The 288358-nt window shown below is 39.3% G+C and overlaps 1 protein-coding gene across 3 annotated transcripts; it reads right to left on the bottom strand.

Moving 5' to 3' along the window:
* Nucleotides 1–57764: 57764 nt before the first annotated feature.
* LOC103538041 (ubiquitin-conjugating enzyme E2 E2) lies at nucleotides 57765–275528 on the bottom strand. 3 transcript variants are annotated; one of them, XM_030445064.1, is made up of 6 exons: nucleotides 275341–275528; nucleotides 269431–269619; nucleotides 260389–260439; nucleotides 99881–100013; nucleotides 83991–84138; nucleotides 57765–58558 (listed from the first exon to the last, which is right to left on the bottom strand). In XM_030445064.1, exons 2-6 carry the CDS (start codon nucleotides 269604–269606, stop codon nucleotides 58461–58463), a joined length of 606 nt encoding a protein of 201 aa, XP_030300924.1. In that variant the 5' UTR covers nucleotides 269607–269619; nucleotides 275341–275528; the 3' UTR covers nucleotides 57765–58460. The 3 variants fall into 3 exon arrangements, with proteins under 3 accessions (XP_030300924.1, XP_030300923.1, XP_030300925.1); XM_030445063.1 differs by lacking the exon at nucleotides 275341–275528 and adding an exon at nucleotides 274144–274440; XM_030445065.1 differs by lacking the exon at nucleotides 275341–275528 and adding an exon at nucleotides 274144–274360 and having other exon boundaries at nucleotides 269431–269614.
* Nucleotides 275529–288358: the final 12830 nt, after the last annotated feature.

Genomic DNA, 288358 nt, shown 5'->3' with positions numbered 1-288358 from the left:
TATGTAGCTAAATCATCTTTAGAAAGGTATCAAGGCCAGGTCTTCTCATTAGTTTCTTTCTTCATTAGCACTGGAAGAACAAAGCCCAGCATTTACTTTATATTCCAAAGATTAATTGAAGCAGGGGATGAAACACTGAAATTGAATTAGTTAATTATTAACCAATTTCTAAGTAATAAGAAATAATCTATTACAGAGTCTATCCCTCCATCTAGAGATTTGTCTTAAGCATTTGTCTTTAGGAGAGAAGGTGGAAGGAATAAAGAGACACAGCCTAGAGACAATCCATCAAGTCAGCTACTAGAACATTAATAATGAAGACCTTTGAACTTGGGAATTCTTCCAGATGTCTCTCTCTTGACTGTGACTTACACATTGTCCCAGGGTTGCTGCTTAATCTAATGGCCTCTTCTTTAATTTTTGCTCCCCCACCCCACGTTATTAAAAATGCTCCCGTTACAACCCCAGCAGCTGACTGCAAAAGCACAGCTAACAAAGGCCGAGCCTGGCAGTGCCTCAGCTCAGCTGAGGAACTCCCTGGGGCCGGCAAACACCGCTCCACCCTCTCGCATTTGCAGGAGAGGAGTCTGGTGCCAAGGCAGTGCTGGCGAAGGTGGTGACTGGGGAAGTGGAGATCCTGGCTTCTTTGATTTCTGAGGCTGCCTCTGAACAACCAGGTTCTTTCTTCTCTTTGGAGTCAAACCTCACTTGGACAGCTGGAAGGTTTCCCCATCACTCTTTTCGAAGATCAAAACTCTGATTGGGTTTTAGGAGCCGTAATAACACAAGCTTCCGACTTAAACCTACAAACTTACCTCACGTGGAGTTCTGACTAGGAGGGTCTGGCTCTCACTATGAATACTCAATGGCCTTGTGGCATAAAGGTATTTCAAAGCAGAGCACAGAGGTAAGACTTTCATCTGTCACCCTGTCTTGGCCCCTGGTGTAGGGGATGCACTTAGAGCATGCATGGAAGCTTGGGAAGGAGGAGAGAAGGTGTATGGGGTACCCACAAGTACCTGCCCAAAGGAGGTTATGGCTGTTCTGAGCTGTGCCACCTGGTCCCCTGATCTTGCAAGGGTTAAAGCCTTTACACCAGCACTGTTCCTTTGTGCCTCTGTGGTTATCTCCTGCTCTGCTTCATATACACATTTCCCAGCTCACAGCTCCAGCTCACAAGGCTTTGCAACCAAACACACATACACAGTCTCTACTCAAAAGAACAACTGTGGTTTGTCCTACAGCCTAACTGTGCTCCACAGTCTACAGGGCCTGATGAATGGCCTTGATGGATTTTAGAGATGGGAGAGGGGAGAAGGGAAGTAGCATTTTTTGGAAAGCTTCTACCCTGTGGTACCTGAGCTGTGCCAGATTTCTCTGGTTGGGCTGCAAACTATGCAAACACACATTGCTCTCTCTCAGATTTTTGCTTAGGATTTGGTGAAAGTACATGAGTACTGCACCAAATTCTTTACTCCCACCTCCAGTCTTAAATTAGTATCTTCTTGGCTCATTGTACCCTATGCACAGCTTTAATGAGTTACTTCAGCTCTAGGGTGAGCCTCTCTTCCCAGGCTACTTCCTTGTGTGTCAATACCCCTGTCTTCTCCCCACCCTAGCTCTATGGCTTAGACCATGCTCCAGGCACTTCCAGGGCCTGCCAGGAGTAGGAAGTGGTAGAAGAAAACAGGTAAAATTATCCTGTGCCTGGGTTCAATTTCACCCCAAACAATGTTCCTCTTGTTCCATTTCAGAAACAATTCTCAGCCCACATTCACAAGAAGCTTGAATCAAATTTTTTGCATTTTCCCTCTCCCTCCAAACATGCTTTGGTTCTGGTTTGTAAACAAGGGAACAGCTACACACCTTGAGACACCAGTTCAGGGCTGCTCCTGACTACACCCTACTTCTGAGAAAGAGCAAGAGGAAACTCCTGGACTGGTTTTGCTCAGTTTCACTGTGTGATTGGGCTCTGAACCATGTCAGCCTCAAAGATAGACCTACAGTGACTGCATGTTGTCTGGCAACACTGTCTGGTGATGATTTCTCAGCAGAACTTTCTCTTGGAAAACATTGTTCCCTCTTATAATGCTCTCAAGATGCTGTTTGTGAAGATGAGCTTCAGTAGCACCCACAGTAAATGCCCTTCTGGATCTGAATCTCCCATCCCTCATGCCCGGAGTTTGCTATGCAAGGTTATGCCCATCCTCCTGGTTTATAAATACATGCTGCATCTATAAAACATAAATGGGGAGACCCTGAATAAAACTGTTCTGACTACAATGCATGTGGTGCCCTCTCTCAACACTACTCTGTATTCACTTTTCCTCTCTGCCTCAGGGGCAGGCTTACAGACTCTTAAAAATTCTGTTTTCTCCTTCCTAGATCCTAAGCCCTTTGAGTTAAACCATGACAGGGGGATATATAGAAACAACAAATAATCAAGGGTTTTCTCTTGTAATTTTATCACTTATTCCCTTCTTAAAGATGCAATTGTTTAAAATAAGTGCAGTCCTGGTAAAGGCTAGTGTTACACCCTGCCAGGATATTTTTATCATCCAAGCCTACAAAGGCTCTATCCTACAGCATAAAGCCGCTTTTCTTTCCAACATGACAATTTTTTAGTGCCATACCTCCACATGGTAGTGCCCTGGTCCTCTCCCGAGTTTTCTTTTACATTCTTTTGCCTTCCTGGAGGTACCACTGGTGCCGAGCCGGAGCCGAGCTTGTCTCGATGCGACTCGGCTCTGACTCGGCGACAGGAGGGGGAGCTCGAAGCTTTAAATCAAGGACTTAATTTACAACGCTGCAAAATCACCACTGCAGCTGAGGTGCCCACAGGGCCCTTTTCAAGCCCCTCCTACAAAGGGAAAAGAAAAGGTTTTATTTGGGGGGTTGAGGTTAGGATGGAGAACTAAAGTCAATTAAAGGGGAATTGAGAGGTGGGGAGGATGCTGGGGAGTGGAGTGGGTGGATCCTAATATGTATTTAGGGTGCTAGCAGTGATGAATTAAAATTCTTTCAGTAGCAAAAAGCACCTTTGCTCTAAAAGACCTTGAATACTGTATTTGGTTTGGACTCCTCACAATGTGAGACATTGAGGTGCTGGAGTGTGTCCAAAGAAAGGCAATGAAGCTGGTGAAGGGTTTGGAGAACAAGTCTTATAAGTGGCTGAAAGAACTGGGGTTGATTAGGGGGAGGGAAAGGAGGTGGAGGGGAGACCTTACAGCACTCTACAACTACCTGAAAGGTGTTTGTAGGGAGGTGGGAGTTGGTCTCTTCTTCCAGGTAACAAGCAATAGAACAAGAGGAAATGGCCTCAGGTTGTGCCAGGAGAAGTCTAGATTGGATTTTAGGAAAAAGATCTTTACTGAAAGGGTTGTCAGGCACTGGAACAGGCTATCCAGGGAAGTGGTGGAGTCACCATCTCTGGAAGTATTTAAAAGATGTGTAGATGTTGTGCTTAGGGACATGGTTTAGTGGTGGATTTGGTAGTGTGCTGGGTTAATGGTCAGACTTGATGACCTCAAAGGTCTTTTCCAACCAAAATGGTTCTATGATTCTTCTTCAGTTTGGTGGGGTTTTTTGTTTGGTTTTTTTTTATTTATTTGAGGTTTTTTTGTTTTGTTTTTGGTTTGTTTTTGGTTTTTTTTTTGTTTTTTTTTTAGTTCAAGAGAAGGATGTTCAAGTATTGTTACATGGAGCAAAAGGGGAAGAATCTGGCCTCATGCACAAACTTCCTGCCACACTTTTAGGCTTGATGCCTGACTCATTCCAAGTGAATGTCAAGTTTCATGAAGTTAGGATAATTCCCTGAAAAATTCCTCTTGAACTTGGAGGCACTATGTTTTTTTTTTTTTCTTTCACTTTACTCTTTGAGAAGGCAGCCAAGGGCAGAATCTGGCAAAAATTCCCTACCTGTCAAAGCACCTTTCTGAAGTCATCTCTCCCTAAGGATGCAGAGGAAATCACAGCTTTCAGATTGCATTTGTCAAGACAAAATTAACATCAGCTTTTATGGAGCTAACCCACAAAGAAAACTGGTATTGGTTTCAGAGCAGTAGTGGGAAAAGGATTCACGGCAGAATGGTAAGGCCAAGTTGTATCCACACAACTTTCACAGAGCCTACTGGTGCCTTTAAAATGGACATTATTTTTCCTAGTGAAGACAGCCCTGTGGAAAGCTAATCTCCTAATAGTGTAGTGATCAATTGGAGAGAGATTTATTTTACAGTCCCCTAGGAGCTTGCATAATTCTCTTGTATAAATTCCATGAAGATTCCCAAATTTAAAATCCAGCAATCTCACATCAGGTAAAATATCCTCTGCCTTTTGTGTAAGCCAGTGAGCCTCAATATTAGTGCATACTGGGCCTAAGATTAGGAAAAAAGAGCCTAGCACTTGAGCTGGAGGAGAAAGAGTGTAGATTTGATTCAAAATATTTAGCACCATATTAAAGAATTTCTTGAAGAGCACTTCCAGGTGGAGGATTGTATCTTCCTTTTCCGCAGAATAGGAGCAGGATTCTCTGCAGGCACAGAAAGCTTTCTACAGATAGAGCCCTGTGATACATTTAAATAGAATGAACCTCATTCTTAAACCTATCTAAAAATATTAGTGGAATCATGAATGCTGACCTTAAAATGAAAAATGATTTGCAACCTTTACAGAGGTGTCTTTATCATAGTGCCATAATTTAAAGTATTTTATCCACTCAGCTACACAATCTTACCATTCATTTGCAGTTGTCATTTTACCTACAAAAGACTTCACCTAATATCCCCCAAAGCAAGAGAAACCTACTGACTGTTACAAGGGGGAAATTATTACTAGCATATTATATAGAAAGGCTGTAAAGTTCAAACAGAGGGAGTTACGTGTGCATACCACGTTTCATGCAAATTGCACTTAATAGTTTAACACTGCATTATGTTTTGCCTCCTGAATAAAAATGCTTCTTTAGTTATTTTCCCAATAATCTATGTAACTTCTGGGAGCTAATTAAGGCAAACCATTTCCAATGTGCCCGTTTAGCTGCCTGAATCAAGTGGCCTGATTTTCAAAATTGCTGAGTATTGAAGCTATAGTAGATACTTAACATGTCTTTCTACCTCATCATTATTATGTGGCCAGTATAAATTTAGGAGCCCTTTGTGACCTGCCTACATGATATTTTTTTGTGAATTATTTCAAATATAAGTCCACAGCTCACAGTAAGAAAATTAAATCTAAGAAAAAATTCTAATGATTTTATTTCTCCTCTTCATTCCCCTCATGTATCCAACTTGGTTGTTGGGAAATATGCTGACCTACAAGGCTGTTTTGATATGAAGGTGTTTCTGTGGCTGTGGGAAATGCTGATATTACTTAATTGTGAAAAGAGCATATGAAGCATAATTAATCCACATATGGATAAGGATGTATTCCAAGACTGGAATGGAAAACTAATCAGGAGTACATATGACACACTGGATCCAATACAGATGCTTTGCTAGGATTTCTTGGCTGCCTCACATCTGGCTGGTTTGGGGTGCAGGCAGAGCTACACGTGACTGTCTGCCCTCTTCCTGGAGACAAACACTGAGCTGAAGCCTGGTTGTGCCTGCAAGGCTTTGGTTTCATCAGCTTAGTGAGTGCTGAAGTATGGTTACTCTTGCCTGGACTGGAGTTTTGTATATATTATTTTTTTCCCAGCAAACTAACACTGTCCAATAGGAACAATTTGAATCCTAAACATTTGGCTTGGTTTCTACACAGATTTTGTGCTGATGTAAATAACAAAATTGCTAGGATGACTTTTTTTTTTTTTTTTTCTATTTTATCCTCGGACATTTCCCACAGAAACAAATCCCTGCTGGCAACTGATGTAAAATCCACACACCAATACCTTATTTTGAAGGGCCAAACTGGCTACTGATACAGATGCTGAATTGTCATTGACTTTAGCAGGGGATCTGCTTCTGAAAGGATGGAGGTGTCATGTTTTATATCACTGCTGTGGCTTCTGGAAGCAGCTGTGCTTTCCAGTCATATGGAGAACTACTGAGGGCTCAAATAGTGTGATGAGGTTCCCATGTCTGGGCATCACCAGAAAGGTTTAGACTTGGTTCCCCAAGAATCTCTTGCTTTCCTCAGACTATAGATGAATATGACAACAATTTTTCAGTGCTGGATGCCATATCTTACAGAAAGATTTACAGAGCTGTTTGTAGTAGGAGCTTTGTCTGTGCTGTTTACTGCTTCAGCGAGAGACAAAGTAAGATTTTTTAATTCCACTCTCATAATATTTAATGAGCATAATTCATGCTCATGTTGGAGATATGCTTTGAGCTGTGATTATTGGTTGTAATTCTGTAGTCTAATGCAATATTCAACTTTAATACTCACTGTTAAGAGGTACCTTTATGAGGCAGTGATCCTTGTCATCTCATCTTACAGAACACTGGGAGCAGTTATGGTTTGGAAGGCTGGAAAATAGGAATTTTCCACTCTCAACATCTGGGAATGTTGATAGTGAATTATGAAACTGTTGATTTTTTGGTGTCCTGAATCTGAAGAGCAACCAACCAAAGCAATTTGCCTACTATTTATATTTTTATATACATATATATATACACACGCACATGCTCTTACATAAATGCACACGGTCACCTGCACATAAACAATACAGGTATGGAGACAAAATTAAACTCTGTAAGTGTTCCCTGAATCAAATACTCCAAAATAAATCTCAGCTTCTATAGCACCCCATAAATAGAAAAACACTCTGACACATTTGACCTCAGCAGCAAGGTACTGTGCACAAGCTGCTCTGTAATACTTCACTTGAAGTGTCTGAGTCATCAGGCATGCAATGGGCACAATATCCCATCTCATGGGTGGCTATTTATTTGGCCTCATGTTGTAGGCAGGAGTTTGAGCCCTATTTCTGAGGGAAAGATCAAAGGAAACATAAATGATGAAAACCTCGTTGGGCCATATCAATTAGAGTATACCTAAGCTAGTGCAAATACACAGATTTGCATTAGTTCAAGATGGGGACCAATGTACTCCAAGAAGAAAAGTCCTCAGTAAAATAAAAGGTCTTCTCTTTAAATGTATATTACCTACTACAGGTCAGATTCAATGAGCACATCAAACTGGCACTGAAATTCAAAGACTGGAAATGTACTTCAAGCAAAGACTTTCACTTAATATTATTTAGGAAGAAATTGTTTCCTGTGAGGGTGGTGAGACACTGGAACATATTGACCAGGGAGGTTATGGATGCTCCCACATTTCCACCCCTGGAAATGTTCAAGGCCAGGCTGGATAGAGCTTTGAGCAGCCTGGTATAGTGGAAGATGTCCCTATCCATGCAGGGGATTGGAACTAGGTGATTATTAAGGTTGCTTCCAACCCAGGCCATTCTATGTTTCATGATCTGAGTGTGACTTTGAGATAGAAAACTTTCAGAGAGGTCTTTGCATAGAGGAGTTTAGTCCTTCCCATGGAAAGCAGATGAAAGGAAAATAGTGTGAGCAATACTCAAGCCTGGTTTGTGAGAGGGAGAGGTCTCACACCAAGGAAATTGTAAAATATGGAAAAAACTGTCAAAAAGGGCTTTCACAGTAGCTTGCTTTGGGATTTCTTTAAGCAAGGTGTTTTGTGTCTGTATCACACAATTCATTAGAGAGAATTGCTGGGTAAAGCGGTGGCAATGATCGTGGAAAAAAAGTCCTGTTTCTCCTTCCCATTTTGTCATGAGCTGTCAGGAAGTGTTACAGTGTGCTATTACACAGCTTTTGCCTTTCTCCTTAAAGATTAATGAAGTAATGCTTGTAGAAAGCCTTGCTCTCAGTAGATCTGTGAACTGTGATGGAAATCTCCCTAACTCCCCACCCCACACAATTTGTGAAATCTTAGTTGTCCTTGATGATTGTTTGCTTGGTTTGGTTTGGTTTTTTCCCCCCTGAATTCATTACATTCCAGCTTTGTTCCCTGGGATATTCCTGACTGTGATTTTAATATTTTTCTCACAGATACATGTGCTGTCACCAATAACTCTCACTTTGAATGGTTCCAGGTCTGGGTGAAGAGGCGGCATAGAAACAAGGAAGAGGATGGTGGGAGAGGAGATAGCCCTTGGATTAGTGTAAGCAGTTTCTAATAGCTGGTCCTAGCAACAACTAACAGCAAGGTTTTGTTTGGCTGCTGACAGACAACTGTTCTGCAGTGGCATCCACACTCTTGTTAGGAGTCTTGGAAAGGAATTAGAGCTGTACATTAAACTAGATCTCCCTGGCTCTTGTTGACATCTTCCTGATTGACGCCAACATAGATGAGAAGAGGATCTGACCTTAGGGCTTATAAAAAGCCCCCACATTTATAAATGATTTTTTTTCTTTTAATTAAAACTGGCAGAGTGCTGGTGCTACCTCAGAGAGAAGTGAATCAGCAGCATAGTCACTTGGCTCCACATTTCTGCTTTTCCTGGGGCAGCCAAGTGACGGCAAGAAGAGAAAGGAGGAGCTGTGACAAATGTGTTGCAAAAACACCAGAGTGCAAGAAGATGGGGGACAAGGCAAGTAATTCCCTGCTTCAAAGCTCTACTGAGGGAAGACATCTAGCTTGCACAAAATGGTGCAGCTGAGGCTGCCAGCCCACATCTGAAGGGCATGGTTTGGATAGATACACTGGGTTGTTCAGTGCTCACCCCACCACACACACCAAGCTAATAATGTGAGGCTTGTGTAAAGTGTTAGTGCTGTCATCCCCCTGATGAACAGTCACAGCCAGCAAAATGGTACTCACAACTTAGGCTGACCTCCCTGCAGTAGCTGAAGGATGTTTCTTTGCTGTAAGGCATCACTAGGCACACGTGGAGCAAGTGTCTCTCACTGAATATGGCTCTTGAGACAGCAAAAGGCATTTGACAGCAAATGCCTTTAGCAAACTGGGTTTGTGTACTGTGAGGACATTTTAACACCTGAATGCAAATGTTATGTATTACTTTCCCAGAGTTTAAAAGTCTCACGGTCATTCGTCTGTATGGATTACCACTTCTGCATTTCAGATGCTTCCTTCATCACGTGGCTGAATGGGAGCAATTGCTGGGATGTCTCTACTGCTGATCCACAACAAAGATGGTCCAGCAGAGCAATAGACTGGAAGCTGAGACTCTTCAGAGGAAAGAGCCAGTCTTACTCATGCTGCCAACTGAGGACAAGCTCTATTTGCAGAGTATGGAACCAAATGCCAGTGGGAAGATTGAAGTATTTTCATTACAAAAGAATATTGTAAACAGAGCAGAGTAAAAGGAAAGGTGTATAAAATGTCTTGACAGTGGCTTTTAAGTGAGTAGCCATGTTTTATTTTAGCCAAGTCTTTATTCATTTCTACTTAATGCTGTGTGCTAAAGGTCTCACAGCTGCTGGCAATACTCAGTAGAATAATTTTAGAGCAACCTTAATAGAATGAGCAGAATAAAGGATTGTTCAAATACATTCTAGCAAGATAGCTTTTTAATAGAACAAGTTATCCAAAACACTGATGTCTGGGGCTTGTGAATGGAAAAAAAAATCTCCCCTGTATTTAATTACCCCAGCCTGTCTTTTTTTCTTTCTTGTAATTCCAAACACTGTTCACTTGTGCTGGACATAGTCCAGTTGGAAAGCTGGTATTTGATCAATGATGTGTCCTGTTCTCAGGCTGGAGGTCCAAACAGGATGACTACAGCCAACCATCCCATCTGACCTCCTGCATAATGTAGGTTATGGCATTCCACCCTGCAAGGCCTGCAGTGGAAGGAATTACTCTTCACTGCTGTTCTGGATTCAGGATAGCATATTTATTTAGAGCAGCACTTAAGCATGCATTTAAATTTAATAATATGCTTAATTCCCATTGAAACATGTGGTTAAGTGCAACTTTGAATTTGAACCCTTGTAAGCAAATACTGCGGGGTCCAGTTACTTGGTCATACTGAAAAGTGTGCTTTATGATTCCCAGTGCAAAGTGAAATCTCAAGAGTTTGTTCAAAAAAGTTAAATGGCTTGCTAATGTGTCTCCAGTCAGCAGGTGACCTCCAGAGAGATCTGCTTTGCTTGGGGATTTCCAGGGCTATGGAGGTTCCATGGTGTCACCAGTTACAGTATGAAACGGCTGCAGGAAATGTAAGTTATAACCCCTTCCATTTCACTTATCAATAGTGTTTCATTAAGTCAGTAACAGCCTCTGCTAAACCTCTCAAAAGACAAGAAAGAAAAGAAGCTGATTTTGTCTTCATTTCCAAGGTTTTTTTCACTTGCTTGGGGAATGGAGGAAATCTCTGCTGCACCGTAATACCTTACCTAATTGAGCTCTTAGATTAATGTTTAAACTTCATTTGCAAGTCCATTACCAAATCTAATCAGTTACAAAAGTACCATTAAGAAAGGTGGTTTTTTTTTTTCCAAACCTACTTTTAGTTCACATTTCCCTCCACAACTGTCCAAGGCCCTGGCAGTGACTGCAAGTACTGCATTATAGATACTGTATTTATACCAGGAGGGAAAAAGAAACCACAAAATATTTTCAGTGGAGATAATAATATACAAAATTACGAGGAGTTCATATGCTGGTATGAGCCAAAACGGGGTCGGTTAAGTATTGAGTCTACTGAAACTTTCAGTTATCAAAGGAAAACAACACTGACATTCAGCTTCTTTTAAAGTAATGATATCACCTTTGAGGAGGTGCTGGATTGATTGCAATGAAGGCTTTTCTCTTGATCCATTACTTGCAAGAGATATGCAGCATGCTCAGCATTATCCACAGTATCTTCCAGTGGACCGAAATCCTGGCACAGCCCAGGAGTTTCAGGTCTGCATCATTTTCCATGCTCATGTCCTCCTCAGCCTCGTTGCTGATAAATCCTCTTTACATTGCAAGTAAAATGTTCCTTTTGAACTACACATCAGAATAAGACCACCAGCTTCTCAGTTCAGTACACAGGATAGGAGACAATATAAATGCTAACACACGGCTGCCCTGACCAGAGCTGAATGGGTGATTTCAAGCCAAAGACTTTCTCTCCCATTACCTAATCCCTGAGACATCCAGACTCCCATCCTCATCAGCACTTATAAAAAAAAAGAAAATCTGGATTTTATTTTTATAACTGTTCTCAACAGATAAACAAAGCTGAAATTGAGATATAAAACTCAGCCATGGGATATTATGCAGACACCACTGCTTTCAGGGAAATCAAAATTTTGCTGCTTTGTCTGTGTTATTGGGCGAAGTTCTGCTTACCCAATGGTGGTCTTTGAGGGAGGGTTTTTTAGAGGTAGTTGCTAATAATCACAGGTTTAGTCACCTCTTCTAAGTCTCCTGATGCATACATTAATTTCCTGATCCCTATGCACCCTTTGCAGCCTGCCTGTCCAGCCAGCCTAGCAATCCCTTTGGGAAGCAGCAGTTGAGATGGCATTTTGCAGAGTCCTGAGATGGAAGCAACTATTAGTACAGCGCAGATAATATTACATTGCACAGGCTTGTCCACTAAAACATGCAGTGCTGCAGCTTTGAGAACTGCTGTTCAAAAGGATGCCTTCTGCTGACCAAAATGTCTCTGACTAAGGACAATAGAGGCCTTTCCACCAGGCTACTTGACTTAAGAAGCACATGGAAGAAAACCTAACACACCATGTGAAAGCTGTGAGGTCTCTTTCCATTCTGTGTCACTGGCTTGCTGTGTGCCCTTGGATTTCTCTCCTAGCCTCGCTTCTGTGATTTGCCAACCAGGATGATAATTGTTATATTAGCAGTTGCCTTTGTAGGGCACTTGGAGATCTGTGGATAAAAAAAGTGCTGCACAAGTACTTCTGCTGCTGCTTGCTACTGCATTTTATGTCTCCCTCAAATGAAAATAATGGGAGTGCAGAACAAAAAGAGAAGCGGGTAAGAATGATTAATAAACATGCAGCTTATGATGGCCTCTTTCCCAAGACAGTGACAATGAATGCAGAGGAGCAGAGGGGCTGATGCAGAGTGGAAAAGAAAGTGTAGACAATGCCAGCATTATATCAACAGATCCATGTCTCCTTGGACTTCAGTCACCACTGTCTCCTTGAAGCTGGTCGGAAGAATCCCCAGCAGAGGTATCTGACTACATTCACTTAACACAGGATCACTCTGCTTGCTTTAAACATGAAGAAAGGGGAGGCAGGAAGAGCCCCAGGGTTCAGCGTCAACAAGACCTAAACTGCTTGACATTCTTGTTCTGAAATGCCAGCTCTTAAATTATCAAGGCCTCTTTTTTACCTTTTTTTAAAATTTATTTTTTATATTTTTTTAAATCCCCCCCTCCTGAGTGCTCTGTGTTTCCCCAAGTAACAGTGTGCAAACATTTTATCTGCAAACACCATGGGAGAAGGGGGGGGGGGAGGGGGAAACCAGCTATCTAAAACTGATAAAGCAATTTGGCAGGGAGGCAGCCGCTATCGCTGCTAAATGGGCACGAGGTTCCTGAGGTTTTACAAGTCGCAAGGATAGAATTCTGGGGATTGATGGCTCCGAAGGTGAAGGGGAAGCTGTTCTGCCTCACTCCGTGACATTTCTACCTGCTCCACTGCCTGTGTTACTGGGACTGTGCCCTAATGAAGGGAGTTACGCTGCTCGGCTGTATAGCAACAGCCCATGACACCTCGCTAACAGTATGTTTGGGGCCATTACTTAAGTGATAATCTCACTGCTCCTTTATTTTATGAGGCAATAATCTGATTCCCGTGTGCATAAAATGAGGCCAAAGGGTAAATAGTTTGTTATAATGAAGGAACAACATTAAGACTGATGAAAACTAGAGGTCAGTGTTATTATTTCTCTTATGACACCCATTCATTTAATAATCCTTGTGTTCGTATTCTAATGGCAGGGATCCACGTCCTGGCTTTTCAAGGCAGTATCTGTGTCCTACTAAAGGCAGATATTATTCTGCCTCTCAAATCTAACTCAGCTCACTCTCTGTATGGTTCCTTATTACAATCAGAGAGGCTCACAACATGGCTGTGTGATGAAGAAGTACTGGAGGACAACCAGGGCCACTAAAGAGACATTTTGTGTGGCCTCAAGGCACAGACGTATCAGGACAGAGAGCTCATCACAGATTTTATCATTCATTATGAGCTTCCCACTTCATGGACTCTTTTTCATTTCTACTGCAAAGCTTCTACCAAAGTATCCACGCTCTACTGACAGTTTGTCATTCCCAGCTGAGAAAATATTCCCAGGAGGAAAGAGTTCATCAGTGAGTTTTTTTGTTTGTTTTTTGGTTTTTTTTGTTTTGGTTTGGTTTTTTGGTGGGCTTTTTTGTTTTTTTTCTGGTTTGGAGATTGAAGAAAAACATAGCTAGTTTACTTAAAAAGGACTTGAACATGGCAATGGCACAGGATTTTCTTAATTGCAGAAAAAATAAGTAGTGTCATGCATTTTGAACGGGCAAAATTGACATGTGTATTATATATATATATAAATAGGTATTCATAAACCAGTTAAATAAAGTATCTTTATCTAGAGACCTTGTTATAATAACAGTCTCCAAGTGCCCTGGATCCGCCTGTTTCCATTTTACTCTCTTGTCACCCAGATAACCTCTTTCGACGTAAATATCTCTTCACCTAAATACTGTTATATGTCCTTTTGCCAGTGGTGCATATCAGTTCTTATTATTAATGTGATTATCTTCCAAAAATATTATTCTTAATTGTAGCAAGACAAACCTCTCTTAGGGAACGGTGCTTCAAGGTCCAACCAGGTGTTCCAGCAGAGACTCACGAGTAGTGCTCTAAGCCTGTTGCTCTCAGGGTTGACTAGCCTGGATTGGTGCTGTTGCTCCAAGAGCAACTGACCTCTCTGCTGGCTTGCTCAGGACTGAGCTGAGCCTGTGCTTCAGGACTCACCTTTTATTGGCCCCCTAATCCTGCTCATGTGCAGTGGGGGCCCACCCTAATTGGGCACAGGTGGGCTTAACACAAGCTCATGCCCACTACCTGGTAATTAGTGGCATCTGGTTGCCTCATTTCACTACACTTAATCATGGTGCTATGCTGGTTAGAATGTTCTGGTAAGCATGGACCAGACCTCTGCTGGAATAATGTAGAGACATCTTTTTAACCATCAGGTATAGGCAAGAACATTGTAATAAGACCAGGTAAATAGTAAACAGTGGGTGAGGAATTATTATACAGAATTTTAAGGTATTCAGTACTGCTATTACATTTAAAAAACCCCAAAACACAAACACTTTTTGTAAACATGGAGAAAATTTGACTTACAGTTTCCTGTGAAATCAGCTGAAGTAAAGCTGGATCTGACAGTCCACATCCAATCCTTTGCTTAAACACACTTTTTAAAGTACACCCAAAGGCCAAGTTTTCAGGGAGGTTTGATGAAGCAGAGAGGCAGCTATGAAAGATAAAAATGAACATTTCATAAAAAGGAATTGTTTATTGTAGGAGCTAAGTCATAGCTATTGGGATGAATTCCCTTCAGGGTTTCTAGAATATTGTTCTTTGTTTTGGGGGAAACAGAGAAGTTCAAAAACCAAATTAATTGGTGCTGATATTGTGAAAATGAACCTCATGATGGAACCATACTCTCCTAGTTGTGGAAAATATACTATAAGAGATATGGATAACCTTAGTCTTTTGGAAAAAAAAAACATGCTCCAAGAAAGGGCAGCAGAATCATATATGTAATTTAAGAAGCTTTTGGCTGGTTTACAAAACAAAAAACAAGCTACAGAGTTTAAAGTTTATATCAATGCAGATGGACCCCCCAGGTGTCCATCCAGAGCTATGCCAATGTATGTGAAGTCTATTCTACTGAGTGGATATGGATACCAGAAAACTGCATAATGACTATCTGAATGTCAATGAACCAGACAAAACTTCCACTGGGAAAACTGTGGAGACTGCCTTTCATTTCAATGGTCTTTGGACTGGGTTTAGTATTAACAAGCTATCAAAGATACTAATAGGAACCTCCAGATGATTTGCTTCATTTGCTTAGCAAATAAAGACATTCATTTGCTTAAATTAATGCATTGAAAGCATAAAGTCACAGGAAAGGAAGTAAACTTTTTCTTCTAAGCCTGCTGCTAGGAAAGAATCTAGCAATGGGAATCCTCAAAAAATAAATTAGTTTCTTTCCCTGAAATATTATTAAGAGACTAGAATTGTAACTAAAGCAACAAGCTTCTAGTTGTTAGAGGCACCCTCCACTCCTCGCTGGATGCCAAAAGCATCAGTTCATCCATTCCTAGCTGCTGATTTCTTTCTGTAGTACCAGAATTCATTCCTTTTACTCATTGATGCACAGAGGTTAAGGTGAAAAGGGATCATTATATCATCCAGTATAGTCTCCTGTGCATTCCAGGCCATTAAATTCCTTGCAGCTATGTCTGTAATGAAGCCAATAATTTGCATTTGACTAAGGCACAGACTGATCTGAAGATGCCATGAGATGAAGAATGACTTAATCCTTTGGTCATGTGTTCCAGCGGTTGATCAACTTTACTACAAAAATAAAAAAAACCCCCCCGAAATAAAAAAAACAAATTAAAAAAAAAGGTAAATCCTCTATTTTCTAATTAGATTTTGCCTGGACTTAATTTCCAGCCTAGTCCTTATTACAGTTTTCTCCACCAGACTGGGGAATCCTTCTATTTTTTGCCTACAACAAATGTACTTCTGTGCTATAATTCAGTCCCTTCAACAAGCTTTTTTGATAAGCTGAAGGACTAAGCTCTTGCATCTCTTGCTGCAAAGATTTCTCTCCTTTTGGAGGCTCTTTCCTGTTTCAAATATCCTTTAAACATGTGGACACCAAAACCAGATGTTGTATTCCAATATAACGTGCCCAAGTGTTCTACCCAGTAAAATCACTTCCTTAGTCCACTAATCATCAATTTAGAAGTCTCCAAGTAAAACTGCTCATGTTTTATCACAAAATCACCTTTGGAGATCATGTTGAAATGCTTTTCTGCTATAATCTTTTTCAGATCCATTCTTCAACAGGATGAAGTCTGTAACTTTGGCTTGATTCCATGCTGCTAAATGAATTACTTTACATTTCACTGCATAAAACTGCATTTTGTTAGAATGATCCAGGACTGCTAAGATCCTGGTCAGTTCATATGAGCTTTATGTCCTCATGATTGTCCTTATGTCATCTGCAAATTTTATTAGCAGTGATTTTATATACACTTCCAGGGCATTCAACATCTCAATATTTTATATTCATTTCCAGGGCACTCATTTGAGATGTTGAACACCCTCAATCCTAATCTTGATGCTTACAAAAACCTGATTGGAGGTCCCCAGTCGTGTGTCATACAGTTACTACTATTTTTTGAAAGCTTAGTAGTAGTGTGTTTCCCAGGTCACTGCAGACTTACTTTATGGAAATTGTATGGTATTAAATTTAAACGGAAAGGCATGAAGTACTATGCCAAACATATGAGATGGTAAAAGTGACTACATGCAATAACTACACATGCTCAGTTTGTTCGACCTGTTTTCCACAATTGTCTGGCAATAATTCTATTTTGGGCCTCCAATTCATTATTAATTGAGCCTTGTGTCATCATTTTCTTTTTCTCTTTTTCCCCTGGGACTGGAATCAATCCAACCAGTCTGCACATCATGTGGTGACCCTGGAACCCTGGGGAGACATCTGCTAATGACCAGCACAGCAGCTGTACAATTTATTGTCTGATACATGTGCAAACATAATACAGGGCAAATCTCATTTCAAAAATGTATTCATAAAACTCCCGTAAAATTCAGCTCTGTAGCAATTGAAGTTACAGGTACCCCTAAAGATCAGGCACAGCTTAACATAAAATACCTAAGGACACAAGATACTGGTACAAACTTCTGGCAAGTCAGCCAGAACTGTGGCTCATATGGTCTTTTGGGATGCTTAAAGTATCCACCACAGGCCCTTGCTGCAACTGAGACAGACTCCTCTATGCTACACTAAGACCCTCTCCATCATCTGGAGAAGGCAAGACCAGGGCAGCATTCAGGTAGGTCTCTCTTCCCACAGGTAAGAATTTTTGTGCAGCTCATCTCAGTAGACCTTGGGCAGGTATTTCTGTCCCTGCTTTTCACAGGGATTTATTAAGTAAATATTTTCACGTCTGCCCATTTGGCACTTCTCACAAGGACTAGTATGATGCTTGTTCTTTCTCCTTCATCCTAAAAAGAGGTGACACAAAAAATTAGCATTAAAATGACAAGGTGCCCAAAGACATTAATGCCTTTATATAACTTTGCACACAACATAAGACATATGAGCACTCCTCATAGGCAGCTATCACAAGCTTTTGCCCCGTCCTATCTGTAAGTGATTGCAGCTTTATTTCTCAGTCCCAGCTTCTCCACTTTCTACATTCCTTATAACCAGACATTAGCATCTAGGGTATTTTTATGCTGTCCTTGAGAACAAAAATGTAGCCATAAAAATAGAAAATCCACACTAGAAAGTAAACATTGATGTTATTTAGCATATTGAACAAAACCTGAACTCTCTGGAGCCCTATACAATATGGATATCTGATGTACCAAGAGTATGTTGTGAGCCTCCTTAGACCCAGTCAGGTTTTTCCTGGTCTAGTCTGAAAGAGCAAATCTTCCTCTTATTCCATACATTTTCTCCATGACTATCCAGCTAACATTACTTGGATTGGGACCATGGTTTTTGAGTTTGGTTTTCAGTGCATCAGTGCAACTGCTGTAGAAGGTCTAACTGGCAATTAGGCCTAGACCATGGTGGTAGGGAACCACCAAGAAGGTGGGCATCATACAATTCCCAAGAGCTTTTGTGGTAGCAGGAGTGTTGCAAAGTACTGTATGTAGCTCCACAAATGAAGCAAAAAAAAGACCAGTGGTTCAAGCTGGAGGATTAAAATATTGTCTGGGTTGTTATAAAAGACCCTGTTTTACAGTCAAATGGCATAGACAGTATGTGCTCTGGAAAATAATGGACACAACAGAAAGACAAGAGGAGAGCTATGGCTGAAAGCTGATAGTCATCAGCCACACTACAGTTCTGTGAATTAGTTTCTCCACCACCATTCTCATTTGCCTTAGGCAAGACAGCTTTTTGTACTTTTAAAGAAAATGCAAGTAGCAATATGGTATCACAAGGTCAACTGCAAACATGTATGTTATCAGCGGTTATCTGGAAACCACATGAAACAACAGTCTCTTTCCTCACACTGGCTCTGCACTGCCTTTTTGTGTTGCAACAACTTGCAGATGAGGAGACAAGAGTTGTTTTATTTTTCTTCCCCTCCATACAGCTTTTTCATGGCTTGCACAGCCTTACCTCTTGAAAAGTAGCTGCAAAGTTGGTCCATTTCCATGAACACTTCTAAAGAAAATGGGAGTTGAGGTATCTCTGCTGGAAGCCCAGACATCCCTGGGTCTTCTGCAGGCTTTAAATGAGATGTTGCACCAATGGTTAGGTAAGGGAAAGAGACGGGAGCAGTGGTGGTCTTGCCCATTTCTTCCATGACTTCTCCAATTCCCACAGCAAAGATTACAGTGGGAGCACCCACCAGGCAAGATGTTGGCCAGATCTACATAACAGTGGCCCGAGGTTGACTCGAAACAGCAGAAATACCCTCCTGCCTTGGTTTCCCTTTTTCAGTGTGGGATGTAATGTTTGCCAGTTGCCTTCCTTCATTGGGTGGTATGTGGTGGGCTGCAGGTGTAGCCCCTCCAGCTTCTGCTGACAGGTGGCTGTCCCAAGAGGTGGGGTGGGTGGTGGGTGCCGGTGCTGCCGCTGTGGGCATCCCGTGGTTCCCAGAGGTGTGTGCTCTGTGCAGGGACTGGGGCAGAGAATTTTTTTCATGGGAGGGGCAGGAAACAGCAATTCTGCTTTCCACCACAGTGATGTGGTGGAAAGCAAACCATTCACTGCTGTCAGGGCTTCTCATAAGTAAGATCTTTGCTTATATGTGTGGCTTTGTAGTTCTGTGAGAACCAGTAGAGTTCCACTTTCCGGAAAGTATTAATGATTAACCATGAATAAGTAAAGGAGGATGAGACCTTTGTGGTGTCTTCTGAGAGACAGCAGTATTTTACCATAGCTGACAAAAAACCCCACAAATCCCACGGCCTGTGGATGCTTACTAAGAAATGAGGCATACATCACATAGTTCCTCTCCAAACTTAGAAATTTCTCTCCTCTTGGTACATAATGCGGCAACTTTTATCCTGAACCTGTCCTGTCCTCTTGGCACACCAAGGCATGAGGACTCAGAAATTTGTCCAGTGTCAGTGAAACTCAGCTGGACTTTATGGAACTTTCCAAGGTAGGAAATACTATCAGTTCTTCCTCTTTCCTCCTCCTCCATCAGCACCAGCTGCTTCAATGCATATTGCCCCATAAAATACTTCCTGTGTGATTCTGGAGCCCTCAGGTGCCCCTCTCCTCCCCCCCTCCTCCCAGATGAACACCTGTGAGAGGCAGATGGTACAGATAATCCAGAATATATTTCTTGAGTCCATGTAGAGAAGCTGCCAAGCTGCTGATTTTTTGGCACCGTGCCTCGTGGCATCCATGGCTGGCAAGAGACACAGATGCTGCCTGAAAATAGCTGAAGAGGAAATTCTCCCTGAGTCTCCGGAGGTTCGGGGAAGGCGGCTGCTGCCGTGGGGTTCACAGGCAGACATTCTGCCAGCAACCCTGCCAGGAATGCTCTGGGAGCAGAGCTTCCTTGCTCATGTCTTAATCAGCCCTTCCTCCACCAGGCCCTTTTCAGTGGGCTCAGTGTGCACCACCTCGTCTTTGTGTCAAAGGAGGGGGAAAGGCTTCTTTTGGTTGGACATGGCCTGGCAAAGGGAGGAAAGGTGTCTGCAGGGAGGTGGGAACTGTTGTTTCTGTCTACAGACTTCACCTCCACGAAGCAACAGTTATCTCTGTTCATTTGTTTTCATAGAAGATAAGCACCAGCACATATCTATGCCTGCCAGAAGTATCATGTGTGCCCTGTCAACCACTGAGCTTCGTCAGAGGGGCTGCAGGGGGAGGCTGTGCAGGCACCCAGATGTGCAGGTGGAAGAAGGCACCCAGCACAGTCCCACACTGCCCTGTGTCCTTCTACAGCCATCACCAGCAACCCTCTGAACCAAGGGGTCCCCAGCACAAACCCCCCACTAGTGGCTCAGCTGCTTCCTGACAAGAGAAGTGGTTTTCTAACATGTGATGGTGCCTGGGAAGTAGCCTGGCTCACACAAGAATAAATGAGCTGTGGATTAGGAGTCATGCCCAGGCACAGCCACAACAGTTGCCCCCAGATTCAGATATTCATCAGGGCCAATGACAACCGAAGCTGGACTATTCCACATCGGTTGTCAGGAAAAGGGGCTGAGACCAACTTAGCAGAGCTGATGATAACAAATACCAAAGAGTCAACACACTGTGCTCTTCCTATTGTGTGGGGTTTCAGGACAGTGTAAATCCTTGCACCACATGGTTTGTTTTGAAAAGCACAGTCTTATTGCCCAGGGTCTGCTAAACACTTTTTAGACATGAAGGAGGGGACAGTCCTTGCCTGAAGGAGCTAATGGTAAGGAAAGCAGGAAGGAAAAGGAATAAATAAGACAGAAGAATGACGTGTCTGAGTGATGAAAAATGTATGGTTTGCCCCAGCATATTTTGAGAAGCTGGAAGAAATGTGGGAAATACAAGTTTTCTTTCCATGGAGTCTATCTAATGCGAGAGCTGATTTCCACAATAATCAAGAAAGACAATAGACACAGAGGGCCCAGATGATAGTAATAGCTGTGGTGAACCAAGTTTATGGATGAACTTTCCCAAAGCAATGTCCAAGAAACTGAAGTTACAATGGAGGCAAAGAGTCAGGTCCACAGGTGGCAGAGAGGTCTGGTGTTTCTCCATGTTCCTTAGACTGGTTTGGACTGTAGGAACTGTTTGGATAAGGACTGCAGTATTACATAATACAAGAGAGAGTCCTCCTAATCACAGTAAGACCCTTCAGCATTGTCTGCTGCACCTTCCCTTTAACTGACTATGGGGCATGGTTGGGCTGTGTTGGTGTTTGTCTCCTAGCAATGGCCTTGATATTAGAGCAGTGTCTGCAGTACAGGTTAGAAAGGAGCAGAGGGAGTAGAGGGTAATGACTGCCCTACTCACGGTGGTTCTTGGAGGAGCTGTCATTTCTGTTTTATTCAACTAGTTGTTCCCAGCCCTGGGGCTTTACTGGGTTTTATCAGCAGGCCTCCTTCAAGATAGTTGTTTCAGAAATCATTGCAGGTTTCTTAGACTACTCTCTGTTCAAGTCAGTGCACCAGTACCCATTCCAGCTCTTCTGTTGCTCTAAGTGATGTAAAGATGCTGAGACCTACAGAAATGGAAGAGTAAATGGAAGTAAGCACCTTTTGCTGTGCACCACTACACCTGATGGTACTCCAGGCTACTACTCTCTGTCAAGGACCTGCTTATTTCCATTCTTCTATCTCAGTCCTCAACCCTCCTGATGCAGCAGCTTTGATTAAAACCACCTGCTCCTTAGGATGCAGCCAAATCCTACAGGAAGGCCCAATCCCCTAGGCCCAATCCTGGTAGGCAGGATCTGTCAAGTTAGGAAGGTTCAGATGAAGGCCAGTTAAGGCACTTCAACAAATTCTGCAATGGCTTGGTGCAAAAGCAATGGTGAACTCTTGATAAAATCAAGGAAACCTGAGGGCATATTTTTAGAATGGAGATATCGAAAATATGTCCTGTCTGCATTTTCAGGAAACTAACCACCTTTCCAGCTATGCTCTATGGTTTCTTTATTGTTCTAGCAGTGCTCAGGGTGGTTAGGTAAATGTCACAACATTTCCAGTGAAAAGAGGCATTAGTGCAAACCATAATGAAGCCTGAGGATTCAAATCCTCCTTCCAGGTACTTTGGTGTGATCCTGGCTCCAGGGGGCCACTGCTCCAAGCATAAAGGGGGAGTTCTCTGACCTTCTAGGGTCAGGATGAATTAGAAATTTAACTCGAGCCCTGCACAGCTACCCTGTAGCTGCCAGAAGAATCCTTGCAAATGTGTTCAGCTTTAGGTTACTTTACACTGTTATTAATTTCCTTTCATAACCTCCATTTCAAGTGTAGCGACACAGCATCAGATTCTCCGCTGATGTAAATCAACAGTGATCCATTGCTGTTAATTACTTTACAGCATTATTTTACAGCAGTGGAGGGGATGGCCCCTAGCTATTAATTTTGCTCCGCTCCTCTCTCTTCGACGGGAACAATCTTATTTAGGATTTGAGAATAAATAAATAAATAAAAAATAATCACCTTTTGGATAACTGAATCCTGCAATTCCCTCCTGGCCTCCGCTGTCCTTGCCGTCAATGGAAATGAAGAAGCACTGAGCACCTGGCAGGATCAGGCCCCTGGGTGGCTCAATGGCTGTGCCAGCCCTCTAATTCTGAGGTAATGATAATAATCAGGCTTGCACTGAGTGTTGACACCTATTTATTAATTGCAAGGTGCGGCTGGCTCTGCACTTTGCTAAGACAAACACTTGCAGAACAATGTGTGCAGAGGAGGCTGGAAACCACCCAGCCATTTCTCAGCAGCAGCTGAAAGGGGAGGAAATTGTTAACTGTCCTGCTCAAGGAGGCAGGGTGCTGGAAATCCAGCTGGAGGAGGAAGGATTTCTTTTCCTTGAGTCCAGTTTTCCTTTTGGGGAGACCTTTCCTGTTTCATCAGAAAGTCCCCAACCTCGGTGTGGCCCCAGCAGCTCGTGACACAAGACCAAGATGACACAATCAGAGCCAGGCTTCATGCCAGGGCTAGCAGTGATTTAGTGATGTTCCTAGAGAGAAGGGGGAGGCAGGTCCTGGCCCACAAGCTGAAGGTTATTTGTGCAGAGTCATATATTTAAGGCAGTGATCATGCAAGTACCACAGTGGTAGGAAGGGAAGAGGAGCCTGCTTACCTGGCTGTGAGGTAGCTGGTCCTGCAGGGGGGAGCTGCTGGATGCTTGAGGCAGAAACCAGTAAGGACACTGGCAACTCTTGCTTTTTATAGTAAAAAAAAAAAAGCAAAACAAACAAACAAACAAACAAAAAAACCCCAAACAAGTGACTACACAGAGTTTATTTACTGCTCTGTAAATGGTGCACGGTGACTCACTCCTTTCAGTGTTTTCCTTTATCAGTGATGAAATTACCCCGTCTTATGAGCAGCTTCTTTCTTTCCTTTTCCTTCAGCGTGAGGATTTACATATGGTGATACCAGATAAGAGAAGAGAGTGCAAGACAGCTCACTGAGTTCATATTTCAGTTTTGGCTGAGTTATGCCTGGCAAAACTGCAGCTAGCTTGAGTGCATCTGTAGGCTCATCTTCACTGAGCCTCTTCTTGCTTTCCCACACAGCTAAGTGCACTTCGAAGCTGTGCTAACTCATGTCACTTAGAGCAATTTTCAAAGCCCACTTAACTTATCTGCCCTGTCACAGCTGTGACCAGCCTGGCACTAATCAGGATGTTCAAGAAATATCAGCTGGTTTCACATAGCCCTCTGATTCAGTGAAGAAGAGAAACTTCCTTTCTCATTTTAAGTACTTTCTATGTGTCTAGAAATGTCTTACAGAAATGGAAACTACACCTGATAAAGTGTCAGCATTAATCCATTTGATGTATTTAAGTGTGGCTGTTTAACAGCAACATATCAAGTCAATGCAATACTGATGGAATAAGAGATGGCATCAGAGGGTTTCAGAAGATTTCTTATCACAATGAAAAAAAAGGATTTTGACTTCCCATTTCATTTCTCTGTGAATGAGAACCTTTGCTATTTACATTATTTACTGTTTACTGTAGTAGAGTCACTACTAAAAATCAAAGTGATTTGCAGAGCCTTGCCAGTTCTTTGTATATCTCCTTTGGTGACTCAATAAACATCTGACACCCTGGTATTGTAACTAAGTACTGTACTGATTCTGCCCTCACCGAAAACATTTTTCTAAGAGAAAGAAATTGTTCTGCTTCTGCTAAACATGTGATTTGTATGGAGAAGCATTTTTAAAAGCTTTTTTCTCCCCATTGTTACTGTGGCAATCGGAAGCAGTTAGGCAGTAACTTGAGAAGCTATGTGAAATCTTCTGATATGCAAATATACTGCTGTATACATGGCAAAGAAGAGCTTTGGGCAGGCTTATGTCTTGCATTAACAAACAATTTCCTTAGATGCTATTTGAAATAAAAGTTCGTTGTGAAAAACACTGTGAAGTAAATATTCCAAAAAGCTTGTGCTGTCAGGGGACTGGTTCTGAATTCAGACCAGTTCTGTCCCAGGCTAGTTCTCTTTCTCCCAGTACAGTCACCTTTAAATAAAATAGAGTAGGACTGAAGCCAAGGAGCCTGAACAGGGTCCAGCAAGAAAAGACATTCTGCAAGGACAAGGTATTTTATTTCTCAGCCATCACCAGGCAGAATTGAACTGGATGGATGTGCCTACAGGAACAGGTGGTCTTACAGTTTGAAGAGGGCACATTGCATCTGTTTTGCATCTGATCTTGGACCCAAATCCCGGCAGGGAAGAGACAATGGGGAAACAGAAAGAAGAGTCTAATGCAACTCCACTATGGTGTTCCTGGATGCCAGCCACAGGCGAGTCTTCCAGGTAAGCAAAGAATACAAAGGAATTTATGAGCACATAAATCAGAGGAGATGAAGAGGGGAAAGGCCACTGGAGGACTAGTCAATGCAGGCCTGTTTTCTACAGGGAATTTCCCAGTTGACAGTTTTAAGAATTTCAAACAATAGGACTTTAACTTTCCTCTGGAAGGAATTCAAGGTGGTTAGGCACCTATCAGCATCTTGGTGCACTTCATGGGGTTGGCCTTATGAAGATTCCTAGCAGCTCTTGCTGCAGGCCATTGTATTCTGATTTTTGCTGTTTATTCAAGGCTTATTGTAGAATGAAGCAAATCCAGAAGTGGCAGAAGTCACTTCAGGCTTGCCCACTCTTTGGGTTTCCCCAGACTTCCTCCTGGGAAAGCAAAGTCAGCTGGAAGAGTAGTTGTGAAAAGCTCTGTGGGTGGACAATCTGAGTTTGGATTACAGTGAACTGATAAAATGCATTTAAATCATGGCACAAGGAAGCCTGCATGCACTATTGTACTAGGATAGCTGCAGTGAGTTGCAGTTTAGCTCCACCATACAGCAGAATGTCCCTCATGCAGTCAAGTCCCTAAGAGTTGAACCACTTCCACGAATTGCTGCTAGAAACTAGGCTGAGTTTCAACAACACAGATCACGTCTTCTTCAAATGTCCTTGTTGGTTTGCAATAGGGCAAGCTGTGCCCTCAACATACAAATGTGTTGTGTACTCCACAACAGATTCCCAAGGAAGATGCAAGGAAGAAAGGGTACACAGAAAATTGAGGAAACCACCTCTGTCCCTAACATCTGAGACTAAGGCTGCTAGAGCAGGAACAGAGACCTGCTTGTGCTTCAGTTCCCTTCTGTAGGGATGAAGAGAGTCTGTCAGCATTTTGCAATGACTGTGAGGAGCTTTAGTGGTTAATTATATCCTCTGTTTCTTGCCTTGCTATCTCTGTGTGCATTCACATAAGTCCTAAAAGGCATTTACTGTTCAAATGCCTAGGCTCTGGGCCAGGAGTAGTGCCTAGATGGAATACATCTCCTCATGCACCAGGATAAACTGCTCGGGGACATACTATACAGAGCTATGAGTACACCCAAAAAGTCATGAAACTTTGTGCCACCAGTGCTACAAGTGCAAGGTTGTACCCTCAGAGCAGTCTATCAGCCAAGGTAGGAGCATAACAAATTTAAATGGTATCCAGCATTCAGTGACCGTGTCACCATTAGATGATGGTACCTTTCAACCTGTTTTGCTGAGGGTGGTAAAGTCGATGTTTGGCCAAAATGTGTAGGTTAGTGCAGTGGGAGAAGTGGGGGTGTAACCTAATGAGCACAAAGTAAGGAAAGGGTAAAAAGCAGGTGAGAGCAGTGGTGGCAGGGTGGTGGGAGTTCAACAGAAAGCTTCCAAGGCAGTGATGTGCTTAACTGTTTCCTCTTGCCCTGGGCTGTTCACTTGCTTTCAGCCTGTGAAAGAGGAAGATGGTGGTGTGCCAGGTGAGAGTAAGGGAGGGAAGAGGAGGGAGGGCTGAGATGAGTTTAGCCACAGCTGGAGGAAGAGGGTTTGTGTTAGCCCATGGATCGCTGGAACTGATCAATAGCTTTCCCTGTCCCTTTTACACGGGTCTTGGCATAATTTAAATTAAAATCCTAATAAAATGTAAAGAAGGACAGATAATTTCTATTGGGTTCCCTTGCCCTTGACTGGCTTTCTGTGCATGCACAACCCTCCCTCTCCATGTGCCTTTCCCTTCTGTGTTACAGAGGGATCCTTGCTTACAAGCAGAGATACTCTTGGCACCCAGCCACCGTGGCAGCTCCTGGGGAATCTGGCCAGGTGGGGGGAGAAGTGAAATATACTTGGCTAGGATAGAAAGCAGTAAACACATCCAGTGCTGAACTGGAAGAAGAAAGGGGCTTACCTTCTGGCTTTCCCCTGGCTAGACTAGAATTCTATAGGTGGTTCTTTCTTATGGGATATCCCACCAGTCCGTAAGTATTCAGCAGTCTTGAAGAACCTGAGTTAATCATAATAAAACATACTTTAGCAGGAATGACCCGTGACAAAATCCCCCCTAGGCCATCAGAATTTGTCAGGCAGCACAAACCCTGCCAAAGTCCTTTCTTTATAAAGCAGTTCAGCTCCAAGCTCTTGCAGAGAACTACAAGATGCCCTGACATGTTCCTGCTCCAACAATCCGTAGCTGTGGCTTTTTGGAATAATTGCCGTATTGCAGTATTTCTTCAGGGCTTCCTGGCTCTCTGCAGGAGACAAGGAGAAGCAGGATCAGTGGCAAGGCAGTGCAGTCATATCCACAGTGGAGCTTTGCTGCTGATTCCAGCAGTTTGCAATCATGAGTGAGCTGCACTTGAGTGCAAGCCTGCACCAAAGCACAGGCTTGGCCATCTGGCAAACATATTGCAAATGGGTGGAGGCCATGCAGGTACTGATCATGATACAAAAGAGGGTGGGAAGGCAACTGGAGGCCAGTAAAACCAGCAGAGAGGAATCACTCCTTGCTCAGTCTGCTCTATGAGTGAGGAGAGCACAGATTGTTTCCAGTGCTAATACCCACTGGAGACTGCTGTGTGGGTGCAGGGCATCTTGGTGAGAATACAGCTGGGCTTGCTGGGAATCTTGTGCCAACAGGCTCTGAGATAAATAGCTGGCATGGGAGTATGGAAGCATGTGTTTAATTTCTGTGGGGTTCCTGGGGCAAGCTCTTTGCTCTTGGCCTTTTGCCCTCCGGCCTGGCACTGGGAAGTGGGGAGTCCTTTGGAGCAGGGGCTGTGCCTTCAAATGAGTGCAGACACAGGGAAGTTCAATTAATCATAGGGAGGTCCCCCCTTGCTTAATTGTCTACCTTTACTAAACCCTCCTGTGTATCTGTGTGCCAGTGGCAGAGAAAGGCGTGACAGGAAAGAGTTAATTTGGAGGGGGGGAGTGGGCAGCGGGGGGAGAGGGGGTGTGAGGTTTGCAGGCAGAAGGGAGGAGCAGCAGAGTATTTCTGTATTAACATGCAGCTGGTTAATGCAGTTGAATAGCCCTGGCTCAGCTGTTACCTTTCTCAAAGCCAATGGCAAATGATGAAAAACCGTGGTAATATCTATTAAAAGTTTGTGGAAGGGGCCTGCTCAGTGGGAGCTTTTCCATCTCACATACAAGTGATGATTTAGAACAGAGAAAGATGCCCTCGAGGGGATTTTGTGAACCATGCAATGCTAATTAACTCCATTGTTGTATTTTGTTTTGAACATAAGAGTCCCTCTGGGATTGCAGCACTCTTTCCTCCTGCAATAGATTTCCATTTTGCACCACTGTATAAAATCTCCTCCATATACCATTAGCAAAAAGGATTAACAATAGAGAGAAGCATATGTGCATAGTTTTATGGGGTTGTAGGGAGGAATGTCTCTCCCTTCACCTCCCAGATGCATTCTCAGTAGGGGCCATTCTGAACATCCTTGTTTTCACTGTTTCTTTAACCTTGAATTAAAACCAAGTGTACATTAAACTCTGGGCAGCATCTCCCTTTGATCTTCAGCATATTCAAACCACTTCCAAACATGCTGTGCTGGAGTTTGTTTTAGTGGTTGGGTTCTTTGGACACAAATACAAAAAAAAAAGAAAAAAAGAAAAGAAAACAAAAATCCAACAGCCCCCCAAAATCAACAAAATCTGTCAACACCAGGAGTGGAAGTACTGGTGAAAGCGTGGAAGTACTGGTGGAAGATGGATTTGCTCATCTACAGTTCATCTCAAAAGGAAAGTCAGAGAATGAAAGCTCTCATTTGTTTCAAGCCTGCACTGCATTGAGCCACCAATGTTAGGACGAAACTTGACTCCCTCTATGCTGGATTTGCTCTTCTGGACTTTAAATGTCTTACCTGGGCTTGGCCAGACACCCTCTTCTCTACTCACTTAAATGAGTAGTAGATCCTGGTTCACCCTCCCTGCTCCGGCTATTACAATGTAGCATCAACTTCAGTGAAGTCAGAACAAAGACAAGGCAAGCAGCATCAGGTCTTTCAGGTGAATTAAATGGATTCTTCTTACTTCTTCAGCTTCAGTCTCTACCTTCCATTAACTCTGAGAAAGCCCAGATCTCTGTCTGATGTCTCAGATAGGCCCTTTTCTCTGCTGCCTTAAGTTTCAGCTCTGCACAGACCAATATTTATAGAGTGTTGAAGTCCATCTCCCTGCTTTAGGCAATTTCATTGTTTCATGGTGAGAAATATCTAGCAAGCTGTCCCAGTGGAGTGGCAAGTGTAAGGGGGTTGGTTTGATGACTTCAGGATGGAATTGGAACTACACTGGGAGCTTCCTGTCACCAGCTGTAATGGGGATTCTGCATTAACTTGACTAACAGGAGCAGGGGTTTGTAAATAAGAAACTTTCTCATGTACCTTCTTCAGTCCTGATTCTTAGTTTATGCCAGAATATATGTAACTATAATCTGGGCAATTCCTGAGATGACTGAATGAACAACAGGAAATGCATTTAAAAACATCTTCAGGAGTGTAAATAACAGAAGTCATATCAAAGCCAAAGCAATGCTGCCTTTGCACTCAGGTCCATGGAGGGGCTGTGCCACATCCAAACCCAGGCAGAGCAGCTGCCCATCAGAGATCTTACCCTCCCTGTCTTTAATATACTGCCTATGTCAAACAGGATTGCCACTGCTCATTGAGGCAACAGCTCCTGTAGCATTGCTACAAGACTGATAGAATAAAATTTGTTGTGTAAAACTTCCTTTTTCCCCCACAACATTCCTCACTTACAGCAAACTCCTCTTTTCCTTTCCAAAAGGAAAGGAATCAATTGCAAAATATCTATACTGCCTCTACCCCAAACCTTCGTGCACTGCCACAGCCTGGTGGGTTTTCCCCTGGAGTAGTTCATGTCGTGATCCCAGCAGAAGGTGCTTCAGAGACCCTTCTGTTTAAACACTGCATCATTATCATATGTTCCTTAGGGTTCCTTAGGGCTATTATTACAACACTTGAAGTTGTAGTTGTCTGTTGCAACAGCGGCCTACAGAACAAGCTGGTGTATAGAGCAACATAATGTAAGGACAGTCATTCTTTCTGCAAATGCTGCTGAATCTTTTCTGCTTGATCATTAGAGGACCAGTTAAATACATAGCTTTCTTCTTTTCTTTGTAGTTCCTTTTTCTTCTTTTCTTTGCAGTTATTTCATAGCAAGCATTGGAATTAAAAAGGTAAAACTCAAGGGGAAGGACCTCCCATTCATCACCTCGCTTCAAACATACATGGTGGTGTAGTGACCTCAACATTTTCCCACTCACATCTGTATAAAACAACCAGAACAACTCTGTAGATTTTTTTCCCACTTGGCATCTAAAGGGGGAAGAGTAAGAGTCAGTCCATTTTTTTGGGAAACATTTCCATTTCAGTGTTCTCAGCAGGAGCACAACTGCCAAATCCTGCTGGTTTATTTATTTATATATATTTTTTTCTTTTTTCCACCCTTTAATATATATATGGCTGTAAGGGAAGATTCTGTAAACAGAACAAGCCCACAAGTCATTTGTTCCAGTCCTCTCTGTAAGGTCATCTTCCTCTGGTGGCTGCTGCCCACTGGCTTGTTAATCCGCAGGCACAGCAAGTCAGTGAAGGTGTTAACAGATGTGGTCCTTGTCACACCAGCCATGACCACCTTCTCTGCTCACATACTTTAACATGTTACTCCTTTATTGAGCTGATGCAGATAGCCACTGGCCTGGGCAACTCAGGTTCATGTCCTCTCCTATGAAGATAGGCTGAGAGAATTGGGATTGTTCAGTTTGCAGAAGGTGCCAAGTAGACCTTACAGAGGCCTCCCACTATCTGAAGGGGGCCTGCAGGAAATCTGGGAAGGAACTTTTTACAAATGTATGGAGTGACTGGGCAAAGGGGAATGGCTTTAAACTTGAAGAGGATAGATTCAGATTAGACATTAGGAAGAAATTCTTCACTTTGAGGGTTGTGAGACACTGGACCAGGTTGCCCAGAGTAGCTGGGGATGCCCCACCCCTGGAAGTGTTCAAGGACAAACTAGATGGGGGCTTTGAGCAATCTGGTCTAGTGGGAAGTATCCCTTCCCATGCAGGGGGGTTGAAACTAGATGATCTTCAAGGTCCCTTCCAACTCAAACCATCCTTTGATTCTATGAAAAGCTGATGAATAGTTTCCTAATGAGTGTGTGATGAGGATGCCAAATGCCACAGGAGAAAGAAAGCCCTTTTATAACTGCTGAGATCACAGCAAGCCAAAGTGCAGTGAAGGTTTTCTGCAGATTCTGAGATCAGATGTTGCTTGAAGCCACTTCCACTCCTGAAACCATGGAGCCACCACTCCCCTTGCCCCCTCTCTCCTGGGCTGAGTGCAGAAGACTCTTGAACTCCCAGAAGTTTCATTGCAACTCTGAGGTTGGCAGTGCAGCTCTCAGAGAGTGATCTCATCTCTGTGCCCTGCCCGGAGAGGTCTCCACCAGCTCCTCTGGGGCTCTGCAAGGGACCACAAGTCCCAGTACACAATCCACCTACAGGTCTGCTCATCTCTGGTTTCCTCACTCCAGCAGTGACGCAGAGATATTTTTGTAGTTTCCATGATATAGATGCTTATTGCCAACATCTGTGTATCCTCTGTGATCTATGTTTTTCCACACCCTTCTAGAATGAGTGAGAAGCAACTCTCCTGCCATTTGAACAGCTTTCTCCTACTGTTAGGAAGAGGCTGGTGAGGGGGAAGGGAGGGCACAAGGAAGGGTGGGGGCTGCTCTAAGAGCCCTTGAGCTTTCTTCCAGCTGGTTTCTGAGCTTCTCATCACCGTGTCAACATTTTCCCCCCTGTCAGACAGAAATGAGTAGAAGGGCAGCTAGTCCTGCTCATCACAGAGAGCACATGCTACTTGCAAATATTATTTTAGCATGTCTCTGCTCTTGGCATAATATTTGCAGTGAATGATTTCTAAAGCCTAAATAACACAAGCTTGTGATTGAGCATGATTTTTCTGAGCTAAACTCCACCCTGTTCCAAAGTAACTGCTTCATCTCAGTGTTCCTTGTTAAATGTCCAGGAGAACAGGACAGAGGTTCAGCCTCTGGGTCTTGCAGCCAAACCACAAATCCCAGTGGTCACCCCTACTTCTCTGGGAGGCTCCAGGGGCTCCTGTATCGCACCCCAATCCATCCTTCCTCCTTCTGTCTCTCTCTGCTCTACTGTCAGGAGTCAAACCTGGCTATTTTCCTGGAGAATAGGGGTCCCCTGCCTGGGGCTGGCAGCCACACAGAGCTCCTCTGAGTCAGGTCTCTGAACTGCCCGAAGTTTCCCACTAAGCTGCCAGGAGGCAGAGGCAGGTGTCACCCCGGGATGCATATCAAAGCCAAAAAGAACTCTTGTTTTAAGTCTGTTGCAAGCTTTGTGCAATAACCTTTCTCCCAGAAGATTGGCAATAAAGCTTTTTAAATTAATTTGCATAATTGGATCTTTAATTCTTTTTAAATGGAAACCAAAATGGCACTGTTCTCAAGAAAAAAGACTTTTACAAAGGCCAAAGGACTGGCTGCAAGGTGGGGATGTATCACTGAGCTAAAACTAGGTCCAGATAAAAGATAATTAGGCAGACTGAACCAAATTCTGGTTGTGGATATAGTGGGGAAAGTTTGAAGTAACAGCACAGACTTAAGTAAAATTACTTCATGCTTATGTCAGCATAATTGAGACTCGATGTGCAGTAACTACTTTAACTTTTCAGCTCTGTGGTTAATTATCAACTCTTTTAGTTTATGGCTCCTTCTTTATTTAAAAATGTATTGGATTAATAAATACTGCAGATATTTTTATAACAGAGGGGAAAACGTTCCATTTGTATAAAAAACCGAGACCCCATTTGAGTCAATCTCACTGCAATCATTTAATTCAGTGGAATTTTTGGCCCACTGAGACACTGCTAGGAGAACTGTGCGTAGAAAAACAGAGTTCAGCTAGTGAAAAAAATCACTCTCATGTGCTTCTAAATTGAAAGCAACATTTCTAATGAAGTGCAGTGTGTTTTAGTTCCCAACTCCCGACCTCCCCCCTTCCCAGATTACATTTGTTGCTTTATATGGTGTTTTCACCTTGAAATTAAAAAAAAAACAACACAACAAACATTTTCAGTAGGTACAATCTACCACACATATTTCTAAAGAGCTGTTTTTATTGTTAAAAATACCCATATGGAAAGTTATGAACCTGTTCTACAGGAGAGCTTGGTTTTCTCCCCCTGCTTGCAACAATTTGTTCTTTAATCAAATACAGAGAAACTCCATCAGCATCCTCTACTCAGCAGTGCTGTTAGGCACCCAAGCAGCTAGAGGTTTACAGCCATAACCTCGTTATCCTTTACTTTAAAAGAGTAGTGAAATAGAAACACCAGAGCTGGGGCAAGCTGGCAGCATACAAATAGAAGATTTCTGTTACTTGTCAGTCCTCTTGGGTGCTCCATTGCTGCTCGTGCCATGGAAACGCAGCCCAGGCAGCAGGAGCATGCAGGAAGCCTGTGGTTAGATTCTGCTCAGGACTACCCTGGTGTAAATCTAGAACAGTACCACCAGAACCACTGGATTTAATTGGGATTTTCACCTGGGCAACCAAAATGCTGGAAGAAGTAGGATGTAGCTGGGCTGCTGAGGGCACCACCAGGAATAAAGCTGAGTGGTCAGGGTTAGCTGCAAGTACTGCTGCTCAGATCAGTTTTGGGGAATTTACAGCTCTCACAGATATCACCATTGCCCATTTTCATTTATTTATTTATTTATTTATGTATTTCTACCTTCTTCAAGAATCCTAGTAAGAATAAAACCTGTGTTGTTATAAATTTTAAAACCCTCATGAAATACAGTGAGAGCAAAACATACCACACTGTGGCACCAGGGATGTGATCTCTTTTAAGAAACACATGGCTTTATGTTTAATGAAGGGAGCCTGTTGAAGGATTGCAGAGCAGGAGGGCACACTAGATTTGTTGTTTTATTAGGTTCTGTGTTATGTAATTCTCCTTTTGCTGGGTATCTGACAACATTTGCCATTCTACTCGCAACTGAGTGAGCTGGGGGGAGGAGGGCAGAAACAAAGCATTTATGAAGGACTGGAGTGTTTTATTTTGTACCTTTGAGAAAAGTGTTAAGGAAAAAAATATTGTATCATTTTGTTTTAACTGGAAACAGAAACAGACAGAAAGAAAAATGGAATTCAGGTAGACTGAAGAGTCTGTCCACAAGCACAAGGAGGAATTATTAGAAATTCGTAAAATACACTCACCAACATCCAGTTCACCGAAATCATGAATTCAAGATGCAGCAAAACCTCTCCAATATATAAGGGCCAGATCTTGAAACCACCTCACTGCCTACAAGATGAACTGAAAGCAGTATCCATAACACACAGGATAGTTTGCACTTTTTGGGGTCAGGATCTATATAACTATGATCAAACTGTGCTTGCAGGTATGGCCTTCCATGCTCCATCTTTGGAATTGTTTGAAACTAGCGGGTAAAGGGCACTGCCAAGCCTGGCATTTCCTGCCTTTCCTCATCCAGCATCACTGCCAGAAGGAGCAGCCCAGAACTCTTCTCTTTTCTGTCTCTCTGTCTCGGGTGAGGTCTCCCTGCAACTTTATTTTGGGTTTTGTGACCCTGTAAAAAGCAATGCTTTGTTTCAAGACCTCTCAGGTTAATTTATCAGAAAAGTGCCCTTTCTACACACACCTCAGAAACCTCTTGCCATCAGGTTAGCAAGGTGTGCCAGTTTGCCTGTGGCTGTACAAAAGCAAGATTTGAGGCAAAAAGAGATGAACTGGAATCCATGGACAAAGTAGAGGAAAAAGCTGGATCACTTCTTCCTGGAGCAGCCTACATAGGGTTAACATGAGGCCACATGTAAAATTTGATGCAAAACACCTCTCAAGAAATCCAGGCCTCCTGCCAGTGCACCACAGATCTGCCAGAATGATCCCACAGAAGATATGAACAACTCCAAAATCCTTCCCCACTCCCAAATTTTAGCATTGGACGGGGGCTGCAGGAAGATTCATTTCTGCTTGTTTAAGTTTCACAGCCCCAAAACCACTCCTGAAAGAGATAGAAACCCTCTTTCAACCTTTAGTGTGGTAGCCTTCCATTTGAGACATTGATTCAAGACACGTGGAGAATTGGCCTCAGCTGTCTCTGTCTGAGGAAGGAGTCAGACCCACGTCTCCCAGAAATTTAAGGGATAGGTGGGTGTGAGGACAGGAATCTTCCTCTTGATACTCTAGTGGAGTGTGGCAGCAGATGCAATACTTACAGGGCTGGAACCAAAAAGAAGGGAGCATTAATGTTCCTTTCTTCTTCCAGGTTACTGGTTGGGGCAGTGAATTGGGTTACTGGTTGGAGCTGAGAACTCTGCTCTCAGCACTTTTCCACAACCATGATCAACACCTGGATCTGCTCATCTTGTCAGAGCATCACAGATTTCATTTTATGCATTTGACACTTTGGTGCTGGCAAAACACTTACTATTGGCATGATTTTATCTCATAATGGCTTCATTAGAGCACTTAAAGCTTACTGCACAATGAAATCATCATTATAGTACTCTGGTTCCACAACACCATCCCCTCAGGTGGCAACTCTCCACTTACTCCTCAAGCCCCCTGGACACCACTTTTGGAATGTTATAAGCATTTTGCACAGGCTCCATTGTATTAGCAGCTGGAATTTCTCACTTTGACACAATGAAAATAGCTTTTTATTAGATACTATAGCTACTGGATACACTGGTGACAGTGTCTAACAAAGCCCTGGTGCTAGTTCAGTCAACAACCCCCTTACTTGCAGTCTCCAGTCTTGGATATATAAATCAGCTAAGGCTCTGGGAATAGATTTCCCCATCCCTGTTGCTGCCAAGGAGAAATTGCTGGAGAAGCTGGCCAGGCAGAAATGTTGGGTGGGACAGTCCCTTCTGCAGCTCTCCAGGCTCTGCTCCTTGCTTGGGAGCTCCCTACGGCAGTCCTACAGAAACAGGCACAGGTCCCAGGGGATCACCCCTGGGAGAGCACCTTGTGCTTTTAATGTTAGAGGGAGATTTTTGTTTTAATTGCCTGGCCACTTTTTCCTAGAGAGTTCAGAATAATGAGCTGTGACTCTTCAGTGAGAAAAACCAACATATTTTAACAGTTCTCTGAAAACATTCATAAAAAGTCCCAAACCCACGGGGTTTTGCTTATAATTGCTGCCAGGCTGATAAACCCTGGAGACAGAAGAGTCTACATAAACAAAAAGATTTCCAGTAGCAGAGGAAAACTGTGCAATACCAAGCTATCATCACCTTCTTATAGACAAAACATTTATAGTTTATTGTCAGGAAGACTCTGTCTGAAAAGCACTTTCCTGAGCCAGAATCGCCTGACCTTTTGCAGTAGGCACAATAAGGCAGTGAACACCGTGGAGCTGTCAGAATTTCTTCAATAAACCTAAATCCCTTTTGATAAGGGGAATCAAAAGCACACAGCTCCCTGCCACCTCTCAATAATTCCCATGACCTCAACAGTGCCTCACAAATCTTATACATAGTTTGAGACCAAGATGCAACACCTGCTTCCTGGCAGCAGCCTTTTGTTTTCCTCTGGATAGGTGCTTAGCACTTTCAAATCAAGATCCCCAAGCCTTGGCTTCAGAGTTGCAAGAGAGTTTTCATTTCCTATCATGCTATCCTAGTGTGACCTGTCCAAGAAGCCTCATCAATATTACACCAGCAAGCAGCTCGACAGCTTCCTCAGAAGTAACATCCTCCTGTTCTGCTTTGTGCTCTGCATTTAATATCATTCTGGTTATTTTAGAAATACTGGGAACTGAGTTGAAATCATGTAGAAAAAGTCAAGTATTTTGCCCATCTGGGTTCCAAGTGCAGGTTGCTTACTCCTGGCGCCTTGGGAGTCACTGCTTAATGAAGAAACAACCCAGAGAAGGCTCCAAACAAAACTGAAATGGGTAAAATTGCTCTTCCCTTTGTATTGTGTATATACATATATATATATATATATAAAAATACATATAAGACCAAACCAAAATAAATTACTATATCACATTATGGGGTTTAGTAACTCCATATACTCCATATCCAGCTGCAGATCTTTTGTCTACTGCAGCATCAAAAGCAGCAATCCATTCAAATCTCTTGCTTGATTTTTGTTAAAAATAAGCAATTATTTTTTGTTAATAAAGGTTCATTAAAAGGGGGAGGATAAGGGAAAAAAAAAAGGAAAAAAAAAAAAAAGAGTGAGAGAGAGATAGAGAATGTAAGGCAAAACCAAACCCAAGCCAAATTAATTGCTGCCCAAGTGAGAAGTCACCAGCCTTGGTGGTGGACTTCAAATGCACGTCTGAATTTGGAACCAGGGTCTTGACACCTAAGCAACAGCACATGTGTTCAGGTGTCAGCTCCGGGCAAATTTAAAATCAAAAGGAGCTTTAAGCTGCTTGGATTTAACTACAATTTCAAATTATTTAAGAAGTTATTTAAACATTGGAGTTCCACAAGCTTGTAAAAGCCCCTCAGTGCTCACTATGCCCTGCTGCTGGGTGTCTTCCTTATACCCAAACCCCTTCCTGTGTTTCAGTCATTCCTCCACCAACATCAAGCTCCTTCACAAGGTCACCCTGAGCCCAAACAGATTTGTTGAATACCTGGCTATGACTGCTTTCCTTATAAAATAAATACAAATTCTGGATCCAAAGAGGGTGGAGGTTCTTCCATGTGCCTCTTATTTGGGAACTGAAATTCTAAATAGAAGGCAGGCTTCTCTGTTTGGTTTTTTTTTTTTTGGCAAGGTAGAAAATTCCCCACTCAGCACACAGATTTGCAGCAGTTTGCTTGGCCACCAAGCCCCATCTGTTCTGATGGGGTCATAAACCTCTTGACTTGGGTCTGGGTTTTGCTAGTCCTTTGCTTCCCTTGCCTTCTTTCCTTATCTGAGGATAAGAAATTAAGTGAGGATAATAGCATTTTATTGCTGCACAGCAGGGCTGCAGAGGTAATTAAAAATTCCAAAGTCAGACTAAAGGGAGATGTACATGTTCCCTAGATAGAGGCATTTATTTTCATTTAAAAATGTGAAGCCCAAAGATCACTGTAACAGTACACCTTTCCCCCCTCCATCCCAGACAGCTGCACTTATTTACCTGGAATTTGCTGAAGTTACAGCAGAGCAAATCCTATTTAAAAACAGGGCCTTCCTCTTCCCCTTTTTTACACCCATCTTACTGCTTTATAAAGCAAAACTCCAGGCACTTTGTGAGTCACATATCACTACCAAATAAGTAGCAGTCATTGAATGGTGCCTCATAAAGGAGGCAGGAAACAGGAAAAGCTCAAAATAAAGCTGTTTGTAAATTAAAGAACTAAGGGGAAGAATGGATAGGAAATGAGCCCCTTATTTTTTCTTCAGAATTATTCTGATTAATGAGGAGAAAGATCAATAGCCTATCTGCAGCTGCCATGGGGAAGACAGGGTGAAGAGTGAAGCCAGACCTAAGTATCCCTGTGGTGCCAACACATCACATTCTCCACAAGTTCCATATAATGAGCTGCAGGGTGAGATTTCATGTGACTGCACTACTTACCTGGCTGTCCATCCAGTCTCTCATTATAGCTTGATGTGATCAGTTACAGGGTGCCAAAAGGAGAAAGGTATGGCAGATGTTTGAGAGTAGTCAGAAAAAGGATTGATTTAATTCCTGCAATGCTGTTTTCCTCCTGTTGTAACAAGAGCCCCAAATACTCCAAACTTCCCCAGGTGCTGCTGCTGCATGAAGCCCTGAAATCAGTGGTATCATTTCCACAAGTCATTGCAACACCTGGGCCCGTGGCCTGATCCAAAGCATACCGAAAGCAGCAAGCCATTCCCACCAACTTTGGGATTTTGGTTTTTTAATCAGCCTCTAAATGAAGTGCCTCAGATACTGCTGCTTCCTTTATTAATGTTTGGTTTGGGGACTTCATAATTATGTTTAGCAGGCTTTGTGGGCCAGCAGATTCCTAGGCAAAATGACCTGGCAGGCTGCTGAGGCCATTTCCACTCATTTTGGAGAGCTGTGTAAGAAAAGAATGACTGTTATTTGGATGGACACCCTGGATGAAACAAGACAAAGCATCACGCTCCCTGTCTCTTTGCCATGCCTCAGTGACAGGGAGAAAGTACCCAGCACTCTTTCATTAAGGTCTTGGCAAGTTCCTTAATGGCACTTGTGGTAGTTACAGGCACAAAGGCAGCAAGTGTCCCAGGTGGCTTTTCCCATCTGCAGCCATTCATTTGCAGATCTGCTCAGAGATCAATCCACACTGGCAGGAGAGATAAGAGAGGATAGAGAGGACCCTGATGCTGGGCTTCAGAGATTACAGCAGCCAGGCATGTTCTTAGGGCCAGTGCAGAGCCACAGAAGGGTGCTGTATTTTTGAGTAACCCCTGGTACACGCAGCCCAGAAATGATATCACAGTCAACCTGCTCCAAGCTCTGCAGGGAGCTGATGGACACCAGGACTGAGATGCTGTTAGGTAGCATCTTCCTTTCTACAGCAACTGGGAACACACAAAGCAATGTACAGAGCAAGGCAACTGCCAAAAAAATATTACCAGTATGCACTTGAAAACGAAAACTCTGCTTCCATTGCCAGGACTCCAGAAGACAAGCTCTCCTTTCTGGCAGGATCTTGCTCCAAATGGGAAGGCAATCAAAGGGCTTTTTAGCAGAAACCTCTTAGCAAGAGGCAGGGCTCCTGCAGCCACAGGAGTCACTAGCAGATAATGGGATACAGTTCTTAAAGAGCTGCCTCCTTGGTTATAAATACATACAATTTAAAAAAATCCTTCACGTGAGTATTTGCAAAACCAAGAAAACCAGCTACACAATGCTTATATTTAAACTTACTGAAGAAAATGCTTTCATTCTGCAGAGTAGTGAGCTTTATCCTCACACTTGGGCTTAAGCTGCTCCTAAAATTGGCTCAGGTTGCCACAGAACAACAGCTTAAACCAATTTAATTGCTGTCTGCTGCAATTCCACCCGCCTTCCCACCCATGGTTGCACATTCCCTGTCTCCTTCCTTATTCCAGCTTTCCAGCTCGTTTTACCCTGCTCTGTGAATGCAAGCCAGTCACACACCCTCAGCACCCAAAACCCCATCCGTTTTCTACCAGTTTATCATTTTGGAGAGACTCATCACCAGGTCACAACAGAGCCAGTGTAAAGAAAGGGATGGGATTGCTCAGCTGTGGCAGGGAGGGACTGTGAGGTTCAGACCTGAGTTAGGAATCTGGTCCTGCTCCCTCCACCTCCACCCCTGCCATTTAATCCCATCCCATGCTGAGTTATCCTCAACCTAGCCTGATCCTCCTACACACACACACTCTCACACACACTTGGTTTTCTGCAAGGTCAGTAAATTGAATCAGCTCAGCAAGATTCCTCACCAGCATGGCAATGCATGTCTGGAGGTGAGAACGGCTGCTCTCTTTCAACATGTTCAACAAGGTTCAGCAAGGCCAAGTGCCGGGTCCTGCACTTTGGCCACAACAACCCCATGCAGTGCTACAGGCTGGGGACAGAGTGGTTGGAGAGCAGCCAGACAGAGAGGGACCTGGGAGTCTGGATTGACAGGAAGCTGAACATGAGCCAGCAGTGTGCCCAGGTGGCCAAGAAAGCCAATGGCATCCTGGCCTGTATCCAGAACAGCGTTGCCAGCAGGTCCAGGGAAGTGATTCTGCCCCTATACTCAGCCCTGGTGAGGCCACACCTCGAGTACTGTGTCCAGTTCTGGGCCCCTCAGTTTAGGAAGGAGATTGAGGTCCTGAAGCGGGTCCAAAGGAGGGCAACCAGGCTGGTGAAAGGACTCGAGCACAGATCCTATGAGGAGAGGCTGAGGGAGCTGGGGGTGTTCAGCCTGGAGAAGAGGAGGCTCAGGGGAGACCTCATCACTCTCTATAACTTCCTGAAAGGAGGGTGTAGCCAGGTGGGGGTTGGTCTCTTTTCCCAGGCAGCTCTCAGCAAGACAAGAGGACACAGTCTCAAGTTGTGCCAGGGGAGGTTTAGATTGGATATTAAAAAGAATTTCTTTACGGAGAGGGTGATCAGACATTGGAATGGGCTGCCCAGGGAAGTAGTGGATTCTCCGTCCCTGGAGATATTTAAAAAGAGACTGGATGTGGCACTCAGTGCCATGGTCTAGTAACTGCAGTGGTAGTGGTTCAAGGGTTGGACTTGATAATCTCTGAGGTTCCTTCCAACCCAGCCAATTCTATGATTCTATGAACACCAGGGAGCCATTAGATCAGCTAAGTGGTGCTGTCAAGCCTTACCCTAAGGCTTTTGCATGAATCTGAGTCCCTGCTACCCTCAGGCCCGGGCTACAGAAGTGGAGACAAAGCTTTACACTGAGGAGAACAAGGCAACACTGCAGAGAGGAGCTGAGCAATAACTGCGCTTCCCTGCGCAGGCTCCGGCAACCTTGGCTGCTACTCCTTCTAGCAGCTGTCCTACCTGGGTCATTCTAATAGCCCTGTTTTAAAACTAAGCTAGATCTTTCTGGAAGAGATGGAGGGCAATTTAAAGGAAATTCAGAGACACTAAAGTAGCCAGAACCTAATGAAAATAAATGGAAAAGGGGAGGTGGGAAGGAATAAAAGAAGCAGCTTAGTTGATTTCTGGCAGGATACTCTTCCCTTGGTGTCTTTTTACTGGTATTTCATGACATAGGCAAGATTTTAAAATATGAGAATAAATGTTCATCTGTGATGAAGATTTTTCATACATTATGTAGCACTGTCTCTTCCACACTTCGTATATAGCTGTGCCTATAAATAGAAATGATGCTTCATGTGCATTATTATATATTAGAACCTCTGACACTGTGGTAAAGGAGAGGAAATGAGCAAAGGAAGTGGTTTGCTTCACCAGAGCACATAAACTTTGCAGGGCCCTGGTAAGTCATCTGCTGTTAAGTCAGGACAAACCACTGCTGTGAAATAGTCCAAAAGCATGTGGAAAAGTAAAAATCATGATGGAAGAGGCAGTAAACTGATAGGTTTGTTGCATGACACTTAACAAAAGACCAAGTTCTCTTGTGGAGAGGCTAAAAGACCAGAAAGAATCCTTGCATGCTTAAAATCAGAGTATTGCACAAAGTGGCATGGAAAAACCAGAATAAACAGGCCAGAGCAGGGAGCAGCACTGGGAGGAAGATGACAGACAGGGAATTCTTGCAATGCTGAGGCCAAAGCCAGAGCTGAGCCCTGAGTCTCTGCAAGAGATGAAAGGTTAGGGCTAGAATTGCCGATCTGTTTCCTTTTTCAGGATGTATCCTATTTGCATTGCTGGTTTGTTTGTTCCCCCTCACTCCCCTCCTTTTCTTCTTTTTTTTTTTTTCAAAAAAGAATAAGGTCTTTTTAATTCTCATCCATTTTATGAACCAAGGAACTATCTTCCTGACTTGTTCTCATCAGTTTTCTTGTTTAGTTTTTCAGACTGACCACTGTGCCTACAGGGCTAATGAGCTGTGACTGGCAATAAAATTAAAGATAGATTTGATGGCATCCTAACAGGCAAAATGCAGTGTAATTAAACTGAAAGAAAATTGTTGTTTATCATAGAGTAAGCCAGGAGCCCATGCTGAATAGACAAAAGTAAATCTTTTGATAGGAAAAATCAGTATCTAAGGGATGGGGAAATGGAGGTTTAATTCATGGCTTTAGCAGATTTCCTGCAGAGCCCATTACTTTGGGCCAAGAGCATGTTTTGACTTGCTTTTTGGAAGATGTAAGCAGTTCAGTCTTGGCCTCCTGGGAACTTGTTTGCTATTTTCACTGGGAAGGGCCAAAGAGTACAAAGCCCGAAGCAGCTCCACACTGCTCAGCATCAGAGCCACTTCTAGTGCTCTCCACAATTTGATTTAATAGTAAAAATCAGAGGTCAGCCACGAGAAGGGCAAAAAAGATCTAAGCTATCCAGGGTCACAGGGAAACCCACAATTTATAAAAATCAGTTCCTTCTCTCACACCATTAGGGCTCAAACAAATAGCAAAACTTTCTTTGCCAGGAATAAAGCTAAAGCCTACAAGTTTGCTGTTTTTTTCAATTTCAATTAATTCTCATCAGCTTTGGAAGTAGGATAGTAGGATTCATTGTGGAAGCAACATAAGGGAAAAGAATGCTAATGAATCAGTTCCTCCAAGACAGAAACATCACATATAGGCATATTTCAAGGCCAGGTAGACAGCATCCCCTATGAATCTGGGCAAAAGTTTTCCTTTTAACACTATAGCACCACTTTCTTCACTTTGTCAGCTTTTACCACTTGGTCTGAATGCTCTCACTGGATGCCACAAGTTCACTGAGAAGATGCTTTTCCTGCTTTTATCCAAAGTGTTCCCTTTTTTTTTTTTTTTTGCCTGTAAGAACATTAACAATTCATTAACAATGTATGTACCTCCACAGCTGTGATAATGTACTTTATTTTTGGAGTCCAGTGAAACAGTCAAGTATGACATAGCAAAGAGATTAAAAAACCCTAATGTTTTTACAGGACTGGCAGTGTAGTACTTCTGTAATTAGTGCACTGTAATGGAGAAAAAAGTGCCCAGGCAGAGGATCATTTACACAAGAACTGAAATTGATGCAAAGCCACCATTATCTCCCAATGGCCATCTCTCTTTTTATTCAGATTTTAAAACTACAGTGCTTCACAGGTCTCTCACACTTTGTGTGTGAGTGTGTGTGTGTGTGTGTGCATTTCTTTAAGCTCCACTTCAGTCCCTCACGTTTTCCATCAGCTTACATCTGTAACAGAAAGTACATCCTGTGGTTTTATCGACTGTCATTGATAAGAGCTGAAGCACCTCCCCAGGCTTTGGTTATTGGAACAAACCAGCTTTTAATCTTGCAAAAAGGCTCACACACAGAGGGTCACAATCCTTTCTGGTTTTTCCTCTCCACCACACAGGAGGTCAGAAGTGTTGGTACCCACAGTCAGTCACCTCCTAGACAAGCGTAGGAGGAAGTCAAGAGTGGGGCAGAGCTGGCTGCCCCTCCTTTGACCACCTCTTGCTAGGAGGACATCCCCCAGCAGCTGGGCAACTGCAACATCTCCCAAGTGGCAAAAAGCATCCCTCCTTCAGCTCGATGCCCTCTAAGGTGACCCGAGTCCTGCCAGCCTGAAACCACAGGTGATACTGTCACCTAAATTCATGTTGAAAAAATGCAGTCATAACTGGAGCCAACCTGGGTAGAACAAGCACACATTTAAGCTCAGAGAGCTAGTCTAAAGAAAGAAAAGATTGAAAAGTGCTTCTACAATCAATTTTCAATAAATAGAAAGGGAACCATGTCATTGAGCAGCTTTTCTTAACCCCAAGTAAAAGACAATTTATTCTGACTATAACTACTTATTCTGGTTATAATATCCCCCCAGCACCCAACTTCTTTTCACATAGTATCCTATGTCTGACCTGACCAGCACACAATTCCTTGCCTCCTTACCTACTCTCCCTCCAGTTCTCACCTCTGGAGCTTCACATGGTGGCCACGAGCCCCCAGGGACAGGCCACTGACATCTCTGCAGCTCACTCTGCCACTTCTAGGCTCCTTCCTCCTAGCAGAGCTGCTCAGAGCTCTGGGGCCAGGTTGAACACAAATAAAACCTCTCTCTATTTGCTTACGCTACTAATGACACCTCAGATCACTAGCACTTAATTGAATTTACTTTTCAGTATGCTTTTTTACATTTTGCTTTTCTATCAGCTGAGACAATTAAAAATAATTCCTGTAGGGCTGTTTCATTTAGGTTTATATGATGTTTTATATTCAGATTTTCAATGCTGTAATATTTGAATGGCAAATTCATGGAGGACTATTTTTTAAGTACTTCTATGAAATTAAAGAAGACTCATACTGAGAGTAGGCACTTTAACAAGAAAAATACTTTAAAAGCAAATAAATATGAAGGGAAAACAATATCCTGAAGAAAAGTTATTTGGCCAACTAAAGCAGAGTCATTAGAGAGATCTCATATATGTGCAATAAATAGTTACATGTATAAATATTTGGAGTACTGGTGACACAGCTAAATAGCTATTGATTTTTTTTTCCTGCTGAGTTTTACATGAGATTTTTTTACAAAATGCTGCTGATATAACATGGGAGAGATCTGCTGAGACTCTGCATGGGTCTTGTGGACTGTCCCTCCTGCTCAGGCAGGGTGGAACAGTATGAGAGTCTCTGTAGGGACTAAAAGGAAGACATTTCAACCATGAGCTATTACCTCACCACTTCCTGGGAGAATTACTGACTTTAGTATATTTTACTTTTTCAAAAAGACTTAATAAAGATGTGGAGATCTCCCTTGCTCCCTTGCAGAAAGCTTTGCTGCTTTCTGGGAGTAGGAATGTGTATTTGGAGGAACACATCCTTGAAAAAAAAGTAAAGTAAAAAAACTTAAAAGATAAGTATTTGGTGTTAGAAGAGTTCATAATCGGGAGTGATTTTACTTTACCATCTTTAAATGTTTCTAATAATTTTAATAATTCTAATTAAACTGTATAGTAGCATGTATGAACTAGTAATCCATAAGTAACTAGCATTTTTATAGGTCTCCAACCCCCACCCATATGCCCTGCTGAAACAAGGCAAATCCATATATTTTCAGGGCTACATACTCTGTGCCCAGTGGAAGTGGCTCATTCCTGTTATGCCAAGATGTAGTTCAGCACTAGACAGGGAACAGTGGCTCTATACTTTGAGATATTGATTTATGACCTTAAGGTGACATTTTGATCCTTAATTCACTCACTTGGATCATTTACTTCTACTAGATCCACAGAAGGTCTCCTCTGACATTCACACCCCCCCCTTTTTTTTTTTTTTTAATTACTAAGTGCCTTACCATCACTTCCCCTTAATGTTATTTTCTTTATTTTACCTTCTGCAGTGTTGTAACCACCCTTCCAGGTGGCATAATGGGCAGTTGTTCTTGCACCCACCAAAACAGTTGTACAAAGCAGTCACACGTGTATGTATAAAACATGCATTGATACACATATTATATAAATAACAATAACAACAATAATAATAATAACTATATACATGCACACACACACTCCTAGGTGATTTTTAAGCAGGGTCTGGTGACTGAGTTTTTCCTTCCTAGCATCTCTGCCTTTGCTCTCTCTATTACCACACCTCCAGTCCCACATTGCTCTGCATACAAGTCCAGGAGGCAGCAGTGGGATGAAGAAGGGGCTGGGCTGAGGGTCATATAGCTGCAGCCAGCAGTTGTCCTCTCTCCTGCCATGCTGATTCTGGCTTAAAATAACACAGAAAAAGGATTTATAAATAAGAACACATGCAGCTTTACTTTTCAAAATACATTAATCCATTGACTTGATATAACCTAAGAAAAGTCAGAATATCCTCTGCAAATAAGGTCCAGGTCTTTGGGGTAAGCACTATTGCCTGAGCTCACACCACTGTAGTCCTTGCACACATTGGGCACACACTGGAGAGAAGAAACTTTCTGCTTTTCAATATTTTTCTTGCTGCTGATAACATCTTCACTATTCTTTAAAAAAAAAAAAAAAAAAAATCACTTTTACATCTACACATAGGCTGCCAGGCTCAGGGCTCCCATTGATATGACAGGATGAGGGGGGGATGTACACAGGATGAGGACAGGGGATGAGGAAAGGATGTACACATAGATACAATGATGTAGTAACCCTTTGTACCAGAAACATTAGGAAGGGTTTCCTAACATTTCTTCTCCAAGGCCTGTGATTGCAAAAGCTGTGCTGTGAATATTAAAGGGTACTCCTGGGGCAGTAGGGTGATAATCCAGCCCTTGAGTGAAGATTTCTAGCATGGGAGAGTGTTAACTACTGGCAGTTAATCTCTACGTGTGGCTTCTGAATTCTGGAAAACTCCTTTTTGATTCTGTGTTAGTTTGAATTTGAACATGCCAGAGTCATCCCAGGGGGGGCTGGGAAGGGGCAGGGGGGAACTGGATAACAGTGGGGGAGGAATGGAAAAAGGGCTGTCCCCCTCAGCCCCTGAGAGCAGGGGTTTGGGCAGGGAGACAAGCTGGGGGCCTTGGCTGCAGAAGAACAGCATCAGTCACCCAGCCCAACCTCATGTCCTCTCCCCCCCAGTTTTGCATCACTGAAGTGTTAGCAAAAATGCTGCCAAATTTTGCCAGGCAGGCACAAGCCCAACAGCATCTGATGACTGAGATTAAGAGGAAGAAGGAGAAGCCCCTCTGTTAGGGGTTGGCCCTCGTGGGATTAGGAGCAAGGAAGATGGCCCAACTCCCTTGGCTCCTCAGTTTAACACACCAAGCCCCTGGAGTTACCTGTTCCCATTTGCAACCAGAAGCCTGTCATAGAGAGGGACTGGTGTGAAGCTCTTGGATCTGGACAGGTTTGCTGAGATGGTTCAGCATCCTGCAGATAGCAGAGATTGTTTTGACCTAGAAGGGGATGCTGCAGCATGTATAGATTGCTGGAGGAAATTTGGAGTGCATGAGTGCAGTTTATTTCTGTAATTATTCTTCTTTCCAATTCCTCAAGAGGTTTGATGGCAACTCTTGTCCTTCTGCCTCCAGACTTTCAGCCCTGTGCTTTAAAAATTATACAGAGTTATTACACCTAACAGACCCAGCCAGCACATTAGCTGGGCTCAAGTGACTACTATCAGGTTTTGTTTGTGGGCTTTTCTTGTTTTTTCACAAAAAATGAAAAGAAGAAAAGCAAGACGAACCTCTTTTAGGGAATGGTGCTTCAAGGTCCAACCAGGTGTTCCAGCAGAGACTCATGAGTAGTGCTCGAAGCCTATAGCCCTCAGGGTTGACTAGCCTGGATCAGTGCTACTGCTCCAGATTCAACTGACCTCTCTGCTGGCTTGCTCAGGACTGAGCTGAGCCTATGACTCAGGCCTCACCTTTTATTGGCCCCCTGGTCCTGCTCATGCGCAGTGGGGGCCCACCCTAATCAGGCACAGGTGGGCTTAACACAAGCTCATGCCTACTGCCTGGTAATTAGTGGCACCTGGTTGCCTCATTTCACTACAAGAAAAAGTTACAAACAGGATTATGTATTTTGAGACAAGTAAGTCCACAGGCACTACATTACACAAATTAATATAATCCTCTTTTTCTGATAGAAAACTATTGATTAAAGTTATTCAAAACTGCATTTATTTTAAATAGATAAAATGGCAAGTTTACACAGTCATGAAATATAGTATTTCATGATGTATATTGTCAAATAGAAGAAAATGAGATTATTCCTTTAAACCTATCAATTATTAAATTATCATAACAATGTAAGTGTATAAATAATTCCATAAGCCTTTCTGATTAGATTACCTTGATATGACAGAGCACATTTTGATTATTTTTTTGCTGCCTTGCAATTAGGATTTAAATTCTAAGTAGATTTCAGGAAGATTTTATTTTAAAAATGCAGCAGGAGGTAGTAGGTGGACAATACATCATGAAGCAGAACAGGAAACAGGACAGGCTAATTCACAGAATCATTTTCAAGAGAAAAAAACGAAGTTCTCACCGCATGCAGATTTTTTGAAAAGCTTCATGTAATTTATTAGATAAGCAACATTCAGCATGTTTAATACAAACCATTTTGCTACTACTTGCAATACTCCTCCTAGAAGAGGATGACAATGTGAACTTGGAGACCAGAAGATCTACTGAGAGTATTTGTACCTTGGAGTAAGTGCTGTGCACTGGGAACATTTTAAAGTAGGGTTTTCATCCCTCTTCTTATGCAGATGGCAGGAATTTCCTGGTGCTGGGGTGGGCTTTCCCTTCTTCGGCGAGATGATGGCGCAGGGTGGTGAGACAGTGGTGGGGCTGTGGGGAGCCTGAAGCAGAGCTGAGGTTGGTGTTTAATGCACTGGTAGGCTTAGCAAGGGGGTTGTGGCACTGAAGCCTGAGTGAAGAAGCAGATTTAGGAACTGGTGAGCAGCAGAGAAGGAGCAGGGATGAAAGTTGCATGTGGTTCAAAGGAAGAAGGAAGCAGGATTTCTGCAGGTCTTTGACACTGAGGAGTGATTGCAAAAGGAAGGCTCTTTTATAAATGAGAGGTATCTGGGAAACATAAATAGGAAGAGTTTGAAGATGGGCAAGAGCTTTGCTACAAGCAAGGTGTTTCCAAAGCATGGATGGGCACTTGCTTTGCCCTGTCTATGACAAATGGAGAAAGGAGTGGTGCTGCATTGAAATCTGTGTGGTAGGAGCTCCATTCATGTGAAGAGACTCCATTCAGGGCCCTACAAAGGCTATGAGCCAACTGCAAAGAAAGGAGGCATTTCACACAAACTGAAGTGTGACTCTTTGTTTTTCTTGACCCCAAGGTCCCCAGCAACACAACAGGGGACCCCCTGTGCTGATTCTGCAGTAACAAATGCCTGTTGTGAGTGAGTGTATTTGAGGAACAGTGACAATAAGGAATGACCCAAGGGGCTTGTTTCCAGCCCTTGTTTCCCAAGACGCTGCCATGGGGGGAGCCCTGACTGCAGCCTGACAGAGGTGGAGGAGATGAGGGTGCTGGGAAGCTCTTCCCAGTGGAAGCATTTCCCTAGAAAGCCTTCCCTGAAACCTATGAGCTGACTATCCATGCTTACTATAGGAACACATGGACAGTGTTTTTTTTGTTTGGTTGTGGGTCTGTTGTTGGGGTTTTTTTTTTTCATTATTCATTTCTGCAAAACCTATAGAACTAAACACAGCTTTTACTCACCCATTATGTGAAGTGGGATTTTTCTAATTTAAGACTGGCAAGGGATTAAGATGGCTTAGTAGCCTTGTCTTTATTTCAGCCTTCCATTAGCCCGTGACTACTTTCTTTCACATTCTAAGTAGGCATGAAAGGGAACTTTTGCTTTGCACTTCTTATCATCCCATAGCATTGCAGCTCCCTACTAAAGTTCATGATGGAGTTAGGGTGCACAATGATGGATGTAAATATATCATAAAACTCTTCCTGGTAAACAGTAGTCCTCAAATTTACTCCAGTTGTGACATGAGAGAGGCTGCTGGAGGCATCCCAAGCAGCCATGCCTTGGCTCTGCAGGTCATTTGAGCTGAGGAAATGCATTTGCATATGGATGTCATGCTAAGGAGGCAGGCCAGCCAGGGGTTCATTACTGCTAATGACATGTGTGAGGAAAGTGATTTAGTTTATAGCCAGTGCCAGGCATGGCATAATGAGGAGGAAGTACTTAATTCATACAAAGCTCTCTCTTGCTTCCGAGACCTAAAAATCAGGGCATTTCAAGCAACTCTGGGATGCCCAGTGCTGGATGATGTGGTCTCTGTAGCACCATGGAAAGAACAGAACTGTGACTGAAGTGAGGGAAAGCTTCAAGATTTAGTAGCATTGATTTTATGGAAGAAAGGATGGAAGGAGAAATGAAAGGTAATGTAAATGAGAAGAAAGAGCAACAGAGGATGGAAAAGCAGCAAGCAGAGATGGCCCTGAAGGAACTGTGGCTGCCAAGACACGACGAGTCAGACTTTGGAGGTGCCAGAATATTTATGCCAAGTCCTTGTCTTCGTCTGCCCAACTCAAAATGCACTTAAGAGCATTTAGGAGAAGATGTCCAACTTGTGCTGTGTCTGAAGACAAGGAAATTTCTGAGAAGTAGAAGGAAAGAAAGGGACCTGAGAATAATGCTCTGGATGGAGCATCTGGGATCTGCTGCACTGCCTGAATCATCTCCTGGAATCTACCTACTCCAGCAGGGCTGCCTCTGATTTTCCTGGCAGTAGGCACTGCCTAGGGCAAGGGGGAGCAGATGGGAGCCTGGGGATGCATTCTGGGCATGTACTTGGTGGACAAAGAAATTACTATGCTCAGGCAACTTCAGGAAGAAGTGTTTGAACCGGGATCAGTCTCTTGGGTGGCCTCTCAGCTGCAAGTAATGAATCAGTCAAGCAGAAGAACGCAGCCAGGGAGAAGGGAAGGGTGAATGAGAAGGAGGAGTAAGTCAGAAGGATTAATGACAGAGATAAGACAGCAACTGAGAGGGAGCATGCTGTAACAGCATGCTGGAAGAGCAGCTCAGAGCATGCATCAGGATTTAAAAGGTTGAGAGGACCTCGAAGGGGGGCCCAGTTGTGGGGTTTATGGGGCCTGAGATCTCTGTGGTTTTTTATATTTACATGGGATCACTGCATAGGGTAGCAGGGCTGTGAGCTGCTGCCTGTAGTTTGGGTGTGGAATACGATGGTGTATCCATCTGCAGCTCACAATATGAAAACCTGAAGAAAGGTCTTTGAAAATGAGTTACTCCTGCCTTATTCATGGCACAGCAGCTGGTTTTAATGGATTTTAACTGTTTGGCTGCAATTGCTCACAACATGTGTAATCAAAAGGGTTATGAGCTGCTAAAACTCACTCCTGGAGCAGTCTGGAAATGCTGTCTGTGGAAACAGAGGGTTTTTTTGGGTACCTTAATTTAAGCTATACTATTCTGTAATATTCTGGAGAGAGTAATCAGCTGGTGAGCTGAACAGGGGGATGTGAAGGCCACTTCAATAATTAGTGTGTGAGTCAACACAGTTTGGAGAGTTCCCTGACTAAAAGGGTATGGGACTCTGACGTTCAGCTGGGGTTACTAGAAATTAAATATTGTTTACTTGATATTGCAGATGAATTCAGAAAAGTTGTTGGTTGTCTTTAAATAACAAAACTCAGTTTTAGCATCTGGGTGTCACTGAAAAAATACTGAGAGGTGTGCTAAAGTGATGGCCTTTATATGCTTTTTTAGGGCAACCGTATGCTATTGAATATGTCTTACATCATTTGCCTGATGGTAATCTTCATATGGATTTCACCATCTAGAAGAAGTTAGAATGATGATTTTGCATAAGAGGGAGCAGGAAACAGTCAGATTTGCAGAGGCTATGAAGAGCAGAGGTGGGATAGAGCAATATGCATTATTTTCTAGATACAGGGAAAAGGAGAAAAGGAGACTATGCCAATATATTACTCTTCAGTGGTGCTCTGCTGGCAGAATGAATTCTGTTGGGGATGGCTCATTTCTTCTCAGTGACAACAGCAGGTTCCAAATAACACTTCATATTTCCCAGGTTTAGCAGATGAAGAAAAAGAATGACTTGGGAAGCAAATAGAGCAGATTTACAAATAGAGGAGAATGTTTTATGGCCAGACTTGCAAACATTTGGCTCCTGCAGATGCCAGAAGACTCTGTATCTGCTTTAATCAATGTGGGTTTGTCCTTACTGATTATTTCCTTGAGATCCCTGTGGTTCACTTATAGTATCTAGGACAAAGCTGCTATTCAGCTTCACACAGAAAGCAACTTACCTGCAATTTCAAACTGTGCAGCTTTTGATTGGTAAGGAAGGCAAAGGAGAGCTGATGAACTGAAAATACACATTTACTACGAATTCTGTGACTCTCCCTCCAAGGTATCTGAGCTGTCTTTCAGTTACGTCTTGATTAGAGACACAATAGGATCTTCTGTTTATACTGTCACCTTTTTAAATTTTTAAAAAACAACACAAAACAATACGATAGTAGGAATTAAAGATTACTTTTTTTCAAGCAGGTTTAAAATTTACCTGAAAAATTACTGCATTATGCTCAGCTGAGCATAAATAAAGGCTGCAGAGTGGCAGATGCTTGAAGTAATTCATAAAAAAAAAGTCTGAAATTGCCCATTAATTGCTGTCTCAGGGGATACAGGTCTTTTATGGCAGGAATCTCTTCAGCAGATGGGATAAAAGGAGAAGTCATGCAGCTACTGTACTGGGCAAGATGAAGTTGTTCTTTTTAATCCTTTTACCCTTTTGTTGTATTTTTACAGCAGGAAGGTTCCCTTTAGATGTGGAGGTACTTCACAACAAGTTGTATGGTGGAAGCAGCTTCCAAGAGAAGCACACACAACAGTTGTCCCAAGGAGGTGTTCTGGCTCCAAGAAGTGTGGGGTTTAGGTTTGGTGTGGTTTTATTTTCAAACTGTTACTGTTCTTTCATGTCTGTATTTAGGATCTGTCGGCCTAAGAAGGTTGTATGGTTGGGCTTGTAAACAGTGGGCTTCTACAGATGCCAGAAAACTGTTTTCTGTGATCAAAAGAGGCCTAGTATTTCTTTGAGAACCTCATGGTTCTGTAGTTATCTACAACAAAGTCATCATTAGTTATATACTACTTACAACAAAGTCAGTGTTTGGCTTCTCTCCACAGAGGTCAACTCACTGGTAGACTCAAGGTGTTACGTCTCTTCAGCTATTAGTAAAATGGCAGAGAGAAAACCAAATCAGCCTGGAAATGCTGAGCAACTCGGTGGCTGGAACAGTGGCCCTGTGGTGCCATCTTGACCGCTTTGGTTTTCAGGACAGCTGGACTGGGTTGGAGCTTATCCTTTTTGGATTGGGTCTCCCTGTATCTTTATATTGCCCCTTTTCTAACGTATGCTCTTTAAGATAGGATCTTCTCTAAACATAAGAGGCAAGGAGAGAGGGGAGAGGGCAGGCAAACCCTGTGCAGAGCATCTGCAACATTTAATTATATGAGACAGGGATTTTCCAATATGCCTTGCAATAGAAGAAACACTTAAGAGATCAGCATCCCAGTGTATATTTTCTAAATCACAACGCCCACACATTTCCTTAGCAAAGTAGAAGTTTTCCTTCTATGGCTGCATATCTAAAATTAGCCTGAAGGTCAAATCTGAACAGAAATACCCTTTGCCATTGAACGTGCTGGGAATGATTGGTGCAATGGGCTCAATTTTCCCATCTAAAACCTTCATTTATTTTTTAAAGTAACAGCTGCTTTTACAATTAGAGAGCTTGGAGAAAGGCAAAATGAGGCCTGCTGTATAAAATCATAGAATCATAGAATCATAGAATCATAGAATCCTAGGGGTTGGAAGGGACCTCGAAAGATCATCTAGTCCAACCCCCCCTGCCAGAGCAGGGCCACCTAGAGTACATCGCGCAGGAACGTGTCCAAGCGGGTTTTGAATGTCTCCAGTGAAGGAGACTCCACAACCTCCCTGGGCAGCCTGTTCCAGGGCTCTGTCACCCTTACAGTAAAAAAATTTTTTCGAATATTCAACTTGAACCTCCTATGCTCCAATTTACACCCATTACCCCTTGTCCTATCACTGGTAATCACTGAGAAAAGCCTAACTCCATCTCCCTGACACTCGCTCCTTACATATTTGAAAACATTGATGAGGTCACCCCTCAGTCTCCTTTTCTCCAAACTAAAGAGACCCAGCTCCCTCAGCCTTTCCTCATAAGGGAGATGTTCCACTCCCTTAATCATCTTCGTAGCTCTGCGCTGGACTCTTTCAAGCACTTCCCTGTCCTTCTTGAACTGAGGGGCCCAGAACTGGACACAATACTCCAGGTGTGGCCTCACCAATGCAGAATAGAGGGGGAGGAGAACCTCTCTTGACCTACTAACCACACCCTTCCTAATGCACCCCAGGATGCCATTGGCCTTCTTGGCCACAAGGGCACATTGCTGGCTCATGGTCATCCTCTTGTCCACCAGGACCCCCAGGTCTCTTTCACCTACACTGCTCTCCAGCAGGTCAGCCCCCAACCTATACTGGGACATCGTGTTGTTCTTCCCCAAATGCAAAACTCTACACTTCCCCTTGTTGAACTTCATCATGTTTCTCTCTGCCCAACTCTCTAGCCTGTCTAAGTCTCTCTGAATGGCCGCACGGCCTTCCGGTGTGTCAGCCACTCCTCCCAGCTTAGTGTCATCAGCAAACTTGCTGAGGGTACACTCTATACCCTCATCCAAGTCGTTGATGAAGATATTGAACAACACTGGTCCCAGTACCGACCCCTGAGGGACTCCACTAGTCACACACCTCCAACCAGATTCTGCCCCATTGACTACAACTCTCTGACTCCTTCCTTTCAACCAGTTCCTGATCCACCTCACTACCTGATCACCAAACCCACACTTGGTCAACTTATCTACAAGGATGCTGTGAGAGACGGTGTCAAATGCTTTACTGAAATCAAGATAAACCACATCTACCGCTCTTCCATCATCTATCCACCTAGTAATTTCCTCATAGAAGGCTATGAGGTTAGTCAAACATGATTTACCCTTGATAAAACCATGCTGACTGCTCTTGATGACCCCCATGTCCTTGATATGCCTGGAGATAGCGACAAGAACAAGTTGTTCCATCACCTTTCCAGGGATGGAGGTGAGGCTGACCGGTCTATAGTTACCCGGGTCCTCCTTTTTGCCCTTTTTGTAGACTGGAGTGACATTTGCTATTCTCCAGTCCTCAGGCACCTCTCCTGTTACCCATGACTTACTGAAGATGATGGAGAGTGGCCTAGCAATGACCTCCACCAGTTCCCTCAGCACCCTTGGATGCATTCCATCTGGACCCATCGACTTATGGATGTCCAGATTACTCAGCTGATCCCTAACCCAATCCTCATCTACTATGTCAAGCTCCTCATCTATCTCGACTACTTCTGGGGCTAAATGAATCTGGGGCTCATGCGGAAACCCTGCAGGAGTAAAGACAGAGGCAAAGAAGGTGTTCAGCACCTCTGCCTTCTTTATATCCTCTGTCACCAGGGCTCCCATCTCATCCCTTAGTGGGCCAATATTGCCTCTAGTGTTAGTTTTACTAGCTATGTATTTGAAAAAGCCCTTTCTATTATCCTTAACCTGACTTGCAAGGTTAAGTTCCAAGGAGGCCTTAGCTTTCCGAATTGCCTCCCTACATCCTCTGACGACAGTCCTGTATTCCTCCCAAGTGACCAGCCCCCCCTTCCATGATCTGTAGATTTTCCTTTTCCACTTAAGTTTTCCCAGCAGTTCCTTTTTTAACCATGCAGGCCTCCTAGCTCCCTTACTGGATTTCCTAACCATAGGGATGCTCTGATCCTGTGCTTGCAGATAGTGGTCTTTGAATATTGACCAGCTATCTTGAGCCCCTTTATCTTCTAACACCCTGTCCCATGGGATTTCTCTTAACAGTTGATTGAGGAGGCCAAAGTTTGCCCTGCGGAAGTCCAGGGTTCTGGTCCTACTGGGCATTCTGGTCCTTCCACACAGGATCCTGAACTCAACCATCTCATGATCACTGCAGCCAAGGCTGCCATTGACCACCACTGCTTCAACAAGGCCCTCCTTGTTGGTTAGTACAAGATCCAGCAGCGCTCCTCTTCTAGTCGGCTTGTCCACCATTTGCATTAAGAAGTTATCGTCAATGCACTGGAGGAACCTCTTAGACTGTGAAAGGCTGGCTGTGTGAGTCAACCAGCAGATATCAGGGTAGTTAAAATCACCCATGAGGACTAGGGATTGAAGTTGTGAGGCTACTTTCAGCTGCCTGTAGAAGGCCTCATCAACTTTCTCGCCTTGATCAGGAGGTCTGTAGTAGACCCCCACAACTGTATCACCCACACCAGCCTGCCCCTTAATTCTTACCCACAAACTTTCAACTTGCCCCTCATCAGCCCCTGCACAAAACTCAGCACATTCTAGTTGCTCCCTCACATAAAGAGCAACTCCACCACCTCGCTTCCCTACCCTATCTTTCCGAAAAAGCACATAACCATCCATGGCCACATTCCAGTCGTGTGACCTATCCCACCATGTCTCTGTTATCGCTACCAGATCATAACCCTTAGCCCGTACACAGACCTCTAACTCTTCTTGCTTATTCCCCATGCTGCGTGCATTAGCATACAGACATTTCAGGAAACAAGCAGAGCACACTGGTGGGACTAAATCCTCCCTAGACCACCTGCCTTCGGACACTGGTTCATTCTTATGTTTGTCCCTAACAGACCCAGTTTTCTCCCCTTCCCCCTTCACATCTAGTTTAAAGCCCTCTCAATGAGCCCTGCTAAGTCCTGCCCCAAAAGCCTCTTCCCCCTCTGGGACAGGTGCATCCCACCTGCCACCACCAGGCCAGGTGTCTCATACAGCATTCCATGATCAAAAAAACCAAAACCCTGTCTTTGGCACCAGTCTCTTAGCCACTCATTGACCTGTAAACTCTTCCTATATACCTCCCCACCCATTCTTACAGGAGGGATGGAGGCAAACACTACTTGCGCTCCAGATCCCCTAACTAGCCGTCCCAGGGCCCTGAAGTCCCTTTTCATTGTCCTTACATTTCCTGAGATAATTTCATCACTGCCAACCTGAAAAATCAGCAGTGGATAGTAATCAGAGGAACCCACAAGATTAGGGAGTTTCCTTTTAACATCTCTAATCCGAGACCCAGGGAGGCAACAGACCTCCCTGTGGGATGGGTTCGGTCGACAGATGGGGCCTTCTGTCCCCCTCAGAAGGGAGTCACCCACCACAACTACTCTCCTGTCCTTCTTGATTGAAGAAGTCTTAAGGACACGGGGTGACTGACGAGTCCTAGGTGGTTCAGTAGGTAAGTCTACCTCTGTCACTACATTATCCTGTCCCTGAACTTCCAAGGCCTCATACCTATTCTTCAAGGACAATGGGGAGGGTGGAGGGGGTTGGGAGGATTTTTTTATGCCCTTCCGAGGCCGGACCTCCTTCCATTCATTCGTAACTCTTAAGTCCTCTCTTTCTGTCTGGTGACTGGAGGGGAGGGGATCCATCGCTTCCTCAACCTCTCCCATCTGCCCCTGCCTCAGGGTGAGATTCCACCAGTCTCAGGGTGAGATTCCACCTGTCATCATCAATATTCTGCTTTTGCTGCAAGGCTATTTTTACAGTCAACTATTTTAAATGTAACAAGATGGGTATAGTGAAGCCATAGTTTTAAAGAATTAGCAAGAAGCTTCAGAACAGCTGAGCTGAGCACTGGCACGCGAAAGAAAGGCCTTAAAAATCTGGAAGATGTTTGTAAGTGAAAGATGCACACAATGAAGAATTCTAAGTTAAGAAATGCATTGTTGAGGAGAAATTAATAGTTTGGGTCTAAAATAGTTGCTTAACCTGCAGCTGTATTATGTGAGGACTATGCAGCCTATACAGCACAAACCCAAAAGCATCGTCTTGCAAGAAGTGCATTTATCAGCCACAGTGTTTTATTGAGTGCTTTAATAATACAAGTGTACATCAACTGATCCACAGTCAAAAGTGGCAGGTCCCTAAGAAATTTACAAGCACTTTTTTTTTTTTTTTTTTAAGTAAATCAAAATACATATTAATTTGTTCAACGCAATAGCCTTTTGTGTGGGAAACAGAAGGCTAGTGATAAACACAGTCTTAGTAATGCACAGTGATTCTTGATTTTAAGCTTTTATACAAAACTTGTTCCCAGTAGCATGCACCCACCATTAAAGACTTCAGTACAAAAAAATAACCCTAAACACTACATTTAAGTAGAAACGAGATATAATTCTGAATTTGTTTGTTTTCCCCAAAACCACATGAAAGAAAAAAACCCCACACATTAATACAAAGCTTTGTGACAAAGCTCTATACTATTACAGCTCCAACATTCTTTGCACTGATAACCAAAATTCCCTGTCTACATTTTAGGGAAACAACGTTCAAGTTAACAGAACAAAACCAAAACAAAACAAAAAACAAAAAACCCAAAACAAATAAGAATAAAAATAAAACCAAAAAGAAAGTAAGGACAACCTTTTGTCACAAAATGGTTCAAAATGTAATAAAAAATAAGAATGAAGGGAAGGGCTATTGATGCACTTAGTGAATGTGCTTGCACAGGTCCAGCAAATCCTAGAGTAGGTTCCTATGTGGCGTATCGCTTGGTCCACTGTCTGGCCATTCTGTCATGCTCTGCTCTGTTAGTCATATACTGAGTGGCAATGCTTCCAACCAGAGGGTCAGCTGAAAAGGAAACACAAACCATGAAACAGTCATCATCCTTGGAAGGACAAAAAAAGCTCTTCTTCAATCCAGATTCATCCTGTTTTCTTTTTAACCGTAAGAACAAGGTGCATGCACACACAAGTCACATTCTGAAGGTACGTGTACATATAGGAAGAAAGTGAGAAGAAGATGGGGAGGAGGTGACTGGCAATGACCTAGACATTTCTGGTAAGCATGTAACTTAAAACCATTTCTAAAATTCTGCCTCGTGTCCTAAAAATTTTGAGCTAAAGGTCACTTTCAGGTGGTAAGAATAAACATACTATGCCATTTATTGATGGTATCAGACTCCCATAAATATCTATACTGTAGCTTAAGAATAGGGTTAACCAGGGCTCTGGTTAAATTATCTAATCATATGTTTGTTTGAATATTTTTGATTTTGAGCATAAACAAAGACCAGGAATAAGGGCCATAAGTACCGTTTTCAAAGCAGCAAAAGTTCATTCCAAACTTTGGGAATTGGCATTTAATTTATGGGATCTTTCAGGGCATTTAACTAGTCAGAATGCTGCATGATTTGGCTTTCTCACGCCACTTTGGTAGTTCCAAAATGAAGTAACAACCTGGAAAAGTATTCTTACATTAATCTGGATCTAAAAATTGCTTCAGAAATAATTAAACAAAGTGAAGCAGCCCTCTAAATAAAAATAAACCAAGACATGACTCTCCCATTGGAGTGTGTATGCCATCACCATTCCTTTCCTCTCAGTTTAAAGCAGACAAAATGGGTAGAGATTTTCCCTTTTCTAGGGTAACCCATACTATGGATTTTTCTCCTGCAACAGTGAACTGCCTGAGATTTTCCCACCACACTGTGCAGTTTCAGAAGCACTGATGCCATCTTTTTTCCTGAATTAGGACAGATAAACATTTCTTACTAAAGCCACTTAATAATCAGCTTTGTAGTTCATTGAATATTAGCAATACGAATTTCAACTTCCTTAGTGCAGTTATCTGTGTGTTGTTTGCATTATTAACCATCGAAATTTCTGGGACTAGGTGACATCCTTCCATAAAGCCAAGCAAATCTTGGGTGGTTTTTCTGTGTCAGGTTTTTTGTTTTTTGTTTTTGTTTTTTGTTGTTGTTTTTTGTGTTTGTTTTTTTTTTGTTTTTTGTTTTTTTGGTTTTTTTTTTGGATGAAAAGAAAGTTTATGAGTCAGAGAAATATGCTGCTTTAGACAAAAATTGATTGATTGGCTGCTACATTACAGAATATTACTGAATAATATCTAATGAAAAAATTTTTTGCTACTTTCAGGGAGATCCCATGATCTGAATATTGAGTTTGCACCTACTAAATGAGTAAGGCAAGTTATCACTGTGATGGTGGTGTACTAAGTCCCTTGGAAGTCATCAATACCATTTTGCTATTTTTACATGCATGAGTGTTGAAGAAACAGATCTGATTTAAGATCCATTTAAAAAGTTTCAGACTAGAAAGCATGTCATCTTTATCTCCTCAGCCAAGGGGAAGAAGTGTATAGGGGATTATAGGAAGGATTTTGTTCTCTGCAAATAAGAGGCTAACTGCCTACGGCTATTTAAGGAGAGTGAAGTTGTTCATGGCTGGACTGAGGCTTCAGCAACACTGCAGGGTAACTGGGGAATCTGGGCAATGGGAAAGGACAAAAGTTCTCTCAGCAAAATAAGCAGGGAGTAGGCACAGGGAAACCTGATCCTAGTGTAACATAGCTTGGGGATGAGCTTGACAGGACTGCTGTGAATCCCACACTCTCCTCGGATGCCACACAACTGGGCAAAGAAACACTTTCACAGATCCATGGAGAAAGAAGAGACTAAGGGATGAAGTGGAAAGGAATTCTTGGAGCAAAATTTGATGAATGTGACAGTTTTCATGCTGCTGGGAAAGGTGGGGTTTGGCCTCTGAGCCATCTGGCTGTGACGGGTTGCAAGAATATCCTGGCATTATCATCTGGAACGCAGTAAGTGCTTCATGAGGTTTAGTGAACATTTAAAGTGCTGACACTAAGACCTTCTAAAAAACCTTATGTGAGTCAGTGAAAAGTGATGTGTTGTAGTAGAAGTTTACTCAGTTCAAATCTTAGTCTTTAATGTGCAGGATGAATGTTTCCGTGAAAGCGAGTCTTTCACATCGAGAGCTGTAAATCAATTTTCTTGATTCACTGAAAGGGTACTGAGGATACCATCATTCCCAACCCCCAGTGATAAATTACAATGTTTGGCTTCCTAGTGTGGGTTGCCATCTATATCTCCTTTTGAGAGCAAGGAAGTATTTTAACAACATACACCTTTGGAAGTATTTGGAAAGTTTGGACTCCTGGCATGGGAGGGTGTCTACTTTCTACTACAGGAGTTGGTGGAATCAGTGGAGATGAAAGTGTGGAAATCTGCTGAAATCCAGTAATGCAGGGAACTCAGCTGTTAATTACCCATATGTTAAAGCCTTTGCCTTTGCAGTGTTTTGTTTGGCAGTTGGGGAAAAAGTGGAGGTGATGGCCTGCAAGATATCTGAGGTCTGCATAGCTTTTGTTGTAGGTGTGTGAATTCCCACTGAGAGGGTGACCTGAGAATCAACTACTCCCTGAAGCCTGCGTGAAGCAGGACTGCTGAAGCAGAGAGGTCCTTGCCTGCCACAGCTTGAGCAGGACCAGCTGCACCCACAGCCAGCTGCCAGGCCGACACTGCTAAAAGGTGCTCTTGGTAGTAACAGGAATAACATTGTTCTTCACAATTTGGCAGTTTGCCTGGGCATTTTATTGTTTATAAAAAATATTGAATAAAAGAACAGACTCAGCCGTTTGGCAAAGTCACTTGCTTGTTTGAGATCCCAAGCTGAGGAAACAGAAACCCAGTTATTGCCAGGGAGAACCAGCCATTTCAGATCCCTGGCAGAGGGTCTGGAGATGTGTTGTCATTATAGGTACCTATTTATGAGGATTTGAACAAAGGCTCTTCAACAGGTGTTTGAAGAGCCAGCTTATTTTAGCAGTTGCTGTGAAGCTGTAAAACCACCAGGAGGTACAACTGCTTTGTTTGGGAAGCTGGGACATCTGATGAGGAGGGAAGTTTTAACTTCAGATCAGAGCCACCCAACCAGCAGCAGACTGGGCAGCTACGTGCATTTGCACTGGCAGAGGTACAGATAGTGTGTGAATTCCAGAAATTCAAGCTGTCTCCTTCTGCACCTGTATGAAGCCAGGCAGCTTCAGGCCCAAGCCATATTGTCCCTGGTGGAGGAGGAAGCCAGCAAGCAGACCAAGGAGATAGATCTCTCACCACTTCATGAGTCACACTGTTACACCATTCACAGGGATGGGCAATGAAATGAAGATTACAAGATAAAATGAAGCACCTTAATTAAAACAATTAATTCTCAACATGCAGAAGCCTTGGTTATGGTGTCCAAGTCCTACAAAATACCAGAGGAAGAAACAATAGTTTCTTTCATTTGCCCCTTAAACTAAGTCACACAGCACCACCTGGTTTTCAGCCGAGCTGCACTATTTAAGGAATATTGTGAAATCCCCATTCGGAGGGCCAAATATGTATTTATAAAACAAACACTGTGTAAACTGTCCAATTAAGAGATAAAAAGGAACACTGGATCTCAAAATTCATAATGGTACATCTCCCATATTTCCATTTCTCATTACTATAAAACTGGTCTGAATTTTCCATTTGTAGATACCTGTGGGTTTATTCCTGATGTTAGAAATTTGTTCCCATATCTAGTAGACTGTTCTAGCTTTTTCTTTTATTTTTTGCTTTAGAAATAGTGTGACTGTTCAATGAACCAGGGTTCATTTCAGAAATTCACTCCAAATGGGACTGTGGCCAAACAACAACAAAAACCAGGGGATCAGGATATAAAGCTACACAAGCAATGTGTTATCAGAACAACCTAGTGAAAGAAATTAAAATAAACCCACAACAAACTAATAACAATAGCACCAAAACATTGCAACTCCTGTCCTGGCAGGAGGCAGGCATCTACTTGGGACCTCTCGGTTCAGCAGACCCAGACTGAGAGCTGGGGTGTCGCCACCTGTACCCAGATCCATCCTTGTTGTGTGGGCTGGCAGGGACACCCCAGCCCTCAGGGTGCTGGTGGCTGAAAAAGTTTGGATGAGGAGGTAGAGCCATCGTGTGCTGTACTCCACAGCTCCAAAACCTGGAAGCAGCGCTGCGGGAGGTGCTGGATGCGACTGCCAGACACGTGGTGTGCCATGGTACCCACTGTCAGCTCTCTGTAGAAGTTGCTGGAACTCTGTTATCCTTGAAATCTTCAATGTCTCATAATTCATTGCTCCTTCCAGTCCCTCATTCTCACTTCTAGAAATCCACCCTGAGATGTCTTGATAACCTTTAAGTTGTTTAAAGAAAATTTTAATCCCGGACTTCGGTTAGTTCCATCTAAAACTGGGAAACACCAGGAGTTACAACATCGAATTTAATGTTAGAGGAAGGCACAGGAGTAATGAACATATGTTTTAAAAGCACCAAATTACACGAGAATGGACAGAAGCTAAGGTTCAGAGATGAAGCTTACATGGAAAATGTCAAGCAAAAGAACTAAATTATGCAGAAAAGCTTCTGGATGATTTATAGAAAGACTGTAGCTGCTAAATCTCCCCTCACCTCATCGTATGTAATCCTTATGTTGTATCAGAATTTATGAAATTACCCTGTATTTAAACGTAGTTTTGAAAGCTGAGTGAGCTGGGCCTTGTCCCTAGCTTAAAAAGGTTGGATGTGCTACTCTACAATGCCTTGTCATCTTCTTTTGCAGTCACTTAATATGACTGTAAGGAAGAACATTTGTGCCTCGTGTCTGTTGTAAGGCTAATCAAATTTACAGCCCAATTCTAGGGAGATAATGCTATTGGGGATTTGGATGAGCTGAGGTTTGGTCATTACAAAATTTCAGCTGTGCTTAATGCCAGTTATATGGCTTTATCATTCAGAAGACAGACCATAATTCTTCTTTAAAACTGCTTTTCCCCCAAATAAATGAAAATATATTTCTATACTGTATTTTTCTCCACTTCTGTTTTTGCAGCTATTTCTATGTCAGCAAACAGCAATTTCAGAGCAGAATTAATCTCCTGGGCTTTTCAATGCTACTTTAAAAATACAGCAAACATACTCTAGCAAAATAAAACATGGAGATGGTGTGTTTAACAGCTTGATTTCAATGTGCCTTCTCTGTCAGCCACGTGACATGCAATGAAATTCCATTTGGTCATGCCAACATGGTTATAGAGACACACATTTAGATTTAAAATGTACATTATGGGCGTTTCTACGCATTAGATATATTTTTATGAGCATTTAAAAAGTAGAATTATATTTATATTGTAGTATTTTACAGTTTTAATAGAGAACAGGTGACGTTATTACACCATCACAGTTATTAAACCATCACAAGTGGATTCTTAGAAAGTTTTCTGGAGCACCTTAAAAACTAAAATAAAACCCACAACAACCCACAGCGCTGTAAAAACCTCATGGTTTCTTCAGCCAAATATTTTAAATGTACCTTTTTCTTTTCATTTTTTTTTTTTTTTTTTTTTTTTTTTTTTGGGTCTAGGTTTAGATTCAGCTCTGTACCAGGGGGAATTCACAAGAGCTGGCCTCCAGCTGAAGAAGCACAATTAAACTGGAAGAATTTCCAAAGGTCAGAGGTACCTTGAAAGGTCTTATTCTGTCTCCTGAGCTATAAACGACTACATTCTCATAGCTGTGAGAAGCATCCCACTGAGAAGCTCTACAGAACACCCTCTTCTGATACATCAGGCACCACAAATTAGATCTGCTTTCCTTCTTTTAGACAAGCTATGTGAAATGCAGAAGAAAATAAACAACTTGTTCTTTAGTTATTTGGACTCCAGTTAGACATTTAGAAGAGTTCCTGGAATACTAGTTTGTTCTTTTAGGCTTGCCTTTCTTTCAAAATATTTTGTTATATTGCTTTTTAGATTAGAAACCTGGGAGTGCTTGGGTTTTTTGAGTTGTGTTTTGTTTTTTTTTTTTTGTTTTTTTTGTTTTTTGTTTTTTGTTTTTTTTTTTTTTTTTTTTGTTTTTGTTTTTGTTTTGTTTTGTTTTGTTTTGTTGTTTTTTTAACATTCCAGGTGCCATGTATATGACAACTGCCTTGGAGTCATCTTTATACAGAAGCACAGGCAGGATTGGTTAAAAAATTAAACTTCCCCAAAATAAAAGTTCATGTTTTCAGTAACTACATTTTGTTTGGTGATTTCAGTGCAAATAGCAGTGCAGGACAGTATACATTTTCCCATATTGGCTTGCAGTGAAAGCCAAGTTTTCAGAATCAAATTTTTGTGGTTTTAATATTGTACCAACCTTTAAGGATCAGGTCCCAAAAGGTACACTAAAACAAAGCACACCAGAAAAAAAAGGAATTAAGACTGGGGAAAAAAGCAGAAACCACGAATTCAATGAAACATTGGTTGTTTTAAGAGCAAATGCTGACACCTTGATGCACACCAAAACCATCCTTAAATTTAATTTAAAATAATAAAAAAAATGTTGGTAATGATATTTTAATATGCTGTTTTCAGTGGCATCCAGGCTAGTGCTGCAAGACTGGTGAGTGAAAACTGCAGTCAAAAGCAGTGTCAGACAGACTACACCAAATACATCATAGAACAATTAAATACTCCAAGAGGAAGGGATTAGAGAAGATGAATTTTACTTGTGAGTAGTTTTATTTATAGTGCCACCTTGCCTCAGGAAGTTTCCATAGTTTGCCACATGTCACCTGTTTTAAACCTAATGAACTCCTACAAGACCATGTCAAGGGTACTGTGAGTCCTGATGTGGAAAATGAGGTATGGGAAATGCACCATAGTATCCTGCAGTGAGCGTCCAGCAGCAGCGCTGCTCTCTTTTGCTATCATTAGCAAAAAGGCACAGACCAGGTAATTCTTTGGAGGCAGAGGCAGGTGAAGTGGCACACTGAACTACTCCTCTAGCCTTTCACCTTTGAAAAGAGTGCTCGAAATCGGGGCAGAAGTGAGAATGAGCGCGGGGCAGCGCTAATCCCTGTTTGTGCGGCAATAAAACTCGCCTCGCGGTTGGGAGTCTGATCAACACACGCGTACCAACTGGAACAAGAGAGTGATTCAAGTCAGAACAAAGGGTGGTAGCAGGGCTCTGAATTACTTTACACACCCTACAAGCTGAACTACAATTTGTTTCTGACTTTCATAACGTCACAGTTCCAGCTATCCATCTAGAATGTGTTTAGCTTTCTACAAGGCTCCTTGAAAGCCGTACGATAAAGGGATCAATAAACATTGTATAAAAACAGAGAGCAAATAAAATGAATTGGTTCAGTAAAGAAAAAAGGTAATCCTTAGAGCACAAAGGAATGAATTTTTGAAAGGTCTAATGTCTATTAGGATAGAAGTCAGTGGAGTTAATATCTGCTTTAGCATTTACAGTTTGCAGCAGGAACCATGAGATACAGAGTATCACTGACTCTCTCCCAAACTCATTTCAGCAACTAGCATTGCAGATTTGATTGGTCACAGCTTAATACTCAAAAGAAAATTTTTAATATACACAGGCTACACCAGTGTGCTAAAACATCAAAGTATACCTGATGAAATGTACCTCATTAGGCTGAGTACTGTGGTTGACACGGGCTGGACAAAATGGACAATCACACTACCTTAAAAGAATTGTTCCCTCTACAGTATAGTAACAAGGGATGCAGTAAGATATCCTTTGAGATAGCATGCTTGGGTACAAGGTGATTGAAAGTATTGTAGTCTGAAGAAACAAGGGCTGACTTTGTTATGTCACCTCTCCGATAAAACCCAGAACTGTCCTTCCAGGTACAGCATGAGAAGCAAGGAGATATATGCTAGATACATAGGAGAGAAAAAAATATTTGGAAATGGATCTGAATGTTTACATTAACCACCTCTGCATCTAGAGAACAAAGTAAAAACTGTGACAGATTCTGTAGTTTGGAGATTGCGTAATTTAAAAGCCAAAAGCTTATGTAATAGATTTTGGTTTTATTTAAGTTGACCGAGTGGTCACTGTGCTAACACAGGGCTAAAGGAGACTTAGGAGTTTTGAAACGGGCTGCCTATGAAGCTGTGTTCACCAGCACACCCCATAGTCCTGGTCACTCCATCATCCAGCCCTTGTCTACCTCTGTAGCTATACATCTGAAGTCTTTCTCCTGGGAGAAATCAGAGCAGAGGCAGGAGAAGAAACAGAGGGAAACAGAGCATGGAAGATGTAAAGGTCTCATTCTGCTATATAGCCAAGGTGTAGCTGGGGTGAACGCCTGGGCAGGTAAGCAGGGAAGTGGTCAAGAGGTGAAACTCCAGAGTGCTTTTGGTCTTCTTAGCTTGCTCTTACAGTGGTGCCTTGGTTTCCCATGTGTAAAACTGGACCAATAGGTTTCCATTATTTATATTATGAAAATAAATATGCTCAAAATTGTGAGGTATTTTAATACTGTGGTAAATGTGTATCATAAAGAGACTGATATCCATGACTTGACTAAATTTTGAGCTTGGTGGAACTGTCAGAAACACATCTGACTCCCACCAGTTCATACAATGATTGACGCTACATAAATATTAAGGCATCTGGGACTTGATTCTAATGTTGTTGGAGAAAAGTGTTACCTATCTTCAAAAATGAAAGAATTCTGCAAATCCAATATAGAAAACATCCATTTACTAAAATACCCATTTTGGATGCATAGAAGGAGAAATTCATTCCTCTCTCTAGACTTGCATTTGATTGCTGTCAGGCTACCTACCACAGATCTGTGTGAAATATGAGGCTGCCTAAGAAAAAAGATGTTTCAGAAATAAGGAGTATTATCTAGCCCAATTTTATTAACATGGCTCTTAAAGGAAAGAGTTGGCAGTGATTCATCTCTGTATCTTGCCAAGGGAAATCATTCTTGTTTAAAGAGCAAGGTTTTTCTCAGTCGTCAGTTTTTTAGCAAGATTTCTATAAACTTCTCTGGCTGACTGGGACTTAGCTGAGGCAATCATGGATCAACGAGGCACAATGCAGTGATCTTGAAAAGTTGTCTTTAATTAAGGAGATCACGCACCTATTAGAAGTGCCAGCATGCTGGAACAATTAAAGTTCTGAAACAACACATTTCACTTTGATGCTTGGATGCGTCTCAAAATTAAAAGCACAGATACATTAGCAATGCTATCTGTTCATAATAATGAACTCAATTGAGAAACAGTCATTGTTATTAGGAAAAAATCAATAAAAAGGTGTTAGTAACCAAGAATTTTATATGAAAGACATTACTTGGAATGTGGCTTGATAAAATTGTAAGAAAAAGTTATAGCTATATGCATTTAGCTCGTGGAAGGTGACTGTGAGTGGATAATAAGAAAATCACAGCATTTGGATCTAAGAACACTTGAGTCAAGCAACCAAAATGCTAAAATGTAACCGACTGGCACATATATATCGGGTCATAACTTGTTTTTTTCAGAAAAACACCGTGGATGTTTTTTTGTTGTCTGAGGATTTACAAAGCATTTATAGCTGTTCTATAGGAATTAGCAGTTCTTTTATTTAAAGGAGAAAGAACCAGTTTTCTTTGGGATTTGTCTCTTCTCCCTTCCCACTACTCACCATCTCCAGGCAAATGAGTTACTTATGGGTCTTATACATCTCAAATGAACAGTTTAATCCCAAATCAACTGGATGAAAGGCAATGCCTATAATCATGCTTTGTACAGTGTAACACATCCTGTAACCACTTGTAGCAACAGCAGATCACTCTGCAAGAAATCCAGGAGGTCCAATCTGATCCACTTCCTATGTGGATTCCTAGAGGACAGTGAGGGATGAAGTCTACATGGTCTGGTCTTTGGTGGCATTTAGACACTGAGGAGAAAAAGTCTTAAAGGCATCTTGACCTTGCAGAGAAGGGTTTGAAAGTGAGCAGCATCAAAATGCTCAACTTAAACACATCAGGATCCTTTTTGGTCAGATGCAGGAGTCATCTGAACCCCTTCATTCCTTTATTGCACTTAATCTTTGGAATAACTAGCAAAGCCTACATGTGTTATGAATGATGCTTATTTTTGTTTAATCTGATTTTGTCATTCCAGTCCTATTAAATCTCATTTATCATGAATCTGACATTAAAATCCCAAACTGTTACTAGAAATCTTATAAAGTATGACAAAAGAATGCATAAGGCTTTTGTGTACGAAAGGGGGACAAGTGAAGAAATTTATCCCTACTGAAGGCCATTAGGGTTCTTTTTCATAGACCAGGGTCTGAAATCCCTTGGCAAGCTGAACATCCTTTGGAACAGGAATGGGAAGTTAGGTATGCCTTGCATTAACACACCTCTTACTGTTACCCAACAATAACTTAAAATATAGCCAGGCTTCTCCATTCCCTTTCTATACTTTCCTCTCTGCCAGGGAACACGTGGAAGGAAGTCACAGGCTGCATCTGGCTCAGATGTGTCTAAGTTTATATCTGCATCAAGAGGCACTGGAAGGAAAATGCCTGGAAACTAATTTGTCTGGGATATTTTTTGGCAGGGTCCAGATGCTCTCTTTGATGGGGCTGGCTTCTCAAGGCTTTTCAGGACTACAGGCATGGGTGGTTTGTCCCCAGATGTGTGATCACACGTCAGGGCTGTGCTTCATGTTGCCATCTGTGTCTGTGGTCCGTTCTATTCTGAAGGAGGTGTCCCAGAATGGTACTGGACTATAAATGCAGGAAATAGGTGCCATCTCAGCAGACTATGGGACAGGGATACTTGGAGCCAGTCTCACCACTAATGTGTGAGTTTTTGACAGCCCAGAGTGGTGAAGAACCTCTAGTGCTGCAGAATTTGCAGCAATACTGCCCTACCAAAAGCCATCTTCAAGGAAGATGCTTGTATCAACCCAGTATGGCTCAAGAAAACATGAAAAACAGTGTCTTCCTGTCCTGAAGACTGATATGGGCCAGTTATGGCAATATTTCTGGAGACTGATCAGTGAGGTGACATGGGATGTCACATGAAGGGAGCAGGGTGGTGCTAGATCTTGCAGAGACTGAGGAATCAGCAAGGGAGTGGGAAAATAACCTCGTTTTAGTAACTGAATGGACCATGCACTTTTAAATTAACTTCAGAACAGGAACATAATTAGGCTTAATTACAAATGGGTTCTAATAGGACTAGAAGGAAAAACAGGTGAAACAAAATAATTAGCATTCACCATGTAGGCAGGTTTAGCTCCCGGATTAGTTGCGACGAAGTTAAATGTAAATACTGAATAAAGATTGGATTTGTGATATTTGCAGCAATGATTCATATTTATTAACAAGTAAAATAACTTCATTTTGAAATCCTATTGTTCCTGTGCAAAAGGCCATATTTACTCCATTGTCATGACAATCACTTTGCCAAATAATTTCAGGCATTGTCATAACAAGTCCTGTAGCAGGATGGTCTGCCTTCATGGGCCTACCTCAGTTTCCCTTTGTGATTTCAACTGCTGTTTGGCTCTCAGATTCACAGTCTCTTGTCTCAATTTCACCGCCCTTAGCCTGGAGTTGGAGAATTTCCACAGAAAGCAAAGGGCAAAGCAGACTCTGAACTGATAAAAATCTTGGAAGTACTAATAGAAGGCCAAGTTGGTATCTGTGGCACCAGCTGCCCTCCTGTGTTGAAAAATACAGAGGTCAGATTGGCTCCAGCTAGGAAAAGACCAAACAAGCACGGACTGATAAACATAAGGATTTGTATAATTAGGGAAAAGGCTTCCTTAGCTGTTCCTTTGTTTCTCTTATGTTCTCCAATAGAAGGTGCTGGAGGCATGATTCAGTAGGTAAATGACAGCAGCCAATCACTTTATTCTACAAAAAGTTAGTCCCATATTTTGCTTAGTGAGAATCCTGTACACTTGCTACAGAAGGTGCTGGACCTTCTTCCTCCAGCAGGTACCTGGACTCCAGTCCCTGCTCCTGATGAGGAGGAAGAGAGGTACCCACCCATAGCCATTGAGAGGTAAGAAATATCAAATCCCTACATAGGAATTCTTAACTTTAAGTCTTTAGCATCCTTACAAAACTGCAGTTGTTGTATTATTGTACTGCCTATAGGTATTACTTTAAGCATTGTTTAGAACTGGTATAAGAGCTACTGATAAGTAATTTGCTTGCACTCAAACAATTAGCCTTGTGTAACAGTTATCCAGATGATGGATTATTTGCCTATTTTACTGTTAGGATACCTTGTTGTTTGCTATCCTAACACCTTGTTCTGCTAACCTAGTATCCTAACACTCAAATAATCCAATTTATACCCTTTTAGTTTAGCTTTTAAAATCCTCAGTTATTTACAAAAAAATCTGTTTTAATATATAAATTAAACAGCCATATATAAGACATACACATATATTTTTATAAAATATTTTTATAAGTATATACTACATAAGATATAAATTTATACAAATATTTAAAATATATTTATAAATATTTTTTAAAAATCTGTGATACATGGAAAAGACATGAAAGATCATAAAGGCATTCCTTCTGCTAGTATAATACTGAGTCTTAAAGTGACTTCAAGTTACATGTCACTTTATCTGATTGGCATTATAAAGACACAAGTGATGAGGATTCCAGCCCTAGAGAGTTTTCTGAAGTATGATTAATTTTAAAGTTGCAAATGCTCCATTCCATAGAAGAGCCTTTTTTCTAAGCCTTGTACAGATGGAAAATACTACAAACAGTTTACTAATCAGAGCTCTATTTCTGTATCCTATATATGAATGTGAAATCTTACAGCACAGCCCATCCTTACATTTGAGACAATTACACCACACATTTTACTATTTAAGTAACTGTCTGCTATGCCAGTTCATGCACCTGAATTTAATTTGCTGTGAAAATAGGAATTCTGAAACACACACTGCATATAATTTGCTTTATTTGTTGTCTTTGATAGATCTGCAAAACTGTAAAAAACAAACAACCGTTTCCTCCTCCCCTGCTGAATAATGAAGAAAATCAGCCATGCAAAATAGAAGACGTGTCTTGCAGCAGTGCAAATCATCTCTGAAGGTGCAATCTGAATGGCTCTAGAATAATAATTTCTGAAATCTTACTCAAGAAAGGGAGAGACTAAATGATTTAATAGCTAACATACCTAAATCTAGGATTATAAATTTTACTTTTTTGGACTGACTCTACATTCTTGTTGAGAATCTGTTACAGAGCCAAATGAACCAGTCTTCCTTTCAGGAGATTAAAGGATATGGAACAGTGTGAGTTCTGTGCCGAAACAAGAATAATTGTATTTTAAGAGCAGGAAGATACAGCCTTAAAAATAGTTGTGCTAATAAGGGTTCTGAAGGTGGTTCATAGGCAGTTTGAAACATACAGCAAGAAATTTCAGAATCTGTCCTGCCCTTCATGTTATAAAAAGGCACAGAGAAAAAAAAAAAAACAACAAAGTGACAAAATCTCCTTAGTAAAATAGAACCAAGTCTAAAAGAAAAATCTGGGGTACAAAAATTCACTGGGACTGAGGCAGTTTATTCCAGTTGAGATTTGAGCTATTTGTGCTAACTGGGACTAAAGAAGACTATAGATTCAATTATTATGAGACTGAACTATAGGAATGTAAAATGTGATGTCTGAATTTCTTAATTTTCTAATTTTAATTATTTTTCACTTAAATATATACAGTTCTAGTAGTGAGAAAATATACCCAGTAGAGTTGGTTAAGCCCCAAAGTGTTGTATCTATCTAATTCAAAAGCTTCCAATGTATTTAAAGACACCTCTGCACTGGCTAGACAAAACCTTCAAGAAACAAAAAAAATACATGTAATGACTGTAAATGACTGGAGTGTATTTTGAAAGTAAAAGGGTAGTTTAATTTCTAGCTAGGGATTAATTCAAATTAAGCTAGGATTCTGTATTTTATGCATGAGAAATGACTAATAGCTTTATTTAAATACTTCAGATTGTTAAACATTTAACATTGATGACTTACTTTGGTCTTAGTTCACACAAAGATTCATTATGTGCATGCATTAAGGTGTGTTTCTTCTCTCTGAGGTAATGGGCATAGGAAATCTCCACTGGTAGTATTTTAAATTACACATTGATTGGAAGGAAAATGAATTTTAAACCTTTTGTATTTGTAGAATCCATCACACATGCATTTTCTCAGGTACTTTTAATTTAAAGGTGGTTAAGGTAAATCTCATAGCAACACTGTGTTTCTTGAGCAAAAGTGCACAAAATTTTAAATAGTCTGTATGTATATCTAGCATATGCCTTCACATTAAAAAAAAATCAAAATGCCAGGCATATTTTTTCCGTGTTTACTCCCACTATTGTGATAAGGCTGACTTTTGTATGTTCTAGAAGCCCCTTTTGAGGAATAAGTAAAATTAGGACCAGTTAAGAGTAGTGACAAGACTCGTTTCTCCCATGAGATCCAATTATATCCTTTTGCATTTACTTATTGACACAGATGTACAAAGCCTCTTTACTGATTTGGATTTTAGACCATCTCTGATTTAATCAGATGCCATTTAATAAACTGATGGTTGGGTAGATCTGAAGTTCAATTTTTAATCACCTTATCCTAAATAAAAACGAAGTGGAAGTAGAAATTTTTCTGAAAAGAACAAGAAATAATTTACAGCATGGTCAAATCTTTATCATTTAAAGAATGGTTAAAATCTAAACTTATGTCTTCTGGGAAAAAAAAAACAAAACAAAACTAAGATATGAGAGGTAATTTCATAAAGAAAATACAAAAGTGATCTTGCTTATCTTTTCCAGAGTAAACAAATAACACAAACAAAATTCCAACCCATTTATAACAAAACAACTTTTTGGTGATTCATACACCAAATAGTTAAATGCACCCAGGAATGCAGTTGTGGGAATATTAGAAAGTAATTTAGGAAAATGAAAAACGAATTAGAAAACACTAGTCATGGCACCACCTAAGGCACCATTGCAAAGGCTCTTACAGCTCATGCTTCAACACACAGTCTGATTGTTGGCTGTGGTTAGGAGGGAATTTCCTCCCCATCATATTACCCTATGCATGAAGGGCTTTCAGGGAATTTTACACCGAGCCACTGAGCAATGAGCAGTTACAGGCAAGGTACCTGACTGAACCAAGAAGTACTTGTTTTCTGAGAGAGAACATCACCATTCCTAGTGACTATTCTTTGTAGGGATTTATAGATAGATACCTCAGGTTAAAAAAAAGAATATGGTAAACGTGTGTGTGACTGGTATCTGGAGCTATAGCTAGGGACTGCTTTATAGTCTCTAGAATTTTATAGTTTTTGCAAGTCTTAAAGTTTTTTTAAACCACAAAATCCAGATGGCACATCTTTTTTTAAAAAAGCAACCTGTACCATACCCTTTGTAAAGTACATAAACAATACTTTATGCAAATAACTCCAGACACTTTTCTGAGAAAAAAACATTCAAATAGGCTGTATACTTCTGAAATTATAATGGGTGGTTTAGAACTAAATATTTCTTAACAACTTCACTCCCATAGTTGTGTTAATCTTTTTAACGATGTCCTGGGATCTTTGAATAGCCTAAATCTAAACACACAAGATGTCTCTCTGCTCATGAACAATGTTCTTCTACACATGAGGTGTTGTCAATGTGCAACTGAAAAAAGCAAAGATTTAGGCCAATATAAATAGTAATCCCCATCCAAGCCTCCTCCCCCTGCACACATAATTCGGAGATATTCCAAGACATATTTTCCTGAGAACTACTAAAGGGATGACAGTTCACAAATGTTTTTCCTGCTGTTACAGTAATCCCCACAGTCATGGGTTCATGTTGAGGGAACTTAAGTTTATCGGTAAGAACAAAATCTTGTAACATTTTCATCAGCTCTTTATGGCAAAGCAAATTAATTTTCTTTCAGTGCTTATCTACGTGTAATTTTCATAATGTGCTGCTGCATTGCTTGCATTTATATACGCTTAATTTCGTATTTGTAAGTCACATCCACAGAGCTTAACACATATACATGTACATGGTGCCTGCAAATATTTAAAGATCAGATGTATACAGTCTCTTCCTGGCAGTACAGACTCTTAGTGGCACTTCTGAATGCCTAAATTCCACAGGAAGTACTGAAAACTCTGCCAGTGTCTTTAAGTGCCTAAATTCCTTTAACATATTGGTACTGTGTGTCCAGCTCAAAATAGGAGAAACTGGGATTCAACCTATGGAATAGCAGTTTGTATTGCATAGGTACTGTAGTACAGATAGTTAAGTACAGTATCTTTTAAAAGGAATGGAGAGACCACTGGCAAGACTGTCAAGAATTTGTAAATAACAGCTCTAGAATATTTGATACCATGAGTCCAAGTATGTACCTATTACTTTGATAAATATAAATATATAGCAGGTTCTGCAGAATGGGCAGGTGAACATACAGTATTTAAAAATAATACTTTCTGGCAAAAAGAACTTTGCTGCAATCAATGGGACTGTTCTGAGTGAGGCTGATGATGATGGGTTTTTGCCAAGGCAAATCCCACCTTTGGAATTGTTATTTTGCATTTACAAAAAGTTTTATGCTGCATTTTCCTTTTGTGGTCCTTTAGGACAACCTATTATGATGGCCTACATGAAAACCACCCATCCACTCTGCTCCCAGTCCATCAGAACCAAGACAGCAGAGCAGCCATGCTTTACATTTTGTATTTGGTAAGCAAGAGTGAGCTCATTTCATCTGGAGATGACACAAGGCAGAGATTTTAAAATGGACAGAAAGGTTATGTTGCAACAAACCCAAAAAACTTCACTAGATGAATTGATTCCTCACCACTTGAACTTTTGTTTAACATCTCTTACTTGTTGCCACGCTTGAGTGACAAGGCACAGAGTTATTTTCCTGCTCCAGGTACAAAGTGATTTCCCATTATGCTGTAACAGCCCAGATACCTGCCCTTTCCTGACAGAACACAGTACACAAACTCTGAAGAAAAGGGAAAAATAGCTCCAAGCTGAAGAATATAAATAATCTCAGTCAACAGAACAATTTCATTGTTTACATGACCCTCTACTGCTTACAAAAAGGATATATGGCAAAATGAGATTATTTTGTTGTGTATTTGATAGCACTGTGCTGTGGCAGTGCACCTGGTAGCCTGTGGGTGCCAGGGAAGGATCAAAGTAGCAGGGTCTAACCAGCTTCATAAAACTGGACAAATTAAACACTTTTTTGCCAGCCTCTAAATACTTCAAAAAATTTTCAGAATATTCCATCACATTTGACAACTTACTCAAAGTTATTCTGGATTAATACAGAAGGAGTTTTCTATATATCTTGAGAAAAATGCATTAAAAGAAAAAAAATCATTACACACGAGCACAGAATATGCTTGGGCACAGGCAAGACAAGGATTACTTTCTGATAAACTGAACGAATCTGTTAAGCTGCTAAATGGGAAAGAAAAAAAATCAGATTGTATTCTGAAGCAACATTTTTTCTTAGCAGCAATATGTAAAGATTATGGCTTTAAGGAAAAAAAATTAGAAGAATGAGGAAATTGAGAAGCATCTCATCCCTTGAACTTGCTGTCATCCTGAGTTTCTGAATTGACTTCCCAACCGAGGGTGAGAGGAAAAGAAGGAGTGAAAATTGGGAAGTCTAAAAAAATTGCAGAAGGAACATCTGACAAGACAAACACAGACAGAAAGCAGCCTCTGCTATGGAGAAGCACCAGATGAGCAGAAACATCATACATTCTTCATGCTGGATCAACATATTTAGGAGAACAGAGGAAAAAAAGATACATCCAGTCTGCTGAGTGGAGAGGGGCAAGGAGCTGTTGTTCATTACATGGGGCTGGGAAGCTATTTCAGAGTTTGAACATGGAAGCCAAACAGCAGAGCTGTAGTCACAAGTCAGCCAAATCCTCACTTGGAGCCAAATGCTCCAGTGTGGAACAGATTTTATTTTTACAGCTATATTACATTTTCCTTTATTAAGCTGCCTTAGACTTATTTTTAAACTTTTTTTTTTTTTTTGGACAGGCTAGTGCTTTCAAATCTCTCATTAATTCTGAAAATAGATTTTCTGGATACAATGGGCATCTATTAGTGTATTAAAAGCTGGTAATGGCTGAAAAAAACCAGAAGTATTCCTGTCGAACCTACTGTGGTGACAGAGACTCGCTTTGCAAGTGGCTGTGCTGATTTTGGAAATGAATGCCCCTGCACCCAAGATGATCATTCCAGTGCAGAGTCAGGAGAAGGAAGGGTGTCAGTGGGTGTCATGTCGAAGGCTGGCAGCCTCACAGCAGCTCCCAGAAGGAGATGGCTTTTCCTGAGAGGATTTAAATGAACCTACTTCTCCATGCCTGAGATCTGCAGCAGAGAATTTCAAGAGCAGTGCAGGGGGCCCGAGCTCCTCACAGCATGGCAAGGGACCTGCTTACTGGCTTGTATTTACCTGTCAATACCTTATGCAAATTGGAAGGGATGAAGGAATTGCTACAAACATTAGGATTAAGTTTAAGTTTCCCAACTACTAACAACACAAATGTGGAGGCACTCAAAACTTTCCAAATACTGGAAGTATCCATGCTGCACTTGTGCCTGTACTATGGGGCCTCCTGCTAGGCATGCAGATACAGAACCACAGTATAGTTCTGAATGAAGAAGTCCAGTCTGGATCATCAAGCCAGCTGTTAACCCAGTTCTGCCAAGCCCACTACTAAACCATGCCCCTAAGCATCACATCTACACATCTTTTAAATATATCCAGAGCTGGGGACTCATCAGCTTCCCTAAGCAGCCTGTTCTGGTGTGTACCCTGGCCACAGTGATCCCAACAGTGAGATTTGGGAAAGTCTGCTGAAGTCAAACCTGCTGAGGGATGTGGCAGTGGCATTGCAGCAGGATACTGACTTCCCTCTGGAAGTGTACACTGCTGGCTGAAAGGGAAATGGCTGAGAAAGAGAAAGTACTCTAATTCAATTCTTCTCCTTGCATGTTGCCAGACTTAAATCTCCCCACCTACTCCTGTTTTGCAACGGTCCTGGAAAGAGACAGCAGCAATTCCAGCAGCTTTGTAGAAGGGCAAATAGCTTTCAGGCTTTTAGGGCTTTTATGCGTAAGCTGAAAAGTCACTCCCCAAAGTGCTGTTTCAGATCCCATTGAGGATCAAAGATATGCATTAAATTACACTATTGAATCCTTTTCTGCAAAGGATGACAGAACTGGGATTTTATACTCTCAGCAGTAAGAGTACAGACTCTTAAAAATCTTTAGAAAAATAACAGGAAAAAACAAACAAAGAAAAAAACAATATTGTAATAACCGCATCCCATCTCTAAAGTTTCCTAAGTATCAACACCATCATGCAGGTGCAAGGTGTTAGTATTTTTTTGGCAGAAAACTTAGGCAAACCTAAATCGTGCCAAACCACACGGATAACTTGTAATTGCAAGAGAAAAACAACAATAGGATGTTATCCAAAATTGCTGGTTGCACCTACTCTTGAAGAAAACAACAAAATTTCTGGGAAAGATAAAGGCAAAACATAAGCATGACTCATCTACAGAAAACTTGAAAGCATGTCTCATGTCCCTTGTGAGACTGGTAAAGATCTCCATAACCTTAGAATCTTGTTTGAATTTGTTTATCTATGCTTAGCTAAATTTAAGTTGCTAAAATGCACAGCCATGCTGCTTAATGTAAGTTAACAAAGTATGAAACCACCTAGTAAATTCATGATTCATGGCAGCACCTGTAAAACACTTGCAAACATACTTCTAACTGAGGCATGTAATATTTGAGAACCACAATATGTGTTGCAAATTTTTTTTTATTATAAGCAGTCTACTTTTCAGATGCGCTGAGCAATTGCAACTTATGTAAAAATTGATGGGACTCACATCAAAATAATGTAGTGGTATCTGTCCAATTTAGCCACTCTTAAAAGTGCATTTACTGTGAGGACATGTACACTTCAATATCAAACTACACTTATAGCAAATTTTACATGTAACATTGCACAAAACTGTCTCACACTTTCTAGTGGTTTTAAAGGATAATGAGAGACAACCAGCTTTACACTGTTAATATAATGTGAATCTGAGAGCAGAGTCAGTGCACCTAACCTGGCCAGTGCTGACCCAGGGGAAGAGGTAAATTGATCTCAGTTGTTTGTGCATTTCCTTTGCCAGAGGTTAATGTCCCTTTCCAGCAAAAGCTTTTTTGTGTTTCTGCTCCCTTCCCATTTCCTTTTCCCTTTTTTTCTTCCCTTTCCTTTTTCTTTTTCCTCTTCCCTTTCCTTTTTTCCTCTTCCCTCTTTCCCTTTTTCTTTTTTTTTTGTTTCTTCCCTTTTCCCTTCCCCCTCCCCTTCCCCTTTTCTTCTTCCCTTTACCTTCTCTTTTTCCTCTTCCCTTTCCTTTTTTCCTCTTCCCTTTTTCTTTTCTCTTTCCCTTTTTCTTTTTTTTTGTTTCTTCCCCTTTCCATTTCCCTTTCCCTTTTCCCCTTTTCTTTTTCCTCTTCCCTTTCCTTTTTTCCTCTTCCCTTTCTCTTTCCCTTTTTTTTTTTGTTTGCTCATTTGTTTGTTTGTTTCTTCCGCTTTTCCTTTCTCACTTATTTCACTAAATTGGGTTAGAAAGCAGACTAACAGTGAAAATGACACGGCTAAGAAAGAAATAACCTTTGACAGTGCTGCCAGTAAGACAGGGACATCCAACAGGGAGCAGTAAAAATTTCAACCAGGGTGAAGGTGATGATGAGTGGGTTGGTCTGTCTAGCTGTGCCTCGTGCCCTGCTGAACTCCACATGGGTCAGGCACATTGAGGACAGATGACTGCAGCCCAATGGAGGGGCAGGAGAAGGCTGGGAAGACAAGTAAGGGAATGATGGACACAGGCCTGGTGAGTGTGCAGCAAATAAAAACCAGAAGGAAGGAGGATGGTTCTCTATGGGAATGAAAAAGAGGAAAACTGTCACTTAAGCGATAGGATGAGAGTTGTTTAAAAACAAGTAGGTATAAAATTACCATGAGTAGGTTAAGGCTAGAAATCAGGCAGAGGTTTCTAGAAAGCAAAGCAAGGAAGGCTCTGCAGAGCCTGTCAGCAGATTTTTTTTTGGTTCAAGGTGGCAGCCAAGCGTTCAGCCATGTGTTCATGTTCTTGTTTGAAACATGAAACCTGTTGTGTTTTTCTTAAATACATCTGGTCACAGAAACTCCATTCCAAGAGGTCACAAGCCCTTTTGTTAATTTCCTTACCCTACACCAATTAGTATTTTCCTTATTTTGCCACTCATTTTCTTACGTAAAATGAATGCTTTTTATTATTAATTTGGCATGTTCGTGGGAAAACAACACGGTGGATGCTCTCAATCTCATGCTGCCCCCTCTTATCCTTTGCCCTGCACATCCCCACGGCAGGAGCCTGTGGCTGGACAGAGATGGCAGTATGGGGAAGAGGGAACAAAAGCAGCACTGAGCGTTTGGTTTGGGAATGTCAATTGAGGGATAAAATCCCCACTTACTGTGGAACTTATATGTGGGTAAAAAGTGTGGGTAAGGAGACAGAGGAGGAGGATGACACCAAAAGGGAAGAGGCTGTTGTGAAGGAGATGTAGCAGGCTTTGATCCAATGTCCTGATCAAGGCTTTGCTGTGTGTTTTAAAGCAGATGTGATTTGATGTTAGGCGGTCCAGGGATAATCAGGCCAGCCAAGTTCAAACCTTGAATATGTGAAGAAGGAGGTCACGTGAGGAAAAAAGTTGCAGTGCAGTCGTGTTGGTGTTTAAATTTATTGTCTCTGAGGCATTTGCAATGAGGAATGTTTTGGGGGCTTGAGAACCTCTGGCAGGGCTGAGGAGCCAATGAACCAACTGAGAAAAGTGAAGATTTGAACCCAGAGCAGCATCACCAGCACTCTAAATATAAAAATAACTGATTTGTTTTCATACTTCAAGCTCAATAAAAATGCAAAACCTCAGGGGCCATCCACACTTGAGAGCTCCTTTGGATTAAGGCAGTGTGGGAATTTACACTGTCCAGGCTCTGCTTGAATACTTAAAATAAGTTGACTTTTACTCCAAGACAGATGTTTTTCTGTGACTTAACTTAATAAATTTTCAAAGAGGGGAGCATCCACACATGGAGTAACTCTGGAACTACCCTCGAAGGCAAGCCCTAGCAGCTAGCACTCAAAGGGAATTTTTTCAACACACAAGCACAGAGCCTTTGAGCACTTACTCACATACTTGGTTTCCTACAGACAAACCTATCATTCGTCATACAGATGATCTATCATTCAGGTTTCACAGAGCCCTGCAAAAATGCTCACGGAGATGCCAAAATATTTACAGGATTTGGGTCCTGCTTGGTGGGAAGAGATGGGTGCTGTGCCCCAGAGTACCACCTTTAAGGAAAGTACAAATCCTCAGATTGATTGCTAGTGCTCCCATCTCTCTGATACCATTCCAGTTGGCTCACTTACAGTCCCAGCTAATTCACACATGTTAACTCATACACAAACCCTACGGCACCCCTTCCCCCCCAGGAAAAAAAGTCAGCCAGCTGTTACAAAATTCAGACATTTCATTAACACAGTTTACTGGTTGATACTGCCAAGCAAAATAGAGACAATTAATAATAATCAAGACTGAAGGGTCTGAGGCAGCTTATGAGTAAAGGATTATATTAGTTGTTTAAAAAGGACAAACTCGCTCCTGCCTGGAGTGATAGGGAACAAAGGGCGGTGATGTATAACTGGGGAGGAAACAGACTCTCTCCATGGCTTTTGTAGATTACTGTGTGAATGACAGGAGTGGCAGGAGCAAATACCTCTTTTCATTTGCTCAGCCTGCTGGAGAAGAATAGCAGCGCTTGCCAATGGAGCTGCAGCTGTGCTCCAGCTCCGTTTAATCACTGTGTATGACTGAGGGTTAATTAGCTGCCATTCTTACTCCTATTTGTTGTTCTAATGAAGATTTGCATAAATGTAAGACTAGGGGGTAACTGATACTTGATTCTTCTCTTCAGAGAGGCTGGGAGTGGAAAACTTGACCATCCCAAGTGTTTATGTTTGTGGCAGATTCAGTGTTGCCTTTCCATTTGACCTGATTGCTTCTGGCTGATGAATAGTGAACAAAGAGTTCAAAGTTGCTTATCAAATCGAGACCCCTGTTGGGTGTCTGCCTTTAGAAAGAGGCAGACTAGTTAGATGAAGAGAGGACTGAGGGATTAGAAAATTACTCCCAGATGATACAGAGGAAAATACATACATATACCTTTCGGCTTCTAAATATGTACATATATATGTGATGTATCTCAGTGATGGGTATCTCAGTATCAGATAAATCTCTACCCACCTCTCTACCCATCTCCCTCTCCCTCTCTTTGTCTCTTCCCCTCCTACCTACCAAGTTCAATCTGGATGCCATAGAACCCATAATATGTTAATGATAATATTTCATAAAAATTAATCACACAAGCAGTACAACCAGAACAAGCTGCAGCACATTAGGCAATACACTGAAAAAACAGAGAGCAAGCCTTCTGTTGTACATCATTAACATTCAAAGTTCACTTCTTATAAAAAGGGGCAATTCCAAAGGAAGGCAAAAATAACTCGGCAGCTCACAGCTACCAGCTCCTCGCAACAGTGAAGTTCACAATAAAAATGAAGAAATTACACTATTTCCTCAAAAAATTACAGGAAGATTTTAAGATGAAGCAGTCAGAGAATCCAAAATCACTTCGAAATTAAAGAAAACTATTGAAAATCAAGTGTCATAAATTTTATATTTTTTTCCTATGGCTGTGACAATGCTTACGGCTGCCAACCCACAGAAACTGAAGGGAACAATAACTTCCCATTTTTAGTGTGTTAACTGGTTGCATACAGCAATGTGACATGGGTAACTGTGTTCCTCTTAAACACCTGGTCAGCTAAAACTGTTGTTCAGACAGCATCTGTAAAATAGCCTAAGTGAAAGAAAAAGATTGAGATGGCAGTAAATTTCTAAATTTCAACTCACTGCTGGAAAGCGGCCAGCTTTAGAGCTGACTGCATCCCTCCAAAGAGATGTGACCACAAATGAGTAAGAACTTAGCACCAGTTTCTCAATCCCAATACAGCTTTGCAGTGTCTACAGTTCTTTACCTGGTTTCTAAAATACATGAGCAATTATTCAGTCGCTTTTCTTCACACTTCTGTCATCCATCTACCTGACTGCCTACGGTCACCTCTGCTTATTTTGGGGTAGACAATGCCAGAAGTCAATCTTTCAAGGACAGAAACAGGTATCATCCAACACAACCTGAAATAAATGTGCCTGAAACGGTAACACAGGGCTCCTTTACCACTCCAGCTCTTAGCTGGAAGGAATCCCACAGGTTGTAATGCTATATACAGTAACAAACCCTCATGAAAATGAAAACGTTCTATTGTATTTTGCCCACTTTCACCTTATTTTGAGCTTGGAAAGAATTCTGTCTTCTGTTACAGCCTTTGACTCAGCCCTTGATTACACAAAAATCTCACATTCTGCCCTCTGCAAGGCAATTTTTAGCTATTTGGCTGAGGAGAAAAGTTTAAAAACAGGAAACCTAAAGGTTTAAAAACTAGATGGCAAAGTAAAAAAAGAAGTGTTCAGTAAAATATAAACCAGCAACAAGCCTCACAGCATGCAAACAGATGAGTTAACTTTAGTTTAATGATACTTAAATAATTTCTATATACTGATTTTCCAAGGCTACAGTCAGAATCATTCATTGGTAAATAGGGTAAAGGAAAGAGGAAATTACAGATCTAGTGGTCAATGGCAGAAAACAAATCTAAAAGAGCTGAGGGAAGAGGTTAAGTGCTATGCTAGTTAATAAGAATGACAGCTTGCCTTGAATAGTCATACTGGCTGCCCAGGATATTGAATAAACCCCATTTAAATTAATTTTCATTATTTGTAGAATCTGTGTTAGACATCTATCATTGTCAGTACTATTAATATTCTTTCGGAGACCAAATTATCAGCATATTTAAAAGAAAGCTTTCCCTTTCAATATTTATTAACTCATGAATATTTCTTGGAACTAATATCCTAGTAGTAATATACAAACTAGGGCCTACTACAAAATATTTCCTACTGATTATTCTTCTTAAATTGAAATATTTTTACCCTCAAGTACTAAAAAATGCACTTGAGCTCCTGAAACTGTGCTTTCTTTCTATACTACATCCTAATCTAAATGGATGGTGTTTAGAATTTACATTTTAGTCCTTTTATAGCAGGTAGCATTAAAACAGCACAGCAATCACATCCCAGCAGCTGACTGAATATTAACCAAATGAATGAGAATGTTAAAGTTAATTCATCTTACCCGGGTTGCAGTCTGTGAGGAGGGAGCAGATGGAGAGGAGAACTTTAGAAATGGTTAATGCTGGGCTCCAGTTGTCTTTTAAAATGTCCAGGCAGATGACGCCTTGGCTGTTAATGTTACAGTGGTAGATTCTTGTCCGAAACGTTACCTAGAAAAGACAGCATGTCTAAGTATGAGTCTGCAAGCCAATAATTACACAATAATTAAGTAACTAAAAAATTATACAAACTGACATTCTGCTTTCCTGGTTGAAATGACATTGCTCTTCCACTCTCAGTTGAGGATTGGGCAAGATAGGGATGCTTATAAGAAAATAAAGTCTGCCTCTTCCACACCTTCCCTTCACCCATCTTTCTCTTGCCTTGCTTTCACTGATCTCATTATTTTTGAATGGGGCCAAAAAAAGCTATTCCAGCTCCTGATCTGGACAACATTTGTAACTCAGCACCACAGCTATTTCACACTTTGGAGAGAGGAAGAAGACAGATTTTTCCACTGTCTTAATATGTTCACCATCTGACATGACAAGCTGGAAAAAAAACCAGCGGAGGCATCATATCAGTAACTCCTAGAAAAAGAAAAGTGAACTATTGTGAGAAATGCTGCTCAAATCAGATGCTTTTCTTTCCAAATTTAAAGTTATAGTTGAATCAGGATTGCTTAAAAACACCTGGGTTTTTGGGTTGATTTTGAGGATTTCTGTATTCATTTTGTATTTTCTCCTAGGTGATCTCAATTGTAACAAATAATTTCCTTTAGCCTAGAGTGATGTGATCAGGCATTGGAATGGGCTGCCCAGGGAAGTAGTGGATTCTCCGTCCCTGGGGATATTTAAAAAGAGACTGGATGTGGCACTCAGTGCCATGGTCTAGCAACCGCAACGGTGGTTCAAGGGTTGGACTCGATGATCTCTGAGGTCCCTTCCAACCCAGCCAATTCTTTGATTCTATCATTCTATGTGCTTCTGATACAGGTCTCCTGTGAAAAGCTCAGCTATGAAAGTCCTCTTCACAGTTCAGAATGAATTCTGTGGCTACCAGATAAGAAGGGACAATGCAAAAAACTATCTCTTGGGCCTCTCTGTCAAGGACTAATTTCTCCATCATTTCTACCCAAATGGCAAGTCAAGCCAGATGATTTCAATGACATCTAAGATGAAGGTGTACATTTTCATGGTCATCAGCAGTAACCCTGCCAACAGAAGGGATGGTGAGGCAGGAGACAACAGCAGGCAAAGCTCACCCCAGTTTAAGAAAGCTGAGCCTTTCACCAGAATTGGACAGGGCTAATGACTGGGACCTTGTGGACCTGTCCCTGCTCTACCACACAGATAAACCTGCTTCTTCAGAGCGATAAAAAGTGATGATGGGCATGCTCCTTTTCTGATTTTATTCAGTATCAGAAATCCCAGTGATTTCAGTGGGATTCAGATCAGGCCACTGATCAGTAAGCGGAAGGGAGGATACAAGTGATGTAAAATGGTACCTGGTTTACTTCTATTAAAAAGAAATCCTAAACAATTCCACCCTTGTTGATTAAATCAAGCAGATTTGACAAAATAATGAAAAAAAAAAGGTAGTAGATTTCTGGAATTAAAACACTGCATTCAACAAGAAATACTTTTCCTCATAAGTATTTTCCCACATAAATTCGGGAAAGTACTTTTGAAGCCCAGTCAGTTCTGTAACAACTATCTCAAGAAAGCAAGTTCATCAGTCTTTAAATGCATCTATGTCTAAAGGTATTGCCGATTAATAGGGTAAGTTAATAGCTTGTTACTCCATACCCTATGTATTTGTAGGTTCTTTCCTTTTTTTCTCCCTAAATTTGTGTTTTTGCTTATTGTTTTCCAGCATAAGTGCTTCACTTCCAGGACTTTAATGAGAATTTAAAATATTTTTGGCACAATATTAAATCCAATAACTGAACACTATATCCAGATGATCTAGCTTTTCTTTTTTTTTTTTTTTTTTCCCTTTATTAGAACTCCAAGCACGTTCAGCATCATCTACTGACGAAGATGAGGAAAATTGAATTTAGTGAGAAAATGTTTGCCCACAAATGGAAGCTATTTTGAACAAGGAAGGTTACAAATACACAAAAGTGATAAACTACAAGCCAAAAGTGTCCATAAATTGAGACAGACTGGAGAAGCATCCTGTGAACTGCTGGTCAGTGCTCATAAAGTCTCTGGATAGATGAACTTCAGGCTCTCGTATACTTGAGATGTGAATCAGGGAATGCTTCCTAAAAGGATGCCTTATGACTCAGGAAAACACTTCAGCTCCTGCTTAATTTTAATTATTGCATGCTTACTTCTCAGTACATGGTTGGAATAAGATTTCTGCTTAATACATCTTCCTGAATAAAGATGCTTTCCTGTGCTTCCATGATGAAAAATTTGAGGACTTGATTCAGTGGTATCTGAATACATCGAGTAGTAAGTTATATGTGGTCTCACCAAATGTTGAGGAAACACACTGAATCCACTGCTCAGATTAAATTACATCCTCTAAATCATTTATAGATGTGTCAGTCTGAGCTTGTAACCTGCTCAAAAGACGGCCACCGATTTGAGCCTGTATTTTAACATGTGACTGGTTTAGAATCAGCTGAGGAAACAGAGACATTGCCACATGTTCTCATGACTTGGCTGCTTTTGAGGCACTGAAGCAGAACTGGGAATTTGGGAGGATTCAGAGAGACACTGGGATGAAGGCAGCAGTTCATGTCTTCTATGAACTGTTCAACACTCCAGTGCCACGCTAGGCTATCTGGTGGATAAGTGGAAGTAAACCTGCTTGTAGCTAGAAGGCTATTTTTATCAAATACCAAGACCTGAAATGTTGCATTTTTTCACTATGAGCACATCTTAAACTTAAGGAACACAGGAAAGCGCTGACTCCCAAGATAAGGCTTGCTGCTTATCACTGACAAATATGTCACCAACTCACCAAGCATGCCAAGTGCACTTCAAAATGCATGGAGTCATTTTCATGGCAAGAAAAATTTCATTTTTTCAAGCTGTATTAATGACAGTGTTAATTCACTGGGAACTGTAGAGTGGTGATGGCAGGCAGTGGTGCTCTGATTCCAAAGCAGCACCCAGTACAACTGGGATGACAGACTGCTTTCCTCATCCAAGCCTTGCCTCAAACTGCAGCTAATGTGGGAAATACTGACAAGTAACTTTCTGGATGTTCTGTTTACCATACCCACATTTTAAAGTTATGCAAGGTCGTTTCTATTATATGTGTAGAGAGAAACCAAGTAATAATACCATTCCAGGGGAACTAAGTTTTCTTTATTATGGTCATATTTTTACCTTTGATGTCACTTAAATGGTTGCTGTAAACGATGTACTCTAATTCTCTTTATCCCCTAATGGAAACACCTAAACAATCCCATGCAGGGGCTCAAGGGAGTGTGTAGGTATAGAGAAGTTATCCTCAGACAATTGAATAATTGAATAGTAGAGGAGTAATTTGTCTTTTTTTTTTTTTTTTAATGATAAGTGTCCTCTATGGATTTACTCTCTTTGATTCTGCAGTTTAAAGAGGGTATCTCATTTTTGTTGAATAAAAGTGCAGGCCAGAAAAAATGCAAATTACAGGAAATAGGAAAAAAATGCTACTGCTTTCTGATGACCATAACAGTACTATTAACAAGCTTTGAAAGGTAATGATAAGGAATTTATATTCAATCAGTTTTGAAAGTAAACAATAATAAACTCAACTATTTATGTACCACTGAATGCCAAAACCTTCTGAATACTGTAAACCAGAATTAAACAAATTTAAAAAACCCTTTCTATAGTCTCTAGTAAGAAAATGAGGTTATCTATTCTAAAGTGGGAGAGAAAACTATTACAACCTAAAAGATGGACATGTAAAGCCATGGCTGGTTGTTCAGTGAATAAATCTGAGGACTGAAAAAAGACTGTTTATAAAGCCTGAAAAGAGTGAATTAAGATGGATTTCAGTTGAGTGATTGGAGGCAACTGCTTGTAAGCAAGATATATCACTCCTGGATCTCAGAGTGGTTTTGAACAGCAGCTTTCCAGCATGAAGTAGTCTTAAAATCACTCACTACCTCTCTTTCACACAGACTGTTCCTATGTTAGATCTAAACCTAAGCAGCCACAGAAGCATTAGCATCCATGTGTGTGACTTCTTTAACCTTCACTGTGAGATGCACTCAGACATCTAAAGGCACTGCAGCTCTGAAAGAGCTGGTCCTACAAACACATCTCATGCACTTTCAGACTGCACCAAATTCAGTTGTAATTCTCTTCAAAAAGATGTCAGGAGGAAGAAGTGATTCTTCAGTTTTGCTTATTAGCAAAACAAGGTGCCCTCAGGGATTGCCACATCCAGCCTCTTTGGGTTCAAACCCTCACCTCCTGCTGCACATTCCTCCCACTGAAGCCAGATGACTGTATAGGGAGAGATGAAAATTCTCAGATTCAACAGGAGAATAAACAAAAACAACCCCTTTTTTCTACACCAACACTGGAAGCAGAGCTGAGATCCCAGGGCTCTCATTCCTGCACTTCTGGCAAGTTCCTTTCAAGCTCTTTCATTTCTTACAAGGGTGCAATCCTGCATGCCTGCCTGAGATGAAACTTCTGTATTCCTCGAATATCCCCCTGGAGTTGTTTTAATAAAACTGTGGTGGCACTACGTGAAATGGAAGAAGTTGTACTGCATACAGAAAAGGTTATTTATATATTAAAAAATACGATGCCCTTTATAATGATGTTCATAGAGCTCAGGCAGGAGTAAGTAGTCCCCATCTCAGTTTGTCAGACTTTATGAGCAATAGATTTGTCTGCTTCAGTAGAGAATAATAAAACAAAGATCAGGCCTATACTCTTTAGTCATATTAGAAAAACAATATAAATCAACCAAAATATCTATAAAAATATCTATAGCTCTGAGTGACACAATGTTCATGCAATAGCTTTTATATTAATGAGTATCCTTAAATTTCTTAGAGAGTGCACTTCATTTTATCTATGCCCAGCACCAGGGATGGCTTGCTGAGACAGGGTGAGCCATCTCTGGTTTGCAACTATAGATTTGTAGCATACATGTGAACAATCACTGAGATACTTAATGGATTATCACCTAAAGTACATAATAAATGACTGACCAAAGGATGCTCACTTATTAGAGAGTGTGATTGAAGTAGATGCCAAGAAATGACCTTCAGCCAGTTCTAAAAATCAACTTCCTCACACCTAATTTTAGTTGGGAGAGAATTGCTATAGTTTATTTTAGCACAGGAAAATATGACATCTGCAATAGTAGGAAATAATACTTTGTAATTACTTTTGCTTCAGCTACAGAAAAGTCTGATATGAAACATACTTTGGGTTTCTGTGGCATAGCTAGCCAACAGTGACAAAAATTTAAAAAGGAGATAATAACATCCATGTGAGTTAAACTTTAATAATACTGAAACTGAAACAGTATGCAATATGAGTATTTATTCACTATTCACTATATTAATGGTAATTAGAAAGCTGAATAACTACTGACACTGTCTCATTAAAGTTACTGTTGCTGGGAAAAAAAGTATTGAATTAGCACAGCAATACTAAATAACCCCAAAGTAAATGTATTAATTTTCCACACAAACTTAATAGCAGAAAGAGTTAAAAGGGTCCTTGATAATCTTTGATGCACCTGAGAGAGCAAATAGAAAATTACCCTAAACTGTACGAAGTTTTCAGATAATAAAAGAAAAGCAAGGGAGAACAAGGGAAATGGGTTACTGCTCAGGTTAGGGATATTCAGAAACAATATTGTAAGATGTCAGATTTCTCTGACAGAGTCAATATGAGCTTTTATAAAATGATTTGCATTTTATTTGCATAATCTTTCTTACAATTAGTAATTCCACATGGAAAGCCAGCAATAAAGTCCTTTGTGGAGTAAAAAAAAAAAATTTAAGGTTTACTGGCCATTTAACTTTTTCTAAAATAAACCCTTACATAGTTTGCATCCTACATGCACCCTTCTCTGACCCAAGTGCTCCTTCATGGTTAGTTTAACCCCATCCAACCTTTCTTACCTAACTGTGAGCAAGCCTATCACACATCAACATTTTTATTCTCCATGAAAAAAAGTCATCTACTGCTATGTGACGGGCAGTACTTGGGTCTGTTACTGCTTTTCCTAATTCTGCTTCTGTAAGGAGGGAGCTCCTGATGTGCTGAAAGAATTCATGCAGAGGCAGGTGTGGCAGGCACAGAGCTCAGTCTGGGCACACAGCTGCTGGTCAGTGAGAAAGGTGGACAGGCTGCTGCAGGAATTTTAAGTCCTAAAACTTATTCTAAGAAACCTGGGCAGCTTTTTTGCTTGCCCAGTTTTAATAGTATTTGGGTATTTAAGTGCTCCCTACATAGGAAGTTCTAGGCAGAATGACCTCAAACTGATAGTTTTGTCAGTCTATCTGCTCTTTTCCTACAGTAACCATGTACACAAAATTCTTGTTCTCACATCTGTATGTGTATATGTGTGTAATAAAAGAGGACAAGAAAGAACATTGATACACAATGTATGGAGTACTATGTCCAGTTCTGGAGCCCACAAGAAGGATATGGAGCTCTTGGAGTGAATCCAGAGGAGGGCCATGAAGATGATCAGAGGGCTGGAGCATCTCTCCTGGTGAAGAGAGACAGCGAGTTGGGGTTGTTCAGCCAGGAGAAGAAAAGGTTCTGGGGAGACTTTATAGTAGGCCTCCATTGCTTGAAGGGGCAAAAAAGCTATGAAGGGATTTTTTACAAGTGCAGGAAGGGGAACAGTTTCAAACAGCTTCTGACTTAGATAACCTATTAGGAAGAAATACTTTACTTTGAGGATAGTGATGTACTGGAATAAGTTGCTCAGGGAGGCTGTGGATGTTCCATTCCTGGAAATGGGGAATGTAGTGAAATGAGGCAACCAGGTGCCACTAATTGCCAGGGAGTGGGCATGAGCTTGTGTCAAGCCCACCTGTGCCTAATTAGGCTTAAGTGGCGCAGCCGGCTAGCACGCAGTAACAAGACAACCCGAGCAGTCCTGAGGCCGTGGGTTCGAGACTCCTCAGAGCCTCACCCTAAGGGCAATGAGCGCTAGTGGCGCAATGAAGGTAGTGCAGTGCTGAGAGAAGCAACTGACCTCTCTGCAGGTGTGCTCAGGCATGAGCTGAGCCTGTGCTTCAAGACTCACTTTTTATTGGCCCCCTAATCCTGCTCATGTGCAGTGGGGGCCCACCCTAATTAGGCACAGGTGGGCTTAACACAAGCTCATGCCCACTCCCTGGCAATTAGTGGCACCTGGTTGCCTCATTTCACTACAGTAGAAGGCCAGGCTGGATGGGGTTTTGAGAAACCTGGTCTAGTGGGAGGTATCCCAGCCCCATGGCAGGGAGTTTGGAACCAGATGATCTTTGAAGTCCCTTCCAAGCTAAAACTTTCTATGATTTTATGATTCTATGACATATTTTTAGATCATGTGCATTCTATGTAGCGATAAAATGTGCGTTAAATGGCAGAATTATGTAGAATTTTCTCTTTTGAAAATATATTTAAGAAGCCGTATGCAAACCACTGCCATGGAGCAGAAGAAATTCCCCATACGATGCATTTACAGGACCTTTTAAAAAGCTTTGTGTACTCAATAATTATAGTAAACAGGAAGAAATGATGTATCACCTACATTTTGGAGAGGGAACACAGGAAGAGTTTAGTTGGATAAGGACAACTTAATCTAGACAAGACAAATCAAAAGTACAAACTACTGATATAAATTAGTATATTAAAAGAAGACTGAAAAAGAATGCTACTCATCAGAAGAAATGGCAATTCAATTTGGCAGTTACTAGAAGAATTATCAGATGGTAGCTGAATTCAAAGGAAATCTCAGTGATTTACATGGTATTGTTCCTATCAAAAGTGACTTTTGCCTTTAGTCACAATAAAATGTAGCTATTGAACCTTCCCTCAGCCTGACATATTTCTGCTTGCACCTCTGTCCTCCACTTCATGTCTCTGTGATTCAGAGAGGTATCCAAGTTTCTTAAGGAGATGCCTGGGTCAGACCTGTCACAAGCCCTTTACCGTTGGCTGCTGCCCTGTAGGTTCAGTGTTACCTTGAGGATATGGGACCTATGGAACAAAGAGAATTTCACTGTAGGTGCAGACCCCAAGAAGATCAGGACTCAGGCTGACGCTGAGGGCTGCTGGTGGCAGGATTGTCCATTTCTACCCCTCAAAAACTCCTGTGCATCTGATTTATGCCTGCAGCCATCTGGAGTCTTGGCTCAGTGGGAAAACCCACGCACTCCAGTTATCCTCACGGATCATCCACAGGATGATCTCAGTGGGAATTTGTACAGAGCAAGGCCAGGAGAAGAACAAGGGAGCTCGGAGGCACAGCAAAAGGACCTGGGGAAGCTGTGGTGCGGGAATGCAGCTGGCAAGAGACCCCCAGATGATCAGGAAGAGGAGCATAGGGAGGGCAGGAGGCAGGTGATGAAAGCTGTGAGCAGCACTGCACTGTGAGCTAACCTGATGTGACAGGGGTTGTGTGAGAACTGTGAGGAGGAAAATGAACCTAAGAGATCTCAGTGAAAGGAGAGTGTCATTTCTGAAGGCTGGTTATACAATGGCAATAGCTGGGGGGAAGTAAGAGAAGGTACACTGAAGCCCTGCCTATACCTGGGTTGCAAAAAAGGTAGTGTTGAGCAGGTGCTGTTACTTAATAAGGTTATTCTGAATTTGAGAGCTTCAAATGTAAATTGTGTTAACAGTGACACAAGCAAGTTAAACTGTGGGCCTGCCTTGTAAGGCTCATTTTAACACTTTTGGTTAGAAATACCAAGGAATACTTATTTTTTTCTCATTTACTCTTGTAAATGCTGTTTTTCAATTACACTGCAGGTAAAGGTGTTTTCAACATCCAGTGACATATAAAATAAGTATAAAAAAGTATGAGTAAAGAGCAAGGATAAAAAGAACTGTCCCTTCTACATGAGACTGAACTTAGGAAACAGGTAAAAATCTTGTACCACAGGATACCATATAATGATATTTAGTGGTCAGAAATTAGTGTTATATGACAATTACATTTTAAAAAAAAGAAGAGATGTCTAATACTGCCATTTAGACCAGATTCTATAGACACTGTGCACTGTATTTATAAAAGCAGACTCTTTGCTGTCCAGCAGTTGATTTCTAACAGCTAAGCTTTCCAATGCTGAGAACAATTTTTCAGTCAGTTGACAGACATATGAGATTTACAAGGAGGAAATGGAGTTTTCAGTTATTTTAACTTTGATTTGAGGTGATTTAGCATATTGCAGCTTTCAAGTCCTGCGAACCATTTTTCAGACAGCTGAGATTAAAGTCCCTAGCAAGATTAATTGTAGAGTTGGGATTAAGAGATTTTACAAATCACTCAAATTCAAAAATAAAGCTAACAGAGTACTAGGATAATGATAGATATATCTGTATTTTATCAGCTACAGCTAAATTGAATTGACACTGTAATAGACTGAACACAGTCAAATGTAAGAGTACAAGTTATTAATAAAAATTATTCTTGATGGAAATGCAGACACCACTGCACTGACAATTCCTGGGAGAAAACTTCTCTGGAAGAGCATTCATTTTTCTACAAACACCTGCATGAAAGACCCTGCAATGGTTTCCTGATTTGTCAAGGCTTCCTGTTCCAGCGGGACAGTGTGCAAGGTGATGAAATTACTGCCCTTCCTTCAATAACTATAGTGTACACAATGATGCAGTGTTAATTTGATGGGATGGCTAGAGGTTTTAAATGGGGAAACTAAAGGGTTTTAACTTTAAAACCTTTTTAAAGGTTTTCAGATCAAATGCTTGCACACCTGGGGAATTCACTGTTTTCATATCTGGACCAAAGACAGAAATTTAGCTGATATTCTTTCAGATCAGGCTGAAAGATATGAGAAACCCTAAAATGTATACACACACACACACACACACATATATATATACACACACACCCAGAGACACACAGGATCCCCTACACAAGAGATATCTATACATAGCTTTATATCTCATTCAATACCCCCAAAAAAGAGACAGAGCAAGAGAGAGCTTTGCTAAAACCAAGGGGTGAACTGCCTGGATCCATTAAGTATGAAAGGAAGATAAGTTAGCAGGAAAAAGAAATCTCAAAGGTATTTCTAAAAAGGTCACTAAGGCACTGGAGAAATGTAAGGTTATTTCCTTGGCAGGCCATCTAAGTATATTTATGAATTTCTTTAAGTGGCTGTGTGGAACAGGGCACAGCTTCCTCTCTTCTTCTTCAGCCCAGTGCACTACAAGGCAGATGCTGTATTTGGCTGAAGCAAAACCTCACCTCTGTACCAAGACTGAAGCCTCAGCAGCATCTGGCCTCCAGCAGGAGGTGAGATCAGGAACACATCTATTCCTTTGCCTTGCATATTCCACACCTTCCTCCTGCCTGGCATCTCATAAAAACCAACGTGATGCTTAGGATGCAGCTGAAAAGAGAGCAGTGATTCTCCAGGCTGACTGACTGGCATTTCTGCTGACTCAGCCAACTGGGTGCTCAGCTCATTTCCGCAGTGCTACAGAAGCTTCTTCACAGTGCAGGCAAGGAAATATTTTTAATTGATCAGAGCCTCACAGAAAGCCAAAGCTAATTTGTCAGTTCTCAGATGAGCTGTACTAAAAATCCTCTTTGCTGGCTTTAGAGAAAAACTGGAGTTAGGCTGGGATGGCCCTCTGTCATTGCTATTTAAGCTGCTTCAGTCACACCCACAAACTTTTTTGGGAACATCTTCCTCCACTGCCTGAGAGTGCTGCACCCGTGAGTGAAGCCAAATGCCATCGATTTAAAAGGAAAGCAGAACTGAAAGGGTAAGTGACCTCCAGCTTGGAAAATCTGAGGTCCATTTTAAAGGCATGAGACAAAGCTGAAAGACTGAAACAGACTGACTTCAAACAGGGGAAAAAAAAATTGTGACAGCAAATTATACCTACCACATGGTGTAGTCTGCTTGGGTGAAGAATAACATTATTTGATATTATGCTTGCAGCCTAACTTAAGAGAGACACTGATAGCTAAGGACAGGAAAAAAGAAAATGATGGACCTGTAGGAGAAAAGACTAGTTGGTACAGACTAGAAAGGAAACCTGATGGCAGTGATGCTTGGCTATACAAAGCTAGGAATAGGAAATACAGATGTGCACCATACTGTAAAATTAGAGGGTGGAAAGAATAGGGATAAAACTTTAAAAGCTGAAGAGGATGTGATGTTGAAAGCTACCAAGGTGTAATAACTTAAGAAATACATAAAAATGAAAGGTTTGGATAGTTAGATTTCTTTGTGTAAACAAAACTTGAATGAATGGGTAATTTAGTTTCTTCTGTGTGGTAAAGACAAGGGGGAAAAGCAGGTTAACTATCTAGGAGAACAAATGAAGACTATTTTATACATTTGTTAAAAAAAAAGCCACAAAAGAAAAAACAAAATATAGGTCAAACATCTTTTTTTTTTTTATCTGCAAATGTGCTCTCAGATGTCTAATTTTATTTTAATTCATGTTTTCCAATGTGTGGCAGAGTGCCCAATGATCAGAATAGGCATCAACAGTGTTTATAGAAGGAATCTGGATCCTTTAGAAAATACTGAATACTTTGTATGATACAAACCAAACAATAGTTACACTACAAATGTATTTTAATGATAATAATAAAATAAAACATGCTCATCCATAGTCCACTTTTGATACACTTTTTCTTATTTAGAAGCTATTCTACGCTTCCTAACATCTATGTGCAACACACACATGCATGATAACAGAGTGCACAACAGTTGAGAACAGATATGGAAAAGAGATTGTGGAAATCTATCTGCAGATTTTAATACACTTTGGATTAGGCCCTTTAACAGTAACTACATTATGTGACATGAACATTTGCCTTTGGAACCTCAGTCTGGGTCAAGTAATTGCATCTGGGAAATAGCGTTTCTGTTTCTTCTTAGGTCTTTTCTGGTCACATTTTTAGGCGATCAATTTTGACAGCACTCATTTAAATGTTTCCTTACTTCGTAGTAAAAGAGGGATGAAAATGGCCCACAGGAATCTCAGGAGGTATGTATGAATTCAGTCAGAGTGAGAAATTTTTATTAGACCTTCCTGCTAATGTACACACAGGGAGGTAATTTTGCCAATACTCAGGAATGCTTTTTACGTCTTTCAAAGAATATTCCACTTGCACCTTAACTCTAGATTTTTTAAGATGATAGAGTCACAAGGAGTGGGACTATACTCAGGAAAAAAAATATCTAAGATGATCTATTCCCATAATGCTAGGACCCATGATTTTGAAAACAGCACCAAATATAACAAATCATGTGGTGAAGCAGAAGAGATGTCAACGCCCACTGACAAAGGGAGCATCATACCGTGAGGCCATATGTTATGTTCCACATATTCATTACCTTTCTTTTACTAGAAATAAGCATTTGGAGAACAGCTTTAACCACTATTTCCCAACAATATTGACTGGCAGCACCTTATGACAAGCAGTCATCTTCCCATGCTGCTTTTTTCAAGGGATGTCCCAAACTATTTCACCTATGAATCAGTTTCATAGGGTCTGGAAAATAGGTGTAATGAAATAGCATCAGTTTGAGAGATCCTGTGGCAGGACTGAAAACAAGGTTCATTTAAAATAGTGGCTTAAGTGAACTGAGTGAGAATCCATGTGTCTGTGGACATAACTGAACATAGTAGTATATGACATTAGTCCCCTGTGCGCATATGACTTTCTTACAAATAAAGTTTGCCTCATCCTAAATATGGGCCTTTTAGTAATACAACATGACATCATCAACTCTCTTGTCCTTTATCAAGCAGTACATTTTCATATGATTTATATGCACATATTCCTTACAACTACAATTGGCATGAAGATAAAGGCTGAGAAAAAGTATTACAAAACAGGACAAGAAACACCTTTTTTCTTGATATTTCATTAATACACAATGCACAGCTGCATTACTCATCTCTCAAAGTAATACAGTCACCAAACACAACTGAGTGTGGACTGAAAATATCTTTACCTTGTGGTGAAACAGCAAGCTGGACCTTCACCTTCTATTTTAAATTGATGCCCCTTGTTGTATATATTGCCTCAAGGCTCAACAGATTCAACAGAGAGAATGACAAATAGTATCCATCCAGCTTGTCTTCTGGATCTAGCTCTTTACGTATTAGGTTTGGAACTCTTAAGAGAATTTCAAGCTCTATTTTATACTTGATAAATCCATTTAGTGGATGTGCCAATATCCACTAAATAATATGTCCTGGTTTGGGCCAGGATAAAGGTGGTTTTCTGTTTCTGTACTTTTGCTTTTAGCTAAGTCCCTTGTAAGTAGTCTCTCTGAAATTAACAGCAAGTTTCTCATGCAGTGTGTGTGCTTTTAGGATTGATAACACTTGATGTTTATAGTTACTGCTAGAGACTGGTATGCAGGCCAAGGACACTGCTCAGCTCTGCATGAAAACATTTTACCGTCCAGGAGGATACAGAGGTCCCACCAGAGCCCTCCTTTAGGGAGGATCAGACAAGATAGATGCCAGAATTGACCAAACAGAGTATTCCATCCCATATACGTCACACTCAGTATAAATTTGAGGCATCACGTGGGCCGAGCCAGATCTTTTCCTGCTTCCCTTCCTCCCCGGCATCCTGGAAGGATCCTGTCCGTTTGTCTGCCTGTGGTCCTAATCCGTGCCAGCCCATATCTGTGTGTTCCTGCCTCCGGTTCCCGACTGCTGCCGACTCCAGGAGTCCAGCCTGGACTTTCCCAGGGCTGCCCTATAGCCTCGGTGGTGACGTGAGAGTTATTGGGGGAAAGGGGGGAGGAATGTGGTTTCCATTTTCCTGTATATTTGTATATAAACAGTAATTTTTCCCTATTTACCATTACTGTTTCATTAAAGTTGTGTAGTTTAGTTTCCAACTCATAAGTCTCTCTCCCTTATTCTCTCTCCTTTCTTCATCGAGGAGAGAGAGAGATTAAAGAGAGCGTCTGTTATTCGGTTTAATTGCCGGGCCAGTGTTAAACCGTGACATAATATAATTTTAATTTTCTGGGGAACGGGATGTAACCCTCACATTTTGGCCAATAGAAACAGACTAAGCACCAAAGAAGCAAACAAAAGGGGCCTTTTAAGATGGTCCTTGTATAGCAGGTAAGAAATGTGGACTGGCCTGGGTTGGGAGGGAAGCAGGATGAACAGGGCATTGCACCAGCTCAGCATGCCCAAAGCTTTAACTTACTGAAGGAGTTCTAAAGCCTCAAATTCTTTCTTCACTGTGTAATCACAATTATCAAAATCAGAAAAAATGCAGTCAGCAAGGTGTGCAGCCCCTGTAAGACTTGTCAATGACCTCAAAGCTGCTCTAAACTGGAACACTAAAAGTGGGAAACTAACCTTAGGTGGGTTAAAAGGGTATTCTGAGCAAAAGGAAATGTAAAAGTTAGACCATCTCTAATACTGTTACACTGATTTATCTTTAGGTCACTGGCTGGAATAGTCCAATTTACAGAATGCCATGTACTTTGAATTTACATCTCTCGCTTTTTTTAAAAGATATGGTAGTATCAATGTGACTATGCTATTACTATAAACATTACTACTGTGGCATTACCATTTTGTTTATAAAAACTCTTCTTTCAATAGATTACTCATGGCAATCAAATAGGAATCAGCTACTCTCTTTTAATGCAATACCTTTCTATTATAGACCAAGGGGCCATACCAACCCTTTCACAAATGGTGACCAATTCACCTCTTTTCACTTTGCTTCATGAAGACAGGCCCAATAAATCTCTTTGATTTTATTAATAGCCCTGCAGGGTTGCATTTTCCCAGTTTCTGTTCCTCTTAGTGAAGATGTGTGTTAAGAATTCCACTCAGTCTTCAAAGTAAGGTCATACAAGTGCCTTGAATATGACACTGGTAAGTTCTTATCTCTACAGGCACTGCCAGAGGATGCATCTTAGCAGTGAGTTTGCCTTTTTTAACAGATGCATTAGATGGATGGTTTGTTGTAATCCTGTGATCACCCAATGAAGTCCCATTTTTGGCATCCTCAATCAGCAATTAATACTACTGGTTATCAGCGACAGTGGGCACAACTACATCTCATCCCCTTTCTGTTTTTCCAGTCTTCACAACCACTAGATTTTTCACAGTAATGGTCTGACACCTTCATTTTATTGGTAGAGTTTCATTTTTGTGGTTAGTATCCTTATTGACAATATTAGAAAATGAATCTGTAAGGAATTCTGTAAATCTCTGTCTTTTACTCCCATTTCTTGACTTTACTGCCATATTTCCACATTGTAACAGAAGACTGATGTACCACACCAATTACTTATAACTTCATGAACAATACTGTAACTTCCATCTGCAGAAGTCATTGATATGGAAGATGCATTTTTGTCACATTATCAGAGACCCCTTGTGAATGTTATGGGTCAACGGGAAAGATTAAGTATCTTCAGCTGCTGAGGAAGGGTGCAACTCAAATATATATGCTTTCGTATTAGAAACAAATCCAAAGCAAACAAGTAACTGCTGGAAATTATGCAACCACTTGCTAAATCAATCCCTACCCATCCAGCTATACTGGCAACATGCAGGCAAATTTTAGCCAGTTATTTCAATTCTTTCCATCAAAAAATATTCAGTTTAAATACTCATTAATGCCTTGAAATTTTTGCGTTTCATCCTGCAATGATACATCAATATACACGTTAAAAATATAACAAGGAGAGGACACCTATCAGACTTTTCATGCCCTCTTACTAACCTTAGGTGGTTTAAAAGGATAGTCCGGTGAAAAGGTAATGTCAAGGAAGAAAACTCCACCTTCATATACAGACCCTGGAGGCCCCAGTATAGTTGACCTCCATTCATAAATGTTGTCTCCTTTGGGTCCAGCACTAAAATAGAAAACAAAAATATAACATAATAACCACATGCAATCAAGAATATACAGCATCAGTTATACTCTACTAGTAGTACTGCTGGTTTTGCCAGAAAACTGAAGTTAAACTTGTGTATCACATTCATTAAGTTAGTCCTGGATAAAACACACAACTGGTGTCCTAAGCTCTGTCAGTGAAGTGATATATTCTGTGCATAGAACAGATGAAAGCTCTTGGCTATGCTCCACACCTCACCTCACAATGTACCCAAGGCATACAATTATTATACGACATCATGTCATGTTCACTATTCAACTATTCATTTTGTTCTCTGAAAGTTAATAAAACCCCCCTTTCACCCGAAATTCCTTCAGCTCCCTTCATTAAAACTTCTGACTGCATGATTCCCTGCATACAACTGTGTGACTTAGTACTGCACCGTATACTTCATTAGTCATGGTACCAACATCAATTTTCTATAATGGCTGTTAATGCTGCATGGCTTTCTATACTATGTGATTTCTCAACAAAAACAGGTTACAGAGACTATAACATTATGGAACATTCATTTTCTATCAGCCATGGCAACAAAACCAGCAATTGTTTTAAAGATAAAATCTGACTTTTTAAGTGTCACAATAGCAGAAGTGTTGCCATCCATATTTCACAGTGTCTACAATACATCAGGTTGCTAGCTGCCAAACAAATTTAATTTACCCAGTTCTCAGTTTGCATTAACCTTTGAATAATAAAGCACAGCTGAGACTGCTGTAAGAAACAAACCAGGGAATGAATAATTAAAAACACCTCCACTGCCTTTAGAAAGACCAATCCTGAGTCAACAGGGAAGGTTTAATTGTGACTGAACTAGGCATTAAGGGGCTAATTGAACTCTTTATAAGCCCAAACAAATGTTGGACTACATCAGGGCTATGCTACACAATGTTCACAGAAAGTAAAACCCCTACAAAAAAAATGTATCAGGCAATTAGTTCAAATACAAAAGGCGAGAAGCAGAGGCAGTCTAAATCTTACATGAAAAAAAGCCTGGAATATGTGAAAGAAATCCTTTCCCATTTTCTGCAGAAAAATGTTCTAATACTGGGAGAAGCAATGACTCTGTTGTTGCCAGCAGGTTAAAATGGTAATGATACAAATGTCAGACCCAGAGAAATGCTTGGAAACAGTAAGGAACAAAAGCAAGGCTTGTCTTTATTAGAACTATTTAGCCAGGAGGAGATGGTTGAACCCTTTCTGGGTTTGAGCAAAGCTCACTTTTTTGATCAAAATTCTCTGCGGTAGTGACATTTTCATAGTATATATTATTTTTATTTGTTTTGCCTATTTATTTAATTGCATTAACATTTGAAATGAGCAGCCTTTAATTAGAATAGTTGGAAAATGCTCCATCTGCCAGTTGAACTGTTTCGGCACGTCCAGCTACAAGCCCAGCCTCATCACATTGTGAGGATGCTGATTAGCATTAATTGAAGGTTTTCTTTGCAAATGAGAGATGAAGCTTTATTAAGTATTATTATTAATCTGAAGAATAGCTCGAATTGTATGGAGTGTGGGAAGACTGCTGCTATCAACGTTGCCTGTTAAAGTGCTTGCTGGCAGCAAGGCTGTTGTTCAGCCGATGTAAAATCCATGTGCACAGGCAACAGCTGGTATTAAGGGCAACAGCATGCACAAGCATAACATTTTTTCACTTGCACATTAATAATACAGGAAGTTTGACAGGTGTGTTATCTTTGTTTTCCTTCTTTCCTGATTGTTAAGCCTCTTATTTACCCACATTATTGGCAACAGGAACGGCGACTCATCAGGCTTCACCAGAGAAAATTCCCATATGTGCAAGACCTCAGCCAGAGCCTTCTATAAGGTTTATAATGCAAGAGGATTTAATTGCCCTTCTTTCTACATGGATATCTGCCCAGTACGCTGAAGCCCAAGTGTTTTACATTCAGTATGATTTACATTCCAGCTCTATTAATGTTACTGGCAACCAAACCACAGATCTCAAAGAAAGCAAACCAAACATCTCAGTGCTTCAAGTTCTGTTATCTTTGGAAGGCCAGCCTCAGATGTGCACCCGCTTGGCAAAGGGCAGGCTAAATCTGTCTTGAACTCAACCGACCCAGGGCCAGCACATGCTCCTAACCCACTGCTAAATCAGTCAGCTTTGGGGGAGAGAGAACTCCTGGTGGAAGAGGCTGAACTGCAAGGATAAGGTGATTAGGAGAAAGACAGGTGTGCTGTCAGAGCAGTAGTGCAAGCTCCCAGTTTGAGCCCCAACACTGAGGAGGTGATGATCTCCTATGTGGGACGAGGAACCCAGCAGGAAGCACTTGGTGCAGCTCTGGAGCTGGCACTCCCAGCTATTCCAGCCTATCTCCCAAGTGCAAATTAGTAACATAGGAGTGAGGAGGTGCAGCTGAGCAGAAAGGCCCTGGAGACCTGACGTTATCAATGGTGTGTCAAGAGCTGGCTCTCGCTGTCATTGTTCCCCCAGAGCTGATGAGACATTGCACAGAATTCTGCCTGGTTTACCCGCTGGGGAGGCTTTGCTCACTGGAAGAGCTGGGATGGGTGGACATCGAGCCAGCCTTCTTCTTCTTCCAGAATGACATCAGTATGGGCACACGAAATTCAGGACAAAGGAATCAACAGCCTCCTTTGTATTTCAGTCCCCTTTGCCTCTTCTTACATATTTTAGTTCCGCCACTGCCTCCCATAAATGTACTTGCAGGTGAAATGTATGCACATCACTTACAGTTAGTAGCAAAATTATTTAAATGCTACTATAACTGAATTCATTTTGCTTTAAATATGCTTAAAAGGCTGAGTATTTTCTATTCCCTCAACATATTTTAGGCAGGCAGTCACTGGAAAGCTGTGCTGCTAAAATCTGCTTGTCCAGTACATCCCATTATAAACACCAAGCTTTCCCTGCATTTAGAATACCCTGAAATATTAAATCTAAAATGATGAATTAGGAGAGCTGTATAAAAACAACAACGTACCTATGAAACATATCAGTTGAAAACCTATCTGGAGAAGTTATGAAAGTACAGCTGATTTTTAGTTTTATTAGAGCTCTGATTTGTATCCAAACTTACTCAGTTTTCAGAGAATAAACCAAAAAAAGTAAACTCGCAGAAATTCAAATAAAAAACAGTATTCCACAGTAATCAAGTAATCATACTGAATAAACTAATCAAAATACCATTATTTTTTTTTAAGCTTTGTTACAATGAATCCCCTCCTTCTCTAGTGCCTACAACTGGAGGTAGCATAACCCCATACTGTAGAAAATGAGGACTATCTCCATGTCTTCCCTTCCATTCTTGATCTCTGCATCTTACTGGTATCCACATTTAAAGTCTAACTGTACTTTTTAACACAACGGAAAGGGAAACCTATAAGTACAAAAGGAAGAAGTAACAAAAGGAACTGTAACTTAAATTGCCTTCTAGTTCCAACATGCTAATGGTGTGTGTGGGGAAGTGATCAGGGCCAAAGAAAGTAGGAAAGCAAGGTGGTTGTCAGTACTTCTCAATCCTCAGGACTCAGAAGGAAACAGGAAGACTCTTCTGGACTGAGTGTGTTTAAGTTCATTTTTATCCTCAATCTTTATAGCAGGTCAGAATAAAGCAGGACCAGGGTTATTATAGAATCATAGAATCATAGAATCGTCTGGGTTGGAAGGGACCTCCGAGATCATCAAGTCCAACCCTTGACCCTTGATACCGCTGCAGTTTCTAGACCAAGGCACTGAGTGCCACATCCAGTCTCTTTTTAAATATCTCCAAGGATGGAGAATCCACTACTTCCCTGGGCAGCCCATTCCAATGTCTGATCATCCTCTCCATAAAGAAATTCTTTCTAATGTCCAACCTAAACCTCCCCCGGCACAACTTAAGACCATGCCCTCTTGTCTTGCTGAGAGTTGCCTGGGAAAAGAGACTGACCCCACGCCCTGGCTCCAACCTCCTTTCAGGTAGTTATAGAGAGTGATGAGGTCTCCCCTGAGCCTCCTCTTCTCCAGGCTGAACAGCCCCAGCTCCCTCAGCCTCACCTCACAGGACTTGTGCTGGAGTCCCTTCACCAGCCTAGTTGCCCTCCTTTGGACCTGCTCCAGCACCTCAATCTCCTTCCTGAACTGAGGGGCCCAGAACTGGACACAGTACTCGAGGTGTGGCCTCACCAGCACTGAGTACAGGGGCAGAATCACTTCCCTGGACCTGCTGGCCACACTGTTCCTGATACAGGCCAGGATGCCATTGGCCTTCTTGGCCACCTGAGCACACTGATGGCTCATGTTCAGCTTCCTGTCAATCCAGACTCTCAGGTCCCTTTCTGCCTGGCTGCTCTCAGCCACTCTGTGCCCAGCCCAGCACTGCATGGGGTTGTTGTGGCCAAAGTGCAGGACCCGGCACTTGGCCTTATTGAACCTCATCCCGTTGGAATCAGCCCAATTCTCCAGTCTGTCCAGGTCCCTCTGCGGAGCCCTCCTGCCTTCTAGCTGATCCACACTCCCCCCCAGCTTAGTGTCGTCTGCGAATTTGCTGATGATGGACTCAATCCCCTCATCTAAATCATCAATGAAGATATTAAACAGAACTGGGCCCAGCACTGATCCCTGGGGGACACCACTGGTGACCGGCTGCCAACTGGATGCAGCACCGTTCAGCACCACTCTCTGGGCCTGGCCCTCCAGCCAGTTCCTAATCCAGCACAGGGTGCTCCTGTCTGAGTCCTGGGCTGACAGCTTTTTCAGGAGGATGCTGTGGGAGATGGTGTCAAAGGCTTTGCTGAAGTCCAGGTAGGCTCCATCCACAGCCTTCCCCTCATCCCCCAGGTGGGTCACCCAATCATTAAAGGAGATCAGGTTGGTCAGACAGGACCTGCCCTTCCTAAACCCGTGCTGGCTGGGTCTGATCCCCTGTCCATCCTGCAGATGCTGTGTGATTACACTGGGGATGATCTGTTCCATGACCCTGCCAGGCACTGAGGTCAGGCTGATAGGCCTGGAGTTTCCTGGGTCCTCCTTCTGGCCTTTTTTGTGGATTGGCCTGACATTCGCCAACTTCCAATCATCTGGGACCTTCCCAGTGAGCCAGGAATTATGCTAACTTCCTCCATGAGTTCACTTTCATGGCACTGTCTATGGCAATTCATTCTTACGACTGCATTATCTAATTTAAATTGCCATAGTGCACAGAAATACAGAAATCAGAACTGGGGTACTCCTGCACTAGTCCACAGAGGATGCACTCTCACAGCTATCTTCAGTAACGTATGACAGCAGAAAGAAGAGGGATATACTCAAGTCTCTTCCACTTCCTTCCTTTTTATTACACAGAGCCTTGACCAAGTTTTCCCTCTGAAGAGAAAAGCTCACCACAGCATTATCTCAACATACAAGACTTTTATTTGCAATCCTGGTTCTTGTACATTTAACTGTTATGCTGGAGCAGATCCTGCCTCTAGGTGCCCTTTGTGAACGTTTCCAGGAAGCCCACTGACTAGAGGGCAAGGTGGTTGCTAAAGTATTGGGAGATTGGGGAAATAATTTAAAAGCATAGCTGATGTAAGAAGAAGATGGGTGTGACAAGCCAGAAGACTGCAGATTCAGTTTTCAGTGAAATACATCTCTTGACAAGCTCATATGAAGCCTCATTAAAACCAACCCAATATATACCTCTGCTCTCTGTTTTGAACGTGGTGCTAATACTGGAACTGATCCTACACAAAAGTGTTGCTTTTGTCTGTACTACTGATACCACCATGCCTGGGGACAGCAACCAGACCAACAGAGGGGCTGTGCAAAGTGTTGCTGGAAAATCTCAGTCTGGGAAGAAGTTAGTCAGCAGAAGCTATGCTGATGCTAACATGACCAGGTGCCTCAGACCCACTTGCCCATCCATCCCAGTCCCATTCAACAAGATGCCAAAATAGAGACACTGAGGAGCAGTGGCACTACAGGCCTGGCTTTGGAATGGATAAAGAGAGTGCCAGGATAACTGGTCATCTGTTGAACTTCTGCTCTTCTCCCAGATCTCTCTGATTTCCATTCTGGAAGCCTATCTGATCCACCACCTGTCAAGCCTCCACCCTTTCTCCTCCCTTGTTACTGACAATTTTTCTTTGTAGAACTTGTATTTCTCATTTTCTGTGTGAGGTGTGGTGGTCCTGCACTTCCTCCTTCTTTGTGGTGGAACCTCTCTCCCTTCAGGTACATGCAGATCTCTGTTCCTGTAACATCTCCTTTCTTTTTCTTGCATCAGCAACCATCAACATACCCTGTTTTTTTAAATTTTTCTCCAGAAAGGAGGAAGGAGTGGGAAATGGTGCAGGGGGATTTAATTGCAGCACAGCAGTTACCCATTTTGGCTTTTTCCTGTCCTGATGCCTATCTTTTGAGACACAGAAAACGAAAAGCAAGCAGAGAGGGTATTGCAGCAACAGTGGTGTAGGGAAGGGAAAGAGAGTCACAGCTGCCTGCCCAGATGCTACAGTAATATCAGGAGGTACTTTTACAAATGTATGTAATAAACAGTTGCCACAGCAGCCAGAGGAATACATTTCTACAAAACAAAAACAAAGGGGTAGCAGCAAGCACTGAGACTGCCTGTAGCAGTGGGCACAGTTGCATGGTTAATAACACCTCTGCTATGAATAAAATCAGCAGGCTAGTCTCCAAGCAGGAAAATCAAAGAACAATTAAAGAAATAAACCCTTTCAGAATCAGAGATAAGTGCTTAGTTCAGCTATAATACTGATGACTTAGACTCCAATCAAGAAAGAAACCCTCCCCAAATTCATATGTCTGGAATGCATAACTTTTTCTTCATTTTTTTCTACTGAAAATCTGCTGAAGACAGATCATTTTTTTTTTTAAATTCATCCTCATCTCAGTTCCTTTATCTTAATGTTGCAAAAAATGCCATTATTAAAATACTGGAAGATGCCCATGGTTCTTTCTATCTATTATCTATAATAAGGCTAGGAATTTCTCAGCATTAAGTTTGAGGCCCTAGAGATCTAAATTACCCTAAGAAAAATTAACAATATATAAAATTTAAAGAGTTCTTCATTTCATTTTAACTAGATTCTACATGCAGTAACAAAGCTTAGCCTTCTATGATCCAACACTCAAATCTGTATCTGTGATAGATCCAGCATTTTTTGGTCACCCTGCATTATTACTGGGAATTTATGGCTGAACATTGTTGGAATATCAACATAATTAGCTGAGGTAAGCATGATTTTTGAGTAGGTATCTTTTACTAGACTTAATTAATCATAATGGAAACTGAGGGTGAAGTGATGGGGCCACTTGTCACTCAGAAAGGTTTTGGAAAAAACAGAAACTTCAGACAAATCCCTAATACCACTTCATTTCCATTACAGCAAGAGAACTGAGCTGAAAAACTTGGATCAGACTTGCTTCCACCTCTTCCAATTTTCTGTCTGAGACCATCTTTCCACAATAAACTTAAAAAAAAAAAAATAAAAAAAGTACTTTTAGGCAAGCAGTAAGAGGAGGATATTAAGACATTTTCCTAACCCATACTACAATTCCTTCAAAGTGGTTACATCCTGCTTTTATCATGTGCTTTTTATTGAAGCCTGTTACCATTTTCATCTACACTTTGGAACCAACACGTTTGTGGTAAATGTAACTGGAAGAATATCTATGAAAACTGATCCCAGCGAGCTGCTAAAGGAGCAGCAACATATTACAGATCCAAGATATTGCTTCTTATGCTCACTGCAAGCAACTGAAATCAGTACAGCATGGCTTTTTTTTTTTCACTTTGAATCTTCTCTAGTTCTAGCAAGGTGTTTCTGGAGGACTATTTATCACCTAAAAGCAATATGCAGTTTAACTCTGCAGCTCACTGCAACTTTTCTTTGAAGAAAAACCACGAGGTCAGTGCAGTGAAAATCTGTGAGCCAAATCCCTTTATTTGTTGTAATTAATTTTCCCTGCTCTTATGTCACTGCGGCCTTTAAAAATTATTGACTGAAGCTGTGCTGTTTCAAAAATCTGAAAGTTTCGGCCACAGTAAAAATTACAACTAGATTAATACCAAAGCAAATATCACTTAGGTGATTTTATTATTCACCTCTAAATCATAGCACTAAAAATTGCTAAAAGTGTCCTAGCACTTTAGCAGACTGGTATTATTCAAAAAATACTTCGATGCTTTTACTGTCTTATGTCCTGTCTTCGGAACATTCCTGAGAGAGAAGGCATCCTGAAGAGAACTGCTTCTTAATGCACAAAATAGTTATTTATATTATAGTATCTACAGCAATTTAATCATTGCAAACACCATTCTGCGGCGTATGATCACAGCATGCTAAGAATTCACAATGAGATTTTAAAAATGGCAATTTTGATAAGTATTCTCCACTTTGTTCAGCTGAACAAAATTATGCAAAACTCTTCACAGAAGGCTTTCCTTGTTCAGTGCTGGCAACAATCATTTGCCTCCTGTTACAGGTCTATTGGGCTTGATTTCCTTTTGTAACACTGTCTTTTTTTTTTTTTTATCTTGCAAAGCAATACCACCGACTGCAGTTCCAGCTATTTCATACCCCTAGAAATGGACTGTATAGTTTAAATAAGGGGAAATATTTACCAGTCTGATTTGCCTCTATAGTAAATTATATCAAGTGTGATTTGTAGCCACCCATCTTCTATCAAAAGAGGAAAACACAAGTAACTGGGAATGAAAAACACTACCAAAAACTAATAGACTGTCCGGGGACCTTCTAAGATGACCTCCAACCTTGCATATTGCTGAGTGACATTATTTCCATGCTACTGCTAATTTCTTTTTCCTTGATATCTTTTCTTTCCCTTCTAGGAGTAACATTTATTTTTCAAAACATAACTGCTTTTTAATTTCAGGTTTTCCCTTACCCACACCAGCTGCAAATTACCACACTGTCTTCTCTATGTTAAAACATAAAACATGACACACAACAGTGGGGTGGCACCATCAGGCACTAAGTTGTTAAATTCTAAATCTTAGTTAAAAGGATGAGGTGACTAAGTGAGGACAGACAGCACAGAAAACCCATAGCAGCTGGAGGATTTAAGAGGTGTAGTAGGGAAGAAAGCATTCTTTAAAACAGCACTGAAGTTTTAGTTTCTGTGGAAACCTTAAAGGCAAGGCAGAAGAGAAAGGTTCACAGGGCTTAAGTGAACCAGCTCAAACATATCACAAAGAGCTGTCATGAATGGGTGAAATATGCTAGAAGGTTTGGGTTTAAAATCCAAATGATATGTTGATTTGATCACTTATAGAAAAAATTAAGTCACACTCCTGCTCTTCATTAAAAATGAATAATTAAAAAAAAATAATTTAAAAAGCAGAGCATAATGTATTGCCGATTAAAGGGTCAGCTGAACTACAGCTAAGGTCTCCTTCCCTTTCTGACAATGGAGCAATACTTTTTAAAGCCTTCTCTGAATAATATCACTACAGTACCTTAGGTTAAGAAACATTAGTGTAAAGATATTCTGCAGCAGTCATCCATTTCAGTAACTGAGAATTATTTATACAGGAGTATTTCTTACACATGTACAACCCCCTTTTTTCATTTATTATGAATACTATAAGCAAGGCAGTAATGTTTTTCAGTGAATGCATATTCTCCGTACCTCAGAAGTTTTCTGTATAAACATAAGTCATTGTAACTTTCCCTTTCTTGGAAATGCCTATAAAGAGACTTGATTTTCTCAAGACTGTCACCTTTAATAAACCTGACTACAGGCAGTTTTCTAAATGGTAGCCTGGAAATTCTGAAACTTTATTTAACCAGGATAATTTTGTAGCTTTCTTCCTGAAGGGGCACAATTCTGGGATTTCCTTTTGTGAAGTTTTAGTTAATTTAGTTTCTACAGGTAAGTTGCTTGCAAAACTGTCCCCAAATTTGATTGAGGGAACGCAATGAGAAGAAAATTGAGAGGTTAGTAGTTACGGAGAGAGAGATCTCAAATATACAATACAGCAATGTAAACAACAAATCTGCTCTTCTGTCCATCCTGTAAACAGAAGAACAGGCTTGGATACAGACCCCTCTCATTTCAGTCAGATTCACACATGCTTACAAGCGAAATGCTTGCTTACACAAGGAAACAACTCTGTATTATGGCACAGATTAACTAACATGATGTTAAACACATTATAAAACAAGTCATTTCCTCCTGAGTAAACAAGCCTATAAAGCCAACAGGCACAGAAAAAGGAAATTTGATTCTGAAATCCATATACTTCAAAAGCAGATTCCTTTTATTTAGTGAATTTAGTTAAGAGGCTGTCTTATTTCTCCAGATCTCTGGTAAACAGAAGAAAACACACTTGGAAATTACTGGCAAACAGACATGTTTTCACAACATTTGGTCTTCATTTGAAATCATTCTTTTACTTTAAATGTGGAGAACAGCCATAGGTCCAAGGTGAGAGAAACCTTAAAATGTCTCAACTTTTGATTGAGACTGATTGCCTCCACCACAGGCCACATTCTGGACTTAACAGAGAAAAAGCCCACTATTTACAGGGAAGTTTCTTTGCAGCATATGTGAGGACTGAGCAATTTACACCACTTGACTGACTAGTTGAAATAAATGGGGCTCTGGCAGATTCTTGAGGAGTGTTTATGTGAGACTGGTATCTAGTAATAAAGCTTCTTCAACTTCATTAGAATATTGTCAAGAATTTTTCATGTGCACCTTCCCTGGGGTGGGGTACTTATCTGGATCCATGGGAGGGTGACCAGAAAATAAAATACACAGAAATTTCTCATTTTTTGTATCAGGATAATTTTCTAGTATCTTTTGGGAGAGTTTTTGTGGCTGATGTTAAGAAGGGGCTTATGTATAACCAAGTTTTCTATTTTGAAGTTGCTGGAAATCCTCTCAAAGTAAGACCTGGAGTTACCAAATGAACTTGCTAAAATAGTCGCAGAAACTGGTTATGCCACAGACTTCATTACAAGAATGAGGTCATTCCAATGTGTTTTCCAGTAAAAGTGAGCTTACTTGGGACAACTGAAGCTATATTCTTCTCAGAACACAGACCTCCACATGCTCCCAGGACCAGGACTTCTGATTAGAAAACCCTTCCCTACAAACGGCTTAGTTTCACCTCTTGCTTTACTCAAAAGGATTGGAACGGAAAGACGGAAAGTGGTACTGGAAAGGAAAATGGCTCAGTTGTCACCTGAGAGGCATAATTAGAGTGTATAGCTGGAAGAAGTCTTCAGCCTCTCTTCTCACCATGGGAAGGCAACAATTGGTGTGCAGGTACCTGCCTGCAAAAGCAGCCTTCACACTGGAGCTGGAGTTCAGGTGCTCAGAGCTCCGCAGAATCCAGGGTTTCACATGACACTTCCACTGCTGCAGGCCTCACTTATGGTCTACTCTAGAAATGATGCTTTCTCTAATGAAGAATCAGCATTTCTAATCAGTAAGGGAGAACCACCATTCTAATCTATAAATTGTAATCAACGACTGTCATAGAAGAATTAAACTTCACATACACAAGACCTATTTTTTTCTTAAGCACAGCGTATGCTTCCTACATTGAGATATAATACCATCAAGTTGAAAAGACCACTATAATTTCCTTGGCAACAGCAACATGGAACTCTTAGTCAACACAGATGTTTTTGGCGTGATAAAAATTACATTTGTGCTATTTTCTTCCCCATTTTCAGTTCCAGCTCATCTCCTTGGTTCAGCTGCTGGTGACCCCTTCCTCTCATCATTGTTTATTCTCTCGTGGTATGACCTGTTGTGTGCATTATGTGACAAACAACCAGTCCTGGAGTCAGGGCTATCAGCACTACACTGGTCATGCTGAAATTCTCAACATGAAAGTAACATGTAGCTTAACCTATGAACACTATAGAGTTACATTACTTATCTTTATCATGTGTTACTGCTTATCTTCATTATCCTAATCATGTTTGTTTAAGTCTTGTGCATTCAAAGCAAGCAGCTGCAGCAACTGGCTATGAGTTACAAAAAAGTGGTCTCTGGTTCAGCACTTGCCTAGGTGGCTTCTGTCCAAATTGTTCATAGTTGGAGGCTCTTTGGTGGTCTGCATCTAATGAATAGGTTTCTTACAAATCTATTTCTTACTGTACAAATGTCTCAAGTTGTAAGAATATCCTTGCTGACTGCAGCCTTGCTGGCAGCTCTGACTGGATGAGGGGGAAACACTCTTTGGCTGCATGTACTAGCTCTTGGCTGAAGCCCTGAGAATGCTGTGGGGCAAACATGCCAAACAGCTGCCTTGTCTTTACTGGATTAATTAGAAATGTAACTGTATTAAGTGCTGTAATGATCATACAATCATAGAATGGTTTGGGCCAGAAGGGACCTTAAAAGTCTCCAATCTCCCTGCATGGGAAGGGACATTCCCACGAGACCAGGCTGCTCAAAGCCCCAACCAACCTGGCCTTTAACACTTCCAGGGAGTAGGCATCCACAACTTCTCTGGGCAACCTGTTCCAGTGTCTTATGACTCTCACAGTGAAGAATTTCCTCTTAATATCTAATCTAAATCTACCCTCTCTCAGCTTAAAAAACTTTTGTACCCTCTTCTATCACTGGTCTTCACATGCACTGCATTAGGTTTAAGAGTTGTAACAGAAAAATGCCCTGCCTATTTTTGAACACACAGGGAAGACACGTTGCATATATTTCAAGTCCTATTACTGTTTAAATAACTTACCTATGATCAAAATCGGCAATGGTTCACCTGTACTGCCTGATATAATTTAGTAGAAATCTAGCTGCCTCAGAAAGATGTAAATACACCACTTTATTTACTAAGAGCAAAAAATGTTCCTCTGTCAGATCACACTGAATCACAACAGTGTGCATATGTATTCTTGTTACAGTTTCAGCACTTTTACTGGTTTTGATGCCTTCAAAATAATCTTTTTTAAAATTAATGTATTTGCCAATTGCATATTCTGGAAGGGAGAGCAGCTGTTTCCTCACAGCTGTACGCATGGCTTTTTAAAGGAAATTTTGTTTATTAATAGTAATCCATTTTTCATAGCTTCACAATTTCTTACATAATGGGGTAAAACACAATTTTCCTTTCATGTTCTCTGAATACTGAAGAGACAGATGCAATTGCAAGAGACTACTTGTGCTGAGGGCAAAACTTATTACTGCTTAATGTGACTTAATGACTAAAAAATGTGTATCTTTTATAGATGACATTTAGTACTAAGCTAAGCTATTGTTATGGCCAATGAGTACTCTTCCCTGCCAGTTAGTAAAAGGATATGGAATTAAATCTGTTTTTATTTCACTTGTTCAAGTAGACGCATTGAAAGCAACCAAGCTAACCACATAAGTAATACAAATGGGATTTAGTCCTTTTTCTTAATCTTTTTCAAGACAAAAGTTCACATATAACAATATATTTTCTGACTTGAAACACAGAACTGTGAGAAAAAAGTGAAAAAAACCCAAAGCAACCTAGGACTGTAGAAAGTCTATTTTACATCCACCCAGATATGTAAACACCTCCAGGAACTTTACTTAATAAGGCCAGCTATTTCCAGCTATCACTATGGCCTGTGACAATCTCTGCATGAAATAATTTCTTTCTCCCCCAGGCAATGCTACCCAGCTAGTGCACTTCCCTCAAAATACGTAAATGCTGTATTTAAAGCTAAATGTATAGTATATGGAAGACTGGAGTACACCCCTCTTACCCACCCGACAGTGCTCAGCCACACTAGCAAACATCCCTACAAAATGCGGCAAACATGACAAGGAAAATGTTAGACATTTTCTGTAGGTTGTAACTTGTGTCAAGAGATGGTCTTGTGTAATAGAGATACCTCAGGGTCCACAATTGATCTTGGATTACCTCAAGATATGATGGACACAATGAAGTAGCCAACTCAGCAGTGTTTAATGGATAAGTGCTATTCCCTTAATGGGACATATGGCTTAGCTCTGACTAAAGATACTGAAGTGATTCAGATGTTTCTTTACCACACTAGGTGTATGCAGCCCCAATGCAGAGAAGCTGTGAGTGACACTCAACTTCCCTGGGAAGAGAAGGAACAATCGACTGCACTCAAGAGCTGATCCAGTGTTTAGTGGTGCCAGAGATAAAACCCCCACTGACTTCAGTATGTTGAAATGCACAAAAAAGAGCACTCTAAAAGGCACTTGTAAGCACATAAAATGTACCCGCAGTTGTGCTTGCCATTTAAAAATCTTGTTCAAAAAGAAGTCTTGCGTGTGCAAATGTAGATTCACATTAATGTTGACCCATTTTAAATTGTTTTCAGTTTATCATGCTGAGAAACGTATTCTAAGACTTTTTCCTCAGATGATGAAAAAATCGCCCCCCAAACCTTCAAAATAAAAAAGCAGTGGATAGTGGTCCAGTACCTGCAACAATTAAACTTTGATCGAGGTTTTTCCTTTACAGCAACATTTTTGAATTGTGGAAAAATAAGAACTGAACTTGTCAGTTGACTTCCATTCCTTTCTTTTCTTCAGGAGGCTGAGATTCTGAAGAACAATTTAAGTTCAATTCTGTGGCATTCAGAACTGAAATGTCAGTTCTAGTGTGAAAAATAGGTACAGTAATTTGGGAAGTCTATTAAGTTGTTTGATAAAACAAGATTCATTACATTTTAGGCATATGTTCTTCGTAGCAGAATATTCTCTATTTAAAGAATATTTTCATTTTCATTTTTATGCTTGTTTCAAGAAACTTGACTGCTAATAGGGATTACTGTTGGATTCAGGACTCAAATCTTATGACAATTGAAAAAAAAAGGAACACTTACATCAATATTGTCTCTGGAGAGGTAAAAGGCTAAACTGAGCAGCACTAGACACTAGAAAATGAATTAGTAAACTGAAAGAAAGATAATCAGTCTGGCTTCAAGGTTAAGTTTCTGTTATTTATTATAATTTGATTAAAAAAAACAAACAAACCCAAAACAAGCCCTTCTAGCCGAATGCCAATCCAGTCCTTTGTCTTACTGCCCTTGTACAGCAGAAACTACAGAAGTAGAAACAATATCTAAAAAATCACACCCCCTTTCAGAAACCCACCTCTGCCCCACAGCCACTTCATCCTAAAAAATCCAAAGCAAACCCCCACCTTTTTTGTTGAAAATCAGGGAGCTGTGATCCTGCCAAACTGACACGTAAAGTAAATCTATCTTCCTCCAAAACATGATTGTGTGAATATGAGGTGTTCACAAATTTGAGCAACCAGCTGCCTCCTTGGATGTGATTGTGAATACAGCATTTAAATCCAGAATCATAATATTTACAAATAGTTGTTATACACAGCCTGCCTCTCAAAATCTGTCTGCCATTGTCCAGAGGGTTTTATGGTAAACAAACCAGCATAAACAGTGGGAAGGAACAGTGGTTTAAAAATAATTTTATTTTTTGCAAATAAAGCAGTATTAGCAACACCAACAGCTACTACTCCAGTATTGACACCGCTGTCTTATTTTATTCCTCTTAACTTTATAAAACTGATAAATACATTTTAATTCACAATTTGAGGAAAGCCTGTGAATCACAACTTATTTCACTTTACAAGCTTTGGATAATTTATCTAAAATGCTGTCATTCAGAAGCCCATGCTGCTCATTGGATAAACAACGTTATGTTTGATGTTTCAAGTATTTCCAAAAATCAACAGGATAGATTTAGTGCAAATTAGATGGTATTGCCACATATACAATTTCAGTTTATGATTAACAATTTAGAAAATGAATATTTCTCAACAATTTTAATTAAAAGTTAATGACAAGTTTTGTACTGACATATCTCTTGTCCAAAAAAATCAGATACATTTTTCATTCCTTTTCATCTCTGTTTCCCTATAATAGTCACAAGTATTTTTCATTTGTGGGTTATAAAACATTATAGTTATTCATTACATATGGCACTGGCATACTTGTTATAGCTACCTAGCATACACTTCAATAATAAAATACATTTCTCAGTTTAATATGCTACTAATGAATCAAATAAAATTCAAGTGGTTTGGGGCTTCATCTGACACTTTAACTTATTACCCCCCTAATCACATGGTGAGCAGAACTGACTGTGTAACTCTTAACTCCCTGCTCTGGCACTTCTAGAGAAACTCACCATAATATTCTTGCTCTGTGGTTTATAATTACTTCCAATTTTCATAAAATGTATTTACATGCCCATCGATACTATTTTTTTAGGAAGGGTTCTGGTTTGCCACAGCAGATGAATGAAAATAAACACACAAAACCGAAACATGCATCTACAAATATACATCCAAAATTATTTTGCTAGCATTTTAAACAAAAGACTTGGCTTCATTAAAATACTTCACACCAGAACTCCTCAGCAGAGACTGACCCAGAACCAGAAACTCCTGACTGGGGAGTTAAGGCAGGCAGCCCTTCCCTTGACAAATAGCTTTTCAAACCCTTTGAAAACCCACACTTAAGACATTCTCCATTCATTCAGTAACATCTTTTGTATAGGCACACAGAAGAAAAATGAAAAAAGAAAAAGGTTTTGAGCAATACATAGCCCTTTGCTACAGGCTTCCCACCACCAAGGACAAGACCTGTGACTCTGGGTGTGAAGGAATAGTTTTATAAAGTTACTTCTCTGCAGTCACATCCAGCACAGCTTGTAGTCATTGCTCTACAATATTTAAAACTTAATAACATGTTGCTGCAAATACTTTCTACTGGGTGACGCCAAGGAAAATATTCACAGTACTATAAAGAGGAGTCATTAATTATCTTCAGGTCTTACAAAATGTGAGGAACTACTACCAAAAATACACACGAACAAGAACAATGTTTTGTGTGCATAAAGCTACTTAAGGACACAAGCTCCTCAGGACCATGCTTCCAAGCAGCTGCTTGCTGGTTTTGACAGTGAACTGAAAAGTTGCATTCCAGGAACTGAAATTAATTTCTTTTACAGCATTACTTTCAGCCAACACACTAATAAGCAAGGCCTATTTAGTTTTGTTGGGCAATGAATAAACTCAGCTATCCAACGATAGAATATTTCAGAACAAGTCCTAAGAATTTGGGGTTGGATTTTTCAGGTGGTTCTTTCATGGGTATACAGTATAAGATCACCACCCAGAGTGGTCAGACTACAAGGCTTCCTATCAGCTCCTGGGAATGTTACAATCAGGCTTTCATCTCTTTAGCAGAAGTTGAAAACTGGGATGTCCTGTGTTGAAAAATGTTCTGGAGCTCAGAGGGAAGGGACCTGACCTCCCCACCACAACACCCTGGTGTGCTAGTGGCTGTCTGTTGTCACTGACTCAAGTATAGAAATAGGTTCAACCTCATTGCAATACATCCTGCAGGGAAAATAAAAGACTGTAATACCTCTAATGAGTGGAATATTTCAGCCCATATTCAGTTAGAGTCACTGCTTATAAGACACTTGTTTACTCTAAGCTTGGTGAGCAAAATCTCTGTCAATGGGTGGAATAAACACTGTTTAGAGTGGAGCCATTTGTAATGAGCTTTATTTGGCAATTTTCCCTTGATGAATAAAATAACATCTTTCATACAAGGATTCCACAGTTCTGTGATTTTTTTTTTTTTTGTCCTTGAGAGAAACGAAAACTGATGCACAGAATAAATTTTCTTAATAAAAAAAGCTTAGAATAATACATCCTTTATCACAGGGATCACACTTCTACAACTACATGAATGCCAGCAGAACAAGAAAGCAATGTAAAACGCCCACATGCTTAAAATCAACATATTTTCATCAGAACAGACGCCAATATAAAATACAAATTAAGAGTAACTTCACATAAATTAAGGAAAAAACCTTTTTTAAATAATAGAAGATACCTGACGGTTTGGAAATTGTGTTTACACTTAGCATGTTTCTTCTGCATGAAGGTACTGCCAGGTTCAGTCAACAAAGAAGAATCCATTTATTTTTTTGTGGGCAATGCAGAGGCTTGCAGACTAGACAAACTGATAATGTCAAAATGTCACTGAGGTTGTCTTTCAAAGGAACAGATGAAGGAGTTGTGCACAAATTTAATCTGCTTCAGGGAAAAGGTAACCAAAAGGTAACCTGAAATGGACTGGGTGCATCCAAGTACTCTCACAGAAAACTGCTGGGTGTTGACAGGGTGGATTTAATTGATAGCTATGCTATATAGTTGAAAGTAACTAGAAAGTCTCAAATGAAGACAAGTTTTACTTATTTTTTAAGAAGGCTTTCCTATGCTCTGTTCTTCACTTTAACTGGGCAGTCACTATCCCTGAAGGGGATATAAAAGGAGGACTGATACTATTCAGTACCTTCATCAGTGACATGAGACAGTGGGGTCGAGCGCACCCTCAAGAGGTCTGCAGATGGCATCAATCTGAATGGTGCAGCTGATGCACTTGAAGGAAAGGATGCCATCCAGAGGGACCCTGATAGGCTTGAGAAGTGGGACCACGTGAACCTCATGAAGTTTAACAAGGCCAACTACAAAGCCCTGCACCCAGGCTGTGGCAATCCCAGTAAAAAACAGTAATACAGGCTGAGGTACAAAAGGATTGAGAGCAGCCCTGTGGAGAAGAACTCGGGAATACTGGTGGATGCAAAATTGGACATGAGACGCCCATGTGTGTTTGCAGTCCAAAAGGCCAACCATATCCTGGGCTAGCAGCATGGCCAGCAGGTTGAGAAAGGTGAATCTGATCCTCTGCTTAGCTCTTGTGAGACCTCACCTGGAGTCCTGCATCCAGCTCTGGACCCACAGTATAGAAAAAATGAATGTACCTGTTAGAGCAGGTCCAAAAGAGACATGAAAACTGGAGCACATGTCCCATGAAAAAAATCTAAGGGAGTTGAGGCTATTCATCCTGGAGAAGAGAAGAACCCAGGAAGACATTGCAGCCTTTGAATACTTAAAGACAGTTTACACAATACAATTCCCTGACTTCAGAGCAGTTTTATAGCTTACTTAAGGAATAAACTTGGCTCAGTAAAATCACTAGGAAAATGACAGACTGCAGAAATAATATTTTGAAATCATGAAGGTGGGTTGTGTGAGACCACAATGGAGTAAAAATGTGAATAGCAGGATAAATATAATTACACAAAACACACACATGTAAAGAAACACACACACGCTACCACAAAAACAAGAATAAAATAATTTCTTACAGGTGCAAAAGACACTTTCACCTTAGAGAAAATGTTGTAAAAGGCTTCCTCCCCTCAGAAAAGGCAAGAGAATGGCAGAAAATGAGAAGTGGCAGGTAAGACCTCTGCATCTCCAAACATTATAAGAAGACAGAAAATGGAAATGTTTCATTACACGATGAAGAAAAGACATAGCTGATCAAAGTCAGTCAACTCATTTATATCTCTGCAAACACCTCAGCTCTGTACTTTCTCAATCTGCAGAAAGCTAAAGATTTTTCTGACCTCATAAACTGGCAGGAAATGGACTGATGTGTACTGATCTATTTGGCTCAGCAGATAGTTGGCACCATTTATCCTGGCTCTCACAGAACCAAACACACCTACCATGAGGGTGATTGCTACAGAGTTTCTCAAAGTCAAGAGGAAAAAGGTTCATTTAAACAACTGGCATGTCACAGTGGTGTCACATTGATCTAATTGTCTAACATAGCTGAAAACAGTGGCCACTGAACACTGATACCATCACTATTCTGCAGCTCTGCACACACAGAGCAGGGCAATACTTCTAAAAAAAAATCTTAGTAATGTCATATTATGAAGTTATGAAGAGATTTTTTCATTTTCAAATAATTTGCTATCCATCACTAAAAAGGTGCAATATAATTCTGTATCAGCACAGAAGCATCTGAAGAGAATGACACGGCTGAACATAAAGCAGCAGAAAAATTGGTCCTGGTAATAAATATTCACATTCACATTCATCAAGAATAATTCAGTATGTGAATGGGAAATAAGGTATTTATACACTGGCCTAAATGAGATTTTGCATTATCATATTCATTAACTCTTGGGTACGTATGCATGCTGGCAAGATCCACGTATGTTTTATATGCCTGAGATGAGAGTACAGACCGAGTTTATTATTTTTAAAATTATGTCAACTTAGGCAATGAGTCTTGAGGAATATTCTTTAAAAATTTTCATTCTGTAGACTAGAACTCTGAAGCCTCTCTCACATTTGGACGGAGCATTTGAGAAATGAAATAGTACTGTGTCTTGTTCTACACGAGGCCTTCTTGCAGATTTACTGATAGTTTTGGGACCCCCAATACAAGGACATGGACCTGTTGAACCTAGTCCAGAGAGCCACAAACATGATCAGAGGCCAGGAGAACCTCTCCTATGAACACAGGCTGAGATAGTTGTTGTTGTTCTAGTCTGGAGAAGGCTCAGGGAAACCCTACAGCAGTCTTGCAGTACCAGAAAAGGCTACAGAAAAGCTGGAGAGGGAAAAAACTAAACTATTTTGTGCCTACTACATGCATAACATCTTCAGAACAGCTGTAGCCTCAGACTCATTTTGAGATAAGGTGCTTTTCTGTGTCCTGATGGTTTTCTTTAAATAAGAATAGCATGGGCTATTGGCTCCACTACGTGAGTGTAACCTCTAGATTGTGCAGGTCTGGCCACTGAGCAGATGCTGTGACAAGCTTCCCTTTTAAACAAAAATAAAAGGCTGTAAGAGAAGATGCACCTGTTTTTATTAAAGATTTCACATTACCTCTTGAATGGTTTGTGCTAGTTGACAAGCAAACACACGACCTGGGCATCAGCAGCTAGAATTACCTATTTGCTTAAAGTCTGTATTTGCTGACTTAATGTGTTTAGCATTTGTCATATACACAGAGGAGCTGACAAATACAGTCTTCTTGTCCTTACTTAATAATTCTGTGGAGCAAGAAATGACTCAGTTAATTCTTCCTCTTTACTTTACTTGTTCCTAACTATGGTAGGGTGCCAAAAGACAGCTCACAGGCATTTCCCTTCTCTAACACACAAAGTCAAAGTAAATTTCCAGCTGGCAAGTGAAACCCAATGTTGATTAGGAATGCAATATATTTGAAACATTTGAACTTTAAAGCACAAAAAAACTTGCATCTGAAACACAGTAAGTTTGTCACATATTCACAAAGCCATATCAAATCAGGAAATGCTGATGTTAGAGATTATTAATGCTGACTTTGCATTTTTCCTTGAGTTTTCTATGTATGTGTCATAGTCCTCGCTCTGTCAAAGGAACACTGACCTCTCAAATATGCTTTACTTTCAAACTGATATCCTCTTGTGGAATTATGTTATATTTACACCAATTATATTATGTTTAATGCAGATCTCAGATTTTACCTTCAAACTGACAAAGTGCATCAAAGCAAGCATCTGAGAACTTGAAATTGAAATGCACTCTAAAATTTACCAGCTTCATGCTATGGATAACTGCCTTGTCAAAAGTCATCAAACTCTGAACTTCCTTCATACGATTTGGAAACACAGCCCCTGAAGTACAAGTTCTAGAAAGACATTCAGATTCTCTTCCCACATTGATACAAATGGATGTGTATGCTCTGACACCAGACATCAGGTGTCTAAAAATAAGAAGGACAAAATTTGAAACACTGAATATGAGAAACCTTTAGTTATGTTCCATTCTATCACTTAAATTCAACAAAATTTTCTCATTTTGTTCAAGTGTGGACTCAAATTCTACCACTATGGATAAAGGCTTAATCAGACCTTATGCTTCAGAGATGGCTACACCAGTTAGATCTACCCAGGACTTTTTGCCTAGATCTGGGGGAAAATAAAGGTGTGAAAAAGAGGAGAGTTCAGGTATGCACAAGTTCTCCTGCTCTTCCTCTTGTGTTATAGGCTGCAAGATGAAACACAGGGCTACAGTCTAAAAAAAACAGTGGCAAAATTTCTCTTACAAAGCCTATTATGCCAGGGATAAGTTGGATATTACTCCTGTTCAATACAACAGGCAAGTTGACACTACAGGCTCCTGGTAAACTGATGCCTGGAAAATATTTTGGGATTCAGATTTTCCTCGTAGAGCTTAAAAAGATCCACTCTTTGTCCCAGTCCTGCTTTCAACAAGACTGAAACAACCGAAAGTCTTGATTTCAATAAAAATGAATACAAATTCACAAATACACCTCTACATTTTTAGTTGCATGCACAAGCACACTTGCCAGTAGAGGGGGTACAGCTCAGATGCTTCTAGAAGGGGCTATCACAACTGAGGACAACTTGAAGAAGAGGAAACAGGAAAGCTATGCAAATTCCCATGCCTTTAGAAAGAGAAGGTGGAAGAGGAGAGGTGCTTTCAAGAAATACTCATTTCAAGCTTCTATCAGTTTAATATAAGCCAACCAAAAGAGAGAGAAAATCACAACTACATTCAATAGATTTCAGGCTGAAACCTCTTCTGTTATTTTATCCCAACAGTGTACATATCCTACTTATTTCAATTAGAGATATTTTGCAGTTAAAAATTCCAGGAATAAGCCCAAGCATCATGTAATTCAATAAGTTTCTGCATTACAGCAAAATAAGATGTTGATGTGTTCTCCTTGAGAAATGGTGGGAAAAATACTTAATACCATTATGTGAGTCCAATCTAGCTTCACTGGAACAGTTGTACTACACTTTGCTGTGTCCCATTGGTAGCAGCATATTCTGGTCAGGAAAATTCCCTCCCTAGAAATGCAGCACACCTCAAAGACAGACAGAAGATGCATTTTTATGCTACAGAATTCTTGTCTGCCATCAAACCACCAGTGACTAGGAAAAAGAAATTTTTCATACTGCCAAAAATATGTCTCAGGACTGTTGACAAAAATATGAGCTGTCATTAACAAGAAAGTTCAGGCTCAAACTACCAAACTGATCTCTCATTTAAAAGGCTTGGGGTTTTCAGTAACTGTATTAGACATTTTTATGTGAAAACCTCACAAATACCTTCAAGGCCAAGGTGTGGTTGCCCAGCACTTCCCAAATAAGACGATGATTCAAGAAAGCTGTTTAAAAACTGCTTAATTACTAACCCATATGCATATGTGTTATTCTGACCTTTGGAAACAGCAGCACCCAAAGTAGGAAACCCTTTTGGAGTTCACTCCAGCCTGGTAAGTGAAGCACAACATGAAGAGCTTGTCCAAGAGTAGGTTTGGTCACTTTTAATTACTGCAGAAGCTTTCTAACACTTCAGAGAAATACCCATATATTCTCAGACTCCAACTGCAGTGTAGTTTAAGATTAAAAAAAAGTGCTACTGTGTCTTACAAAGTTAAACATTTTGTTACAGACCAGAGCAACTCATGTTTAAAAGGCATAATACCCTGATGCCACATGTCAAGCTGTTCCTATACTGTAAAAGTGAAATAAATTCTCATGCTGAATCTTCCAGCCCACGGATTCAAATGGAGTTGAAGAGGTGAAATTAAGGACTTCATTAGCCAATTGTGGCCACTCAATTTATATGACTAAAATCGGAATTAGAGGGGCAACCATAACCATTTGTTCTATTCATATAAATGTAGGAGGGATTATATACATCAATTTTGTGCATGTAATGTAGGCATCTATCAGTTAAAAACCAACCCGATGTGTACCTGGTGCTAGCTAGTGAAGGAAGAAAAAGGAAAGGGAAAGGGAAAGGGAAAAGGAAAAGGAAAGGGAAAAGGAAAAGGAAAAGGAAAAGGAAAAGGAAAAGGAAAAGGAAAAGGAAAAGGAAAAGGAAAAGGAAAAGGAAAAGGAAAAGGAAAAGGAAAAGAAAGAAGGAAAGAAAGATAAAGAGACAATGGTGCAGTAAAGAATACAATGATTTTTCTTGCACTAGGCTGAACAGACAAAAGTCCTGCAGAAGCAACCCTCTTCATCTCCCCAGTTGCTCCATTTTCCCTTTAATCTTTTATAACTGCAATACTCTCAGAAAGTCTTTCTCACCTCTTCTAAACTGCACCTTACAGGTTCACATGCTGCCCGGAAGGAGAGGACCAAAAAAAAAAAAAAAAAGGCCCCATTTTGCCCAGCAAAAGGCTAATTATGTAATTAATGGAAGGCCTGACATTAAACGAGTTAATTTTGTATTCCTCACTGTGGGGAACATCTAAATTTGAAATTTCCTCTCAAATCATTAATTTTTCTCATACAGACCATAATTCTCCCAAGTGAGAGGAACTGAAGGGAAGCAGGTTAGGGGCCCAGGGGCAGCAGTGCCTCACAAACTCTTGGGGTCAAGGCTGAACAGAGGAACATCTACCTCTGCTGTAACCAAAGCAATGGGGAGAACTGTGTCCAGTTTACGGCAAAAGGTTTACATGATAGTTTCTGGAGAAAGCTGAGGGTAATCTGTTCAAAGGATGTGTTTGGCTTTAGTGTCTCTAGCTCTACTCATACCAGTCTGGACTGAAAGCTGAAAGGCTTCTGGGTCATCAAACCAGGCAGAAGACTCAATTAATTTCACTGTGTCTCATTTCCAGTAGTAAAATGAAAATATAAAGCTTCTTTCTGAGGGGGAGAGTAGCAAGGAACAATCATGTGTGAAAATACTTAAGTAACTGAAATCCTTCCCTAACATCAAGTTAATACACTTTCGGAAAAAAAATAATGCTCTATATTCATTAAAGGAACTAAAAGAAATCAGCATGTATATATATTTTCTAGGAAAAAATCACCCGATTTATCAAATAAAAAATATTTCAGTAAAAAAAAGAATGAAAATTTCACCCAGTTCTGCTCACTGAGGATTATTCACAAATTCAAAGATTTGAAAAAAAAATAATAATCTGTAATCTTGACTTTGTCTCATACACAGACTGCAGTTTCATGGCCAACTTCACCTTATTCACTGCTACTGAGAGCAGCAGTCCTGCCCTCTCTGTTGTGTGTGACTGTGTGCTCCAGCTCCCTTGTTTGTGCTGGCATCAGTGCTTGGGCAGCTGTGCAGCTGGTCTGAAAATTAATCTGACCACAGTGAAAAAAGGGGTTTTTTTACAGTTGAAGCAGCTCCCTGAACTGACAAGCCCTGTGCTGATACAGAGAGGGGCAGAAATGAATGGCTGGAGGATAAAGCAGAGGGAGGAACAACCTCTTTCAGTGACCCTAGGGATTTCAATAGGCTTAAATCCATCACAAAATCACTTCCTCAGCCTTATCCCCACTGGTCAGAGGATCCTGTGTATCTTTGGTAGGGGAGAGCATCTTCACACAGGCTAGGAAGTTACATCCCACAGATATTATCTCTGCATACACAGGAAATGCAAAGTTATTCAAGACAAACTAGACTGGAATAAAACAAGAGGTAAGAGACATTGTATGTACCAGGGGACAGAATTTGGCCATGGTCAGTCACCACCACAGCATGGCATCTGCTGCCCTTATGTCCCTTTGGGTAACACACATTTTTACTTAGCAGAAAATGTATCTGACAACTCAATATTTTAAGTACCCAAATAATATTAGGTAAAGACTTATGCAACTGAAATTAAAGCAGCAAAAGGGATCATAAAACCTGATTCAATTAGCAAAGATAATGATTTGGTCCATACAAAATAATTTGTCTGGGGAATATGGGAATGTTCTAAAAGTAACAAACTAAATATTTCTATGAGGGATGCTCATTACTACAATTACAGCACTTCTAAGGATTTTTCCTTCTAAGTGACTTTGCTAGAGTACTGATTTTTAATACAAATATTAACATCATTAGGATAATCTCAGACTTGTAAAAAATGGTCTCTAGTGACTTTAGCTGCATGATCTTTGCAAATTTATAAAACATTTTGCAACATTTCTTGTAGAAAGTACAATATAATTTAATTGAAAGTTGACACACAATTCTTTAATACCCACAAATGTAATTTTTAATTACATCAATACCACATTGATACTTTGGTCTTGTGTTGATTGCATTTGTAATACTCTTTTATGAGCAGTTTAAAAATAACAGTATAAGAACAATGTCTTCATGTGATTTAAGAAAACCAACAAGTGAAATAAATCTTCTGTGAAGTCATGCCTAAATCAATTAAATAGATCCAGATCTTAGTAAAGTTCCCTAATTATACTTCCAATTATTACGCAGGCTTTAAAATAATACAGAAAGAGAAAGAAAAAAAGCTTAAAGTTATCAGATGCCTCATCTTCCTTGTTATTACATCGAATATGCAATGTTAAAGGACATCATATGTTAAAAGAAACCAACAATGAGTTCTTCATTTATGCCAAGTGAGCCGATCTTTTTCTCATGATGAAAGTTTTTCTCTGAGCAGTAACACTTACTTAAATAAAAATATTCACAATCTTCTTTTCCAGCTAATTAAAAACACTTGGTCTGATTAAGCATGAATCTGAACAGTGTTTTCTATCCCTATCCCTTGCCACTCCATTATAAATCAATGCTCTTGAGTGAGTTGAGGCTCTTGTTTTAAGTACTGTCCGTACATATAATTTTATTTTTATTGAGAGTTCTTAAAAATATTAGCTCAAGTGAAACATGGAGGTACAAAATCTTTCCGTGAAGGCCTAACAGATGTTTGCCAGCTTATTGTTTCTAGCACTTCAGTAAATGACTGCTTCCACAAAATGAAATAGATCACATTTCATGCTGTTGCTGAATGGTCTCATGGCTGCTCAGCAACTGGAAGGAAATTAGCTGACTCCCTCCACAGCACGTGTGCTCTTCTTAGACTTCAAACTGCAACTTATCCCATGGCAAGTTGCAGAAGCTGGGATGGACAGACAGCAAACCCTCCATACACTCACACTTCCCTGTGACCCCTAAATCGATGTCCCTGCAGAGGCAATAGCTTTGTGACAGCCATCTAGGCTGCCTGGCAGCTACAGATGGATGTTAAGTTTCCATCTGGTGCTGGTGACTTTTCTCTGACACAACGTGGGGTCAGATGGTGGAGAAGTTGGGCTCCTCACACCGCCAGTCCCAGGCTGGTGGTTGGTGACCAAGCAGCCAGCTCAGCTCAGCTTCCTCCTCTCTCTGCATCCCTGGAGGTCTTGCACAGCAGGCAGAAGTTTTTATGAGCCTTTGAAAGGCTCTTGTCAAACAGGCATTTCTACAAATTGGGTTGGCAGCCTAGAAGACCACAAGTGACTTTCCTGAAATTAAGAGAACCTGCGAGACTAGAAAACTGAAGGATATTTAAGAGAAAGACCCCACCTGCAACATCTCTGTACCAGAAATATCAAAGTAAGGCTGAGGTGAACAGTGTTGAATTAATCATGATACCATATAAATTCACCTGTTTAACTTTCTTAGCTTTAAAAAAACCAAACAAACATTGCCATGAGGTTCAATATTGCTGTTTAAACTATGCATAAATGCAGCTTCTAAGAGTTTTGTTTCAGCTAGCAGTATTTGTAAACATGCCTGAGAGTCATAATTCATGCTCCTAGTGTAAAAATAAAAGCATTTTTCAAAATAGTTTTAACTATTTTTCAGGTTACCCTTGTATATACTTGAATGGTTAGTTAAAAAAAAAAAAAAGTCAAGAGTAAGACTTTGATGCATGTTTTATTACTTACTATACAATTTGCTATTAAACTTAAAGTACATTGAAAAAGCTTTCTGCTAAAAAACCAAAGAATTAGGCAAGCTGTATTTTTTTAATAGAAGCCCTAGTCCATGTGAACAAAACACCACACTGACAGTTTAGCTGTCTGCAAAAATAGATGTCTAAAGATCATGTACTGCTAAAAAAATATTTTAAAATTATGCCTGTGGAGCTCCCATTCACATTATGCACCCTGAGAGATGACTGAGACAAACTTACAAGAAATATGATAATTATTGCTTTTCATAAAAGACAAAAAGCATAGCTGTAAGATTACCTTCTAAAATGCCTCCAGATATCCGAATTCAGAGTAACACCTTTATGAGGGAAGAAGTTAACATCTCTCAATATCAGAGGTTGGGAGGGAAAGACAGTAGTTTAAAGGAAAGTAGCAGCTCCTCTTTTTTAAATTTGCAGCCTAAAAAGTTTGAGGTAATTGTACAACTAACAGACCGTGTTTAATCTTTGAAAGAACATTTGACAGATCAAACACAGAAGCTGTAAATTACCAGTAATGACAGTAATCTTTTCATTTAACTATCCGTATATCAAACCACAAACTCACTGAACACAACAATAACTTGAAGATAGGAATCTAAAAAAGCTCAGCCTGTATATTTATTTGGTTCTCAGGTACCAGGGCTCGAAGAGACAAATATGTTTGGTTTCCTCAGCAATAATAGGGATATAAAAAGAGGTTTATGCAAGAAAATGAAATGACAAAAAAATTACCTTGCCCAAGGTAAAGGTACAGAGCCAGGTGTACCTTCACCCACATGAAGGGAAGGGCAGAAGGTTATTTCAGTGCAGCCACACAAACTCAGCTGTGCTCCAGTGCACTCTGCCTGGCTGATGACAATCCTGAGGAAAGGATGGGGACCATGTGAAATACTGAGATGAGAAGCTCTGGGACAGCTGGCTACATCTTCCGTGCCACAGGGAGCACCCACTTTCCTACTACTGGTGTGCAAAACTCAGGATCTGAGCTTGGTGTTTTTGAGAAAGTTTGCTGGCATCATTTGTAAGGCTGGGAGTCTGGTCTGGTCCATACCTGAGAATTGTTCCCATGCAATGGATTTACCCAGTGTGCATTATTTTACTAACAAGACACTTCTACTTGAAAAAGGCTCAGTGAGCACAGAACTACAGAGTTTTATCAATACCTGTGGCAATGTAGTTATTTCCTTCACTAAAGCAAAAAATACACAAACACAAGGAACCTCTGTAGCATTATAAGTGAACTACCTGATGGCAACTGTTTTGAATAGATGTATGGATGTAATGAAAGTGATAACATTCTATCATGTAAATAACACAAAAAAATTCAATGATAACGAGCCATAATTTAGGCTGTAAAAAAAATAATAAAAAGAGGCAGTAAAACCAGGTGCTATTTCCATTACAGCCTCTTTTGTTTTTCCTGGCGGTGAAGCACTTCATTCAAATATTGCACTTCCAGTGCTCAGCATTAGAGGCTACATGGGAGAATCAAGACCATACAGCAATCTGATTTTATTCTTCCCTATTTTCTCTCCCAAGTCTCTTTGTGAAAGCAATATTCTCTAAAATTGTTTCACATCAGAGCCCGTGTTTTGCAGTCAGAACATCACATCCTCTCCAAGGCATGACTACTGTAACTTTGTTTAGGTCATTAACACTGCACTACACATCTACAAAGTCTACATTCCTATCCAACAGAATGTCATATCAGTTTCTAAGGGATGGGCTAACATCCCTCCTGCCTGTTTTTCTTCAATATATCCAATGTCTCATCCAGCTTGTGGCCAGTTTATTACTGAGTGACTGGGGATCTTTTCTGCAGCAGCAGGAGCTTAGCAAGTGTTTGGCGTTAAATGCGTGAAGGGATTTGGGTCCAGCAATTCTGAGGGTCATTGCTTCTCATCCTAGACGCCTGGGGTCCAAACAGAACCACTCAGGACTGGGTTAGGTGCCTGAGGTCCCTGCCCGTGGGAGAATCAGTTGCCTTGGAAAGGAATTTGGAGCAGACAGTAAGGCTGAGCTGGGAGCTGTTGCAACTAGCCAAGAGAAACACCAAGGGAAGGGCGTGCCTCAAATTCTTCTCTTTTTGCAGCTGAGGTATCCTTTTTATGGCCTGCAAGGCAGTGCCTATGTCAGATAGGGTTTCAAAGCCTCAAATTCACCCTTACTCGCTGAGATGCCTCACTTCCTTCTTTCACAAGCAAAACACGATAGGTGCCTACTAATTAAATACCATGGTATAGGGGCAGAACACAGAGGATGTGGGATTAAATCGTGGTTTAATTCCCTCTCTAGCCTGTCATGGTTCCAACCTACAATTCTCATTCCCAGAAGAATATTCCAAGCCCATTATGCTGGGGAAAAAACGACTGGGAGAGAGGAAGGGGTTACTGTCCCCTTCCTGCCTATAATGTGCCAGTGCTGCCAGGAAGGCAATTTACTTAGCTAAAGCAAAAAGCAGTTTACAGTAGTCTGTTGCTCTTTGGACAAAAGCTGGAAATTTACTGCTTTTGATATTACCTCCTATTCTCATGCTTGTACTCCCTCGATATGTGACAGCCTCTTGGGATTCTTCACACTTCTATTTAAATTCCAGGGACACACTTCTTAGCAGTGACATTCAATTAGTTTTCCACTTAATAAATAACTGTATATAATTGAGTATCTTTGTAAGTATTAAACACAGAATGTATTAATTGGTAGAACTTAAAATCTTCAGTTATGTGCTTGGAGCCAGTGTATGGCATTGTTCACATTCAAATAAAATCAAGGGATTACAACATGGCATGCTTATGTTTAGAAATGGATCATTTGCAATTTCAGAAACTAGATAATTTACAAAGTTTAAAATAAAATGCATGATTGCATTGTTCTAAGCATTGAGGGACTGAACAAAAGGCTTCTGCTTTCTTATCAGCATCAATTATGGCATGAGGATGAATAATATGAATTGTGATTGAATCATTACTAACCATTTTTGCATAAATTTCCAATTTCACTTCACCAATATAACATTTTAATAAAAGATAAAATTTTAATTCTTCTAAAAGCCGTAAAGAAAATTCACAGAGCTTGATCTGTGACAATTATTAAGACAAAGATACAGATGATCTCTTCATCCCTAAAAGAGATAAGAAAAGTCCTAGAGCTCATTTCCCAGCTGATGGGAAATTTCCATAGAGATGGCCTTCACCTCAGTCTTGATGAAGCCAAAACTGGGACAGAGTTTTTCTTCTGCAGTCTCTTAGGGTAGTCCTTTCACAGCAGTCAGAATCTGAGGACCATGTCTGCTACACAAACCGGGTGCTAGCAGGCTTTGTGTTTTCTTTCAAGAAGCCCCAGTAGATGTGGAAGGAAAAGCTGGCTTGCTTTTGGCCTGCATTACAGCAATATAGCCAATTACATGGAAAACAGGATAGCATCTGGTGGGAGGACAGAAACTGTGGTGTTGCATTTGTGTGAGATATGACCAGGCTGGGTACTGCAGCCTGTTAGCATACGGGATGGAGGAAGAGTGCTCAGCCCTGTGGTAATTATGGAGCCAGCAAATCGTTCAGCAGCCAGTATTTCTTTTGTCTGGAAGGTGACTTGAAATGGTGACAGCAAAAGATGATGAATCTTATAAACAACACTATAAATTTCCATACCTTTCAAACATAAGCCTTGATTTGGACCAGGAAAAAAATGAGATTAAAAGAAACTTGCGCTTAAAGAGCATGATAATCAATCACCCAGAAAAAAAAAATGTTTGATTACATGTATTGTGTTACATAAGTGATCTTTGAAGGCAGATGAGATGAAACGTATGTTTAAATATGTCAAATAAGGAATATTTTAAACAGCTATTGTACACTGAGGCATCTCAAGAGATGGGACCATGGGACTGTAGACTTGGGCCCCCATTTTGAAGTGGTATACACTGAAAGGCTGGACCCAGCCTGCATAAATCCCTCCAGATACACATATATGGGGACCAGGGATTCTAGCACAACTATTTTGCTACATTTTCAAGCAAAAGTATTGGGTTTTTTTCCCCAGAAGTTACTTAACACACTGAAAGAACCCACAGAATGCTGCAGGAAGCAAAGTAATACCACTTCTCTCCATGTTTGCGCAGTTATCTCTGTAAGGATCATCTTTCAGAGTTTTTCTTTAGGAGTATCTGGATTGGTAAAAAGATTTTCAGTTTTTCTGTTCTCTGATGTTTATAACTTTTGTCATGTATCAACAGGACTACTGATGTGTATAAAATCATCACATAAAATTTAATGATGGACAATGCAGATGTAAACACCTGCTATAAATCTTCCAGGGAACCCTGGAAACTAGGGGGCACAGAGATTAATCAGGTCTCACTTGTGGAGGAATTTTCATTTGAATAAAACTAAGTGAAGCATGAAGGAAAAATCTGAGAGCCAAAAAACCTGTGTTTTAATTAAAAGGCATGTAAGATTCAAGTGTAACTCAGGTTTCTGGTTTTACACAAATGAAAACAAAAACATGCAGTTACTTAATCACCTTCCAAAAGAAATATTATATGAAAAATCCAAATTTCTTTATGGCACACAAAAGGACAGAGGAGACTGGGTGAACATCCAGACTTTTGGTACTCCCTGTAAAAATTATGTTACCAGTATTAAGGTGAAAATATTTTTTCAAAGTCTTGCCCTGTAGTGATGACTGAAAAAAAAATCAAGTTTTAAGAATGTTGCAGAGAATAAGGAAGAAGCTGATTTTAAAGAGACGTTTTGCAGTCTTGTTTTACAACCCAATATGGAAAAAATGTCCGATGATTTGAATAACTGCATAGAGAAGCACACTGATAATCAGTCAAGTTTACAGATAAATTTGTACGGCTTTCCCAGGGAATTCATTTGTTTCAAAAGCACAAATTATGGCAGATGGCTCCAGGATGTTCTCCTCTACAGCCTTGTGAGACCAAATGTGTAGTTAAAGTGTAACCTACTTATTCTACACCCTTCATTTCAGTGGATCTATCCTAGGAGTTGGATGGATTTCCCTTTAACATCCAGAGGGAGTGACACAGTCTTATTATCCAGAGTGCTGTGCTGTGTATCTGAGCTCTGTGGTGTTATTTCAAATAAAAAAAACACTTTTAAGCTTCTTTATATTTAGCTGTTCTGTATGACACCTGCCTTCTGAGCATTGTTTCTTCATTGTCTTACCATGCTCATGTGGTTTCATGAAGTCTTGCTCGTTTGCACTGTAGCCTCCTTCTAGAAGAGCTTTTGCAGGCTACTATAAACAGCTGCTATGTGAATTGGGAGACACCCAATTGAGGTGAATTGGAGGACACCCTTTGGGATCCTGCTCCACAGCAGTACACTTCCAAAATTATAGCCAAGTCATGTAATTCTGTATTCAGAAGAATACGTGCAGCGCTTTTTACAGCTGTAAGGATTCACTCTTTCCTGGAACTTTTAAGAATATTAGTATCTTAAGACCCCATTTTTTAAAAAGAAACTTTTAAGAAGGTTGTTTTAGATATTGCTGCGTCCATTATCATCCCTTCGCACGGCACCAACTTCATCACATAATGCAGCAGTACCAACCCCACTGGCATGTTCAGACACACATACTTAACTAGTTACACAGACACCTATAATCCCAGTAGCCCATGAAGATCTGGGATGGGGGAGGGATGCATGGATAATGACCCTTCATCCTCTGTATTTCCAAGCAGGTGGACCTGGTCCATGGAGCCCAGGGAGGCACCGTACTGTGTGTGTACCGGAGTATGGACCTGAGTGTTAGTGCTTGCTACAGTCTCTTCTGCTTTCCTAGGATTTTTTTTTTTCTCCATGATATTCAGCTTGTTACTAACCAGAGAATGTAATAAAACTTCTGGTGTCCATGTATGTAACACTTTTTTGAAATAATCTTTACTAATCTTTATAACAAACTTCCTCATCATTGGTTTCATTGGTTTCTTTTATGGACACCATGCCACCCCAAGATGTAATTTTTTTTTTAAATATCTATTTTTTCCCACAACTTTTTTTACTGTAATGTTCAATACTTAAGTACCAGCATGAAGTGGATTATTGTTAGCATGTCGCAGGGAAATTGCACAGTGCTACAGCCTGCAATAAAAATAAGCAGAACGCCCACTGTTAATACACTGTAGTTAAGTGTATTAGCTGTTTTCAAAAGCATTAACTCCCACACAAATAGCAATGCTATTTTGTCCGATATATTATTATCAGACAGTGAAAATCAGTTGGGGACTATCTAAAGCCTTTATGCCCATATGGATTAAAACAAAATTGTCTCACAAAATTAGAAAATTGTGTAGGGACAGCTCTTAAGATTTTACTAGGTGTAAACAAATAATAGTAATAAAAATGTATGAAACTATGTACTAGTACAAATGGCTTTTCCCTGTTCTCCACCTGATATTCAAAACCAAAATTTTTTCCCACCTCTCACTCTTTATTGTATTTTCTATCTCATTAGCTGGTAAGACTTCATAAATTTGAGCTCTGGTACTTTTCCCTTCACCAGAGTGGGAAAAATAATGCTGGATAAAAATTATATATAAAAAGAAGCAATTTTTAAGGATCCTAATGAGGCAGTGGAGGCTCTCCACGAATTCACTGATTATCCTTTTGTTTCTACTTCCTGTTCATCTGTCTCAGCAGTGACACATCATGAAAATAATAATAATTTTCACCCAGATTCTCAAAGTGGTTTGCAAATATTAATTAATTGCAAACCTAATTAAACTTCTGAGACAGTTTTTCTGCTACTATCATGCTCTAGAGACCTACATGCATCTCTCCTTAAAGCATATTTCTTTTCCTTATGGGGCTGTTCAAACCCCTCTGAAGTTAAAGGGGGGGGGAAAGGAAAACTAAAGGGCAAGAGAGAGGAAAGGAGCAAAGGGGGGAGCAGAAGAGGAGGAGAGGGGAAGAGAGATAGAACCAAGTCCTTTTATTTTACTAGGTGCTGTACTGGGCTTTTTTTACCTAATATATGAAAAATGCTGTGTTTCCACAGCATTTTCTGTTAGCACTAGTATTAAAGATGACCAGGTTTTGTTCCTGAGGTACTGTTCTGCAGCAGAAACACCAACTAAAATGGTAAAAATCTGCCAAACCATCTCTTAATTTTAACATGTTCTCAGATGATGACTGTGACCTGGCACCCAGCAAACTCTGCTTCACATGTGGCTGTGGGTATGAGTTTGAAGGGACGTGCAGGGGTGTGTTGTCATGCAGTCAGAACTGATGTCACACAGCAGCTATAAACCCTGCCTCATCCCCTTTCTGGCGTCAGATCCTCACACTCTCAAAAAACAACTTCCCAGCAGCAACAGCAAAAACTTGAAAAATGCATCTTCTAGGGAGGCTACTGAGGATTTTTTGTTTTTTGGAAGTATACTTTGGTACAGAGCCAGGATGTTTGTCCCTTGGAATAACTATTACAAGAATAGTTTTCTTATACACATCTTTTTCTTATGGTGCTCTTATTCCCTCATCACTCTGAGGGATCAAAACACAGGAAGTACTGCTGGTTACCTTTTTCCTCCCTGTAGCAGCATAGGCAGTCAGGTAGTTCTGCCCTGCAAACACTATTCTTCTGACTTCAAAAATTAGGAAAGATTTATTTCAGTCCTAACAAAAGCTGCCCATTAAGCCTCATTGCCTTACAAGAAGAGCAAGTGGAAGAACAGGCCACTTAGAGCAAACAAAACATTAACTTCAAATCTCTGACTGTCACCAAGGATTCCCTTCATCCTAATGGAAATACAGACTCTTTCATATCATAAGTAGTTTACCCAGGAGAGAAAAAAACACTATGCAGTCTTCCAGGTTCCTTACCAAAATTAAGTATTTCTCCTGTAAAAGTCACACAGGCTGATGAAGAAAGAGCAATACAAGAACTACAGCTCAAGCTAGGACACTGCAAGAAAGCAGAAAATTCAAGTAAAGCTGGGATGACATGTTTAAGGTATTTTCTTTAAAAATGAAATAATAGTAAGTGCTTTAAATCTCTTATCCTGACTAGCAGAATGCAATAATCTGAACACTTTTTGAAAACCTTTTTTTTTTTTTTTTTAAAGACAATATCTTTTTTTTTCCCATTCTTAACCAAATAGCCTTAAAGTAGACTTTATGTAGAAGTAAAAAAGATTTAGACATAATGTATTCAACTAATTCTTCCAAAACCACACTTCATAGTGTGTATGTGACTTTTTAAATGAAAGCAACTTTGCTGTTATTTTGGTCATATTTAGTAATTTGGTTTACTAGTTTTGTTTCAGAGAAGGGTATTTGGACAGATGACAGTAGTTCTGTTGCTCTTAGTGTTCCCACATTTTGGAATATAAAACTATGGATAGTGTTTTAAAGGTGACAATCACACTAGATGAAAGAGCTGAATGCATTGAAGGATTTAATAAAATGATAAACGATAAAATAAAATTTGTAGCTTTTTCACTCAATCATTCCATAAATCTTTATCCATTTTTAAAATCATAAAAGAAACCATATAAGCTTATAAATAGAATATAATTCTTTTAGAAATTGACTGAAGTTTGTATGAAACTGAAGGCTATATGAGTCTTGCAGAAAAGGAGGTGTAATACGCTGGCAATGATCTCTCAAGCAGCAAATGGGAGGAGCAACTGTCTCTTACATTTATTAACCACATGCCAATTGACTGATTAAACTGTATTTATGTGACAAAAATAACATAAAACAACACAGAACTATAGGTCTTTAGTGCATATCCCGCTTGTTTTTTTAGTGTTCTAGTAATCCCACTGCAAACTTCACCCATTTTTGTGCAGGCTTCCCCTCCCTATAGGAACTTGCTTTATGTTTGTGCATCTCTGCAAAATATCCCATACTCCAAATTGTTAAAGCTGCCATCTTCCTATATGGCTGAGTAAACACAGCTGATTCTAGAAGAGGAGGGAAGACCTGTAGAAAGAATCAAGGCACTTCAGAAGGTCTCAATAATTCAACAAGTTGGCAATTTTTTCACAGCAAGAACCTGTACGGGCAGACAGTATGGGAAGAATACCATTGCATCTTTCACCTGAGAGACAGTTTCTTCTGAAAGCTCCAGGGAGACCTTATAGTGGCCTTCCAGTATCTGAATGGGGCCAGGAAAGCTGAGGAGGGACTTTTTATAAGGACATGTAGTGATAGGATGAGTAGGAATGGTTTTAAACCAGGGTAGCTTGAGGTTTGAAATAAGGAAGAAATTCTTTATAGTGTGAGGGTGGTGAGACACTGGAACAGGTTGCACAAGGAGGTTGTAGATGCCCCATCCCTGGAAGTGTTCAAAGACAGACTGGATAGGATTCAAGCAACCTGGTGTAGTGGGAGATGTCCCTGCCCATGCAGGGGGTTGGAACTAGGTGGTCTTTAAGGTCTCTTCCAACCCAAGCAATATTCCTTAAGAAAACAAGGGCCTGTATGTCCGACGTGAAGTTTAATTTGCTTCATTCTGACCTGATTTTCTTATTGTCCTGGGTGAGTTGAGGATCACTCCCACCTTGATGATGAAGGCCCCACTGATGCCACTTAGAGCTTGGAGACAACTGGGCAAGACTGAAGTGGTGTAGTAGTTAAGAGTGAAGATGGGAAGATAAAATAAAAACACAGAGAGCATCAGGACTAACCCGCAGGGAAGGCAGTGGGTTGTAAGAAGTGTGGAAGAAAGACATCAGATATCCACCCAGATAATTCTATTTAAACCAGGCAAAACCTCACTCTCAAACAAACAAGATAAGACTTTCCTGACAAAACTGACAGAATCAGCAAACTGGGAATGACTGGTTCCAGTGATTGCTCCTCAGTTTGACTTCAGCAGGGATTAACCATCTGCATCAGCTGACAATGTAGCTCATTGTTAAAAACTGCTTCTAATAGCTTCAGGCCATTATTCTTTGTCTTGATATCTTCCCAGACTGGGAATAATTCCTTCATCTACACAGTTACTGTGAAAGTATTTATAGATGTTAATTGGGTCCCTGCCTTCCATTCTACTGAGTTTTCTCTAGGCTGTAGGACTGTCTTACTATTTTTTGTATTATCCTTTCCTTCAATCACATTATTTAAAAAAAATGATAAAAAAAAGGAAATCAGAACCACATAATGTTTCTGATGTTGCAGAACCCAATAATGTGAAATACACATTTACAAACTGTGGAAAATAAAGTCTAAAAAGAGAAATAAAATAGCTCTCCACGTCCAAAAGAAGCTCTGGATGGGGTCTGTGAATAGTCACTACACGTGACAAAATTTCTGTTACTTAAAGTCAACAAAATACATAAAGGAAAAAATAACAAAGATTTTAATAACATTTAGTAAACAAATCAGTGAAGCTTTGCTAGTTATTAAATCAGTTTGGGCTTTTAATACAATATTCCAAATCACTTAGACATACAGTTGAAATGGTGAATCAGAATGTCTTGTCAAAATATCTTCAAGGATATAGATAATTTTAACTACACACACATCTTTTTCTTTTTTCAATTCCAAGACATTATTAATTCTCCTTCCACCATGACTATAAGTAATAAACCAGATTCTTATTTTAGATAGCTCTGGACTTAATGTGGAGTATTCTTACAGAAAATGACACCTTAAAAAGATGAACTAAAATACCTTGATTAAAGAAAAAAAGGTAACATAATTTTATGCTGGTTCTTTTTTATTAAGATATTCAGACTCAAATGAAACGTTGAAATCATATGTAAGGCTAATACAAATTTGAATGTAGTGTACAATATTAAAAACTAGATTAAAATTTCCCTGGTACACAGGAACCAACACAAACTAGCAAAGCTAATTAAGCTGCCTTAAAAAAATTCCTCATTTCTATTTAACACTGCCAATTTTCAGGCTATTCATGAACTATTTTCAACACTCCCAACGGTGGTGTTGTATTGCAGAAGTTTTTTGACCCTCCCCTTTCACACAAATGAAATTAAGACTCCTTTCCATGCCAACTGTCTACCAGGTTCTCTGGTGATTATTATTCACCACCTTCAAAAGAAGAAAACACTGTTTTATTTGCACACATCTGGTAATGATATTCCTGGGTCTAGACATGTGAAATAGGAGTTTGACAAGATACATTAGTAAATGTAATTCTGTATTTCCAAATTAAAAATAAGGTAAAACCTGAGAAAAGTGATATAGTTTAGTAGAGTTAGAAAAAAAACTAAAAATGCTACTGAAATGTTTTACTCAAGCCTTTGAAAATTGAAATAGGGATTCTTGCTATCTATTGTGATTCAGTGAACTAAAGCAATTCATATCAAATTAAGCATTAAGCTGAAAAAAATCTCTAGTAAAGTTCAGTCATAAAAACATATGGAATAAACCTCATTATCTTTTATTAATAGATCTAGCAAAGAAAACATCATGCATTCAGATTTGTTTCACTGTCTCCACATCAAAAAGCATGAGACTATTTCAGTACAATTTACCCCAAATAAATCACAGACAAATTCCCAATCCACTTAAACTCTTAACTCCATGGCTTACATGTGTTGTGTGAAAAAGGTAACAAATGAAAACGAACCCTCCTGAATGTATATATATTTTTTTTTTTTAAAAAAAAAAAAGCCCCAGACTGTTCTATCATGTCGGAGAACAGTTTGTCTAAAAGCAGATCAGTTTTGGATATAAAGGTCTCTATGCCATATACTGAGAAAAATACAAGAGTTAGGTAGTGTGATGCAATTACAGTGCAATAACAATACAATGCAATTATAATAGAAATTGCTAATTTGATAACAATTAAACTTATGTAATATCTCAACTGCACTGAAATCAGGTGAATATAACTCATTTCCTCCTATCTGAGCCATGGCTCCAGTGACAGCTCAAACTGTGCAGACTTGTCAGATAGAACTCCAAATTCCCACCAACTCCAAGTAGGGCACATGCATAAAGCCTGTTTCTTAGGACCTGCCAAGGCAACAAGGATTTTATGATACTATTAAAATTAAACTGATTATCTTCAGAAATCTCCCCAAATCTTTCCAGATAGTTACATAAGACTGCCATTAGAATGTCTTTCCTCCATAGAGGACTATGATATATCTTGTTTCTGTTTTTTCACTGTTCAGAAAAACCTACAGTGCCCTAGCTTGTTTATTGTGCTCCTGTAGTTTTAAATCAAACACTGCCTTGGGCTAAGGAACTACTGTTAATGATACTATAAAGTTATAAAAATTAGCCCAGAGAATAGAAAACAGATCAAGACTCTTTTAACTGAGATACTAGACCCCATTCTCACAGTTTTATATGTATTTATCTCAATGAAAACAAACTACTACTTCTACATCACCTCTATTTTTTCCTGGAGAACAGATGATGCTCAGTGTCACCAACTCAAACTTGTTATTTACACAAATCCTCCAAGAAAATAAAAAAAGTATAACAGAAACAGTATTATTTGTATGTTCTCCCCTCATTTTCAACCCCTAGGCAAGAATATTCCTGAGGAGGCCACACTGGAGACGGGCAATAAACACAGAACGTGGAGCTCCAGCTTCTGTTTGGTTACTGAGTAAATGTCTGCAGTCACTGAGCAGGGGCTGATAGAGGTGTGGGGGGGGAAGGAGAGGAAGGATGAACTAAATGAGGACAGCTGTTAACTCTGGAAGAATCTTGCTAGGAATTCTCAAGCTCATCTGTAATATGGACCTTCCATAACCAAACACATTGTGGTAAGGAAAGCCTGCATGAGAAGGAACCAGCCCGCGTCCTCATCTGCTGAGCTCTGTAACACCCACATGGAAATTACCGAGGCTTTTGGAAAATACACAATGTAACACAGAAGCATATATGTATTTTTAATCATGTTCAATGCATGTCAGTAGGGATCAAAGCCAGCTGCTCATGAGTGCCAATGTCCATTTGGAACATTGCAAGCATTTAATCATTACCAGTCTGGACACTTGTTTTGAATTTGGTTAAATTTTCTGGAGTTCGTTCACAGCATGACTATATTTTTAATAGAGTCCTGTAACACTACATGTATCTATGTAAAAATCTGGAAATAGAAAGATCTCAAGTCAGCCTCTAAAAGTGATGTACTGTAATAGAATACTGGGAGCGGCGTGGTGGTGGTGCAGAATTAGTTGCTTACTACAGTCTAGTATGGGGCATTAGATTCAGAAATATGAATTATCATACTTTGTATAACAGGCTTAAATATATTTGGATTTGGCAATCAGCAAACAAAATCACTGAGCTAAAGAAGACAGACAGAAATTTATTGGTCTGCAAAACAAAAACTTCAATGATAAGGCTCTAGACTCCTGCAACTGTAAAGTGTGTAAAATTAAATTAACATTCTTAAGCCCAAACCAGTGATTTCTAACAAACTGTATATGGTTTAGGAAATATATTATGTAAGCCTTTATGCATTGCTCTACTGTTTCTTATGAGTATACTAATATAGAATGCTAATTCATTACAGGAAACAAGGTAATTACAAACTATGCATACATGCTATATGTCTTCGTTACATCTAATTTTATTTTTCTCTGCCCTTTTAGACTATTTGTTAAGCTTATGTAGTTCTCCCCAAAATATTTCAAAACGGTCCAGGAACTAACAAACAAACAAAAGAAAACTACATGGCCAAAAAGAAACAGATTTTTAAAATCTTTTACTTGTTTTTGGCTAAGTTCTGGAGAATTTCAAGCATGAAACAAACAGTATGCAGTAAGAGGCCCATTGCTCAGGTTTGCCTGAAGACAGCTCCTTGCCATCAACGATGTGATCTGTATGTCTTCCTTTTACTGTCTCCTGTCTGAATAAGCAAGCTTTTCAAGAATAAAATTGTTTTTGCATAAAGCAAAATGGTACTCAAAGTGGCCCTTTCTAGAATGAATCAGCTTTAGTTTCTTTCTTCAACTCGTTTACCATAAACCCCCCCCCCGCTGGTTCTTACTGCATGAAGGTATTTTTCAGGTAGTACCATGGCTAACAGAGTAAATGTAATACCTTTGCCTGATAATTATCTGTATTTAAATTATTATATTATGGATTTGTACCTTCTATGATATCCCCCACTTATTCTCCTAAATACTTTAAGGTCACTTGAAAAACAGGAATTTCAAATTCTCCTGCTTCTTTTCCTTTGTGGCACAAGCTTACAGCTATTTTAAAGGTAGCTATTTGAATTTCCTTTGTGGTTATTTCAGTGGTATTACTAAAATAAAAAGCAGCTGACTTCTGCATTATTATAATAGTGTTTTTCTTCATTTCCTATAATGCCAAATTACCAAAGCAGTTGTGGTTAGTATAAACTATTGACACTGCTTGCTTCTGATGACTCTGTTCTAGGTTTTGTTTGCAAATGTTTGTATTTTTTCTCTTTTTATCATACTTAATTTATGTAGTTGACAAGCTACCAGTCATAATTAAATTTGTCACAGTATCTTCAGTACGTATGCACAGAACTGAATTTTCAAGTGAACTGGAAAATATACTTTTGTTTTCCTCTTTTTCCCAAGGCATGAAGAAATAGCAATGCTGATATTTAAATAGAGCATCTGTATCAACTGGGGGATCTCAGCATTATTTCAGAAAATACTGTGATTTTGATTAATAAAAGGGATCTCTTTATTGGGTATGCCAATTTTACATCCATACAGTAAGCATGAAAAGAAGTACCTTGATTTCCTTAGTGATTATAAATCATTAAAATGCTTTGTAATCTGAAAAACAGAACACTCCACTGAAGGTAAATTTTCTTAATGAAATATTAGGTTACAGAAAACTCTACTTTTCCAAGTATATGATTTATTTCCTCGTGGTAACAAAGCTTGAATAATATAGGTATTCTAAAGGGAAGATCTACAGACAGGTGGTAAGTCTTTAATCCCACTTGTCTATTGTTAAGCATATTTTTACAACTAAAGTATAATTTGTAAAGTAATACCAATAACTGATTTGCATATGACCAAATCTGGCACTTGGGAGATATTAACACAGTCATTATAATATTGTACAACCTCATGTTTGCTTGAAAAATTAATAGAAACCCTACATCAGCATAAGCTTGCTTTTCAGTATAGCAGGCACTAAATGTTCCAGCAGTCAAAAAGCCTTTCTTAGTGCATTATTCAGTATCTAATTGTGCACAAGTCTTGACTACATCTATCAGGCACATCAAAGAACTCAAAACATAAATAACAAAGCTGAATATTTAACCCACGTGATAGTATGCTAAATATATTCTGAATGTTCGGCTCTTGAAAATATTAAATCAGCATAAAGATTAAATATGTCAGAATTAGTGACAGCTAAAATTGAAGATGTATTAACATTTCTTTTGTTTGCACTGAAATGGGCAATAATTTTGAAGATTGGGTTTTATTAAATATCGTGGGAAAGGTTTTTATCTTTGTAACAACAAGTAACATCAAAAATAGCAAATAAATATGAGCAACTGATATTTTTTTTTCTGTAATCTCCAGCTATCACAATTAAAATACTTCTGGAGTGAGAAACGAAAGGTGTAACTGTCCATAGGACAAAATAAAGGCTTCCAGGTACATATTTCTTATTGCATTTAAGTACTTTTGGATAAATACATTAGATTAAAGAGCTCAGAAATGCAGAGCTCAATACAGAGGTTTTTTTCTCTTGGAAAATTATTTATTTCAGACTTTCTCTATGCATTTCTTGCTGCTCCTGTAAACACATCATCTTTACTCTCTGAAGTTACTCAGAAACTTCTTTACATAGCAGTCCTCATGTGTAAACCTAAACAGTTGTACTAAAGATTTTCCTGCAAAAAAGCAGGTTTATTAAATTAAACTGCTTAAAAATGCCATTAAACCAGAAACTTAAACTCTGTTTTGTGACATTTAGGTAGTTTACATCTTACTGATGAAGCCAATAGCTTTCTAAAGCCTTTAATGGTAGTTGCAATTGAAGCAGAGCCAGCAGAGCCCAGTTTTCAGGGCTCTTTGGTCTGGATTTGCAGGCATTTGGGCAAAGATGACAAAGATAAATTAACTGACTAAGTTCTGTTTTCAAAAATGAAACAAATAAAAAAGATGCAAAGAACTACACATATCTAACCTCACTGAACATTACAAACTTTCACTGCTAACACACTGTATGGAAAGTTAGCAAGGCTTAAAAAAAACAAGACTAGATAATTCTAAAAACATAGAATCATAGAATCATAGAATCATAGAATTGGCTGGGTTGGAAGGGACCTCAGAGATCATCGAGTCCAACCCTTGAACCACCGTTGCGGTTGCTAAACTATGGCACTGAGTGTCACATCCAGTCTCTTTTTAAATAGCTCCAGGGACGGAGAATCCACTACTTCCCGGGGCAGCCCATTCCAATGTCTGATCACCCTCTCCGTAAAGAAATCCTTTCTAATATCTAACCTAAATTTCCCCTGGCACAACTTAAGACCATGCCCTCTTGTCTTGTTGAAAGTCGACTGGCAAAAGAGACCAACGATGGCAAACTTCACAGAAGGGATTACAATATTCAAACAAAACTGTTTATACTATATGGCTTAGGTAATTGTCTGTCCACAAAAAAAAATAAAAATAAATCAAGCAGCTGCACAGAAGAAAAATGCATGCACATCCAATGAAAAAAATAATTCATAGAATCATCATAGACAAGTTTGGGTTGGGAGAGACCTCTAAAGTTCATGTAGTCCAATTCCCTTTAAATGAGCAGGGACATATTCAACTGGATCAGATTGCTCAGAGCCCAGTCCATTTGTGCTTTGGACAACACAGCTGTTCTGGAAGTAATGCTATTTGGTTATGTGTTTTACTTGTGTACTGTTGGCAGGCACACAAAGTACAGAGACAGGCAACGTCTTTCTAGTCATTAGGTTGACTAATGACTAGAAACTTAGTTTAGTTAGTTCCCCTCAGTTTCCAAAATCTGTGCTACTGAGAATGGTTTTTTTTCCCTCAAGCATCCTACTAAGTAGACTTGACTGACATCTAAATATTTAGATGACACATATTCTTCTGCTAACTCTGACTTATCACAGGGTAGTCAAATAGGTTTAGTACTTCATCTGTCCACTAACTAGGGCTAAACACACTGATCTCACCAAATCCACAAGAGCTGCTTATTATTTTTCATACAGCAATGACAAAAAGTCCAAATCAAAGGTCAGTGACCCTTTACAACCATTGTATTTAATGAAAACATGGCCCCAGTCTAAAAAGACAAAACCCCAGTATTTTTCTAAAAGGAGTAATGAATCACACCAGTGTGGACAAATACTAATGTAAGCTAATTCAAAGAAGTCAGTGTACACATAGGCAAATGGAATTTCAAGGAAGAATGCCTTTCATTAGATCAAATTGTAAAGGTGGAGAGAAAAGGCATACTTTTAGATATACACACACTCTTCTTTCATCTCCATACAGGGCAAGGCAATCTTAATATATCAGAGATATACTCTATAGGCATATGGCAGATGGAGCAGAGCTCTGTAAAAAGTCACCCAGTGGAGAAAGTGAGTGACCATGATTGTTCAGAGCTCTCCTTCTGGTCAGAATAGCCATTCAGTTGCTCACAGCAGACCACGTTTCAGGCAAATGAAGTTGGTTTTTGATTACAGGAACTGCATCAAATGTATTTTAAGCACTATCTTACATGCTCCCACTAAACTGACCGAGGTTAACACATTCAGAGGTTGCAGGTTTGCCTTGACAGTCTTTAAAAGGTCTTACCCACTACACATGACATCCATAGGGGAAACACAATGATTCATATATCAAAGGGACTAATTTTTTCTGACCATATTGTATTCCTCACAAACAACAGTTACTCCAGTGCCTCTAAGGCTCTCATTATGGTAATTTCTTTCCTTTGGTAAAGAGGTGACAGATCTTGGCAGACAGATGAAACATCAGACTGATGATCTGCTACTTTGAGAATATCACATCTGATATAATTATGATTTCCTTTTTACCAACATATAACTGAAATTCAAGCTCATAGGCATCGGGCTTTCTTTCACAAATTTTAATGAAAATGGACTTCGTGGTTTCACTTGACCACACTGGTGGAATTTGATTAGACACAAAAACTTAACCACAAGTTGTATTTTGATAAGTCTACAAAACTATGGGAGTATTTCTCAACCTGCTTAATAAAACAAGTTAACCAGCAAAAGAAGATAGCTGTTATGACACAGCTGTGGTTGGAAAAAATGACTAAATTAAAATCAATATTTTTTTTCACAGCAGTTTTACTCTCTGAATGACTGTGCAATCTGTTGAGTTTTGGAGCAGAACTATCATCTTTTTACCACATTTTATTCATTGCTACTGCAGCATCAGCACAGGGGTGAGAGACAGAGAGGGGTAACTATTATCACCCATCATTTTAAGAAGAAGGTGGCAATCATCCCCCAATACATCTTTGGACTAGGAAACAGGAAGGTGAGGAGAGTGCTTTTAAGTGTTATTATTTTCTTTGCTACATCCCACAGAAACAAGGAGAATGAGAATCTCCGGGGGAAGAGTGTAGTAAATAAAGAATAACCTTTTTGTTTATCAACTGACTGTGCTATTTCCTAAATAAATTGGCTGTTGGGAATTTTTTAAATACGGCTTTTTTTACATTTCCAACCACCACTGACATTTAATGCATTTCCAACCACCAAAACTGACATACTCCTAGAATGTCACAACTTCTTTTGGTGGTGTTTTCACACTATTAATAAACATGCTGTGAAAAGAGGTCGCTCAGCTTTTTTGGTAGTGCTTTTTAAAAGATGGCTCTTTCATTAAATTGACTATGAGTAATTCAGAGCAGACTAAACAATGCTAAATTACTTCCAATAATGCTCATTCATTTTCTAAAGTTATCTCAAATTTAATTTGTAGTATTTTTCATCACTTTTTTCTCCTCCTTGAATTCCCAGTCTAATTGGCTGACAGGTCAGTGATCTCCTTTTAAATGCTAACTACAATGCCAATACACATGCCTTCCCTGCTCCTTTCAGGTCATTCAAACTTTACATAATTAGGGCATCCTAAGGTGATTTTTCTCTCTTTTGCTTAGAGCAGTAGTGTAAATCTGGCTGCACAGGTAAGCTTTTAAAGCTGAACTTCTACATATAAATGTAGAACCATTCAATTTAAGAAGCTACGACAGGAAAATGGTAGATAAATGACATTTATTTTTACACAAGAATTAGCTTACAGATCTCAGTTTTTCTGAGATCAAGGAAGTGTAATGCTCCACAGGCTTAAAAAAAAAGATGCATGGAGAGGAAGGAAAACTCTCATTTTAGTCTTCCTGTGCCTTTTCCCATGCATCTTTCCATGCAAAGCACTGGCTTCCCAGTTTGGCTGCTTATCTGCTTTCTAAATATGCAGCTGGATGAGATAACCAGAAAAAGTGCCCTAAAATATTTTAAATAGCACAATGATAGCCAGGGGCTCACAAAGGTCATAAATATGAGTTACTTTCACTCATTTTTCACTACATGGTAGTATCTGCAGGTTGACTTTGAAATCCACTGTGGCAGATGCTGTGCACACAGACAGGATGAATTGCTTCCAAGATATTATGATTGCAATTCAAAATTAATGGATTGTCTTTCTGGTCCTTATGAAAAAAAATAGAAGCTCAAATGAAATAGGCATTAAAATTTCAACAGCTATGGAAAAAAAACCCCAAAACATTCCTCCATAATATTTGCTGTAATTGCTACATTATTTAAATATTTTGTTTCTTACTTGATTGGACGTTTAAAGCTTTACCTTTTTTCCTCAGGGTAAAGTACTACACACATTTTCACCAACCATGTGGGCACAAACTATTATGTTATACTAGTCCATATGAATATTACATATCTATATCTGATTTTCTTTCCTTCACTTATATTTTCCTCTGTCCCTTGTGGCAGATAATATTAAATAAATTTGGTTAGAAAGCAAGGAATGAATAATAATACTTTTACTGAGTAGAGTAAGACTTCCTTAAAAGAAAGCAAAGCAAACTGCTCCCCAAAATTTTGTTCCTGTTGCTGTACACTGGAATTCAGATAAGGTCACCCTGGGATTTCTCCTTCTGCAAAGTGACAGCAACAAGGAAATGACAGGAATAAGGAAAATGTCAGTAAATCAGCCATTCAGCTTTTTCATTTTTAGATGACCTGCCCACCCTGGCAGGATGGATATTTCTCTTTGCTATTCTGCAGCAGCTCCAATCAAAAATACCTATATGAGGCATATGCCTGCACAGGAAAAGGGCAATTTATGTATATAGTAATAAAACAAAAAAATTAAACAAACACCTGTGAAAACATCAGCTGAGCTCAACAGAAATACTATAATATCTGCTGTTGGCAGCATCCTATAACCCAGTTCCTAATCTATGAAATATTTATACTACTAATAAGATCTCAAGGCCATAGCTATCTATTAATCCTTTTAATATGTTGATTCATAAGATAAGGAAAAGAACTCCATTGCTTGCTTGTGTCGTGTGATACCAGAAGCTTAATTAAAGCTCTTTAAAAATAAAATCCACTGGATGCCATAAAAGTGCCAGGTGTACAAGTCATTATCTCAGTGGAGAAAGAGACACATTTTACTGGCCATAAAAGCTAAATTTTTCTAATACCAGTACCAATAAACCTCTCATTTAATCTGAAAATGCACAAGGCTTGCTAAAGGTAAGCATGAGTAAAGTATTATCTGGGATAATTTTTCTTCTAATGAACAAAAATGTAAAATTAACTGCAAGAGAGTTCACAGTATTGACTGAACATGAATGACTGGAGACTGCAGCTACCAGGGAAGTAGTGGATTCTCCGTCCATGGAGCTATTTAAAAAGAGACTGGATGTGGCACTCAGTGCCATGGTCTAGCAACCACAACGGTGGTTCAAGGGTTGGACTCGATGATCTCTGAGGTCCCTTCCAACCCAGCCAGTTCTATGATTCTATGATTCTATGATATATTTTGGAACACTTGGCTTAAATAACCCACCGAGTTTTTCAGTTCTTCTAGAGCAATCTTACATACTTAACAAGTATTAAGGAAAAAATTGTGGTAACTGAGCCCTTTTAGCAAAAAGCAACTTGGGATAGCCAGTGAAGAATGATGGCAAGAACTCAAAGTCTGTTAGTATAGGTAATAAGTCTAATGCAATTACTACCTGCTACAGAAACACTCTATTGATTTGGCCACTTAAGTCTGATAAATGGGTGTCATACAGCAGAAACCATAAGAGGGAAGAAGCTCATAATCCTGGCACTGAATCTTAATTTATTGCAATAATGTCAAAGTCAATAGTTTTTAGAAATACTGCTATTTGTGTTAATGCAGGCTGCTTTCAAATGACACCCTCCTCTCCTCAGCATGGCAAATTGTCACAAGCATTAATATTTTATTATAAACTGCTTCTCCCATCAGAGAATGTGCAATATACACCATACAACTGTCTGCAATCCAGATCACACTAATAATATTTGTTCTGCTTATCAATAAAGATAACTTTAGATTTTTTTGTGTCATCTGCTGGCAACTCCAAGATCCACAGGCCATTAGTACTTTCACATCTTCAGTTTGCTTCTGTCACAATTTACATGCCTAAAGCACTGCACCACAGAGCTGATAATGAAAATGCTCTGTATGTAGTAGAAACTTGTTCCAAACTTTAACAGTCTATTGAAATACTGTGCCTTATTATTGGTTTAACTAGTTAATACTTTTAAGTACCATTTTAAAATGTATATACCCAAATCACTATTGGATAGAGTTGCTCACATTATGAATGCTTACAAATTTTGTGGAGAATTTAATTTGCAGAAATATTATAAATTCATAAACCTTTATAAGAGTAGGAGATTTACTTCCCCCAAAACATACAAGACCTTTTCTAGATCATCAGTATATAAGCCTGGGATGGAAATGATGGAAAAGTGCACTGAAAAAGAACATTTTATTAAATTACCTGGGTAAACTTCTTGTTCAGCTTTTAATTAAACTACATCCCAACACATCCACTAAAGGATGCAGAAGAGCTCATGATTAAAAAAATGTATTTCTAGTACCCCTTTCCCGGACCCAGTACTGAAATCAACACCATTTGATCATTTTCATCATCAACCTAAAGATAATTGTCTGATGAAACCCAAGAGTGCCACACAGACTGGTGAGAAGTGAAGTGGTAAGAACACGTCACAACCACACTGGGCTTGCCTGCAAGGTGCAGTCCCAGTAAGAGAGGAACCCAAAACTCATGAAAACCTAACTGGGATTAGTAAATGCTCCCAGAGCATTGCACTGTGGTGAGGATGGAACAACGCTGACTCCAGAGTAGCACAGCACACGGATACTGACACAGCAATGCTGAGGTTAGATTGAGGCAGCTGACAGGGCTCCAGCTTGGGGTTGTGTCATGCAGACACAGCTGAAGAGTACCGGGATCTCTGGTGTAGAAATGACTGAAGATCAATCTGGATTGTACCATAAGCTGAGCTGTATCAGACAAAGTGTGTCTTTAACAAATTCAGAGCTTTTCGGGACACATCATGTGAGACAGGTATTTAAAAAGGGGAACTGTAAGGCTGTGGTTCTAAAAAACTATAGCACCAGTATTTTGAATTGTGCCGGGGCAAAAGGACACATAGTCAACAGAAAAATAACTTTGCTGGTGTTGGAATAATAGATAGTATTCTGGTGCTCATATTTTCAAGAGATGCACGAAAATTTGAATAGTGTAAGAAACAGATAGACAGATGAGTTGAAGCCTGGAAAAAATGCCTTATTGTAAAAGATAAAAACTGCTTAATAATGGGCTCTAAAGAAAGCTTATTTAGCAAAACAAAATTCAGAATGTAGGTTAAACTGGAAACCAGATTAATTTAAATTGGAAATAAACCATGATTTTTTAGTAATGAAAGTGATAATTCAGTGGAATAAACTGCCTAAGGAAGTGGTGAATTTTTGATGTCTTCCAATCATAACACGATCACTTTCTGGAGATCAGGATGTGATCAGTCCTGTGGTAAAGGTGATTGATGAAAATGAGAGTCTGTGATAAACAGGTTAACCTGGTTCCTATGGTCCTCTGTAGGAAACCTTGTGAATCTAAAAAAAGGTAAAAAGTAGGTAACAACAGCACAAGATTCTTCTGTATCCTTTAATTTAGTACTTATAGTTTAAGATACCAATCCTTTTTTCTTCTCTAGAGAGAAATGTATGGATAGAACAAACTAGCAAAAAGAAAATTAAATTTGGCTCTAAAATTGGCAACTACATCTTCCACAAGTAATAAGATGGCTTCTATGTTTTGATTAAGGATACAGTCTAGAAACACTCAGAAAGTTTGGTAAAATAGGCAGAGATATGACACAGGGCTTCTATTTTTAGGTAACCTTAGGCAAACCCAACAGACTTTGAGATCTATCATTAATGCAGTGAAACTTCTTTGACAGAAGCTATTTTCTGGATGAGGAAAAAGAACATGACTTCAATTGGTCACTGAGCCAGGGAATTATTTCAGAGTGGTGCATAACATTGTGAAGGTTGCCTAAGAACTGGTAAACAAGTACTCAAAATGAGAGAATGGAAGAATGGGCAGATAGAGCAGTGAGATATTTTTTCCACTGATAGCCAGAGGTCAGTAATTACACGGAAGATCTGTAAGCAATGTCACACAGGAAGTCAGAGAGGAAATAAAAATATGATTAGGAGTCCTATTTAGCCACGCTGTGAGAAAGGCCTGTCTGTCTGCTACCTCAGATAAGGCTCTTGAGGATATCATGTTATAGAAAGGTCTTTTTAAAAAAGTAGTCTTCTGATTCGTATCTAACGGCTTGTCTTCCATACTGAGTATATAATAGTTAGAAATAGTCATATTAATGAGTCTTGTAAACTCATCATCTCTTGCATGTTGTTTTTGGCCATCAATTTTACCACTGGTCTTCCATACAGATTAGCAGGAGGGACATCACTGCACAGCAGTCTTCAGATGGAGGGTGTTACCTTGACTGAGCTGGCAGAGGGTACTGGGGCTGCCACCGGGCCACAACACTACAGGCCACCTGTAGGTGGAACTCAAAGCTGTCCTCAAAGAACAGTTCCATTTCTTCCCAGAAGGACATAGAGCCCTGCATTGAGCTGCTGGAACAGCCATTATAATTACATATATTTGTTCACAGGGAGACGAACAGCACATGTTCCTCACGCTAAAGGTATTCAGTCTGAATTGAGTATCAGGAATGATGATGTTCTACTAAAAGTACATTATCTGTAAATGATAGCAGGAGACTAACATGCCAAAATTTAGATGTGACTTTTTTAATTGAAAGTTTTAAAATTGATTAAATTGATTCACTTCAGGACTTAAAAAGCTGTGGATTGTTTTCTTACTAGTAAAATACTGAGTTATTACATTACAGTGATTCAATAAAGGGAAAAAAATGGACTGACTTCAACAAATTTTTAGTCAAGTCCTTTGCCTAAATACTACATCCATAGTTTCAAGTGGTTTTCCTAATAGGCTGATCTAAAGCTCACCGAAGCTCATTAGATTTATTCCTGTTGAGTACTACTAAGTCTGAATTCATGTCTGACAGGAGAGACTCAAGTTTCACTTTCAAACTACAGAGTCAACTCCTGCCCACAAGAGTGCTTGGAAAAGAGAAGCCTGGCACTCCTCACTGCCCAAATGACTCATAAAGAGTTCCTAAAAGCCCATACAGAAAGAATACTGGAATTGCTGTTTCTTTGTTTCATGCCAAGTCCAGCATCCACCAGTGATGGCCAGCATAAAACATATCTTTGTCAATGTCAGGTAGTCAGTCAGTCATCCACCTTAAGCCACAATTTGTATTAGTGACATAGAAAAAGAAGGAACTTGATTATTTTTAGGGTGGGGGAAAATGGAGAGGAGGAATAAAGCAGCCTTAAACCAAACTTTCAGGCCCTCACATGGGTGAAAACCTCCACTGAGGAACTGAGAAGTAATTTCCCTAAGTAGTCATCAACATCAGGACATCACTGGGATGACCAGATTTAAGAACACGCAACTGTTATGACCTTGGTGTAAAATACATGACATTATTATTTAGATTCCTCTAAATATTTATTTTTCAGCCATGTACAATGGAAGGTCAATGAAAACTGATTATATCTTATATTGGATCAACTGCTGTGTCTGGAGAGGAAAAAAAAAAGTTTCCAGTAACAGCCTTTTTTTTCAGTTATGAATTAGAAGAAAGCATCTTCAAAATTAAATACAAAACAGGGACAACTGTTCTTACTAGATATATGTATCAGTCAGAGCAGCCAAAATTAAAGGGGTACAATATTTAGGGAGTAGATGGGGCATTATCAGGAAGAAAGTTGATAACGTGCTTATCTCTATCAGAAGGAAAGAGACAGGTAAATTATCAGGTACATTTTTCATTCTTCACTTTTTTAAGCTTTGCCATTTGAATGAATGGCCAAGACCTTGAGTAAGTGATATTAAGACTGCTTTTTAGTAACATATGCCTTCTTGATGTCTATACATGCATGAAGAATGACTTGAAGGATAAATATTTTGTAGCAGCCTGGAGATTAACATAATGAACAAAACAACAAACTTGAATCTGCTACAGCTGCAGTATTCCACATGTTGCTAGGCAATATACTATAAATTTCATTTTAGCTTTTTGTTTTTCAGTCTTAAAATTATGAATCTTTGGACATTGAGAAAGAGTACCTCACTTTCCATTATAACCTCTGTGGGGCAAAATGTTGATAAAAAAAAGCCTATGTTTCAGGTTGAGAAGTCAATATATGTACCTTAAAGGACACCACTTTAGCTCCTGCAACCAGGCATTCAAAGAACACTCATTTCTTTAAGAAATGTATCACTGCATTACAGAGGAACAGGTAAGATGTGTTTGTTTTTTAGTATGAATCAATATAAGGATAAGATAGACCTTTCTGCAATGTTCTTATTCCCAGCAGGAGTAATAGATAATATAAGAACAACTATTTAAATACTGAAAGTTATGGACCTAATGCCTAATTTATTGTAATCCTAATCCTAAATTATCCTCAGCAGTTTAGGATTTGATTATTCCTTTTTATTATCTTTCTCAATTTTGTTGGGTATAAACTGGCAGATGAGGAGGTAGGTGAGGCAAAGACAGGAGACGACTGGGAGGGGAAGGTAAGGAGGCTGGGGCTGCCCACATCAGAGGGGGATGACTTCTCTTTTGCTGCTTCTATTGAGAATTATTGAGTATTTCCACACCCCTGGAAAGTGTGGCAACCAGACCACAACTCTAGTCCCACCACCTGGAGGGAGAGCTATAAAAGCTCTACAAAACAGAGAAGACAGATAAGTTCTGGGCTATACCCCAACCTGGTCTGCAAGGGATATTCTAAAAACCCTGGGCAAAGGACCTCCTCAGCCCTCTCCCCTGGGTAGCTAAGGGTTGCACACCAGCCCTGACATCTCATGACCACGTCATAGGGAGCAGAATCTTGGCAATATTCCATTCCAGGGTGGAATGAACGACAGCACTGGCTGTGGAGAGGTGTCTCCTGGCTCCCTGGGACCGGTGCGACAGACACCCTTGGCATCAGGTTGGCATGACCGCACTCAGGGAGGCTGGGGCTGCTCATGGTGACAGAGGATGGTGCTGTGGTTGTTGTCCCTTTGAAAGGCACAGGCTGGACATGGAGACAACCACATGATGACTTGCTGCTGTCATCCTCCACTTGGTCACCTGGAGGGAGAGCTCTCAAAGCTCTACAAGACAGGTAAGTGCTGGGCTATACCCCACCCTTCTCTGCAAGGGACATTCCAAAAACCTGTCCACAGCCTGGACATGGATGCAACCACACAATGGCATGCTTCTGTCATCTTCCAGCTCTCCAGAAAGTGCTTGCTGTCCTGGTTGGCCCTAGACTGTCAGAGAAAGAGCTGCAAGAGCAGAGGCTGGGAGGAGTAGGCCTGGAGAGGAAGGTAAAGAGCCTGGGACTTACCACAGCAATGGGGGGTGACTTCCCTTTTGTTGCTTGTCCTGAGAATTACAGCTACACTATTGAGAAGATATGCAACTACACCATGACGCTTTTCCCCTTTCAACCTGCCTCTTGGAGGGAGAGCTCTCAGTGCTGTACAGTACAGGTAAGGCAGTCCTGGCCTCTACCCCATCCTGATCTTGCCAGGAGTTTCACACAAAACGGGCAAAAAACCTACACAGTGCTTTCTCTCCCTTGGGCAGCCAAGGGCTGGGCACTAGCCCAGGGGATCTCATGGCCATTTCACAATGGTCTTTTGGCTTGAGGTGGTCCAAATCACAAAGCAATGGGTAACATGATTGGCTCCAGACAGGTTTAGAAAGGCTGCACCAGCCCAGACTGGAAGAAGAGGAGACCAGCCATATGTGTACCCTGTCCTCAGCCTATTCCCAGCCAGAAGGTGCTCATACCTGCGGGAAAGGGTGAGCTACACCACCCACTCTATCTCTACCCCATCCAGGTCCCACAGCAGCTCAAAGCTGCTCCTTACAAGAGGAGAATTGTAATGCACACCACCCAAATGGAAACGTCTACAGAGCTCCAATTCTGACTATGTCTATTCAATTAAAATGTCATTAAATGTATCTAAGACAAAAATCCATGACAAATGGAGTTCTTTTACACAAATGGTGTGCACTACAGTATGTATGTTCAGCTTTTGGATGGATGACTGTTCTGTGTCAGTAATTACTTGGACAAGATTGAATAAACACACATAAACACTCAAACACACAGTCAAAACTTCTGTTTTTTGCACGGCATAACTACTAAGACCAAAAATAATCTGCAATATAAAGATCATGGGGAAGAGGGGCTGAGGGGCTTAAGAACTCGATTGGTTTTATAGGAACATGTTCAAATTCTATGACATTAAGACCTTCAAACACGTTTTAAAGTCTTCATGAATGTGGAGATAAAGTGGTTTAGTTTACCCAAATGAGGAGTCATGAAAAAATAGACCACTTACAGTGTACTCCAGTCATGAAAACTTGTAGAGAGATGCAGTAAAACATACAAAAATTCATATGAATAGGCCAAGTACTATAAATATATCTACTTACACAAAGACACACATGTATCCACTCTAACAACACCACAAATACATAGACAATCAAAAAATTGATTCAACCCATGATATTTAAAGGACAGTCTTTAAAAGTTTATTAGATGCTTTCCTAATTCAGATGTTTTGCCTAGTATTTTGCTCTTTCTGCAGTACAAAGTAGATGATATCCACACAGGAATTCCTTTACTTCCATTCCATAAAACGTCAGCAGTAGCTTTTAAGAATTATTTTTACATGACTGCAGTTTCTCTTTTTTTATGCATATGATTTCCACTGTCAAATGGGAAAAGTGACTGAAATAGTGCAGAGTTACTCTCATAGCTGTTATGCTATTTCTTCATGCTTGGAAGTATTGTAATATTCAAGGGAGCAATTAAAATTGTTCTGCTGTGTAGTAATAAAGAATATGATTCTCAAGTCAAGTGCCAGCTAAGAAGGTTTCATACACTAAGAGAACACTGGATTTCTGGATATTATAAAATGCTGTGTAGCTGTTTATCCAAAAGTAGTAAACTTCCTTCTAATCTCATTTTTTTAATAAAAAAATGAAAAAGAATTTAAACAATTTCCACAGTAATTCACCAATGCAATGGACCACTTAGAAGGCAAAAAAATTGAGCTATAAGATTAAAAACTTGTAAATATAAATAATTCTGATTTATAGCTGACAAATATCTTTCAAATATATATTAAAATGTTTTAATTTTATATAAGATACCATAAAATATATTTGATTTCACCATCCTCTTCAACATTGCATTTTTCTACTTAGAGAAACAAATCAAATCATATTTCTCCTTCTATTATATAATAATGTTTGCAAAAATATTGTACCCCTGAGAGTTGTATTTCTAGGATTCAATTTCAGTATTTGAAGCAGCACTAGTTTGCAGGCTGTTAAAGAAATAATATGTGAAAGCTTTTCAATGAAACATAAATACTTTAGGTTTTCCCTTCAGTCCCTTCATGACACACTTCAGAGTATTTCTCATACTTTCAGAGATCTGGTCTCTTAAGGAAAATGCAGACAAAACGTGGACAAATAAAGGAATTTGATAGGTATCAAACTTAAAGCAAAGTGCAGTAACATTAACACATGGCGAATCATACCTCTTTAGTATGCACAAATGCTTTTGCAGGAAAAACAGCAAGAAGTTAGTATAACTTGTAACACCATCCCTTCCTCCTCAACTTTTAATAATTCCCAGGCCCTCAGTTTTACAACAACCACGCAACTTACACTCATTAAAACCAAAAGTTTTCCTAACTGTGCAGTTTCAATGGGGTGAAAGATGTCAGTGGATGTGGATAACGGGAGCTAAGGATACAACAAAAGCTTCATTGCCACCACCGGGAGTAGTGTGTCTAGTGGTGGCAGTGGTATGGTCTAGTTACATCCTATATCTTCAGCAAGGCTCTGTTTCCCGTTTTACATATATGTTGCAACCATCTGCAATTTATAGTTTTGGAATGCTTAGGAAACATGTTGGGTTTTTTTGTTTGGTTTTTTTTTTTTTTTTAATTATATTTTTATGTATATATTATGGACATACTAATTGCATTGGCAGTGTAAATCAGACTCAAGATCTAGACAGCCTACCCTGGAACCTGGAACAGAGCCAAACATCTCACGTTAGTTTTGCAATGAAGAGATGAAGCAGCACACTTCAGAGCCATCTCATTCAATTAAATGCTCAACCGTTGTATTTTTTTTTTTTTTTTTAATTTTACAGAATTGTTATATGCAATTGTGTCTCAAAATGAGCAGACTGAGCACAGAGCACACTCTGTAGATTGTGGATCATTTTACTTACAGCAGATATCCCTTCAGCAGGGTACCTGGAAAATATGCTTGTAGATAAGCATGTCCTCAACCACAAGTTGAACAATTCCAGACTAAACTTATGCATCAGGCTCAATACTCACCCTGCCTGGAGGTGGCAGAGAGACCTAAATTCCAGACACCTCCACAGGACAGCACATATTTCACTGATCTCTCCCACTTTGGCAATGGAGGAAAGAAGGGACTGGCCTGCAGAATGCAACCAGTTGCTCTGCTGGCTTTAAATTTGTGGAGCAAGAACCCCTTGCAGTGAGCACTGTGGACAGGCACTGAAGTGTGCACAGGAATGGAGAGGTACAAAACAGCAAACAAAAAATCTTTACTTTTTCTTTCTAGTATTTGAGTATTATTATGTTTGGCAATAACAGCACATAAATGAGAACTTTGGAGAAGGATCTTTCCACATAACTAAAAGGTAATATACTGAAGAGATTAATTTATATTTAAAAATTTAAGAAGTAAAAAAAGGGCATCAACAGAAAGGTCTAAAGACTGATACAGCATAACCATACTAAGTGTACATATACATCATTACTGCAGAGCCAGCACCCTGTAGTTTGGCAGAGAGCTAAGAATTCCTGAACCCTGTCCCAGGGGTCAAAAGGTGAATATCAGAATATCTGGCTGACAGTGAGGGAGAAGATAGTTTACGTTTCCATTCTCTTCAAGCTGGCTAATATGTCAGGCTGCATTTCAGCAAGATAATTAATCTCTCGATTAAAACAAAGTGTTCCAGACTTCAAGGAAAAAAAATGCAAAACAAACAGCAAATGCCTATATATAAGAGTAAGTTTTCAAAAGTCTGGAATTCTCAAAGGATACAAATCTTCTTTGTCTAACCAAGTTCAACTTGAACCTTCCTATGAAGTTGCTTTTATAATTTTTTTTATTTAAACATCTGAGGTAAATATAATAGGTATCCCTTGCTTCAAAAACATTCAAGAATAGCAAGTAGAACTTTTGCATACCAAAATAGCTTTGTTTAGTATTCATAAATGGCATACAAAACCTCAAAATGAATGCACATTAGGGCAATTTCACACCATCTTTTTATCAATTTTACAGTGGGTCAATTTAACAGTGGGTGAGTAACACCTACAATGAAAAAATCCAGTGGTAATGAAATAACCACAGTCTTTCATCTCTTCCTTTATAATATGTTTGTGTGTCTACACAGAAAGTGTTACTCTGTGCTTTGAGTAATGACTGCAAGAGGTGTCAAAATAGTTGCTGCCTAAAACAAAACAACATCTAATTTTCCTTCAAACAAAATGAACTATTACAAAATGGAGTATCTTATGCTGGGGATGATGGTTTAAAGGGGATAAGAAAACCCACATATTTAAAAATCTTTAATGATATCTTAAGAATTAAATGTAGAATAGAATTGGCATAGAAATAAATCTGAGTGCTAGATTAATCACTAAGACCACAGCTGGAACCCCAAGGACAACAAAGATTTGGGTTTCTGCCACTCTTCAGAAAGTAATGCTTCCCATGCTTTTTTAGCCAAGCGTCCAATGTTACCATTATGCAGAGAGCAACCAAAGCAACACAAGGTCCTCTGACTCCTCTAGGGTCACATAACCAAGCAGTTTAAGAAAACAAAAATCTGTCCCAGCTCTCTTTTTGCCTACTCCAGTGCTCCCAGGGTGTGCTACTCCACCTCAACTTTCAACACTCATTTCAGGTTGCTTAAACCCATCTGTCAGGGCAGCTGGAACAAACTCTTCTGAGTGTGGTGCCACAGAAAGTGTGCTTCACAGCCACAAACACACCTGAGCTATTAAAGACTGTGCAAATAACAAGGAAAAGTGAAAAGAATAAAATAAATCCTAAATAATGGGAGGGACTAGGTTCTGCTGCTGGATGGATTTTTGAGCCTTGTTGGACTCTTTTCTCACTGGTTGTTTCAGGGTAATCAGAGGCCTGTTGAAGTCTGCTTTAATTTCCCACGTCTACCAAAGTCAGGGAAACACAGTGATGAGAAGAAAATAATATAGTTTTTAAGACTGTAGTATTCAAATGGCATAGCAAATGCACAGGGACTGGCTCTTCGCGTCACAGGCTACTCATGCTGGCAGAGAGAGGTACAGGCTGGGGATCAAAGGGATGGCTTCATCTGAGATGTGACAAAATGCAAAGAAGGGTGCACCTGGTGAAAGAAATAGTTTTGTTTTGTGTGGTGTTTCATTTTTTGTTCTTCCTTTGTTTTGCTTTTGTTTGCTTTGTTTTTAAAGAAAGTGAACCTCTCATTCAAAGAGAAGATTTCTTAATAAAAATATTTTGTATTAGAGATAACTGTGATAAGAGGGCTTTCCACTTTCTGTATGTAACTAAGATCTCCAAGTTTGATTTATTCAGCCCCTGTATTCTTAACTTCAAATGACTACTGCAGTCTTTCTTTGCACAGTCTGAATACAAGAAAAGGAAAGCTTCACAAATAAGAATAAAGTGTCGTCAGATGAAATGGAAATTTGGAACTCAAATTCCTTGGACTGCAAATGGCACAAAACCTAAGCCTCCCTTGTCCTTGGAGACTCATTTATGTAGCTACAAATACTAGAAAAAGTCTTTCAAGATGAAATACGAAAAACGGTAACAGAAAATAATTGCTTAACACATGCATAAAAGTATGACCTGAGCAGTAATATTGTGATTGCATTTACTACCTGCTTCACTTTGAGAAGAGATTCTCTCAAAAGACATATCTATAATTACAACTCTTTTGAAACGAATGTTGTACATGTCCTTAAAAAACATTACACACAACTCAAAATTTTCTGCAGTTAATATAGAGCAGAGCCTAGAGTTACTTTCCTAGCTAAAATACCAAGTTTGTCTCTTCATTAATTCCTTATAAAATCCTGTACCTCTCTGGGAATGATCAGAGAGGAAAAGGTAGGTGGATACGCTTGGAGTATGTGAACACTAACTGTCCCTAACATTGGTTAAAAATTCTGTAATAAACAACTGTGGCTATACGAAAAAAAAAATTATCACTTTATGCTGCTTGGGCAAATCTATCTTGGCAACTGATCTTTTACTACAAACTGCTATAGATTTATTATTTTCATATAACTCTGATCAGTATTTTCATTTAACTCTGATGAGGGTGTCCTCTGGCGCCACAGTCACAACTGCTGCTACAGTTTTGAATCTCTCTCCTCACACTGACCATCACACAGAAGTTATGTACGGAGATTTCTCATATGCTTCAACAGAGCAGGAGGAGCTCTGCATGGTAATTAATTTAATTCTATTTTTATTGTAGGTTCTGCTTGGGTGTTTGTTTAGATCTGCCTGGCTGACTGGAAGATGCACACCCTTGCGTAATCCTTAGGCAGCCTGATACCTCCTCTGACTTTTTCTTCTGAGTACCTACCTACTCCTTCAGCACACACTCATTGATTCTTGGCAAATGTGGCAAGAATCTGTTTCTAAGTGATATAAGGATCTGAAAATGTATCTTATTTGTTGCTCTGTATCAGCTGATATTTTACAAAAGAGAATGTGTGGGATATGCTGTGGGGAGTCTGGAAGAAAATAGCAGTAACGCCCAAGAAATGCAGAAAAAGTTGCAATACTTAAAATTTTAAAGTAATTTGGGGGGGGGGTTTCAGCCTCCTCTTCATGCAACTTTTTAATGCAGTTCTATTTCATAGTTCTTAAAAATGCTGTGTTTTCCTAATTCTTATACAAAGATCACATCAAGTACATGCATTTTTATTTTATACATATGCAAAAATCCCTGATATACAGGTGATTAACAGTGTTTTATGGTGCCCAGCCTGTTGCAAACACGGACTGAGAGGAGAGCTGGTGCTTTTTGAAAAGACCCTGTGGTCTAATGCAGCAGAACCCTTCTGAAACTCCAGTAGGATCTGCCACTTTTCCAGCACTTGGACACAGTCTCCCACATCCTTCTTTCAGCCTGGCACATACTTGTAAAGAAACCACTCCCATTAATGAAATGCAGATAAAATGTAGAAGTAAAGCATATACTAAGTATTAAATACATGGTAATTTCAAATAAAATACTCTCAAATCTAACACCAATCCTATGACCATTGCAAGATGTTTACAGCAACTACAGCCACTCTTTTCCACCCTTCATGTCGATCATCCAGAGCATTTCAATCAGAAAGTTCCTATTCAAACCCCATACCTCCTTCTCCACAAATTTGGGAAAAGTCAAGCCTTGGTCATGTTCTCAGAGGCAGCATTCCTTGTCCTCTACAGCCTCTTTTTATTTAGTCTCCTTATTTACAGTAGTGGCCTAACTGCTTAATACAGCTATATGATAAACTGATTCAGCTACAAAACAGTAAGCAATAAAAATGTCAATGACAACAATAAAGCCAAACTTTGTGGACAAAAGCACTGGAGCTGCTGTTGAAAAAAGACCTGGGTAGGAAGGGAAAACATCTGCAAGAGTTATTTCTCTGTCAGGCAACAGTTAAGTCACATCCTTCTACGCAAGGATTTTCAAGATAGCAGCAACCAAAAGTACTGAATGTATTGACTTGTAAACTTGATGACTCTGAGTATAACCCCTTACCAGCTCCTTATACACTCTAGGACATCATGGTTGGAGACTAAAAAAAAATTTATGGAGTTGTAATTTGATTGATTGATTTTGGGTTAAAGCGAAAATCAGAAGGATCTCTGGCCTTTAAAATGTTACATGGGGATTTTTTTCCGAGTTGGGACTCCAATGTTCATGAGTTGGACACATGTATGCATGCAACATATATGTTTTACAACTGACACTTAAAACACCTACAGAATAAATTATGGTTACGTATTTTGGTAAAACTTAAACAACAACCACAAGGCACCAGAAAAGTGCTGTAAAATACCTGTAAGGGCTTGGTTCAACTAATGAAATTAGAGGGTTGAGGCTTGGAACTACCAGAAAATCACTTAAAACCACATGAATTTCAGGAAATTAGAAGATGGTTCCAGGCTATACTTTGAATGTGGGGGGCATCTGTCACCATGAAGGAGGTTATTAACACTGTTTAAAATTAATCCTTGTGTGAATGCGCTGATGCTTTTAGTCACACAACATTATGTAAAGAAAAACAACCGAGGGCAAATTTGATTTTTCCTTTTTATGAAATGGCAACTGAAAATCCTGCTTTGCTTACACACCTGACCTTGCTATGCTCATGGTGTCTCTGCAAAACTGCTGAATACTAATTTTTAACCATGTCCGTCCTTCAAGAGCTGTTTTAAGCACCCCCTGCTACACAAACAGATGAAGCAAAGAGCCAACAAGCTGCAGCATGTGTAATACATACAATGTGGTTAACAAACAGTGTTCTGCGAAACCACAAAGGCCAACTAAGGCTCTGATTAAGTCAAGTGAAATCAGTATTGTTATCCCAGGATTACATTTATACCCAACTTCCTAAGTTTTAGGCTTCTCTATCAATTTAAACACAAACATCTTGAAAAATGTCTTGCAAAACAGGAGACAAAACTAAACCTGACCTTGGAGAAAATTTGCAGAAGGGGAACAGAGCAGCAATTAACCCCTAAGAACTCCACTTCCATTTCCTACCCTCCCACTGCTGACTTTGCCATTCCTTTGATAAGAAAAAGATTTCAAAATTTCTAGTTCATTAAACAACAGCTTGTGGACACCAAGAAGCAGACAGGAGACAGCACACTAAAATTAGGTTTTGGTCAGGAAGGGAAAATAGAAAATGCTGCACATAAATGTACAGAAAGGAAGATGATATCAGACCAACTCAATAATCTGAAGCTTTTAGAAGTAATTAAAGGATGCTTCTGTAGCTTTAGAGGACTTGTGCTTTGGATTCCTGTTGTTAACCAGGACTACTTTACACACAATTTCTTCTTACCATGAAGAAAGAAAACATTTTATTGAAACTATTTCAAAAGTAGTATTGAATCATTCTTCATATCTAGTACCTTAAAGAGAATAAATACAGATGTACTGAGTTTTGTAATTTAAATGTAGTTTAAAAACTTTATTGATATAGCTTGTGATGTATCTACAGACACTAGGTGTTACTATCAAATGCACTAGAATACCTACTCTGTAAAAAGGCTGTACATTTTCATGGCTTTATTTTATGTAATTGAGCTTTATACACTGTAAATTTCATTCTTAAGGGACAATGTCTTACATTTCATCAGATTAATGCTCTGCCAATTTCATGTGTTCACTATGAGTACTGGCTTTCATAACAACCAACTACCTCTCTGAATTCTCTTTTGGATATTACAAAGACATTATTTCTCTTCCTAAGATCTTTGCTAGTACTCTCTCTAGACATAGTTTTGCTCGTAATATTAGATAGCAGGAGGTTATTGGAATGTGCTAAACAGCAAATAAAATCTTTTATATGTTCTGTATTTACTATTTGAGAATTTCTACTTTCTCTAGCAACACAGTGCTGTGTCAAAGATTTGGACAGCAGCTGTATGAATTGTCATAAGATTGTGATAAAACACAAGCCAAGATCTATATTCAGGTTATAATTGGACTCCACAGAATCTTCTTGAGTTCCTGTAAGGAAATGAGGATGAAGAAATAGAAATTCCTCTGAGGTTTTAAGGTTTCTGGTGTCTCATAAAGGACAGAGGGGGAAAACAAGAACTGTCCTCCCTCCTCATCCCAAGTCAATTCATACAACACACAAAATCAAATAAGTGCCCAAGCTGCACTTCTGATCCATTCAAGGTGTGATTATTTACACAAATCCAAACAGTGCCCCGGAGATACAGCAAGAGTGGTTCTCCCTGGAATATGCCACAGCAAAGGATTTCTCCAGACATCTTTACAGGATTCAAGTCTACTCAGGCAACAGAAGAAACTGCTTGAGGCTTTCCTGCATCTGCATGTATTCTCCCTCTTATGGGTTGGAAATAACAGCAGTTCTCCTTATTATACATATCATCCTCTGGTGTTGTTTGTTTGTTTGTTTGCTTGAATTTTATATTTTTAATTTCATGGGGGCAATCTTGAAAATATTTGAGTTTTTTAAAAGAAAGCACTGAAAGGAAAACAAAAGAAATCTGAAATAATCTGAAAATTTCCATATAAAGTTTCTCGCTCCGTGCCTTCCCAAACTCTCTTCTGCCAATAAAATTTTGGTTCAGGTGTGAAATTACAGAATCCCAACAAGATTTTCCACTGTATTAACTTTTGCATCCAACGTTTTTGAGTGGTTGCATTCCCTGCATGTCAGGGTGGAGTACAAATATAAACCTCATCAAAAGGTGCGTGGCCCTGGAGTTCAAGTTTAGAGCTTTATTCTTCATTGAAATGACAAAATAAGCTTTTGGCCCTTACTTAGAAGGAAGTTGCATTTCATGCATTTATAGTTACACAAATCTACAACAAAATCCAATACAACAGCTTCTGCATGTTAATTCCACAAAGCCCCACACTGCAGGGAATCCCACTAGAGTGCTGGCAGGGTGATTTACATATGCCAGGAGATTAAGTACAAAAAATATCTACTGCCTACAGCTGGAGATGCATTTCAAGGACTAGGTTAGCATTTAGAGGGTTTCCTTTGCAGATGTACTGGTTTAAGGAAACCTTCTTTTTCCAAAGAGCAGACTATTGCTCTAACAGACGTGAACACATTCCTTGGCACTTCCCCTGCCTTCTAAAATGAGAGTCTCACAGCAGCTCCTGCATGATTAACAGAGCCATGAAGGCATGGCTGGTCTTAAGAACTACCTTAATTAACCCTGATTTCCCCCACTGCTTCTTTTACCTTTGTGATCCGAAGATCTGAGGAAGTACTTCCAATCCCCTTCCACACCTTTAGAAGTCTCTTTGAAAGGTGGCAGCTGGTAGTGTCACTCTCCTCAAATTAATCTAAGTAGCTTCATGGGGATATTCATCTCTCAGTCTTGTGATGACAATGGTCTCATTACTGCAGGACTGAAATTCCCACAGCAAACTGCAGTTTTAGGAGGAACCACTCTGAACCCCTGAAGCATCTCTCTCTGTTGCAAGGACACAACGCTTGCACCTCCAATTGCCTTTCACCTCCCCAGTCTCCGTGGTAGCTGCTTAAATAGGAAAAAAGCTCACAGATCTCTTCCCCCTCCCTCTTTATCAAGGCAGAAGAGAGCAGGACACATTTTTTGTTCCTTGCACATAGCTTAATGGAGAAAAAGCATCAGCCAGATCCACACAGCTTAAGCCCACTGCTGACAGCAAGAACATTGCTGTTTTTCACAAGGTGAGACAAACACAACCTGGCAGATTAATATTCAGACAGCACTTAACCACAGAAGCTACAGACCAAGGGGCACTTGTTTAGCTACTTATCCTCTGCATTAATAAATATCAGAGGTGATACATCCTCACAACAGGCAGATTTTTTCCATGAAAAGATTCATGTTACTCATTTAGTTAACATTTTCAACTTGTTAAATTCTACAAGGCACTTACACAGATGCATACAAATATTCCATTTGTATATCAACAAAGGACTAAAGCAATTATAGAGGGTTTTTAAATGTTATTGCACATACTGTATTATGCAAGTGAGGAACAATGTATCAATCTCACTGTTCTAGTTGAATATAAATGCAGTATCTGTATAATCCAATCATTCAAATCTCAGACAGATATTGCAATAACTTAGCCTGTGGTGCTCTGCAATACCTCATAGCAGAATTGCTACCACTTACACCAATGGCAGAGTATAGGCATTTACTTGGAAAGTATGTACATCTAGCATGGTTTGGGGAACAATTTTTAACATACACTGCAGGACATGTATGGAAAGATCATCTGCCAGATTATCCCAGGGGAAAGGAGATGAAGTACTGCAGATCATTACACATGACATCCTCATCACAGTTATGGCAGTGAAGAAAATTAGGGAAGAGAAACTGTCACAGGGGATGCTACAGAAAGAACTCAATAATACAATAATCATATGTAGGCAAAACTTGTAAACAAAAAAACCAACCAGTGTTCAAAGAATCCTAATTAAGTTAAAAAACAGAGCACTTGAAAGTTTGGAAATGTCAGATTTATGGTATTCTCTGCACTGGTATTTTCTACTAATTGTGCAGTTATTTTCTGTACTACATCAACATAAGCTACCCATTTTGTCACTTTACACGGATACACAGAAGAATTATCTCAAGTACCTTGTTCACATTTTCTGTGTATGGTTATCTGTTCCACTGAATTTATTCTGCATTTACTACTAACTGGCATGAATATCTCATATTCACCAATTTAATGATAATCTAAGGACTTTTAGAGATAAGGACAGGAAGAAACACATAAAAAATACATGCACAATCTCAGAAGCATTTCTCACTTTCTATTTTCTTTTCCCTCTCAAGCGGATTGGAACTGGAGTAAGGATTTACTAAAGACACTGTTCTGCTAAGATGAATCATTTCACCTCACTCTAAAACCTAATTAGCAATATGTTAGCGGGTGGAGAGAACAGATAACAGGCATCTCATCTGCCAAATGCTGGATCCAGGGAGGCCCATTTATCTAACCTGTATGGTGTTTGGTGAATATCTGGGCAGATTGCTATGCCCTTAGAGAAGACCGCCTTTGTATCAGACGTGACCTTGCAATTTCTGAAACACCAGGTTTAAGTTTCAAGAAATGAATATTTGGGTATAAAATACTGAGCTCTGAGATAACATGAAAAATTGATTCACAGCGATGCATTTTATATATATATATATATATATATAAAATCTCATTAGTCATTTAAGAGCCATTACCCCATGAAGGTGGTTAATCTCTTCCCAACATAACAGCTTTATAGTTTGGGAGCCATTTTATTTTGCAATTTAGTTAATGATCTTGTGATAAAAATAAAGATGCAGTTTGTAGAGGATGCAAAGTCAAGAGGTAGAGTCTGACTAGTGGAGAATGATTTTAATGTCCTGGTGGGAGAAAATGCATGATCTTAAAGACCCCAGGGACAGAACTGGGTTGAAAGCAATAGTCCAAAGGGCACATGGGACTAATAACAAGAATTTCTGATATATACTGGAAGCTCATTAGTTGAAAATAGTATCCTATTTTAGTCAGTCAAAGGATGACTATGAGCCACTTAATTGAATCTGACCATGACACTGGCAAGGTATTTTCTTAAAAGATAGGGACTATTTATACCATTGCACAATCTGTACCAAGGCGTTATCTGAAGTACTTTGTACAATTCCGGTTATAAATGTTCAAAAAGAAAAGAAAAAAAAAAAGATTAACTCAAATTTGCACAAGTGTTGAACAGGACTATTACAGAGATCAAACATAAACCTATTTTATGGGAGGAGACTGAAGGGTCTTCAGTTTTTTATTGTGAAAAATGAAGCCTAGGAAGAAAGATGATTGCTTGCAGCAAATGCTCTGGGGGCAAAAGATTTGTTAAATCTATTTGAACAAATGGATAGAAACTGGTAATGAATAAAAAAAGGTTGCAAAATAGAGGTGGTTTTTAGCCACAGTTACAGGAGTGTGAACTAAAAACAAGCTTCCTAAAACTGAAATTGGGAAAGGAAAATCTAATAGGTGGAATCTAACCATTCTATGAAAAAGACTGTAAATGTTGCGTGCCACGCTGGACTTGGTGACCTCTGAAGTTCCTTAAAATCCAGTGTTTCTATAGGCTTAGCTGAAAGCCCTCATGTCCCTAAAAAGCTGATTGCCGATAAAAGCACCGCAGCCACCACAGCCCATACACTGTTTAATTTTATTTTAAATGGCCTTTTAAATTTTGAACTATATTTATACACCAAAATAGCCATTTGTAAAACCTTAATAAGGCACAATTACTCAATCATACTTTCAGTAACCACAGCAGCATTACAGTCACACAGTTCAAGATAGTATTCGGTATCACATGCTATCTACATCTAAAGCATTCAAGCTGGAAGTGCTCTGCATTTAGGGGGCATGTTCTGCTTTTAAATATGGTATCTCATTCAAAGCAGCCAGTCCATCCCAGGAAAAATTAGCACTATAAGAGAGAAATCATCTTAAGCTGATTTATTCTCTATTTAAGTAATTATTTGCTAAATAAAGCCTCTAAGTAAACTACAAGAAAAAAAGAGAAAATCTTCCAGCATGATATATGACAAACAATAATTCCATATTAAATCATTCTCACCACTCTCCTCTTGCTTCACCAATTACAGCAGGTGCACTTACAGGCTTTCATTATCTAAGCTAAGCAATCTCTATATATCCAAAATATGATGAATGCCAATTTCCACCACTTTTTCTTTTTGTCTCACAAACATGGCTTCCTGTGATTTTCTATGCTTCTGCTATATAAAAGTTCTTCCCAATAAAATATGATACTCAAGATAAAAACAGTTTCACACAATTGTTAAATGAAGTAATTTTCCCAGTTACTGGTTATAATATGGTCGGGAGAAAGTAGCTTCAAGACCTCCTGTAATAGTAAATTTTCTACACGAGCATTTCCATAGTGTTGACTGAACCTTCTGAGTATTTAAAGATGTGAACAGCTACTATCACAATGTTTAAAAGGCATCAGTTAGTCAATGTTCAAATTCAGAGACCTTCAGAGAACTGCTTCCTCGTATAGAAGAGGATTCCTGGCAGCCAAAGCAATTTCTCAAGGCACGTGCCTCTACGGAAGATTTGTTCCAACTGTTGTTCTGCCTGTACAACACTTATATAAACACAACAGGAGAAGATAAGCACTCAATAATTTAGTTCAACAATAACATAATTCCTTCTAAAAGAGCTTGTTGGAAACACTCTGATTTTAACTCTATTTAAAGAGCTTGTCATACTGTTATTAAGGCCTGCCAGAATAAAGTAAATAATGACACAAAAGCCAGAGTTCTTAATATTAATCCAACTGTAAATTTGCTGCAAATTTATACTCTACTCACAGAGTAATTCCTCCTTGTTAGAAGAAGATACAGAATTTCTCAGACAGCAGAAAACCACTGATTTCTGTCGTAAGTGTGAAGTAAAGCTGTTCAGTCAAAGCCAGTTGCTACCTCCAGAACACAGCTCAGGGTATGCTTTGGGCACATTTGGAGCTTTACTCAAAACAGAACCATGTGCCTGTGACTCTCTTACCGAAAGGCTAATGTTTCCATTCATCAGAACGCAGTAAAACACTTTAAAATATTAGATTATTAAAAAAATATTAAAACCATAGCTAAATAATAGGTAATTTATTGATAGATGAAGCCTCCAAGGATTATCTGATCAAGGGTACATGTGTCTTAAAAAGGGGGACAAATTATCAGTTAATTTTTTTATACAATCCAGTGCTCAATGAGAATATTTTCATATTTTTTTTAAATCTGTACACACGGTGAAACTTCACAATAAACTGGGATGTGCAGGTGTCTCTGATTCTGAAGAACTGGTTTGACTTTTACACAATGAGGTCACATTGTTACATTGAAAAAAACACAATTAACTACACTAGATTTGCTGAACTAAGAAAACTATGGGACCATGTCAAATATATGCCTGCCTACAAAGAATTAAACCATGAACTGACAGTAGCAGAGGTTCACCCTAAACTCCAAATTACTTTGCAATAGCAAGGGTCAAGTGCTGCCTCTGTAATTATTATGGGTTTGCCACACTATCTCAAAAACTTACTCATAAAGACATAAAATACATTCAAGTGACATAGTCATTGATGAAAATACTAAGGGTATTCTGTTTACTTATTAAAAAAAAAATCACACTGTCTCTTTAGGCAAGTTGAATTTCATAAAACTGGGTTATCACAGTGTTATTTTACAGTTTACAGTTGATATTAAAGGATGTCATTACATTTAAAGACTACATAAAACCCAAGTTAATATGTGAACAGTGAATATAAAGAAAACTTGCCAGTTCCTGAAATGTCTTACGTCCTCCAACACTGTTTCCACAGTAATTGCATGTCCTGTCAGATGTTCTCTGCAACCGCTCTCTGCTTCAGTGCAATACTATCAGCATCTCCCCACTACTCCTCAATACACCTTTTAGCCTTCCCCCCCCCCCCCCCCAAAAATAATTTTGGGCAGGACTATCCATGTGCACAGATACTGAATGTGTGCCAAATTAATTTGAATTTCTCAAGTTTGTGATGCAGACTTTCTCCAAGCAGAAGAGTAAGGAAAGAAGTGGTGAGAAAAGCTCATCAGCTGCTCTGATGAACTCCTGCTTTCCATGGAACTTGAAAAACAGACTAATGAACATACGAACAGGCAGCAAAATACTACACATCTTACTTAATGAGAAAAATAGTCCATACAGTTTACAATTGTCTAGACCAAGTCAAAGAAGCAGAATAATTTCAAGAACAGGTATGCTGTATTTATTTTGTCACTTGTGGTAAAGAGTACTTAACCCTGATAACTTAATTTACATTTATTTCTTATCTGTGCTCATTTTTATTCCTTCTCATGCCTGAGTTTTCTCCCCATGTTTTAATTTTAAGGCACAGCAGGGTTTCTGCTCTGTTCCTAATAGCTTTCCCTGACAAAAGAACACATGCTTGTAATACAATAGTGAAAAAATTATAAGCAGAAAGCAACCAAACCAAATCAAACCAGCACCCAAACACGCACACGTCTCAGCTGGGGAATTCTCACTGACTTGAGCTGCTGCTAGGTTTTCCTTTGGCAGCTTTCTGTTCCCTTGAAAAGCTCCAATCTCATTTAAAACCTGTCTGAGTATGTTCAGCAGTAATTCTACTTTCTGTCAGTTATAAGTGGGTAAGAACATGATTTTTCCATACGGATGCCTGGTGTCCCTGCAGAGGCTCAAGGCTTGACTTTAGAATCACTTGAGGAACTGGTCCCAGAAGAGTGAAGTGCAAGTCCCTAAGACAGTAGTGACCCAAACAAATGAAGTGAGGCAAAGGGATACTCCTCCATTATACCACAAACAGGCCCCTGAAAGAGCTTCTAGAAGAAAGGATTTTCTACACTGATTCTCCACTTACTCTTGAAGCAACTTTTAAGTCCCAATGTTGTGTTTATGTGGTACAATATAGCTAGAGTAGATAAAATAGTCTAGTTTCTGTATTCTGCCAATCAATTACTACACATCCACAATATACAAAGTGCTGAAAGGTTTGTATGGCAGTATTACAGACTGCACAACACAACACAACTATATGTTTTCATGTGAAATGCATCTATTCCTGTAACGAATGTTTGTACATTGGCCACTTCTAAGTCAGATATAATAAAAGCAGAAATTTTGATCAGCCTGAAACACCTGCACTTGAAATTCAGTGTCAGCAGTAAGCTGATAACATAAGAGGAAAGGACTCTTTCCTGTTAATAAACAATGTAATGGAACTGATACAATGTGTGGCTATTGTCCTTTCAAGTTGCTTTGAGAGCATCTACATAAATTAAATGATTCTTTTTTTCATTATCAAATCTCTGAGGTTATGATATGCTGTATTTTATTAGTTCAGTAGTCTCATTCAAATAGTAGCTATCTAACATGATCCTTGCAATTAGTACCTTATGTACATTCTTGAACCAAATTCCTCCTCTGGGATTTAGAGAAAACCAAGGGCCTCATTTCAGTCTCTCTTGTAATTCAGCTACATGCTACACTTCTACAGCTATGCAAATGAGCTCCAAGGAAAACTGTGATGTACAGCAAAGGAAGAGATTGAAAATTAAAATCCTGAAGGAGAGAAAATATTTAAAATTTCCTTTACATTTTTTCTTTTGTTTAGCTAATCCCTAGAGGCATTAGGGCAGCATGTTCCATCATGAAAGTCCCTGTAGAATCATGTACTATTGAGCGTAAGTACAAATGTGATGCTTTGAGCAGCCTGATAATGGTTTTTAATTGGCTCATCATTGCAGCTTCAGCCCAAAAGTACAAAAATGAATTTAGAACCAATATTAACAGGTGATAATTAAATTATGGGGTCTGCATGCTTAATATATTGGAATAAGGCAGAAGAGGCAACTAAGACCATTAACTTTAATAATGGAAATCAGTATCTACCTTAAGTGTTATTTTATAGCACATTAGCAACGGTTGATTAGTGTTAAATCATAAAGTAAATTTTGTTTTCTTACTAAAGCTTTTTTTCCACTTATTCTAGTCTGTATTTAGTGTGCATACTAAGCTAAGGGTGCCCATTTAAACTATTGTGCAAATGGGCAAAAACCACAAACAAACCCTCTAATTAATTGATTGTGATGACTTGGATACTTTATTTGTGACTTGAGTAAGTTATTTATTATCCCTTAGTATTAAAGCATATGTATAAAGAACAATGAGTACAGTTGGAAGCTGTTTTGAAACAAATATTTTTAGTAAAAGTGTTCATTATTAAGTCAGCAAGGTCCATAACACAGATTTCCCATTTTCATTTGGTGAAGCAGAACTCCCTACTCTTACCACAGTAAGAAATGATGATAGCATACGATCTATATATAGATACAGATTAATCCTATGCTTCCTTAGAGCAACAAAAACAAACTTTGATGATGTCTCAGCATCACTTGAACTCCACAAAAGGAAGTGATGTTTCCTCTTTTTCCGTGTTTTCTTTTCTATGCCTTTAAATCTGAGGAAAGAGGCAGGCTTTGAATTTTCCTATCTTCTTAAGAGAGGCAGTCTGCTAATATCTTTTTCCCTACCTCCAACCTCTTCCCCGTTCAATTTACCTTATCTAATGCAGTGCTTTCTCCTCAATCTTGCAACATTCTGTATCATCACCTATTCTGAGTCTCACAAACGCTGTCTCTAAACTAAAGCTTTCATTCTGCTTGCCTCTCTGCTGCTACCTACACAATTTTGTCTTTTCTGCAGTCTATCCTGTCAACTCGTTCTTTGTGCTTTGTGCAGAGTGCTCGGGTTCCATTCTTTACTTTTAAGTCTGCCTCTTCAGCTTGAGCTCAGCCATCAAGTTACCTTATTTCTACTCCTAATTATTGAGTGTGAGCTACCAAGTGCTTTAGGAAACTTAAGTTTTTCTGTGGGACTTCTCTCCATCTGTAAAGTCTCTCATTTCTGCTTTTCTCTTCCCCCTCTAGCTTAGTTTTGATCAGCACTTGCACCTTCCATCCCACTGAGGATTTTCCATGTTCAGCCTCCATCTGAAATAACTTTTTTCGAAATCTTACCATTTATTCTCTGTTACTTTCTTTTCCTGCCTTTTAATTCTTTCTAACATCTTCCATCTGGATGGACATATATCTATTCCCTTCCTCCCTACAAAATACAACATAAAAATGGTCCATGAATCTGTAGAGTGAAACCATAAAGGTACTAAAAAGCTACCCACTAGAGGTTCCAGGAACACATGGAGGAGAAATATAGAGGTGTAAACACGTGTTTAGGCAGCTATGTATGGATTCTGAAGCCTGAGTAGCTATCTCTTTGAATGAGAGCACCTATTAAGCCTGAAGGATTGAGATGATCTGTGGACCATGAACCACAAGGTTATCACTGGCCCTCAGGGAATATATTCCATAACTCTTTTTAAAGGTGCATGGTTTATTAATACATACTCTTAATATCCCAAGTACTGAAGTCAGACTTTATGTAAAATGCAGAAGCCGTAGGTAAGGAGGTGGGAACGGCACATCAGAATATGAAAATCAAAATCCAGAAGTAATTACCCAGACTTCAAACCACACAGGTTTCTTGTGACATCATTGCCACCTACCCTACTGTTGCTTAATGTCAAATTCCAGTGGACTCCCATTAAGCAACTGAACACCAATTGAGATATGACTAAACAACTGAATTAAAAATTGTTTAATCACACAAACTATTCTTCACTATGATTCTTCAAAAAAAAGGTAACTTATTTCCAACTTGTAGCCAAATTTATGTCCAAACAACATGAAACTGTTGTAACACCTGTGATTTTCAAAGAAAACCAAGTGAAAAAAATGCTTAATATGTTTGATGCAGCTGTGGTGAAGGCTAAAGATAGAACATATCTTGAATAATAATGAACTTTGTCACTTATACAGCAAAAGGAAGATAAGCATATGTGACAGTAACACAACTTCATGGCTATAAATTATTATATTTACCCCAAGAAATTGTATGACTAAGGTTTTACCATATACGATCCCAGTGATATTGCCTTATCTTACTGAAGATCATCCCATGGGAGGGCTTATCACACCACTGCTTTGCACCACTGTTTACCATATTTGTTACACCTATTTTGCAGACAATCTATTTTAGAGGTGTTAAAGAGACTAACCTACATGTAAACTTGATTTTATTATGAGTTCAACTTCATAGGCCTTAAAGGGAGAATAAAGTTATAATGAATATTAGTCAATAACCTATGAAAATTATTAAAATATATTCCCTATAAGTAATGGCACTACAGTTTTAGCATCTAATAACTCATAACCTACCATGAACTGGAAAGAATGCCTTGCAAAACCAGAAAATGGAATTTTCAGCTCTATTGATTAAGCTTTTAATGGATGACAGACTATCATCTCTTAAGACCAGTGCGTAAGGCAAAACAAGACAATGCATTTTTATTTTTATTTTCAAAATGCATGTTTGTGCAGGGGAACAGAAATGTTTCTATTTTACAGTGTGGTAATTCCAGGTAACACTGAACCCAAATCAAAATGAATAGCTACAAGTATGAAGGTGAGGCAGTTAAACCTGCATTGCAAATGAAATTTACATTATGTCTCCACAGTCTGTCACAAAAATCCCACTGTCAAACTTACAATATATGCACAAAGCATATCCCATGAGCTGTGTATCCTTCAAAAACACTGCAAAACTCAGCACTGAGATGGCATTTGCATCCATCATGCAAAAAAAAAAAAAAAACACAGAAAAGAAAATTAATTCTATGAAGTATATATGAATCTGTCAAAAGGAACCAGTAAAAGCTAGGAAAAATGTTCATTAAAAACCTCCAGCTTTTGTTAAAGAAATACTTCTGAACTTCCAGCAGCGAAATCAAAAGGTCTTCCAAAGAAACTACTCTGTAGTCATTGTACCATTCATATAGAGAGTATCTTACATTCCACTACAGTCTTTTGTGACCTGATAAGAAATAACAGCATTATGGGGCCAGTAATACTTATGTGAAGTGACAGCAACAGGAGAACTTACTGATTTTTTCTGCAGTTTTCATTGATTTTGACAGCACTGTCATCTAGGCTACTGAGAGACTTATCTAGTTGTTCCACAGCTTCAAAAATGCACTTTCATTCTCACTTAGTAGAATCCTTAAACACACAATATTCAACCCAGCACTGCAAATTCCAAATACTGAAATAAAATTATAAAATAAGAACATGCATACACAATTCTATTTATTTAACTTCACTGATAACCTTCCAGGGCAAGGTTCTCTTGGTTTTCTCCAAAACCATAGGAAATAGACATCTTATTATTTTTAAGCAAAGGCTGAGTTATTAATTTGTGTACTTATCTCCTAAAGCACCACACATGCAGGCAGAGATATAAGAAGTATGAGAATCCAAATGAAACTTAAAGATTTGTCAACACTGTGTATACATCTTCTCCAAAAGGAAAATGTGTAACGAAGGTAAACAGTAGCAGAGCTTTAAAACATTAAAAATAAAAAAGAGCAAGAGTTGTAGCAAACAAGATCAAACAATTACATATCAAGTGTCAAGTCATGTGAAGTGAAATGTTGTCACTTAAGAAGTTCAGCAAATGTGTTTCCTCTGAAATGCTGGGGCAACAAAAGTCTCAGGTTGTTTGGAAATTAATCTAATTGAATATATTGTTTGGACTTGCTGTTTAGAAAATAAGCTCTTAATGCAGAGTCAGCTGTGGTGAAATATCATATTAATAATTTCTGTTCCAGCTGTGCATGGAATTCACAAAAATGGGAAGAGCCCAGGCAGAAATTGTTTGTATGGAAGCCTGGAAGTGGAGGCAAGATTTGGCCACTTGTGGAAACAGAACATTGGATTCTCCATTTGCCTTTTCAGGAGAACAAGGAGTGTCAGCTACTAATCAGCTCCAAAAGCTCTTTATTTTGGGACCTCTTCATTGCAGATGCCTCTTCACAAGACCTTCCATGCAACACTGCATGGAATCTGGAGAGATGAGAAACCTCCAGCACAGCCCCAAGGCAGTGAATGCTGGAGCAAACAAAACCGAGCAGGGAAGAGTAAGCAGCTACAAGGACATGACAAGCAAAGATAAAAAGAGCTAAAGGATAATATTTAGATAAACAGTTCACAAATCACTGAAGGAACTCAGTGCCACACATCTCACTGGCTTTTGTTGAATCAATGGATCTTACTGTAGCCAGCACATTATTTCCTTTGTGCAGCTTTTTACTTCAAATCTCAATAATCTGAAACTCACATTCTTCTGCTATTATTATCTAATATTACTATTATTGATTTGTATAGCACTGCCAGACAGAGAATTTAACAGATGGAGCTGTTTTCAATAAAAGTTATTACTATAACGACAGTCTATAATTATAAAATAAAATTGAAGTTTTAATTTTAAAACATTAAACAAATGGAAAATGAAGAATTCATATTTATGCAAAAAAGGAGATCGCAGTTAATATGCAAAACCTTTACAAAGTGTTACACTCACAAGTTTAGAAAGGGAGAATCCCTGGCAGCAAAATGTGTGAAGACAGAATGTTTATTTATTAGTGTTATTTTTAAAAGGATGTTCCAAGTCAAACTTGACAGCTTGTTTACAGTGAGGTCCTGCCCAAGGGTGGCTTAAAAGATATTAAACAGGCAGAGAACCAGAATATCATGTTACTGTACAAGATACAAGTTTGCCTGTGGCTTGATTTTACCTCGACTCCTTTAGCAATTTCTTATTTATTTTTGAGGTAGTGCTAATCTGTTCTAGCTTCCTCTCCCTCCAAAAAGAAATGTAAGACAAAACTCTTTGCATCTATATATGTATTGTATAGGTATATATAAAAAAGATAAAAATACTAGAATCAACAGAATCCGTAAGCACTGTTTCCAGGTGTTGACTTTCTTCACAGAAAATCAGCTTTTTCATATCTGTAATAATTTTAAGGAAAACCAAAACTTTGAACATAATTCCCAATTTTTAAAATGGGTCTTAAGAGCATGGTGATTTAATTGTAAAATAGTATTTGGTAGTCTTTTCCATCATACAGGTTTGGGGAGAACATCTTTGAGAAGGGATCAATTTCCAGCAGGAAAACATCATATTTGTAACATCATATAGGTGAGAGATATTTTGGAAATCCTTCCTCTCTCTTGTTTCTGAGGCTAGCAATATCAAGTTGAAAGCTGAGAGTGTGCTAATGTGAAACTACTATGCCAAACCAGGAAGAATTATTTTAGAAAACAAATAATTTAAGTCACAATAAGAGTATTTCCCTGATTAAAAAAAAAAAAAAAAAAAAAAAAAAAAAAAAAAAAAAAAAAAGTTAGGGTTTTTCTTAAGATTTCTAACTCTATCCAAATTCTCAGTGGGAAAAAGAAAAATTAATTATTTATTTAAGAGCTGCAGCTTCTGAGCAAGAGTTTGAGCGTAGCTTACTAGAGGCTGACTATTAAAATCCCACTATATTTCCACACCACTGAGAATGTTTCAACCCAACATTATACCACATGCTACTTGCTGAACCTTCAGGCAAGACACAGGCAAAATATTATGGCACAGTAGGTAAGTTTAATATTAGGACTTCATAATGTTTTGAGGTGTGGTTACTCTAAATCAAAATTCACTTCATGTAGATATTACAGGAATTGTAACACATGTCAGGTAATTTTTGCATGCGTGCACGGTGCACACATCATTCACTACAACAATCAAAATGGGGCTGTTCTAAAGAGGAGAAAAAGTCAAAGGGAAATCCCAAGGTGACTGGTGGCAGCCAACACGATTTCACTGTGGGCAAATCATGCCTGACAAATGTGGTGGCCTTCTACAACAGAGTTATGGCTCTGGCAGATATGGGAAGAGCAACTGATGGCATCTATCTGAACTTGTGCAAGGTTGACACTGTCCCACATGACATCCTTGTCTCTTAGATGGAGGGATACGGATTTGATGGATGGACCACCTGGTTGATAATGAGCTGGTTAGAAGGTCATCGAAAGGTTGTGACCAACAGCTTGATGTCCAGCTGGAGGCCAGAGACAAGTGGAGTCCCTCAGGAGTCTGCTCTGAGCCCAGTGCTGTTTAACAGTAACATGGCCAATGGGACAGAGTGTACCCTCAGTTTGCTGATGACACCAAGCTATGTGGTGCTGTGGATTCACTTGAAGGAAGGGATGCCATCCAGAGGGATCTCAACAGGCTTGAGAAACGGGCCAGTGCAAGCTGCATGAGAGTCATCAAGTCCAACTGTATATCCCTGACTATGCAGGGAGGTTGGAACTAGATGATCTTTAAGGTCCCTTCCAACCCAAACCATTCTATGATTCTATGAAATAAATGGGAATACATAGGTATATCCCTATCTAGCCCCTTGTAGCCGTGTCTCGGTTTTTCAATTGAAGCAGAATTTAATTTGCATTATTAAAATAGCATTATCAGTCATTTATGAAATATAACAAGAAATTTACTATCCCTTCAAACCCAGTAATAATGTTTAACAAAGAATTAGACAGTCCAAGTTTAACGAATAGGGTTTGCATTCTAGATCAATTTGTCAAGAAGGCAACTTCTACTTTGACAACAAAGGGCTTTCCTGAAGTACCATTTAATGTTGGTATTTAGACGGAGCAATCTTTCACACTGCTCTGGAAGTTTACACTGAAAACATGGCCTGACATGCCTCTCTTTCAGGAGTATGCTGGCACTCCTTCTCTCTATTTTCCCTTCTTTTTTGTTCCCGCCTCCAGTTTGCCAGTACAGGGAAGTGATATAGTTGAAAAATAACATTATTATTATTTTTCTTTTTCCTGTAACTTGGCTCAGGTCTCTGACCTCGTTCACTGCATGGCTGCACAAATACTTCTACCAACACAACCAAGGAGCTAAAAGCGCTGTATAAGCCTGAACTGCAGCCAAAAACAATTACATGTCAAACTATGGTCTATGTTTGAGCACACAATTTTAATGTACAAGATGTAATGGATGTTGAGCAGTCTGTAAATGTTATGATAACATAGCTAGCTAATAATACTGATTTATGTTGCCTGCTGTCAGGAGACTCTAAGGGGTTAATTCAAGTGCATTATTTAAAGGAGGTGGGTACAACAGCTTCATATGGGCCCATCTGAGAAAGCAGATGTCACTGAGTTTCTAAGTTTTACATCTGTAAATGTTTCATATATATGAACTTCTCCAGTCTGTCAGAGTTCTAACACAGACCACGTCAGGAAAAGCCTGGCAGTACAAAGACTTTGAGAATGAATAAAACGTCCAGTTGGCAGAGACAATACTGGGAGGCTGACAGTGAACAGCATAGCACTGGGGAAGCCTGATACTTTTGTGAGGAAGAAGCCAAGGTAGAAAACTGACCCCTTACTAAACAAACTAACTCAAAAAAAGCATCAAGTAAGCTCATGCCTTACTACCAGGTACTGAAGAATCCACAGCAGAGTTGGTTAATGTTGCTACCTACTGTCCTTCTGTCACTCACTTCTCTGACATCAAATCCTCATCTGGAAATACAGAACACAAAGGGATTTACTTGCTCTTCTCCATGCTTCTTCCTCACTAATTCTTCTCAAGTGCACCTATGGTTGGGTCTAAAATGCATTATGGAGGAGTTTCATAAAGGTTAACTGCAGCATAGGGAGAATAGTTTTCCTTTTCAATTAGTGGTAATGGACCTCAGGAGACCAATAATTTAGACACCATCTCTATCAAATTGCCTTTTGGATGCATCTCTCTTTTTGCTTATTCTACAGAAAGACCAAAGGACAGCCTACCCAAGAAAGGCTACGCACTAGTTCTACCCATAACCATGTTACCACTTACTCCATTATTGAGAAAGTGTAGTCAGAAATATCAACACTCTAGCAGCCACTCTTAGCACTTAAGAATAATCTTATGGCCCAAGCTGACAGTAAAGGAAACACAGGCTCATCACCCTTGAAACAGAGAACACTTTGCAGAATGATGCTTGGCTGCTCTGCTCATGGAAAGACTCTGAGCAAGGCCATAGAGATGGTTGTGCAGTGAGCTAAGGGTGTGAAACTGAAGCACCCTGCAACGGGAAGTGTCAGGAAATTTGAAAATTCAAAACCTCAACTACTGTGCCTGGAACCCACCAGAAGGCGTGGGTACAAGGCGTATCTCCTCTCCAACACCGCCTACTCTGGCAGGATAACACAGCACTTTAGCACTATCTCCTTGGGTCACAGCTGATGGTTTTAATGTCTAGATATTGTTAACTGCAACTGCTGCATTGGGCTGCTTATGACAAAAATAGACCTGAACATAGCCTTTTTTTTTTTTTTTTTTTATGAATTCTATCTGTAGTGTGCTTTTGAAAGATGGTATTTCCTTAATCTAAAATGATCACAGGTATTACATCTCTGTTATTTTCAAATGTGAGGGCCAAGATTCATGGCATCACAGTTGACTGCTACTCTTATCAGAAACCTGCAGAGATTAGAAACTGTAAGAAAAGCAGTGATGGACGTTTTCAGGCTTTCTGGATTAGTTTGGAATTAACCACCGCAGCGTCTCTTGCTTTCTCTGACAACTCTTTTATAATTGGCCACAGATGGAAGAAAATACACTACACACAGAGTGAGATTTTCTTTAATCATTAATTTTCACTTAATTTGCCAGATGGCTTTGGTTTCTAGTGTACACTTTATTTGCTGTTGTGTCATTTGGAGGGTAAGTTTTACTATTTTTTTTTTTGTTAAAGTTTTATGTCTCCTGAAACCTTTATTGTAGTACTGTCTTCTGGTTTCTTTCTAAAACCTAAAGATGAATATGTGCATTTTTTAATTTTATTGTTTATTTCCTGTGAGCACTTCAGTTTTCCTTCTCAGAAACAAAAGACATTTACACCACCAATGAAGTTTTAATATTGAAGGTTAAAGTGTAACATGTTACTTTCCTAAGGTCTCGTTTAAACAAGACTCCAGACATAATCTGATTTTTTAGGTGTACATGCCTTTCCTAATCATACATGTGCATTGGTCATGAAAATGGGGAAATTTCATTTACACACTCCCATTGCTTTTCCTAGGAACTATTCTCTATGCTGCTCCACACTCTAATCATTGAATTCACAACCCTTTGGGAAAGTATTTGAATGGAAACATTAAATATTCTGTTCAGGAAAAGCCTGTGCTTATTCAACAGTTAGGAGCTACTTCAGTATTCATTTAAGTTTCACGTAAATTAATTTTCTGAGGCTTTGCTCATTCTACACATAAGCCAAGATGCTTCTTGACAAGATTTTCATCAGAAGTCCTTTTCTTTCTCCAGGATGAAAAAATGCTGTTGTTCTTTGGATGAAAAAAGGGGATATGGCTATTCAAGTAAGTGGGAAAGTTTTTTTGATGTTGAATTTCAGTTTTGGTTTTTTGGTTTTTTTTTCTCCTGGAGCTCCTTAGTATTTTTATAGCTCAAGATTTGTTCCAAGCCGTATGTTACCACACTTCCCCTCATGAAGATGCTTGGTTCTGTGAGAAATGTGTTGGACACCACAGAGGACAGCATGTGGAGTAAAGAGCTTCTCATAGGTGAAAGTGGCAGAATCTTTTAAGTGACAAGTCTCTAATAAGCAAAAGTACAGAAATGCTGTGGTAAGGAAATGCTAAATTTGAACCTGCACATTTTCCTCCAATGGACTTCTCTGTGTTTATACAACCTTGGCTTGCTCTTAGTGACTCTTCTTTCAATGAGGAACTGATGAGATTATGTCTGAAGGTTTTTGTTATGCTTTCTGCTGATACATTGGATGTAACATTATTCTGAGCTGATGACTGAAGGCAGAAAGAAGAATGGAGAAAGTGTTAAACGGATATGAAATGGAATATTTGGAAAACAGCCCCAGGCAATCATAACAGGGCAGGGATGAGTGAACAAAAGAACAAGGTTATCTACTCTCATATGTTAAAAATTCTCAGGGGGCTCTGTGTCAACCTTTAAAAAAACCAATCAGAACAATGCAGGAACAGAAACAAGAAAGAAAGAAAGGAAAAATGCCCCATTTCTTTCCTGTCTGTAAATGTTACTTTATCTTCCACTGCAGCAATAGATGCCTTTACAAGAACAAAAGGAAATGAACAGGAGGTATAATTAATTAGACTTTCCAACACTTGAACAGTTACAATTTTTTTTTTCTCTTTTCTTTTCTAGAGACAGAGTATTTAACTTTAAGAACACAGGGAGCAATGCAGATGTGGTACATGCTGAGAGCCAAGATTCTTCTCATACGAAACTGTCAGGTAAAGTAGATTAGTAGTACAGGCAGCTCTCAAAGTGAAAATGAAATCTGAACAGTATCAACATATAGCATATGCATTTCCACTGAGATTCCTAAGATGTTTAGAGGAAATTCCCCTCTGATATGAACTCATATTTATAATGAGAAAACAAACTCCTTTGATGAGTTAGAATTACAACTATGAATGTTAGGCTCTATTGATTTTCATACAATTTCTTTTTTTTTTTCCAGTTTCTTTTTGACAAAATCACTCCAAGAAAACCCTCCCAATATAATCACTAACAGAATGGATCCTGTTGACACCAATGAAAGCTCCACATGCAGAAATGAGAAGAGTTTCTGGCACTGAACTGTAGTTGATGGCAAATGTTTACGTCACTTGAGTCACAGCTGATACACTCATGGCAGATACGGATTTCAAGGTTTGTATAAATCAGGAATAATGAGTGCTGGGTGTGACACTCAAAGAAGGGGATTAATAAGTGTAAGAAATGCCCAACTGAATTTAAGTAATTTGGCCACTGTTTGTAATGAAGAGAGAAAATCTAAGTCTCAGCACACAGAATTTTTATTTGACTAGTATTAGCTTTAAATAGAATGTGTTGCTAGCAATGGCATTTCAGAAAAGGGAAAAAACAGAGTTAGTAAGGCTTAAAAACAGCAAGGGAGTGGAATATGTTCCAGTAAGAAAGCATATGAATCACAGAGAACTGCTTTCTGTTATAGCAACAAGATCAATTAGATCTGCAACAGCTGAAAACCATTAACTGCTGCTGGCTGCTGTTAGCCTAATGGGTTTTTTTCTGCTCAGTATTCTGGTGTCAGTTTATCACTTTACTACCCAAACAGTTCTGCCTGAAGCCCTAGTAATCTTAAATATAGAATTGTTAGCAACAAAAGAAAATCTCCCAGCATACAAATTAAAGTATTAAATATTACTAACCTGTTTATAGATTAAACACAGCTTCAGCTGCCAAAATTGTTCTGTATAGTGTCAGAGATGTCTTTGTTTTCTGCTTTCATTTTTAATTTTGTGAGAGGAAGAGATGATAGTCCAATTTGAGTCATATTTATTAATTTCTAGACAGATATATAAGGGGGAAAATTTGAGACAAGAAAAGTAGAGCGGCTACCAACAGCGCTTCGTTCTTCTCCCACTTTATGGAAAATAAACATAATTAAATTTGTGAGAATGATGCTCTTCACATTGTCCTAGGCTTCATGCACCATTCTCAAAGTTCTGTACCAGCTGTGTTCAGTCCTTCTTTCTTTCAAATTAGCAAACATCACCTTCTCTAGAACACCGTTTTACATAGCTTATCTACAACACAATTTATTAGTTTCTGGTTTTCGGAAGAGAAAAATGCTATGTCATTTTAATGTTTTCATTCAGATATTCATAGTATAACATTCAAGATGACAGGTGATCTAGATGAGGTTTGTTTTCTTTTGCTCACTAATAGCTCAACCTCAGGCAACATTATTTCTGTAACTTGTCAACTCAGTTTTCTCAGTTCAGCGCTACTCCCCTTCTTCATCATCTTGGTGGCTGATTTTACAGGCTTTCAAATTGTTGGGTGGGAAGTATCAGAAACACCACTGCTTACCCTGGGCTAAATTAATGCCTCCCATATGATGAACCATGTAAGCAAATCTTTTTTCTTTTGTTTTTTTTTTTCTGGTAGTGGGGCGTAGGGGAAATGAAATGGCAACACTGATTTATGTTCATAGGGCTCAGCAGAGAGATAAGCCTGTCTGCTTCAAACAATGAGGTGTGGTGAAGAGATCCACAAGATAGCACTGATCAACCAAAAATATTTGCACAGAACATTCAGACACTACACTGACCCATCCAGGGTCCACTTAGTACAACAGATCCCAACTTGGACTGAGAGGCAGCTGGGGTGAACGTTAGTGTGGTGCCACGCTGAAGCTAACAGGCTGTGTCTTTTAGGACTCCTCAGTTTAGGTACCTACACTGCCTGCAGTTTTGGAGTAAGTCACCAGCAGTTTGTACAGATCTCTGTTGCACACCATATTTGTGCTTGGGAGACAGTGCTTGTGGAAGAGATATGCTCAGCACCCCTCCTTCTGTCCTGGCAAAATTACATTGTGACTCCTGATTAGAAGGGCAATAAAATGCCGCTTATCACCTTCACTGAAATTCTCTTTGTCCCATTCTTGTGCCTCAGAGAGAGCTGCCTCTGTGGGTAGGATGGGGCTGAAAAGTACCAGCAGCTGAAGTGTGCTTTTAAGCCCTTAATGTGTTTGCATTTAAAAGAATTTCCTGCAGCCCCTCTTCCACTGACTGCATCATTAGGCTGTTTGGCTTCATCAGAATATCTGAGTACCTAAAACATACCAGAAATTGGATGAAATTCTACAAAATCATGTTGCCAAGAGCCACCTATAAACACAAATAGGAAATGGGCAGTGAGAACTTCCATCCCACCCTTCCGCCCTTCTGTGTATAAACAGTGACAGATAAATAACAAAAAAAGAAAACTAGCAATATTTCATGACAATTTGTGTAGCAGCTAATCCATGTGTCTTCAGTTGTCCTGCCTTATATTCAAACTTACACAGGATTTGCCTTGTGTCTTAAAAAGGAAACAATTAGGGAAAGTCCTTGTGCAGCTGAGGCAACAGGATGTAGAGGGGACAAGGAGGAGATGGAGAATAATGCAACCATTTATCTTAGGATCACTTGAATACCAAATTTTGTTTTCACCTGACATGTACAGTGCTGCTAATTAGTGAAACATGCATTCACCACAGGCAACCAGGAGTGTGAACTACTTTTTTTTTTCCTCTGCATAGATTTTTTATTAAAAAAGGGAGAGGATTTTCAAAGCTTTCAAGATTCCTTTCTCAAAAGTTGTCTCTGGTGCACAAGCCAGTTCCACGAAGCACCTGTGTTTGGTCCAGTACCAGAAGCACAAGGTATGGTAAGGTGGACCAAGCATGAAATGCAGGAATATTTTGCTACCAACAGGGTCCCCATTATCACAGCCTTTCTGCCTGAAACTAGAGTAAATAAATGTTTAGTATCTCCCTGAAGTATCCTGACTTCAAAATGCAGCTCAGGAGCTTAATAAACATGCATCCCAGGGGCATTTGGAATTGCCCCAACTGGGTGATTTTCATAATTTCTGTGGGGCCCTGAACAAAGCCTTTTGTAGATTTTACGTCTCAGTGTTTTGAAGTAACAGCATTTGTAAACATCATAGATAATTTCATAGAAACTTAAGTGTTCCAATGCTGCTATAACAGAGAGCTCCTGCTATTGAATTTTGCAAAGAAAAGGGATAATACTGGGGAGACAAAATACTAAGCCAATCTTTTTTTTCCTTTTTTTTTTTTTTTTAAACACTATTAACTGCGTAAGTTACATACAAGATAAGAGACCTTGTAAGCCTTTTGCAGAGTCAGAGGTAGAAGGTAAAGTGAAATTCACACACACACACACACACACACACTCCAAATTCCAGAAAAACTCTTAAATTCAACTGGTGTGAGCAGGGACAACTGCTGAAAAGCATTTTAGAAGGAAGTTTCCTTAACTGGGGACAGAAGAAAAGTTTATGTAGGAGATCTGTTCCCCACAGTGATGTAATATAAAACACTGAATTTTTTTGGTAAAAAATAATGTATCTGTCTTGTTTAATATTGAAAGCTAAAAGCAAGAAACAAATTCAAGACAGAAATAGAGCCCTTCAGGCGCAGGTTTAAATAAACTGCAATCCATGATTAAAAACAAACCCCAAAACCATCTTAATGCAGATGCTGCATAGAAGATTTAATGCCACATTCCCTTTAACAAAACCTAATCTACCATAAATTAAACTTGATTTTTTCAATATAAATCTGAAATCTAGGAGGCATCCTTTAAAATTCTTATGGTGGGCTAGACCTTAAGCAATATGAAACACTGTGAAACAGATAGCAAATATATGCTTATAAATTGCCATGAAACAGCAGAAAAATCACTGTTAGCTAATACATACTGAAATGTTCCTTTATATTGAAACTGTTAATCAGATACTTGAATGTCAAGGCATAAAACCAGAGAAGATATTGTCCATATAAATTGCTTCAGGATGTCCTGTTTTAAATAAAAAATTAAAATCTACATTGACAGAACAGTTACAGCTAGAAATACACATTCTTCACACTCTATTATACAAAATAGTGTCCCTCAGTGAAATAATGGGTTAAGTTTTATTCTAATTAATATGAAAATAACAATTCACTTTAGGAACTGGTATGATCATGGTGCAGAAGTAAATAGTATATAGTGTTGGCTTATTTAAAACGTGCAGAACATTTACATGAAAATGAGATAAGGATAGTGTTTGATAGGACCAAGAAAATGTTAATGTATAGAATCCTAGGTAGCTCTCAGCATTTTCTGCTGTGGCACTTTATTAGCTATTTAGTTAAATGTTATGGTAGTGCCTGAAAAAATTCATAAAACCTTACTCTTTCCTGGCATTATTAATAGCTTAAATACTGATTTTCATTTGCCATAACAATTAATCTATTAAACAAACAAACATCGACTAAACCAGGTAATAATTAGCGACCATGAAATAATAAAGTTTTCAATATTCAGGGATCATATTCTATGATTCTATGAATTTCACCTACTAAAACCATCATAAGCAGAGACAAAGTATCTCTCTGCCTTTATTTCTGAAAACATACAGTGAATATTGAATGCCATTAAGTCCTTGACCTCAGGAAAATTATTAGGCTAGACTTCAGAATAAAAGTCTTGCAGCCCTTAAGAAATTTAGATAGAAGATGAAACAAAGTGGTTTGTTATTTTAAATCTCAGGAAATATAATGCATTTTCCAAATTTCATCTAATGAATACAGTAGGAACCTAGAGCCATGCTGGGAAATGCTAACAAAACTGCCTAGAGAGAGACATAGAAATACACAATTAGTTTTTTTCTAAACAATTAGGCCTGTGTTAATTCTGATATAATAGACATATGACAACTGAATTTTTATTGTAACCCCTCTTTTTTCTCAAATACCTAAACACTACAAAATCCTGCCTCATCAGAAGTAACACCAAAGCTCAAACTTGGGGTTTCTCTTCCTTACTTTTACTGGGAACAGAATAAAAGGAAGAATTTAATTTGGTAAAAGATGTTTCAAGATTTGCAAAAGTTTTAGCAAAATCCTTAAACAAGAGAAATTTGTATATTTTGAAAGCATCCTGTTTGTGAATCACAGTGCAAGGAAGAAATAAGGCAGCTGCAAACAAGACCATTTGCTCAGGAGAGAGTGTTAAAATGTTAGGCCTGGCCTTGATACCCCTGGCAGCTCCTGGACTGATGCTGCATAAGTTAAGAGAGTGGTGATGACTCTCGATTGCTCTCAGTACAAAGAAAGAGGCATTACATAGACTTTTTACCTACTGTCCTGTCTCACAGAATATCCATGGACTGACTGATCTGGTAAACTGTACACCCTGATCATCTATTTTATACGATCACTGGGTTAGATTAAAATGAAGACTGCTCTGGAATTTGTAGAGTCTGCATCCTTCCACATCCAGTATTTCAAGGGGTGGAATAAACCATGCTGCCAGGGTAACAACAGGGAAGAGTCAACAACACAGAAACATTTTGGACATTAATTTAACTTCTGGTTCATAATTAAGCCTCAGTGAAAGTTACTGTTTGGGAAGAAACCCAAGCTTCAGGCCACTACAATGCTGCCTTTACCTGCACACAGTTTCCTATCACTGTATACTTAATCTATGGTATTGGTACAGTGTTTGATGATAACCTATACCATTCACAAAAGAGAGAAATCACAATAAGGTCTTCGTTAACTGCCAGTGTAACCAATAATTTTGTTCAAAATTTGCATGAGATGTCATTAAGATAAAATTAATTTACATTTGCCACTTTGCAAGGTCTTGTACCTTCCCCAAAGCACTGACATGTCAAATTCTACATTCCCATAGCAAAGAACATACTAAAAGGGCAGTAGAATCAACCATGCAAAACAATAAAAGTAAGTTTTAAAAGGAATGGAGAATTAGATCATTTCATGGAAGGGATTACACAGACTCACAGAGATGACACTGGAATTTACCACTCTATAGCAAAAGTAGCCTTGCCATGCTATCTAGAAGAGCAGAACAAAGGTTCAGCATCACCATTTTAGCTCTCTCTCCTTGTACCCGAAAGATTATACTATGAAAGGAAAAAGAGACAGGCTTCTTGAGGAAGGGAGAAATTATAACTTAACAAAGAGACAGCCCATGGCTGTCACTCAGGAACCAGACTGGAAGATGTTCTGGTATATTGCCATGTTCTGCAAGGTTTATTTTTGTAAAACTGAGGGTAATTTCAATGTCTACAATAGCAGATACAGATACCAGGAATAAGGCATTAAACAACAGCTAAAATACATTACCTAAATAAATACCTTTTTTGGAAGCACATTCACCTCATTGCATTTACCTTGTTCAAATGGATTAAGCAAAATGCTGAATCCCTCCTCAGTGTATATGAAAATTAAATCCTAATTTTGGTTATCAGTCTGTTTATAGGATTTGAAAAACCACCTGTGATCATAAAAGATTTTCTGAGCCCTATTCTGTGCAAGCTGCATGAAATATCTTCATTCACAGTAATGGGATTTTATTTGAAATCTTGATGGTATTACTTAGTTTTTAGTATATGACTTCATAAAGTACCTTGTGTTCAAAATCCTCAGCTTACTTCACAAAACATCACCTTGCATTTCTCTCCTTTTCTAACAGAAATACTGTGCCAAATGTGTTCTCATGAATGACCCTCCTCTGCCTACTAGAGAGGAAGCAGAATTTCTTATGGATAAGGGTCTGGGAGCCCTTAGGAACACTGCCTTTTCTGTGAGATGAAGCTTTTTTGAAGAGAATCATTTTGCAGAGATTTCCTAAGACTGTTTACACTCTGGCTTCATGCAGTGGAGATGTTTATTCACCAGGGACGTTTATTTAATACTGAGCCTGCATTGGTGGAGGCTCTTCATCCCCACATCTCTCACACTTTGTCTTGGGTATTGTCCAAGTAAAAACTTTGATTGGTGATCACTTTACAAAAGCTGCCATCTGAAATCAAGTATATCCATATTTGAAAGAATACAGCTTTAAGGAGAGAAAGGTGTAAGGAGGGAAAGTGCTTCCATGCCCTGGAGCTTACACCAGCTTGGACAGGACACTGCACTGGGGTAGAGTGGGAGCTGCTCTCACAGACTAAGCTGCATCTCAACCAAGAGGTTTTGTCCTGGGAGATGCCTCATGGTGGCACAGTATTTTCCACGTTATGACTGAAACAATCACAATGGCACAACTTGAAAACAGAAACCAGCCTGAGTCTCGTGAATGAGATCAAAGATACATCTATTTTTTTTGTCTCTCTTTTTTTTTTTTTTTTTTTTTTCTCCTGCTCAAAGGCTTTGTTCTAATAGTAACAGTCAGCAGAAAAGCAGAATAGCCTGATGATTACTCTGTTTTTAACAGATGACTCATCTTTTGATGAATCATGAGGGAAAAGAGCACTGGGTTTGCTTATGTCTTTCCTGGAGTAGCTTCAGGCCTTTGTGAATCAAGCCTCGTGGTTAGAAGCACAAGTCTACAGCTTTTACCACTATGTTAGTAATGAGCATGTTTTGCACCAGCTAGCATCCAGTCCTTCTTGAGGCATATATTGAAACCATATTACTTCAGCAAATATTAGATAATTGGCACTTCATATTTCTAGTTTGATTTCTTACCCTTCCCTTTAAATTTCAAAAAGCTATCAGAAATAGAAGTTGTTTTGGTGTGTCAGTTATTCCATCTTGCATTATTCCACCAAATATATGTCAAGAACTCAGTCTAAATATTTTGCAAGTTCCTCACCAAGCTACAAAATGGTTAAATAACCAAGCCAAAAAGCTTTTATGACTTTAATTTAGTTTCACAATAAAGGACTAAGAACACAAGATACAGTTAGGTCAGGTAACAAGGACAGCTCAACCTTAGCTTTAGCTCTGTATGTGGTCACACAGCACACATATGCATTACTACCCTCTCTACAAAGCCTACACCAGCTCAAGCTCAAATATGGTTATTAAGTACATGTGGTTTGAATAGGGAAGATAGCTTTTTACAGTGAGGAGTTGCTTGTACTAATTAGGCTCTCACATGTTCAAGCCACTTCTGTGATTCAGTTACATAATAAGGATGTTACTTTTCAGATGTGTCCTCCACATACAGTCACAGCAAAACAGATGCACACCAAGAAAACTAAGGAAACAACAGAACAAAGCTTTCTTGGTTGTTTTAGGTTCCTACCACTGCATTTGTTTTTTCAGCCCAAATGCCTTCAAGATTCCAAAATCCTTCTTCTAAATTCTGCATTACATCAATCTATTACATTATTTTAACTGAAATCTAGTTATACTGAGTCCATATTTCAGTTGTAGCAGAGGTTTTCTGCACATCTGCATTTACCAGTGACCACTAAAGTCTGCTGTTAAGTATTCCTGTAGACTATTTCAGTTATTGTTTGGTTTGCTTGCCAACTTCCTTCTAAAAGATGGAAAATTTTAAAAATCCACATCTGTGAGGGTCTAGTATTTATCTAAGCCTTAAAAAGCAGACATGAAAGTATTTGAAAATATTTTAATATTCTATGTTCTAGCATCATTACACACAAAAAATTTCAGGAACTGTATCTTTACAACCACCCTGCAAGACAGGAAAACTCATTAGTCCCATTTTACACATAGGCAATTAAACCACACCACAACTAAGCAACATACCATGTTATGAAAGCATGTGGAACTGAATTTTTTGTCTTCCAAATCACACACCACCATTCACATGGTATAAGCCTAATTGCTTCTTTTTCTAGAGATAAATAGCAACCAGCCTACCTGAAGGAGTACATTATAAGATTCAACTGCAGAAATCATCTCCAACACAGAATGTATTCCTGACACATTTCTGAGATTTAACAATTCTTCATCTGTCTTTCCCCACCAAATTAACACATTTCCAACAATTACCTAAACCTACAAATAAGACCAACCAAACCTATTTCAACTGTGAATCAAAGTCACAAACCAACCACACAGAGAATGAGGATGTTAGCCATTCTGAGTGACTGAATTGCAAGTCCAGTTTTATCAGATATCCTTTGCTTGTTCCTTCAAAAATTATATAATTTTGAATAGATAGCACTGTATATTCCACTTGCTCACATCAAGTTTTTCATCTCTGTAAGAATAACCTGTGTTGCTCATAATCACTCCCTCAATCACTTGTGTGAATCAGACAGTGCAAGTTATTTTATTTTAGCTTATTGATGGAAATGTTAAGCAATACAGAGTGAAGAACTGATTCCAATAAGATCTGAATAGAAAACGTGTCTTGTTTACAGGTGTATTGACACCCGTTTGCCAGTTTCTAATTCAGTTTGAAGGCTAGATTGATCTTTTATCATATTAAAATAAAAATGATAGTACTATGTCAAGCCTTACAGAATTCCATGTATCCTGTAGCAACAATATTGGCTTTCATCAGCCTCAGTTTTAATCTAATAAAGATAGATGTACAGTTAAACATATATTGATTGGCATATGTTACACCTCTCGACTTCTGTAGCAGTGGAAACCTGCATCAGCCTTTCCATTTCTTCACCTAGGAACGATGTCAAGGACAGGCTGTAATCACATCAACAATTTCTGTTACCAATAAATACTTGCTTGCAGACAAGAAGAAGATACTGAATTTCAGCTACATTAAAAAGAGGGGGGAAAGATCTAAATATGAGGTTGCTGGACTACAGACTTCCGAATGTCAGCTACTAATTCTGAAGTAGTTTTCCCATTTCTCTAGGAACTTATGGCGTGGCTCACACAAGGAAGACAGGACAAGATTTAGGTCCTTGTTATGAGACATTTCTGGTGCTGCAGTTTTCAAAATGGTGCAGGAAATTATCTGAAAAGGGAGGAAAGAAGAAAGAGAGAGGAGGAATGAAGGGAAAGGAGGGAGTAAACCAAATTTTGTAAGTCCTCTCTTCCCATGGAAGCAGAAACAACTGCAAGGTCAGGTTTCAAGAATTTTAGTTGCAAGCTGCCAGGTCTCCCTGTCCATGAACTCCCAGAGCATTCCCATGTCATTAACAGTTTGCTGAAGTGGAGCAATTTCTAATGATCAAAACTCATTGTGAAAACAATGCATTTATTTTGTCAACCTCCCTAATGCTCAGTACTGAATCTTATTTCCCTGCCTTTATGAATATGGTTTCTAAATCAAGGTTAATGTAGGAATCAACCCTGGCAAATGCTGTATCTATGCTGCATTTAACTCTCCACATTCCCACATAAAGAATTCCCAGATATGCCTTGGTTGCACCCAGGATGTAGAAAAGAAGACCCAGATTCAGGCTCTTTAACAATTCTGTAAGTTAACACCTTGAAGAAACTTAAGACTGCCTTCAAACCAACTGTGTATGCAAAATACACATTATTTAGAAACTCAACACAGGAAAAATAACTAGGCCTAGTTTTGTTAAACAGAAGATCAAGAAAGTACATACAAGGGTATGATTATAAGGAATGTGAGCAGATTGTCCTCCTTCATTCAGAATCTTATGATGGAAAAGAGGATGTACTAGATAAAAGCTGCATTTGGGTAGACTTAGACTGGCTGATTGAATTTAAGCTACAATTGCAGTTAATTTAAGTTAAAAAACAGGTCAAAGTGCTGCTTCCAGCCATCTATTAATATTGAAAGGATTTTCTGATTATTATAGTTATATTCCAAAATGTCTTCAAAGCATTAAAGTTATACTAAATTGTATGTCTTGCTGAACAGCTGAACAAAAAGAACTATGACTAAGCAATTTTTTAAAGATTGAAGAATGCAAAAAGCTCATTAATAACAGTAGACTAAAAAAAGCCCAACTTATGCCTGATGTTTTCAACCAAACATATCTGAAAACACTACTTCAAACTAATGGGAAAGAAATGTTTCCATTAAAAATATAATTCTCCCAGCTCCTCTGCCTTCCCTTCTAACCTTGTTTCCACTTATTTTGTGAGCATCTCCTTCCTCCATACAGCAAGTCCTAATAAAATAACCTAACAATAAAAAATGCTGGAAACACTATTTCAAATTATGTTATAACAAAAAAATATACTAACATTAATCTTACACAGTTAAAAAAAGATTGATAGTTTTTTAATTAGAGGGACCTGAGATCAAAAGAGGCAATCAGAAAAGCTGAACTCCAGCAAAATCATGTGTCCCATATTGCCCCATGTATCCTGTAACACCCTGTGTTCCTGCTGCTCCATTCCACTACCTTCTTCTGCCATTCATTCATACTTCATTTACAATGCTGGTAAAACAGGTATAAAAAACTAGGATCCTTCCATAGTTGAGTTTAATGCACATTTTGTTGCAAATGGTGTAAGGACTGAAAGAAGATACTTTGCACTACAAATCAGTATCAGGCCCTGATTTTGCAAGTTGTATCTACCATGTAGTATCTGCTCTTATCAGATTCTATGATTCTATGAAAAGTGGAGAACACCGAGTGGGTAAAGTTAAGCAGGTGTCTAAGTTTTTGTAGGATCACAACCTTATGACTGCATTAAGTGTAGTTTGCTTTTTTCTAAGGACCAGAGGGCTGAGCTACAAGCTCAGTTTTGGCATTCTCCAGATCGGATTCACTATGATGTGATGTCTGTGATGGTACAATTTATCACATCACAAACACAAGATCTTTTAATTTTTTTTTTTTTAAAGAGGGACAGAGAAAAAGAATTGAGTATTATTTCAGCTCATTTTTATTAGCTAATCAAAACAGAAATTCCCAGGCTATTTACCATTAACAGTTTAAGCAGATTGCTTCATGGAGAGGAAAACTGACAATTATTCAGTATTCTTGTACTAATACTCTAAGTTCCTGTTTGATAGCAGCAATAGTTTCATTTGTTCAATTTATAACTAATCAACAGCAACAATTTAATATTTTGAAGAAAAGAATTCTATTAAGAAAATGCTGTTGTGTGCAGGATGATAAAGGCTATCTGTTCACAAATTAATGCTTCAAAATTAAACATCAAGAGCTGTCCTCAAAACCAGGACAGATATGATGGGGAGGCTGAGGGGAGTGCAGTACAATCCATGTGATCTAGGCAATTTCCCCATCTTTATTGTAGATCCATCCAGCCCTCTCTAACACCAAACTCTCTATGTTTGGGGAGGGGGGGGTGGAGAAGTAAAAAAAAAATGAAGCTAGGTGATTTTGCACTTGCTTGCTTTACATAATTCCAGCAAAACCTCACCTGCTTCTACCATAAAGAAAATAATACATTTTTGCATAAACTACTCTACCCATTTGTTAAGAAAAAGGTGTAATAAAAAATGAGCCACGCCAACATCAGAAAGAATCTGCACTCAGTATTTTACTTGCAAATACAGAAACAAAAGATACTCCAGATAAACTATCATGCATCTCTGGCATGCCTGGCACAATCTGAAATGAATATGCAATCCTGGAGTTCCTGTATGAAACTCACGTGTGACTACTCACAACTTACAGCTTTAAAAAGAAAAAAAAAAAAGAAAAAACAAAACAAAACAAAAAAGTTGAAAGAAAACAGACTGCTAGAGCTTTAATTTGATATTGTAATTTATTAAACTACTTTTTCTTCTAAGTAGTCTGCTTCCACCATGGACAAGCTTAAGTAATAACTGTTTGTATGAAAAAAATGCTTCCAGAAGCAATTTCTGAACTATGTAACTGAATTCTGCATTATCCTCAGAGAACAGAATGAATCTCAAGTAGCTTGTTGAACAGCACTGTAGTAAATACCATCTAATTCACTAACTATGTATTTGTGAGACCTTAGAAGGGGCTTATAACTATAAATTCACATTTTCATCAGACCAAAAGGTCTTGATTTGTCTGTCTATACATTGCTGCTTATAGTCATCTTTTTCAATATATCATCACAGCATCCAACAAAAACATAAAATAATTTCCTTCATATATTTGAACTGGCAAAACACTGAAACATTAAGTACATTATCTGAAACAAGTTATTACTTAAGCATTAAGCTAATGAGACAGCAAAAATACTAGAAAATTATAATCTCATCACAAATCAGATCACAGTGTATCTTGGCTAATTAGCAGCAGAAAAGTAGTAATAAATCACTTGTATTTCTTGGTGTCCAATGAATTGGCTTTCAACATATTCTAAGCAATTCCAAATATGAAACCATGGATTCTCATGAATAAAAACTTACTAAAATACCAAATTTCTACTGTTTCAAACCATTTAGTCTTGGAAAGCTATATGGAAAATAATGAAGTGGCTGGCGTTATTTTTCTTTTTTTGGGGGGGGGAGCAATGCATGGTTTCAGAATTTATCTAACATACCGAAAATATATGCTGGCATCTAACAATGAAAGGCATCAAGACACTACAGATATCACTACCCAAGCACTTTGAGCCCAAAATCACGTGCAGCACTTGATGCAGCAAGAACATCCACTCAAAGTTCAGATCTAGGATATGGCTGGTGGCTCTGCCATTCCTAGAGGAGGGACCATGTTTCTCTCCAAATTGGGGTTCTCAAAAAGAATTATGATGAAACTTCTGCTCAGCCCAACATTTGGGGATAATCCAGGGGGTTCATACCTCGAGTACTGTGTCCAGTTCTGGGCCCCTCAGTTTAGGAAGGAGATTGAGGTCCTGGAGCAGGTCCAAAGGAGGGCAACCAGGCTGGTGAAGGGACTCAAACACAGATCCTATGAGGAGAGGCTGAGGGAGCTGGGGTTGTTCAGCCTGAAGAAGAGGCGGCTCAGGGGAGACCTTATCGCTCTCTACAACTCCCTGAAAGGAGGCTGGAGCCAGGTGGGGGTTGGGCTCTTTTCCCAGACGACTTTCAACAAGACAAGAGGGCATGGGCTTAAGTTGTGCCAGGGGAAGTTTAGGTTAGATATTAGAAAGAATTTCTTTATCGAGAGGGTGATCAAGCATTGGAATGGGCTGCCTAGGGAAGTAGTGGATTCTCCATCCCTGGAGATATTTAAAAAGAGACTGGATGTGGCACTTAGTGCCATGGGCTGGGAACCACGGGGAGAGTGGATCAAAGGTTGGACTCAATGATCTCTGAGGTCCCTTCCAACCCAGCCAATTCTATGATTCTATGATTTTCACCAGCCGTCCCATGCAAGTATTTGTTTCATTGCATGGCAATGAATTGGTGTGATGACCTCCTTGTTATTCCATAATTCTATTTTTCAGATTTCCACGTTCATTTTCTGCCTTTACATGATGGCAAGAACAGTGAGGCAATAGTCTCCCAGAAGTTAAACACCCAGAGCAGAGCTGTTGCTTTCTGTGATGTTCACTCACCAAAGAGCTGTGCTACTACAGCAGCAAACACTGAGCCACTCCTTTTGGTGAAACTGGGAAGGTGAACGAATAACAACAGCTGATGCTGATCCTGAGGCTCAGGAAAAAAAGTATCCCTGCATTCCATTCAGACATCATAGGGTAAATAAACAGAGCAGTGACACCTACTCCTCACACAGACAAAGTATCATTTAGTTGTGGATAGGAATGTTCAGAAGAGGAACACTAAGCTTAAAAAGACCAGTGAAAGTGGTTGCAGTAGAGAAACCACAAGACAACATTTACACACTGTAGCACATTTCACTTCTGCTCTTCATCCTCATGTCTTTGTCACAGGACTACCTACCACATTGAGAAGCACTTACAAAGGGGAAGGCCCTAGCCTGAGAAGATCCCTGCATCAGGCCAGACAGATTGGTGAAAGAGATGACTATTGCTTATCAGCAAAGCAAATGGAAATACTTTACCAGGCTGAGTCAGAGCACTGACACACTTGACAAAGTATGCTTGCTTCCTCCCCCACCACCTCCTATGCAGACTCATCTTCACTCTCCAACAAAACCAAGGAAGTCAAAATCAAACCCCAAAAAGTGCTCAGTTACCAATTCAAAGTGGCAACTGTCTCCTGAAATTAAATAAAATAGCAAGACTTGCCCCCTTTCTTGTTACTTTTGTCTCCTCTGTCCCCTGTTACCACAACTCTCTCCAATCTACTTCTTCCTCAGTTGCTTCTTGTCCAAGTACCTCTATGTCTCCAAAGAAGGTTTATTTTCCTTTTTTTTTTTTTTTTTCCCTTTTTTCTGTAGAGCTGATATACCACAAAAGACTTTATTTGCATCTGTAAACTAGAAAGACCCTTCAAGGGGTGAGTAGGGGATGGGGCTGGTGTCTGGGGAGCCCTGAAGAGGTGAGTGGTGCTTAACACAGGGAAGCAGTTGGAATAGATGACTTGACAGCATAGGAGAAATACTTATTTTAGGCTTTTAAGCTGTGCTGGAAAGGGTATAGTTGCCCCCTGCAAAGGAGTTCCCTAGGGAAAGCTCATTGTACTAGCAGTGGGAAAGATGAAGGCAGGGGAAGTATGAGCTCAGCCGTGGAGACAATGAGCACGAAGCTCCTTCCAGGGTGACTCATCCAGCCCCTGGGACAGAGGAAACCAATCACTCCATAAATCAGCATCTTTTGCTAACTATCCAAGTGGTGGCACTTGGCAGTATGGAAAGCAGCTGTTCACTGCTTCTAACAGCTCATGGGATGGTGCTGGGAAGCAGCAGCTAAACAGAGGTTTGGGGGAGATGACATTTGGTGACAAGCCGAGAAGGAAACAGGACATCAAGATACTTAAAGGAATTAATTTGCCTTTGCATAAATAAGAGGCAACTGGATCGAAGTAGTATTCCAGTAACACTATGGTTCTCCTAGAGCAAAAGAAGTTTTTTCAAACCTGTGGGCCACTGAACATTTTTCTTGTAAGAAGGAATCCATTTTTATGTAATTTATGTGTCCATAATGCAGTTTTGTCACAACAAAGCCCACTCTAATATTTAATAGAGAGTGATATTTTTGAGTAACACTCTTTTGCACACAGATAATAGATGCTAGGTAATAAAATTGTATGCAAATTAATTGTGATAAAACCACAGTATATATTTCTCAGCTGTATTTTGAATTTAGCACTTAAGAGTCCACATCCCTTTTCTGATGAGCACTGTTGTCATTCTCTGCCTTGAAAGGATAAACAGCTTCTATTCTTAAGGAAGGCAATTAACACACCAGAACACCTAATTAAGTGATGCACCAAATATTAGATTAGTTTTACTATTAATTAATCATGGCCAGTGGTCTGAGAATAAGATTTTTTAACTTGAAGTGGCTGCTTTTGCAGCTTGTCTTATGGCCTAGCATTTATGATTGTCTCTTCTGAGCAGTTATTCTCATCCTTCTCTAGCCCCAGAAGGACCGGGGGAGAAAAATAATTATTGTTTTCTGATTGGTTGTCATTATTAATTTCTCAAAAAAATCATGGATATAACCTAAAATAGCATCAGCTTTTTTAAGTTATATTAACCCAACAAATCTGATGCAGACAGCTAAGCCAGCAAAGCTCCCCCTAGATGATGAGAATCAGACTTGGTCCTCTCTAGCTGACCTATAATTTCCAGCTCTGTGCAGACTCCTGCAACCCAGCTACATGTGCAGCAGGTCCCAAGGAGGGTCAGGACCACTGACACCTGAAGTTCACTGCTCCTGCAACCCACTGCCAACTGGAACTGTCTGACTCCCTGTGACATTGTTTCACAGAGGAGAGCTAAAGCAAAGGACAAGTGGGTTTAATGCTACATCGAAGTCTTGAAAATCCAAAATTTTCCCCCTCCCAGATTCTTACTAGAGAGCCATAAAATAGTTTTTTACAAAACAAACCGAAACAAAAAGCAACTGATAAAACAAAACAAAACAGAACATAACAACTCACAAAGGAAAAAAAGGAAAAGATTGAGAGGTTAGTTTGGAAGAAATGGTCATTCTTCAAGAACTACATTCAGCTACTTCAGAGGTGACTAAAGATTCTGAAACATTTAACTGTTTTAGTTTCAGAAAAAGGCAAAGAAAGGTAGGAAAAAAAAAAAGGCAAAAGAGAGACAAGTGGCTTCTCCCTCTCTGCTCTCTCTTCTTCTTCTCTTCCCCCTTTCCAGGAGATGCAGTTTCCTTCAAAGCACAGAAGTCTACCAAAACCAGACACTGCTGTTGCTGCTTCAGAAACAGAAGACTGGACAACAAACTCAAGCCTCTTTGGTTTAAATAGCAGCATTTACAGATGAGTAAAGAACAACTGACTACTGACAACCCATCCCTCAAATAAATAGAAACACTACTACTGTGAATACTGAAATACCTAACTTTTAAGAAAAACCTTCATAAGAGAGCCTTGTTTGAGAAAGACAACTCATAACATCATTCAGAAATCTTTCCTGGGCTGTGAAAAATATTTCTTCCTCTTTCACAATCTGGGAAAACTCTAGCTGTTATACTAAGTACAAAATTAAAAAATAACCTCCAAAACAACCTCACTTTTAGCCTTTCACACATTCTCAGTGTTTGAATTTCTCCCAGCAAGAGCAGAACAGCCTTGAGAGGACGAGCAGCCATGTCAGAAACCATGGAAACTAGTTTGCCTGTTTTTCTTAAGAGCTGGGCAACAGGCCCTGTCTGAAATTTAGCTCCCACAAGGTTTTGCAATTAGAGAAGTCGAGTATGAATACAGCAAGTTAGAGAACAAAAATAAACAGAATTTCATACTTCATCCTAAGAGTTTCTGAGCTATTATGAAAACCTTTCCAGAACCACCCTTTGAGACTCAAATTGCTGGGCTGTACTTGATTTTCTGACCAACAGCGCTTGCAATTTAAAGAAAAGCAGGATAATGAGCTGTGCTGGTATGGCACAGGTACTTTGCAAGGCAGCACTTAAATAGCTTCTTTTTTGGTATCCCATGTACTATTTGAAATAATATATTCACTGACAGATGAAAGAGTGAGAATCTGGTACTGCAGACTGATGGAAAAGAGGACCTATAGAAAAAGCCTTTCAGGAGAAATTCCTTCATAAATGTTGATTAGAATCTCCCCCTTCCACCCACGTGGAAACTGGGTTAGATGTTCATAAAGGCGCATCACAGAAATGGCATCAGGTACCAGACAACTACTATGGCAACCTACACTAGGTCTCAAAATTGCAAATAAATCCTTGGTTATCTTTTACCCTGTCCTTCAACTTCCTAGTTTGAAATTTACAGAAGAGTGGCCAAAGAGTGTAGAAAAGGTCAGTTGTGACCCTCAGAATACTATGATTTGTTGCACAGGTTCTTCTGCCTCGGCTTTGTACATTCGGCCATGTAGCACTGCCAAGTAAGATTCAGCTACAGAAGCCAGAGAAAGAATGTCAGTTTCTCCTGTATCCACAGTTTTTGAAATTTCTTCTTCAGAGGCCTAAAGATTTTGTGGGTGTACATATATGAGGCTCACCAGCACACATGTACTGATATTGTGAGGTTGAACAATTTTACCCTTTGCTGCTGTTTCTTTATACTTTGACGCTTTTAATATGAGGACTGTTCCTTTTTATTTTTCTGATTGTAGTAGAGTTTTATTTGTTCACTGTTGGGACAGTAAGCACTCCACTGCAGTAAGAATAACATGCACAGCAGGAGAAAAACATCAGGTGGTCACCCTATGATTCTGCTAATCCATTGAAACTCACATTTTTGTAGATAGTGCTGCAGGTTTTTTTTCCCTCTCAAGAACAGGAGACATACAGATGTGCATCTTGCTGACCCACTAGATCCAGTAGAATGGTCCAGAAAAAGGAAAGTGGTAAACTGGATACCCAAAACTACCAGGTAGCACAGTAGTATTATGGCCTTTCTTTTAACAATATGATTACCCATAGATTTACATCACACAAGAAGGTATCTGTTCCCATTGATCAGCTCCAAGACAAAGTATCAAACTTTGAATTTCCAACACTATGAAGCATTTTCAATGGATAGCTTTTATTACTCCTTAAATACATTTATAGAAAAAGAAGGAAACCATATTTGAGATTTATGAAGTTAATGCTTCACAAAAGACAAGTCATCAGAACAAAGCTGGCATTTTGCTGAAAATTAATAAAGAAGACTTTTTAAGAAGCACTGCATGAGTGGGATTTTAAGCATTACAAGCTTGAAGGTTTATTTTGAATCACAGTAAAGTGCAAGAGAAAGCAGATCTGTTGAAGGGAAAAAAGTGCACGAGCCAAACATAATCATCATATTTATTCAAGATAATTTATTTTCCTAACACAAGCAGGACATTTGTGCTTATCTGTAAAACTGCTTATGCATGACTTCAATTTTTACTGAAAAGGTATTACATTAACACTGGATCAAGGCTTCCATACTGCTTCATCAGAGAGGTGCATCTCATCTCTGCTAGAAGAGGGGAAATAGCCATTACATCTTAGCACGCATCCCCTCTTCCTCCACCTCCTCCCCTTGTCATGTGTACACTTACTTGAAAAATACTCAGATGAAGACTAGGAAAACCAAGTTTCAAGTGATGGATGAAAAGCCAAGTTCCAGAACACTCCAAGTGAATGCAACAAGGAACCCACTATCTCTTGTCCTCCAGCACGTCTACTGTTCCTCCTTCACTCAGAATTTTTAGAAGACGTAGCAGTGATAAGGAACACCTCTTTTCACATATAGTCCTTAGAGTGAGTTTAATAGACTTTCCAGCTTGCTAGAGTAAATAGGTTACAGATACAGGTGTTGATTAAGATTCACAGTGCCAATTACATTCCTTAGCTGACCAGACATTAAGCACAAAACTTCAGACTTTTCACTTTTACTGCCTTTTGTAAACTTGAACAGGCTGAAGAATGGGCTTAGTTTTTCCTTTCCTTTAAAAAAAAAAGCAACATCTTCAGAAGGAAAACTGCTCACAAACTCATAATATCAGCAAAGATACAGGAACAACCAGAGACTGACATTCAAACACTGACCTACTTCCTATTATAGCTTCCCTCATAGCCAAGGAACACACAGTGCTGCTTTAGTGGAACTCAAATGCTGCAGCATATGCTTCTGTAGACAAATAAAATGCTGGCAGGCAATGCAGCAAACTGAGCCACACCACTTTTTCCTCCCGTGAAAGTCCCTTTAAACATTCGTATTACATTATTCACTGGGATAATGACTGAATACTTTATAAATGAGACAGAAAGTCAATTATTCTACACATTCAACATCACAGGCACGAGTGTAAGATCAATGTGCCTATAACCCATTTTACAAACACTTCAATGACAACAACAACAAAAAAACCCAACCAACAAACCAAAACCAAAACAGAGAATTAAGTTTGTGATTTCTTAACACTTTCCAGAGCTGCTAATGTATGTACTGTAACTCCAAAAGGCTATTTATAGACACGAGCTCCTGCACAGCATTCTTAGAAAATCGTTTTATTAACCCTCAGATACCACATTTGTTGGAGCCCTGAAGATGCATTACAAGTAATAATTGGTATGAAACTTGAATTTCAACAGCGTTTCTTATTAACTGGGCATAAAATGCCAGTTGACACCTTGTGATGAAGATGAAACACTGAGTATCATTTGAATAATATCAACACAAAAAAAGCAATAAAAGCTACCAATCCTAAATACCTCAGTGTTAAACGCAAAATGTTTTGCAGTCACTGGGATGTGCAGCACGTATACTTGTTGAGCAAGCAGCACAGCATGGCTGTGACTTGTAAACATGCAAATTTAAAAGATCAGAATTAATTCTGAAGCCAAGTGGTAGAGGTTAAATATTAAATACCTTTTTCATCAGCAGTTTGCAAATGAACACAATTGCTAGCATTCGTTGCCTTAAGTTTCATTCGCAAAAATAAAGCGTTGGGGTTTTTTTGTAAAGCAGAGCATACCTTAAGTTGTCCTATGGTGTTATTCTATGGAGATCCATTTCTCAATGTTTCCTAATTATTACAGTAAAATATTTTTATTGTATTGTTGACTATATTGTGCCTACACATTAAAACCACTTACAAAAGCTAAATTTAGGGTTATTTCTAAATGGGTATATTAAGCCTGAAAATGAAATTATTCTAGACTGTGCTACCTAATCTCTTTAAATAACTGAAATGTATATTCATTAAGAATTATGCTATTCCAGTGGATTAACTCCTATATTTTAAATAAAGTAATTAAAGAAATATATATGTAATGTTTAGAGGTGCAACTATTAAATCTAATTAAATAGAGCAACAGTTTCTTCCTGCAAATTCACACCAGCCTTTTAAAGTTAAACAGAGCATAGTTAAATGCAGCTAGTAAAGAAACTTGCCAGTGGGAGTTTTTTTGTTAGCTTTCTAAAAATATTCTGCACTAAATATTTTTGCCATATACTTAAATTTTGCTGGGATTGCTTTTAAGCATTTTCCTTTCAATGCATTGTCTAAAAATACACTTTAGTAAAAGTGCTGTCTAGATAATATGGAATATTCAGCAAATTGGGTTGAACAGTTCACAAAAATCTGCAGTAGCATTTTCTGCTGTACCTTGCTAAACCTGCAGTTAGTCTTGCATATTAAAAGTACAAGGTAACATTGAATTCCAATAAATGTCCTTCATAATTAATTAGGAACATAGAGGTGAACAGATGAACATACATTTTTGAAAAAAAAAAGTAATAGAAAATAATAAAATCATGTTTATGAAAAAAACCTCACAATACTATTCAAACTCTTGAATAATTCAACAATTCCTGATAGATATTCCAACAATTCCGGGCATACTCGCCCCTTGCAAACACAGTTTCTCTGATATGTCTGTCCTGGTGATGCTACAAACAAGTTTCTTTTCCAAAGGTTTTCACTCCATAAGCTATTGGAGCGGGTTATTGACACACCAACTTTCACATACTGAAGCAGAAGTAGAGATCCAAATCACAAGAGCACATGAAATCCCAGACTGTATTAGTCATTCTATGCTCCAGTTCTGATAATTAAAAGGGAGAATCTGCAGAACCTCCTGCTTGATCAGCAAAGGTAATGAATTATAATTAGACAAGTACACTTAAAAAGCATTGGTGACAATGACTATGTCATTTGTAGTTATACTCTCAGAGCTTAATTAATAATTGGCACTTCAACCATCTCTTCTTCCATATTTGCTAGCTGCAACCATTACCTGATGAGGTTTGGGTAAGAGAAGCAGTTTGCACCTGTAAAATCCCCATTTGCACCTGTAAAAGCCCCCACTGAGACCATGCCAAGGCATGTGGGAACAAGTCCTGTTTTGCACACAACGATTTAGCCCAGAACAGCCTTGACTTAGATGGCTACAAATGCAAAATTGTATCCCAAAACAGGCAGGCCCAAGTACAGCATTAATGTATTTGTTGCAGCACAGAGGTATTTTAAAAAACCTGCACATACAACTATCTACATAGAAAGGAATACAAAACTTGCTTTAGAACTTCAGTGTAGTTGTGTAAATCAAAAGTTAACTGAAGAAGGTAATTCAGCCTTTTTTTACATGCAGAAGCATTTAAGAAGGTGAAAACATAATCTGTTGAGGAAATATTTTGTTTAGTTTAGTTTTAAAAACACCCACAGGGAAACCAGTGATAAAAAGCAAAAACAAGTTATAACTGAGGAGATACAGGTTTCATTAGAGAAGTATGTGCAAATACTGTAGGTGGTTGTAGACTGGTATTTAGGAAATGTGCCTTTTTAGGTTTATGCATTCCCAGTGTGTTTTTTCCAACCAGTCAATATATTTGCTGTAACAATTTAACATCTTATTTTTGCTTTATAACTGTGTTTTGGGGCCAAATACACAGGCACATGGTATTATGATTCATGTGTGGACCAGAGAATAACTCAGGATCGTTGGTATCTGTATCTACTCCAGTGGCCCTCATGGGTTTGGAAGCTACTCAGGAAAATTTAAAGTTGGAGGAGTTCATCAGCCTCATGCTGTAACAGAGCTATAATTTCTGTAACAAAATCTGCCAACCACCAATTCAAAGTGGAACCATTCCAACACAAAATGAGTAAAAAGTCAAGCTGCTGGTGATGCAACTTGTGATGCCCAGAACTGAATTTTTATGTCTGAAGAGAAAAGATGTTTTCTCATTATGTGTTTTCCTTTTATTTTCATTATTACAATATTATTTAACTTTTAGTAGTACATAACTTGAACTGCACCCCAATCTGATATTAAAAAAAGAAAAAAAAGAATTCTGTATCTGTCAGTTCACTTTTAAAGGGTAGAACTTTCACGGTCAATGTTAAAATGATTGTAAGTAAGAGTCTGACCATTACTATTGTTTCAAAGGAAATGTAATAGCTGTAGTAGCCACATCGAAAACCATGACTCCAGGAATAAAGATAAACAATGCTTGAATATTTGGATTGTATTTTTATGTATCTGGCTTGAAATACTGTAGCTATGTTATAATCCTTGACACCCTGTCCCACGAAAGCCCCTCTCTTTCTTAATTCTGATGACAGGTGATTAGACAGTGTCTAAGGAAATACAATACCACATCAACGAAGAACTTCACCCTACAGCTCCTTGCTTTTATGGAAAACTAGCGAGAGTTTTGTAAATAAGCTTTAAATATGAAGCATCAGCATCTAAAAATAAATGCTCGTCTCTTCAGAAGCAACAACGAAAAAAAGCTTTAAAAAGAAAATAATCATTTAAGGATTTATTTTTAAACAGTTATTTTTAAAGTGATCTGCCTTGACATCAGAACATTCTTCTGTCATCAGAAGGGAGTTAAATTCTGAGGAATCAAGCTGCTTGCTTTACTTTGAGCTCTATAATTCTTCCTTTCCAAACTTAACAAAAGCTACCAGAGTGTAAGTGATGAGTAGTAATTGACTTAAATATCTAGAGAAAATAACAATTAAAAAGGTACAAAGGGTTCCTCACTGTACAAATACATTAAAGTAGGTAAATATGAATTCTGAATAAATGAATTTTTAATACATCCACTCTTTGAAAAGAACTCTTTTAGTCTGTATACACAAGCATCACAAACTGCTTATGAAAACAGCTGTTTTGAAAAGCAAATAAAACACTGGCAAAGAGTGCACTGTGTCCTAATTCTGTGGCTGACCTAATAGATCTTAATTCACTTCTGAACTTCGTGGTTTCACTCCTCTAGCTCATGTATTAGCGTGAGTGGACTGTAGGGTCACCTTGAGGGAGAATACTGCATTCCAATAACTTATTTCAATGTTCAGAATATCCAAAGTGGAAATAATGATGGACAATAGCATGTGATGACATATGCCAGCTGTGGGAGGGAAGTTTAATAAAGCAGGACATGCCATAAGGAAATCTGGCTTCAATTTCTGGCTCTGATACAGCTTTTCTTTATATGACAAATAATTTCATCTCCCTAAATTGCTTTTCCCACAGTTTAAATGGGATATTTGTTTACTTTTCCAGATACTGTGAGAATTAATTTATTCATACTTGGGAAAGCATGTCAAATTTGTAAAATGGGAGCCTCTGCTGGACCTTCCCATAAAGTTGGCCTGCAAGCAATCAGGCTCAAATATATTCACTGCAATTTGAAACCCCCTTCATGCAACTTCTGCTACAACTATTAACATAAAGTGTTTATTCTTGGCACACTGGCATTAGCAGCATTAATTATAATAGCCTTATACGTGACCACACGAGAACAGTAACCAAATTAAATTTATTGCACTGCATCTGGATCAAATTTATGGCACCTCTGTGGTCACAAGCACAAATATAACAGGTCTTTTTAACATCTGGAGAATTTCTCATTCTACCACCTATCCCTGCTTCATTCCCACAGTCCAAGAGATCCTTTTTCACCTGCTTCGTAAAGACTTAGGGCTCATGTGGTACCTGCTCTCCCCCTCCCCACTGGTCTGAGTATAAGCTATGAGTAGTAAAATGTAAACATATACGTAACATTTTAAAACTCTCCAGAGCCAGGCTAAAGAGATTAATGAAAAACTATATAAAGATATATATGTGGCCTATTGTGGAAACGTAACCTGAGAATTCTCCTCAACCATTGTAAGAAAAAGGTTTCTCAGCAAATCCACTGTGGGCTCAGATCCCAAGAAGGTTCCCTATATGCAAATCCCACCATGTAAATCCATCCCAGGAAGATGGATTTATTTTTAAAATCATAAATAAGTTATCAGTAACGGAGCTCTCAAGAAAACACAAAATTATGACCTCTGAAACTCAATATGTCTAGGTTAGCAGCTGCTAAAGATTAGGAAATATACAAAGATTCTTACTGTCAAATGGGCAAAGTTACAAAATCTAACAGTGTGAACAGTGAAACCAGTTCTCCTGGTATCACTGTTAGACACTGCTAAAAGAGACAGTTTAATCCTAGATTAATTTTTATTCCAAATAACTGCAAGAAAGCTCTTGATAACTGTCTTGCATGGATGGCAGGAATCTAGATGGTCCCAGGTAATGTATTGATCATCCACACAGCACTTCTACTGTCTATTTAAAAGAAATCATGACTATTTTAATTTAATGAAATGATATTTCTGTACCAGTGGTACTACATTAACTTAGCTTGGAAGCTAAGACTAGTACAAGTTCATGTGATTTAAGAAGAAACCATATGTTATCCTTGCAAAAATACTCTAAATAGAGTTCTAAATGACAGTTTTAAAGAAAACAACTGATGCTGAAAACAAACAAAATTGTATCCCAACTGAATTTTCAAATTCAGTTTTTCTCTCTGCATTTAGAAAAAGTGAGATAATTCTAACCAATTTACTCGTATTTGAGTACTCATACTGGTTATTAGCATATATGTGGACAGATCAACCTGTGTTCCCTATTTGTTTATCTGTGTTTATCAGTGTTAAAAGATGAAGACTAAGGAAAAGGCTTAAACACCGTTCCAGTGTGCATGAATTTTTGCCAGTTTAACATAAAACACAGGTTCAAAGCTGTGTGGCTGCTATTCCTTATTCTCCCTAGAACAGTATCTGGTGCAAACCCAATGCTGTTAAAATGAAATACAGATTGTCACCTGCTGCTGTTCTAGTCTCAAAAACTGAAAACAATGATTAATTAATTCCAAATTAGAAAGGGTTGCAAATATACACACCATAGAAAAGGCAAAGTAAAAAGAGCAGCACAAGATGGGATCATACAAGTGGATGTTGCTTTAGGAAAAGAATGGTTTTTCTTCAGATGGACAAAGAAACAACCTGCTGCAACTTCAGAAGGAGGGAGATACAGAGCACTTATTAGATGGTTTGTGTGAAAAGGTTTCCACCACCAAGGCCCAACAGAGACCATGAATATGGTTGTATCTATTTATCTTTTTTTGTCTACAATGAAGACCTACAAATACACCAAAGAGAATTTCCTGTGCTGCTCTTTGGTTTGTTTGGTTAAAAAGTATTTTTAACTCTGTATTATACTAATGGTGATTTTTAATTAGTATTTAATGTCTGGTTGAGACCTGCTTCCTGTATAGGAGCTGGTGGTTGAAAGACCTCCAGAATTCAGACAACAAAAGAAGCAGACCTCTGTGAAATGTCCTGCTCTGAAATATCACTAAATAACTCTAATAGTCCCAAAATGAAACATAAAATGTCACAACTAACTATCCTCAAAATATTACTTTTTAATGTCTCTATATGAGTACCTTGCCCAGTTTCACTGTGCTATTAAGCAGGAATGGTAGAGTAGATCACCGTATACCTTGAATTCACCCCACATACATCCACATACATTCCACAAGGAAATAAGGTATCCATGGAACGATGGAAGTGGGACTGGGCCTAATCATAAAAGCTGGGGGAGAATTCAAGTTACACAGCACACTCTCATTAACTCTGTCTTGCCTTTCCACTATGTTTTCTATGTCTTTTTTCTATCACTCATCCAAATTATTGCCAGGGAGTTAACAGAAGAACTTAAAAATTCTACTGTTGATGTTTTCCTTGCCTTGGATTCTGAACAGAGCAAGAGATTCTCACTTTAATCCAGTGGCACCGAATTTATATGAAACTTCAAAAATGAGGTATTTGACCACATCAAATGCTTAATCTGCACGTAACAGAAATAAAGTTGAAAGCATAGTATTGGTTTTCCAAAGAAAATGGAGTAATTTTGAGAAAGTAGGAGAAGCTTGTTACATTCTGGAGAGGTTTTTTATTATGTGGCAATGCTGGGTAGCAGGGATTAACCTGCAGATTTTCCTCATTAAACCACCTGCTTTTGGAAATTCTGTCATTTACAGAGCTCTGTCAGCTCAAAAGAAATCCTAGATGATTTAGATCATTTAAATTATTTCAAAAACTTTCCACATCCTTAGCAACTCATGAGTGGATTTAAGTTGTCCTTAGTTTTAAGGGCTGTGCATACTGGTGATGCATTTTTTTCAACATTAAAGAAAAACAAGTGCACTGTCACTTTGTTACTTCTCAGAGTAAATCCATCTGAGAAAGACCATGTTGATAGATTTTCCCTTGTGTCTCAATGTAAAAATACTTCAACCGTTTTCTCTGCAAGAAATCCCAATACATTAGCAGCTGAAATCTGATGCCTAATCTAGGAGCAATAAATCCTTATACAGACAATATCAAGGAAGAAAAAAAACAAAACAGGGAAATAGGTTTTAAGCTTTTGCTGATTGCAAAAGATGAGAAAAATAGTAACTATGTCTTGGATTGTTAGAACAAAAAGCTCCTAAACAATGATAGGTTTTCTGAGTGCCTGAGCTAGTGATACCATCAGATGAGAATCTGGTGACTCAGAACACTGCCAGTTTTGTTTGCTGACATTGTTAAGCTCAATACCCTGTATCACGACTTCTGAGTTTATCTGCAGCAAGCCCAAAGAACATGAGCTTTGTGATTCAAAATTAGCTACTAGGCCTAAATATTTAGGAAGAAACGTCAAGTTTCAAACACACTGGAGTAATTCTCCTAATTTAAAGTCAACCCTGCAGCTGGAGGCAATATAAATTCACTACCCAAAGTAGAATTACTTGCATGAAAGGCATCTTATGTATAAAGAGTGCAGTGGGTCTGGGCTGACCCATCCAAGCTGAAGATGAAGGCAGCTGCTGAGCAGACTGTGCCGGCTGCAGGGGAGTGAGGAGGGCGAGCCCAGAGACTCAGATGCCTGGTAGGGCATCCACTGCCCCACAAACCACAGGGCATTTACAGCACGTTCCTCCCTGCAATGAGTTGTTGCTTACTTCACTTGCACAGCCAATCTGGGAACCAAAAAGCACTGCTCCCTCCTTCCTTGCCTGGAAAGCCACAAGAAAAAATTATTCTAGCTGAAGTCACCAGAGAGCGGTGAAGAAAAACCAAGGCAGTTTCCTCCCATAGCACCCTGGGTTCTGCCCGCTCTGGGGTTTCAGCAGTGTTGGCTCTGCACTGCTAGCTACCCTTGCTGGGGTCCTTGGTGTAACTCAAATTCCTTTCATATTTTGTACAAAAAATATGTACAAACATGGTAGAGAAAGTATGTCAAAATACACTTGATTTTCTCTAAGCCTTTGGGTAAAAGGTATATTCAACTCATGCTGCAGACAATGAACATCACTGTAACATATGCTTCACTGATATATGTGATAACATTCTCCCTATGCATCACTTTTTATTGTAGCTGGGGAAGGAAAGAGAAGGAAGCTAAAGAAATCCATTTAAAAGAATTGCATATTTCTTTTAGCTGCTGATTTTCCTGACAATTACTAATGAAATACTTCATGGTCCTGTTCTTTTTACATAAAATATAATCCTAAACACAATCTCTTTCTTTTTCAGCCTTCTCATTTATTTTATACACATGAACAATTATGCACTTTTATCTTCCCAGTACCTCACCATTTTCTCTATCTGTCCAATTTATGGTGAAAAGCAAGGTTGTTGAGATAACAGGGATGGGAAAGATGGACAGATGAGTTGGAATTGTATATCCATCCTTTCACACTTTCCTCCACAACTCTCCCCCTCAATAACTTTTATCTTTGTTTCTATTACAAAATAAATGTCACTCGTTTTTCATTTAGTAGAATAGAAAGAAACTTACCTTTCCACATCCATTTGTGCCTCAGAATACTCTCTTCCACAATGACAGACTGACAAATGATGTGTCTTACATAGAAGGAATCTTCCTGCCTGTCTTATAGATTTGCATTCTGCCGTTCACCACCTCTAGCTTCCACCAGTGTCAAATATGATTGATTGGCTGTTAAAATATTAATACTTTCATCTCCTTTTCCACTGTGGTCTTTTGAACTGATCTAATTGAGATCACAGCCCAGTATGGTAGGTAACATATGACAAACTGACAAATCTATGATTTCCTACTTGGAAATCCTACTCTAGTCAATTTTTCAAGCATGTCCTTAGGAAGAGCTTCTCCACCTGGACCAGAACTGCCATTACTTTAGATATTCTGCATTCTCCTGACCAAAGCAAAATATATGTCCATCTTTCTAAGCATCTGCCAGCTCATATACAGCCACCAGCCCTATCTCCTTCCTTTATCTCTCCAAGCACTATCCTCACCCAACTACTACGCAATCTGATTGTAAAATTGGTTCCTTTGGGTCAGCCAGTTCTTTGCATCTGAATAACCTCTGAACACTTTCTTTGTCACTGCCCTATTATTTATATTTTTCCTCCCTTCACCAAGCATACTCCCATTAGGGATCCAATCATGTCACTTTTTTAACACATCTTCTGTTTCTCTGGCCTTTTTCTTTCACATTTCTTCAGCAAAATCAGTTTACCACATTCAAAACTGTTCAGAGTGCACCTGCAAGAATCAGTTTCTTAAGCTCTTTGAATCACCACATAAATGCCTTTCTAAGTTCTTCCCTCTAACACCTGCTCCTCCATCTTACTGAATTCAAACTATTTGTCTTCACTTCGTGCCCTATTTCCACTTGGCCATTTCTCATTTTTATCATCTCTTATCTCCAACTGGCTTTTATTACTTCCTTCCATCCTTCATGTGTAAAATTCTTAAGTGCTGTTGTCTAAGGTGCTGGTCCATGCTTACACTTTCTTAGCACTGTGGTAAAATGAATAATGTTAATTATAATTCAATGAGGACTGCCACGCAAATGTAGTTGAATAGATGAACCTAACTAAAAAATAAAACAAAAGGAGGCAAAGTAATGGTTCCTTGACCATCTGCTGGCAAATACATCCTAGTCTGCTTTTTAAAATTTGGCATTTTAATCATCACTGATCATTTAAGTCTTTCTTTTGCATCACAGGTAGTTATGCTATATTTGGTTGGGTGATAGCCTGTGCTTACAAAAGAATGAGTTGATCACATCTTACTCATTCACTCACCTCAATACTGGTTATTTTTATTATGAAGCCTTTTAAAAGATTTTTAAATACTTAAAAATCAACTATATAATACCCTATAGCCTTATAGAGCCTTATGCTTAAAATAAACCATTAGTGTATGTATACTCAATTATTTTGAAATACGTTTAAAGCTTTTCATAACCTCTCACACTGCACTGCATGCAGCAGGATCTCAAAATCCCTTCTTCCAGTCTTTACAGAATCACAGAACTGTCACAGTTGCAAAAGACCTCCAAAATCAGCATGCCCAATCATCAGCACCCCCTCTCCTCCCAATAAAATAAATAATATATCAGTATATGTAACACCCTGGCCACTAGAGCATGTACTCAAGTGCCTCATACACACAATCTTTTAATACTTCCAGGGATGGTGAGTCTACCACCTCCCTGGACAATCCATTCCAACACCTAGCTACTCTGTAAGTAAAACAATTCCTCCTTCTCAATTTTCTTCATTCAACTCCCCACTCAAACATACATCTTTGCATAAAAAACAGTTGGAAGTGGTCTTTCCATTTGCTACCTCCAGCCTGGAGTACTGCATTTCACACAAGTAAAGGCAGCAGGAGGCCTGCACTGATGAACAAGTAGCTCCAGTCAAAACTCAAGCACAAAAAGGAAGCCCACAAGAGGTAGAAGTAGAGTCAAGGTGACCCATGAGAAATACCGGGACACTCTTAAACTTGCAAGGAAGGGGTTAGAAAAACCAAAACAATCAAGAGCTGAATCTGGCAAAGGAACATAGAAGACAAGAAGATCTTCCAAATGAGCAGCAAAAGGAAAACAAGGGAAAATGTGGTCCTGCTGCTGAAAGTACATAGGCCCTGGTCACAAAGGATACGGAAAAGGCTGAGGTTCTCAATGTCTTACTTGTCTTGGTAAAGAAGTAAGAGCAGCCTTCAGACGCCTGAAGCTTCTGCAGCCAGGGGGAAAAGTGTGAAGACATGTAGACTTCCTCTAGGTGGAGAATGATCAATTTAAGGAACACTTAAACTGGACACACACAAGTTCACAGGATCAGATAGGATGCAACACAGAGTGCTGAGGGAGCTGGATGATGGTGTTGCAAGGTCACCCTAAAAATTGTCTTCAAAAAGTCACAGGAACTGGGAGAGGCTGATGAGGACTGGAAGGAGGAAGGATGTATGGAACTGCAAGCAGGTCAGCCCCACCTTGATTCTACCTGAACATAAGAAAAAAATTTTTATTTTTTTTTTTGAGAGGGTAGCTGAACACTGCAACAGGTTGCATAGAGACATTGTTGAGTCTCAGACTTTAGAGATACTCATCCAACTGGATACAGTCCTGGGCAGCCTGCTCTAGCTAAACCTGTTTTATTGGACTAGATAATCTCCAGAGGTGCCTTCCAAACTCAGCAACCCAGGTAGTCAGTAATTCTGGGGAATTCTCACATAATTTAAGACTGACTATTGTGTTCCAAACATGAGCACATTTCCAGGCCATCTTTCTATATAATCATCCAGAACTAAGTATCTTCCATTAGACAATGCTGGTTTTCATTTGCCAAATCATATGCCAATTGTCCTTCCTTTCAAAGCCTTCAGTGGACGTACACAAGATACAAAGCTATCTACTTGTACCAGAACAGCTATTTTATTTTATTTTTAATAAATATGTGTAAGAAACCTGGCAGAAGACATGGAACAGCAAGTGAAGACATTCACAGCTGAGGGAGCCTGGAACAAACTTGAAAATTAAACTAGATTAAAAATGCCTTGTTAGTTTTAAAACATAATAGAAAATTGCTCCTCAGGCTACAGCTTTCCTGACATTATGAAGAAATTATACAAAATAGAACCCTATTTAACTTTTACTTACAAAAAATCCATCAAGAAGACATTCAGAACTGGGAAAAGCACCATTCCATGGGAAAACCTGCTGGTATTCCAAAACTACTTAAACTGTAGTATGAAAGCAGCCCAGAAGGTACTTTAGGGGTTTGATGCTGCCTGCTGGCTTAACAGCTATCATGGTGGAACAGAAGCTGGTATGGGCTCCAGAGCCAGCAGCTCTGAAATTGTCACTGCAAGATGTTACCTTCTTCATGAGGGCAGATTTTGCTTGACTCACAAATCTGTGTCTGTTTTCTATTAAAGAATTTAAAAAATGAGAGCAAAAAATTTTAATCAAGAAACCTATTTATCCAACAGCCAAAAAATACTATGAAGATTAATAATTTCTGTTCACATGCTTTTCTTGGCTTTGTTGGGGCAGGAGAGTTAAGAGCCTACAGGGGCATAAACAGTGAGCACATGACAGCTGAGGTGCTCTAGAAGACAACTCATGTATGACCTTATTTCAGACTAACACTTGGATCCATTTATCTGATTTAACAGCACTACGACAAACAACATGGATAATTTCCTGCTTTGTTTTAGGCAGGAGAAGCTGGCAGCCATCTGCAGAATGAATCAGAGATGTTTCAGCACAATTTGGGGCATAAATGAACGCAGTAAGTATGACTGAACTTTTTTTCCTCTTTTATAAAGCTTTGAAAGGTAACTGTAAATGTTTTTTCAGCAAGTAGATAACTAACATTTGTTTTTTAATAGACCCGTTTTTTAGAGAGAGTTCTTTTTATTTCATATACACACATTGTTTCCATAGAGTTAAATCAGAAGTAAAAAGGAAATCATCATTGAAGTCATGTAACATAATAAGTAGTGAGAGCAGTGAATAAATTCTTCAACTGAGGACAAAATAACAACCATAAGAATGATTCAGCAGTCTCAAAAGGATGTGTTACTTCTTAAAAACAAAGCAAAACCTCCAATACCCTCACAGGAAAACCTATTAATATTTAATGCAGTATTCTCTGGGTTTCCTTTTTTGTTGAATTGCTAAAACTTCAGTAAAACCAAATTAGTAGTTGCAGTGAAATAAAAATTATCTCCTATTACTCAAGTAGAAGCTTAAAAATACTCTAGATAAAATTGGCAGCCGTCTATAAAAACTAATTTAATTTTCACAAAAGCTTTTAAGTACTGTTGCAGTGAGAAATCCGTATTACCTAGCTGACATAAGAGTGAAATACTTGGGTGCAAAACCACAGCAACAAAAAAAGTGTAATCAAAGTAAATGAACTGTGATCATAACAGCAGGCCTAGCAAAATTAGCTTTAATCTCAGGATATTTATGAAGTATTTGTGTAATTTTTCATGATAAAATTTCACCTCCGGTTCAATGCATGCCAATAAAACACTTTTTGACAAGGACACAAAACAGTTTGGTTGGAATTACTTGTCTACCATTTGAACTTACACTAAAAACCAGACAAACTTTACATTGAAATAGAATGTTTTGTCTCAAATTCTGGTTACACATCCGCTTATTAGGACTGTCTCCCAAGTGAATTAATTATCATTACAGAACCACACACATTGTATCCAGTTTCATTAATAACATCCTTTAAAATAACCTTTCAGGTATCTTGGCAAGCAAGGCAAAATTACTATTTAATTTTTCTCTATTGAACTAATTAAGATGAACATAAAATATGAAATACAGGATTTGTAAAAATATTTTCTTAAGAAATTGCACATAATTACAGTCTTTTTCAGCTATATGTGCCTTATAATATGGTACTTAATCTCTCTTCTATGAAAAATGTGAAATAATAGCAGCACCTATAAACTTTTCTTGTACCAGTGAACTGAAGAAAACTCATCTGTATTTAATGCAATACTCCCTCTGTATTTGTCATTATGAACACATTTACAGTATAGAAGTTGTACTAACTTAGAAACTGCATAAATATTTCCTGTACATTATTCATTGCAGTTTCCATGTGTCAGTAATTTCAAGCCTCACCAAATAATAATAATAATGTTTCTGTTAGAATCAATTCAAACTTTTTGGTTCCCTCTCTCCCTGATTTACATCATAAATAATATAACCATACCAGCTAACTACACTTCCGTTATAGTACTTTTAAAAATAAATATACTTCTTTGCTGGAGATTAATGATAGTCATTCGTTCTGTGACAAAGTAGAACGGCCATCAAAAATAAAACACCATCAAAGTCCTGTGCAACTTCCATTTTTCTTGTCTTTATTCCACCTGACAAGCCATCTGCCAGCAGAACTTTACAGTGAAGTACCTATACCCCTCATCACTATTAGATAAGGAACCATTTTTCTCCTGCATAAATGTTCCTACTTCAGTAAGAACTCCACGAGACCTAAAGGAATCAAGATGCACTTCGGAGACAGATTTTGGCAATGGAAGGAAACTGATGATATCAAAGAGACAAGACAGGAGTAGGAAAGGTTTTGAAACTTCCTTGGAAAAGAGGCTTCTTAACTAACAAGGTGACATACACCTTGGAATAAGCATCTGCTGCTTATAAATGCCAGGAAAGAGACAATTGAGTAGTTAAGGGGTTCCCAAAGAGAATACAGATGGGAGAAAAAAAAAAACAAACACCTTTTCTGGTCTGCTATTACACTATTTTAATTTACAGTTTTGGAAGTACCTCTTCAAGTGCTTGGCTTCTGGTATGTTAAGTGGCCATGCAAAGGAGAATCTCTGCATCCCTCGAGAGGCACGAGCCCAGGCAGCTTGGCTGGAAGAACTGAAGCCCTCAAGGAAAAAAATGGTCCCAGCCAAAGCAACTCATTTTATATGATGGAATGACAGGAACTCTGGTAATGATTGCTTGGTGACACTTGGTTTTGATGAGGTTTTTTTGAATTACATGAAATAGTTTATAATGCTGTCACCACGGGAAATCTACAATTGTTCCCATGATATCACTGAATTACTTTGTTGGCTCCTACTGAAAAAAAAAATTCTATGGGGTATTTCACTTCAGACAGCAACCGCTCCTTCTCATGCAAACTTCTCATATGTTTGGTGGCCTTTTCCTTGCCAAAACCATGGTATGGAGACATCTGGCATCATCTCCATACATGTAAACATTTTTCCCCCAACTGTGAAAATATCAGATTACCAGAAGATCAATTCAGTTGTACTGCTGAAACTTTATTTGGTTGTAAATTCTTGGTGTTCTTAAACTACAAACATTCCACCTAAAATGTCAACTACAATGATACCTTACATTGCCTCACAGATCAGAGGAGGAGATAAAAACCTACACAGGTGAAGTTCTGGTGCTAATGTAATCCAATACAACACAACCAAAAAGCAGAAAGCATGGGGAAAGATGAAAATTACAAACTCTCAGAAAATTCTTTTTTTCTAATTACTGTTGCCTGCTCTCATTTTGAGAAGGTGGGGGTAGAGAAGACTAAGGCAAAAAAGCAACCTAGCAAAAGAATTCAACTTTCAAAAACTGCAAAATCATCTACTTTTCATTTTTGCAACAGATTCTGCAATATGCTTTGTTAAAAACAGAAAAAGCAAAAATAGATGCTAGAAATCAGGCAACACACCACAAAAGTGAAGCCAACAGATTAATTAATTTAAAATCACAGGATAGGTTTTTGAACAATAGCACTGTGGTGTAAGTAACACCAAAATAAGGTTTGCCTTCCTAAAACGCATTAAAGAGCAGTGGTTGCTGGTTCTGAGGAGGTGAAGTTGAACTTTCTCAAAGGTATTTTTTGTAGTCAAAAGAAAATGTTTGCATATGCTATCAGTAGTTCATGCAGGCTATCAAGTACCTCACTGTATTCTGATATTTCATGACAGCAGATTTTAAACTAATTCTCCTCTGAGTGTGTCTGATGTTAAATTTTATTACTGCTATCAACCTGTCATTAACATTTTCATTAGCCTTTTTGAGATTGAGAAGTATGCTTTCTGCTCCTAATCAAAGATGTTACATTACAACTTTCACGTTCTGATGGTGATAAATTATAATAGAAAAGAAATTCAAACGGTCAAAGTAAGTTTAAGGTACCAGGTACTTGCTTTACTTACCCCCTCTTCTGCCAGCTTTCCTATGCTAACTTCCTTACAGAGTTTTCTTCCTGTTGGGCAGTTAACAGAGCTCACTTCTCAAAAATAACAAAAAGCAAAACTAAAAAGATACTCCTCTTTGATACAGATGCCTGGAAGCTGGCACCATTGGTAACCACAGAAGCCTCATTCACAGATGCAGCTGTGAAGAGCTTCACACCCCACCAGGTTATTCCAGTTGGATGATGCAAACCTGCTTCAGCTGCCAGGGCTGTTTGCAGGCAGCTAAGAGGGGAGCAACCCTCCAAAAATAAGGCAAAGAGAAGGAAACCTCCAACATTAAGTGCTGCAGGAGATGGTCCAAACACATTCCTGTATTTATACACACATAATGCCTTCTGGTCAATTTTAGCATTTGTTTTGTTGCTGGGATTTAACCAGTGGACTTTGTGAGGACTGTCAGGATTTTGCTCTAATCCAACTCATGCCAACAAAAGGCAAGGTCTAGGCCTAGATTAAGCTAATCTTACAACTTCTATTTTAACTAGATTTCCCATGTTAACAGCTTTTTCCACATTCAATGACAGATTACATGCAAATATGCAAGACAACTCAATAAAGGTTTGCTGTATCAGAAACCTCATAGGTTAAGCTTGTAAGTTTCTGACCTCACAACATAAATCAAAACTCCCCTACAAATATGGGTTTGATTTCATCCACCAAAGTTAGTATTTTCTAGCAAAAAGCAATGTACCAAATGCATACAGAAATGGCACACAGCTCTCAAGACAATACTGTGAGGTGTCCTTTTCCCCCAACTAATCCATAGAACTTGCATTGTTGTTACTATAAGCAGAGCAACATCAAATAAACTGTCATCTCTAGAGAGGAGCAGAAAGGCAGCCAGCCTAGGTCAGGATTTGTTTCTGACAGTGGTCAAAAGGGATGTGAACAGAAGAGATCACAGCAGGGTCAGTGTATAAAGTACATTTTCCGTGCTTCCTGTTCTGCTACTGAGGTACCTTCTGCTGCTAAGGAACATGTGGTTTCTAAGCATCATGGATGGGGCAAGAATTTATCTTCTGGGCATCCTCACAGTGAAGGTTCCACATAAAGGTTTAGTATCCACAGCAACTGTCAGAAAGGACTTCCCTACATTAACTAGGTCATCTGTGAAACCCCCCCTAAATGAGCCAGCTGATAATTTCATTTGATGCTCATGAATTCCTGTATCTGAAATTGTGGAAAACTACTACACCTCCTTAGGAAAGGTGTGGTTTTAAACAACCTAATCACACCAGCTCTTTTGTAGTTCTTGCTTCACATTGAAGAGCCTTATTCAGATTCTGTTTAATTGAGGGAAACTGTTCAGTACTTTTCCAGAATACATTAAGCGAATGTAGAAATCTGATGTTAATTCACATTCTACTAACTAGAACATCAGCAGAGCTTGAAACACCAAGTTTAAAATGATACTAAAAGCTGTATTTTAACAGTTGGTATGTTCAAAGTTTTGAATCTTTTAAATGATCCAAAGAATAAAGTCAGATTTATGTTAGTGCCCAAGAAATTAAACTGAACTCCAAAATGAGTGAAGGTTATTCAGTGCAATGTAAGTTACTGGACATAGCAGAAATCTCTTAACATGACTAAAGTAGAATTCAGTGTTACAAAGTAAATTATATGTATGGGAGTGTTAATTACCTTGGTGTATGAAACAGAACTGACACCAAATGATCCTTCCTTTACTTCTTTCAGTTTTATTATTCTTGCACTAATCATATAATTAAATAGTTATTATTGCTATTTCACAAGTTAGTATAACAGCCTGTTGCTTTAAATTAATTAATTCTGGAGGACAGAGCATAAGCAAGCTTTTTCAGTTATGAACACAGTTCTGATTATGAAACCCACTTCAAATAACCTTCCAAATCCAAATATTAATGTAAAAAAACATTTGCTTCTCCTGGGTCATAATCTCTAGAGAGCAGCTGTTAAAAATGAGTAGCATTTTCTTGAAATTTTTTTCATGTACGCTGAAACCCAAGAAAAATGGTAATCCTGAAAACTTCATGAAATACACAGTCAATCAGAAATATTTCTCTGCCTGAGGAATATGAAAAACATGATAATAAATTATAAATCTAGATATTGACATAAAAATAAGAATATAGGGGGCTAATATTGGTGTAGTCAGCAGCTAGTAAGTGAACAGTCTAGCAAAAAACTGAGAATATACCCAAACTGTGAGTAATTGCATAATGGCTTCACTATTTGCCTTGTTCAATTATTTAATCACTTTGCACTGAAAGCATGGATGCTGCCTAATTAATAAGAAAACAAAGAGACAGGCAGCACACAGCATCAGCTGATTATATTTTATACATCCAGTTGCATTCTTTACATAAATATAAATTGTTTAATTGGCTACCTCAGTAGACCTTAATGTGCCATTGCTGTAAAGGTGATCAACAACAACCTTCTTGGCAATTATATGACAGAAAAACACAACAAGCTGCAGATGAAGCGTTTTCCACTTCAGTTTATACTTGTGTGCTGTCTGTGCTGGGGGAAAACCACTAAGTTAAATATAACTTTCTGAACTTACTTCAGTATTGTCACTTATAATTTAGCATGGTGAGTTGTAGATTGCTTTTCTTGAAACTAAGCCTTGAAATGTTCACATAGTTTCTTGATGTGCCCTCAGCACAACAGCCTCTCCCTTCTGTAAGGTTACACTCACATAGGCAGAATAGTATGTATATGTAGAGAAAATATATTAGCAAGAGTATCTTGTGTATTAAAACTATCAATTGTGAATTAAATTTTTAAAACAACAAAAAAAATTTGTTGCATTTTATGATAGCAGCTGATGTGATGACAAGGTTTGGCTGCAAGCAACATATCAAGTGTAGCACGGGTACAAGAACGGAACATAGAAAAATGATACATTTTCCCATCAGAGAAAAAATGAGAAAGCCAGTTGTCCATAAAGCAGTAGCAGACTTTCTGAACCACACTAGCTTTTTATTAGTAGTTATCCACATGTGTTTACTTGCTATTATAGATGAAGGAACAGTGATGCAATGTGAGGAGTAGCTAAGTTGATAAAATGTTTGCTTGAACATTCATCAGTGCCATGATATGACAGCAAAATTTTCAGAGCAAATGAAATTACAAACCTATGCAATCTACCCTCTTTTTTTTTTTCACCTATTTTGATTAGTAATGTTCTGTCATTTTTATTCTGAACCAGAACACTTCTATAATTTCTGAGGGATATAGATAACCTTTTTTACTTCAATGTATTTTCTATTCTTGGTAAAAGTCAGTATCCCAGCATCAATACATACAGTTCTTAACTCATAGTTATGTTTTTGTAAATACCAAGTTTGGGCTTTGCCCTAATGATACAAAATGGCTAAATGCCAGAAAATTAGATGGGTCATTTTGTGCTAACAGGTGTTTTCAAGGAAATGCCTACATCTAACATAAGATCAGAGGTAAATTCCTAGTGAAGGTCTAGCTGTGTATCTCTTAAACAAGCTTAGGTGTATTGAGTAGAAAGATTTCGAGACAAACTCATTCACAGCCCTCGTCCTGCTCATCAGTGCCCCAGGAGCACAGGGCACGTGTCTACAAATTGACTCCTGCATTTTACACCAGGCATCATGGGGAAAAAATAATTTTTTTATCAAAGGGCAGCCCTATCCCAGATAGTAAGTGCCAAGAGAAAGATCAGAAGCATCTGGGGATGGTAACACCTTAAGCTGTTGTGCTACAATCTGCCAGACCTCATCTGTCAGGGTCCAGAGGCAGCAGGAAGCTGCCGCCCCAGATGCGGGTCAGATGAGATGTGTACAATTACAGTGGCCTGAGGGATGCAGTGTCCTTTTCAAGGCTCTTTTCCCCTTCAACCTCTTGACTTTTAATGTCAGTTGAAACCAAAAGCAAAAGTTAAAGTCTTAATAAAAGGGTTTCGCTCAGCCAAACAACTTCTGCCCCTAAAACAGAGAAGGAAAGCTAATGCAACCTATAATAGATCACTCATCTCTTGCCTCAGAACTATTTTAACAGATTTTCACAAAGCAGAGGTGGGTTTAAGGGACCAGCTGGGAGGAGATGGTGGCCTGGCAGCAGGGCACAGCCTCCCCATTTCTGCCCCTGTGCTTTGGAGCAGCATGGGAAGCAGGTGGGGAAGGGGCCAAGCACTGCAGCCATGCTTGACCCCAGGGCAGGCAATGGGGTATGAACAGGACCAGCCAAAAACACCGACCACAACCTCAGAGCAGTTCACCTCACCAAACTGTCTATACCAGCATCTCAACGTCCCTAAGCACAGATTTACAAAGATGTAGCATAAAGGTGTGAATGCTTCAGAGGAACTCAAGTCAAAATGTCGATAAATTATCTCTTGTTTTGATGGGATGCATGCATTTTTTTTTTTCTTAAAATCAATACAGTCAAAGGAATTCCCCTTCAGATTCCGAATGATTGTCTAACATACTACCAGAAAAGTAGGACTAATTTGCTTTTCTACCTTAAATAAAACAATAAATTTATATAACAGCCTTTTAAAGGCAAAATTTGTAAAACACATTTTAAACTACAAGAAGCATTCACAAGCTCTATTCTGAAGTTTACCCACATAAGCAAAGATATAAAAAATACAAAGTATTTCCACCATAGCTGTCTTTTTTTGCTTTGAAACAACTTACCATGAAAATCCATACCCTTAAATCACTTGAATTTACACTTCAGAGATGTAGGAATTACTGGATTTTTAAAAGCTGGTTGCTATTAGGGACATATACAAAGAGGTTTCCTTGTTTTGTTACCCTAAAACCTTCATGACAAACAGGAGGCAGAGAGTGAATGAGTAGTCACAGGTCCACTGTGGCAAAAATACATCATCTTTCAATTACACCACTTCACCTCATTGTATTTTTATTTGCCAAAGGGCACAGAGACCTACTGTACAAATAGCATCTCCAAAGATGATTGTGCCGAGAAGTGAACAAATACTTGACAGCTGATAAGAAATTAGGTTGTTTGATTTAATAAATCTGCCAACTACAATTTTGTAATACAAAGCCAAACAATATAAGCCTGAAACTGGCAATAGAGCAGATTAATATGGAGGTGAATCAGCAAAGCAGGTTTTGTAACAAGCTATAGCTGATACTTAGAGATAACTAATATACTAACTATAAAAAATGCATTTATTACCTATGTACAATAAATACATTGAAAAATGGACTGCTGACATACACATGTATATATGTGTACATGTACACAATTACTACCCAGAATGGAGCACTGAAAAGGAGTTTACCATTCTTGGTTCTCTGCTCCAATGAACGTGTCTAAAGCCACCCAAGACTGATGGCATTTTTTATCCTACATCTCTCCAGCCCAAACAAACATGTCTGGAAATGATGCTGAGCTATGATAGATGACAAGCCTCTGCCCTTTACTCCCCACCCTCTTTTATACCAGGCAGCAAAAATCATAGGTCAAAAGCACTACAGATATATTTTCACTACAGGGACCATAGGGTGGGGGAGCAGCTTTGAAGTCAACATGAAATTTTCTTTCCCTAACAGGGCAGGCAGAATTTGCAGCCATTGAAAACAAGCCAGATCTTGTGTTTCAATAGACTTGCTTTAAATTATTTTTTTTAAGAAAATTAAAAATTCTATATTGAAGATTCTTTGGTTTTATAATTTCCCAATCCAGATAATTTTTAATCTACTTGAAGCCTAAGAGCAAAAAGATCAGATTGAGGGGGGGAAGGAGGGCACTGGGTTGGTTTTGGTTGGTTGGTTGTTTTTTGTTTGTTTTTTAAATTTTTGAATAATAAATTATTTGGGGGATTGAATAACAGATACAAACCACATCTACACAAATACACTGCTGAAGACCTATTTGTATATATCACTAAAGTAGAAAGTTACACTGGAGTTGCCTTCATTGAGAAATTATGCAAATATACAGCACTTCTCATGTGCACTGATTTTTTGTTTCTTACTTGAGGAATGATTCCAATCAGTCAAAATTTGGTGCATTACCTAACATTTGTGACTGGTATCAAAAATCCTAAAATCTTCATGGATTAATTAAACAAAAGCCAGCAGCCTTGAGTAGCAAACAATGTCATACAGAAACTGAGGTAATACATGTTTTATCAGTTGAGCCATCCGTTTTATATTTACAATCCAATCCAACTCCAGTTATACTGTGAAGTATAGTGAAGTGAGAAAGGCCTGCTTAATCCTCTTAACAGGTGAAAGGCTACTACAATAAGTGAAAAAACTGCAAAAAATTCAGAAGAGAGATAGCCATCCAGTCTACCCAAAGAACTTGATAGTTTCACAAGGGAATGAGGGAGAAAGCACAGATCCACCCATTCTAGCAGGTTGCATCCACTGCTGGAGGCTTTCCTGGTTTGTGTTACTCCTCTGCTTGTTGGCCCATGTTTAGATTGACTGCTTCCACATTTTGACCTGGTCTTGAGAAACCCACAGGCTCTGTGAGGAGCGTGAAACAAGCTACCAATGCACTCAGAATGCTCTTGTGCATGTTCTTACCTTCCTTCAGGTTAGAAAGAAGAAAAATTTCACACCACTGCTATGAAAATTCCCTTCCCTAATTTTTATATCAGTCGTTATAGCATGAAAGTGCATTAGCTTTGTTAACATATTGTACTCGTTCACATTATACACTGCCATGTAATGAGGTAGTGGAATTTTACTGGAGACTTTGGTTTTGTTAATGTTAAAATCAAACAAACTAAAGTCCAGCCTGCCTTTGGAAGTAAGGGCTTTGCTTCTTTGAAGCCTACAGCTGTCCATAAAGAATATCCCTGGACAACCAAGATAATGCCACCATCCTAGGCCCTCTAACACATCTCTGAAACCCTTCCAGTGTCATCCAGCACCATAAATAAATTGCTCTAGAAAGACTGACTCCAGGGACATGTCAATCAATAGAGCAGAAGCAAGAACACTGCAGAAATCGTAGCTGCTTTGCAAAGTCTTACTTTGATTAGTAAGCACTAGAGTGAGGGCTAGTGATCAGTCAAATTGTATTGGAATCTGAAGATAGGAATGTGTCAAACTACATGTGGGGTGCCTCAATTTGTCTGGGACACCTCATGTGCATGAATACAGATTCACCTTTTCAATTCTCTCCTTGGTTGGCATTCATCATTGCTGTACCTGCTCTACAAGGAGGGAAAACCCACAACAGGGACCAAATGCTTCCCATCTTCTACACTTTAATGGTGCTAATAGGCTTCTTTCCAGGTATTAGGCAAGTCCACAATATCCCAGTTATTTGTGATAACAGTTTCCAAAGGGAAAGTGACCTTCAGGAGCATGGGGGATACTAGAGCATTATTCCAAGCATCTGTCCAAGATTTGTGAAATTCAGGCATGAAGGACACAGTTCCTGTTTTACAGGACAAAGTACTTTGAAGAGAAAATTTATGCAGACTTTAAACAACCAGTATTTAAAGTTTATTAATAATTAATTTCATATTAATTCATACTACTTGTGTTCAATTTGATCCGAGCTCAAGCACAGCCTGTAAAAAGTTGATTAAAGGTGGAGCTGAATGGGCTTTGGCTGGAGGTTGAATACTACCTCAAGGATCCAGGTGTGGCTTGACATTGCTCTGATATTGTGGTTACTGACAGTAGAAAAAAATGTGAGGGTGCTAAGGAGACTGAGAAAAGCAGAGTGTGTTTCCCATAGTCCTCAAAACTTCTCTGCCTGCAGCTGGGGCTGTGTGCTCTGTCCTAAGGGTGTGCTTTGTCCTCTCTGTCCATTCTTCAAGACAGGACAACCTTCAGTGCAGGCTCACAGATGCTTCAGCAGTCCAGAGTCCACTTTCCCAGAGCTTCATCCTTGCAGACACTGCATTTATAGCTCATCTCTTGTGAGACATGCACACACACAAGTTAATCAAATGGAAATTTTGGGTACTACACAGAGCCCTCTGGAAATTATTCTGTCTGTAATTCTAATAGTTCAGATTATTCACAGCTCTAGACAAAGCTGTGAAACATCCACTTTCCCACTTCCCTGCAGCTGTTTCACTCTTTCCTAATGGACTAATTTTAAGGTTCAGAAAACAGGATCCCAGTCCGTACACATTGCTTTTTTCTCCCCTCTTCTTTTCGGCTGCCAGTTTTTGTTGTGATTTGTTATGCAATTACAAGCATTCATCTGCAAAGAAAACATTCCTATCTCTTCCTTTTCTTTGTCCATGATTTTTCTGCCTCCCATTTCTTCCAAGATCTATTTTCATAGCTGAACCCCCTGACTACCCTAGCTAAGCAATCAATACTTGCTTTTGTTACTTCTGCCTAAGGATGAAACATAAAAAGTCGGTTTGTACAAGGCAATTGATATCTTTCCCTCCTCTGATATTCCATCTGAAGCAGGATCAAAGTTTAAAAATGAAACTAAAGCAACTCCACCCTCCCTCAAAGCTTGATAACAGGAGCACAAAAACTTCTCCTGACGCTGTCTTGCAGTTTTTGTCTCAACAAAGAGGCAAAATGCAGCAGAGGAGGCAATGTGCCCCTTTAATGAATCTGTTAGTTAAAGTTGTAAGCTGACCCAGAGAGACCTGGGCAATCCTCAGCACTGAGCAGAGTAACAATTCTCAGCATTGCCACGGTAGCCTAGAAAGTTGATGTAGAACAATTTTTGAAAGAGCATTAAATAGACAGCTATTGAAAAATATTTTCCTCCTTTTTAAGGTGTTTAGTTTACAAGATTTGTGAATAAAGTGGTGTCAAAGACATATGAATTCTTCTCAAAAGGTGTGTTAGCAACCCTGAATATTGTCAGCGGTTCCAGTCAAAATAAACAAAAGACAAAAAAAAAAAGTAATGATTTGACTTAGAGATTCTTAGCATTGAAAGCCTCAACCAATACAGTATTGCCATTAATACTGTACAATACAGTATTTCAATTAATACATTTAATTGAAAAAATTCAATATCTGAAAATAATATTTCAAAAGAAGGATTTCAACATCTGAAACATTTTCAGCATCTGTTTAAGCTACTTAGATCTGCATCTGTAGATAGTACTTTTTGGTTTTCTTAATCTTTCAGTGTGTGAAAAAAAAAATCAGCTTTTTAACATTTCCAATTTATTATTTAAATCTGTTTATTTCCTTCAGTATTCAAAATAACAGCAAAGTCAAGCACTGTAGTTTAGAAAAGTCAAATAAACAGATGCAATATAAAATTACATTATAACTGTATTAAACATAGCAAGCTACTTAGAATTGTCTCTGATTGAATATGCTCATTTAATATAAATGGTTGATTGAAATACATTCCTGATCAAGAATTCTAGAACTCTGATCTGGAACTTCACAGAACAGCAGGGAAGCCAGCTGAGATTTTAACTGAAAAGGTACACAAAAAACCCCACACAACCCAGAAGCAATGCACGTAGTAAAAATACTACTACAGTTCTCAATTCTTACTTTGGTTTTCATTCTCTTAAAGCCCTTTCTTGGAGTAAATTTGGAGCAACCCGTATCAATGTGCTAATTGGGCCACCCATGCCTATCTCTCCCCAAATCCACATTTTACATAAAAACAGTGATTGCCTCCTAGAGGGACAATTTTTAGTTCTCTCTAGAGACCTCTCAGGAAGTCCAAGGTTGTTCATGAAACACATGAAGAGAAGTCCTTGGTGTCTACCTATATCCCCAAGCACTTCCAATCACCTCCTTGCCTATTCTCCTATTATCTGTTTATTTTGCCACGGCTGCAATCTTTTAAACACGATTCTCTCCAATACTGATTTCAGATCAGCTTACCCTTCCCAGAGCCAGCTACACAAGTAAGCATTCTAGCCACTGAAGGGAGGAATAAATTATCTAGTTGAGGTAAAATGCCACCAAATTCTTGATACATTTTCCTCAGAGGGAAACAATTTAGCACTTCTTAATATAAAATAACTCTAATTCTTGTAAAGTTAATGGTTTTATCATGTCTTGACATGATATTGCAAGGACGGAACTCTTTAGACCCCAGGAAGGAACTCTTCTAAACTGTGCTGACATTCTTCCCAAGGATCAGTAAATGTGAACAGATACAAAACTGATTTTGCTCTCTAGTACATTAATGGATTTTCAACAAAATGTTTTCAACAAAACAATTAACAGCTTCCTTATTCCAAATCAAAATTAGCATTTTAGCTTCGAGACTATCATACTACCTAAGTAGAAGTATTCCCCCTCCTCCAAAACAGCAGAAACTTTTTTCACTTTTGTTCAGTGCCCAAACACAAGGAACAGTGTTTAGATACAGTAACTATTACTCCATTGTTTCACAACCTCAATGTGGATTAAAGTATTTCTACAATAATATTAAAACTAATAATTCTTCTGCAATTATTTGATCCAAACTATTAGAAACGATTTCTAGTTAGAGATATCATTCATAGCTGAAGGAAAACCTTTTGCTTTGATGCAAGACATACTTCCCACGAGAAGTAGGTTGTCAATGTATCTCTTACTTCATTTGCTTCAATATTGGAGTGAAAATGCCCCTTTTTTTGTAGCAGAATGATGACCTATTCTGCACATCTACCAGCATGCTGAGTTCACTATAGCACATCTTTTGACGAGAGCTGTTTGCTCTCATTCTTTGTCCTTTCATATTCTGTTGTTTGTTTTTTTTTTCACTGGATCTTATACAAGAGATTACTGTTGCTTTCTCTGACAATTACAAGCTTTGTCATCAGATAGAGTTCTGGTATTTTAAAGACACTAAATAAATTGAGCCCACCATCCTACAAGAAAAGTGTGTGATCTTTTATTTAGGATTACATTTCCAGGATATATTTGTCCTATCTTTGAGTCCCGACTCAGCTGCCTAGAACAAAATTCTATGGTCTGTGGCGTAAGACTGTAAAATAGTAGTGAATAGGAATAGTAGTGACAAGTGGATAGAACCACAGAACGATCAAGGTTGGAAAAGACTGTTTCTAACCATTGTCATCTAACTCATGAATTGTTTTTATGAAAAATAATTACATTTTGCAGCAAAAGCTTCTTCTCTTTCCAGACTAAAAAAGTAATTTTCACATTAAGAACTTAATAATCATCTGTAAAACAGCAAGGCTGTATTCCCATGCCGGAAGAAAATTCTATCTGGCCACACACAGAAGGAGGCTGAAAATTAACTTATTTTAATTATTTTTTTTAAAGTGATTATTTTCTTCAGCCACATGCCAAACCCAAACTAGTAAAAAGTATGTGAATCACACTCTGCCAGCAAAAAAAAAAAAAAAAAAAAAAAAAGCCACAAAACTTATCATGAATAGTAGCAATGACTCATTGCAAAGAGAGATAACTCAGGATAACCCAGATAACCCTGGGGAACTACGTTAAAGACTTTCAAAATCTCCTTTTAAAGGAACAGCAGGCAGGCTGCAAAAGAAGCAAGCAATCTAATCCTAGCATTCAGCATCACAGGCTACGAAATACTTTGGACAGCCTGCTCCTTCCAGCTGCTGGAGGCAAAGGGAGCTTCAAATTCAGAAGACATTGTGAATTCAAAGACTGATAAAAAAGGCAAAAAATTCTTTACAAAAATCTAAGCAGCAAAGAATGAAAGCCTCTAACTGGGTATTTCCCTAAAATCTTTTTAATACAGATAATACATTAAGTAATTTTAAATAGCTGGTTAGTTATTTGGTTGTTATACATAACAGAACTTGCATATATGGAGTTCTTGCAGTAACTGAATTTAATGTGTTATTAATGACTTGTTTTGTTTTTATAATTTATCCCGGTAATACATTTTATTTTATCATCTCCAGAGCAGGTGGTATTCATGGGAACATGGTACAAGACCTCTAACAGAAAGAACATGACTGATTGATCTTTGCATCCCATACATTACACTATAAAGCAGAGAGTGAATCTCTGTCCTTTCAGAGAAATTGTTCTTTCTTCTGTCTTACTCACAGCAACTGAATCCAATTACACTGCATGGGATTATGTGAACTCCTTCAATGTAGCTTCCTATGCTAAATTAAGTAAGTCTGACCTCATAAAGATACCATATAGATAGTACTGAGGGCAACTGAAACAGTCAGGGCTATTCAAGCCTATCCTGAACAAGTCCAAATAGTGACTATAAAAACAAGGAGTACCAATTTAGGTAGAGCAATCATGTAACAACGTGAAATACATGTCTGATTTGCTTGAATCACCACTGTTATTTCTTTTATTCGGTCTTCTTTAATCTGGAGATTCAGTCTGACCCACAAACCAATTTAATTTGGCTTTCAGTAAAACAGAAAATTAAGACATGAAACAACAAATGAGAACTGTAAATAATACACTTTCTCTAGTGCAAAGTAAATAACACATAAGCACTCCCTATAGGGCTCCCAGAATATGAGACTGGCACTTTTCTGATAGGTAAAATTGTTACCATGCAACTGTAATTTTTCATCACTTGCAATGAAAGTAATCTGTAAAACCATGTCACTCAACAGCAGTTTCAAAACACCTTCATGATCTCCAAGGCAGCCCCAGAGGTACTAAACTGGCAAACAAGGATGGATGTGAAAAACACCCACAACAAAAGCAGAACATAAATAACAAAACAAACAAAAAATTTAAAATATTTATATACTTCTTTATAATCTGCTGCCTTCCTGGGCAATTGCTACTCAATCATACATCACTGTAAATTACGTGACTGCCAGATGCCAACATTTATTGCAACGTTAGTAACATTCTGCTTAAACATTTGCTTGCTCTCTTAGAAGCATTTCCTCTTTGTACTTGACATATTCACCAGCTTACTATCTTTCCCACCTCCCTCCCCCTTAAGTGTGCAGAAATACTGGGGAAATAGGGGTTCCTACTGCATCTTACTGAAATCACAATATTTTTTTAAGTGCTCAAATGCCAGTTTGGTTTGTCTGATTTTATATTAATATTGATTCTCTTTCACCTCTGTTACAGTGATCTATGCCTGTCTGTTTTACAGGTCTCTGCTAGTGCTTTCCCATGTAACTACAAATATATTCAAACCAACTTCTTGCTTACTTACACCATACAAATGAAATTTTTCAGTGACATACAATGAACCACACATAGTTATCATTGCCTGAGATGCTTCTATTACCAAAGCCAGCAAAGCAGCAGTGCCACTGAATTAGTTTTAATACTACTTCAGCAATCATCACTACCATTTGGGATGAGAAGTTAGGTATTCTGGAAAAACGACCCACTATATCAGATTGCTATAAATTATTTCACATATTTTCTTACAGTTTTATTATTTATGAACACTTTTAATCACTTCCTCACACTACTTAAAAGCAGTGTTCTGCTTCAGCAATAAAAATAGATATACTTGAACCATGCTGAATTTGATAATTTGCCACATTATAAAAACATAAATAAGGATTTAGGATTTGTCAAAAAAAACCAGTTAATTGCCTTACTCCCTATTCTGTGAAGCTCACTCACATAGCACATTATCTAGAATGTAAGGCAGAGAAAAAAACAAACGTAGGACACCAAAGACTCCGCAAATTAGAGACTAATTCTTCCAATTATGTATTTAGCAATATGAAAGCTATTTATAAATAATTTTCCACACAATCTGAGAAAGTTTCTAATGAAGACATAATTCTTTAAACAGCTGAGTCTAGTTTTGGGACATCAGCCATACAAGCCTTGAAATCTGGAAGATGTTATGAAGAGAGGAAGGAATAGAGAGAAAGCCATACTCTTCCAATTCTGTTGCAACGTAAGAAATGGAAAATAAAAATCCAAGGTGGCAGGGCTTTCAGATAAGGAGAAATTGAAAGAGTCTAGGAGCAGCCTGCAAGATCAGGTCCTGGTGCTCTACAGTTTCACATTAATGACCTGAAGTAAACTAAATCACTACAGATAATAATTACAGTTCCAACAGAGAGGGAGGAAATGGAAAACACTGAAAGGCTTAGGTAAAGCACCCTGAGCTTCTTGGTAAATACAAGCAAATAACAGGATTTGGAATACAAAAACCATGAAGTCTTACGTGGAAGACAGAAAAATGTAGGCCACACTTTCAAAAGAACAAGAAAATCTGATTTGGAAATGAGGTGTCATAAATGTGCCACAACAACCAGCTGAGCACGAGCACCTTGCATGATAATAGTTAACACCTAAAATGCTTATTTTAGAATAAAACCACTTCAGGAACTTGAGTTATTTTGCCTTCAATGCGGAACACAAAGCACAGCAAGTTAATGGAAAACACAAAGAACCAACAGCAGAATCAACTTTAAATTAACTGTAACCTAACTAAACTAACTAAAAAGCAAGAGTAGCATATTACCTGGAAGATAAACAAACCCAGACTGCAATTACCAGAAGGATAATTGATTGCTGAGATAACTAGCGAAGGACTGTGGTTGTCCCCTTCATTAATTTGTTTCAACCAAAAGTTAATCTTCTCAAGAAGACACCCTTTAGTTCAAACAGCAATGAAGTCAGAAAAGTCTTAATGTCACACAATAGGCAGGTCACACTTGATGATCACAGTTGTCCCATCTGACCTATTGATCTATGAATGAATGCTACATTAACATCTTTGAGGCTCGTGTTTTATTTATTAATACTGTGAGTATTTGGCATCAAATTCAATTAAAGCAATGTGTCATAATGTGACATTTGACTTGAAAAGGACAAAGCAGAAAATCCAGCTATCATTACCTTGTCACATAAACAGATGCTTAAATCTGTAGCTACAAAATGTTTTTATTTTTCTGCTTAAGATATTGAGTACCAAATTATTTACTAGTCTTTGAATCTTAAAAGAAATAGCTAAACGTAAAATGCATTCCCATTAACTACCAAAGGACAGAAGATCAGTAATTGGAACTGAGGACAACAGAAAATCTGAGAAAAAAAAAAAAAGATCCAGAAGAGATTTGAGATTATGTTAGCAACGGGCAGGTTTCACTTCTCATTGCATTAGTACTAGAAATAATGATGATTTTTATGGTACATTTTTTAGTTTCATGTTTAATACAGCTTATAAAAGAAGGTCAATATTACTCCCTGATGTATTACTATTCTGCCAGTGTACAGCTGCCAACAGTAGTTAAATCTGATTAAGGCCCCCTGCCGAGTTAATCAATCTGATAATGTCAGACATTATTAAGGCAGCATGCATGATACGGTCACACTGTCTATTATCAGTGGCATGTACACCACTGCCTTTGTCTTCACAGAGCACTGAACCTACTTAAAATAGATAAGCATAAAAAGAATAAAAGGCATTATAAACTTTCAAACATTTGTACGTTAATTCCTGCTAAAATAGAGCCATTTAATGCAAGACACCTTCATTTATTTTAGGGGTTTGGGAAGTAAGAGAAAAAAATTAAAAATTTTGAGCAGCAAAAGTGCAGCTTAAGAATACTTTAAATCATTCTGACCAATGTGAACTTGTTTTTACATAATGTCTTTTCATTTTATAGTAAATTAGTTTTACAGAAGCTATGTCTCAGTTTAAGGCACACAGGCACAAAAAAACCTAAATTCCTCAAAACACTTAAATGTTACTTGTCCCAGTCAGAAGTCAGTAGACATTGCTGCTATGCTATTATTTCACCAAAACATCCTAATGCCAAAATAATTTGTGTTTTCAAAGGGAGCTGCTGCTTTGCTGCTTACATTATATTAAAAAGCAATGTCATATCCATTTGCACTCAGCTGCATTAAGTCTTTGGATGTCAGCCCCACCAGCAAAAACACTGATCATTAGCTCCAATGATAATAAATAAGCTCCTCAACTGATGAAGGCTTTGTGACACCTGACCAAGCACAGTTCCTTTGGAAAACGTGGAAAATTGCAGAAGACAGAAGGACACACCATCTTGTTGCAGAACAACAGCATATATGCAAGGGGTATGAGGTGTGGGGGGGGAAATAAGAGGAAAGGGAAAAGGAAAGTGGCCAATGAAACAAAAGTTGTAACTCTAAGGATTCAGTAATTATACTCATCATAAAAAAGAGGCTGAGACAAACTCCTCTCCTAGACTGCTGCAAAAGCAATTACTTTACTCGCTTATGATCCCAGAGAAATTGAGGGCTGACCCCTGTTCTAACTACAGGTAATTTCCTAGGTTCCAAGCTGAAGTGTTGAGTCCTGGATAAATACCTGCAATGAAATCTATTAAACTGGTTCTGACTCAGTTCAGCACTTTAAGTAACATCAATTCTCCCTTCTATATAACTATCTACTTTATTGATATCCTCCATCAATCTCATGTTCAATCCAGAATGACATAAGCAGCAGCCTGGCAGGACCCCTAGACCTGAGTTAAGTAAATGTAAGCCAGCTCTGGTCAAGAAACAGACTGCTTAAATTGTTTGGGTGAGTGGGTAGTGCACAATGACACATACTATGACAGCAAAAGCTTAAAAGACCAAGTATTTATGGTTTGATAAAAATTTGACATTTGTTCCTATGCTCCTCTAGATGCAGAAATTATTTAGATAGTGTTACACAGTGGTAGATCAAGATCTGAGCACTTAGAGAACACCTTGATTATGAGGAAGCTCTCAGTTTTGGTGCAGGGCAAGATAGTCATTACAGACCAGTCTGAGATATATCCATACATTCATACAGATAAAATCAGCACTTTCCATAATTGCAAATGATGAATTTAGCAGCATAACAATTTTTTTCCCCACCATTTTTTCTTTTAAAAGGTTTTTCTACCTTGTGTTTGTTTCCTAATCTTCAGCTTCACTTTAATTGCAGTATTTTTGGTTTCCTCATTGAAAATGAAATAAAACTCACTGATGCTTAAACTGACAGATTAACTGTAGTTCAAGGACGGAGATGCAACAGGTATTTCCAGTTACAATTGTCAAAGAAAGGTTAAAGTATAAGATTTTTCAGAAAAAAACCCACAACCTATATTTTTTAAGGGATATCTAATCCTTACCATATTGACATTTAGAATATAAGGCAGATTTGGCCACTGTTAGTTTTTTTAAAAAAGAACACTTTCAAAACTTGCTACAATTTTTAAGGAAACAGAAGACAAACATTTTTTGTATTATTTTTAAAGAGCATCCTTTTTTTCCCTCATTTTTTTCTCTTGCCCTAACAACAACAACAACAAAAAACCTAACTGGAGATCAGCTGGTAAATATTGGAAACAAGCAAGATAACACCATGAAGCAACAGCTCCTTACGGGGTTGTGCCTCTGGGCTGAATTCCCATGTGCATTCTCTAATGTCTAATATGAGTTGTATTTGCATATTCATATTCCCACAGGGCAAAAGTCTCTTTATCAGTCATCTTATTTTTAGGAACCTCATAGCTATGTAATGTATCTAAAATGTCTTTCTGTCTGCAAACTTTGGTTGAAATTTGGCCAGTGACTGGGGGAGGGGAGAGAACTGAGAAGGTGCAGCTGACAGGACTGACGGGTATATGCAGGCAAATTAAGTGCATAAGCTGATTTCATGAGCATCCTTACCCTAAATCACATCATCTGATCAAGACATTAAAAATTCACATCAACACAGACCAAAGATAAGAAAATCAGAATAGAGGACTTCCTTAGTTTAATACCAGTGAAAACTGTTCCCCTCACAATAGAAAGACTAACTAGGAAACATATTCTGAAATTCCAGTTTCTGTACTAACAATCACCTTGCTGGCTCTACTTCATTCTCCAGAATGGACCAACTGCCACAACATACTCCAATTTTTTTATTTTATTCTCTGTTCTAGCATTAAGTGTAGTCTGTGCTAAAGTGATCTATCTCTGTAACTTGAAAGGTGAATATCCATTTCACACACCTGACAGCTAAATCAGTAACAAATGTGATTTTGCAAAGATGCTCCAATACAGGGATAGTATGCTACCCATTCTAGTCTAGCTTTTTGGAAAATACTCATATTGGGATGGAAGGAACTTTTACCTGGTGCTTAGGGACATGGCTTAGTAGTGGTCTTGGCGCTGCTGGGTTAACTGTTGGACTTGGTGATCTTAAAGGTCTTTTCCAACCAGAACTATTCCATAATTCTATGATCCTAACTCAAAAAAATTAAGAGGTATGCCAAATATCTGTCAATCCAGAAAGATATGGCAAAGTCTTTTTATCAAAAACCTAGTTAGAAAACTTCCACAGGGATCACGGTTCTGCAGGAATGAGTATCTTGCCATCCTTGTTGACCAAAGGGATCATGAATTTCACCTGAATTGGGCATTTTTTTGAGTCAATGGCCTTACCACAAACCGGCCCAGAGTCTACAGCCCCTCACAAACACACCCCTTCTCTTAAAATTAGTGCCTGCAAAATAACAGCACTATGATATCTCTGAAGGGTAAAGTGCAAAGAAGACCATAACACTAAAAGAACACCAGTCAGCTCCCTGTCCTCCCACGATACCTGGTATTTGGCAGCTTAAGGCACAAAGAGAGAAGGCACCTGGGACAACTGTCTGCTCCATCTCTTTCAGCAGATTCTTCTTATATTCTGTGTGGTGAGCACAGATGGATGTACTTCCAAAACCCAGCTCCTTCTTCATATTAAACATGTCCTTAAAGAGGAATAGCTGCCTATCCAAAGCAGCATGTTTTGATCTTTTGTGTTGCTTCTGAGCTTACTTCACTGAAGAGGCTCTTGGAAGACATGGTCTCTCTCACTTTCTGGACAATTTGTTATGAGATGTGTAATATGTGATTAGAGAGAACACGTTGCCCCCTGGCCGCTGGCACATGAAAGCAATAGCTGCAAGGATTACATGTGGGCTCTGGGCCATATGGTGTGTAGGCTTATTGTAGGAATTTAGCATTTTTTAGACTCCTACTTCCCTGTCAAATTGGTTGAAATTAGCCATTGAGCTTCCTCTCTAAAACTTCGGAAACAAAACTGTGATTGTATAATCTTTTGCTATTCAAAAGCAAATTAAAAGGTAAACAAAAGTAACACAAGAAAATTAATTCCTGTTCTTCTGAAAGGCAAGAAGGAGAAGCTGTAGGAGATGCTCTCATAACCAGGGATATTTACTGGAAACTGGAGCTTTAATAAACGTAAGCTTTGCATTATAGAAATGAGCATATATTACAGCATACAATCTTACTGCTATGAAGGTTTAAAATAGAGTTCAGAAGCTAAGCCAGTTTAAGCCACTGAGTGGTATGCCATTATCCTTCCAGAGAATAGTAGAGAGCATATATGACTGACATACAATACCATAATCCTATTTGCTATTTAGCTATTTCTAGAAAGCCAATATTATGCCAGGATGTCTACAAATAATACAAATGCTGTTTTGTGAATGAAAAACTACATCAAGTAATAGAGTATTGAAGTCTACACCTGATGAAATGCTTCTAGCCTCCTCACAGTCATGTTAGAAATGAATTTATTTTAAACGTATTATGTCTACATCTATTCAAGATATTTATGCTTTATTGATACTTACTCTGGAGAGGGTATAAACTGTAAATCGGGATTGTAGACAGAGTTGAATGAGTATAAAAAGATGAAGGAGGACGTTGGTAGTTTTAAACAAGACAGTTCCTTATATACTGAAGCAAACAGCACATACTTGGCATTTTGTTTAACTGAAAAAATTTCATCATGTAGCAATTAACAATGCTGTCTATTCTTCTGTGCCAGTGTTCTAAACTACTTTAATGTCCTTCAATTGCCTACCAAATGCTTTCCTAACCTGTCCCCCATCAAAAGCTGAAGTTCAGCTTCACAGATTTCTCATTAATAAAATCAAAGCCTAGTCCTAAAGTCAAGCCTCGTTTTTTCATCAACAAAGTTTTGTATTATGTCCTAAGACTATGCATCCCTCACCGTGAAGGGAGGTAATCAAGCACCAACCCATTCAAATGCCAAAAATGTGTGCTCTCTGCACATTAGCATCCTGGCCGCTACTGGAGGGCACGGGCACAAGTTTAAAGGTATGAATAGGGATTATTTATGAAGAATGCTATGATTTTATACAACGCATTGGAAAATCTCTCAATTAATGCTCAATGTGTAATACGTACCAGCAAGTATACACTTCTTGGAGGCAGCTTACAGAAATCAAGGACAGAAGTACCCTCCCCTTTTGAAGATAGTTTAGCTAAATATGGAAAAACCAACCAACAAAAAAACCTAACCCCAAAAAACCCACGCCCCTCCCAAAACCAAACATACAGAGATACACATCAACATGCTACAGGGCTACAGGGGTAGTTTAAGGGTAGTGTAAAGCAACTGACATCCAGGTTATTATTCCCTGTTGTTGAGGATCCTGTTGCTCAGGAGAAAAGGGTCTTGCAGTCGGAAAAAAAGGGAGCACGGGGCTAATTATCAATCACACAGCTAGTTTAATAATGCCAGTGAAGACAGTATGATGACTTGCCTGCTCAGCACCAATGTAACAGACCTGAAGCAGCAACTCCATAGTATCCCAGAGAGTGTTTGGCAGGGAACTAAGTCCCCATGGTTCCTTAAGAGTATCAACAATGGAGGAAGCAGTGGGAGAGCTCTGGCAGGAAGATTTAAGTCAGGCTGAAGCTTGGGGTTTTAAGTGCAGAGTTGTATGCTCTGGAGTGTTCCTAGCATTATTCCCTGAGCTACAGAAAACACAGTAGAATAACTGGTGCAGGGAAGTGTTCACATTTACTTTGAGAGGGACTGAACAAAGTTGATCCAGGAAGAGAAGTCATGGTGGAGTGGGTGGAAATTGCTTCATGAGCAATCTTTAGGAATGCAGAAGTCAAGCTTCCCATTCCACATCTTCAGGCAGAGCTTCTCTTACATATATGAGAAAATACCTGAAAGGATGTTAAGCTTCTACTTCAGTTCCTGATCAAATCAGTTCCCAGAAGTAGTAATAACATATTCTCTCTCAAAGGAGAAGTGATTTGTTCTACTTGAGACTACATTATATTATCATGGTCTGACCTATTTTAGGGCAGAGGAATGGCTGGTAGGGTACAGCCATACACAGGACTCTTGTGAACCCTGAAGGGAAAGTGATACAGACAAACACACAAACACACACACAGTCTCCAAGGAAAAACAAACAAGAAATACAATAGAAAGAAATGGTCTCTTGCTCTCCCTGCACACATCCAAACAAAAAAACATCCTACGATATTTTGATTACTGGACATCACCACACACAAAAGTATGTCTGGGAATCAAGCACAGTTATTAAGAGTTCCTAGGAAGATTGTAGATAAATAGAGAGTGGAAGAGACTCCAAGAGAACTGTGAATAATGAACTCCAACTGAAGCAGAAAAGAAAAAAAAAGAAGCGGTTGTTAGGCAGAATCAGCCAAATTTAGCCAAAGATAGTTATCCTTATGTCAAGACACATGAAAGAAAAAATGCTTATGGCATCTTAATTTATTGACCACATAATTTAACTGCAAAGCATTTATCATAATTATCAGCATCAAATAAGCTCTTTTTTTCACAATGTGAAATTATTAAATACAGTTTGACTTTCAGATGGTAAATACACATGCAAATTTCTTTTAAAGCTAAACTACAAGACAACTAAACTCAATGGGATTCAGAATTAAACACCTGAGTACCACAATCTCCATGTAGCAAATAAAGAAATAAAAATAGTATAGCAAACACTGGAGCTGTATAGCTAGCAATGGTTATTTCAGGCGCACAAAGTTTAATAATTGTGTTCTGAGCATGCTTGTGGTCCACACACTGTAAAAGGACAAATATGCTGTGTGATGGTCAATAACTCAAATTCATTTTTTACATGTGGTAGAAAGTGACAAGATTGATAGCAATGTGCCATCCATTCTCATCAGTCACACTTAGTCCTCAGACCTCTATTATCCACAAATCCTGCCACACAATCAAAGAGGAAAAAAAAACCTACTGAATTATTTATTAAAACTGACACCATCAATTATGCTCCCACATAAAAAGTCACTGATCAGCCATTTAAAGAATGATAATACACATTTTGGTAACTTTTGACCAGGTTAACAACTGCTCTGTTTTGGGAGACAATGAAAGCTCTTCTCAGACATTCTACATTTGAGAAGTTAAACTTGCAAAATAATCCTTTTCTTTTACTGCAAAGCAAAGTCTTGTATTTCTGGCCAGCAAAAGCCAAAAGTGTGTTACAGTACTCTTCCCTCATTCCTACTCCTATCACCTTTTGATGCAACCTGAAAAATTGACAGCCTTGAAATATCCTTTCCACACTGCAAAGCCAGCAACAGTGCCCATCATCAATGCCAACAGCACCAAATAATGAAAGAGGATATGGGTGTGTCAATGTTTAGCCTGTATAGGTAAAACTATAGCAGTGGGTACAGTCACTTTCTGACCCTTCCTCAGCCAAGAAGGGGAATCAGAAAAGGGTCTGAAACAAAAATAGATTTAATGAAATAACAAAACTAATACAAATGTATTAGTAAAAAGTAAAATTAAAATATAAATTTAAGTATGAAGTAAAATTAAAATAAAAAGTAAAAGTAAAATCATACTTTGTTATACTTAGCCCCATCCTCAGAAGCAGAAGGAGAAGAAGCCAAAGGAGAAGAAGCCCCAGGAAAACCAGCTCCCTCTTCTCAGCAAGCCTTCCCCTTTCTAATGAGTGTGACATTCAGGGTATGGGATACACTTGTTAGTCAGCTTGGATCAGCTGCCCTGACTTAACCTCCCAACTGACTCAAAATCTGCTAATGAGCTGCCTACCATGGCTGGCCTGGGACTGTATCCCAGTAAACCAAGACAGGATGATGCTTCTTGGAGGCCATCACACACCAAACTCCTGATCTTTTGGTACAAACCAGGCACACAGTTCCTTTTTGCATTTTTGGTATGTGGGGGTCCTTTTTAATTCACACAAAATTTTCGTAACATGTCTATCACCTTTTACCATCAGTGTTATTATGTTTTCTTTGACATTAGTAACTACATTACTGCTGCACAGCAATACCAAAATAAAAACACAATATTGCATTCAGAAGAGTAGGTTAGAGTCCCAAAACATCCTGTCTAGACAATTATGCAAAACCACAGCCCACTGAGGTATTTCCCAAGTTCACTTGGTGGCTCTTGTGCTGAGTATATGCAGCCCTATCACAGCTATGAAAAGTTACTCTTTCAACAGCACCTAGTAGTAAAGGGGAAAGCTGGAAGTAATCTAATGGACAACCTATATACTACCTCCTCCTTCAAAATACACAACACATAATGAGACAGCCACGACTAGGATTTGATCAGGAGAATACTGGTTGATGCTGTCCAAAGCCTTGCCAGATTTTTCTAATAGGTAAGTAATAAACAATTGAGTTTTCCAGTCCAAGAATGCATTCTGGTAGTGTCCACTGTGCATGTACAGACCTAAGTGACAAGTCCAGAGGGTTCACCTCCCCTTTGTAACAAGTACCAGAACATAAATTAATAAACAGCAGTAACAGAAGGGGCTAGGATAAACCATGAAACACAAGGGATGGACATCATGTTACCAAAGATGTAAAACAGCTAGTGTTAAGAGTACTTAGGAAAACAGGACAGAAGCTGTTAGATTAAGAAAGATGCTCTCAGCTTCAGGGTATCCAAGATACTTTTACTTTATCTGACTGGAGTTGGTATTTTAGGGCATTATCATTACAAGGAGTATTTTTCCCAAATTCTACTGCAGACAGTTTACAGTCTAAAAGCATCTACAGTTCAGTGGCTGATCTAGATATAAATTCATGCCAAGTTCATAGAAGCCAGTGAAGTGCCAGTAAAAACACCCACAGTTTTCCCCATACGTTTGATATTTAGCTGGGTTACTTGGTGGATATAGTTTCTTTTAGTTTCTGTGGTATAGAAAGGCCACCACTATGTTACATGCTCTATTATTGGCACTTTTAATGATGAACAGGTTCAATAACCACAAGGTCTAAATAGAGGTCTTGCTTCAACATATGACTATTTACCATATGAATGTTTATAGAACAAATTGGCAGCAAAGGTATTCTTGTTAAATTTATCCTCTGGATCAGTTACTTCAATTTGGATAGCAATTTAAAAGCTATTTTCAAAAGCTTTTCCAGAAATCTTTGCTTCTTACTTGAGGAATCATTTGGCTCTTTAGGCAGCGCTCACTCAGGAAATAATCTCCTTTAAGCAGTACTTGGACTGCTGGCAACAGGAAATCACTCTCCCAGCGTTACCTTTAGAGAAAATATTTTTTAAATTGCTGTCTGATCTACATCAAAATGTAATATAAAAAATAATAAATAATTTCAACTTTAAGAACAGAATTACTGGAAGCATGACAATCAAATGAAAGTCACAAGCATTAGTAAGAATTAGAGAGCCAAAGCTTTGCAGCAATAAGAATGGACCAAAACTGTTCACAAATGAAATCCAAGAGGTTTACAAAGATAATGGAGTTCAAGGAACAACTGGTTAGGTTTGGGGGTGTTTTTTTGTTGTTTGTGTTATTTGGTATATTAAATTGAAGGAACAAAACCCTCACCAAAGTGACACAAAAACATGCATCTCAGACTGATCAATATACTTAGCCTTAATGTACAGCCCTTCAAAGCAATTCTTTAAAAAAAACTGAGGATGGTTTTGTTTTATAACTGAAAGTGTTGAAACTGAAGAAACATTGTTTTGAAAAAAATACATAGCTGTGATTTTTTAAGCTTTCCTCTTTGTAAACTCTTACATAAATTTAACCTCCAAATTACATGTATATTAACCTGAAACAGTCTTTCAAATGAATGTATGTGCATTATTTGTTAAATGAAAATAATTGCATAACTGTATCTCTTAAAATGTATTCTGTATGATAAATTAGTTTCTCCCAACCTTTTACCCAGAAGGTGAATCTCTCCATCTAAAAGCAGTATTGTTTCACTATGATTTCTCAGATCATTTCTTCTTCCTCATCTTTGGTGAAAGATGATTCTATTTTCCACCTTGGGAACCTCACTCCTACCTCTTAAGAGTCTTAAGTACAGTGGAACAGGAGAAGAATCTGTACAGAGCTAGTACAGGTCCAATCTTTATTTGCTTATGCAATGCCACTTCATCCAACCTACAAGATGCTCAAAGTCTTATCATTGAGGGCTTTTTTTGCTGGTTAAATACCATTCTATGGCAATTAAAGTTTAAACATGTCAAAAAAAAAAAAAAAAAGACATTTCAAAAAAATTTGGTGTTCTGATATCAAAGAACATTTTGAGTAATATAGGTCAGGTTGTTTAAAATACTTATTAGCATTCTGGCATGCCAGGGAGGGAGTGCTAGGGCAGGCAAGGATCCTCAATTACACAACCCAGGAGCCACCCCACTTCTGGTCCAGGGGATCTGAAGTTCCACAGGTTCACCCTGAGATTAGTTATTGATCAATCTCTTCCTGTATCTGGGCTCAGATGTGTCTGTGTATATGAAACAGGTTATATGTTTCAGAGGGATGTCAGCTGCATGGATTTAGAATCCTTAAGGAACTGGTTGGCTCTTGGTCTTCCATTCAAGAGAAAATGCAATAAATGCAAAGGAGTCTAGTAACTTCACAGTGTGGGGAAAAATAAAAATCAAAACAACCCGCTTAAAGGATAAAGAACACACTTCTTTATGACTGTATATATATATATATATATATATATATATATATATAAAAAAAATACACACACACTTTACAAAAGAAAGTCAGTAAAGTAGCTTTATACTGATCAACCAAAATGGTTCTGCAAAATTTTTCAATCAAAGGTTTAATCAGTGAATTAAAATGTCAGGTCAAAAACTAAGTCAATTTACAAAGAGCAGAAGTTTTGCACATAGATTCCACAGTTTCTGCAAGGTCACCCTTTAGTTTCCATCAGTTATCTGCAAACAGAAGCTATACTCTGCTCTAACAAGAAATACTGCACATGATTTAAGTTACAACAAAAGCCAAATGTGCAATGAACGTGTATATATGTTAAATAAATCTAAACTGATTGTATAAATACCTGCATGGATGGGCACTGACTCCACAACCTGAGTAACCTGTGCTGTAACTCCATCATCCTCACAGTGAAAAAGTTTTTCCTGAAGTTCAGATGTGGAATCTCCTGTGTTTCAGTTTGTGCCTATTGCATCTAATCCTGTCACTGGGCACCACTGAGAAGAGCCTGCATCTTCTTTACACTATGGGTATTTATACGCATTTATGAGATCCCCTAAGCCTTCCCTTCTCTACTGAATTTCATTTTAACAAAAACTGTACAGCAGATACCATCAAAAATGATGTTCTGCAACATTAAGTTGATTTTGCCTCCAAAAAGTATTGTTAGTGTTGAAGACTCCCACAAAAAAAAAATATCATTGAGGCAAATAAAATTTGTAAAGGCAAAGAAGCTAACTATGGTTAGTTGACATTTCTCCAACACACTACATTTCTGGACCTTTTTTTTTTCTTTAGGATTAACCAAGGAGCAAAGTAGCAAAATGGACAACTAGCTGAAAGCTGGCCAATGTATACACTCCCACTGTTCAAGAAAAACCCATTATTCAAGACTAGTTTTATCTTAACCAGTCAAAAAGCTTCAGGAACATTTAGATACAATGTTTGCATTGATTAAAATTACACTGATTTAAAATCAATAGGCTTAATACAACCCTAAATAAGACAGAAACTAAAGAATTCAAAAATGTATCTGGACACTTTTTAATTAAAATCAGTTTAAAACTAATTCAACCAATCCATCAGCATTTGTAGCCTGAATATTTAGATAAAGCTAATGACTCAAGTCGCTTTATCAAGGGGATGAAAGGGAAACATTGCAAAAGCTGGAAGAAAGCACCGTAAGGCTTGCAAGCCAATTGTTTTGCTAAAGGGTGAGTGAAATAATGAGCAAAATTAATCTGTAGCTCAATGGAAATTTTAAGACAGAATGGCATTTACTCTTGATAAACAGATACTACTACATTGTCTCTCCACAAAGAAGCAGCAAATTTACCTTCTTTATTCACTATTCATGCATTCTTTATTTGATACTGAATTATCAAGAGAATGACCACTTTCTAAGACTGAGATGAAGGCAAGAAGAATTCACAGTGGACTGCAATCTTCAAACTCACCTCAGAAGGACACAAAATGATACATGATATATTTAGGGGGAATAAAAATTCTGAAAGTGAAATACATGAACATTTATATTTTCTAAACTGACTGAGCAACAGCACAGACTTAGGAACCAAATATGTTGGAATTCTTGTGTGAACTCAGTTTTGAGTTTTGCTTTGGTTTTTGTTTGGGTTTTTTTTTGGTTGGTTGGTTGTTTTTTTCTTCCTGTCTTTGTTTTAGGTTTTTGTTTTGTTTCGTTTTAAAGCTGTCTTGCAACAAATTCGGGAAAATAGAAAAGCAGTAACAACAGCTATTATGCAATTGAGTCTTCTCTGCATCACTTATCACGCTGTATTGCTATTTCCAATTCCATTTTTTCATTTCAACCCACTCACAGCAAGAAAAGACGCTCCTTTTGTAGCCTTTGTATTTGCTACAATATAAATCCTTAAGTTACTTATCTGTATGTTTGATAAACATCTTGTGAACAATTTGATTGTTTAAAAATTAACTGTCTTCCCACCAGGTATTTTTCATCTTCTCTTATCTGCATAAAGTGAGCTCTAATCGGTTTGGTAGGTTGTACAACATGTGGCATTAGCTACACTTCTGTAGCTCATCCCAGTTAATCCAAGGAAAAAAAAAAAAAAGGACAAAACCCCCTTTTCATTTATTTTTTTCCTTAGTAACTCAGTATAAATGGCTGGTAAAATTAGTCATTATCTGTCCCCTTACGATAAGAAAAACTTAAGCACATAGTGAAGTACTTGTATAAAGAACTCAGCTAGACTGCTTCTGCACTTGGACAGTCTCACATCACTGGGGTACTTACTAATCATCTCTGCGTGTCTTCTCTTTGAAACATTGTTCTATTGCTGAGCTATAACAAACAAACCGTGTAAGGCTGATTATGCTGCTGCACTAACAATTACAAGTTGGCCCTTTTCCATTTTGGTTGTTAAAATCTTCATTAGTCACGTGGAAAGTTCCTAAGCCATAGAGAATCTAAAACTGCTTAAAAAAAAAAGTATGAAGTGTTTAGTGAAAATAATCCATTTAAGATTGTATGTTTCTTTGCCATAGGACTATAATGCAAATTAAATAACAGAAATAAATTAACAGGAAAGTGGCCATTTACCAGTAACTAAAACTGTCCTACAAAAGTAATATGCAAACACCTTTGCCAGAAGTACAAGGATGGTTATGGCAAAAATCATTCCCTTTCCATAAAAAACTAAGGGAAGTTTATTTCGATTTCTTCAAGTCTTGAAAGTAACTATTCTATATTTTTACTGTGCTTTGTTGAAATTTTAGACAGTCTGTGTAGTTAGACCAGTTATTTAGTCCAAGAATAGCACAAAATTAATATTCTAAATAAAAAACAAACAAAGCACTTCACTGCGATATTAGAAACAAACAAATCACTCAACATAAACTCAAAAGCTTTCAAGTGAGAAAGTATAAAGTCAGTTTGGCAACACGGAAAAGAGGAGCAGTATCTAGATACAGCTACTGCTGCACCAAAATAAATTAAAGCTAATTTTCAAGGCTAAAAGACCCCTGCAGCAAATGATTTTTCAACAGCACAAGAAAGAGACTGCTCTGGGGAATCTGCTGTCAGCAGGTAGAACACAGCACATGCATTCTAGTCAATTAAAATATTTCAAAAAGAAGAAAAGCTGCACCATCAAATCTTAATTTTGAAGACCCCAAATTGAAAGGTGTTATGTAATTTAAACAAAGCCAGGCCCAGATTTTGGGACAACCTTGCAGCTCTCTGGGATACAGGACTATTTCATACAGCTGACCAGCCCCCTTAAACAGAGATGTAGCTACCAAGGATAAAAAAAAAAATCCTCCACCTACCAATTTATAGAATTATTTGCATGTTTCTGCATTACATCTTGGGCCACTAAGCTGCTTACAATGCCCGTATCTAGAGGGAAAAGCTTAAAATTATCTTTAGAATCACTGTAAGATACATGGATCACAGAGTACCCCTAAGAACTTGCAAGGCATGGTACATACTGCAAACCTCTGGGAGTCATATATATACATATATTGCTAAATGCAACCACAGACATAAAAGGATTAGGATGTGCTGACAAGAAAAGCTCAAGTTTAAAGTATTTCCCTCCAGCCCACACTGGGGGAAACCCCCTCCTTTTAAGTGCTGTAAATACTGAGCATGGTTTTACTACAGTGTCCATTAGTGATATTTACACACAGTGATGACCTCATTCTCTAGCACAGTAAATGAACATGAGAGGAAAAAAATAGAATATTTTGGTTGTGTATTTATCAGCATTTGGGCTCATTTAAACACTACTTGAATAACAATTATCTTTCTCAGCTGAGCAGAGTATCATGTTGGCAGACTGTATGTCACTTCTCAAAGTGACAATTAACCTTGATATCAGTCTGCAAAGTGCTCTGTACTAGCAGCAGAATAAAATTATCATTATCATATAAATCATAAAGATTCTACTGAAACTGAGATAGTTGTCATTCCCTCAGCTATTTGCCTCCTCCAGTAAGGAGCAAAGCAGGTCGTTTAAAAATGTGGCATCCTACAGCCATCACACTGTGGGCTTTAGAGGATGTGTTTGTGGCTACCTAAAAGTCCATGCCACACATATATGGCAAAATACTCACAGTTAATATACATTATTAATTAAATATCTCTCAGGGAGGTTTGTAATGCAAGAGGTCATTATACCTGAATCATGAATTTATATCTGATTTACACTCCAAGAACTCCAGACTGAAATGAGATTTGAGTTGATTATGTGATGCCTATCAGTTAGGTAGTTTCCCATCCTAATGGTACTTGTGATCACCTGACCTCATCCTTTGAAGACTACAGTTTATACATTAAAAAAACCCTCTTACAATTCAGTTAATGCTACATCAAAATTCAAAACAGTCCTCTTGCTCTGGTGCCTAAATTGCTGTGTTGACAGACTGCTGAGGAACTTTCAGGACTGTAGTAGTTGTGCCCACAGCAGTCCATTGAAATGCTGTGTTAAGTAGAGGCTCCTCTCCTTCTAGGTAGCCCAGACATGGAGAGAAGGAAGAAAATTGAGTCACCTTCTCTAAAAACTTCCCCCCTTCAAACCTGCAGTGACAAGACAAGTGGCTGTGAAAATGTTTACAGCCATTTTTGATATGACAACTCATTTTTGTAAGGCGTGCACTGTGTGTCAAAGTGTTTTACCCTTCTTGCTGCTACCAACAGGACGCTGCTGAGAGCAAGACACAGCAGTGGAGCAAACCCTCTTCTAGAAATGTTTATATAGACTGACAGGTCTTATTTTATCTGCAACAGAAAACAAGCAAGACAAATAGCTAATTATTTCTGCCCCATCACAAGAGCTGGCTGCTTTCTCTGAGCCAAACCTATGGCAGATCTTAACACAAGTACCTGAGGAAAGGGAGGGGCAAGACAGAGAACCTGCTCTTTGTACTCCAGGCACAAAGCAGTTCCTGAGGATTGTTTCCAGCAGGCAATGTGGAAGATTGTATGCCGGAGACACAAGAAGCCACAGTTGTGTTTCTGACCCAGCCAGCAAAGTCAGTCCTCCAGGATGGGAGAGGTGCAATACCCAAATGTGCATTCCCACAAGGTTATTTTGAATGAGCAAGCCTGAATGTCTCCTATGGTGCCTGCTGCAGAACAATGAACTCACTCCAATATAACATGGATCAAAGCTAATACTTCATCAGTAATCAAAAGCCAGACACTGATCTATAAGAAGTCCAGCCAAGAACGCCCTTCTTTTCAAGCTATCCAACAAAATCTGAAATAATGGGAATGGTCGATTTTCACACTAGAGAATCAAAGCTCCTGTGCAACATACAAGTCCACTTAACTCCAGCCAACAGTTTAACCCAGAACACTTAAATGGATCCTGTCCATGGATAATTTATCTTACTGCAAAAGCAAGCACTGTATTTAGCACAGGAATCCTGAAACTAGCATTTCTTGTTAAGCCACCCTGGCTGCAAGCACCAAACGTGAAACTTTTTTTTTTTTTTAATGCCTGCTTTGCAAGCCTAAATATCATAGCTATAAGCCTAGCAATCAATTGTTTATATCAACAAATCTGAAACTGCATGCTAGGCAGAGATCTAATTTTTCAATTATAAAATTATCTGGAAATTAAATATGTTACATTCCATCCATCCTCTCTTGAAGAATTATAGCTTGCCTCATTTTATCAGTAATACATATATTTATTCTATTTAGGCTACCTAAGATAACAAATAACAAGACTGCACAGCATTTTTTGGTTCTCTGGATCACATCTATAGTAAAATGACCTTATAGTTGACATCACAGTTTTTCTAAGCACACTGTGATTACCTAAAAAAAAGTCATCGTTCATTAAGCTCAGAAGTATAAAGTACTAAACACTGCCTTCTTACATTTAACCTGACTAATCATAAATTAGTGTAATAAAACACTTTGCCATTTTAGAATCAGAATACCTTTACCTGTAAAATAAATCCAATTTGTTACTACAGGTTTATATACATTAGCCACATAATTATGATTGATGCAGAAGATACTGCACTGGTCTCATAGAAAGGAAATAATTCCTTTCGGCAACTTTAAAGTTACAATAAGAAGGGTAAGAATCTACTAGATTGATGAGGTATATTTTCAGTGGTGATTACTGTTAATACCTCCCAAGCAAAAGTTAAATCAAACATCAGCTAATTCAGAAGAAATAAAAAGCCCTCCTCCCCCCCAAACCAACCTGTACTTAAAATGAAGAAATAATTTTAAAACAATGCAGTTATTCACTATTTATCTACTGAAAAACTGTATCATTTTCTGATAAAGAAACTCCATTATGAAGAGTCACTGCTGAATTTTATACAATAACACTGCTTACAGCCAGAAAATCCAGAAAAAATACCTTTACAAGATCTAAATTTTATAAAGCCTACACTAAGCTCCAGATTTCATACAGATTATACTAAGTTTAAATTTTAAAAAAAACAAAACAAACCCCAAACCTGGAAACAGCTTGAGAAATTTAAGCTTGAAGTTGTCAGCCGTGTCAAGTGTTACTCAGAGTAGTTCCTGTAACTGTGTACCACTTACTCTTCAAATACAACTCAATCACCTAAATTAAGCACAAAGCCTTGTATTTCAGTCTTAGTTACAGGGTCACCCTCTTGGCCTCCACAATATTTACAACAGTAAAAGGCTAGAAGTGTCAGGAAAGCATATTATCACTCACCTATAGCCTTCTCTAGGCACAGTATGCATTTCAAGTTAATAAAGGCCACATAAATATGCTTTTTGTGCAGAGCAGACAGTAAATTATGTATTTAATTACATATTTCGCCCTGAAAAACAGAAACAGTTGGCTCTCTGCTATTTTTGTTAACATTAATCAGAGGAAACTTCAGATTCTGGCATAAATTTGCCTATCGTATAAAAGGTAATATTTAAAATACATAATGCCTTACTACACAAACACGAGCTGCCATATGTGAGGCACTGCTAAGCATGGTTTCTATTAAGCCAATACACAGTAACTGGCTTCTTTCCAAGCAACATGGAAGTGTTTAAAAAACCCTGTTTAATCCAATTCCACAGCTTTGAAACAAAAATAAATTAAAGTGCTGCAAGAACTGTTAAAATGAAAAATTAAAGGCATGTAAATAAGTGAAAAAAAAAAAATTGTCAGAGAAAATGAAAACAAAGATTATTTCAAGTAGATCTCTTAATTGTAATTAGCAACATTTGGCATGTGTTATGATATGATTCAAAGCTGCAGCCAATTAGATACCCCAAAAAGCTTGTAACAAAGCTGCAAATGTGTAACTACAGCATGAATAAGTTTTATTGCACACCAAGAAAACAGTACCCAGATCGATTTCATAGATTGTTTCTTAAATGCTGTAAAGCATGCTCTGTTACTAGTTCTCGACTTGTTACTTTTAAACTGCAGCTTTTTTGCCAGGAGATTCTGGAAAACATTTGCATTAAAATCAGACTATTAATTGTAAATCTGTATACATTCCATATACACAAGGAATAAAAGATAATTACAGCACTGCCTCAAGACTGTCCTGCTTGTGTAAACACAAACCAAAGCCAGCAACAACAACAAGCCAAACAAAAAAAAACCCCAAAAACCCCAAACCCCAAAAGAATAGAGTAAGTTAACAGCTGTTAACAAGCTGTAGAATTGTGGTATTGGAACTGAGAAAGATTGATTTTTTTAAATGGATTTTTAAGGAGAAAGGAAAAGACTAATTTTTCTTTGGAATGAATAAGTAGTACACAGTGACATCTAGAAAATAATATGAATTTATGTCAGATGCTTTTTTAAAGTTTTCTTAATAAGGAAATAGTTTTTAAATATTACATAAAAGATCAGGATTTTGATTCTGACCAAATGTGGGTGCGCTGAAGACAACAGCATTAGGCACTTCTGAGATTGTACCATTTAAGAAAACAAATACTTCATTATCAGCAATGCTGTCAGTCCCAACCAACAAAGGACCTTCCATTTCCCCCAGTTATTCAATAATGAGTAATTTACTAATGGGTAACAAGTTGCTAATAAAAGCACGTTTCTTACATGATTATCGTGAAATGGCAGTGCCTGCTTGTTCACCACAATAGTAACCACTACACACACTTGCAAATATCAAATTTCTGTGGAGAAATTGATCCTTAATATAGTTATATGCAAGATATTACTCTACATACAGAAAAAATATAGGAAACAACACACAGACTGAAATAGCTGAATTTAAACTTACACACTTTTATATTTCTTTGCAAAATCTCCTAACAATGATGCAAAGTCTCAGCCAACATGGTTTTGTTTCCCTTGCTGGCAGCCAATTTAACACACTTATTTCAGGGTTTGGTGGGGGGAGAGGTTTCTATGGTGTTTTGAGTGCTCATTGGGGAGATTACAAAAACATGCATACATAATATCTATTTTATATTGTAAACCAAATTCAGGCTCATAGGGGAAAAAACCAAACAACTTTGTTTAGCTATGTAGGAGCGGGCAAAAGAAATGTCTAAGGAAGTTAGTTTGAAAAATTCTGGAGCAAAAAGCATTGGGGAATGCCCATGTATTTCATAGGAGACTGACTTACAAAGACCAGCTGCAACTGAATATGAAACCACTGGAAGAAAATTTCTCTGTTCAGAATTCCCCACACTAAAACCACAGAAGTGTTTCTTTCTATTCTTGATAAAATCCCCCACTCCACCTTCCCCAGACTTGGAATACAAACTAGAACTTTACAAATCTTGTATACTAAGCACATTGCAAATATCAAGGATCCCTTCCATGCCCATCACAGGCTCCTAGAAAGGGTACCTTCACTGCCCTTTCCTGCTTCAAGGAATGTGCAATCCTCAGGACTCCTTCTTACACCCTAAATTTCCACTAATTTCTCTGCTTCAACTGCCCCATGGGATGCACTCTGGCATCCCCCTAACTTTCCAGACCCATATTCACACAGTACTCGCTGAAGTACTCCTACTCTTCTCTAATACTGGTTTTTATTTTGCTCCTGGGAGAGAAGCTGTCATCATCCAAAAACTGGGAGAACTGGCAGAAACCATGTGGAGGTATTAGTGAATGTTGTCAGCCAGTTCTTACTTCAGCAGCAGCAAGTGAAGTTGCTGGGCCTCCCAAGGAACCAGGGGCAGGGGCCTTTTGCTGCCTTTCTTCCCCTCTACTCCTGTGTCTTCATGCAAGTTTCTAAGGTTTCTAGCCACCAATGCCTGCAACACATCTTGAAGCTTTTGACTGCTGCATGAATCAAAGTCATTCCCAGATCACGAGCAGTAATAGAATCAAGTAAATATTCTGAATTCAGATGATTCAATGAGAATAATAATAATAATAAATAACAAAACGAACAAAACTTCACTGCTCTCTGGTACTTTTTCATCTCAAACATGAATTTGCAAAGATATCAGACCACTCAAGAAATATCAGCTACATTTTAGATGGCCTTCCAAGTACACCTGATACATGGGTCGCTCACAGAAACATCTGCGTTATTTTTTTAAAAACAGATGCTTTGTGAACAGTATGGCATTGAAAGGTCTAGAGTAACTTTAACTGTGAAAATATAAACTGATATTTTAAAGAGATGTTTTAGTGCAATTACATACTTCAGGCCATAAAGCACAAGTGACATTTTTCTTCACTGTCCTCAAAGAAAACAGTTAAAGGAATTAAAAAATTACATATCTTTTAATTCATAACTAATTCATAACTAACTAATTTTATAACTAACCTGGAACTTTCCATCTGAAGTAATTCAAGGTACCAAGGTAATGAATTTAATAAAACCCACCGGTTATAAAAACAGGCAAGATAACTTGTGATAAAGTATAGTATAGTTGCTATTATAATGCCAGCACAACTGTTAACTTGCATGCTTTGGGGACACATTTCTTGCTGCTTTTGGAGCAGAAAGGGTATCAAAATTAAATAACAAAGCAGTTGCATTGAACATTCAATACATTTTATATTTATTCTTATCCTGAAATGAACGATACATCACAGACTTAAAAACAACAGGCACCTGCACACTAATATCAACTGCTTCTACACATTTTTTAATTAATTTTAGATGTTTGTTGTAAACTGTTTAGAGACCTAGCCACTCAAAGTTACATACAATTTTCTGTATCACATTTTCTCTAGAAGATTAGAAAAAAATAGCAACAGGTCAAAATAAGCCTATACAGGCAGAAGGTAAACTCCATGGGTAATGTATTGTGATGGGAAGAGAGCCCAGATTCATACCAAAGAGGCTGGATATGTTTGTGAAGAAAAATATTGTATGAAAGCATTTCTTACTCTGGTTTTTATCCTGCTACACATCAGGACCACATGCATCACAGTCATGTGCCTATGGCAACAAACTGATGCATCCCTAACTTGAACCACCAAAATTACTAATCTCAGATCCTCTTACATCAAAATAGAAGCTGCCAGATCTTTGGAAATTTTTCCCACTTGAATTTTGTGCCTAGGCCCTCCTATGGTGAAATCCCTAGGAGAAGAAACAGGATTTAAGCCTTTCTTTAGCCAGGAGAGCCACTCTGCTCCCACACTCCTTCTAGGACAACTATAAGTATGATCACCTTTGGGCTTCTAGAGTTTTAAGAAAAAATCAGCAAATAAAGACACACTGTTCTGTGCCTAAGCTGGCTTAAAAGTTTGTTCTTTGGTTACAGAGCAAGGAAGCCCCTCACTGAGGTAGCCTGTGTGTTCTGTACAAGAGTAAAAAGAATTCACTTGACACCTAAAGGAAGTGAAGTAGACACTGGACAGCACCTAAGAGGATGCAGTGTTTCTGAGTAAGTGCTTAATGCTGCCAAAACCACTATATAAACTCCCCGTGCAAGCTAAAGGAGACTAAGCAAAGGAGGAAGAAATTAGAGTTGAGCAAATTGCATTAAAAACAGAAGCCTTCCAGCACCTAAGAGCAATCATTTTTGCATTTTGTGTTTGAAGACAGCACTACTCTGCTTTCTCCAAATATTTTCACATTTATTAAGATATGTTAAGGAAACATTTATAACCACGATTATTCAGACACGCACCCCAAGTCAAACTGATGCTGTGAGCATATGATCTAAAAAACCATAAGGCAGCCCAGAGTTCCTTGAGCAAGAGGGAAGAAGGAAGGAGACTCGAGAAGGCCAGGGCAGCACAAAAGGTACTTGTTGTACCTGCTGCTCTAGGTGTCCCTACACCTCTATCTCTCTGCATCGTAGAACAAGGCTGACAACCTTCTCCCTCCCAGACTTCCCATGAAATTGTGCCATCTCCTTAGCTTTAATGCAGCACTAGGATAGAATTTAAACATACAAAATAACTTAAGTTGATGGAAGTCACATAATCCTTCACAGTTTTGAAGATCATAGCCCCACCATTACAGAAAACTGAGCTGGAGCAATATTGAACAGGAACATTGGACTTCAAACAGACATTAACAGCTCAAGAGACACCCCTGAGGCAGGTAACCTCTCTCCCAAAGGCAAGCTGCATAATTTGTCTTTCTACCCTGCTTTCCTCTACATCCCCCCATCCAAAAAAAAGTCTTGGTGTGATTAGTTTTCATAAGCAAAATACTAGAATCAGATATGCCAGTTGCTTCTCAAGTTTGCAGAAAGTATGGGAAGAAAAGAATTAATGTGGTGATTCCCAACTAACAGAAGAGAGATAAGGCAGGATTTCAATTGATTGTTTTGGAACAGGAACCAGTCAATTTGCTTACTAAGCTGCAAAGCACTTTAAAGGTTACTTCTAGGATTCAAATATCACCCATACTGCTACATGGAAAAAAGAAATTAAGTATGCAGCACATAAAAAGGATTGCAGTAGATACACAGAAAGAAGAATGGTGATAAATATGCTAGAGAACATTAAAAGAAAACACAAAGAGGAAGACAGGTAACAACAGTGACTTAGTAGGTAAATTTTGCTCCAAGGGGTGTCCACAGAGATCTACTGTTCACTTTGTGCTGGCTCTCCTTGTTTCCAGCTACTAAATTCACATTGAAAGAAGCTAAAAATACATTAAACACTTTCCAAATATTATTTTCCTATATAAGCAATTGGTCTAAGTTGCCACAGAAATGTTGTTCTCTTGCCAGTGAGAGGGGAAACAGTATACAATGCTGACAATACAAGTTGTATTCTATGGAATCTATTATCTTGGACAAGACACAGTCGAAAATATAGGAAAGTTTGAAAAGGCATTATTTTAAATACAAGAGTTCCTGACTGTTCTCCTCTTCCAGCAAGGCAATATATGAAAAAGGTACTTAAAGGTAAGGTTTTTACAACCCATGAGAAAATGTATACTCTGCACTACTCAGAGGTACAACATCTGCAACATTTCTAGCAATCAAGCTTTGTATTTCAATGAGAAGGGGAAAAAAGGGTAGAGCAGCAAATGTCTACAATTTAGATTTACTGTCTCCTGACAAACTGCACAAAAGCTGCAGATTTAAAATACAACTGTACCTGCTTAGCATTCAGGACTCTCCTTCACAGTAAATTCAGCTCTATACAAAAGTAAAGGAGAGCAAGGGAGGGGGAGGGAAGATGGGACACAACGCACACCAAAAGCCATACAGTTCTTTCTGTTAAATGTGACGCATAACATGGGAAGGGGTTTTTTATGACATGCCTTCCTCCTCCAAAAATAGCAATGATTACACTGATGAACTCCCACACACCCTCCAGCTTGACTTTTTTACATGTAGAACATAATACATTCCCAGTTCTGAAGAATTATCCAGAGTCTGGGGAGTCAAGAGGACTCTTTCCATTGCCCAAAACCTAAACTACAGAATATGAATTACAACAATACCTAGGAAGGTAGGTAGCTCTGATTTCTAATAAAATTAAATCTTTTAAAGCTAAACATGACAGATTTTTTTAGGTACTCAGAAATACACAGCTTTCCATAGTTTTGGAAAGATGCTGCAAGTTGCAGCAGTGATAATCTGCCAATTATGAGGCACATGTGTGAGGAAGATTTTTTTTTTCTCTCCCAGACAAACAAGATTATACAGCCTATTATTTTCATGAGGATGAGGTGGGGGGGAAGCATTAAGATTGCAGCTGCTGCAGAAGTGAAAGCTGCAACTCCCTTGGAGCTTGTATTGACTGTGTAGCCTAGCATGATGTTAAAGGTTGCTACTGTACCACAGATACTGTTCCATTTTGGGTTTCTCCTGAATGAGTCAAACCTGAAGCTCTGGCCTGCTGTAGTTAATGGGAAGTCTTGCAACACATCATGTAATATTCCATCCAAGTTCCAGTTCAGCTCAGTATCCTGCCTATTCGAACTCCCTAAATGATCAGTTAAGAGTACTCTTGAATAATACAGCTTTTCTTCAAGTCCTCTGTGATGTTGAGGTTTGAGTTTTATCACATTCCTATTGCCCAGCCATGATTTATTTTACATATAAAAGAGGACATATAGTGAAGGTAAGCAGAATCATTACCATTTCAAGTAGTCTAGATCTCTAGGAACATCTCTATGAAATATGCTTTTATAACAGAAAATCTGAAACCTCTTGTAATGATTATATAAATTTCACTGAATCCAAGGAAGGGCATATCAATACTTCAGGGTAAGATATTCTGTGCTATAGCTTAGCTTTCTTTATTATGCTGCAGGATCATGTCTGGCGGATGTATTTATTTTGCAATGCTTAACTATTATAGAAAATAGATGAAGTTCAAATCAAAATACTGTTTAGACTATGTCAACAGAGCATAAAACTAAATGAAGTGATTCTGCATTGACTATAAAAACATATTTGATAATAGTAAAGTTACTAATGGTTATCTATCAAGATCACAACAGGAAATAATTCCACATCTTAAGAGCTATGTTAAAGCACCAAACACAAAGTTAGACATAATTTCTTTATTTTGCAAAACAGCATAAAACAGTGCAGTTTATTGCTATATTATAATTTATGCAAATTATAAAAATAAACAAAAAACATGAAATCTTCAGATCAATTTGTTTTCTAAACTGCAAGTCACCAAACAGCTTTCTGCTAAGATAGTGAATGCTCACTTTACACTTGCTAGCAACAGAAAATCAAATAACAGCATGTTGTATACTGAAACAACTGCTTTGCTACAGAGGGAAGGATTCAGAAAACTAGAACAAACAACACTGCTGTAAAAACTATAAGCTTTTAGCCTCAGTTCAAAGACTGCTGCATTTTTCTACAACAGACTGAAGTTTTATATTCATCTCAGCAAATCAATCCACTAATAGGCATCAGTCATCAACACCTAAGTAAAGATCTGCCATTTGAAACAGCTTTGATGTGATTGAAGACTCTCACACAGTCGTAAGTATGACAGAAAAGCTTAGCTATTAAAATGTTTTATCTAGCAAAGAACCGTTCATCCTAATTGACTGAAACACTCTGAATGCTATTATTGCAGGGCTACTTCACTACACAGCCACTTGACTTACATCTTGAGATCCAGTACAACCACATCAAATCTTGTTAGAATATTTTCTCACACATACTTTTGTCAAGAGACCAAAACAATAAAGCCGACTGTCATTTTTACTACCAGTTGCTTAGTTAATTCGATACTGAAACGTACTGGGATTCATTACAAAAGCTGCATGCAACCAGCCATTTCTATCAATCTCTCTTTTTACTGCACTGATAGAATGAATCCTACTAACCACATCATTGGAAATGGGTTGGCTGGACTGGGTGGAAGCTGTTCCCCAGGACTGAGCCCGACCTCTCACCATGAGAGGTGAGGTGGCAGGGGTTCCTCTGAGCAGGGCTGCACAGTCCTGGCCCAGCTCCAATGCTGACCACACATCAAGCTGACAGATAAGAAGCTCCAGACAGCCATCTGAAAACCACAGTACACCAGGCCACCAAACAGCCAGGGTTTCTAGGACTACCTCATTACTCATTTCAAAGCCAATTTTAAAACATACCACAAGTTAACATACCTGACAGAAAATACCCCACTAAAACACATGCAACAAATTTGTTATTAGAAAGGCTGTGCAATGACATAGTCTGTTTCAAGATGCTTCCACTGAATATAGTAAGTGATCACCAGAAACACCATCAGAAGTTTCATAACAGCTTGCACCTATAACACTTTTCCTTCTCTATTATATTCACAGTGTGTTAACAATTTGCAAGGAAAAGGAATCAAAACATTCCAACAATCACCACCAAGATTACATTCTTAAAGAATCAAACACAAAGCTATTGATTTAATATTTAATACCTCAAACAGAAGCTGATACGATTTTTAGCCTGTATCTATTAACACATCATAGACTTCATCAGTTTTTACCATTAATTTTGTTAGTGGAAAGTATGTCATACCAATTCCTTGTATGTAGGCTAACATTACCTACCAACTTTTATTCCAAAAAATTGCCATGTAATGAGACCAAAGGAATAGCTAAAATTTACTCCAGTCCCCTATGCAATTTCCATAATTACATACATTCCACTCACATATTCTAAATTAATAAAATCCAGGTGAACTTACCTACAGTTTGGAGGAGGATCTAATGTAATTTCTGCAAGTTCTTTCTGAATTCTTAAGAGAAAAGAAAAAGATTATCAGGACTTTTTTTGCAATGTATTTATTTCAATTATACCAACATTTCTACAGCAATCAGTAATAATAAGATACAATTCTTACAATTTCTGATGGAAAGCTGATGCTGTAAAGTTTCATAAAACTGCTCAAGAAAAGCTGAATTAAAAACCAAATCTTTTTTCTTTTTTAAAACAAGACTCTAACCTGGGGCAAGTTATGCCAGAAGCAGCCACCCAGAAAAACCTACTTTTTCTAAAGGTCAGGGTTCTCAGATCCTTTGCTCACACAAGTAAGTGTCTCTTCTGCACTCCTCAATTTCCCCTCTGCCTGTATGCCTTGTAGCTCTTGCTCTCCAGAATATTTAACTTCTTAATAGATCTCATGCTGACAGGATGGAAAAAAAAACCAAAACCAACAAATACTCCCCTCTCCCCCCCCCCAAAAAAAAAACCCAAAAAAACCTAGAGACAAATCTACCAAAAAAAAAAAACCAACTTCAGAGGTATGGAGTTTTTCACTCTCTGAGAAAGAGCTCACCCCAGACATCTCCATAACTTCCCCCCTCCGTAGAAGTGTTCAAGGCCAGGTTGGATGGGGCCTTGAGCAACCTGCTCTAGTGAAAGATATCTCTACATTGGGGTTGGAACTAGATGATCTTCAAGGTCGCTTCCAATCCAAGCCATTCTATGATTCCTCCTAGGTACTGGAGTGCTGCTACCAGGTCCCCCAGAAGACTGTCTCAAAGGGAAGTGCTCCATGTCCCCAGCCAGGCTGGGAACCTGGCCCTGCTCCCATGTCACAGAATCACAGAATTGGCTGGGTTGGAAGGGACCTCAGAGATCATCGAGTCCAACCCTTTTACCACCGTTGCGGTTGCTAGACTATGGCACTGAGTGCCACATCCAGTCTCTTTTTAAATATCTCCAGGGACGGAGAATCCACTACTTCCCTGGGCAGCCCATTCCAATGCCGGATCACTCTCTGCGTAAAGAAATTCTTTCTAATATCTAACCTAAATTTCCCCTGGCACAACTTAAGCCCATGCCCTCTTGTCTTGTTGAAAGTCATCTGGCAAAAGAGACCAACCCCCACCTGGCTACACCCTCCTTTCAGGTAGTTGTAGAGAGTGATGAGGTCTCCCCTGAGCCTCCTCTTCTCCAGGCTGAACAGCCCCAGCTCCCTCAGCCTCTCCTCATAGGGTCTGTGCTCAAGTCCCTTCACCAGCCTGGTTGCCCTCCTTTGGACCTGCTCCAGGACCTCGATATCCTTCCTGAACTGAGGGGCCTTTTGTACGAGGAGGCCCAAAACTGAGTGCTCATTATTCCAGATGCAGTCTAATGAGAGCTGTGTAAAGGGAGATAAATCACTTCCCTTTACCTACTGACTCTGCTCCTGCTAATACACCCCTGGAGGAAGTGAGCCTTCTTTGCTGCCTCACTTCGAGCCTGCTGTCTGCCAGGGCTCCCATGTCCTGCTCCCCAGCCTGTAATCCTTACCAGGGATAAGGATATCTAAGGCTTTCCCACACACATGGTGTTACATTTGTCCTCCTTGAATTTCACAAGTTCCCTATCAGCCCTCGCCTGCAACTTAGTCGAGGTCCCTCTGAGCAGCAGTCCTGTTCCTGTGTATACCAACTGCTCCCTAGTTTGCTGTCATCTACAAACTCAAAAGTGCACTCTGCCAGATCCTCCAGGTCACAGAGGGAAAGCACAAAGCCAGGCAGGTCAAGCCCAGGTCCTAGCAGTACTGGACCTATTACAGGCATCCTGCTGGAGGTCTTCCTCCAGGCAAAATAGCTTCATGTTTCAGGATTTCTGGATATTCACAGGCTGACACTCCCATGCCAAGTCCTTGAATTCCTGATCTCTCCCATATCTGGCAGTGCAGGCTCTTTTCCATTATACCCTCATCTGCATGAAAGCCAGAATATCCTCTGCAGTGAAATGAGGCAACCAGGTGCTACTAGTTGCCAGGTAGTGGGCATGAGCTCCTTTTATTGGCCCCCTAATCCTGCTCATGTGCAGTTGGGGCCTACCTTAATCAGGCACAGGTGGGCTTAACACAAGCTCATGCCCACTGCCTGGCAATTAGTGGCACCTGGCTGCCTCATTTCACTACAATCCTCCTCTGAAGACATTTAAACGCAGGGAATTGAAGCTTACAGAGTCCCCAGAGGAGCTCACAGGAGTTTACAGTTCCCAAAGAACTGCCAGAGTATGATGCCACAAGCAGGACTGAGATGGCCACTTTCACTGTAAGCTACACCCAGTGCTTTTTTGTAGGCTACTTCAGTGCAAAAACATGAGCATTTAGGAGGAAGGAAAAGGAAAACAATTTCAAGTACCCTCAGTGTAGTTTTCTTCCCTTCTCCTTCACAGGATTTCATGTACAGAAGCAGACTGCTATTCCTGTTATTCCTTACATTAACAAAGAAAAGCTGCACCATAATGCCCCTCAAATTCCTGAGACAGTGTTCAAGCCACAACACAATAACTAAGGACTGAGCTGAAGTACACACGTCTTGCTAAAAATTACTGTCACCCACTGCACATACAAATAGAGGCAAAGAAAATGGGTTTATCCAAATATTTATATTGGCATATATCTAACATTAAAAATAGCACTTTAATTCTCTGTTGACACGTTAAATCCAAACACAACCTTACATGCTAAGGAGTCTCACAGCCATTATCAAAATTTTCCTTATGCCACTATGAGTTGAATTTATGGATATGATTGAATAAATGAGCCAAAGGCAGTAGAGGAACTGGCATAAACCAGGAACTCCAATCCTCTATTATTCACATCCTGAAATAATTAGGACATACGTGGGCAAGATTTGTAGGTAGAAGTAATAATCATTCATTAGACCATCCAGTATCATTGAGAAGACAAAAACACTCGTGTCAGATGCTCAGCTTTTCTTCTAGCCTCTACACACCTTAACCCTACATACACACACACTAGTTACTCCTGCTGAGAGGGAAAAATTTGATGTTTGCTTGCTTTTTCCACCCACTGAAATATTTACGTCTCACCAGTAAAAATAATTCCTTTCTTGCAAAAATACAGGCACGTGCTGCTTAATCAGTATTTGCAGAAAATCACTGTAGTAACACTGAAAATCCACCTTTTTTTTTTAATGGAAAATCTGGTTGGTGAAGTTTAAGCACATCAAACCTGTTGCTTTAAAAAAGTTGCTTCCTTAAAAAAATCCTAACAGTTCACACCTTTTAGAAAGGAGGTATTACAAGTGTGGGAGATACTTAAAATATTTATTTTGTATATGAAAAAAAATTACTATGTTTTTGAAATTTATATTATCACAAATTCAAGGAGTGGAAAACCAAAGTAGCATGGACTCTTCAACTTCATCCTTTATGGGTGATTTCACTTTTTCTGCCCTTTGGGAAGTTAAAGAATGGTGGCATTGAATTCTAGAGTCATGGATTATTCCTCTGCCTTATATATAGTAGTAACAGCAGCTAATATTTCATAGCATAACAATGAGTATGAAACACAACAAGAACAGAGTGAGTGCAGCTGAAGTCCTAGATTAAGTCCTTGTATTCTTCCTCCAAAATTCTAAGCCATGTCCCTTCTGTTCTGAAAAAAAAAAAAAAAGAAAAAAAAAAAGAAAAAAAAGAAGAAAAAAAAAAAAAAAGCTTTCCTTTTCTCCCTCTGTTCCAGTTCAACCAAAAATTTTTAACTTCTAATGCCAAGAGCACTGAAGTGGTCCCTTTTCAAGCTTTTTCTGTAACTGAGCAAAGAAGAAAAGAAGAACAAAATACCTTTCTGCTTCAAGCAATAAAAATTGATTAGATGACACTTTATATTTATGATCAAAAATCCTAATTGCTTTTGCAAGCGTATTAGATAGAGACATTTCATTCATTATTATTTTTATACAAGCAAGATACAACACAACACATTAATACAATACTGTCCCTCAACTGCTCCTCAGCAAGCTGTCCATGTTTATTCTCCTACTTCGTGGCATCCCAAACTAAAATTAATATATACACCTTACACCTCTTTTGTTGCAACCTTAATTTACCTTGCCTTCATGCTGAGAGCATATTCATAAACAGTTTCTGTAGAGCAGCTGACACACAATAGCTTGTTCACATGTCACAGCATTCAAAGTTACAATTAAATCATCAGACAACAACATCCCAGAGAGCCTTGCACTGATAGAGACCTCCAAAGTGCAAGCTGGCCTTTGTTATTCCACTGCTCTGGCACTTGTTTCATATCTCCATTGAGTTGCCCTCTGAATCTGGCATAGGAGAGGATGTGCCTCATTTCCTCCGCTGACCACAGTGGGTTACTGTGAGAATATACAGCCTGGAGCAACAAAACATTCTTTGCAGGGTCCTTTCTGGCATCTCTTTCTCTGGATTGTCTGCCTCACTACAGTTATGTTTAACTACATCAGAGAGGGAAAAGAACTCTATATTACTATCATAATATATATCCGGTTTATATTTAAACTAATGAGATAGTGGTTTACTATATACTGGAAAGGGGGGGGGGTGACTGCAGGGGGAAAGCCCTTGCTAAGGCTAAGATCTGATACTCTGATATCAGATCTGATACTCTTTGTTGGGTCTTAAAGAAGTAACTTGACCCCCTCTCTCCCTCTCATATATATCTATAAATACATACATAGTAAAATGGAAAGGGAAAATATTTCTGTAACAGAGAAGAGCAAACATAGTTGCCTTCCAGTAACAGAGCAAAAGTCAGTCTACTCTAAAATTCAGAAGCGTGACAGTATATGGTCAATTTCAAATTTATTAAGTCTTACAGAAACAGATTACACTGTTGTAAGCCTAGGGGAACTGTGTGTTTTTTCCTTTACTTAGCAGTTAAATTCTCTAAACCTAAGAGAGACTTTAACACAGAGGTTTTCCCAATATGATTAATAAGTAAGAAGCAAAACAAGAGACTATATGACAATGAGTTATTTTTACCACGTCTATTTTACTAAAATATATGCCTCTTTACCCATAAAAGACAGGGTGAACTAATAATCCATACTGAAGAATATGCTATTTAGAAAATACTAAGATATGTAACACTGGTATGTATTTCAATTTTAGATAAAGTGTGACTGAGCATGAAACTGATCTAAAGATGCTTAGATATACGCTGGAGGAAAAGAAATATTCTTGCCTCCATACTGGATGCACAAGGATGCTTCTTATGAAAAAACCCACTCCATATTCTGCTGTCATATTCAACATGCTAAGTATCATTCCCAGCTCCCTTGAAAATAGTGTTGAGATAAACTTAAAAAAAGAGAGAGCTTTTTAATTTTGCTGAATTTCAAACAGATTTTATCCTCTATTTTCTACTCCTTAAGATTGTAACTTCATTCACTAAAGAAAAAAACTTCAGCTGACGTTTTAAGCTCACAGATCTTTGTAGGCACAGATATTTATAAAAAATCCTCAGGACTGGACACAAAGGTTGACAGATTTTCAAATATCAGCTTCAGGAGCCAAGCAAAACAATACATTTATTTGTTGAGCTACTATGTCAGCCAAGAACGGTTACACTTCTCTCCATCCAAAGGTCATGCTCAGATTTGCTACTTAAGAGGTAACAAGATGCCTGCTGTTTTCAAGGACAGCAATTCAATTCTGTGTCTGAACTGTAATTGTGATATGCAGCGAGTTTCTCAATCTTGACATGTTAGGTAAGAAAGGTTGCTATTTAAGGTGATGCCCTCTGGGTGAGGAAAATTGAAGGGCCGGTACGCTGCATGACATATGCTGTAAGCTATTACACCTGTATAGCAGCTACTCCTAGGAGCAGTAACAGGGAAGGGCTGCCTGTGATGGCATTCTGCTTTCTTGCTGCCAGATAGAACTAACAGAAGGAACTCCAGACCTTAAAAACAAAAATCTTACTTAAATACGAATTCAAGTGGTTTCATATAGGTTCCATAATCACATCGCTTGGGAAAGCAGTAAGCTGTAAGAGCAGTGTACTGATATGTAAGACATGGTAGCAATTCACAGGCACAACACTGCTAAATCTTTATTTGTATAAATAAATAATAATGCTACTGAAAAATCTTTAAATCCAGCTGACTAAATAAACATACAAATAAAAAGCAGGAGTATTCCAAATACAGATGCACAAATCTTCATTCTAGCCCAAGGTATACAGTAGTTATCATAATGTAATCCAAAAATACCATTACTACAGTTCCTACATGAAAAAACTTTCCGAGTGAGAAAATGTGACTTCCAGACTAGGGTGAGAATCAAGTCTGTAGTCTGTGACTTCAGCTCCAGTGCTACATTAACCTGATGGTGAATGTTCTCTGCTCTAAATGAGAATTAAAGAATCTTGACCAAAGGCTCAACCGCAGCATGTTCTGTTTCTTGGGAATTTTACTGATTTTAGCAGAGTTGTCTCCTTCAGCTCTAGCGGAGTTATTAGAGGAAATTGCACAGTGAAACACAGATTATTGTGACTTTAGAGTAATGCCATACAAGCCTACATAACTCAAAAGCTAGAAGAGGAAAGACATTTCTCTGCATATATTCTTTTTTTTTTTTTCACTAAGACAGCTAAATTACTTCAATTTATTACCATTTTTATAAGAATCCTTTTTTAACCTGGTCAAGAACAACACTCCCATTGAAGGATAATAGCCTTATTCCTGCATTATTTTTCATTTCTAATGAACAAAAATAACAATATTACTATGCAGATATTTTATATGGACAGTTTCTGCAATACTTAACACCTACTGAGTGAACTCTGCCATTTTTCCTTCCTTTATGTTACCACTCTCCTTTTTATCTCCCCCCTCTTTTTTATCCTCTGTACCCTCTGCTTTAATTTCTGATTTTCCTATCTTGAGGCATTACTGGTTTTAATTTAAATGCAAAGAAACACAAGCTGTATTATGGAAACCTGGCCAGATTAAGAATGTTTCTAGATATGTAATCCCAATTCTAACACAGTGACAAACCCAATACTAAATAACAAACAAACAACAAAACAAAGAAAACCTAAGAACTACAATACTATAAAAAAACTAATAAAAACCATGTTGCTGTGATCCTCCCATAAAGTGCTGTGACAACCAGCATGCCTAAAACATTTTTTTCAAAAGTACTATTTACTGTACACGTATCTACAAGAACTCTTACAAAAAGCATCTCAGCTTGTAAAATGCATAATCAAAGGCTTTCCTTCAATACTAGAACTTAACGTGAAGCTGGCTTTAGAGTCTAACTAGCAAACGTACTGATATCAGCAACTGGGATAATTAGTTTCAGCAAAACCATAGGCAGATATGATTAAACTTTAAAAGATTTAAGTAATTTTATCACTTTGAAATGCATGATGATAAAAGCTCTAAGCTTTGAAGATACAAAGCTAAGATTAACAGACCAATTTCTGACATATCGTTATTAATTTTTTAATAGGATGGTGTCCACAGGCCCTTGTCAGAACTGTGACATCATCACATTAGGCATTCTACAATATTCAGAATACACAGACTCTTTTCTAAAGATGTTAAAAACAGTTTTTTATGACCTTAAAAGTCATGACTAGCCCAATATTCCTAATATTTAAAAAAACAACAATAGGAGGAAGCAGACAAAAGAGAAGGCCAGAAACCATAACAGCTGTGAGGATTAACTACACGAATAACATCATGGTTTGAAGTGAAAGCTATTTTGTTTTGTTTTGTTTTGTTTTTCCTTTTAGTCATAAAAGGAAACATGGGAAGGCTTTGCTGGCTGTCTTGTACGTGATATGACTTGGTAATCTCCTAATAGTGTCATAGTAGGAATGGGTCTTCAGAAGGCATCTCACCAGGAAAGAATTAAAATCAAAAGGGTGGCCAGCAGTAAAGAAGGAGTCTACTGAAGAAAAGCATCCCAATAGCTTTCCAGAAAGGCAGAAGAAACAGCAAGTTAGAAAAGTCTGCAAATGGTTAGGGGCCAAGACAGACTAAGCCAAAACAGAGACTTGAATCCTAAAGAGAGGTATATAGGTTTATATACTGGTATTTGGAAACTCCTACTACATGCATATGGTACAAATTGTGGCAATAGGGCTTGATGCTTCTCCTTTACCACAGTACCACAGCAGTACAATGCCAATGGTTTCTTTTTTGTATTTTACATGGCCTTGAATTAGCAAGGAAACAGGATCTAGAAATTCTGCATCTGAACAGTCTGAAAAACCAGTCTCTTGGCAGATTATTTTAAAAGTGTTTTTTTAGCTTCAATCACTATAATCTCATTTGAATTCTGTTGCCTAGACTAACTCCCCTTCGTCCACTAATAGAACAACACTAAGCTGTAAATACCTTCTGTCTGGCCCAAGCAAGACAACCATTATCTGGAGGTTGACACAATAGCATAGAACAATTTAAACAGCTATTCTACAAACCCACCTTTCCTCTCAAGCAGTAAAGAGAAGGAAAAGAAATGGGTATTAAAGCAGACCACAGTTTAAAATAATGAAACCAACATGCATTTGTTGTTCACTCAAATCTTTCTGACCTGACCATTTGGGAAAAGGAAACGCAGTACTTCACAGCAATAGGTATTACAGTAGCCCTAACATGCTGAGTTACTGAACTGTCTGAAATGTTTATGGTTAATTAACTGTAAGTTACACTGACAAGTTTCAACATCAGTCATATACACATACAGAAATATATTTTATAAGGCTACAAAACTGTCTGAGTTTTACTAGCAATAAAAAAATGTCAGCTTTTATCATGCAAGCTACTATTAAAACCATGTGAAAGAGCCAATCTGTCAAAGAAAGGAAAAAAGTATACAGGTCTCATTATTGTGACCAGTCTCAAAAGGCTATTACACTGACATAGTAGTGTTATAATAAAAGAATAAGATAATTTATATACCACATCAGTACATACATCTGATGGTCAGCTGAAAAAAGATAAAGGAAAATAAACAGCCAGAGGCAACACCGTACCTTTTAGCACTAGTTGACAGTTTCGCAGCTGTTTTGCTTGATATTTTGCCCTCTTTTTTCTTGGGTTGAACCTGCTCCCTTTCTTGTTCCTGCTGAACACCTTCACGCTGATCTCCATCAGAGCTGCCACCACTAGTGCTTGGACTATCATCAACTCTTTGCCCCTCTGTAGACATGGCAGATGCTGCACTGAACAAAACCCAAAAAACCAGAAGTTAGCTTTTTCAGAAGAAACTGTCCAATAGTATTTCTTACATGCCTTACAGGAAATAATCCAAAAGATTTATGTCTTTATCTTAATACATAATTCTTGTATTACAGTACTTCAGTAATCTCAGTAGTGAAGGGGTTTGCCATAAGAGCCTCAACTATAATTCAGGAGTTGGTATTTTTAAAACCCATACCAAATACATAATAAACCCTTACAGACATGAAAAGCATAGCTTACAGCAGTTAAGATGGAATCATAATTCCGCAAGTGTAATACCATTCACTCTGAATGATATTTTTCAACTGCTTGGCAATATCACAAGCTGGCTACCTCGTCGCAATGCAACCGGTTCAAATCCAGCAGAGTTTGTTAAAAACTGAGAGCTGTTACTGTCTTAAGACTGTTACCCCGTATGAAACAAATCTGTGGGCTCGTTCCAAGTCTATAATGTGGGTTTCCACATTACAAAATCCACATCCTGGCACGCTTGATGGAAACATTCACAGATCTAAAAGGCAGTAACACAGGACTGTTTGTATATTTACTGTACAACTGTACACTTCTAGAGTGGCAAGCATGCTGGTAGAGGATATAAGAAGTTTTTCCTGACAAACATGAGGCAACACCAGCAACAAGAAATCTCAGTATATTTCAGAAGTCAATAGTTTATTTGCACACTTCTGATACTAGTTAGTTATTTTCATTTCTTCCTTTGTTTTCAATAGCATACTATGCCAACAGATGAGGAATTACAAGACTGTTACAGCTGTCATGACTTCTCAAACTGTTCTAACGAAGGGCAGATGTCCAGGAAAAACTTTTACTGAATTAGCATTTGTGGTGGCACTGTTAGAGAATGGTACAAAAAAGAAAACAACCAACAAAACAAACCCCACACTCAGGTTTTTCTTTTAACTCCAAACCTGTAGTTTATATGAGTATTTTTTTATATTCTCCTTTAGACAGCTTAAAAGAACCACCTGAGGGTGGTGCAAAGCACATGGGCCTAAACGTTACTTGCTTACACCCACAGGATCCCCATGTATCTGGGTGGTGTTCTGATTGAATCTGTCTGGATCAAGAATTTGCTCTTTCATACAAAGAATTTTAATTTGCTGCAAACTTCGACTTGCTTTTCCTCTTACCTATGTACAGACACTATCACAATTAAGAACAAAACTATTCACCTTGGCTATTACATGTTTTAATACCCTCTCAAGGGAGAGTAATGAGATTGCAGGCTCAGATTCAACCACGCTCATTCAGTGGATTAAACAAAGTTCATCTCCCTGCACGTATTTATGGAAAGAGACAGCAAAGGAAAAATAAAGTATCACCAGTGCCAACAGGGTTATGTTGAAAAGCACACTTTTTAAAAATGCCAGAAGTGTTCTAGCATTTGCTGCACTTAAGAAGAAAATAAATTTACTCCTATTCTGCAAAATCCTTACCAAGAACTAATTCTTTCAAACAGAGCACACCATGGGGTGGAAGAGCTTATCTTTTCAGGCACTACTGACACAATCAAAATAACTTCAGGAGGAATTAGATCTTTTAGGTCTATGAAGCTATTCTGAAAAGGAAATCTAGAAGTATGTCATCCCTTCAAAATGTGTAGATGCTAGAAGAAATCGCAAGTAATAGCAAGTGATGGATATGAGACTAGGTTTCCCTTGATAAGCTTAAGTTACGTTTTGGATTTCATTATGGGAAAACGTATTTTATAAATATATTTTCACAAAAATACAGCACCTAGGCTGCTCAATAAAGTAACTGAAATAATGCATAGTTTGCATTCTAAAATTAAAATACAAAAATTGTTCATTCTTAGAGAACAATTTCCCTACAGTACAGCTACTGCATTATATTTAACATAATGCATATATTTAGAGAGGTTAATGCTTAGCTATTTACACCCTGTCAGATTTTAAGATAATGCAACAGAAGATTTAGAGGAAATTAAACACAAAAGAATCCTATTCTGAGAAGTCAAAATATGTACTTAATAACTATAATGCAATTTTGATATGAAATACCTGTTTTCTTTGCTTCTGTTGAGAGCCAAAATACAATCTCATTGGTTTTTATAAAACTTTTGATGCCTTTCATTTCCTCAAGATTTTAGTTCTGATTTGTGCTTAATACATCTCAATTTTAAAGAGAAAAATTCTCTTCACAATGCACACAGGTTTTAACACTGCAGGCCAATTTATTTAATATTTAATAAAGCCTATGTGCATAAGACATCTGCTGTGAATAATCTTGGCAAATTTATTTTCCAAAAACAACTGTATTCACTTCATAAGTTCAGGTTACTATCCAGCAGACAAACACTGTAACAGTAGCCCAGAGCATATAATTACTGTAACATATAATGCCAGCACTTACAACAGGAAAATGTTTAAATCTGTCATTTGATGGCTGGCTAGTTTCTTGGGGTTTTTTGTTTTTTTTTGGGGTTTTTTTTTTTTGTTTTGTTGTGGGTTTTTTTTTGGGGGGGGGGGGGTAGGGTGTGTGTGTTCTGTTTTGTTTTTTGTTTTGTTTTGTTTCAGTTTGGTTGGTTGGTTTTTTGTTGGCATTTGGGTTTTTTCCTGTTCCGTTCCCCCTTCTTACATCCAGACTGTTCTTTCCATATCCTATCCTCATTAGGAATTTTGCATAGCTAAAAGGATGTTCAGTGCCATAGCAAAAGTGTGTTTTAAAGGGCCTGAAGTCAGACACTTAACCGTAAAAGACAAATACATGAAAAAGAAAATGGAAAAATATATACATATAAAAAAATCAACTGAGTGGGTGACACTGAGAAAAACATTTCACTGCCACAAACACAGACAAACACAACCTCCCTGCTGTTGTGCTGAGAAAACTGGGCAGAGAAAGGAAGGAGTGAAAGAGACTTAAAAGTCTCTCCCTTAACGTGAGATGATTCAGCAGAGACACAGATTATAAGTGTAAGTACAACTATCAATTTTAAGTGGAGAGTGTCCAAAAGATCCTGCTTCTGTCATATTTATCAGATGGCATTTCCCCCTCCCTCCTCAAAAGGGGGGAAAAAAACCCCAAAGGAACAAACAAGCAAGAAACCAAAACACCAAACCACATAACAAAAACACCAACCACCACCTCAAAAAAAAAAAAAAAAAAAAAAAAAAAAAAAAAAAATCCAGCAGTCAGGGGCAGAGAGATCCTGCCAATATGCAGCTGGGTCCCAAGGGCGGCAGAGCTAGTGATGATGTCTTTCTAAAGCGGTCTTAATTTCCTATGAACCAAGAGCAACGGAGTATTTCTGCAAGGTCCATGAAGAGCAGCAATAGCAGCAGCCGCCTTACTTCATCTTCATTAAAAAACCGTAAAGGGCAAAAGGACCACAACACCACAGGAGGGGAGGCAGAAAGAGCCCGGGCAGGGTCTGCCTCTGAGAGAGGGGCAGCGAGAGGGACGGGACGGCAGCCTCGGGCTCCCACGGCCCCACCGCCGCGGGTGGGCACACGGGCGCCTTGCCGGTCTCCCCCCGCCCCTCGGGAGACTCCAGCGTGCGGAATCGGGCCGTAAAGGACGGACGGGGGGAGGGAAGAGGGGCACCCCCCAAAACGCCAAACGTAACCCCCTCCCAGCCGGGCAGGCGGTGGCCGGGCCGGGGTACGAAAAGACAGCCGGAGAGAAGAGGAGGAGACTGCGAGAGGAAGACGTCGGGGGCACATGAGGGAAGGGAGGGGGCTGGGCTGCTGGGCTCCCCGGGGCGCTGGGGGGGGAGAGAAGCGGGGGAGGGGGCGATTAGTGCCCCTCCCGAATGGCTCCAGCCCGGGGCGCCCACCGCTGCGACGGGAGGGGATGGTGTACCCCGGGAAGCTTGAACCGGGATGAGGGGCTCCCGGGGAGGGAGGGGGGGAAGGGGATACCCCGGCGCCGGAACGAGTCAGGGATGCAGGGAGGGACCACGCGATCGGTGGGGCAAGGGACCGGGGGCGGAGGGGGCAGCAAGGGTGGCGGGGAGGGGCAGGAGTGGGAGAGGGATGGCCGCTTCTCCCGCATGCAGCGGGACAAGCGGGACAAATGGACACGGAAGAGTTGTTGAAGGGGTGTGGGGGTGCTGAGGAGCAATGGAGGCTGGAGAGATGGCCGGAGGATGGATGGAGTCGGGGGGAGCAGTGGCTGAGATGCCGAGGTGGCGGGGGGCGGCCGGGACTGTTGCTAAGAAAGGGCACGGATGGGGATGACAAGGAGGGGGTGGGGGTGGGGGTGTACCAGGCAGCGCCGGGGGGATGCAGAGGGGGGGAGGGGAGATGGAGGATAAAGGTAGAGGGTCGCAGTTAAACGGGGGCGGGCGGGGACGGGACTGCCAAGATAAAAGGATGGGGAAGAAGGTGGGGGGGGTGAGACCCTGGCGGGTGGGAGGGGGGGGGAGGAAGAAGAAGCAGATGGGGACCTGAGCCGAAGCAGAGGTGTACCTCGGGAGGGACGGGGCGGGCGAGGGGGGGGGGACGACGACACGACGTTGCTACCTGCAGGCGAGCTCAGGTCTCGGTCTCTCTCTCTCTCTCGCTAGTGCCGGGCACAGGCTGCGGGACAATCCGGCGCGGTCGCCCCGCGTCTCCGGCCAGGCGGGGGGGGGGGGGGGGGGGCTGGAAAGGGGCTTCAGCCGCTCACTGAGTCATGAGCCCGCTCCCCCACTCTCCTCGCCCTCTTCTTTCCTTCCCCCTCTCCCCTGAACACCAGCGGCGGCCGCTGCTGCTCCTCCTGTTCCTCCTCCTCCTCCTCCTGCCGCTGCTGCTGCTTCTCCCTCCGCCGCCGCCGCTCCTGCCCCCGCTGCCCGAAGAGAAGTGAAGCCGCTGCCGCGCGCGCGCGCGCGCCGCCGCCTCCGCGCGCACCCCCCCCCTCCCTTCCCTTCCCTCCCCTCGCCTGGCCAGCGCCGCGCGCGCCCCCGACAGCCAATTATCCCCGGCGCTCGCTCGCGCTCCGCCGAGGGAGGGGCGGGGCGGGCGGGAGCGCGCGCGCGCGCTTTCGGCGAGGGGGCGGATGGGGGGGAAGGGGGCGCGCAGAGATGAGGGCGCGGACGCGCGCCCGCGGGGGCCCTTGGAGGCTGCGCGCCGCCGAGCCAGGGAGGGGGGGAGGGGGAAGAGCCTTCACCGGGAGCGCGCGTTAAAGGGAAGCACGGAGGGGAGGTGGGGGGGGGGGAAAGGGGGCGGGGGGGGGGCGGGGTCAGCGGGGCCGAGTAGGAAGGAGTGAGGAGATGGGGGTACTGGGGAACCCCCGCTGGGGGCCGGGGGGTGCGGGGCGGCGGGGATGGAGGTTGGGGTCCCCGTCGCTTTTCCGTCCCGCAATCAGGGTACTGCCTCGCCCTCTCCCCTTCTCTTCCCCCCGCGAGAAAGTGCGGGGGGCGGCCGGGCAGGCCGGAACGGGGCAGGGAGGCGGTGGCAGAGGCGTGCGGGGGCCGGTATCAACTTTCTTTGCTCTTCTTCGTCTTTTTTGTCGTCCTTTGTTCCCTCCGCCGGTCTCCCCTTCCTCCGCTCCCCGCACCCCTTCCCTTAGGCCCGCAGCCCCGCACCTGCCCACCGCCTTTTGTCTCTGCGAAGCCACCGCGTCTGCCCGCTCGACGGAGCAGCCGGAGACGCGCCAGTAACCTCCCCACCACCATCATCACCACCACCTCCCCCTCTTCCCGGGGGAGCCAAGGGTCCGGGCGGGGAGGGACGTGTTACCTGGCACCGGGTGGTGCGAGGCCAGACAGTGCCTTCGCCGGGGCGGGGAGAGGCCCGAGGCCGGCGCTTTGTGGTCACACTGGGGTGGTTTATGGTGTGGTAGTTTCGACCACAAGAGTCCTTCGTGGCATCGGCACGGCTTGGTGGCACGAAACCCCCCGGCCGCTGAGAGCGTGGGGTGAGGGAGGGCATCCCAGATGGAGATAGGCGGTGTAGGCTAATGGCAGTCGGGTAAATGAGCCTCGCCTCCCACGCAAGGAGGCATTACCACCGTGGCAGGCATCGCGGTGAGGAATGGGAGAGGCCATGGTGCAGCCACAGCTTAAATGTCATACATTTGTTATGAATAATGTTAACCTGGAACCGAGGAGACCTCTAACTGAACTGTCTGTCAGGTAACCGGCGGTGTTGGCCTAACAGATATGTGTGTCCCTTTGCTGACCCTGCTGCTTTAATCTTTACATAATGTGCAGTTTATGCTTAGATGTGTTATGTAAACTTTTTTTTCACCTCAAAACCTTTCTTCTCACAGGGAAATATACCAGCCAGGGGTGAAAGGGTAATGGCAAGTCAAAATATTTTCCCCCTTTTAACAACTGAAGAGAATTAAATAAAATGTGTTCTCACCACTCCACATGTACAAGGAAAAGTTTCTTTCAGCTTGAACTGTGAAGTATTGTACTTTTTCTGACTCATGGTTGGTTACGGTGTAGGTGGAGTCCGTGCTACCAAACATACAGAATTGAGACCTTGAAGCACTGCTGAGATATTTAAGGATTAGAAACATTATTTGCACCTGCTCTCAGGTTATATCCAGACAAAAGAAGTGATTTTAGCCATTTCCTTGTGTATAAAACTAATAATTTTCTTTGTTGAGTAATGGTTTCAAAATAACTTACTTTATTTCTTTGTTAAATAATCCCAGGGACATTTTCACCTAAACTTAAGAAATGCAGCAGTCAGCTAGCTCCTTCTATTTCATATGTGTTTACAAGATACTTTCTTGCTTCTGATGAACTCATGGAGAAAAAACTCATGTCAGCTAGGTGGGTTTCTATCTGCTAGCACGCATGGACTTCTCACAAGGACAAGTAACTCAGTAATTAATAGAATATGATATGTAAAAAATATTTGAAGAATTAAAATAATTTTCAGGTAATGCTTCTCATTGCACTGAAAGCCACCTGGCTACACTGTGCACTCTTGACATCATGGTCCCCTTTTCCTAAAAATCACTCTAATCATGCCTTCTTTCAGTCATTCCAAACACAGACCTGAAAACCATCCAGGAAGCCATGAGATTCACTTCTAAGTGAGCCTGCTACCATTTTTGTCTTAATGTTGCTCTTACGGCTTAGAAGTACTTTAATAGAGGCAGACACTTTCCTGTTTGAATATCCCATCTTTTGAAACTCCTCAGCCAGTGACAGGACTTGAGTCTGGTGTGCTTCATTGTAGTTCTTTTCTGCTAGGATCTGCAGGAAGCACAGAGAGAGAAGTTCAGTGAATAGCTTAATTCAGACAGGGGTAGGATTGGGCCATAGTGTGTCCCAGAATCTGGGTCACAAATTCCCAGTGCCAAAAAAAATCAAGGGAGCGCAGAAGTGTTCCAGCACCAAGTGAAGGGGTTGAGTCATCGAGAATCAGGCTCTGATTTTTCTCTTGGTGTTGTTTAACCTCTGGCCCAAAGCCCTAAATGGTAGGGCTTAAATTAAGGACAGCCAAACAAGGGAGAAGGTTTGTACTGCCTTATGAATACAACGTGCACACTGAGGTGTGCCCTGTCATTTTAAAAGTGAAGGTTTTGAATGAGCCCAACCTATGCAGTGTAAAGAGAGCAGGGCAGGGTAGTCAACTGCTCCCACTTTTACCCTTTTGACCTTTGAGAATAACGTGTTTGGCCCTCGGTTGTTAATGGTTGCTTAATACTGTATTATTCAAAATCCTTTGGAAGACTTTTTAAAGTTTGGATCATCTAGGATGAAATCCTGGCCATTTTGAAGTCACTGGCAATACTCCAGAGTTAGATTTCACCCAAGCTGGAGTGCTAAGGCACACACATTACACTTTTTCTTTTTTTTTTTTTCCCTCCTTAGTTCTTTATGGTTTCTAAAAGCTGACACTATTTACAACACTGGATGCAACCAGAAAAACCCAAGTTTTTTACTCTCACAGAATTGGAGTTGGGCTCACCTGGCACAGACAGTCACGCTTTAAGACTGTTATAGTTAAGTACACTTCTCTTAAGACCTCTTGATTTAGAGTGTCAATTATAAGGACAGATATGTCAATCAAAATTCATGAACTTGGAGAAACCTGAGCGAAGTTTCCGTTTAAGAGTGTTTAATTTAAAGGAGTATAGGATCAATTTAGATTTTTAGACTTACATAGCTGCACTGAGATCCCATTTATGGCAAGTTTTATTAATTTCTGTTCAGTTAAAGAACAGAGAAATTAAAGTGTAAGTTTGTGTTAAAGATCAAAATAAGAAATGGAGAAGATGCAGCTTGGAGGTTTCTTCTGCATTTCTAGCTATGAATTATTGTTCATTCCCATTTAAAAGGACATGCCATTTTAATGTTTCTATTTAAGTTGTTAAATTAACAGTGTCATCAAGTTATAACTGACCAGAAAAAAAATTGTTTTTTCTCAGGTGGAAAAAGGATGAGGAATTAACTGTGATGTAGGGGAAAACAACAGTATCTCTTTTATGATAGCACACCTCACTTTCAGAACTTTATTTTGCATTAAAAAGGGAGCTGGAAATATTATTGTCTACCATTTGCCAGTTGTTCTAGCAGTCTCTTTCAACCAAATCCTAATGAACCAGATAATTTCACTCTTCTGAACTGTTATCCAGAGGACTGGAGGAATGGGAACAAAGGTACCTTTATTCTTTCTTTACCTGATTCCACTTCTCAGCTCTGCAGGAACTATCCCAGCCTGTATCACTCCCTCCTTTTCTTCCCTGCTGAGTCTTGGGCCCCATGGGGCTGTTTGGAGAGCAGATAGCTGGCAGCTTTTAGCAGGAGGGCCCTCTCTTTCCCAGTCTTGTCCTCCACCCAGAGCTGAGGTGGGGACAAGGAATGTCACGTAGCTTAATGCTGTTACAGTATTCTACTCCCCTAGCTGGCTTTCCTTGTGTTACTGTCGTGGCACAAAGCCATAAGGATAGCCCAGGGGATCTGGACTCTATTCTATTTTCCCTTCCCAGTAATACTCTAGATTATTCTCACACTGTATCTGATTTTTGTTTTGGTTTGGTTCTGTTTTCAACAATCTTGCTTTGCTTTTGTTGCCACTTGGGTGAATCCCACCCTCGATGTTGGCAAGCATAAACTGAAATTCACAGGTACCCTCATCTCTGAAGCAGATGCTGTGTTTGAAGACACAGCATTTGAGTGATTCAGAGGTCAGGATTCTTCATTTTGTTTTTCTGTTACCAGCACGTAGAATGGAGTAGCAAGGAAGGTTTCTGCAACAGGAATTTTATTAGAGTTTTCAGCTAATTGCATATGTCCTTATCCCTTAAAAAATGACACAGCGAGGAAAACCTGATTGCATCCTGAATGCCAGGTAAGCCTATTTTTCAAATAGTGCCTTCACAGAAATCTGCTCAGAGTATTTTCATGGCTTTCTGTAGTAAAATGATTGTATGGGCACAGAGACAAGTTATTACTAGCCTGATTACTTTATTTGCTCTACCATGGTGTAACCCCTCAAATAATTAGAATTTTTTCACCCTAATGTTTCAGGCCATTAAATGTGAAAAGAGTTGCATGTTGTGAGGCAAGCAACTTTAAGATCTCTTTCACTCTAACCTAAAAAACGCAAGAATTTGCATCTCCTCCCCCCCCTCTGCTCAGAAGCAGAACACCTCCCACTGTCATTGGGCTGGAACCAGAAGAAACAACTGGGACAATAAGCATGTGGCATCAGAGATCCTCGGGGCTCTCAGATGCTTTGCTGTCCAGGATTGTAAAGAATAAAGATAAAACATATTAGGGATGGGTGGGAGGGAGGCAATAACTTGCTTCCGTGTCCCTAATGAAAGCCTGGCTTTTTCTTCAGGATTGGGAATAAACCCCTGCTTAGTGTCTGGAATAGAGATTTGTTTCTATGTGCTGATTTAGAGCCTAACTTAAGATAATTGCACAGAATAATTGTCCGATAGTTTCTAGACAGAAATCGTTAACAACTGAATCCTAGACTGAGCTACTGCTTTAAAAATCTCTTCTTGTATGTACTGAAGGGAAAAATCTTTATTTCCAAAGCTATTGTAATGCAGTGACCTGTAACTAGAAGAATTCCCTGTATTGCCTGTCTTAATTCATCACCCCATGTGGGAGAGCATGTTGAAAAGTGAGGATAGGTTAGAAAAGAAAATTGGGTTTTTTTAGGTGTTATTTCCACAAGCTCTTCAGCACCTCCGCATTCCTATTATTTTCTGTTGGTTTCGTAACATCTTAATTCACAGGATCAAGACTTGCTTTTCTGATTAAAGCTGGATAAAATTTCTTGTGGTTCTGTAGGGGAAGTTATATCTTTACAAAGAAAGAGGGGCCGTGGGCACTCATGTTCCCTTTTAATGAAGTTAAGGTTGCAGAAGAATGTGGTCTAATGTCCTTTATGGTTAATGCATGATTAATGCATGCTTCAGGACTAGGCTAGTGCATCCACTGCAGCAAACTAAACCCCATATAGCAGGCTGGTTCAGTTCTTTCAATATGAATGACCAAATACATTTCAGGAACCCAAGGGACCACAATCAGTCTGAAGCAGATTGTCTGCCTTGTAGAGAGTGGAAATTACCCTGCAGGGGATTCCCCTACTGAAATGGAAGTCCCCTGCAGCAATGTCAGGCTACTCATGTTTTACACTTCTTTCCTGAAGATCCTGACCAAAGAGCCTGATTTGGACTGTACTTGGAAGTATAAAGGGGAGTGTCTGCAGCTTGATAAACCTAAACTATCCCCTCTACCTTATGGAACCTCGTGCCCAATTAGTGCCTATACAACAGCTGCCAGTTGCAAAGTCCAAGGACAAACAGAGGAAGAAAAGAACCAAACATCTTTTGTCATGTCCTTGGTGGTAACTGCAGCAGGGAATAAATGGCATCTTTTGCCTATAGGTGTAGGCAGAGCCTGACAAACTCCTGTCTGCTTTTCCTTAATCTTCTGCAGAACCTCAGGGAGCAGGGAACAGAACAGCTAGTGCTCATCTTTCTCACTTACTCGAAATGAAACAGGCAAGCAGAGAAAGCAGCAACTCCAAGGAAGAGATAGACACTCCTAATCACACTGAAGCTAAAGATGATCATAGGATGAAGATGTTTAGGGAACTGGAGCATCTCTCATGGGGAAGGGCTGAGAGACTTGGGTCTGCTCAGCCTGGAGAAGACTGAGAGTGGATCTTATCAATGCTTACAAATACCCAAAGGTTGGTTGTAAAGAAGATGTGGCCAGACTCATCAGTGTTGCCTAGTGACAGGATAAGGGGTAACGGGTACAAACTGGAACACAGGAAGTTCCACCTGAACATGAGGGAAAAAACTGTTACTTTGAGGGTGACAGAACACTGGAATGGCCTGCCCAGAGAGGTTGTGAAGTCTGCTTCTTTGGAGATACTCAAAACTCACCTGGACATGATCCTGTGCAACCTGTTCTGTGTGAACTTGCTTTATCAGGGGATTGGATTAGGTGATCTCCAGATATTCCTTCTAACACCTACTGTTCTGTGAGTCTGGGATTCTGTGGAACTGTTCCTGAGGCAGCAAAGTTACTGGGAGGCAGTGGGGAGGACACGGGTGAGGCATATGCTTGGTTTAAAAGAGCTGCACAGGAATGTGTATCTACTTCCTAAGTAAGGAGACTTTCTCTTGAGCATCCTTGCCACAGTTCAGAGCCCTGATAAGCACGAGTGGGTTCTTGAACATCTTAATCTTATCACAATAAGTGTTTTAAGGAATTTCACTTAACCTTATAACTAAATTCAGAGCCTACCTAGCTATGTTTATTAGTGTATTCTAAGCCAAATAGAGCCTTATTTTTTGACCACTTTTGCATCTTACATGGCCATTTTTACCTCTGCAAAGTGGATGCTTCTTGCACATTTTCGGGTTATTTTGGAAATGTGGAAAGTAATTAGAGTTTCAGCTTCTCTGAAATGTTTCTTTGTCTCCATTTCCTATGCTAGGCAGTGGAAAGTAATTAGAGTTGCAGTTTCTCTGAAATGTTTCTTTGTCTCTATTTCCTATGTTAGGCAGAGTTCTTTGAACTGCATCCCACAGCATAGCTGAGGAGTAGGCCCACAAAGGCTGTTTGGCATCTCTTTTCCAGTTTCTAAGTATTGATTCTGTATTGGCTAGTGGAGTTCACATTTCTCAGGGAAGGCCATACATTTCAAGTGAAATACATTAGCAGAGCTACATATTTAGGCAGTGGAGGTCCAAAAATATTTGGCTGAGTAGTAAGCCACTTAACCTAGTCATTAGGAAGTGGGAAGGAGAGAGATGACACTGGCACAGTGTCATCCACAAATATAACTACATATCTCTTGCTGGGGCTTCTAGCTACAGGGTTTCTAGATTCCCTTTCCTGGATCTAACAGAAGACCCTTGCCTGTTCCATCTTTTGGTGTTGAAGTAATCACTAAGGATGTGGGAAATGGAAATTTCATTCTGCCTACCGACTGAAATGACAAAATCAGAAAGTTTTTAACTCCCAGAAGTGTGTCCTAACCACTACAGCATTTTGGAACTTGGTCTATTTGTTCTCTCACATTGCATCTCTTCTTCTCTCTTAAGATCCTCACCTCCACTCTGGATTGAAACTGCAAACACAAGGGGCCTAAAAGTCATTCTCTATTTTTGATCTTTCACTTTTTTAATATTTAATGATCCCATTCAAAATGGAACAGCATTAGCAAGAGAGATTAAGAAGTCCCCTATCTCCTTCCCACCCATTGCCTGTTTTCAGGGCAGCAACCCAAGGTAACGTCCCTTTAGAAAAACAGGTGGTTTGTGCCCATTTCTGACATCCTTGGGGAAAAGTCCAACTGCTTCACATTTCAACAAAGTGCTTCTGCTTCTGCTTTGGTGAAGGTGGGATTGCCTGATCTGCTGGGCCAGCATCTGAAGGCAAGAGAGCAGTATCCTTTGCTTGTGAATCGCCATTGTCAGGCTCACAAATAGGTGTTAAATTGCTTGGTGACATCAAGACTTTGGGTTTCTACTGCTGCAGCATGTCTGGGGAAGGGGCTGACATGAGACCCTGGGCAGGGTGGGAGAAGCATCAGGGAAGGCTGGACAAGAAGAGTTGGGCTGGTGAGCGACCTCTGGGCCCTGATACTGTGTCAGTGCAATCCACTTTTAACAGCCATATATTTTTGCAAAAAAGCATTATACTTTTACCATGAACACACAGGAATTATAATTCTAAATATCAAAGTTTCAAAATTTCTTTTCAGGTAGTTATGTACAAAGAAATCCTGGTTTTTGTATAAGAACTGTTATCTTGGAAAAAAAATTTCTGTTTGGGAAAAGCAGAAATCAGTCACTCCCACTAATGTCCACTAATTCAACCAGATGATATTCCACAATCATCCAGCCAGGGTTTATTATTCCTTTGAGACAATGGAAGATATAATTTGGTTTTGGAAGGATTTCAGTGGTAGCTTCCCACTCCTGTGTGCCGGCAGCTTGGATTGCACTGTGCTACTGGACCAGAGTTCCCAGTTGTGGGGTCCGCCCGCTAAATGGTTTGCAATGCTACATCTCCCGTGAGGTGAAATGCCACAAAAGCTGTGAGCTGCACAGCTGCCTTGGCATCTGCTCACAGAACCCACAGATCTAAAACAATGCGCCAGAAATTGGCAGGCAATTTAAAATATAATGGTCTGGCCATTACTGGTAATTAAAAATCCATTGGTGAGAGCCCAGAAGGTAAGGGAGACATGTGGAGCAAACACAGGTTTCCTCTCACCTAGGTGGACTCGCATAGGCCTTGGAATGAGCGTACATCTTTTTTCATGTAGCCCTACTTCAGACGCCTTTGAAATCAATAGAAGCATTCCCATTGACATTAATGGACTCTGGATCAAATCCTAATTGCCACTATAAAACCTTTTTATTGATGCCATACATTACTTGCCATGTATGTATTTTAATAAAGAAGTCCTGAATGTTACTATAGGGAATGTGCTCCTTTTAAGGGTATCTATTTAGAAACTCTAACAAGGGTAAGCTCTCTGACAGGAGACTTTAGTTTTACTTCATTTCTCAGAGAAGGCTTAAAAAAACTGCTTAATCTTTTAGGGGAAAATAGAGAACTGTGCAAAAGTCAGAGTATTTCTTTAGGGAGAACTTTTCTTTATTTTGGTCCGTAACAGCTCATTCCCTCAACTATGGCTTTGGTCTGAAACCCAAAATGCAAACCAAAACTGACTAAGCATCATCAAAGCTTGGGTGGTTTCACATACTTTACATAGTTCAGTCACCAAACGAGATCTATAGGCCAAGTTTGCTCAAGACAGAGTCTAGATTATTTCAAAAGTTCAATAATGTCATAGTAATGCTTTTTCTAATAGTGGGCAAGTTTTAAACTTACACTAAATCTGTAAACCAGCCCAGTTTCATGTGATTTCAGATCTTGTTATGAGTGTTATGGAGGAAGAATGGTCTTTTCTGAGGTAAAACTGAGGGTATCGAGTGGGTAGAGCTAATATGACTTGTATAAATACACAAACTGAGTACCTTTTCCTCAGTTTGCCACTCACAAAATATGTATAATAGTCACACGGATGTCAAAAAAACTCAGATCCCCTGAAATTTGTATAGATTTATGAGTCTGTCAGGTCGAAATACAAAATACTAATGTAACTCTTGAAGGCATCAGTGAGTACTACAAGAGCTTTCATTTTCCACAGCATAGCAGTAAAGGTGAATTGTGTTACCATTTTTCACTCCAGGAATAGAAGGAAACACACATCCGAGATCTCAGGTTGCAGCTGTATTCTTGGTAGCGACAATAACATGCAGGTTTAAAATTATATGGGAAGACAGGGATCCTAAGTAAACTACATATTATTATTATCTCAGTTTTAGACTAGGCTGTGACTTTCTGTTTGGTTGTTTTTTTCTGTGGTCTTCTCCACAGGGAACTCCCCATAAACACCTTGGCACACAGCTAATGGCAGTTCAAAATCTGTCGGCTGAAGTAATTAATGCCCCCAACCCTGCTGTTTTCCAGAGGCATCTGCCCTGTGGCAGGGGTGGCTGAATGGCTCATGAATCAGCTCCTGAAACTTACAGTTTAGCATAAACCAAAATCAATGTTGGTTTACCTTAATAGGGCAAGCTTTAAGCTACAGTGGTTTAGAGCTGATTCATGAGGTGTTCACCTCCCCCCTCCCTGTTAGGAGGTGGCAACCTGTGGGAGAAGTCTGGTAATCTCAGTAAGGAGTCCTGGGAGAAGAGCAGCCAACATTTCAACCTCTTCAGTTCAGTTTGCCACCACCTACAGCAAGCTGCAGATCCTTAGCTAACATGTTCTTTTAGGCAGGATCAAGATTAGGACCTGTGTTTCCTGCTGCTCATAGCAAAGATTTATGGCTGCATGCCCCAATATTTTATCCCAGGGGGTCTCAGTTTATCTCAGCATCCAGCCTTGAATCTGAGGGACAAAGACAGAATTAATGAACTGTACTATTTACTGATGGAAAAAAATATAATGGAAAAGCTGTATTTCGAAACAATAATTGGTCAACAAACTTGTTCTGCTTGCCCAGTGTTGCCATTCTGCATGAGTGCCTGGCAGGTGCCATGTACAGGTCTGTCACCTTTGTCCATAGTGGATGCCTCAGTGTTTCAGAGGAAGACTATTTCTGCTTTCTCTTAATTGCCACTTTCTCATATTAGTACAATATTTTTGACCTCTTTCTGTGTCCAAATGTTACTTCTGCCACAGCTCTAAAGCCACATGCTATTGTAGAGCCTCGTGATACCAAGAGCATCTTGGAGGGCACGTGCTCAGCAAAACTTTCCTTTTATTTTAATCACAGTCTCTTTTAGATTTTCCAGGTCCAAAAAGCATGAGGTAGTCTTCTGGCTGCTTCAGAGGACTCTTCACATAGCTACCCAAGAGCAAAACCACAACTCCATCTCACTCCTCAGTGCTTTCTTGAAATACTTCACACTTTATTGCTTCAAGACAGGGATTGCTGGACTTCTGCAGCCAATGTGACTGTTACGGCAACTCTGTGTAATGCCTGTTTTCCATGTGATGCTGCTTGCAGAGTTTGTGGCCAAGGAAAAATGTGTCTTTGCATTAATAAACTATTTTATCCCTTCAGTCCCTTCAGTGAACAGATGATAACCTATTATAAATTTGACTTGTCTGCCAGCTTATGGCCTTATTCGTTTATTTATTTAGTAGTAAAATGGTTATGTCATCTGGAATTAAGTTTTTTTCATTAAGTACCTTGAAAAAAATTATGGGGATGAGAACTTTAAGCTTTAAAAACCCACAAAACTAAAGCAAAACAAAGCCCCTACAGCAAATGGAGAAGAGTTGTGCTAGGGAGAAGAAAGCTATCATAAGAGCATCTCACAGTCTAATTCTGTTTGAGCAAGCATCCCATTGTCTTTTCACACATTTCTCTGCCTTCATCTTTACTTTCATTTCACCTTTTTTGTCACTTTTGCCTTCTGCTCGTTTTCTGTTTTGAGTGTAGCTTTTATACCTGAACTCCTTGTAATTTTTTTCCTTCCCTCTTCCCTTTTCTTTTACAGCCACTCTATCTTTCCTTGTTGACACTTTGCGTTCATTCTTTTTCTTGGCTTTGTCCCTGGATGATCTTCCCTCCCTCAACCAAATCTGTTGTATATTTTTTCCTTCCAGATGTGTAAGTGTGTGTCTTGGTCCTTCACTTTATGAACTGTAACTCACAGGATTTTGGTTGATTATGAACTGCAAGGCTGTTAAGCAGAGAGAACTGTTCTCTTCTAGGTATTGTGCATTTAAACTACCTTCAAAGACAAAGCACATCAGATACCTTTCTACTATTATTTCCTGCTTCATGGTGATCCTGGTTTATACATTTGAAAGCTATAGCTGGGGTTCTAGTCTACAGTAGCAGCAGTCTCATTAATGATGGATTTCAGAAGTGGAAAACATTTCTGGATTAGCAGCAACTTCCAAAGATATTAGAAGTACTGTAAGGGGGAGAGTTTGCTTAAAATAGGAACAGTGCTGCCAGTAGAGAATCTTTTGTAACTACTGATAATAATTTAGGGTTATACGGGCAATGGGCCTGATATGAACTATAAGTTAGGTCTGACCCATGTGGATCTGAAGAGCCAAAGCAAAGGTAACTGCCTTCCCTTTTAGTAAGTTTCTTGGACATTGACCAAGACAAGAAGAGCCTCAAGTTTTAGGAGACACTCTGCTCCCTTCAGGGTAAAATTACAGCCTGGGTCATGGCAGAACACACAGGTATTTTTAGAGTTTAGCACAAATGCTTTGGTCCAAGGCAATAAGTGGTATAAGGGATGAATTGGAATGCTTTCATAAATCAGAATTTCTAAGGAAGGAGATACCGTGAAATACTGAGAAAAGTTCTTTTACCTTTGAGCCACAATAGTGACTTCTTAAAGTCAGTTTACAGGTAGAACAAAAGCAATCTGTTTGATTAAACACAAAACACCAACCGTATTTCCAGGATCAATGTTTTGGACTATTCTTTAATTAAATTTCTGCAAGACTCACAGAGTAAGCATAGATCAAGAGGAGAGTTGTTTGAACAAGCTAGCCCTAAGTATCTTATTGCTAATTGATTTATCACATCTCTTTCAAAACACTTTCAAGAGGGAGTTCTTTCGGTTTTGTGAAAGAAATATTTTTAGGTTTAGAAATGAGATATACAAACAAAGGGCACATAACTCATTTCAAGCTGAAATAGACCAGTTTTGGAAATGTGATATTATGGCAAGCCTTAACCATGCCTGATTCAGCTGAGTAGTATGCCATTCCTCGGGGAATACTTCAAAGAATGACACAGTGCTGCAGCAACTGGGAGGATAGAGACAATTCACACAGACTGCATGCTTTCACACCCTTGTCTCAGATCAGCAGTCCCAGATGGTGATCACCCAGAAGACTCTCAATCTTTTTATAGTCAATACTGTGCAGTCACAAAGTGATTTAACACACAAACTCAGTAAACTCAGATGGGGCTGACATTACCTTCAGTAGGCTGAGCACTCTTCTACATCCACTTACTGAAAAAAAATTAGCATGATTAGTCAGGGACAGTTCATACCTCTGAAATTAATGGTAGTACCAAGTGGGTGCAAGGGCATGTTCTTGAACACTGTTACTAGAGGGGTCTGGGTCTAGGAAAGTAACACACACCTCAGCATCATTGAGGCTAGCAAAATAAAACAACTGATTACACCAAAAAACCCAAAGATTAATTTAGCTGACTCCTTGACATACACATTATCATAGTTAACACCAGTATTGTACTTCAGTAAAGAAAATGGGGTGACTTTAGCATCTCCTCCACCAGAGTCAAGCGCTCAGCTTCACTTCCAGTGGGCATCATTTACCAATATTTATTCCTTCACACAGGTTAAACCTCAGCTTTTTTTCTGCTTTCTTGTCTCGAGTCTCTTTAGAACACATTAAGACAGCAGATACAGTTTCAAACTTGTGTGTAATCTGACTATTTTGTAAGGACAGTTATAGAGGCAGTAAGAGTAGAAAGAGTGTGAAAAAAGACAACATTTCTTGTTTTCTATCCTAAGTATAAACAAAAAAAATTAAACAACTTTTTACTCTTGGCTGCTACCCAGTTCAACCTAATAGCCTGATTAACATGTGCATTTGGTCGTCTCTATTACTGAGTCCTATGATTCAAATTATTTTCTAGTCTGGTAGAAAGTAGATTTTTTCCATACCTTATAGTGAGTAATATTTGCCTGGCATGGGTGTTCCCATCCATGTAAAAAGTTTGTCTG

This window comes from Calypte anna, chromosome 2, assembly GCF_003957555.1.
Source record: "Calypte anna isolate BGI_N300 chromosome 2, bCalAnn1_v1.p, whole genome shotgun sequence".
Taxonomy (NCBI): domain Eukaryota; kingdom Metazoa; phylum Chordata; class Aves; order Apodiformes; family Trochilidae; genus Calypte; species Calypte anna.
Note: the sequence above shows the minus strand (reverse complement) of the source record. Positions and strands in the feature narration are given on the sequence as shown.

What these genes read in the sequence shown, in the direction of transcription:
- LOC103538041 (XM_030445064.1), bottom strand. Translation starts at nt 269,606, where the DNA reads ATGTCTACAGAGGGGCAAAGAGTTGATGATAGTCCAAGCACTAGTGGT. An exon ending in CTGTCAACTAGTGCTAAAAG is followed by an intron (nt 260,440 to 269,430) that starts GTACGGTGTTGC and finishes TTTTCTCTTAAG; the next exon opens with AATTCAGAAAGAACTTGCAG. An exon ending in ATCCTTTTAAACCACCTAAG is followed by an intron (nt 84,139 to 99,880) that starts GTTAGTAAGAGG and finishes TGTCTTTTCTAG; the next exon opens with GTAACGTTTCGGACAAGAAT.